Genomic DNA, 288,358 nt, shown 5'->3' with positions numbered 1-288,358 from the left:
AGTGCAAAAGGTGGAGGTCAATACAGCAGTTGTACCAAGAGCAAATCATAGAGCTCCACAAAATATAGTTTGATTTAGAGAAGGTTTGACAAATAAAGGTAAAACCAACAATGTGCTAGACACCTTCAAAAAGTTCTTGCTAATAGAAATTATAGATACAACTGTTCAGTTTACCCCTTGAAGTTATGTTAGCATATTTTGAAAAATGACAGGAACTACTGATGACCAGTGCAGTGTCCACCAATTTGAAAGCTTCTTATTGAAATTATGATTAGAGTGACATTAAGTAATGATCCCTGATGGACCTCTTTCTGAGAAAATATTTTGCATATTGCAGTTTAAATGCATACTTGAAATGTGCACCATAGGAAGTTTTCAGAGAAAACAGCTAGATGCTAACAGATCTCATGGAAATATAATTTGCAAAAGATCCCATATTTCCAAGTGGTGTCATAGACTTTACTGATGTTGAAACAGGTGCTCTGATCAAATGAAGTATTTCTGATGGATCAAATGAAGTATTTCTAAATGTGTCAATATAAAGTATTGAGCTGTTTCATCTCATCCATCTGGGACATACAAATTTTATAAATTTCTAGAAACTACTTGTCTACGGTTAACAATTTTCTCAAATAATTTAGAGACATCCAGTTAAGGCAACAGGTGTGTAATGGCATGATCTTTTCCTGGTTTTAGGAAAAGCTGTTATAGCTTTTCCTAAAACCTCTTCCTTTATACAGCTTTCCTTAAGGAATGGACAACAGTATGGTCCATTGGGGGTTGTAAAATACATTTTTCAAAAATTTATTTGTTAAATGTTATTACAAGGTGTGGCTATTGAATAACGAGACTGCACACACCGCCACTATACACCAAGTGCCACCTGTGAAACAAAGGCAAAGCAGTTGCTAATGAGGCAATAAAATCCAAATCAAATCAAAAGGCACAGCAGTCAACCTTGAACCTTTCCCCATTTGTCTGCCAAGTCACATCCGAACGTGCTTATTCGCTTTACAGTGAGACAAGTTTTTATTATCTTGTGTTTTTACAGTTTGCTGAAAAAATAACAGACAGAAGAATCAAACAACAAATTAACCTTGAATTTTTAACAAAACTAAAGGAAATACTAACTGGAAGCTATGAGCTGTTACATCAAGTTTATGGGAAGATACTATGTCAAAAGCTTGCTGTTTAAATAGCATAAAAGATTTTTAGAAGGAAGAGAGAATGTGGAAGACAATGACCAACCATGCTGGCTAGTATCCATGAAAAGTGATGAAAATGTGGACCAGGTAAGGCTATTGATTAGAAGTGTTCATCGTTTAAGCCTTAGAATGGTTGTATCAAAACTCAATATGAACAAAAAAACACAAATTTTAACTGAAAATTTAGCATGAGAAAAGTGTATGCCAAGATGGTGCCAGAAATTTTGAGTGAAGATTAAGGAATGAAAAAACCACAAATTTGTGAAGGTGTTTTGAAAAAAAATTAAAGATTCAGATTTTCTGAGTACTGTAATTACTTGCAATGAAAGTTGGCTGTTTCAATACTAAAAGGCAATCAATGCAATGGAAGCAAAACAATCCCAGGACCAAAAAAAGCATGAATGTCAAAATCAAAAATGAAAACCATGCTTCTTGTTTTCTTTGATATTAAAGGAATTATGAGTAATAACATCCCACCAAATCAGACTGCCAATCAAGCATACAATACTGCAGTTCTGAGGCTTTATGAAAAAATTCAAAAAAAGACCTGAACTGTGGAAAGACAGTTGGCTTCTCCATCAAGATAATGCTCCAGCACACTACACACCCTCTGTTTGCCAGTTTCTGGACAAGAAACAATTTCCATGTGTGAACATGTATCTACTTACCAGACCCAGCCCCTTGCAACTTTTTTCTCTTCCCTAAAGTGTACTTAATTAAGGGAACCCATTTTCAATCCATTGAAGACATTCAGAAAAAAATGACCAGTGGTTAAGAGGGCTTACAGAAGATGCCTTCCAGAAATGTTTCCGTTGTCGGAAGAAACATGGAAGTTGTGCAAGCCCACGGCAATAATTTTGAAGGTGATAACTTGTAAGGTACAAAATAGTTTGTTATATTTATTTTATTGTAACAATCTCATTGTTTAATAGCCATACCTCATATTAAGAAAAAAATTACTATGACTTTTGTTTTAACTATTTACATGCATAGATTTCTAATTACTAGTTCAGGTCCTTATCGATACTACAGTTGAAAACAGAGGTTAGCAAATAGTCAATTTAAAAGCATAATTGTCAGTTACAGTACATGGAGAGAAAAAAAATAATTTCCAGGAATGCCACTGCTAGAAGTATCATTTATTTATCATTACTTTTAGTTTTCTTCAAGTTTTTATTTACCTACTTACCAAATGTTATGACAAAATATAATTTTACAACTAGCACATTTCATTTCAAATAGAGATACAGTTGTGAAAAAAATATGATTGATGAATCTCATAAACATGTCTATTTTTATAGTATCTCATATAGCAGGAAAGTTTCTGCACCTGTTTTAAAATATTGTGGTATGCAGTAGTTTAATAAGTCATTCTCAAAAAAAAAAAAAAAACATAACAGTAATAACACATTCAAGCAACAGAACTATCTATTGATAATTCTACTACCTTAGAGAAATTACAGAAAAATATAGAGTACAAGTTTTAACCATGACATGGTTAAAACTTGGACTGCATAATTTTCTAGACCTCAGGTCAAACCCAGAGAGGCAGCAAATCCAGCAACACAGCTGGCTACTATCAGTTACCACCTCTTAACTTCTGTATTATTAAACTTTAAGTCTGAACATAATACGTCAAAATTATTCTTTGTATCAAACCACTAGAGTAGAGTGGGGGGACAACTACACTATCCTCCATGTATTGGGACACCCACTGCTGGGAATTTACTGCCATATACCTATCACGTGACCCCTAATTCCAGTTAATACTCATAGTATTATAACAATACCAGTGACAAGATATAAAAGACATTGCACTCAACAACAGGCAGATGTAAAAGGATCTTGTCATTTCAGAAAAGGTGAAACTGGGTTGCCACACAGCAGACATCTGTCCCCATTAGCCAAGGTAAGACAGCAGGAGTGCAACCTCCAAAATCAACTATTGAAAACACTTAATCCAATGGATGATTGAATCAACCATTCAATAAAAATTCAGGGAGACCATCATTAATATCACTCACCTCGCACCAGAGCATGTTGTATAATTGAAACAAATAGTGAGAGAAATCAAGACACCCTTACAAGGTAATTTGAAAGAGTTAGCAAAATTGGAATATCTGCAAAACCAATGACCACCAGAAGGCCACTTCACAGATGGTTGTGCAACTACTCAGAAGGCAGAGCTGTCTTCCAGCAGTGCACATCAAACTCATCTAGGGAGAACAAAACTATAGGACATTACAAAAATGGCAGAATGTAATGTGGAGTGTTGCACAGCCAAGGTATCAGATGGACTTCCTCAGTGTGTATGCCCAAAGAAACTAATTAATGTTTCAGCCAGACTGTATTGCACCAACAATGATTTCAGTGGTGGCAGTATGGTATGAGCCCACTTTAATGTAGTTTGGATTTGATCCATTTGTTGTCACCCAAGAAACGATGAATGCAGCGTGACATTCTGAACAATTCTGCCTTACTTACATTAGGTCAGAATTGTTTCAAAATTTCTTTCGACAGGAGTCTTAGTTGTATCCATTAGCTGTATTACAGAGCAGCAATAGAGAAGTATAACAGAAAAGAATAAATGCCATGACTCTGCCATTTCCAGCCCAGATATGAAGCCAGTCGATCACATTTAGGATATTTTGGAAAAATAACTCAAAACCAGAACAAGACATCTTAGTTTAACAGAGAACTAGCCACAGTCTTATGAAAGTTAAATTCCAAACTCCACATACAAAAAAACTTGTAGAAAGTTGTCATTTATTTAATGATATTTTGTTTTTATGCCAAAACAACTAAGACATCAGTTATGAGACATTAAAGTCTAGTCTGTAAACAGTAGTACTTTTCCAATCAGTTTGCCAGTTTCATTTGAAGAACCAGAGGGGCAACCCTTAACTCACAGCTAACTAACTTGACTTTGGTGTGAAATAAAACTCTCATCCAAAGATTATAAAACTTCAGTCTAAATGAGACTGAAACACCTGCCCACACAGTGTGGGAGGAGAGTGATCACAGCTACCTGAGGGTTTCATTTAGCGTCCCAACATGTTGGAGGATGGTGTATTAATTAGTGTTGCATAATCTAAACCATGAAGAAACCATCATTTATGACCATTACTGAGGTAGAAATTATTCTGTCTCAATGTAATAAGCAATACAAAACTTATTTTGCTCTTAATGTTGTCTAGCATAATTAATGAAAAATCCGATTAAATATTTGGTAATTCAGTCAACTGAAACCTATTTCATGAATTCATGTATGGCAGGGTAATAACACCCAACATTTTCTATATGTCAGATGCTTAAAACCTCCACAAATTATGTATTATGGTTTTTTGCATTTATTGTTGCACATGTCAGCTGTAACTCATTGCCAATTCCTTCAAGAGATATTAAAAACTCTTGTAAGATATAAACAACGCGTTTGCTTTTGTGCACATGTTCATCATTTCATAAAACAAATTGAAGTTAAAGCTAGTAAACCTCCTACATTAACATTAAAAAATACAGTGCTTCTCAACTATGTGGTAACATTAGATTTAGTATTTCATAAAAATTTCTAAACGTTAGGCAAATTGAATCCATTAGAGAAGGTAATTATTCATGTATATTATTTTATAGTAAGATATCTGATATTGTGCTAACACATAAAATATTAAGAAACACTTATAATACTTACATTTTTTAAAAAAATAATATGGAAGTATTAAATTTTGAACAAAAAAGTGTAATGCAAACTAATGCTTAGCAGAACCAGTTCTGCATTATAATTATGTCATCGCAGTGTCAAATAGTGATTTCCCTAAGCAAGGGTAATAATAACCAGGGAAATCAATACAAAATTATTTTTGTTTATTAAAAACTGTTTTAATATTTTTAAAAATGTAAAAAATTAAAAAAATAAAATTTCTGTTCTGAAATTAAGCTTAGAATTTCATGAAATAACATCTTATTTGAAATTTCTATTTATCATGCAACACTATTAAATACTAAACCGTTTTTTTTTAAACTAAAAATGATCAGGTGGGTGGTAAACTTCTGATCAATGTGATGAACACATTTCTCAATCAAAATTATAAGTATCATTTTGCTATGACATGCTTTTCTAAAATAAAAATGAAACAAGAAAACATTTTTAAAACCAATAATATTCTATTATTCTAAGGTTTTCCTTTAACTCCATGCCTTCATTACAACACTGATCAAATCCCCCCCCTTTACTCTTTGCACTGGTGCTTTCACTGTGAAATTCTTAAACATCTTCATAAACAAAATACAGTATTTGCAAAAGAATAAGAAGAGAAGTTTACCTCAATATGATATGTAGAACACTTCTGTATGATACCCTCTAGAAATTAAAATGAATATAACATTACAATAAAAAATAAATTGAAAACAATTTAAAAAATTACATTAAAGTAAAAAATAAATTGAAAATGTTACATTAAAGTAAAAAAGAAATTGAACACAATTAAAAAATCAATTAAAGGATTTAACATAAATTTTGCAAAACGATTTTCTTTCCTGAAGCTGACAATGCTTTTTGACCGTGTCATGATCACAGGATTTTGCAAAATTTATGTTAAATCCTTTAATTAATTTTTAATTGTGTTCAATTGAGTTTTTACTTTAATGTAATATTTTTGATTTTTCAATTGTTTTCAATTTATTTTTTACTGTAATGTTATATTCATTTTAATTTCTGGAGAGTATCATACTGAAGCGTTCTACGTATCACATTGGATAAAGTTCTCTTAATCTTTTACAAATATTGAAATCAAACGTAGAACATATTGAGCATCACAGCTCTGGTTTATACTATCAAATTAGCATTTGAAATGAAAGCATTTTCACCTGTGTAGGGTATAGAATCTATTTATTACTACTACTTCTAAAACTAAGATGGTTTTGCTATTTATTTTCTTTACTTAAATTAATTTTTGGTTTTCAAATACCTTAATTTAATCTTTTTCTTTAATATAATTTAATTCAACCAAAGTTGTTCACAAAATAATACTAATAATAATAACATTTAATCGAATTAATATTGAGGTAACTACTTACTTGTAATCCTACAGTTGCCTCATCACAAACAATGGACCAAACTGACAAATTATGTTTTATAAAATGTCACATTTTATTTTATGATCTGGCTAAAATTAATTAGGATTAACAATAGGATTAATGATTGAGTATTAAGTACTGATTAGCTAGAATTAAGAATGGTCAGGTAAAGGTCACAAGGTTCCAAGATTGCGTCACAGTATTTTTAGGGAATAGGGAGAATTTGGTAAAAAGAAAAAAAAAAGTCTAGAATCCAGACCCTAGGCCGCTCCAGGGTATTCATTGGTATCTCCTCAGGTTATTAATCGGGCTTTCCTGATTGTAGTACTATTTCTGCTCGGCTCCTTGTTTAATTGGCTCAGGACTGTTTTTGAAGAAACAGAGCTAGTTCTGATCTATTTTCATCCTTCTGTTTCAGTTTATGTTGTTTTCTCTTGCCCCAGTCATAAATGCTTTTTTGTATAATCTCATATTATTGCACTTATCTGTTGTTAAAACATATCTGGGAAAGCTTACAACTATGTCCCTCTGTCCATGAGCAGAAAGTGGGGTCTCATTTTGTTATTCTGCTATTGGCTGTGCCTGATTTTTGTTCGTGGCTATTATGAATGATCTCTGTTTACGCTGGTCAACATATGCATTATTATAATTCCTACGCTGCAGTTTGTAAATGGGGGGATTTAGTTAAAGGAGTCCAAGATATGGGAAGGTCAAGATGTTTATAAGCATTTTGGCTCATGAAAATCTGATTATTATATTATGCTTTATGGTAATTTTTGCAATTTGTTCCCTTATTGAGAATGCATATATATATATATATATATATATATAAACTAAAATAAAATGTATGGCAAACCAGTAGAGTGAAATAAAGTGAGTTCAAAATGCAGTGATTCCCTGACTTATTGGCCTTGTGGTGCTCTGTCAAGATGGGGCATAATGGTCAGTCTATTTTATTTTTATTTTATTTGGTCCCGTATCGTAGGTAGTTTATGCTTCCATCCTTTGTGATATGTCACACAATTTGGACCTTGTGCCATAAAGGGGGTGTCATTAAATTTTAATTAATTGGCTTTTAAATACTAAATTATATTAGGGCATTCTTTCTACAGTACTCTCTTCTTGACTACTTCCCCACCCCTTTTCTTTTGTATTGTTTCATTGGTTTAGTTTATTATTTCGGTCTACTGGTTTGCCATGCTATTGCCAAACATTTTATTTTAGTTTATTTTACACAACATTTGGTGGAATATGCATATTTGCTGCCACTGATGTTTACATTACTAATTTTTATTTTTAGCTTTATTTTCCCTTTTTATTATTTTTTCATTTTAATTTGTTAAATTTTAGATTATATATATACACATACAGTCGAACTTGGTTATAAAGAGAATCAAGGGACCAACAAAATTTCCTCATTATAGCCATTATTCACTACATCGGTAATGAGTTAAAAAAATCTACCTAATTTTTTTTTAATTCTCAATAACTTGATAAAAAGATAGGATTCAAAAAACAAAAGAAATATTAGGGAGAAAAATAATATTAGTATATACCTACATATTATTTGTATTAATATGCTTGTATTCTGTTTTTAAATCGATCCAGCCAACTGCTGTTACATACAAAATTGTCACGTCCAAATTGTTTAGGAAATTTTTCCACTCGAGCCTTCAAGATTAGACCATCTATTGAAAATCCAGCACTTCTTTGTGTAATAAACCAATTAAGCAATGCTTCATCAACATCTATAATCTCACACTTTCTAATTTTCCTTTTTCGGTTATGTTCTTTTCTAATGCCGATATGTAAATATGTTTATTCTTCCACAATGTTAATGTTGAAGAAGACAAAGAAAACATTTTACACACTTCAACATTTTTAGCACCATATTCTAACTCACAAATAATTTCGACTTTTTCGTGAATCGAGAGACACTTTCTACATGTATCTGAAGGAAGGGTTCGTTTCTAACTGATTTTACTTTAAAATGACAGTAAAGTGATCTACGTACAAAGTTCTGAAGTCCTGAAATGCATACAAAATTCTTAGAAGTCCTGAAATAAATTTATGGTTCAATGAATACAAGACACTGTAAATAGGGTAATGCGACAAGCAGAACGCAATGCACTATTGTATAGCCCACTACTAATCTGATGAAGGTGGTCATAAAAGCTAGTCACCCACTTCATTTTTGTCTATTCCATTTGATTTTTTTGACTATGCGAGCAATTAAGAATATTTGCATAGTTACAAAAATTTGTACGGTATATACGTGTAGTACACTCGTTATAACAGTGAGCAATTGTATGGGAATATGCATAAATTAAAATCATTATGGCTTTTTGCTCATTACAGCTGTGATCTCATTATTTCCATGCTTGTTATAACCAAATTCAACTGTATTTACGTTTGAATTTTTGCTTTTTTAACATCAAATTTTCTTTTTTAAATTTTATAATTTCCTCTTCATATGTGCATTTTTAATTAAATCATCTTTCTTGTAATATGGCATTATGATTTAATTTTTTCAACAATTCTTCAATTGATTTTTGGTTTCTTTTTCGTTTTTTTTTACAAGTTTGGCATGGGACAGATCTTTCCTTTCATCTGATCTTGAGGAATAAATGTGCAAGGATGTCATCTTCACTTTCATCTGATGATACTTGAGGAATAGATGTGTGGGGATGTCATCTTCAATTTTTGTTAAGAATGGCAAATAAATGCCATCTCAGACTGTAATTTCCATGGCTTAACATTTTTCCTATTTCGTCTTCTATATAAAGCATTCAAAAAACATCTTAACCTCATCCAGTGTTTTTAGCAGTTTTGCCTATAACAGAAAAAATAATACAATCAGGAAATAATATTGAGTTCTTTGTTTACAATTTGAGCTTATTTTGATAACACAATAAAATTCTTAAAGGTAATTCTTACAGGTTTAAAAGGAAAAACATGCGGTGATGTCAATTAATTGGTAGAAGTAGAAGGGTAACTTGTGGAAGGGCAACTTTCATGATTTTGACAAGCTTGGTGACTTGCAAACATTTCTTTTTCTGCATATAAAATAATTCCATACATATCAGAGTGAATTTTCTCTTGACGAGCTTTTGCAAATTTTTTGGTGGCTTGAGCAAATTTTAAAAATAACAGATATCTTATCTTTTCCAATCATTAAATACAGTCGAACCTGGTTATAACGAGCATCAAGGGACTGACAAAATTTTGTTATAACCATTACTCACTACATCAGTGATAAGTTAAATCTACCTCCTATTTTTTTTTAATTCTTAATAACTCAATAAAAAGATAAGATTAAAAAAAACAAAAGAAATATTAGAGAAAAAAAATAATATTAGTATATTATTTTTTTCCCTCCTACATATTATTTGTATTAATACGCTTGTATTCAGTTTTTAAATCGATCCAGCCAACCATTGTTACATACAAAATCGTTGTGTCCAAATTATTTAGCAAATTTTACTGCTTGAGCCTTCAAATTAGACCATCTATTGAAAATCCAGCACTTCTTTGTGTAGTGAACCATCGAAGCAATGTTTCAAAGGAAGAGAATGCATAAGAGGACAAAGAAAACCTTTTACACACTTCAACATTTTTTTTTTGCCCCACATTCTAACTCACAAATAATTTCGGCTTTTTCGCAAATTGAAAGACACTTTCTTCAGTTAGTAGCCATGTTTCCGAAGGAAGGGTTCATTTCTAACTGATTTTACTTTAAAATGACAGTAAAGTGATCTGCATACAAAGTTCTGAAGTTCGGAAATGCACACAAAGCTCTTAGATATCCCGAAATGCATACAAAGTCCTTAGAAGCCCCATTTACAAAATTCTTAGAAGTCCGGAAATAAATTTGGTTCAGTGAATACAAGACACTCTGTAAATGTGACAAGTGGAATGCCATGCACTATTGTATAGCCCCCATCCCCGAAAGGACAGTCATAAACCGGCCACTAATCCAATGCGGGTGGTCATAAAAGCTAAGTCACCCTTTTCATTTTTATCTATTCCAAGAATTGAGTTTTTCCAACTACCCAAGTAATTAAGAATGCTTGCACAGTTACCAAAATTTGTACAGTATCAGTGTAGTACGCTCATTATAACTGAGCAATTGTACGGAAATACGTGTAAATTAAAATCATTATGGCTTTTTGCTCATTACAGCCATGATCTCATTATTTCAGTGCTCGTTATAACCAAGTTCAAATGTATACACATAGTATTTATAAGAGGTTGATTTGATTTGATTTGATTTTGGTTTTATTGGCGCAAAAACAACCAAGGTTATACTGCGCCAGGAAACGATTAAAATATCATCAAAAAAGTCAAATTGTTATTTATATATGTGTGTATATATTAATGGCTTGTAAAAATTTAAAAACTGCCAACAAGTGTTGTTGTCTGATAAAATCTGACTGAGTGTATAAGGCTCAGTCGGATGAGTAAAAGCGGTAAAATGTATATTGCGAACATGGGTAAAATGAACGCAATCTATTAAAATATGCTTTAGAGTTAAAACGGTGTCGCAAGACTCGCACATAGGAGGTTCATCCGCCCTCAGCAGAAAAGAATGTGTCAAATGACTGTGTCCTATGCGGAATTTATAAGAGGTTGAAGAGAAATATTACAATATATTTAAATGGTTTTATGGACCAGGGAAACTACAATTTTTAGGAGAATGAACCCTATGACTATAATGGATAAATAAGTTGGTAGATTGTGAGGAAGAGAATGCATAATGAGCTAACAAAACGGGAACTGTAACTACGGAAAACACGGAAGGTACAAGAAAAATAAAAAGGTACTTAATGCTGAAAATTCTACGATTTCAATGTCTTTGTCAAGGGTCGACAATTGAAATCACATCTAGCACATGGTATAAAAATGGCTTCACCGTTTTTACCACATGCTACATATATTTCATGTCAGAAACAGAGGCCTTACTTCCTGCTGCCTTTCCTGTGGTTTCGACAGTTGACAAAGACGTCGAAATCATAGAATTTTCAGCATTAAGTATTCTTTTTATTTTATTTTTCAGCTTTAAATTACTTAATATGATTAACTGCATGCAGTCTGTCCTCATGGATGACTGTAACTTATTCAATGTTTTCATCAGTCTAACTTAATGAGGGGGATGGGCTGAGCACCTCAACTACAGTTTGGCTGCCTTAAAAACACGAATAGCATTGAAAGGTTTATGCTCTATTCACAGCATCATCTAAACGCTTAAGCATTTCCTAAGTCTCTGAAACAGTTTTCCCAAGTTTAAAACAAAATTTGATACAAATTCGTTGAATTTTCATATACATACATACAGTAGATATATTACAATACAGTAAAATTATTTTCATATATAAATTTCTCATATACAAAAAGTATATCGCATAGTAGCGAATCAAAAACATTAAAGCATAATATGAATATGGGTAAAATTTATATACGGAATGTTAAAGCAACTTCTTACATAAAAATTTTAAATTTCAACAGCATCTGTTAGCACTAATTATATGAACAGGGCTCATCAAATCCAGACTTCAGGTCACAGTGGTGTCGAAAAAATCATGCTTGGTGCGGCTGATTTTTTTTTTACAGCTCAATCTTGAAGCAGTAGCAAGGCTGAATTCTTTATTTTATGATTATAGTAATCTACAATCATAGGGTTCACAATCATTGCAAAGGATTGGTGTAACTTTCAACCAAGATACGGTAGGGTAAAGTACAACTCAATGCTAACCTATCAACAGCAATTTTGTTACACCACATATCTTATTAGTTGGAATAATTGCAATGCACGACAACTCAACCGATCATATCTGGCTTTCATCATGACAGGGTGAAATTGAAATACATGAATTACAGTGAATTTTACGAATGGTAATATGAGTTTGTAATTGGTTTTGTTGCAATTTTTTCCCCTACTATATAATTATATAGTATCGGTGTAAATACACCATAGTTAACCTATAAATTTGAACTACGTAAGTAGTGTAGAAGGCATTTTAATTGTATCTCATATTGTGGTTGCCTTCACAACGAGATAGCGGTATTGCACTACTTCAAATAAATAACGCTTCTCTAGTAGAGAAGACTACTGTTATTTATTTTCAGAGGATACCACCACCCAGACGATCGTTTCGAAGCTTTGGGCTTCATCATCAGTGGGCGGGGAGGTACCCTGGTAATACAATTGCCCACTCACTGATAATGAAGCCCAATAGCTTTGAAACGATCATCTGGGTGGTGGTACCCTCTGAAAATAAATAACAGTAGTCTTCTCTACTAGAGAAGCAATTATTTGTTATTTGGTTTTTTTTTTTAGGAGCATTAGCAACTAAGGCTCCGGGAATATGCGGTAGTCATTCCCTTGACCTTTCCGCATCCTCCGTATTTGGTGGTGACGGGCTCGAACCCTGTGTGTGCTACGCACTGCTCCTAATCAAGTGTGTGCTACGCACTGCTGTTCCTTCCCACCTGGCTACGGAGGCGCCTCACTAGAGAAGCGTTATTTATTTGAAGTAGTGCAATACCGCCATCTCGTTATGATATGAGATACTATTAAAACAATGCCTTCTACACTACTTACGTAGTTCAAATTTATGGGTTAACTATGGTGTATTTACACCGATACTATATAGTTAATTACCAAAACCCATAAGAATTATGCATTGTGCATTTCATTTTCAAACTACTATATATATTATTCAGCTTATCAAACTTTGTAAAAGCGATTAAGTAATTATATAGACTATTTTAAAAAGAATATTATCCAAAAGTAAACTGTGAACCATGCAGTAGGTATTCAAACTTTTTTTCTGTCACTCTAAATGTCGGCCATTAAATCAGGTGAATGATAGAAAAAAAAACTTTTGATACTCCAAGATTGTTTCCCACATTTTATATAGCTGGGGACCAATTTATTCAGTATGTTTTTTGCCCCCCCAAAAAGATAAATGTGTGGAGATACAATATATATATCTAAAAAATTCACTGTTTTATTTTATAACATCACATAGCAACTTAATGTTAGGAAGAAAAAGAAGAGAATACAATTTTATTCTGAAATGTGGGTTTGACATTCAATATTTCTATACTTGTTTTTGAATAAAACCAAAGACAAGGAAATAGTTTAACATTTACACGTTGACTTGCCGACCGGGCTAGCCAGGTGGGTAAAGTGCCTGCCTGGCAACCCAAAGGTCGCAGGTTCGAATCCCGCTTCAGGCTTGGATCAAAGTACTGCAAAAACCTTGGGAGGTGCACTATGGCCACAGAAGCCAATGCGCCAACAACTACCAAAAAAAAACCATGTTGACTTACTGTATGAATGCACAATAACATAGGATTATGTGATTATTTGTATATATTCTGTGATTGGGGTGTCCGTGCATGTGTTTTCAAGGACTGGTACCAGGCCATGGAGCACACTTTGGGAAACTACTCCATATGGCATATTGAAAGATGGTCAACCAGGCTAGCTGGGTGGGTAAAGTGCCTGCCTGGCAACCCAATGGTCGCGGGTTCGAATCCCGCCTCGGGATTGGATATCACGATGGTGCCGCACTATCTGGTTGGATCTCATGGACATGATATGCAAAAGAAGCAGGAAAAAAAACTGGTTCCTTCATGTATTGCTCACATCATACGATGGAAAAAAAAAAAAAAATTGAAAGATGACTTAATTCTAATAATTGTGGCATAGCAGCATACTGAAAATTAGCGCAAATGAATTGAATTTGTGTTTAAAAGAGATGATACACTTAAAAGAAATATTCTGTAAAATACTTTCAATTTAAAGAATCAACTGAAGAAGTGAACAATTGTTTTTTTTTTAAATCAGTGATTTTACTTGATAGTGGGAGAAAAAAAGGATATGTTTACATAAATTGTTGTTTTTTTTATTAATTTGCTATATGTTCTCTGAATACCAGGCAACCCTCTGAGGGTTGCCTGGTATTCAGAATTAAAGTGTGGCTCTGAGAGGGGGTTAGTAAAATGAATGAAGGTGGAATTTTCAAGTTATAAAGAATTCCAGAACTATGGGTCACAAATTCAAATTAAAGGGGAAGAGTCACACTTGATTGCAGGGAGTTTTCTTTTAGCCAGTGAGTTGTTGATTACCTGGAACAAGGTGCATCCGCAGGTAGTTTAGGTTGATGTTTGAAGAAAAACAAAGGTCCTATAGTGACTGCTTACAAATTCAGCCAATTTTGTGTTTTTTATAGTGTGTTCGTAGTTTCTTTGCAGAATATCAATCTTGACACAATGATAGATCAAGCAGCCACTACAGCAAATTACTACAAAGTGAAACAAGTTATGTACAACTTCTAAATTAATAAATCTGTCCCTGCTGGTGCACATGAGAATTCCTATAAACACAGTAAATAATCAAAATAAATAATCAAACTGCAAATACAGAGTGCTATCTGCTCCTCAGTCAAACTGTCTCAGGGTTAGATGTGATTTCTTAAAATCACATCAGTTCATTCAGATTGACATATTTTTATAAATACTATACTGTTATCAGTATAGTATTTATAAAATGGCTATGTTAAGTTGGAATGCTTGTTGAAGTGATATATGCAGGTGCCAGCTCTCAAGAGCAGCAGAATGAATAACTTTAATGGATCTTTTTATGTGGTGGGAAGTGGACAAAATGAACACAGTTTTACCACAGTGACTACTTCATGTAGCAGAGTGGGGTAGCTCTTTCGGCAAAGGTAAAGAAAGCCAACACGAGAACAACGAGAAATGTCAAATAACTTACACACGGAAAATTAGTTTCCCGATACGGCACTCTAGCACTGCTTGCTCAGTAAACAGACGGTAGGTGTTATTGGTCTGGAGCAAAGCCAAGAATGATATATTGATTGACAGGTAGACATGGCAAACGATGCGCTGATTGGTGCACGAACACAACACACGATAACATTAGTTTAGTAGCACTAATGGTAACTTGCCCTAATCGCATATGACCTAATGAACGCTTTCCATAATGGTGAAAAAAGGTCAGGTTACCTCCACTCGAATCCCACGGGAGTTCAAACCCCTCATGAAATGGAGGGGGTAACCTAATCTTTTTTCTTTAGAATCATGGGTGGACTAGTGCATAAACTGTTTATTAACAAAATATTCATTTTTTATTACTGTACTTTTATTTTTAAAGACACTCGTGCAATTTAAGAACAGTATAGTAAACACACTCATGAACTCCAAAAATCTGCTTTTAATAATGAAAAAAAAACATAATGAACATAAAAATGAATAGAACGAAACTTTTATTAATTTAGTTTTCATCAAAAAATCAACCAACGTTTTACTTTCCTTACAAATTTCTTCAATCTTTAAAAGATTCATCGTTACTATTACCTGTTTACCATTCATCACAAAACTATTATGCACTGTTCTTTACTCATAAATACACATTATAATGCCAACCAATGACTACACAGTAGCTTGTCGTCTGTCATACATTTCACCAATCATTTCATCATTTGCCACGCCTACCTGTCAATCAATATATCCTTCTCGATTTCGGCTCCAGACCAATAACACCTACCGTCTGTTTACTGAGTGAGCAGCGCTAGAGTCCAGTGTCGGGAAACTAATTTTCCGTGTAAGTTATCCAACGTTTCTCGTCGTTCCCGTGTTGGCTTTCTTTACCTTAGCCGCTCTTTCTTGTTTTCATATTTAAAGTCATAACACAGCCATGCTAATTATGTATATGTATAATAAATCTCCTTAATTTAGTATTTGTGTTATATGTTCAATGAATGTACAGCCACATGTTTAAGAAATGGAACAAAATAAACACATTCATTCATACTGCTTTTCATTTATTTATTTAGTATTTTTTTTTAGGTATACATAATTCATTAATAAGTAAAAATAAAATAAGAAATTATCCAACATGTTTTCTTTACACAGGTATCTTTCAACAAAATTCCATTGTTTGAATTCAATTTCACACCAACAATTACAAAAAAAATTAACATAGTACTGCTCACAGAATTACTTAATGTTGAGTTACTATTTTATCAATTTTTCAGGCCATATATCCTTTCCCCCCATGATGGTGTTTTCGTTTTTCAAATGAGAGCAATGTCTGTTTTTCTTTTTCATAGCATACGTTAAAAGTGAACCTTGCTGACGGTATGCATCGGCTGTCCAATCTCGCAAAGTTTGCCAGCCAATTCCTTTAACTTACATGGCCTTCTTCTGTCAATCGCTTTAATCTTAAATAATGCTGTAAAATTGCAAAAATAATTCATTATAAAATTGCAGAAAATAGAAGGATTATGTGGAATGGGCTTTAAGTTTCTTTTGTTGGGATGTTGTTTGGTTTTTAGGAGCATTAGCAACTAAGGCCATATTGCTCCGGTGCGGTGGTCATTCCCTGACCTTTCCCCATCCTCTGTATTTGGTGGTGACGGGCTCGAACCCCGGTCTAATCAAGAAGCGTGTGCTACGCACTGCTGCTCCTTCCCACCTGGCTATGGAGGCGCCCTCTCTTTTGTTGGGAGAGTGGGTGTGAGAGTACATGTGAACAGGCAAAGTTTTTACCGCTCCAGCAAATAGAAGTTTTTGCTTTTTTATTGACTTAAATTGGCATATTAATTTATTTTTTAGAGTTGCTTTACATTCCTAGTAACAATACTTTAGTTTAAATTGAATTTAGATAGAGATTTTGTAGGTTATTACTTAGTATCGGTAAGGGTATCAAATCCACGTGTGGACAGGTTTTGCAGTTCCCATGAACCCTAGGTTTTTAATTATACTTAGCTGCTTTATTGACTTAATTGTTAGATTAAATTATTTTCTATAAGTAGCTTATAGACCTAGTCAAGCTCCGTGGTTTATTTTGAATTTAGATAGCACGATTTGGAAAGTAAATACAGTCAGTCCTCATATAACACGTGATTACATGAATTCGATCATACACGATTTATAAATAGGGGAACGATATCGTATATAACACGAACCGAATTCGCCTTTGTGTTTACAAGAAATGGCAGTCGAATGCGGAATCACCCCAACTGAACGCAACACGATAGCAATGAAGAGAAGATTCAAAAAATGTATTTATGTTTTTTTATATCAAGTGAAGGGGAAACACTTTTTGCCATAATAATGCAAAAACCCACACAATTCCAGCTATCGATATTATTGCAAATGCAATTAGATCGAGTTTACTACCAGTTTATAACAGATTCCACTAGCAGAAACGCAGCTGGAAATAGTTTTTATTGTTTTATGGTAGTAACCCCCAGAAATGTGCTTTAGTAAAATGTGAGCTAGTGAGGTGTTAGTGTGTCTCTGCCTTTACGGTGTTGTTTATTCAGTTGCTACACGCACGCAGCTTTGCTTATGTGTATCAAGCGTACCTCCTCATTTTGTAATTGTGCTTTATTCCTTAAAAAAAGAGTAAAATATTTAAAAGGTGTGAAAAGGAAGCATCCATCACTACAGATTCAGAGAGAAAAAGAAAAGCAATACGGTATCGATAAAGAGAGGCAGATTTGGTCAAAAATTCTTACCCGGGAAGATTTGTAGCAGCCTCATACTAGCGTTTATGGCCAAAATCACACCGGCCTCCATCCTCTTCGGCCTGCAGCCCACCGGGGTTTCCCTGGCAAGGCTTATGGCCAGTCCGCCTCTGTTGATAGAGAAAAAATATGAAATTTTGAAACACTTTGAACGAAATTAAGACCATGTGATATTGCATGTGCTACTGGCCTAAATGAGGCAACGCCGAGAATTAGAAAGAACGCAGAGAAAATTAAAACAACTTTCATAGCAGGAACAACTCAAAGTGTAATTAAAATCCATTAGATCAAGACACAAAGAATTGGAAGAGATGGAACAGCTGTCATCTGTTTGGATAGAAAACAAAAACAAAAAAACAAGTTTGCTTACGATAGAAGCAAAAGCACCAGCAATATTTTATTACGTAATAGTCATAATAAAATATGTAGGTATTTTATTACGATTGTTTATTGTGTATGGTAATGTTTTGGTTACAAATGTGTGTTCAATCTTGGGTGGTCGGCACCTAACCCTATTTTTCAGCATAGGGCCTGTTATTTATATTGCACGATTTTGCATTGCACGAGGATTTCTAGGAACACAACTATCGTGCTATACGAGAACTGACTGTAATACCTCGTGTCCGTAGATTCACCGTTCATAACTTGCCGCCATTGTTATACAATACGTGTGCTAGCGTAAGGTTTAACGGAAAACTAGATAGCGAGTATAGTAGTATCAATTAATCAGTAAAATTTATTAATTTTATTAAATTTCATTGCCAATTGAATTGTACTTTCTTAACTAAATAAACATAGCGACCTAGTTATTACAAATGCAACATCATAAATTAATACATATAAGTTGACAGGGGATAAGAAAGTCATATAACATAACTCGGAGATAACATTCAATACTGAAATACATATATACAGTGTTATAACTGCATTGGGATATAGATTTTGGGTTATATTTTGTATTGGAATTTTATTCAAATTGAATAGAAATCATGACTCAGACCAGAGCAGCAAAGCAAAAGGCTCTAACTAGTGGAAGTGCTGTGGCTCAGGGTAGAACTGAGGGGGAGCGGTTGTCCTCTGAATCACAGTCTATTGAAATGCACTGCTTGTTTGATGTTTGTTTGTGGATCAATCAGGAACGGGACATGATATTGCCAAGGGGAATGTCTTTGTGTGTGCCCGATGTAAGGAGTGCGAGGAAATCAGGCGCCAACTCAGCATTGTTATGGGCTTATATGAGAGCTTGAAGGACAGGGTGGATGCCCTCGAAGGATTTAAATTGAGGACCCATCGAGCTCTCAGCTGGCCACATCAATGCCAGAGCTTGCAATTGAACATCACACAACACAGCGGCAACCCCCAAGGCAGAATGCGCTGGTCCCTAAGGAACTAGTTGTTGTAGGTGACTCTATTGTCAGGGAAACGGGGAACATATTGTGCAAAAGGGATAGATGGAACAGGACCAGGGTATGTCTGCCATGGGCAAAGGTTAATGATATTGTAGGGAAGCTATCATCCTTTAAGGGCACAAAGGGTGATATTGTTGTACACGTTGGCACTAATGATATTAAGAGTAGGAGACTGGCAGATTTACTTAACAAGTACAAGACAATGCTGAAAAAAAGCCGTGAGTTAGGGTTGAATTTGAAAGTGTCTGCAATTCTGCCCAGACACGATAGGAGGGAGTATATGATGAGAGCCTTGTCGATCAATTCGGCCCTGGAGAGATTGTGCAAAGCTCAAGGGGTAGAATTTTTCTCAGCCTGGTCTGTTCTTGTTAACAGGAGAGACTGCTTCTACAGGGATGGGATACACTTAAATAGAAAGGGAGCAAGAATATTTGCTGATGCTATCAAGGCAGAGTTAGGTGGGCCAGAAAACTAGTAGCTTGGTGGGATACACAGACTAATAGCAGCCGCTGGCAGAGGTAAAAGTGATTCTTGCACTACTTCTATTGAAATGCAATTGAGCAGCAGTCTGGAAAGCAAGGCAATGGGACTTTCCAGGACTGCTGGGAGTCGTAGTGGAACAAGTAAATACATGGGCTGTGTTAGGGTAACTAATAGTAGAAACAGGTGCATGTATACTTGCATGTACACGAATACTAGGAGTATAGTTAATAAATTCGATGAGCTTGAAGTGCTAGCCAAGACATCAAAGGCAGATATTGTTGGGTTATCAGAGACATGGTGTCACACAGACATAAGCAGTGCAGAACTGGAATCTGGCAAGTACAGTGTGTACAGAAAGGACAAACAAGACAGGACAGGAAGGGAGGGAGGAGGGGTTATGCTGTTAGTTAAGAAACACACAAAATCTAAGGAAGTGCATCCAATTGATGTGGGTGGACAATGCAATGTTGAGTCTGTTTGGTGTGACATAAGCACTGGGAAAGGAAAAATGAGAGTGGATGTGTGTTATAGGCCTAATGAATCTGATGAGTATAATGAGCAATTGTGCAGAGAAATAGAGTGGGCCAGTAAATTAGAGTGTCTTATAATGGGGGATTTTAATTTCCCAGATATTAACTGGAATTTGTGAGTTGGTCACTCACACACTAGCAAGGCTTTTGTGGATTTATTGGATGATTGTTTTCTACAGCAGCATGTTCAGGAGGCAACTAGAGGGAGTAATACTCTTGATCTGATTATCAGTAGTGATTCTTCATGCATCAAGAATCTGCAGATAAAACCACTAGGTGTCACTGATCACAGTGTGCTGAAGTGGAATTTACTCAAGCAGGTAACTACCATCAAGGGTAAAGGGAAGGGTTTTTGCTTTCGTAAAGGTGACTACTGTGGTCTGAGACAGTATTTAAATTCTATACGGTGGAACCAACTGATGATGTTACCAACAGCAAATTCAAAATGGGAAGCATTCAAAGAATTAATCTTGGAAGCTACTAGGCTTTTCATACCAACAAAGAAATATTGTTCAAGATTTAGGCCTAAATGGATGTCAGATGAACTAATTAGACATGTGACAGAGCAGAAAAATGCATGGGATGTACATAAATTTTCAGGCGACACAGAAGCCTATGGGAGATACAAGCTAGTCTGTAATCAAGTCACAAAGGAAGTTAGGCAATCAAAGGCAGATTATAAAAAAAAAAAAACTTTGGCAAAGGATGCAAAGAAAACAGCAGAGTTCTTTACTTATGTACACTCTAGAAGGAAGGGGATGAATCAGATTGGTCCACTTGATATCGATGGTTCAACTGTTCATGATCCTGCTCAGGTAGCTAACAAACTAAATGAATATTTTGCATCAACATTCACACATGAGGAGTTGAATCAGAGGGGATGAAACAGATTGGTCCACTTGACATCGATGGTTCAACTGTTCATGATCCTGCTCAGGTAGCTAACAAACTAAATGAATATTTTGCACCAACATTCACACATGAGGAGTTATTCAGGGAGGGGAATGCCAGAGGTGTATTTAACTTTGGCAGTAAGCCAGATAATCTTGTAATAACAGAGTAAAGTGGAGGAGAAATTGTTGAAGATAAACACAAGAAAGGCACCTGGGGTGGATGGAATCTATCTGGTTATATTAAAGGAGGTGGCAAAGGAAAACCCTTAGCCATAATTATGAGAGCTTCCCTGGATTCAGGGGAGGTACCCATGGACTGGAGATGTGAAAATGTGACCCCAATCCACAAAGGAGGATCAAAGGGAAACACAGGTAATTACAGACCTGTTAGTTTAACTTCTGTTCCAGGGAAATTAATAGAGGCACTGGTTAAAGAAGCATTGCAGGATCATCTACACAAGACTTCAGTTATAGCATGGACACAGCATGGGTTTGTTAAGGGGAAGTCTTGTCTGACTAATTTTATTAGATACTATAATGTAGTCATAAAGGAACTGGATGCAAAGAATAACTTTAATATCATATATTTGGATCTTAGAAAAGCCTTTGATACTGTTGCACATGGAAGACTGCTGCACAAATTGGAGCAGTGTGGCATTGGAAGCAAATTGCTGCTATGGATAAAGGGATGGTTAAGTGGGAGAAGACAGAGTGGTAATCAATGGAAACTGCTCTTCGTGGACTAATGTTATTAGTGGAGTCCCTCAGGGTTCAGCGTTGGGTCCATTGTTGTTTTCTGTATTTATAAATGATATTGATGATGGTATATGATGCGTAATGTCCAAGTTTGGAGACGATACAAAGGTTGGCAGGGTTATTAATGACACTAATGACAGTACACTGCTGCAACAGGATCTAGAAAAGTTGAGCAGATGGGCTGAGAGGTGGCAAATGAAGTTTAACATTGACAAATGTAAAGTACTACATATGGGAAGCAATAATCCCAGAGTAACGTATCAACTATGTTGCACCACACTGACAGTGGTAGAGAATGAAAAGGAACTGGGGGTAATTTTGCAGGCAGATATGAAGTTTTCTGAGCAGTGCAGACGGTCTGTAAGTGTAGCTCATGGTGTCTTGTCAATGATATACAGGAATTTTTCTAGCAGGGATAAGGAGGTGATTATCCCCTTGTATAAGGCAATGGTCAGGCCACATCTTGAGTACTGTATACAGGTCTGGAGGCCTCATTTTAAGAAGGATGTAGAGCTGTTGGAATGAGTACAGAGAAAGGCAACAAGATTACTGAATGGAACAAAGGGTTGCTCTTTCGAAGAAAGGCTTAAGTTTTGCAAATTAGTGTCTGGAAACTAGACACCTGCAAAGTGATCTGATTGAGGTGTATAAAGCCTTGAATGGTTTGAGCATGCTCAATGCGGATATTCTTCCTCTTGTTCAGAATAATTGCCTGAGAGGGCATAAATTCAAATTGAGGAAAGACGGCTGTAGGATAGATGTGCGGAAGTTTATCTTTAGCACATCTAAAGAATGAAATCCAGCAATCAGCGGGTGGTTGATTGCTGGAACAAACTTCCATCTGTTATTGTAGAAGTTGATAGCCTAAATAGATTCAAGGCAGAACTTGACAAACATTTGGAGCAAGTGGATGGGTGAAATAAGGGATTTTTTTTTTTTTTTTTTTTGGATGATGCTATATAAGTTTGCTTTCTTGCATCATGTGCCTTTGCTAATGCTAATGTTGTTTAAAATTAACAATAAGAAAAAAAATTATAGCTTATTTATCCTTCCAAATTTTGACTAAACTAATACTGACAATCAATAACTGGATGTAATGTTTTTTAGGTAGCATAAGAGTTAGCAGATGGAGTTCTCCACTACTCTTTTGAAAAGGTTTAGATACTGATAATCAGGAGAGATTATTAATTTACTTAGCAATAGCTTATCACTGAAGTAAATTAATGAAAAACTTGCAGTATTTCAAGCTCCAGTTAATCTAATATAATAATCAGGAGAGATTAAAGTGATTGACAGATAAAGGACATGATTCAAAGGATCACAATATTACTTATTTATTGTTCCAAATTTTGACTAACAGCTCCACATCTAAGAATTATAAACACTTTTGAATTTCTTTAAATTTTTGATTGGGGGGATCTCCCCTTTGAACCATTAGTCTGAACCTGGAGCTCTGAAAATTTGTGAAATACATGTAACCCTTTATTGAATAAAGTGCATTATAAATTAGTATATAGGTTGCTCGATTAACAATATTTGGTTCGGAATGCATTTCTCATAGGATCCCATGTATCTGATTAATTATGAGTCTCAATTGATAACATTCGGGCACTGTTTTTGGTCAGGAAAGTACTTGTAAACAAAGCAGTTGTCATTTTTTGCCATTCAAAGCACTAAATCTGTGGATTCGTTTTTGGCCAATTATAGTGCTGGTCTCATTTATCAGCAATTGGAACCCATCTCTCTCTTTTGTATTTGGCCTTTTCAGTGCAAGTATCTCTCATTCTGATTTTTATAAATTTGTTGCAATTTTATTTAAATCTATAGTCATTGCCCCAAAAGTGAGTGCATAAGAAAAGAAAAATAGGAAATCAATTTAAAAATGTGAGCTCCTGAAAATAAAAAAAAATTATTTCAAAGCACGAAAACGGTGTTAAAACAAGTACATCTGTAAATGAACAAGAAATTGAAATTGTCGATTGCCTCATGCAATCGACAATTTCAACAATTGTTAAACAAAAGAATGCATTAAAAAAAAAATGAAAGTGAAGGGTGTGCTTCCATCAGTTTTCAAAGGGATGTAATTAACTGCAGAAATGGAACAGCTAATGCTATGGATTCATGAAATATATTTGCCTTTAATACTCACATATTAAAGTCAAATGTGTGCGAGTGATCAATTTATTTATGACAACTTAAAACTAGCATATCTCAATTATCTGATTTCCATTTTGAAGACCAAGATCTAGTACAGTCAGTTCTGCTATAATGCGGTACATGTGTTCCTAAAAATCTCTGAATTATGGTATTTCACACATTAAAAACAACAGAGCTTATGGGAAAAATAGGGATAGGGACAGAGTGCTCAAAAAAAAATGTTCACTCTGGTTAAGTAAAACACTAAAAAAAGTTAGAAACCCAATGAAATTGCTAACACAGGTTTAAACATCTTAAATTTCTAATAAATAAATAAATATTACAGTAAATATAGCCTCCGACGGCCTCCGTAGCCGAGTGGGCAGGAGCGGGAGTGCAGTAGCACACGCTCTTTGAGTAGACCGGGGTTCAAGCCCCTGACTGCTGAATACGGTCGATCTGCCAACCCGCACTGGACCAGCGTGGCAGATTATGGTCCATTTCCCTCAGCATGAATTGTTGAGGAGGCTTCCACCCTGCAGTGGGTTGATAATGGCTGCACTTTACTTTTTTTTTTTTTTTTTATAGCACTTTATCTTGACAAGATACCTTGTATTGGTCGGAGACTATATATAGCTTAATAAATACTGTAATATATGCATAGTAATTGATATTTCTGTTCACTGCCGTTTTTTTTTTTTTTTGGATTGTAAAATTTAAAACAGTCTAAAATTTAAATTTAAAAAATTTAAAAATAAGCAATCAAAAACGATGAACACGGCATAAACAAATTGAACAAGTGAGATATGGAGTAACAAGTTTACGATGATTGAAAAATAGGAATCAAGAGAAGGTTCTGAAATTTTTTTTTTTTATATGATTGAAGCTTTCATGGAAGGGGAAACGTATTTCAATATAATAACATAAAAACCCACACAATTCCAGTTATCGGGATTATTGCAAATGCAATAAGATCAAATTTACTACACGTTTATAATTAGATTGCACTAACAGGAACGCCCAATAAACCAGAAACTGCAAATTGTTTTTATTGTTTTATGGTGGTGACCTCCCTAAATGTGCTCAAGCTATCATACCTCTGCTCAAGCTATCATACCTCATGAAATTTCTGTTTGAACGTAAAAATGTGAGCTCCTGAAAACATGAGTCAGCCTACAATATCTTGTGAATACAGCGAATGACAACAGTGTCTCCGACTGATACAACTACAGTAAATGGGAAATATAGCTATCGCACATTGACATTTGAGATTTTTTAAGCTTCGTAAACTTGTATGTATTGCTGCGCAGGTTGCTACGCTCAGCTTGGTGCTGGGTCTTGTGTTCACCTGGTGTTACTCGCAGATGAAATCACACATAAGCCAAAGCGAAAATTGCTCTATACTCGCATTGTTTCCTAATATATTAGTTGCGTCGGAGCAAATTCGCATTGCAAAAATACACATTATAGCAGAACTGACTGTAAGGGATAATTGGCGAATTTTAAAAAGAGATCTGAAGTTAAAACTGTTGCTAGGCATGGCTAAACTGTAAGTGTAAGGATAAAGAGGCAGCAGACAAATTTAATGTTCAGCTTTGCGAATTGGTAGAAGATAATCACCTGAGAGGGCATAAATTCAAACTGAGGAAAGACGGTTGTAGGATAGATGTGCGGAAGTTTGCCTTTAGCCAGCGGGTGGTTGATTGCTGGAACAAACTTCCATCCGTCGTCATAGAAGTTGATAGCTTAAATAGATTCAAGGCAGAACTTGACAAACGTTTGGAGCGAGTGGATGGGCGAAATAAGGGGTTTTTTTTTTTTTTTTTTTTTACTTTCTTGCATCATGTGCCTTTGCTAATGCTAATGCTAAGAGGGAGGCTATTATCTTCCTCATCAAACATTAAATGTGGATGAGACTGGGCCTCTTTTGGAAGAGCCCAAAGAACTTAAATACTAAGAACAGAACTTGCTTTAACAGGGCATACGCCTATGAATCGTTGCTTGGTACTAAATGCTTCTGGTGACTTTAAAGTAAAGCCCATGACCGTCTAACAATCTCATAATCCCAGAATATTCAAGCAACAAAACAGTATTAGAGGTGATCTGGGAATCTACTAGAAGTTCAACCACAAGACAGATGACTGAATGGGCAATTCTATGACCCTGAATTTGCTGCTTCTTTGAAATGCAAATTTTATTTCATTATGGTGAAACTCCTGTCAGCCAACTTCAAGAGGTTCATTTCTTAATCATTCTTCATTCATGAAGAAAGATTAGGAAATGCCATGAAGAAACCTCAAGTAGTAACGGAATGATACTGGAGGAATTATGGAAGAAAAGTTTTGCATTGTGGAGGTTGTGTAAAAAACACTGCTGCAGCATGGCAAGAAGTCTCAATTTGCTGCTTTGGAAACCTCCATGGCCAGCCATCTGGGAAGACTGAAAGGCTAATACTGATCAAAAAATTCTCTCTTCTTCAATCCATCAAGTACCTTTTGTGTTTGGAGTTTTCATTAAAAAATTTTTTTTCAGACCAATGGCAAAGGAAAATCTCCCACACAAAAATAAAAGGTAATTGTATAAGGAAGCTTAAAAGCTTTAACCCTCAGACCATTTGTAAAAAGTTAGAAGAATATTTTCTGCATGCTGCTGCTAGCCTCATTTAATCTGTTTTGATCTTTAAAGCAAATCTCATTAAGAGGGCTTCATTTAATGAGTAGTGATCATTTTACATTTCTCTGATATCTGAGGGCACAGGATATGACAATCACATTCCAAATGTGACTTATCAAACAGCTGATCTCTTATGAGCTAATAAAGATAAAAAGTAGTCAATAATAACTTTACATTATAACTCCATAATCTCTTTACATGAATAACAGCAAATGACTCGCCTTATGAAAAGCTGAACAGAGGAGCCAAAATAGCCAACTAATGGCATGTTCTGAAAAACTATTGTTCGTTTAAACTTTCTTGCAGCTGTAACCATAAAACAGGCACACACACACTCTCAAACATTCTTAAATATAAATACCTGTGAAAAGGAATATGAAATGATGCAAGGAAACAAGCTGGAATGGTCTGCAAGTTCAAATTTATCTCCAAGCTCAATAAATGTTTCTTTAGTTGAAAGCAAAGGTAATTGGTCAAACCAAGGCTTTGGCATGTTATTAAGTAAAAAAAAAAAAAAAAAAAAGAGGAAGAGGGGATGGAAGAAGAAGCCATAAGTCTACAGATTACAAAATTCCATCATCCCAAGCATGTACTATTAGGTGTGACATACTTAACCTGGAAAACAACGTAGTAATGGATTATATTCTGAATCAAGCTCGTGGAGTTCTCCCCCCAACACGTGTGCCTTTTCATATTAATTTGTTCTAATATAAGTATTATATGATTATAACAACAAGCAAATGAATTTGTGTGTTGTGGCATAAGTATATATACACTGATAACCAAAAAAGAAAATGTATGTTATTCTCTAACTATAATCTGTGAACTCTTACTTTAATCTTTACATAAACACATGCAGTTAAAGCCTCTCAGTCAGCTGCTCAGAAATTATTATTATTATTAGCCATATAGTGCAAGGAAGCCTGAGGCTTATGCTGCACCAGCAAAAAAAAAAAAAAAAAAAAAATTCTGAATTACCCTGAGAGAGTGAGAGAGACAAAAAAACAAGAGTCAGAAGTAGAAGGGAATCATCAAAAAAGAGAAGAATGATATCCAGCTCAGGACCCTGGGTGTGGCGAGCCCATACTCACCAGATGTGAGCCCCTGATGGTACTCCAACAGGCTAATGGGAGCTTTTGTCAACTACAGATATTTGTTTATATCAAGATTAAGGCAGAAGCAAATAGATTGTAGAATTATTAAAATTTGTAATTCATACACAGTAACAATTTGTGAATTTCCATGATGGAACACCCGCATCACTTGATAGCATATTTGTCACTTTTTTCAATAAATATTATACAAATTTGTGTTTAAAAATTTTCAGTTTCAACAAACTTTATAAATTCAGTTTTTGCAATAAATAATTATGCATGTATATGCACTTTTCTCTTGATTTCATAATTTACTACATAGGGAATTCTGATTAAAAAAAAAAAGAAAAAGACATGACCATAATTGTGTGGGTGGACCTGCATTTCAAGATGGCAAACTTGCAAATGTCCAAGTGGGTAAGTGAGACCCAAGTGAGTTTTTCTATATATATATATATGGGATGTCATATTAAATTATGAGTTTAGACCGGAAGTTTCTGTTGATAGATAAAAATAAAAAAGTAAGGTATGACAGATGCACCAAAAGGCGCAAAGTAGCAGTAAAGTTTTAAAAAGTATATGTAAGAAGGATTTAATTAGAAGTCTAATAAATTTTGAAGTAGGTGCAAAGATGGCAGTGAAAAATACACAAGGTGCCAAAAACTAGAAGGGTGAGGATAGCAGGAATAAGTATTGTAAATTTGTAGAAAGAAAGAATGTGAATATCCTATGTTATTATTATTATTAATAGCCATATGGTGCATTATAATGAATTAACAGAATTATAGACTGAATTGCAAAGCCAATTAGATGTGAGGGAACTGTACAGTAAATACAAAATGGCTAAACAAAAAAGTAAGTTAGTAGTCATCAGAAATCGGTCGGAAAATTTAGTTATAATTCTAAAACGGGGTAAGCAAAAATGAAAAAATTCCGTTTACAGAAAGATTTTTTTTCGAATGATTGAAAAATAATTTCGTATAAAATATTCGATCAGCATCACTGTATTATATATTTAAAAAACACCAACACAAAAAAATAAAACAAAACGTTTTACAGGGGGAAACATTTCATTTATACGGTTATTTATTTCAGCTATTTATACTGTATATTTTACACTTTAAATTACTTGATTTCGAAACTTTCTAGTTTTCATTTATTTCTTTAATTTTTGTAAATTTTAAAAGTAGATGAATCCGTGACTTCTGTGGTCAAAATTACAACAAAACTGAACCCACTAAATTTAGAACGGCCCTGAACAAACCGAGTATTGTTAACTACATACAACTAAATGGATAGTTCTTGATTGCTTTATGAATTCCTATAAAAAAATGGACATCTTAATATCCTCCTTACCTGACTATTTTCTGATATCAGATCATTGATATCTTTTTTTTTTTGGAGCACCCGCCACATAATTTTCAAAAACTACTCTCACACCGACACTCGTGCAGAAGTATTCGGGCACCTAGGTACAAAACATTGTTTTGGCACCCCTTTGGGCAGACAAAAAGTTCTGAGAAGACAATATATAAAATATATTAATAAATTATAGAATTGATTATTTTTATAGATTAATATCTTATAAAATAACATGAAAAATTTATTTCAGTGTCTTATGCAATTTTTAAATTAATTCTTTTTTTTTTTTTTTTTTTTTTTTTTGGTACCTGGAAGACGAATGCAAATCTATCAAATTGAGCATCAATAGAAATGTAACAGGAATTCCATGAAAGTGACTACAATGTTTATCGAAGTAATGCCCGTTATGGAGCGAATGGATGGATGAAATGGGGAGTTTTTTTGTGGCTGATGTATAGGCTTGCTTTTTTGCATCATACGTCTATGCTAATGGTAATACATATGCTATTGTTACAAGATGGTTGGCAGAGTTCAGAGAGGACGAGAGTCAACTGAACATTATGCAAGGTCTGGTTGGCCATCTGAAGCAATAAATTCTGAAAATTTTCCATTGTTGAAAGAAAAAATGATTAGGATACAGAATAATTAAACTGTCTGAATTTCAAACAGTATTTAGCCATAATTATGAGAACATCCTTGGACTCGGGGATGGTCCCCACGGACCAAAGATGCGTAAATGTATTCCCAAATCACAAAGGTGGATCAAAGGGTGACACGAACAATTACAGACCAGTTAGTTCTGTTCCAGGAAAAATAATGGAGTCACTGGTTAAAGAAGCAGTGCAGGATCATCTAGACAGGACTGCAGTAATAATTCAGACACAGCATGGGTGTGTTAAGTTAAGGGAAAGACTTGTCCGACAAATTTGGTTGGACACTATGATGTGGTTACAAAGGCACTAGATGAAAAAAAAATTTGATATCACATACTTGGATTTCAGGAAAGATTTTGATACTGTTGTGCATGGAAGACTACTGTATAAATTGGAGCAGTACGGTATTCGGGGCAAATCGCTACGAGGGATAAAAGGGTGGTTCTGTGGGAAAAGACAGAGGGTGGTAATCATTGGACGCTGCTCTTCGTTGACTGGTGTTATTAGTGGAATCCCCAGAGTTCGGTGTTGGACCTGCTGTTGTTTTGTATATTTATCAATATTATTGATGAACGTATATCAGGCTTAATGTCCAAGTTTAAAGATGACACAAAGGTTGGCAGGGATGTTAATGACAGTAATAGCAGCGGGCTACTGCAACAGCATCTAGAAAACTTGGGCAGATGGGCTGAGAAGTGGCAACTGAAGTTTAACATTGACAAATGCAAAGTACTGCATATGGAGAGTAGTAACCTCAGCGAATCGTATCAACTATATGGTACTACACTTAGGATGGTAAAAAATGAAAAAGACCTGGGGGTTGTTGTTCTTTGGTTTTTAGGAGCATTAGCAACTAAGGCCATATTGCTCCGGGGATATGCGGTGGTCATTCCCTGACATTTCCGCATCCTCCATATTTGGTGGTCACGGGCTCGAACCCCGGTCTAATCAAGAAGCGTGTGCTACGCACTGCCGCTCCTGCCCACGGAGGCGTCTCACAATTGTAGAATAGATGTGCGGTCATAAAATACAGTGATCGCTCAGTTTATATACCCCTACCACACACAAAAATATAAATATTAATTACGAATAGAATGAGTGAAAAATATAAAAATGTATAGAAAATATAGCAGTTTTCACGCGTTTATGAAAATTACGAAAACCATAACCCATTAACAAGTACAGGTCACTGTTGAAAAAAAGACGTCAGTTAGGGTTGAATTTGAAGTATCTGCATTTCTGCCCAAACACGATAGGAAGAAGTATATGATGAGCGCCTTGTCGATCAATTCGGCCCTGGAAAGATTGTGCCAAGGCTCAATGGGTGTAATTTTTTTCAGCCTGGTTTGTACTTGTTAACAGGAGAGACTGCTTCTACAGGGATGGCATACATTAAATAGAAAGGGTGCAAGAATATTTGCTGATGCTATCGAGCAATGTTAGGTCGGTCGGAAAATTGCTAACTTGGGGGGATACAAGGACTAATACATTAACAGTAGCCACTGGAAGAGGTGAAAGTGATTCTTGCACCGCTTCTATTGGAATGAATACACCAATGCTAGGAGTTTGGTAAATAAATTTGAGATATTGCTCAAAACATCAAAGGAAGGCAGATATTGTTGGGATATCAGAGACGTGGTGTCACACAGATATAAGGAATGCAGAACTGGAATTTGGGGAGTACAATGTGTACAGAAAGGATAGACAGGATAGGAAGGGAGGATGGGTTATGCTATTAGTTAAGAAACACAAAATTCAAGGAAGTGAAGCCAGTCGACATCGCTGGGCAGTGCAGTGTCAAGTCGGTTTGGTGGGAGATAAAAATTGAGAGTATGAGTGTGTTATAGGCCTAATGACTCTGATGAGTATAATAAGAAACTGTACAGGGAAATAGAGTGGGCCAGTAAATCAGAGAGTCTTATAATGGGGGATTTTAATTTCCCAGATATTGACTGGAATTTGTGGGTTGGTCACTCACATACTAGCAAGGCTTTTGTGGATTTATTGGATGATTGTTTTCTGCATCAGCATGTTCGGGAGGCAACTAGAGGGAGTAATACGCTTGATCTGATTATCAGTAGTGATTCTTCATGTATTAAGAATCTGCAGATAAAGAAACCACTAGGTGGCAGTGATGACAGTGTGCTGAAGTGGGATTTACTCAGAGGTAACTACCATCAGGGGTAAAGGGAAGGGTTTTTGCTTTCGTAAGGTGTTCTGAGGTGGTCTGAGTCAGTATTTAAATTCTATACGGTGGGACGAACTGGTGATGTTACCAACAGCAAATTCAAAATGGGAAGCATTCAAGAAATTTATCTTGGAAGCTACTAGGCTTCCTTGGCCTCCTGATGTGTGGTACTATTACAGATCAACTTATACCTGTTGTAGGCTTCAGTACTTTTCATTGCTCTGTAACTGTTCCATACTATCTTTTTCTGCTCTATTTGAGAATCCAGTTCCGCAGCCATCCATTTCGGCATTCTCCTGCAATATTTTCTTAAAGGTATGTATGTATGCTATTCATGGCTTCTGTGATTTTTGCTCTAAAAATATTCCAGAATTCAAATGTATTCCGCATTCCTCAGCAATCTGCCCAGTTCACAGATATCAGATAACCCCTTAAACTGTCAAAGTCTGCTGAAATTAAAACCCATGCCTTTACTTTTAGCTACTGCAACATCTTTCTTCTTCCAACTGACAATTGTATGATCTCTTCCTGACAATGTTTCCTGTACTTCTCAATAGTTCCAGTATTAACTGTCATAAATAATAACCAGTATTATTGAAAACCAAGAGTATTACTCTTGGTTTTCAATTATACTTTTAAATTATTTTTGGCCATTGCCCTTATTTCAATTTCTAAATTATTTATATTTCACAGTCTCTCTCTATCTCTATATATACAGGGTGTTTCAGTAAACGTTTCAGAACTTCTAAGAGGGGTAGGGTACATCCTGACAACTCGAAATCATATAGCAATGTGGGGTCGGAAATGCTTTCCTGAAGCAGAGTTGTACACAGAAGCACCAAAGAAAGAAAAGAGACCGTAAGTGAGAAATCGTTTTAATAATACACGAAAAGAAGCAAAAGGTACATGAATTAAAGTAAGTGTTCGAAGTTTCTTCCACGGGCTACAATGCACGCCTCACATCTCCGACGCATGGACATCCGAACATTCTGGAATACTCCAGGCGAATTTCGAATTTCTTCGGCAGCTACTGCGATTCTTGCAACCAGCTCCTCAGCATTGTCAACAGGGGTGTCATAAACTAGCGATTTCATATGACCCCAGAAATAAAAATCAAGACATGATAGGTCGGATGACCGAGCAGGCCAACGCACGGGACCACCACGTCCGATCCACTGTTGACCAAATGTGACATCCAGGTAGTTACGAACATCTCCGCTATAATGGGCAGGGGCTCCATCGTGTTGGAACCACATTGTCTGTTGCGTCGATGCAGAAATCTGTTCATCTCTCAAAAGTTGTGGCAATACTTGCTGCAGAAAAATCAAGTAGATAGGTCCGGTTAGACGACACGGTATCAGGTAAGGTCCGATGAGGTGATCTCCCATAATACCGGCCCATACATTGACCGAAAATCGAATCTGTGCTGCACGACGACTTCTGTGTACAATACCGCTTCAGGAAAGCATTTCCGACCCCACATTGCTATATGATTTCGAGTTGTCAGGATGTACCCTACCCCTCTTAGAAGTTCTGAAACGTTTAACTGAAACACCCTGTATATATATATATATATAAGTGCTTGCCTGGCAACCCAAAGGTCGCGGGTTCGATTCCCGCCTCGGGTTTGGATCAAAGTACTGCAAAAACCTTGGGAGGTGCATTATGGCCACAGAAGCCTATGCGCCAACAACTACCAAAAAAAAAAAAAATATATATATATATACAGTATATATATATATATATATATATATATATATATATATATATATATATATAATGCAATTCATAACAAGTGGTTGTAGTGAATAGTAACGGCCTGAAAAGAATGATAATTAAAAATTGGGATGGCTTATGGACAAGGGTCACTGCAAGTAATAGCGGAAATATTCGGCAAACATAATGGAATGTAGATAAGTAGTTTAGAGTATAAATAGAGGGGAATGCTGACATCAGATGTAGGAACAATAGGGAAAAAAAATGAAATGGACCTATAGTACACCTAGACGCATCTTTGAATGGTCAGTGTCCATCCTTGCAGACCATCTGCATCCCTTCATGGTCATTGTGCACTCACAGAGCAATTGTTCAGGTGGTAGATGACTTTCATCAACGGTGAAATACCCCCACTTTGCTCATTGGAGGCTTGAAGTGGTGAAATCCATGTTTCACCACTTTTGCGCCTCCCCACAAAGCTGTGGTGACTATTATTATTAGCTGTATAGTGCAAGGAAGCCCGAGGCTTATGCTGCACCAGACAAAAAAAATTTCTCAAGTTACCATAAGAGAAAGAGAGACAAAAGTAGAAGGGAATAAACAAGAAAGAGAAGAATGATAATATCCAGCTCTGGGTGTGCCAATCCCTGGGTGTGCCAAGCCCATACTCACCAGATGTGAGCCCCTGAGGTTAACTAGAACACGGTTCAAAGAGATTCCGCAGATTTCAATGATTTTTTTAATAGCTGAGAGCAAAATGGAGGAGAAATTGTTGAAGATAAACATGGTTCAAGGAGCATTCCGCAGATTTTACCGCAATGGAATGGCCTCCCGGGTAACCGGACATGAACCCTGTGGGGCATCTTTGGGATGCTGTGGAAAGGTCCGTTTAACCTTTGGATCTTCCACCCAGGAATATGACGGAATTATGGACAACAGTGCACTAGGCATGTGTGGAAATACCTGTGGGACGCTTTTGTGAACTAGTCGACTGAATGCCTCGCCTCGGAGAAATATCCAGGAGAAAGGTAGGCCTACCCGTTATAGGACCCTGAGCTGGATATCATTATTCTTCTCTTTCTTGGTGGTTCACTTTTAGTTCTGTCTAATTCCCCCCCCCCCCTCCTCTCTCTCTGGGCAAATCAGAATTTTTTTTTTTTTTTTTTTGTCTGGTGCAGCAAAAGTTACAGCTGTCCTTGAACCCATAAGGCTAATTATGATAATAATAATATCCACTTATCATCAAGAAGCATGCGCTTTTGTCCATATTAGAAGATAGGCTTCTATTTTTTTATGTTAAAAGTAGCTTTTTTTTCTTGGACGACGTGCTCTTAATTCCTATGAGAAAAGGCATCAGCAGCATAAAATTTTCTAAATGGTGTTAATTTTGAAAACTTGCCAATGCAATAGCACAGAATACTGAGCTCTATGCACTGGGTGATGCAATTATGTATGGCACATGACAACCTAATAGAGCTTGCTAAAGTTGGATGATTCAATAAGGTAATGCCATTACAAAACATATATGATGTATTGTCAAATTTCAGAGAAATTCGATGAATTTTGCAAGTGGCGCAATTTTTTGAGCAAAAGATTTAGGACTTTAGTTGTAGTTATTGATACAAGTGTATATTTTTATGTAATATACAGTACACTTTCAGAATAACGACACCTTCGGGATTGAAGATGCCGTTACAGTACTTTGATTTTTCCGTTATCTAGAAAATTTTATTTTTGATATATTTAATGCAGAAATAATGAGGCTAAATAAGAAATTAGCATTAGTTGAGGCGTATGATGCAAGAAAGCACGTTTATAGAGTATTAGCCAAAAAAAAAAAAAAACCTTCCCATTTCACCCATCAGGTCACTACAAATGTTTGTCTAGTTCAGCCTTAATTTTATTTAATCTATCAACTTCCACAACAACAGATGGAAGTCTGTTTCAGCAATAAACTACCCGCTAGCTAAAGGAAAACTTCCGCACATCTATTCTACAGCCGTCTTTCCTCAATTTGAATCTATGCCCCATAGAAATAGTGAAATTAAGAATGTAATTTTATTAACTGCACATAAATATATTAACAATCCAATGATATATTCTGCCATTAATGCAGATGTTGTCACAATTTTCGGAACTATAGTCATTGTACAATTTCTTCTCTTCGTCCACTAGCAGATGGGAAAAACTATCATCGGTCATAAAAATCAGCCTGAAGAGATACCGATACAAGATGATGTTCAAAAGTAAATGCCATACGGTATGCCAACTCGAAGAAATTATTTTAATATTAGGCCAAATGAAAGATGATTTATTTACTTGGTGACGCATTACCTCTTGCCAAATCATCGCACCATCAAATGAGTAGTTACAAGTTTGCGTTTTTAAGCCTGTGGAATTTGATACTGGAAAGGATAAATAGTCAACGCATCACTGCAAAAAAAAAAAAAAAAAATCGCGATATTTACCGATCATCCGTATTAATTAAAGGACTTGTAGATTATTTTAAGGATCTAAGAAATATTTTTCTTAGATCTGTTTTATGTTTTTACTGAAATCAAGAAAATGCAAAAAAAAATGAAAATAGTACGAGTTGAAAAGAGGAAGGCAAAACTAAAGAAAATGTCAGATATGCTGAAGATGAATCGTCGAACTTCGATGGAATAAAAATTTCTTGTTTTTCAATAATTGATTCTATTATAATGCAGTTAAACGAAAGATTTGAATCTCTAAAAAAGATAGCAGAAGACTTTCATTTTTTGACTGGCGAAGCATCCCATTTAATGACAAGTGAGGATTTAGAAACTAAAGCTATTTTATTGTCAGAAAAATACCCTGAATTTAATCAAGACCGATTTAAAATTGAAATTAAATGCTTTAAACGCCAAATAATTGAAATATTAGAAAACAAAATTCCCCGTACAATATATCACTAAGATATTTGAATATATTGGCTAAATGGGAGTTGCAAGAAACCTATCCAAATATTGAAAGGGCTCTTAAAATATTCCTTACAGTGCCAACAACAGTAGGCACCGCGGAAAGGAGTTTTAGCAAGTTAAAACTTGTTAAGAATTATTTGAGTTCGACGTCAGGACAAGAACACACACATCACATCTATGTCTCCTTTCAATATCTTTCTGTCTCCTCGAGAAGTATTTCCTCTAGTAATACTTCTAGAGGAAGTATTTCTTCTGTATTATTTTGTTATTAAATAAGAGAAGTTTATTTGTTTTACATTATATATGTATACACATATAACCAATGATATTGTTTGCGTTTCAATTCAATTAATTAAACAATGATCAAAATTCATTAAACAGAAATTTCGATATAAATAAATATGATCTTTTCAACATTAAAAAATACGGTATAATCAGAAACAAGTGGAATAAATAAATTTTCTAACATTTTAAAACAATTAAAGGACAATTTGTTAATACATACATATTAAGGAACGATTTTTTCATTCGTACATGCACTCATTATTTAGGAATTATTTTGGGAAATATTTGGCTATCTTTTGTTGACACTGGATTTATTGTACATCGATCATTAAAAAGTGTTCGTATTTGTTTTATGTTCAGGATAATTTTCTTCACACTGAAGGCCTCAACAAAATTTAAAAAGTTGCCAACATTTCATGTTTAATATCTTTGTTGCCCTCATTTTCTTCCTCTTGTCATCGATATTGTCAGTAGTTCTTAATGTTTTGTTGTTTTTTTTTTTTTTTTTCCTTTTTTTTTTTTGAAACTGTCCAATGTCGGAGTACTCGGATATTCGACTATTCACTACTTTGACCATGTAAACAAGGGAAATATAAGATCACTTCCACGAAACAGATGATTGCTTGTTGAAATAAAGGAAAACCACTCTCTTCTAATCTCTAACAGGGTGCTTACAATAGAAGGTTGACCAGAGCCTATTGTCCGAATGTTTAATGCACCTTGGTCTGCCCACTGGCTATGGATACCAGAAAGTAGTGGAACAGGTAATCGGATAGGTTTTACGGGTTCCACTGAGTTGCGCGTGTTGTTTGGTTTTTAGGAGCATTAGCAACTAAGGCCATATTGCTCCGGGATATGCGGTGGTCATTCCCTGACCTTTCCGCATCTTCCGTATTTGGTGGTGACGGGCTCGAACCCCGGTCTAATCAAGAAGCGTGTGCTATGCACTGCTGCTCCTTCCCACCTGGCTATGGAGTCGCCCCACTGAGTTGCAGATGGTAATCTCTTTATCCGGACATAACAACAGCACTATTGCTTGTTTGAAGGCCATGGGTGCGAACGATGTGTACCCAGTTAAGTCTCGTTATAGGGAAAATTTTCGTTTCCATAAAACGAAGAAATAAAAAAATTCGGTAAAGAATAAAATTCTATTTAGCGAATAATAAAAAATTCGGTAAAAAGAAAACATTTATCTCTAAATAGAAAAATTCACTATAAAGCAGTTTGTTAAACTGAGGTGTGTTTAGGGTCAAGCGGCACCAGGGGTTTCCCCCATCTCCGCGTTGTTAAACTGAGGTCCGACTGTACTTATTATTATGATTTTATTATGATTTTACCAATTTTCGAAAAAAAAAGGCGTGTAGCCACGAATTTGCCAAGGGCGCCGAAAACCTAGCTACGCCTCTGTGCCCACCCAACGATGAGTAAGCCAACAAGCTTCGAAACAGCCCCGTCTGGGTGGTGGTATCCGCCAAGAATAAGTAACATTAGTCTTCTCCACTGGTGAAGCATTATTTATTCAAAGTAGTGCAATACCAAGGAAACTCATTATGAAGGTATTCGTAATATAAGACAATCAAAAGATGGATGTATACTACCTGGGTAGCAGATATGATGGAAGTGCAGTACCCATGCATAAACAACCATTTTCATATTCTTGGACATTTAGTCAAAAAATAGTTTTAGATATTTATTTAACATGAAATACTGTAAGATAGTAAAGCAATTATATGGAATTGTGGGATATGTCATTTTTCTTTGGCAATTCTTTACTTTTTATTTAATTTTATTTTACTTTATTATTAGTTATATTTTGTAGTTTACAATAAGGTATCTATGTAAATCTAAGCAAAATTTTAAAATTATGCTTAGATTTATAAGGGTGATATAAATCTAAGCATAATTTTCATAAGAAATATATGGGTGGATGTGATTACATCCACCCATATATTTCTTTTGTCTGTAAATTGCGTGTGTTCTCTGGTCGATTTGACTGTTTGCTGGATGAAAAAAACTTGCTATCTACACCCGAGATCGACTAACTCAGCCATGTAGTGAAAAAAGCCCACTAAAGTTCCTCGCGTCATCGACAGGATTCGAACCAGGGCCTTTTCCACCTGGTGACGATACCACTGTGCTACCCACACAGACTGTAAATCTAAGCAGACACCATTACAGAATTTTTAGTGTGAACCCCCCAGGGATTCGCAAACCACCGGTTGGGAACCGCTGCTCTAGAGCATAGCAGCAAAGCAATGGGCACAAAGTAGCTGGGGTACTGTAGCTTGGGAGAAAATCTTTCTGAAACAGGAAATGATACAGTCAAGGGGATGACACTGTGTGTTCAGTACAGAGCTTGAAGAGTAGGGTAGATACCCTTGAAGGAATTAAAATGGAGGGGGCTCATCACACTCTCAGTTGCCCAACTGAATGCCAGAACTCACAGTTGTACAATCACACAACACATCAGCAATCCCCAAGGCAGGATTCTAGAACGGGTTCAAAAATCCCATTATAGAATCTCTATGTAGCAACAAATTTTGGCCACATCTCCCCCTTTTTTTGGCAGATGCAGCAAAAATCCACTTCCTTGCATCGCACATCTGGTATGGGCTTGGCACACCCAGTGTCCTGAGCTGGATATCATCATTCTTCTCTTTTTTGGTGATTCCCTTCTACTTCTGACTCTCTCTCTCTCTCTCTCTCTCTCTCTCTTTCATGGTAATTTGGAATTTTATTTTGGCTGGTGCAGCATAAGCCTCAGGCTTCCTTGTACTATGTGGCTAGTATTAATAATAATAATAATCATTTAGCCATCATAATACTAAAATAAACTCCAGGTAAATTCAATTACATTAAGAGTCTACCACTAAGAAACATTAGCCATCCCCACACAAAAATTTTTGATTCTCAATTTTTTTTTTAAATTGTATTAAATGTTGTTTAGCATTATAGTGATTGCCAGCAAATCGTTGCTGCAAATTACAATTCCACAGTACACATAGCCAACAAAAAATATTTTTTGTCATACCACCACAATGAAAATAAGTGATTCTGGAGGAAATTGCTTATTTTATACACACTGATTATGTACCAAAGTTTAATGTTAAAATAAATGGATATATATATATATAATTCAAGAACTGTGGGCCGCACCCTCCTACTCTCAAGAGGCTGTTTATGTTTGGAGGATAGATTTACAACCCTGAGGACATGTCATGATCAGTTAATACTTGGAAAACCTTGGCACAGCCTACAAAAATCCTCACCAAAAGCATTTAAGTGTGCTCTCTTCAAAAACTGTAAATTGTTGCATCGGAATTTGAACCCAAGAACCACAGGAAGAAGTCTGATTATGTTTATTACAAGAAAACTGGGGCCAGAATCGATTGCTAAAATTAAGAGAATTAGCTTATATCTGTTAAAAAAAAAAAAAAAAAAAAAAAAAGATGAGTATGTCATACATTACTGGCTAGGTTATGCAAAATTGGCATATTCTGTTAAAACGTAACTCCCTTTATATTTAATAACTGTGACGTGATGTGAAACTATCATGGTGATTTTTGAAATCTATGCATAAAAATTGGTCAAAAACAGTATTTAAGTTCTTGGAGGTAAAAATCGTGTTGGCTAGTGTAATCAGCTGCATGGCAGCCATTTAACAAAAGCATTTTTAAACTAATAAGTCATCATTATCCATACCATGATATGGTATGGATAATGATGACTAGTTACACACTCCTCAACGAGCAAAGTTTATTGGATTTTTATTTAGAGTGAGGGATCGCTATATAGTCGGGGCCATGTCAAAGCTACGACCTCACCTGAAGAGGGGCCTCATTTTCAGCGTAAATATTTTCTAAAGTAGTGAAAAAATTTTCTATTAATAGTTTTTACAGATGATGGAAAAATATGTATCAATGCATGGATGCATAAAATCTATCTAAAAACAAGTTTTTTCCATCATCCAACAAATTTTAATGAAGGAATGTTGTTCACGGTCATTCTTTGAATTTTTTTGTTTATTTTGCAGCAGAAATTTCATGTGTTGTTGCCACCTCTCCCTATCTACCATGAACAATGACTGAACGCATTCTAGGAACTGAATCAAAATGTCAACAATCGTATCTTCTCCGAATGTGACTTCCCAACCTAATTGTTGTTGGGGATCCATGCTGGCATTCTTGTTTTACTAAGAACATGGAATGATTGTTATTACCTCAGTATATCAATAATACCCCATTCTACAGTATATCTTGAAGGATTATGTATTGACTTATTTAGTAACACAAGTCAAAAAACAAAACATTCTTGACCTTAGTTTACATTTTTACCGGGTAATTATTATTCAATCCGAACCTGCATATAATAACTGTAAATTTTGTGTATCCTATAACTGGTTAGCTTGTCTGTTTTCAATGGTAAAAAATCTGACTTTCCATGGTGAAAAAAACTCTGCAACTTTACTCAAGACTAACCAACTTGCTCACAAAGAAAAAAATTTCTAAGATGAATTCTGATAAAAATCAAACCACCTGGTCTTTTCTACACTGTGTGGAAGAACAGTGGTCACTCCTACAATATCAGCTGGACTGCTTCTCAAGAGAAATCTATTTATTTATAGCTGTTTCCAGTACTGGTGTGTGATGAAGTTCCTGTTCCAATTAGGTGATCAGTTGGGCACATCTATCCATCAAAAACTCCTAGCGACCTCTGGACATTACTTATATCAATTGTATGTTCCCCATAGACTTAAGGGGAACATATAAATTGATATAAGTAATGTCTAGAGGTGGCACCAATGGTTTTGGGAAGGTGATTTCAATATCAAGGATGAACTAATGGCTGGAAGACCAATGTCTGTCACAAACAGTGAAAACAAAGAACTCACCGACTAGCTCATTAGAAATGTCAGACGCATAACCACCAGATAAGTGATGGTTCCCGCAAAAATGTCAAAGGAAAGTGATTTGACCATCATCAGCAAACTGGGGGTATGAAAAAATCTGTTCTTGGTGGGTGCGTTAGCAGCTCATACAACAAAGAGATGATGGCTGTGAGGAAAGAGATCTGTGAAGACCTTTTGGAGAAGTTTGGTGCTGGCGGTCCCTGGGTGCTTTAAAGGGGTCATCACATACGATACGAAACATGGCTCTTCCATTATGACCTGCAAACCAAATGATAATCCATAAAATGGGCTCACTCTCCACCTGTAATCAGAAAACCAAAACTTTCCAAATCATCAACAAAATTTATGGCACCCTTTTTCTGGGTCAAAATGGCATAATTTTTTTATCGATTTCTTGGAAAGTGGAACAACCATCAACAAAGAAAGATACTGCTTGTCCCTGTAAGAGCTTCATCGAGTTCTGAAGCCCAAAAGACCCAAGCTGAATCAGCAGGACACCAAGTTTCATCAGGATAACACAAGGCCACACATGCACACAGCACATTTAACACTGTCAGAGGTCGTTCAGCTGGGGTGGAGCATAGTGCCTCACCCACCCTATAGCCCTGACCAGAGCCGAATTTCCCATTAGGCACCATAGGCACAGTGCCTAGGGCCTATGAAATGAGGCAAAAATTAAAAAAAAAAAAAAAAAAAAAACAGCAGTTCACTCTTTTCACTGACTAACGAAAAACGAGCTGAGAAAGCATATGCACAATTGTCTCTTGGAGCTTCAATTCAATATGCATATGCTATCTAGTGACTTTTGAAACTAGAAAAATCGAAATGATGGTCGCTCCATCAATTGAGGTGGTTTATCATTTATTATAGTTGAAACTTCAGTCGCATTAATTGACATGATTTGCAGTCAGTGTTAAAATAGAAGAAAACATTTCATACCCCCCCCCCCCCCGCCATTTTTAGCACATTTTGGAACATAAGTGCCTAGGGCCTATGAACACCAAAATCCAGCAATGGCCCTGACAATGTCCCAACAATTTTTTTTTTTTTTTTTTTGTTAGACTGAAGGCATACCTGACATTAAACAATGGTGTAAATGTTAGCCTCCTAATATATTAACAATACAGCCAGTGCCTGTACTGCCTGGAAAGAATGCCAAAGTAAAATGAGTGACATTTTCAAAGTTGAAAGATTGTATTTTATGTATGAATGATGTATGGTTACACTATTTAAGATAATAAGTCAATAAGTAATGCACCAGCTTATGGAGCATTAGCATTAGTAGAGGCATATGAGGCAAAAAAGCAAGCTCATGCAGCATCACCCCTCCGTTTGTTCGAAATACCTGTCCAGCTGAGCCTTAAATTTATTTAGACTATCAACTTCCACAACAAGGGATGGAAGTCTGTTCCACCAACCAACTACCTGCTGGCTAAAGGCAAATTTCCGCACATCTGTCCTACATCTGTCTTTCCTCAATTTGAATTTATGCCCTCTCAGGTGATTATTCTGAGCAAGAGGAAGAATCCCATTGGCATTAAGCATGCTCAAACCATTCAAGGCTTTATACACTTCTATCAGATCACCTCGCCGGTGCCTAGGCTCCAGACACTTCCATCACTTGTTGTTGAAGTTGATAGCCTAAACAAATTTAAAGCCAGCTGGACAGGTATTTAGAACGAACGGAGGGGTGAAATGGGAGTGGTGTTTTTTTTTTTTTCTGGCTGATGATGAATAAGCTTGCTTTCTTGCATCATATGTTTGTTTGTTATTTGGTTTTTAGGAGCATTAGCAATTAAGGCCATATTGCTCCGAGAAATGCGGTGGTCATTCCCTGACCTTTCCTCATCCTCCGTATTTGGTGGTGACGGACTCAAACCCCGGTCTAATCAAGAAGTGTGTGCTACGCACTGCTGCTCCTTCCCACCTGGCTATGGAGGTGCCCTTGCATCATATGCCTCTACTAATGCTAATTTACAAAACTTAAGCCTTTGTTCCATTCACTAATCTTGTTGCCCTGCTCTATACTCGTTCCAGTAACTCTACATCCTTCTTGAAATGAGGCCTCCAGACCTGTATACAGTATTCAAGGTGTGGCCTGACCATTGCCTTATACAAGGGAATAATCACCTCCTTATCCCTGCTAGAAAAATTCCTGTATATCATTGACAAGACACCATGACCTGCAAGAGTAGCTCATGGTGTCTTGTCAATGATATACAGGAATTACTTATTCATTACGTATTGACCTGCCCTTGTGTGTGTACACACACACACACACATATATATATATATGGAACGAGTACAGAGAAGGGCAACAAGATTAGTGAATGGAACAAAGGGGTGCTCTTACGAAGAAAGGCTTAAGTTTTGCAAATTACAGTGTCTGGAGACTAGGCACCAGCGAGGTGATCTGATAGAGGTGTATAAAGCCTTGAATGGTTTGAGCATGCTCAATGCTGATGGGATTCTCACTCAGAATAATCACCTGAGAGGGTATAAATTCAAATTGAGGAAAGACAGATGTAGGATAGATGTGCGGAAATTTGCCTTTAGCCAGCGGGTGGTTGGTTGGTGAAACAGACTTCCATCCCTTGTCGTGGAAGTTGATAGCCTAAATAAGTTTAAGGCTCAGCTGGACAGGTATTTTGAACGAACAGAGGGGTGAAGTGGAAGTGGTTTTTTTTATGTTTTTTTTTTGGCTGATGCTGCATAAGCTTGCTTTCTTGCTTCAAATGCCTCTACTAATGCTAATGCTAATATATATATAGATATATACATTTGGGGCAAATCTTAAAAAACAGAAACCAATTGAGAAAATAGCCAGGGTTTACTTCGCTTAATTGGGACAGCATGCTGTTTAATCGGGGTAAGAGACCGCAGCACTCAAGATTACCCTACGATTGTCTCCGATGGTACTATGTGGTTCGGTCGAAATTCTGGAGGTCACAACCATAAAACAAAAACAATTAGCAGTCACCTGTTTATTGGGCTTTTCTGTTAGTGAAATCTATCATAAAGGGACAGTAAACTCGATCTTACTGAATTTGCGATAATGCCAACAGTTGGAATTCTGTGGGTTATTATGGTGAAATGTGTTTACACTTCCATGAAATCTTCACTCATATAAAAAAATTAATTTTCAGATCTTCTCTTCATTCCTATTTTGAAAGCTTTGTAACTCGTTACTCCGTTCTCACTTGAGTGTATCGTGTTACTTGCAATTTGTGTGTGCCGTGTTCTTTGTTATTGATTGCTTATCTTTTTACTGTTTTAAATTTTAACCCCCACCCACAAATGTCAGTGAACAGAAATGTCAATTAGTTCGTATGTACATATTATAGTACGTATTAATTATTCCGATTATCACGTATCATTTAATTTTTTAATTGGTAAGGTAATAAAGGGTAAATTTGTGCTAAATATATCTTTACTTTTTTAGCCTGTGGGTAATATTCCTCCTATTTTCGCTAATTAGAATCGCTGTTTAATAGAATTAAAATTCAATTCACAAACGTGATCACAATGACCAGTGCTTACTACACATCGTATAGTGAGCGGTACTTTACTATGGTGAGTACATCGTAACGTGATTTGATTGTAGTGAACCAATTGTAAAGGGGGGGGGGTAACTATTTACGTGAAACTTCGGATAATTGGGGAAGCCGCTTAATTGGGCTAAAATGCACTAGTCCTGCTGTGTCCCAAATAACCGGAATGGACTGTATAGATATATATATATATATATATATATACACAAGGAAGGGTCAATAAGTAATGCACCATAAGCTGGTGCATTACTTACTGACTTATTATCTTATAATAAGTCAAAAGTTAAGTTAATAAGTCAATAACCTCCCAAAATAGTAAATATTTTGGGAGGTTATAGCATCGATTATTCTGAGTAAAAAAGTTCATATAAACATGTGTCCAATTCTCAATGGATACGGAGATACAGCTCCCTGAATCAGATGTGACCAAGAAGCAGTTATAACCTGATGCTGTTTGGTGTTAGAAGCCTTGTTAACAATGTCACACATCTTCACACATGCTGAATATGCCGATACGGTGTTTGTCTAGTTTTTGTGGTGGAAGTGCTACTGCTGCTTGCAGAGAATACCATCGACTGTTTCCTAAACCGCAGAATACTGGATTCAAGTTTCACAGTTTACACCAAACTGTGAGACTGGTAGTTGCCAGCATTCATATTTCTTCTGAACATGCAAATGAACAAAATGTGGATGAAATAGAGCACATTCTTCAGTTGGTAGAACATAGTTCTACTATTAACACACAAAGAATTTCTATGCTATCACTGTTCTACAGACAAGAGTATGGCAAACATTATGCGAGCACGGATTGTATCCATTTCACATACAGTGGGTGCAACACCTTCAACCAGGAGCTATGCCCAGTGATTGGATTTTAGTCGGTGGATAAATGCTAATTGCTGATTAATTCCATTAATACTGTTCAGCAATGAAGCTACTTTCACCCGTGACAGTATCAACAACACCTGTAACTCTCATAGATGATCAGTTGATTTCGCCTGTTGTGTTACAAAATACAGGCAACTCCCGTATGACTTAGATGACTTAAATATTTTGTTATGACATAGGTAGTTAGGTTTCTATAAAATATCGTATAGTGCAAAACCGTGTTATACAGGACTAAGAAAAAGTGCAAAAAAGAGGGGGGTTACGTTCCAAAAGCTAACAAAAATACACTATTTCTTTAATAAAATATTAACAAAACTAACAAAATACACCATTCTGGATTTCATGTATATTCTGCTTTCTTTAAAAAAAATCAGTAATCTGGGTTTGTTTGCTTTTGCTTGATAAATCTTTGTGAATTTCATCGTATGGAACTAAGCATTTTTGAAGTTCCCATTGGAACTTTGGGCTCCTTTCATTCAAGCATCAGCATTCAAAAAATAAAATTAATTGCTTGGCTAACTTTATGCCTTTCGACATGCTTTTTAGTGTAAAATTTGGAAGTTTAGAATTTTCACTTGTGCTACCAATCTTCTGAATTGATTTGATTTCACCTCCGATGCCATTTCCACTAAATTCGCTTCACCAGCCTCTTTTTCTACCAGTAATTCTTGAAAAATTTCAGTAATCATATCTTTGTTTAATTTTTTTAGGAGTATCGCTGACTAAGGCCTGACAATATACTCTGTGTATATTGTCTATAAATTGGGTGTCCTGAGGTCGATTTTGTTTTGCTGGATGAAAAAACCCGAGTTTCCAGCAGGAAAAAAAATGCTACCCTCGCACACCTAAGTCAGCCACATTGTGAAAAAGACCCATAAAAATTCCTCCGTTCATTGACAGGATTCGAACTCAAGTATTTTCCACCCAGGAAGGGGGGGGGGAAGGACGATTCTATCAATTGTACTACCCACGAGAGCTTCAGTAGTCATATCATCAAAACCTTCCCCTCCTACCGTTGTAGCAAGTTCTACTATCGCACAGATACCATTTTCTGCAAGTTCAACCATATTTCCTGAATGAGCTGACTCCGGCCATACATTTTTCCAAAACGCACCTGTTGACAGTTTTACTTCGAGAAACAATTTACAATTGAGAAATGTTTCCATGCCTCCATTACTTCAACAGGTTTGGAATTAATTTTTTCCAAAATCCATTGTAATGATTTTCTGATGTAGTGAGTTTTAAAGGTGGACTTGATCTAATGGCTGAATGAAAGAAGTTGTATTAACCTAGTACAACTATGGTGGAGTAGAAACATAACTTCAACGTGTGGATGACTTAAATATTTTGGATGGCCTGGTGTGCTATCCAATAGTAATAAAAGTTTGAAATCTAGATTTTTCCACAAGTTCAGGGATTTCTCAGTAATTTTTTTTGACTAGCGAGTCAACAGCAGGGATTTAAAAAGAGTGGAAATGTTGAAAAATTGCATCCAACATAATAGCAGGGTTTTCCATGCACAAAAGCTCAAAAATACCGTTGTGTGAGGATTTCCGCAATTTATCAATTGTGTTAAAGCAAAACCGTGTTGTAGAAGTACCGTGTCATACAGGGGTTGCCCTGTAGCCTTACAGGGCCCATTTACCTAGAATTTCTGCAAAATGAATTTCCACTACTATTGGAGGATGTTCCCTTGGCTATAAGAATTGGTATGTACTTTCATCTTGATAGAGCTCCTGCACATTATACCCATCTAGTGATACAATATCTAAATTGAACTTTCCCTGAATGATGGATCGGTCCGGTCCTCAAGGTCTCCAGACCTCACTCTGTTAGATTTTTGTTTGTGGGGATGAATGAAAAGTGCAGTATACAAAGAAAAGGTGAATACAAGAGACGAATTTCTCGCTCATATTTTGGATATGGCTGCCATCATAAAGGAACACCAAAATGACCTCAGAAGAACATGTCATATTACCACAAGAGTTACAAAGTGAATTGAGGTCGGCGGTGGGATTTTCAAACATTTATTGTGAACTATAAAAAATTTGTCAATTATTTGTGTTTCATATCATTCAAAAAGTCAATAAATGCAAACAATAAGTCATTTACCATTTTTAATACCTCTCCTAATGGCTTTGCATGTGCCAGTTTCAAACAGCTGTATCTCCATATCCATTAAGAATTGGACACATGTTTATATGAACTTTTTTACTCAGAATAATCACTACTCCTCTTAAATCACCTTGTATATATACTCGGTATATCTGCATAGTTTGGATGAAAATGGAAGGTGACTTCTTTTTTTGCCCTCCTGATATCTCTTGTCACATCATATATTAAAAATACAGTCAAAATGGTAAAAAAAAAAAAAAAATCAGTGTTGTTAAAAATATACAAAAACAAATAATGCTGACATATTTTTAATTTAGTCCTCATCATAATCTGATTCTGCCCAAAATGGTTTTTCTGTTTGGAATTTCCAATTTTCTCCCTGAAAAAAAAAAACAAAAAAAAAAACAAAATTTAAAAATACTGATTATTAACATCTGAACAATATGATAATGTAAAAAAAAAAAAAAAAAAATTCAGTATTTTAGTATCATTTATTGCATGTGTTTGAGTTTACAATTATTTTTGAATAACTTCACATAATTAATCTTAACCCTTTGGAATGAACCGAAATGTTTTCTTACCATATTTGGAGGAATAGGGTGAAAAAAAAACCCCAGCTTACATTCAAGCTAAATCAATATTGATTTTTATTATACTAAACATAATAGTTGTGCATACTTGCCAACTTTGGTAAACTAAAATTACAAAAATTTTAATAAAAATCCATCTTTCTGACATGTCATCATGAAATAGTATTATGAACCATTCTTCTAAATTAATAATAACAGTAATAATAAATAAATTAATTAAATGTGATAATGATTCATATAATTTAACTTCATAATTTATGCATTAAATTAGTGTATAGTATAAGTCCAGTTCTGGATAAACTTACTTGACAAATTTGGATATAAACTTCAAGAGATCAGGAAGGTGTACAGATTAAGATCTGGAGGATGTACAAAGTAACAACAACTAATCTTGAACCAGCAAGTCGAAATTAACGTGCAAGCAATATTTTTGGGAGGATCTATCAGACAAGAAGCCACCACATCAGATTAAGACCATAGCATACTTATGAAATCCTGCCACCAACTAAATATATAAATAATAAGATAGCCCTTAATGCAGAAAAATCTCAGCTATCCAGAATCTATAGAGAGTGGGGGTTGCTGTAAGTTGCATGGGCAACTTACAGATACACTATATATATAAAATCACTTTATTACCAAATTAAAAATGCACTGTTGCAATATCAGAGATGTGGTGTCACATAGATATAGTGAATGCGAAATTGGAATTTGGGGAGTACGATGTGTACAGAGAGGATAGGAAGGGAGAAGGGGTTATGCTGTTAGCTAATAAACCTAAAATCTAAAGCAGTGCATAGAGTTCACATTGGTGGACAGTGCAGTGTTAAGTCAGTTTGGGTAACATAAGCACTGGGTAAGCTTATGTTAGGTTTAGGAGTGTGTTACAGGCCTAATAACTCTGATGAGTACAACAAACAACTATACAGAGAAACAGAGTGGGCCAGTAAATAAGAATGTCTTAAAATTGGGGATTTTAACTTCCCAGATATTAGCTGGAACTTGTGTATTGGTCACTTGCACACTAGCAAGACTTTTGTGGATTTATTGGATGATTGTTTCCTACAGAACGTTCGAGAGGCAACCAAAAGGGAGTAATACTCTTGATCTGATTATCAGCAGTGATTATTCATGCATTAGGAATTTGAGGATAAAGGAACCACTAGGGGACAGTGATCACAGTGTACTGATGTGGGATTTACTTAAAGATGTAACTAATATCGGGGGGGGATAAAGGGAAGAGTCTTAGACAGTTTTTAAATTCTATACAGTGGGACCAACTGATGAAGTTACCAACAGCAAATTCTAAATGGGAAGCATTCGAAGAACAGGCTTCTATGTCAGGCGACACAGAAGCCTATGTAATAAGTTAATCTGTAATCAAGTCACAAAGGAGGTTAAGCAAGTGAAGACAGATGAGAAATCTTTAGAAAAGATTCCAAAGAAAAATAGCAAACACTTCTTTACTTCTATAAACTCTAGAAGGAAGGGGATGAATCAGATTGGTCCACTTAATATCGATGGTTTGACTGTTGATGATCCTGCTCAGATAGCTGACAATCTGAATGACTATTCTGCACCTACATTCACACATGAGGAATTCAGTAGAGAAGTGGAGGACAGAAGCTTAAACTCTAACAGGGAGCCAAATGATTTTTGTAATAACTGAGAGCAAAGTGGAGAGAGAAATTGTTGAAGTTAAACATAAGAAAGACACCCACGGTGGAAGGGATTTATCCAGTTATATTAAAGGAGGCAGCAAGGGAAGTAAGCAAACTCCTAGCCATGATTATGAGAGCATCCTTGGACTCAGGGGAGGTCCTTGTGGACTGGAGTGTGCAAATGCATTTTTCTTCTCTGCCACGTCCCATTAGTTCATCTGACTGGCATTTAGGCCTAAATCTTGAACAGTATTTCTTAATTGGTATGAAAGCCTAGTAGCTTCCACAATTACTTCCTTGAATGTTTCCCATTTAGAATTTGCTGTAGGTAACTTATAAATAGGTTACTTTGCTGTAAGTAACCTATTTACCACAACTGAAAAATTGAATTCCCTACCACTCGCTCTATACTATAACAGTCGCTGCAAGATTTGAACGAATCAACGGTTTTAAGTTTATTAAGCAGTAAACTACAAAAACTCTATCTAAAATAAAAATAACGAACGTAACTAGAAATATAAAGCTACTTACAAAGTACAATATAATATGACAATTAAGTAATTAAAATGGCAAAACACTTATGCTTTTTTTGGAGCTTGTAATTCATAGCTGGAACTTGTAAAGATTGAACATTAATTGCCAGTTCAAGATTAGTGGCTATTACTCTGTCCATTTTCTAATCATATATACAGGCTTACTTAACTAATTCTGGAAGTGTTATAGTACAATTTACTCAGAATTGTATGTATAGGGTCTACAGATTGCATTGCTACATTTGCATGATGGCTGAGAACAGTACCATTTTCCTCTTGTTATTTTTTCTAATTTTTAATGTTAGTAATTTTTATCATGTATTTTTTGTTTCAGTATAGTATGAATGTTAACCAACATTTCAGTGGTGTATATGTTTTTTTTTATTTAACAATACTTCAGAAAGATACACTACATTTAACTATATCATGTGTAAGCATATATAATATTTCTAATTTATTTTTTAACTAATCAAAAAACAAAAACTTACTGTATAGGAAAATGCATGTAAAAACATGCAATTTTCTTGAGGTGTTGGATCTCTAAGCTCCTTGTGACACCTCTTACAGTTTGGATCATATGTCTCCTTATTTGGATCAAACTTGTACTGCTGCACTAAATGCTGGTATTCCTTGCTTTTAGTATACTTTGGTGAAAAGGCATGGGAATTATCTACATACCAAAACAGTTTTTAAAAATTAGCTTTTCTCAAGAAGAAAAAAAAATGTTTGCGCATATTACTGCTTAGAATTTCTTTACAATTCTTAAGAGGTATATTTTGGCAACATTTCCATAATTAAGGTATTAGTTTAAAATATATATCATTAAAACTCACAGTTCGTAAATGAATACTCCTATTGCACTAATTGTTTCAGATCTCAGCCAATTATTAGTATAAGATTTTTTATGTTGGCCCATGTGAAGTAATGAAACATAGATATATATATATATATTTCTCTCTTCTGCAGAATGACTGCCAATAATCAGTATATTAAAACATTTATTCCAACAATCATCATTAACATTAGTTGAGGCATACGATGCAAGAAAGCAAACATCAGCCAAAAGGGAAAAAAAAGAAAAAAAGAAAACAACCTTCCGATTTCACTCATCCAGTCACTCCAAATGTTTGTCTAGTTCAGCCTTAATTTATTTAAGCTATCAAATTCCACAACAACAGATGGAAGTCTGTTCCAGCAATCAACGACCCGCTGGCTAAAGGCAAACTTCAACACATCTATTCTACAAGAGTCTTTCCTCAATTTGAATCTATGCCCCCTCAGGTTCTTAATCTCAGCAATCGGAAGTATCCCATCAGCATTGAGTCTGCTCAAACCATTCAAGCCCTTGTACACCTCGCAGATGCCTAGTTTCCAGATGCTGCAACTGACAGAATTTAAGCCTCTTCTGGTAAGAGAACCAATTTTTTCCTCTCACAAATCTTGTTGCCGTTTTCTGTTCTCGTTCTAGCAACTCTCCATCCTTTCTAAAATGAGGCCTCTAGACCTATATGCAGTACTCAAGGTGTGGCCTGACCACTGTCTTATACAAAGGTATAATCACTGCTTTATCTCTGCTAGCAAAATTGACAATATATAACACTGACAAAACTCCATGACCTGCTCTGGCAACCTATCTGCACTGCTTAGAGAACTTCATATCCTAGTGCACAATTACCCCCAGGTCTTTTTCATTCTCGATTTCCCTGAGTGTGGTACCACACAGCAGTAAACTGGTGTCTCCTTGTCCAACTCCTTTCTCAATTTTAAATTTGCTACTGTCTTTGTCTGGTCTAATAAAGGACGTAGCGTTCTCATATATTTTCTTCAAAATCATAATATATAGGGTATCTATGCCTTGTCTTTCCAGTGCCAGAAACATTGCCTTATGCTGTATGGAGTCAAATGCTTTTTCATAATCCACAAATGCCAGGCATAATGGTGTTTTATAGTCATTTTCTTTCTCCATTAGCTGTGATATTATGTGAAGGTGATCCATAGTTGAGAACCCTGTCCTAAAGCCAGCTTGCTCTTTCGGTTTTATTCTCATCAAGTATCCTTTCTAATCTGTTAGTAATGACCCTTGTGTACAACTTGTAGATATGAGATAACAAGCTAATTGGTCTATAATTTCCAATTTCTGATTTATCTCCTTTCTTAAGCAGCAAAACCATGATTGCATTATTCCACTGCTTAGGTGTCACCTTTTCTAATGCATTTTGTGAAGAATCTTGACAGTTTCTCTGTCATGTCTCTTCCTCCCAATTTTAACAACTCTACAGTAACTTCATCTTCCCCCCCAGGGCTTTCTGATTCTTCATTTTCTTCAAAGCATATTCTACTAGATCAGGAAGGATATCAGGTATGTTGTATGTGTTACTAATTTGTGATTCATCTTCCCCACTGCTGATATCATTCCCCTGCTCCTTGTATAATTCTCTATAGTAGTCTTCTGCTGTTTGAATGATGCCTGCTCTGCTATTTATAAGTACACCATCGCTATTCTTCAGTTTCAGTATCATTTTGTCTTTATGTATTACTGCTGATTTAAGTTCTTTGTTTTCCCTTAATGCTTATTCTATTTTTCTTGTGTTAAATCTTCTTATGTCCTCTCTGAGTCTCTTTCTAATGGCTTTGCATAACTCAATATACTAAATTTTATCCTTGTCAGTGTTTATCTTGATCTTCATTTGTTGTCTTCAGTTCATCATGACAAATGTTTTTTGTAGTAACGAATGGGCCTGGAGTACTGGGGTCCATAGTTCAAATACAGATATATACAGTTATACCCAGTTATTTATTAACAGATAAAGTACAAATAAAAGTACAAAACCAGTAGCTTTCGGAACGCGTGTCCCTTTATCAACTGATCAGTTAATATAAAATTTGAATACATTAAAAGCAAATGTGGCACGTTAATCATGCATCATTGTTGTAGCACGGACGTGTGCTGCTTTACGCCAGTGATCATCCATCAATAAAACGGTTGTTTCTAGGATGGGATGTAGATGCATGCCTTTCTGGCGATTTAATGCCTTAGGATTGTTTATTATGTTTAGTGACTCTAGCCATAGGCGGTGGCGAAAGTGTCGCGCGTGGTCCACTATCTCAAAGTCGCGCTTGGGGTCAAGATCGTGGTTAGTAGCCCAAAAATGTTCTGCGACCGCGGACTGGTCAGTTTCGGCAAGCCGGATTGCTCTGTCGTGTTCCGTGAGGCGATCCTGGAGACGTCTCGATGTCTCACCTACGTAGCAACTGTTACAGGCCCTACAGGTGATACGGTACACTACATTGCTGCGTAAGACAGGTGTGATAGGGGTCTTCACGCTGGAGACAAGTGAACGTAGGTTCCTACCGGGTAATTGCACACATTTGATGTTGTAACTTCTAAGGACCTTCGAGATACGTCCTGACACTCCTGGATAGTACGGAATGTAGGCGGAAGATATGCCGACTTGTTTCGGAGGTCTTGGGTTGGATGTAAGTTCTTCTGCCTGTAACAGGCATCTGTTTAGTACATGGGATGGATAACCGCATCTGGTTAGGTCCGCCTTCACACGGGAGATCTCGTTACGTCTAATTGTGTCGGTGCTGGAATGGCTCCAGGCCCTGGAGAATAGGGTGCGGGCAGTGCTATTGAGATGGCTTGGAGCGTGGCCGGACCTGTAGTTGGTGAATTGACCGCACCACATGGGTTTGCGGTATACTGAGGTCTCTAGACGTGGGCCTACGCGATGCACTAGCACGTCCAGAAACGGGAGCGAACTGTTCACCTCTGATTCTACGGTAAACTTGATGAAATTGGATAGGGAGTTGAGGTGTTCTAGTAGTACCGTTTCAGAACCACGTGGTATTATGGTAAAAATATCGTCGATGTATCTACACCACGTTGTAATAGGTGTAGGTGGGTTCTGGTGTATCTGCTCCTCCAGATCTTCCATGGCGATGTTAGCTACTATGGAACTGACAGGGGCACCCATAGCAGTGCCATGTACTTGTTTGTAGAGTGAGTCTTCAAAGGTGAAGATGCTGCTAGAGAGGCATAGGTTGAGGGCGGTACAGATGTCATCAGTGGATAGTGACGTCCTGGATTGGAGGCTTAAGTCGCTCTGAAGGAGCCTTCTGGCGCAGTGCACGGCCTGTTGGACGGGAATCGAGGTGAATAAAGAAACCACATCAAATGATGCCATGACAGAGTTGTCAGGGATCGAGAGGTTCTTGATGAGGTTAATGAATTCACTGCTGTTTTTAACGGTGTGAGATGTATTACCTATAAGAGGCGAGAGGAGGCTCGCGATATGTTTGGATAGTTCATACATTGGGGCACTGCAGAAAGACACTATAGGTCTGAGAGGAATACCCGGTTTGTGGATCTTTGGTAATCTGTAGAATTGCGGTAGTTGGCAGCCAGTAGCACGTAGAAGATGCTGAGTCGTGGTCGGGATCTTCTTATCTTTAAGCCATGCCTGGACAAGTTTATTAACATTTGCTTCCAGACGTTTCAAGACTTTAACGGGAGGATCAGGTAGAGGTTCATATACGTTAGGATCGAGTAATAGGGTCAAGGCTTTCTCTCGGTAGGCTGATCGGTCCAACACAACAGTCCGGCGCCCTTATCCGCAGGAAGTACAACGATGGAGTTGTCTTTTCTTATAGATGACAGGGCGGCACACTGGCGGTGGTTGAGGTTTGAGCACGTTTTTCGAGTGTTGCGGAGGATAGCGGCAGTCTTGAATCGGATCTCGTTGGCAGTTTCTTCGGGAAGGTTGGTAATACTGGCTTCTATACCCATAGCGAGCTGTGTGATGGGAGGTTTCGATGGTATAACGGCGAATTTCATACCGTTTGATAAAACATTCAGCTGCTCGTTGGACAGTTGTTTGTTACTTAGATTCAAGACGAAAGAAGTCGTGTCGTTTGAACGAGTGTTCGCCTTTAAGGAGTTAGCTTCTATGCTTAAGTTTATGAACTTGCGCTGTTGGCGTAAACGGTAGGTATCCGAGGTCTGACTAGCCCGATGGCAGATGGTATGTATAAGGTTTGTAAATACGATAGGCGAGACCTTACCTTGTAGATGTTGTAACAGTCTGGACTTGTTGTAGTCAGCGTTCCTGATTTCACGGTGGAGATGGGATATCCACAAATTTAATGTGCGTAGGCTGAAGTTAAAGCAGGCACGATCCATGTGAGAATTGTGGAACGGGGCTTTGTATTGGAACCCTTTAGGTATGATTCGATTGCTTTTTGCATCTGTGTGTGAAGCGTAAATGTTGCCTATTGCGGGCTATTGAGAGGAAGGACTTTTGTAACTGCACACAATCGTTGTAGGTATTATGGCCATAAAGTGATCGAATAGTAACGAATGGGCCTGGAGTACTGGGGTCCATAGTTCAAATACAGATATATACAGTTATACCCAGTTATTTATTAACAGATAAAGTACAAATAAAAGTACAAAACCAGTAGCTTTCGGAACGCGTGTCCCTTTATCAACTGATAAGTTAATATAAAATTTTGAATACATTACAAGCAAATGTGGCACGTTAATCATGTGTCATTGTTGTAGCACGGACGTGTGCTGCTTTACGCCAGTGATCATCCATCAATAAAACGGTTGTTTCTAGGATGGGATGTAGACGCATGCCTTTCTGGCGATTTAATGCCTTAGGATTGTTTATTATGTTTAGTGACTCTAGCCATAGGCGGTGGCGAAAGTGTCGCGCGTGGTCCACTATCTCAAAGTCGCGCTTGGGGTCAAGATCGTGGTTGGTAGCCCAAAAATGTTCTGCGACCGCGGACTGGTCAGTTTCGGCAAGCCGGATTGCTCTGTCGTGTTCCGTGAGGCGATCCTGGAGATGTTTTTTGAACATCCCAGAAATGTTTTTTGACTAATTTTTTCTTCTTTGGATTTATTTTTACCTATAAGTTTCTTGGGCTTTATCACTTTCAGAAAGTTGTAGTATTCCCGGTCGATACCTTGGTCCTGAACAGTCTGCAGAAGCTCAAACTTGTTCTTAAGTTCCAGTATATACTGCTTTTTCTCATCTTCTGTTATCTCCAAGACCTTCGTATTATTTACTTGAGTCAGTTTTTTCCTTTCTTTTCTTACATCTATATCAAGTGTGCATCTTAGCATTCTGTGATCACTTCCAACATTTACCTTGTTCGGGACAGTAACATCATTCACGATATATCTTCAGTCAGTGAAGACGAAGTTGATTTCATTAGTTGTTAATCCACTTTCTGCTCACCCTTTTCTTGAAAAACGTGTTCATTACTGACAATCCTTGTGATTCTGCAAATTCCACAAGTCTTTCACCTCTTTCATTTCTTTCACCAATTCAAAATTTCCTATAGTTCCCCATTCTGCACTGTTTTGTCTCTTTCCAACCTTAGCATTGAAGTTCCCCATAATGATAGCATAATGTGTTTTCTGCTCATCTAGAAGACACTCAATTTCAGTGTACATTTCTTCAACCTCTTCATCATCATGGCTCGATGTTGGTGCATAAATCATTATAACCTTTAGCTTGTACCTCTTAGAAATCCTGAGTAGTAGTCTTGACACCCTTGTGATGTACTTCTGAATTCCAAAATGTTGTTTCTTATATCTTTATGGACCAGAAAGCCAACTCCACCTTCGCTCCTTTCACTGTTTCCATTGGTGTACAGCAGATTTCCACTTGATAAACTTATTAGTGATTCATTTCTTCTTCTTGTTTCAGCCAAACCGATGATATTTCAATTCACATTTTCTAATTCCTTTTACAGCTTTAATATCCTATCTTCACCGATGAGCAATCTTACATTGTAACATGCAAAGTTCAGTTTCCGTACATGGCAGCCTGGTCATACCCAGAGATTCTTAGCACCCTCTGCTTCCACTCTGATCCTCTTGCTGCTGTAAGAGGGGGAGTGAAAGCCGCTGGGGACTGAGGGCCATTTGTTTTGTTGTGCTGTCATGTGCTGGAGGGTTTGGTCTTTTCCTCTTCACACTGACCGGGTGTGTTGAAGAGAACTACTCTACACATTCATTGCCACCTAAGTGACATAACAGGGCTTACCATCGAGGTGTGCATAAGTGGATTTTAGGGAGGCAGGCCAACCGGACCTCTCTTAAATCTTCTGAAATAGAAAGATATTGGATCCATCAGTGTTTTAGACTGAGTGTCTGATAACACACACAGAATGCTTGTTCCCCTCTAAGCCCCAACCTCTATTCCAACAAACCATGCACTGAAAAAAATAACAAAAATAACAATATGTAGAGCAGCTCTCAAAAAATTCCTCTAGCAAGTTTACTTTATGAAGCAGGCCTCCAACACAATTGGGCCCAACCACGTTTGTTAGGTCTGCAAATGTGGTCAAGTCCAATTATAGCATTTTAACAACCATTTTAACCCATTGATGCACCCAGAGGATGCAATGGGTTAAATTATCAGGGGCCTCACTTGTTGATTTTTAATAATTTTTTAAAAGACCCTCTATCCCATATGTTATGTTGTGGTCGAAAGCACTGCAAACACGGAACATAATGATATATGAATAATGTTTTTGGCTTTCTTTAAATAAACTCATATGCAACAAGAAAACATTTTCAATGTATTTCCAAATATTGAAATTGCAATGAGAATTTTTTTGAGCATGAAGGTGACAAAATTCAGGTGGTGAATGTTCATTTTCAAAGTTTATAAAGAATGAATATAGAAATAATATGAACCAGTCGCGTTTAAATCATTTAAGTTTAATGGCAATTGAGAATGAGCTTTTATAAAACAAATTTTAATGATGTCATCCAGGAGTTTGCCACTTTGAAATGTCAAAAACCACTTTTAAAATTTTTGTAAAAAAACTTTTCTTAAAGTTGTTCATAGGTATTTTCTTCATATTTTGAACAAATTTCATACGAATTAAAGATTTAAAAAAATATATAAAAATAAATTTAAAAAAGAGAAACAAGAAAAAAATTTATAAAAGAGAAACAAGAAAAAAATTTATAAAAGAAAAACAAAAAAAATTTTTAAAAGGAAAACAAGAAAAAGAATTTAAAAAAGAAAAAACTCCATTGATGGGTTCCCACCTTGACATGGTTATGGAGCATAGTTTCTAGTAGCTCTTTTAGGATTAGGAATGCGACTAAGAGAGACCCAGAAAAAAATTTAAACTGAATAGGGGCCACATTTGGAAATTCATCATAGGCCTGGAGTTCTTAAAACGGCCCTGCATTTTAATAATGCTCAAACAAGCAAGCATCATTAAAATATTGTTTTATCGAGCATCATTTCAAAAGGACAAACCACTGATTCCACAAATTTATGTATAATTGAAATGGCAGCCTATTCCAAAAATTCAGGCACAACTGAATAGGTCTCTGAAGCTTGAAAACCATATATAATACTACAGTACATACTTGAAAAACAGAAGTCAACTATAAAATAAGATAAAATGAAAAATCAAGAAATAAAGCAGATAAAACTGGTTAAAAATTAAATTTTTAACCAGTTTTATCTTAAAACTTAAAAATTAAATTTTTAACATATGTCAAAGCATTATAGGCACTGTATAAAACCAACATCAAAATCCATAGCTTCTATTCAGAAATAGTGTATTTTCAATTGAGATATTTCATACCTGTCTCATATGGTGTATCCAACACCAATCTGGCCATACAGCCACTGACAGATGTTATTATTATTAGCTATATGGTGTAAGGAAGCCTGAGGCTTATACTGCACCAGGGGAAAAAAAAAAAATCTCAATTACCCAGAGAGAGAGAGAGAGAGAGAGAGAGAGAGAGAGAGAGAGAGAGAGAGAGAGAGAGAGAGAGAGAGAGAGAGAGAGAGAGAGAGAGAGAGAGAGAGAATCAAAAGTAGAAGGGAATCACCAAAAAAGAGAAGAATGATGATATCCAGCTCAGGACCCTGGGTGTGCCAAGCCCATACTCACCAGATGTGAGCCCCTGGGGTTAATGTCACGAGGCATCTGTCAGTACAGATCTGTCATACAGCCACTAAAAGACCTGAACAGATATACATCTCTACAAACAATGTACACAAGAAGACTCCACCACAGAAAGCCAAAACATCGGCCGTGCCTTCCTGACAATGATAATAATACACATTGTTAGACTTGGCCAATGATGATGACATTAGCTCCTTCTTAACCCAGTTCTTGAGGTCATAATCTCACTAGCAAGTTACAACCTGTCTTTGTTATCATGATTTGTTAACTTGTATCATTTTGTCCAAAACTGGTACTACAGAGGTTCCATCTTGGACTTGATGAAACTGCTACAGGAACATTCAAAATAAATATACTGTCATTTAGGCTCTTCAGAAGCACATATATGCACTTTTGAAGGTCATTCAAATAATGCATCCATCCATCAATGCTGGTTGTCTGTAAATCTTCTAGTACATGCTGTCATCACCTTATCTGTGTCCAACTAATAGCAGACACAGTTTTAAACATATGGGAGCAACTTTTATTCCTCTTAATTTATCTGTTATTTACTCATCTTTTCCACTTAATTTTTTGCTTTTTAAAATCCCCCACAAAATATTTTGCCCAAATAATTCATTGCCCTGTGTTGCCTCCAAAACAAAATTTAAAAACACCAATGAGATGGCTTCGTTGTGGAAGCAACATTATTCTTCGGAGGTTAAGTTTTGATTTGGAAGCTTGGGTAGTGTAGCAACAGGGCCATAAGTTAAAGTACTGAAACAGCATCTGGTCCAAGTAAAAGAAATATTCAGTGTTATCTTTATGAAACAAGCAAGAATAAAAGAAAACTTTAAGCTTTTGGTATTATCTAAAGCTTCTTTTACTAAAGAAAAAAGATCCTTAGACAACTTTAAATAGCATTCCTTCATCATAAAAAGCATTCTTGCATGTTCTTTCAGGTTTAGTGAAACTGTGAAACATAAAGATGACATTATGCTTAATTTTCCAGCAAACATGATATCTGTATTATAACCACTACATCAAAAAGTAATACAAAATTTTAGATGTTTCTACTTTTCTAATTTCCACTGCAAATGATTAACAGAAGATCTGACAGCTGCTGTGGGACCCAAGCAACAACTTCAGATAACTCGGCTTGTGCTATTCACTACATCCACTAAAGTTAGAGCCAGGCGATGAGTGCAAATTGTTTTAGGTATGCAGAATTTAAATTTTTTAAATTATGCTTCTAAGAGATATTACTACATGAAAAATAAAAAAGTAACACCACACACACACCCTGACCGGGCTAGCCGGGTAGGTAAAGTGCCTGTCTGGCAAACCAAAAGAAAAAACCTTGGGAGGTGCATTATGGCCACAGAAGCCGATGTGGCAACACACACACACACACACACACACACACACACACACACACACACACACACACACACACACACACACACACACACACACACACACACACACAACTCACTGCTGAAAGAGTTAATGTAAAAAAAAAAAATTGTGATCCTACTTTTCTTTAGGTGGACACTACAAAATCTTGATGGCTAAAAAATATACTGATGGTAATATATATTACATGCTTTGAAATTTTTGGGGCTCTTGTTTTTAGATACAATTTCATGTAAACATGAATTTAATTACTAAAACATTAAAGACTGAAGTATCAACTCAGCAAGAAAATAAATACAGGCATACCTCGGTTAACGTTACCTCTGATAACGAAGCCTCAATATAACGAAGTCCGCAATTTCAAGCCCCATTTAACATAAAAAAAATATTCCATTTTTGTTTAATCACCTGAAATCTAAACAAACTGAAGAAATTACGGAAACCTTTGGGGCTTCTCGTGGTTGGTTCGAGAAATTTAAAAAACGGGCCAGGATTCATAGTGTAAAATTAACAGGAGAAGCTGCAAGTGCAGATGTTGAAGCTGCAAATAAGTTTCCAGAAAAACTAAAGGAAATAATTAAACGTGAAAATTTTCCACCAAATTTGGTGTTCAATGTTGACGAAAGCGGTTTGTTCTGGAAACGGCTACCAACAAAAAAGCTTCATTTCTATTGAAGAAAAATCAGCTGCTGGGTTCAAAGCAGCCAAAGACCGTTTAACGTTACTCTTTGGATCAAATGCCTCTGGTGATTATAAATTAAAATTGTTATTAGTTTACCATTCAGAAAATCCGAGGGCGTTAAAAGGTAACATAAAAATGAATTTACCTGTAATATGGAAAGCAAATAGAAAAGCGTGGATTACCAAGAAGTTATTTACTGATTGGTTTGTTAACCACTTTTGTCCTGAAGTAAAACGGTATTGTCAAAAAAACAACTTTGAAGAAAAAGCTCTTTTGTTGTTAGACAATGCTCCGAGACATCCTACTGATCTTAACACGTTGGACACATGCATTCCTGTCAAAGTTGTGTTTCTTCCAGCAAACACAACTTCCCTGATTCAACCATTGGATCAGGGAGTAATAGCATCATTTAAAGCTTATTATCTGCGTCGAACTTTAAGCAATTTAACTGAACTAGAGGATAAAGAGGAAATGACAGTTAAAACTTTTTGGAAAAACTACACCATTAAAAACGCAATAGAAAGCATTGATAGTCCTTGGAAAGAAGTCACTAAGAAATGCTTAAATGGAGTTTGGCGCAAAATATGGCCAGAAGTTGTACTAGAAGAAGAAAATAACATCCAAGAATTAGAAATGAAGTTATCCAGATGACTCAATCAAATAGGTTTCGAAAATGTCGATGAAGAGGATGTTAGAAATTTATTGAATGCAGAAGATGATGGTTTTTCAGTGGAAGATTTAGAAAGCTTTGTTAGCAACGAAGACAAAGATAGTGAAGGCGAAGTTAAAGAAGTACCTGCCGAAAAAGTGTTAACAACCAAAGATTTAAAAAGGTGCTTAAATGATATTGAAAACGTTTTAAATTTTTTTAGTGAAAATGATCCTGACTTAGGAAGAAGTGTTATAGTTAAGCGATCAGTGTTAAATGCAATAACTCCGTATAGGCAATTGTTAAATGAAAGAGGAAAAAAGCATAAACAATCAACTTTAACCTCATATTTTAAAATGTGATTTCACTTTGTAGGTAAGTTGACTGTTTATTTAATAAAACTTTTCTTTGTTCGAAAAAAAGCTTTTCATTTTCTTTACGTAGGAACGTATCCCTATTCTGGCCATAGTATTTTTACCTCTGAAAACGAAGTTTCGCTTAACGAAGTAATTTCGTGGAACGCATCCTATTCGTTAATCGAGGTATGCCTGTACTGGAAAGCATTAAAAGAAAAAAAAAAAAAAAAAAAAAAATAAGCTCCTACCTGGTAAGGGAGATGGGGCATTTTTTGATAACCACACACTTTGGAGGCGAACTTGTGCAAGGTCCTTAATAAGCTATTCAGTATTAACAAAATATTCAATCTAAGTATCAAATTTATCTAAAACATTTTCAAAATTTAAGTGTTTATGTTACCATTGTTTCAGTGCAATACTGAGTTGGCATCAGTACTATAGCTAGAGCTTTTTCCGCCTGGGGCAATCCCTGAGTTGTTTAAAAAATTTTAATTTTTATACACTGCATAAACGCATCGAAAGGGTTAAGCAAAAACCTTAATATAATAGGGGCCCACAGAAATATTATTACTGGGGCTCTAAAATTCTGTCGATGGCCTTAGTTATACTCAAAATTAGAAAAAAAAAATAAATAAATACGTTTTCGCAAATGTGTACTGACTGTGCGATGCCGCTGCTGAGATGCAGCTGCTGCAGTACAAGCAATAAACCAATAAAGCAATCGGCATGCCATGCATTTTATTATTTTATTTTTAATAATTTGAATTATAGTATGATAGGGAAATGTAACGGTTTTGTTATATTTATATTTTAGTTGTAAGTATAGTTGTTAAAAATTAATTAAATAATAAAAATTACTAAGTTAACATAAATAAAAGAATCGTCGAAAAATAAAATTGTGTCTCACGTGAAAAGTGCCACCTGGGGCTGACCCCCACCCCTAGCTATGCCACCGGTCGGCATATGGATTCAATCTCACAATGTATATATGGTAATGTATATTACAATCTATTATAACATTATTCAAACCATTCTTGAATACATGTTTGGCCATAATCTTAATACTCAGTTTTATATCTACAAAGAAATTTAATAAATCATTCAAAAGAAATTAGGATATTAGCCAAACTTTCTAAAACAGATTTATTATTAATAACATTACTCTGCATTTTGAAAAAAATTCACTAATATTTTCTCAGAAAAGGGGATGGAGAGGGCGTTGGGATCGCAGAACAGTACAGACGGTGGATTTCTGGCTGCTGTAAAGGGATAAGTATTTTTTAATTTTTAACGTATTCTTCGTTATTTAACATAGTACATTGTATTTTACAGAGATATTAAATAGGTTTAGTAGTAGCGTTCGTTAGCTTCTTATTTTGAATTTGACCAGCGATTTTGGAAGTTATGACTCCCGGTGTTGGCGCCAATATTGTTGAACTAGCCGCCATATTGTAGTCGATAAGAAATAGCTTAATGTATATATATATCTCGAACTGATAGCATGAGGTATAAAGTTAAACTAGATAGCGTAATACCAAGCACTGTATTAGGAATATGTTAGCTTATTATAGTATTATCAATTAATCGAAAATATTAATCTTATTAAATTTCATTATTAATTAAATTGTATTTAAACGGAAATCATGACCCAGACTAGAGCTGCAAAGCAAAGATCACAGACTAGCGAGAGTGCTGTAGCTCGGGGGAGAAATGAAGGAGAGATTCTCCAATGCATCAAAGTCTCAAAAAATGGGCGAAATGTGAAATGTTTGCCGACCTTTCTAAAACAGGACATGATCTAGCCAAGGATGATGCCTTTGTGTATGCTAGGTGTCTGGAGTGTCAAGAAATTAGGTGCCAACTCAGCATTCTGATGGGCGTCTATGAGGTGTAGGGTAAATGCCCTCGAAGAAATTAATATGAGGGGCCCATCAGGCTCTTAGCTGCCCAGCTCAACGATAGAGCTCACTCCTGTGCATCAGGCAACACAGAGGCAATCTCCAAGGCAGAATGCACTGGTCCCAAAGGAACTAGTTATTGTTGGTGACTCTATTGTCAGGGAGACGGGGAATATACTTTGTAAGAAGGATAGGTGGAACAGGACGTGGGTATGTCTGCAAGGGTCAAAAGTTGATGACGTTGTATTGAAGATATCTTTTCACGGCACAAAAGTTGATATTGTTGTACATGTTGGGACTAATGACATTAAGAGTTAAGAGATCTGCAGATTTACTCAACAAGTACAGGTCAATATTGAAATAAAGTCACGAGTTAGGGTTGAATGTGAAAGTGTCTGCAATTCTGCCCAGACACGACAGGAGGGAGTATATGATGAGAGCCTTGTCAATCAATTTGGCCCTGGAGAGACTGTGCAAGGCTCAAGGGGCAGAATTTTTTTCAGCCTGGTCTGTGCTTGTTGATAGCAGAGATTGTTTCTACAGGGATGGGATATACTTAAATAGAAAGGGTGCAAGAATATTTGCTAATGCTATCGAGGCAGTGTTAGGTTGGTTGGAAACCTGCTAGCATGGGGGGAAACACAGAATAAAGAGTTAACAGTGGCCGCAGGCAGAGGCAAAAGTGATAGTTGCACTGCTTCTATTACAATGGGCAGCAGACTGGAAAGCAAGGTAATGGAGATTTCCAGAACTGCTGGGAGTCATAGTGGAACAAGTAAATACATGGGCTGTGTCTGGCTAGGAGCAGGAACAGGTGCATGTATACTTGCATTGTACACCAATGCTAGGAGTATAGTTAATAAATTTGATGAGCTTGAAGTGCTAGTGAAGACATCAAAGGTAGATATTGTTGGAATATCAGAGATGTGGTGTCACACAGATATAAGCAGTGCAGAGTTGGAATTTGGGGAGTACAATGTGTATAGGAAGGATAGACAGGATAGGAAGGGAGGAGGGGTTATGCTGTTAGTTAAGAAATACATAAAATCTAAGGAAGTGCATCCAATTGATGTTGGTGGACAATGCAGGATATTGCAGTGTTGAGTCTGTTTGGCGTGAAATAAGCACTGGGAAAGGAAAAATGAGAGTAGGTGTGTGTTATAGGCCTAATGAATCTGATGAGTATAATGAGCAATTGTGCAGAGAAATAGAGTGGGCCAGTAAATCAGAATATCTTATAATGGGAGATTTTAACTTTCCAGATACTGGGACTTCTGGGTTGGTCACTCGCACACTAGCAAGACTTTTGTGGATTTATTGGATGATTGTTTTCTACAGCAACATGTTCGAGAGGCAACCAGAGGGAGTAATACTCTTGATCTGATTATCAGTAGTGATCCTTCATGCATTAAAAATCTGCAGATAAAGAAACCACTGGGCGACAGTGATCACAATGTATTGATGTGGGAATTATTTAAAGATTTAACTACCATCAAGGCTAAAGGGAAGAGCTTTTGCTTTTGTAAAGGTGACTACAGAGGTCTCAGACAGTTTTTAAATTCTGTACAGTGGGATCAACTGATGATGTTACCAACAGTGAATTCTAAATGGGAAGCCTTCAGGGACTTAATTTTGGAGGCTATTAGGCTTTTCATTCCAACTAAGAAATATTGTTCAAGGTTTAAGCCTAAATGGATGTCAGATGAATTAATGAGGGTAGTTGTAGAGAAGAAGAATGTATGGGATGCATATAAAGTATCAGGCGATACAGAAGCCTATGGCAGGTATAAACTAGTCTGTAATCAAGTCACAAAGGAGGTTAGGCAGGTGAAAGCAGATTATAAGAAATCTTTGGCAAAGGATGGAAAGAAAAACAGCAAGGAGTTCTTTACTTATGTAAACTTTAGAAGGAAAGGGATGAATCAGATTGGACCACTTAACATAGATGGGTTGACTACTGATGATCATGCTTAGGTAGCTGATAAACTGAATGAGTATTTTGCATCTACATTCACACATGAGGAGTTATTCAATGAGGGGAGTGCCAGAAGTTTATCAAATGCTAACAGGGAGCTAAGTGATTTTGTAATAACTGAGAGCAAAGTGGAGGAGAAATTGTTGAAGTTAAACATAAGGAAGGCACGTGGGGTGGGCGGGATCTATCCAGTTATATTAAAGGAGGCAGCAAAGGAAGTAAGCAAACCTTTAGCCATATTTATGAGAGCTTCCCATGGACTGGAGGTGTGCAAATGTATCACCAATTCACAAAGGAGGTTCAAAAGGTGATACAAGTAACTACAGACCTGTTAGTTTAACTTGTGTTCCGGGGAAAATAATGGAATCACTGGTTAAAGAAGCATTGTAGGATTATCTAGACAAGACTGCAGTAATAGTTAAGACACAGAATGGGTTTGTCAAAGGTAGGTCTTGTCTGACCAATTTGATTGCTTACTATGATGTGGTCACAAAGGAACTGAATGCCAAAAATAATTCTGATATCATATTCTTGGATTTCAGGAAAGCTTTTGATACTGTTGCACATGAAAAACTGCTGCACAAATTGGAGAGGTATGGCATTAAGGGTAAGCTGCTACAATGGATAAAGGGATGGTTGAGTGGGAGACAACGGAGAGTGGTAATCAATGGACACTGCTCTTCGTGGACAAATGTTATTAGTCCAAATGCTATTTAAGGAGATGTTGCAGGAAGTCATATTACTGTTGACAAAGAGAGCTGATGGTCTCGAAAGCTCCAGGTTTTTAGCGCTTTTAATTTTATATTTTAGCTTATTTTATTGTAAACGATCTTTTATTACAGTTTTTAGTATTCCACAATATACAATCAATAATTTATTGTAAATAATTTGTTTTTGATTTTACAATATTTTTATACTTTTTTTAAAATTTTAGTTACAGTAAAATTTTGTTCAATGGTCGGTGTATGAGTTTATTTCCTAGATATGAGTTTTCCCGACCTCAGAGGCCTCTTCCAGGTTATTAGTGGAGGTCTCCAGGGTTCGGTGTTGGGCCCATTGTTGTTTTGTATATTTACAAATGATATTGATGAAGGTATATCAGGTTCAATGTCCAAATTTGCAGATGATACAAAGGTTGGCAGGGTTGTTAATGACAGTAATGACAGTATGCTACTCCAACTGGATCTAGATAAAATTTGGGAAAATGGGCTGAGAAGTGACAACTGGAGTTTAACATTGACAAATGCAAAGTACTGCATATGGGTAGCAATAACTGAAGAGAAACATACCAACTGGGTGGTACTACACTCAAGGAAGTGGAAAGTGAAAAAGACCTGGGGGTAATTGTACAGCCAAATATGAAGTTCACTGAGCAGTGCAGATGGGCTGCCAGGGCAGGTCATGTAGTTTTGTCAATGATATACAGGAATTTTTCCAGCAGGGATAAGGAGGTGATTATTCCCTTGTATAAGGCAATGGTCAGGCCACACCTAGAGTACTGTATACAGGTCTGGAGGCCTCATTTCAAGAAGGATATAGAGTTGCTAGAACGAGTACAAAGAAGGGCAACAAGATTGGTGAGGGGAACAAAGGGGTGCTCTTACCAAGAAAAGCTTAAGTTCTGCAAAGTGCAGTGTCCAGAGAGTAGGCACCTGCGAGGTGATCTGATTGAGGTGTATAAGGCCTTGAATGGGTTGAGCAAGCTGAATGCTGATCAGATTCTTTGTCTTGCTCAGACTAAGAACCTGAGGGGGGGGCACAGTTTCAAGTTGAGGAAAGATAGTTGTAGAATAGATGTGCGGAAATTTGCCTTTAGCCAGCGGGTAGTTGATTGGTGGAACAGGCTTCCATCTTTAATTGTGGAAGGTAATAGTCTAAATAAATTTAAGGCTGAGCTGGACAGGCATTTGGAAAGAATGGAGAGAAGAAATATTAGCATTAGTAGAGGCATTTGATGCAAGAAAGAAAGCTTATGCAGCATCAGCCAAAAAAAAAAAACCCCCACTTCCACTTCACCCCTCTGTTCGTTCAAAATACCTGTCCAGCTGAGCCTTAAACTTATTTAGGCTATCAACCTCCACTACAAGGGATGGAAGTCTGTTCCACCAACCAACCAACCACCCGCTGGCTAAAGGCAAATTTCCGCACGTCTATCCTACATCTGTCTTTCCTCAGTTTGAATTTATGCCCTCTCAGGTGATTATTCTGAGCTAGAGGAAGAATCCCATCAGCATTGAGCATGCTCAAACCATTCAAGGCTTTATACACCTCTATCAGATCACCTCGCTGGTGCCTAGTCTCCAGACACTGTAATTTGCAAAACTTAAGCCTTTCTTCGTAAGAGCACCCCTTTGTTCCATTCACTAATCTTGTTGCCCTTCTTTGTACTCGTTCCAGCAGCTCTACATCCTTCTTGAAATGAGGCCTCCAGACCTGTATACAGTACTCTAGGTGTGGCCTGACCATTGCCTTATACAAGGGAATAATCACCTCCTTATCCCTGCTGGAAAAATTCCTGTATATCATTGACAATAATCCATGAGCTACTCTTGCAACCCGTCTGCACTGCTCAGAGAACTTCATATCTGCCTGCACAACCACCCCCAAGTCCCTTTCATTCTCTACCACTGTCAGTGTAGTACCAGAGAGTTGATACGTTGCTCTGGGGTTGCTGTTTCCAATGTGTAGTACTTTACATTTGTCAATGTTAAACTTCATTTGCCACCTCTCAGCCCATCTGCTCAACCTTTCCAGATCCTGTTGCAGCAGCATAGTGTCAGTAGTGTCCTTGACAACCCTGCCAACCTTTGTATCGTCTGCAAACTTGGACATTAAGCCCGATATACCATCATCAATATCATTTATAAATACAGAAAACAATAATGGACCCAACACTGAGCCCTGAGGGACTCCACTAATAACATTAGTCCACGATGAGCAGTGTCCATTGATTACCACTCTCTGTCTTCTCCCCCTCAACCACCCCTTTATCCATAGCAGCAATTTGCCTCCAATGTCACACTGCTCCAATTTGTGTAGCAGTCTTCCATGTGCAACAGTATCAAAAGCCTTTCTAAGATCCAAGTATATAATATCAAAGCTATTCCCTGCATCCAGTTCTTTTGTGACTGCATCATAGTATCCAATCAAATTGGTCAGGCAAGACTTCCCCTTAACAAAACCATGCTGTGTCCGAGCTATAACTGAAGTCTTGTCTAAATGATCCTGCAGTGCTTCTTTAACCAGTGCCTCCATTAATTTTCCTGGAACAGAAGTTAAGCTCACAGGTCTATAATTACTTGTGTCAGCCTTTGATCCTCCTTTGTGAATTGGGGTCACATTTGCACATTTCCAGTCTATGGGTACCTCCCCTGAGTCCAAGGAAGCTCTCATAATTATGGCTAAGGGTTTGCTTACTTCCTTTGCTGCCTCCTTTAATATAACTGGATAGATCCCATCCTCCCCGGGTGCCTTTCTTGTGTTTATCTTCAACAGTTTCTCCTCCACTTTACTCCCAGTTATTTCAAGATTCTGTAGCTTACTGCTGGAGTTGAATACACCTCTGGCATTCCCCTCGCTGAATAACTCCTCATGTGTGAATGTCGATGCAAAATATTCATTTAGTTTGTTAGCTACCTGAGCAGGATCATCAACAGTTGATCCATCAATATCAAGTGGACCAATCTGATTCATCCCCTTCCTTCTAGAGTTTACATAAGTAAAGAACTCTGCTGTTTTTCTTTGCATCCCTTGCCAAGGATTTCTCGTAATCTGCCTTCACCTGCCTAACCTCCTTTGTAACTTGGTTGCATATCAACTTGTATCTATCATAGGCTTCTGTGTCATGTGTTAATTTGTAAGTATCCCATGCATTTTTCTTCTCTGCCATATGCCTCATTAGTTCATCTGACATCCATTTTGGCCTAAACCTTGAACAATATTTCTTAGTTGGTATGTAAAGCCTAGTAGTTTCCAAGATAAGTTCTTTGAATGCTTCCCATTTTGAATTTGCTGTTGGTAACATCATCAGTTGGTCCCACTGTATAGAATTTAAATACTGTCTCAGTCCATCGTAGTCGCCTTTACGGAAGCAATAACCCTTCCCTTTACCCCTAATGGTAGTTACCTCTTTGAGTAAATCCCACTTCAGCACACTGTGATCACTGCCACCTAGCGGTTCATTTATCTGCAGATTCTTAATGCATGAAGAATCACTGTTGATAATCAAATCAAGAGTTTTCCTCCCTCTAGTTGCCTCCCGAACATGCTGATGTAGAAAACAATCATCCAATAAATCCACAAAAGCCCTGCTAGTGTGTGAGTGACCAGCCCCCAAATTCCAGTCAATATCTGAGAAATTAAAATCTCCCATTATAAGACTCTCTGATTTACTGGCCCACTCTATTTCCCTGTACAGTTTCTTATTATACTCATCAGAGTCATTAGGCCTATAGCACACTCCTACTCTCAATTTTGATCTCCCAATGCTTATGTCACACCAAACTGACTCAACACTGCACTGTCCAGCGATGTCGACTGGCTTCACTTCCTTGGTTTTTATGTGTTTCTTAACTAATAGCATAACCCCTCTCCCTTGCTATCCTGTCTATCCTTTCTGTAGACGATGTATTCCCCAAATTCCAGTTCTGCATCCCTTATATCTGTGTGACACCACGTCTCTGATATCCCAACAATATCTGCCTTTGATGTTTTGAGCAATACCTCAAATTCATCAAATTTATTTACTAAACTCCTAGCATTGGTGTACACGCAAGTATACCTGCACCTGTTTCTATTCTTAGCTACCCTAACACAACCCATGTGTTTACTTGTACCGCAATGGCTCCCAGCAGTCTCTGAAATACCATGCATCTTGTTTTTCAGGCTTCTGCTCATTCTAATAGAAGCAGTGCAAGAATCTCTTTCACCTCTGCCAGTGGCCACTGTCAATCTATTGGTCTTTGTCTCCCCCCAAGCTAGCAGTTTTCCAACCCACCTAACACTGCCTCGATAGCATCAGCAAATATTCTTGCACCCTTTCTATTTAAGTGTATCCCATCCCTGTAGAAGCAATCTCTCCTGTTAACAAGTACAGTCCAGGCTGAAAAAAATTCTACCCCTTGAGCCTTGCACAATCTTTCCAGGGCCGAATTGATCGACAAGGCTCTCATCATATACTCCCTCCTATCGTGTCTGGGCAGAATTGCAGACACTTTCAAATTCAACCCTAATTCTCGGCTTTTGTTCAACAGTGACCTGTACTTGTTAAGTAATTCTGCCGGTCTCCTACTCTTAATATTATTAGTGCCAACGTGTACAACTATATCACCTTTTGTGCCCTTAAAAGATGATATTCGCTCTACAACGTCATCAACCTTTGCCCCTGGCAGACATACCCTGGTCCTGTTCCACCTATCCTTTTTACAAAGCATGTTCCTCGTTTCCCTGACAATAGAGTCACCAACAACTACTAGTTCCTTCGGGACCAGCGCATTCTGCCTATGGGGTTGCCTCTGTGTCACGTGATGCCCAAGTGCAAGCTCTGGCGTTGATGTGGGCAGCTGAGAGCTTGATGGGTCCCTAAATTTAGTTTCTTCGAGGGCATCCACCCTGTCCTTCAAGCTCTCATATTGGCCCACAAGAACGCTGAGTTGTTGCCTGATATTGATACACTCCTTGCATCGCGCACACACAAAGACATCCCCCATGGCAGTATCATGTCCCGTAACCGATTGCTCTGCAAACATCAAGCAAACAGTGCATTTTATAAGGCTGTGAGTCAGAGGACAACTGCCCCCCTCAGTTCTGCTCTGAGCCACAGCACTTCCATTAGCTTGAGCCTTTTGCTTTGCTGCTCTGGTCTGAGTCATGATTCTATTAATTTATTATATGAGGGGTTTTTTTTTTGGCTGATGCTGCATAAGCTTGCTTTCTTGCATCGTATGCCTCTACTAATGCTAATGTTTCTAAATCATTTTAGAATTCAAAAATGACTTCAATTTGTTTCCATCTCAGAAAAGAAAATTACTTTTTTCACAAATTTTTATTAAGTTTGGCAGAATTTGTGCACTGAAATTATAACAAAATCTACTTTTACCAGACTTTTGTACTTAAATGCACTTTGAAAATACTATTAAAAAGGGCAGCATGGTAAAAGTCCACTAAACACTCACCAGTCATTTTAAAAACTGATGTAAAATGGGTCAAATTTTTGTTTCTTTGATTTTCTTCTAATTTACAATCACTCTTAAGCATCCAGCAATAGTCAGCTATCATGAAGTTTTCCAATGCAAGGAGAATTCCACTCCTCTGGTACCTCATCTCCATGTCTTCAATTTCCTGGTGAAACTTCTCACCTTTTCTTCACTAACACTTCCTATAAATTTCTGGAAAGTATAACGTACAGGCAGTTCTCACTTTACGAGTTCTTGATTTATGAGTTCCCGGGTTTATGAGATTTTTTCCCCCAAGTATCAACAAAATCGAAAATATGAACATTAATTGCAAAAAATGAATGTTAAACATTCATAAATACCGCATTCCAAACGACGTGCATAGCTATACAATACAGTGTAGCCCGCTTTACAATATTAATCAGTTCCAGAGACACCACTGTATCGTTAAAATATCGCAATGTGAACACAATAATACATTGTTTTTTGGTAATTCATTTAAAGATCTTGGAAGTTGATATTTTCACTGTATAACTAAGCTACTTATCTCTCTAAAATGTAATTTTTAAGGTCACGAGAATGACCTTAAGGCCATATAAAATGTTGTGAACGTGGTTTATAAATTTTATTAGTTACCAATTCAAATAATTAAAATGCACTACACTTTCTTTCATCGTTATCACGTTCCGTTATAAGAATCAATTTTAAACACCTTTGTGATATTTTTCTAAAGCACATTTCTCAGTCACAACCATAAAACAATAAAAACAATTCACACTTTCTGGTTTATTGGGCTTTTCTGTTACTGCAAGCAATTATAAATGGGTAGTAAACTCGATATTATTGCATTTGAGAAAATACCAATAGCTGGAATTGTGGGGTTTTTTACGTTATTATGGTGAAATGTGTTTCCCCTTTACTGAAATATTCAATCGTATAAAAAAATAAATAAATTTTCAGAATCTTTCCTTCATTCCTTTTTTTTTTAAAGCTTCGTAAACTTATTACTCCACGCGAATTGTGTTAGTTGCAATTTGTGTGTGCCGTTAATAAATGCTTATGCGTGCAATCGTGAAATTTATAATTAAAAGAGAAGATTATCTTGGAAACAAACCCATCTTGAAACATTTCTGAAGACGATGACTCCTTGTGCAACAAACCAATGAGTGCTGAGCCAATAATGAGTGATCAACGAGTGTGCATTTAGTCGATGATAATGATGAATAAACATTCTTTAACACATTTGTAAGTCGTAAATAATTTCTCTATTATTATAATTTGCTTGATTTTACAGGCTATGTTTTAATTTCTTTGGATAAATCAATCATTGTTTAAACAAAAACTAGTTACCTAACTAATTTCATTGTTGAGAACATAACCCCTATTTTTAACCTTATGTCTATGGGAAATAAATTCCCGCTTTATGAGCGCACGCTGGAACGAATTAACTCGTAAAGTCGAGAATTATCTGTACTTTGTACCGGAAAGTATAATGTCAAATGTACTTTTACACTCATGTCATAGCCCACTTTCTTGAAGTTTGCCAACATATTTTCAACTATATTTTTGTAATCTGGATCCTTGTTATACCCTAAGAAGTTCTCTACAACAGACACGAAGCTAATTTATGCCTGTTTTTCTCTTTTATTCATAGTTCCATCACCAATCTCAATCCCTTATCAATTTGAGAATTTGGGGTACAACAAAACTACCTTGTTTTAGCTCCTCTTCGGTGATTGAAGGGAATTTAATGCAAAGGTAGTTGAAGCAGAGGCCTTCCTGAGATAAAGTTTTTAAAAAACTGTTTCAGCGAAATCAGTTTGATGTGGAACAGTGAAAGGAGGACAGCTTTGGGATCTATCGGTGGTTTATGAACTATGTTCTTTGATCTGAGCAACAAAGTACCCCTCTTTGGCCAAACCTTGAGATCCCAGTACTTACTCCTTGGCCAACTGTCCCAATCACACAAAAAGCAAGGCATTTTTATGTAGTCAGGTTGCTGTCCGAATAATATGCCTATCATTTTAAAGTCAGCACAGACTAACCAACCATGTTCTTCATACTTAATATTTATCAACAACTTCAAGTTTTCATTGTTTCTTTCAAATTCAGAGTGAGCAACTGGAATTAATCCATATTTATTTCCATTACAGAGCAACACACCTTTAAGACCCATCTTCGATGAATCAGTAAAAAGTCTCCACTGTGTAGGATTATAACTAATTCCTAAATAGTTCATTGTCATATTATTGCAAAAAACCATAGAATCATCCTCAGAAAATTAAGAGACTAGTCCTCTGTGTCTGTACCAAAAAAAAAATGCCCCATGTGCTAGAAGATTTTTTGACTTAGTCTAGAACCAAGGAGTTCTATAGATTCCATTAGTAAAATTAAATCGCTTACCAGATTATTGAGTTCTTACTGTGAAAAGAGTTAAGTTAATTCAATGTCTCCAGGTGTTTTGACTTCAGTTTCATCTTCAGAAGCTTCTCTTTTAGTACTCTTTGCTGCTACATTCTTCAATATAAGTGAAAAACATGGAATTGGCAGGTTATCTCCAAGTGGGACTGGTCTAATGGCTGAGGGAATATTAGGATACATAATGCCCTTCTTACTCTTTTCATTATATTCCCCTATATTAAGCAAGCAAAAGTAACAGTCATCACAGTGGTTTGTAGGCTCCTGCCAAATCATGGGAATTGCAAATGGCATAGCCTTCTTTTTGCCATTTTTCCACATTCAACAAGTTTCACTCCAAATAAGCACAATACACATTTTTTTACAAATTCTGTAATATCTTGTCTTTGCTTGAGGACTACATAATCCAAAATAATTTTGGATTGTTCAAACATTTGTGTGAAGACATTTTACTGACTTTTCTGCACAAGTCTGACATGATAACTTCAAAAATAAACTGAGCTCACACTCATAAACACTGCTGCATGCAGCTCTCAAGGTCAAGAAACAAATGACTGAAGACAGTGTTGCCAACATATGAAGATTTAGTTTACAACATATACTCCTAACTTAATACATTCAATAATAGAACTCGCGATGTCAAAGTAAGTGATTTTTGAAAAAATGGTACATGATAGAAAAAAAACAAACAACATTTCTAAAATCAGTGTAAAAATTGAGTTAAAAACAACTATTAGTTTACAAACATCAAAAACGAGACAGAGTGGTGAGATTATGTTAATTGAATAATTTGCTTTCTTACCAAGTTGCACAATTCAGCCATTCATTATTGTGACATGGCAGCAACCTCAATAAGGGTATTATAAGCAGATTAGTAACAAATAGCATATTAGTAACAAATAGTAGAGGCATACTATGCAAGAAAGCAAGCTTATGCAGCATCAGCCAAAAAAAAAAAAAAAAAAAACCCCTCCTATTTCATCCCTCCATTCATTCCAAATGCCTGTATATGGCCTTAAAGTTATTTAGGCTATTAACTTCCACAACAAAAGATGGAAGTTTGTTCCGCCAATCAACCACCCACTGGCTAGAGGCAAATTTCTGCACATCTATTCTACGACTGTCTTTCCTCAATTTGAATCTATGCCCCTCAGGTTCTGAGCAAGACAAAGAATCCCAACAGCATTCAGCTTGCTCAACCCATTCAAGGCCTTATACACCTCAATCAGATCACCTCGCAGGTGCCTACTCTCCAGGTGCTGCAATTTGCAGAACTTAAGCCTTTCTTGGTAAAAGCACCCCTTTGTTCCCCTCGCCAATCTTGTTGCCCTTCTTTGTACTCGTTCTAGCAACTCTACTCCTTCCTAAAATCAAGCCTCCAGACCTGTATACAGTACTCTTGGTGTGGCCTAACCACTGCCTTGAACAATGGGATAATCACCTCCCTGTCCCTGCTAGCAAAATTCCTATATATCACTGACAAAACTCCATGACCTGCCCTGGCAGCCCATCTGCACTGCTCAGCAAACTTCATATTTGACTGCACAATTACCCCCAGGTCTTTTTCACTTTCCACTTCCCTGAGTATAGTACCACACATTGGTACATTTCTCTTAGGTTATTGCTATCCACATGTAGTACTTTGCATTTGTCAATGTTAAACTTCAGTTGCCACTTCTCAGCCCATTTGCCCAACTTGTCTAGATAAAGTTGGAGTAGTATACTGTCTTTACTGTCATTAACAACCCTGCCAACCTTTGTATCATCTGCAAACTTGGACATTAATCCTGATATACCTTCATCAATATCACTGATGAATACACAAAACAACAATGGGCCCAGCACTGAACCCTGGGGAACTCCACTAATAACATTTGTCCATGAAGAGCAGAGTCCAATGATTACCACTCTCTGTCGTCTCGCACTCAACCATCCCTTTATCCAATGTAGCAACTTACCCTTAATGCCATACCTTTCTAATTTGTACATCAGTCTTCCATGTGCTTTCAGTCTCTCCTTTCCCTTGGAAATGGGAAGCTATACAAAATTTTCAAGTTCAGATTTAACTTTAGAACATTCAAATTTATTAGAATAGCTTATTTCTCTTTAAATTTTTTTTTGTTGTTGTTGTTCGGTGTTCTCAATCATTTCTCCAAATGTTGTTCAATCTTAAAAGCCATCAATTATGGTTTATTCCTATAGCTTTCTGAACCTCTTTTAATAAAAAAAAATAAAAAATAAGGTAGGCAATTCTGCATCTTGTCTACAGCATTAGCAAAATTGACTTCAGCTTTTGTGCCTACATATGTCTCTATTTTCATTCTGTCTGTTGCTATTAATTTCATATTAATGTCATGATAGATTCTGCTGAAGTAGTTCCTACAGCTTGACAAAGCCAGTTCAAAAATAAGCTTACCTTTATATTTTAGTATTATTCTTTTGTATATATGTTTGCTATACATATATATTTTGCTATACCTCTGTAGCCAGGTGGGCAGGAGCAGCAGTGCGTAGCACACGCTTCTTGATTAGACCAGGATTAGAGCCCATGACCACCAAATATGGAGGATGCAGAAAGGTCAGAGAATGACCACTGCATATCCCCAGAGCAATATGGTCCTAAAAACCAAATAACAAACAAACAACAATACATATACTTGTTTCTCTGCACAGTTTGTGAATTAATGCAATTTAATGATGCTGTATGTACATACTAGGACAGTGTAATTTCCATTTCTATTGTTATGATTTAGGTTAGTATCGGTTTGAATTTACTAAAAATAAATATTGTGTTTGTGTGTGGGTCTGTGTTTGTGTGCTTCTGAATGAATCCCCCCAAGTCATTAATGTGTCTAATTTAAAAATAAATTGTGTGCACCCTCTTTGATATTAGTTAACTGCTATTAAATGTTAAACAATCTGTTGCAATTTTCACATTCTTGTAATCACTCTTCAATAATAACAACTTCCATTGCCAGAGGTCACCCTCAACTCTGCATTGTCTCCGAGCGAAGATACATACTATGTAAAGCCAGTCAGTAAGTGTAGTGTCTTGTGTGTTATGTAGTGTGGGTTATGTCATTAGTGTTGTATGACCGGCCTCTTAATTACTGGGAGGCTGTTATCACCTGGAACACTACCACCTACCAGCATCCATCCCAGGCACATGGAGCTGGGCCTGACAGTTAACAAATATCAGGGTGCACCAGTCAGGCTGCCTAGGCAAGACCGAGGGATCACCCAATCCAAATGGAAAAAATTTTGGAGGATAGAGGGGAAGGGCTGCACACACTGCAGAGGGTCCAGTGCCCACAAGGTAGCAAGAGAGCTTAATGTCAGAGAGAAAATTTGCCCTCTGTTGAACATACAGTGGGAAGGAAAGCACTGTAGAAGCAATATCCCACAAAAACATGAGGTTTGTTTTTGTTTTTATTGGCGCATTAGCTACTGAGGCTATAATGCGCCACAAAAACATGAGGTTACTCACACTCCCACACTAGGGCACCACCCCAGTGTGGAGTGTTAAGCAGGAGATCCAACCACTCCAGGAAAGGGTTTGCCATTTATCCCTTGGAAGAACTGTCTTATCCATCGGATAAAACCAGGGTTCCAAAGGAAATCTCACACCTGGGAATGACAAAGAATCCTGGTATGGGATTTTCCTTTGGAACCCTGTTCCACCCCCACAGAAAAGACAGGGAAATTAGTTCCAACACTGTGACATCTTGCCAGTGCCAGCAGTCAAGTTTGTTTTCTGCCCCAGGATGAAATTTGGTGCTAAATGAAATTATCCCATTCAGTAGTCCTACATCAGCAAAAAAGTGAGAGTGTCAGCAGTGGGAAACTCTAACTTGATGTCCAGTTAGAGTTTCCCACTCTTGGGGGAGAGTCCTCGTGTGGGTCAGCCCTACTCTTCAAAAGGTTCATACTGCTATCTTGTACGGGTTAAGGACCAGTTTCTATTCAAGTTTTTTTTTTTTTTTTTATGTAAACCACAAACGAGAGGTATTGGAACCTATAGTACTTAGTACCGTGCTTGGGTTGGAGGTTGAGAAGACGAAAGAAGATATTTGTTGACATTGGACTTGAACTTCTGTAGACTAATTTTCAGGAAATACGTATGAAGGAAGGTTGTTCCAGAAAACGGCAGTTGAATGAATAAATGAGGAAGATGAAAAGTTGGTTCTGTGGGTTTGAAGTTGGACAGTAAATGGATGTTGGCTGGTGGCGGCACATGTTCGGACTGTTTTGAAAGAGAGAGCGGGAATTATAGAAGCCAATTCACAAGAACAGTGCCCATGGAGATATCTGTAGAAGAGGCATGCAGCAGAAACAGTACATCTATGAGACAGCGAGTGGAGAGACTCTGTTATAGAGATGAATCATTAATTAACCTAACTGCCCTCTTCTGAACAGAATCAAGAAGCCTGGGAGAGGTTTTGGGGGCACCACCCCAGATGTGGGAACAATATTCCATGGTAGAGTGGATTTGCGATTTGTAAGGAGTGAACAGCTGTTTGGAAAAAAGTAACACAGAGAGCAAAAGAGAAAACCAAGTTTTCTAGATGCAGAGGAAGCAACATTTGCATTGTGCGTGTGCCAAGAGAGATTAGAAGTCAGGGTAACCCCCAAAACGAGATATATCATTTTGCCTAGAAATCAGTGTCACCAAAGATAAGCACAGTAGAAGAAGAATCCTTTTTGCGAGATATAAGACAAGACTGAGTTTTAGAAAGATTGAAATCAAATAAGCTGTCTTTGCCTCACTGGAGAATTACCTGGAGATCGACATTTAAGGAGTTGGTAGCAGATTTTCAAGAAATTGAAGCTGATTAAGCAGGACACTGTTTCTCAAAATGGAAAGTAGAATGCAATGTGCTATCTTCAGCAAAACTATGGAAAGGATTTCCAATCAATGGAAGAAGGTTATTAATATACAAGAGGAAAAGAGTGGGGGAAAGAACTGAACCTTGGGGGACACTGGAATTAGTGGAGAAGTTAGAAGACAGAGAGCCATCTACCATCACCCTCAGTGAGCGATCAGAGAGAAAATTGGATAACCAATAACAAAAAACAGTTGGTAATCCATAAGATGGAAGCTTGTTTAGAAGACCTTTATGCCAAACATGATCGAAAGCCTTTGAGATGTCAAGAGAAACTGCTTGTGTTTCACCGAACTTTTCCATTGAATTAGTCCATAAATGGGTAACATAAGCCAGAATATCACCAGTGGATTGACACTGATGGAATCCATACTGGCAATCGTTGATCAAACGGAAGGTTTCTAGGTAGTTTAAGAGTTGGAGGTTAATTGATTTCTCCATTACTTTAGAAAGAGTAGAAGTAATTGTAATGGGACAATAATTGGATGGGAGGGATTTGTCACCCTTATTAGGAACTGGCTGGATATGAGCAAATTTCCAAGCAGAAGGAAAAACACCTTTGGAATAAGAAAGTGAAAACAGGTGGCAAATTACAGGAGTAAGTTCGGGAGCACAAGTTTTGAGAACAAGTGGAGAAATACCATTGGGACCTGAAGCTTTCTTAGAATCAAGATTCGTCAAAATCCTTCTGACATCCTTTTGATGCAAGACTACAGGAGGCATTGAATGAGGCATGCTGGGAATGGTGAGAGGTGTTTTACCAAGATCATTAATACATGAGTTGGATGAAAAATGAGATGCAGTAAAAACAGAACCATCTGGTTTGGACAGAGGTGGGAGCAGAGATGGACAAAAGTTGTGGCCAATAGCTTTGGCAAGAGACCAGAATGCTCGGCTACCATTAGGGCAAGAAGGAAGTTTTCTACTCTTAGCCTGTTCAAACTCTAGTTTGGACTGATTAATAACTACTTTACAATTGTTGCGAACTTTGGTGTAGGCAGAAAATGACACTGAAGAATTAGAAACAAGCCAATTACGATATGCAACGTTTTTCTCTTGAACAGCCCGAGCATATTTATCGGAAAACCAAGGTTTAGATAAAGGACGAGATTTTAAAGTGGAGTGTGGGATAAAGGATTCCATTCCTGCAAGAATAATTTCACTGACACGATCTGAGCAAACGTTGACATCAGAAGTTTTGAAACAGTAATCCGACCAAGGAAAAGAAATCTCACAGGTCAGGTCATCCCATTTTGCATTCTTGTAATGCCAAACAATACGAGTGAGGTTGGGAATAGCCATGAGATAAAGGCTCCATTGGAGAAGAGACAATCAGCAAGTTGTGATCTGAGGTGCCTAAAGGACCTCTCACTTCGGCAGTTTACTTAGAAGGGTTGTTTGTGAGAAAAAGACAAGCATGTTGGCTGTATGGTTAGGACTGTCCGGTATTCTTGTAGGTAAATGAAAAATCTGTGGAAGGTCAGTAATTGCCTCAGCATCTCGACCAGCCGGGTCAGTGTGACTAGAAAATGGAAGCCAGCTGGAGTTGTGAACATTAAAATCACCAAGGAAAATTACCTCACTGTTAGGAAAGTTGGACTGGAGAAAGTCAAGTTGCAAAGAGAGGAAGTCAAAGAGCTCCAAGTGATTAGTGGAGTTGGAAGACAACAGATGAATTTGACACAATGAGGTAGAGAGAGATTTTAAGCCACAGAAGATCGAAAAGAGGAGGTTCCAAATTACCAAGTCTCTGACAGGGAATATCGGAACGGACATATGCACAAGTACCACCTTTGAGGCGAAAGGAATCATACAGCGAATAATTTGGGCAACTGAGATGAGCAGTAGTTGAATCGACCAATAACTGAGATTCTGTCAGAAAAAGTACATGGGGTTTGGCAGACTGCAAGTGGAAATGGACATAATTGAGATTAGAATTGAGACCACATATATTTGTGAAATGAATTAGGCTGTTGGCTTATGGTGAACAGATTTTCTTTTCGGGAAGTACGGTCTTCCTGTCTCCATCTCTTCTTCTGGGAAGAGGTCGAGAATGGGTTCTTCGTGGTCAGTGTTTCCTTCCATTTCTATTGAGTCAGTTTTAGTAGAATCATCACTTTTTGAGTACATTGGGTTATTAGTACTATGCAGAACAATGACTGGTGTATTAACAGCCTTGTTTGTCTTTGATGGTTTACTAGAAAAGGTTACAGCATCCAAAACTGACAGAGCCCAATCTGACAATTATCTGTCTGGGGGAAACGTTACCTCAGTTTGAGTACCTGTTGATGTTATTCTTTGCACAGTAGTGGTTACTGCAGTCAACTGCAGTAACCAGTACTGTGCAAAGAATAACATCAACAGTACTGGTTACTGCAGTTGACTTTTGGACTACGTAAGCGAAAATGGGTCAAGTGTTAAACTGAGCCTGTACTGATTTTTTTGCTTCTTGGTACGAAATGTTTTTTCTTTTTTCCATAGGGGGCAATCTGTGGAGTAGGCAGTATATGAGCCATTACAATTTGGGCATTTGTGCTGCTGTGCTTTGCAGTCAGAGTGATTATGCTCGGGTGAGCTGCAATTTGCACAGTGGCTAAACCTCTGCACACGTTTTGGGAATGCCCAAATTTTTGGCATTTAAAACAGCGTGTTGGTTTAGGAATGTACAATTTTATCTGACAATTCAGATAGCTTGCTTTAATAGATGTTGGAGCTTTGGGACTATCAAATGGTAGTATTATATTCCGAGTTGGAACTAGAGCATTGTCTCATTTGGTATATATGCACTTTACATGCACAATTCCCTTGTCTTGTAATTCATTTTTCAACTCTTCTTCTCAGAGATTTATGAGATCCCATTCAGCTATCGCACCCCTGGAGGTGTTTAGGGTGGCATGAGGGGAGACAGTAATTGATAATCCTCCAAAGGATGTTAGTTTTTGGAGCCGTTGATTACCTTTCGCCTGAGACTTCAATGAGCAAGTTGCCAGATCTCAGACGCTTGGTTGTTTTTGGAGATCCTATTAGATTTTCTAATTATTTCTGAATTTTAAAAGGCGACAGACTACTTAGAGACTATTCTTGGTAGTCTCTAAGTAGTTCAAAGCAATACAAGGTGCATTGGAGCCCTTCGTTTAACAGTGTCAGTTTTTTGACGTTTAGCACTGCACGAGTTAGAATTAACATTAGCAGAGGCATATGCAAGAAAGCAAGCTTATGCAACATCAGCCAAAAAAAAAAAAACTGCTCCCATTTCACCCCTCCATTCGTTCCAAATACCTGTCCATCTCAGCCTTAAATTTATTTAGGCTATCAACTTCCACAACAAATGATGGAAGTCTGTTCCACCAAACGACTACCTGCTGGCTAAAGGCAAACTTCTGCACATCTAACCTACATCTGTCTTTCCTCAATTTGAATTTATGCCCTCTCAGGTGATTATTCTGAGCAAGAGGAAAAATCCCATCAGCATTGAGCATGCTCAATCCATTCAAGGCTTTGTGACCACATCAGATCACCTCACAGGTGCCTAGTCTCCAGACACTGTAATTTGCAAAACTTAAGCCTTTCTTCGTAAGAGAAACCCTTTGTTCGATTCACTAATCTTGTTGCCCTTCTCTGTACTCATTCCAACAGCTCTACATCCTTCTTAAAATGAGGCTTTGATTTTGATTTGATTTTTTATGGCGCATTGGCAGCTAAGGCCATAATGCGCCAAGTCAAATTTAAAACGCTACTAAACATTTTGGTAGCCAAGGCTACCACGTCAAGCAATTAAGTTTTATGTAAAAAAGTACAAATTAGAAGCATAAAACTTAGATCTTTGTATAAAAATTAAAAGTTAAAAGACGTCGAACATATTGTCTCTCTCAACTATTATCTGACTGAGTGTAAATGGCTCAGTCAAATTATTAAAAGCGGTAAAACACAAGCGTCGTGCTTCTATAAAAACAGGACATTCTATTAAAATATGACTGACGGTTAAAATAACGTTACACATCTTGCACATTGGTGGGTCATCCGCCCTCAGCAAGTAGGAATGGGCTAGATGGCTATGACCTATGCAGAGCCGAGCAAGAACAACTTCCTCTCTTCGGACCCTGCATAGACTGGACTGCCATTGCGTAATTACAGGCTTAATGTGAAGTAGTTTATTTGTGGCCTGTCCGTGCCAAGAATCTTGCCATTGGGAAAGTAATTTAGAATGTTTTATTTGCCTGTAGTCTGTATAGGGGACTGACAGGCAATGACTATCCAGGGAAATGGCTGATTTGGCAGTGGCATCAGCCGATTCATTTCTCCGGATCCCAATGTGGCTTGGGATCCAGCAAAAGCGAATACCGAATTCTAATTTCACGAAAAAAAAAAGAATCTGCCGGATCATGGACAGGATCGGATGAGGGTTAAAACTCACCGATACCAGAGCCTGTAACACGCTCGATGAATCGCAATAAATCATATACCTCTGGTGGTCGCGATTTTTAATGTGATCTAGGGCTGTTTGTATTGCATGCAACTCTGCAGTGTAAATGCTAGTTTCTTGTGGGATCTTATAGGATAATGTTTTGTGAGGGAACACAACAGCAGATCCCACATAACATTTTAACTTTGAGTCATCTGTATAGACTGGCAGAAAGTCAGAATATTGCTGTCTATGTGATGCAAAGAGTTGCTGGTAGACAGATGGTGGTGTAGTAGCCTTCTCCCAGATCTTAAGGGAGAAGTCACAAGTTGGAAAATAAGCATGCCAGGGTGGAAAGAATTGCCTTGGTGACAGGGCAATGTTGTCTATCGTCAAGTTTAGCTCATTCAGCAGCCCTTGAACCCGAATACCAAAAGGTTTGTTGGCAGTCCAACGGGTGTTGTAGAGGTTTTCCCAGCGCAGCTCAAAAATGGATGGCCACATGGGATGACTTAAAATGAGGCCTCCAGACCTGTATACAGTATTCAAGGTGTGGCCTGACCATTGCGTTATACAAGGGAATAATCACCTCCTTATCCCTGCTAGAAAAATTATTGTATATAATTGACAAGACACTATGAGCTACTCTTGCAGACCGTCTGCACTGCTCAGAAAACTTCATATCTGCCCGCACAATTACCCCCAGGTCCTTTTTGTTCTCTACCACTGTCAGTGTAGTACCACATAGTTGATACGCCGACCGGGCTAGCCGGGTGGGTAAAGTGCTTGCCTGGCAACCCAAAGGTCACGGGTTCGATTCCCGCCTCGGGCTTGGATCAAAGTACTGCAAAAACCTTGGGAGGTGCATTATGGCCACAGAAGCCTATGCGCCAACAACTACCAAAAAAAAAAAAAAAAAATAGTTGATACGTCACTCTGGGGTTATTGCTTCCCATATGTAGTACTTTACATTTGTCAATGTTAAACTTCATTTGCCAAATCTCAGCCCATCAGCTCACCTTTTCTAGATCCTGTTGCAGCATACTGTCATTAGTGTCCTTAACAACCCTGCCAATCTTCATATCGTTTGCAAACTTGGATATTAAGCTTGATATACTATCATCAATATCTTTTATAAATACAGAAAACAACAATGGACCCAACACTGAACCCTGAGGGACTCCACTAATAACATTAGTCCACAATGAGCACTGTCCATTGATTACCGCTCTGTCTTCTCCCATTCAACCATCCATAGCAGCAATTTGCCTCCAATGCCACACTGCTCCAATTTGTGCAGCAGTCTTCCATGTGCAACAGTATCAAAAGCCTTTCTAAGATCCAAATATATGATATCAAAGTTATTCCCTGCATCCAGTTCCTTTGTGACCACATCATAGAATCCGATCAAATTGGTCAGGCAAGACTTTCCCTTAACAAAACCATGCTGTGTCCGAGCTATAACTGAATTCTTGTCTACATGATCCTGAAGTGCTTCTTTAACCAGTGCCTCCATTAATTTTCCTGGAACAGAAGTTACACTAACAGATCTATAATTACTTGTGTCACCCTTTGATCCTCCTTTGTGAATTGGGGTCACATTTGCATATCTCCAGTCCATGGGGTACCTCCCCTGAGCCCAAAGAAGCTCTCATAATTATGGCTAAGGGTTTGCTTACTTCCTTTGCTGCCTCCTTTACTATAACTGGATAAATCCCATCCACCCCGAGTGCCCTTTTTATATTTATCTTCAACAATTTCTCCTCCACTTTCCTCTCAGTTATTAGAAATCATCTAACTCACTGCCAGAGTTTAACTCACCTCTGGCATTCCCCTCCCTGAATAACTCCTCATGGGTGAATGTAGATGCAAAATACTCATTTAGTTTGTTAGCTACCTGAGCAGGATCATCAACAGTTGACCCATCGATATCAAGTGGACCAATCTGATTCATCCCTTTCCTTCTAGAGTTTACATACGTAAAGAACTCTTTGTTGTTTTTCTTTACATCCTTTGCCAAAGATTTCTCATAATCTGCCTTTGCCTGCCTAATCTCCTTTGTGACTTGGTTACAGACCAGCTTATATCTATCATAGGCTTCCATGTCACCCATTAATTTATATGTATCCCATGCATTTTTCTTCTCTGCCATATGTCTCATTAGTTCATCTGACATCCATTTAGGCCTAAACCTTGAACAATATTTCTTAGTTGGTAGGTAAAACCTAGTAGCTTCCAAGATAAATTCTTTGAATGCTTCCCATTTTGAATATGCTGTTGGTAACATCATCAGTTGGTCCCACCGTATAGAATTTAAATACTAACTCAGACCACCGTAGTCACCTTTACGAAAGCAAAATCCCTTCCCTTTACCCCTGTGGTAGTTACCCCTTTGAGTAAATCCTACTTCAGCAGACTGTGATCACTGCCATCTAGTGGTTCCTTTATCTGCAGATTCTTAATGCATGAAAAATCACTACTGATAACCAGATCAAGAGTATTACTCCCTCTAGTTGCCTCCCGAACATGCTGATGTAGAAAACAATCATCCAATAAATCCACAAAAGCCTTGCTAGTTTGTGAGTGACCAACCCACGAATTGGGAAATTAAAATCCCCCATTATAAGACTCTCTGATTTACTGTCCCACTCTTATTTCCTTGTACAGTGTTTATTATACTCATCAGAGTCATTAGGCCTATAACACACTCCTACTCTCAATTTTGATCTCCCAATGCTTATGTCACACCAACCTGACTCGACACTGCACTGCCCTGTCCAGCGATGTCGACTGGCTTCACTTCCTTGGATTTTATGTGTTTCTTAACTAATAACATAACCCCAGCTCCCTTCCTATCCTGTCTATCCTTCCTGTACACATTGTTCTCTCCAAATTACAGTTCTGCATTCCTTATATCTGTGTGGCACCACGTCTCTGATATCATATCCCAACAATTAGTTAGAGTCTTCTATCTCAGGAATAACCATATTAGGATCCCCATATTAGATTAACAAGAAACAGAAAGGTGAATTTCCTTCCTAGAACTCTGCCTACTTCTTGTAGTGCAAAAGTTTCACAACACAAATAAATAATGAAAGTGTATTTAAGTTCTGTAGGGAAGATGATTTTGTTCCTTTTAGCTTTGGAAAAATAACTTTTCTTTCCAGATTATTGGCCCCACCACGGGGAGGCAGGATCAGTGCCACAAGGGTAACCAAGTGGCTGAGTTAGTTTAGTTAGTAAGATTAACAAGAAACAGAAAGGTGAATTTCCTTCCTAGAACTCTGCCTACTTCTTGTAGTGCAAAAGTTTCACAACACAAATAAATAATGAAAGTGTATTTAAAACCTAAAGAAAACTATTTGCTTTGCACACACAATATAGAGATCGCTTGGAATTGCTTGGTTACATTAATAATCAGTTGGCACCCAGGGCTGTTACGTTAAGGATATGGGTATATTGTTACCATGTGTACACCATATCCAAAAGTTTCATTACTTCATACATGCTGTATGAAGCATGGCCCCCCTACTTTTTCTTACTATTGAATACACCATGAATTGGCAAACTAATAGAGCAAACTTATCTGTGAAAAGATCTAAACGTGCCAAACACTTCGTAGTTCATTTCACAAATATATGTGGTCTCAGTTCTAATTTGAATGATGTCCATTTCTGCTTATAGTCTGCCAAATCCTATATACTTTTTCTGACAGAATCTCAGTTATCGGTTGATTCAATCATTGCTCATCTCAGTCGCTCAAATTATTCATTGTATGATTCCTTTTGCCTCAAAGGTGGTACTTGTGAATATTTCCGTTCCGATATTCCCTGTCAGAGACTTGGTAATTTGGAATCTCCTCTTTTTGATCTTCTCTGGATTAAAATCTCTCTACCTCATTGTGTAAAAATTTATCTGTTGTCTCTACCATTCTCCCAACTTCATTAATCATTGGAACTCTTTGACTTCCTCTCTTTGCAACTTGACTTTCTCCAGTCCAACTTTCCTAACAGTGAGGCAATTTTCCTTGGTGATTTTAATGTTCGCAACTCCAGCTGGCTTCCATTTTCTAGTCATACAGACCGAGCTAGTCAAGATGCTGAGGCTTTTGCAATTACTAATGACCTTCCACAGATTGTTCATTTACCTACCAGAATACCAGACAATCCTAACCATACAGCCAACACGCTTGATCCTTTTCTCACAAACTACCCTTCTAAGTCAGTCGAAGTGAGTGTTCTTTTAGGCACCTCAGATCACAACTTGGTGATTGTCTCTTCTCCAATGGAGCCTTTATCTCATGGCTATTCCCAACCTCACTCGTATTGTTTGGCATTACAAGAATGCAAAATGGGATGACCTGTGAGATTTCTTTTCCTTGGTTGGATTACTGTTTCAAAACTTCTGATGTCAACTGATCGAGTTAGTGGAATTATTCTTATAGGAATGGAATCCTTTATTCCACATTCCACCTTAAAATCTCATCCTTTATCTAAACCTTGGTTTTCCAATAAATGTGCTAAGGCTGATCAAGAGAAGAATGTTGGATATCGTAATTGGCTTGTTTCCAATTCTTCAGTTTCATTTTCTGCCTACACCAGAGCTCGCAACAATTGTAAAGCAGTTATTAATCAGTCCAAACTAGATTTTGAACAGGCTAACAGTAGAAAATTTGCTTCTTGCCCTAATTAACTGAGCATTTTGGTCTCTTGCCAAAGCTTTTGGCTGCAACTTTTTGCCCATCTCTGCTCCCACCTCCTTCAAAACCAGATGGTTCTATTGTCACTTCAGCCAAGGATAAAGCTGACCTACTAGCATCCCATTTTTCTTCCAACTCATGTATTAATGAACTTGGTAAAACACCTTCCACCATTCCCAGCATGCCTCATTCAATGCCTCCTGTGGTTTTGCATCAAAAGGATGTCAGAAGGATTTTGACGAATCTTGATGCTAAGAAAGCTCCGGGTCCTCATGGTATTTCTCCACTTGTTCTCAAAACTGCACCCCTGAACTTACTCCTGTTCTTTCCCGCTTTTTTCACTTTCTTATTCCGAAAGGGTTTTCCTCCTGCTTGGAAATTTGCTCATATCCAGCCAGTTCCTAAAAAGGGTGACAAATCCCTACTGTCCAATTATCGTCCCATTGCAATTACTTCTAATCTTTCTAAAGTAATGGAGAAATCAACCACCAACTCTTAAACTATCTAGAAACCTTCTGTACGGATTCCGTCAGTGTCAATCCACTGGTAATATGCTGGATTATGTTACCCATCTATTGATAAATTCAATGGAAAAGTTTAGTGAAATTCAAGCCATTTCTCTTGACATTTCAAAGGCTTTCAATCATGTTTGGCATAAAGGTGTTCTAAACAAGCTCCCATCTTATGATTTACCAACTGTTTTTTTGTAACTGGTTATCCAGTTTTCTCTCTGACCGCTCACTGAGGTTGATGGTAGATGGCTCTCTGTCTTCTAACTTCTCCACTAATGCTGGTGTCCCCCAAGGTTCGAATCTTTCCCCCACTATTTTCCTGTTGTATATTAATTACCTTCTTCCATCGACCGGAAATCCTATCCATAGTTTTGCTGATGATAGCACATTGCATTCCACTTTCCAGGTTAAGAAACCTTGCCCTGCTCAATCAGCTTAAACTTCTCGAATATCCGCTACCAATCCTTAAATGCCGATATCCAGGTAATTCTCCAGTGGGGCAAAGGCAACTTAGTTGATTTCAATCCTTCTAAAACTCGGTCCTGTCTTATATCTCGCAAAAAGGATCCTTCTGCTCCTATGCTTATCTTTGGTGACACTCCAATTTCTAGGCAAAAGGATATATCTCTTTTGGGGATTACCCTGACTTCTAATCTCTCTTGGCACAAGCACATTACAAATATTTCTTCTTCTGCATCTAAAAAAACTTGGTTTTCTCTTTCACTCTCGGCATTACTTTTCTTCCAAACACTTATATTGTTCCTACATTTGGGGCGGTGCTCCCAAAACTTCTCTCAGACATCTAGATTTCATTCAGAAGAGGGCAGTTAGGTTAATTAATGACTCATCTGTAACAGAGTCTCTCCACTCGCTGTCTCATAGACGCACTTTCTGCTGCATGCCTTTTCTACAGATACTTCCATGGGCACTGTTCTTGTGAAATGGCTTCTATAATTCCCGTTCTCTCTTTCAAAACAGTCCGAACACGTGTCGCCACCAGCCAACATCCATTTACTGTCCATCTTCAAACTCATAGAACGAACTTTTCATCTTCCTTCTTTATTCATTCAACTGCCGTTTTCTGGAACAACCTTTCTTCATACATATTTCCTGAAAATTACAGTCTACAGAAGTTCAAGTGTAATGTCAACAAATATCTACTTTCGTCTTCTCAACCTCCAACCCACGCATGGTACTAAGTACTAGAGGTTCTAATACCTCTGTTGTTTGGAGTTTTCATAAAAAAAAAAAAAAAAAAAAAACTAAATCTTCATATGTTGGCAACACTGCCATCAGTCATTTGTTTCTTGACCTTGAGAAAGATGCATGCAGCAGTATTTATCAGTGAGGTCAGTTTATTTTTGAAGTTATCATATCAGACCTGTGCAGAAAAGTCAGTAAAATGTCTTCATGCAAATGTTTGAACAATCCAAACTGATTTTGTTATATTGGTAGAAGTTATGTAGTCCTCAAGCAAAGACAAATATTAATAAATTTGTAAAAAAATTGCATATTCTGCTTATTTTGGAGTGAAACTTAGTGACCATGATAAACAATGGGCTTCACATAAAGTTTGCTGAACCTGTGCTGAAGCATTGAGATTGTGGAAAAATCATAAAAAAAAAGCTATACCATTTGCAATTCTTATGATTTGGCGGGAGCCTATGAACCACTGTGATGACTGTTACTTTTGCTTATTTAATGTAGGGGGATACAATGCTAAGATTAAGAAGGGCATTGTGTATCCTAATATTCCATCTCCCTTCCACCAGTACCACATGGAGATAAGCTGCCGAGGCGCCTCCGTAGCCAGGTGGGAAGGAGCAGCAGTGCGTAGCACACGCTTCTTGATTAGACCGGGGTTCGAACCCATCACCACCAAATACGGAGGATGCGGAAAGGTCAGGGAATGACCACCGCATATCCCGGAGCAATATGGTCTTAGTTGCTAATGCTCCTAAAAAAAAAAACCAAAAAAAAAATAAATAAATAAGCTGCCGATTCCATGCCCTCCACTTATGTTGGAAAATGTAGCAGCAAAGAGTGCAGAAAGTGAAGCTTCTGAAGATGAAACTGAAGTCAAAATGTCTGGAGACATTGAATCCGGCCCTTAACTCTTTTCACAGAAAGAACTCAATGATCTGATAAGAGATTTAAATTTACTAATGGAATCTGCAGAACTCCTTGGTTTTAGACTAAGTCAGGGGCTCACATCTGGTGAGTATGGGCTTGGTCCTGAGCTGGATATCATCATTCCTCTCTTTCTTGGTGATTCCTTTCTACTTTCTCTCTCTCTCTCTCTCTCTCTCTCTCTCTCTCTCTCTCTCAAGGGAATTTGGAAATATTTTTGGCTGGTGCAGCATAAGCCTTAGGCTTCCTTGCATCATACGGCTAATAATAATAATAAGTCAAAAAATCTTCTAGTGTACATGGAACAGACACAGAGAACAAGAAGTAGTCCTGTAGTCTTCTGAGGACAATTCTATGTTTTTTTTTCAGTAATATAAAGTATTTAATTAACTATTCAAGAATTAGTTACAATCCTACACAGTGGAGACTTTTTATTGATTCGTCAAAGAGAAGTCTTAAAGGTGTGTTACTCCACAATGGAAATAGAAATGGGTTAATTCCAGTAGCTCACTCTGTGCATTTGAAAGAAACATATGAGAACTTGAAGTTCTTGACAAATATTAAGTATGAAGAACATAGTTGTTTGGTTTGTGCTAACTTTAAATTGATAGGAATGTTATTTGAACAACAAAGGCTACACAAAAATACCTTGCTTTTTTTGTGAGTGGGATAGCAGGGTAAGAAAATGTCAAGGAGAGTCGAGCACTGGGATATCAATGTCTGGCCAAAAAGAGGCAGTCTATTGCCTGGATCAAAGAACATAGGTCACAAATCACTGAAAGACCCAAAACTGTCCTTCTTCCCCATCAAACTGGGTTTGATGAAACAATTCATGAAAGCTTTACCTCAGGAAAGTCTCTGCTTCAACTACTGTTTTACTAAATTTCCATTGATTACCCAAGAGAAGCTAAAACAAGGTATTTTTTGTTGGACCCTAAATTCGCAAACTGATGAAGGATTGAGATTGTTTTTTTTTTTTTTTTTTTTTTTATGTGAACCCCAAACACAAGAGGTATTAGAACCTATAGTACTTAGTACCGTGCTCGGGTTGGAGGCTGAGAAGACGAAAGAAGATATTTGTTGACATTGGACTTGAACTTCTGTAGATTGTAATTTTCAGGAAATACATATGAAGGAAGGTTGTTACAGAAAACGGCAGTTGAATGAATAAATGAGGAAGATGAAAAGTTGGTTCTGTGGGTTTGAAGTTGGACAGTAAATGGATGTTGGCTGGTGGTGGCACGTGTTCGGACTGTTTTGAAAAAGAGAGCAGGAATTATAGAAGCCAATTCAGAAGAACAGTGCCCATGGAAGTATCTGTAGAAGAGGCATGCAGCAGAAACAGTATGTCTATGAGAAAGCGAGTGGAGAGACTCTGTTAGAGATGAACCATTAATTAACCTAATTGCCCTCTTCTGAATGGAATCAAAAAGCCTGAGAAAGGTTTTGGGGGCACCACCCCAGATGTGGGAACAATATTCCATGGCAGGGCGGATTTGCGATTTATACAGAGTGAGCAACTGTTTGGAAGAAAAGCAACGCCGAGAGCGAAAGAGAAAACCAAGTTTTTTAGATGCAGAGAAAGCAATATTTGTAATGTGCTTGTGCCAAGAGAGATTAGAAGTCAGGGTAATCCCCAAAAGAGATATATCATTTTGCCTAGAAATTGGAGTGTCACTAAAGATAAGCATAGAAGCAGAAGAATCCTTTTTGCGAGATATAAGACAAGACTGAGTTTTAGAAGGGTTGAAATCAACTAAGTTGTCTTTGCCCCACTGGAGAATTACCTGGATATCGGCATTTCAGGAATTGGTAGCAGATTTTCGAGAAGTTGAAGCTGATTGAGCAGAACAAGGTTTCTCAAAATGGAAAGTGGAATGCAATGTGCTATCATCGGCAAAACTATGGATAGGATTTCCAGTTAATGGAAGAAAGTCATTAATGTACAAGAGGAAAAGAGTGGGGGAAAGAACTGAATCTTGGGGGACACCGGCATTAGTGGAGAAGTTAGAAGACAGAGAGCCATCTACCATCACCCTCAGTGAGCGATCAGAGAGAAAACTGGATAACCAATTACTAAAAACAGTTGGCAAACCATAAGATGGAAGCTTGTTTAGAAGACCTTTATGCCAAACACGATCAAAAGCCTTTAAGATGTCAAGAGCAACTACTTGTGTTTCACTGAACCTTTCCATTGAATTAGTCCATAAATGGGTAACATAAGCCAGAATATCACCAGTGGATCGACACTGACGGAATCCATACTGGCGATCGTTGATCAGACAGAAGGTTTCTAGGTAGTTTAAGAGTTGGCGGTTAATTGATTTCTCCATTATTTTAGAAAGAGGAGAAGTAATTGCAATGGGACGATAATTGGATGGGAGGGATTTGTCACCCTTTTTAGGAACTGGCTGGATATGAGCAAATTTCCAAGCAGAAGGAAAAACATCTTTGGAATAAGAAAGTGAAAAAAGACGGCAAAGAATAGGAGTAAGTTCAGGAGCACAGGTTTTGAGAACAAGTGGAGAAATACAATCAGGACCTGGATCTTTCTTAGCATCAAGATTCATCAAAATCCTTCTGATATCCTTTTGCATTGAATGGAGCGTGTTGGGAATGGTGGGAGGTGTTTTACCAAGATCATTAATACATGAGCTGGAAGAAAAATGGGATGCTAGCAGGTCAGCTTTATCCTTGGCTGAAGTGACAACAGAACCATCTGATTTGGACAGAGGTGGGAGCAGAGATGGGCAAAAGTTGCGGCCAATAGCTTTGGCAAGAGACCAGAATGCTCGGCTACCATTAGGGGAAAAAGCAAGTTTTCTACTCTTGGTGAGGGAACTATGAATAAAAGAGGAAAAACAGGCATGGATTAGCTTCAGGTCTGTTGTTGAGAGCTTCTTAGGGTACAACAAGGATCCAGATTACAAAAATATAGTTGAAAATATATTGGCAAATTTCAAAAAGTGGGCTGCAACATAAGTGTAATAGTACATTTTTTACATTTCCATATCGACTACTTCCCAGAAAATCTAAGAAGTGATAGTGAAGAACAGGGCAACAGGTTTCACCAGGACATTAAAGACATGAGGATGAGGTACCAAGGGAGGTGGCATGTCAACATGATGGCTGACTATGGCTGGATGCAGAAGAGGGACTGTAAAGTAGAAAGATCTTCAAGAAAATAAAAAAAAAAATGGAAAATTTGACCCATCGTACATCAGTTTTAAAATGAGAGGCAAGTGTTTAGCAGAATTTTACCATGCTGCCCTTTTTAATAGTGTTTTCAAAGTGTATTTAAATATAAAAGTCTGATAAAAGTAGATTTTGTTATAATTTCAGTGCACAAATTCTGCCAAAATTAATAAAATTTGTGAAAAATCAAATTTTCTTTCCTGCTTTTTGAAGAAACCTAATGATAGTCATTTTTTAATTCTGCATTAGAAAATGATTCAGAAACACCCTTTTCTGAGAAAACATCAGTGAATTTTTTTTTCAAAATGCAGAGTAGTGTAATATATAGAATCTCTACCAGTAAACAAAGAGTTATTCCGTTATATAAAGCAATGGTTAGGTCACATCTTGAATATTGCACGCGGGTTTGGAGATCCCATTTTAGGAAAGATGTGGAAGAACTGTGGGGGGTGGAAATAGTGATAACATTGGTTAAGGATAAAAAGTAGTACCCTTATCGAGAGAGAGAGAGAGAGAGAGAGAGAGAGAGAGAGAGAGAGAGAGAGAGAACTAAGTACTAAGGTAATTTTTATGCTTAGTCATGTGACATACCCAAGGGATCATAAATTTAAATTGAAGAGGTAATTGCAGACTGGATATCCAAATATTTTTCTGTAGTCAAAGAGCAAATAACTGAATAAAGTCTAACCTACTTTTGTGGAAGTTGGAAGTTCATCTTAATTGAAGTGGAGGATTACATAAATACTTGAAAGAAATAGGTAAATAATAGGAGGGAAGGTGACACTGATTTTTTTTTTTTTTTTTTTTTTTTTTTTAAATTTAAATTTCATTTATTTTACAATATGTTTATATTTTTGGCTGGTTTTACAAACTTTCTTCCTTGCATCATTTTGTCAACACACAGTTTCCAAGCTGTGGCACAAGTGCCAGAGGTTGGAAACACCTGCTTTAGGCATTCTGATTTAAACACTCCCACAAACATTGCACTGCACTAGTATTACATTTATTTTTAAAAACAGATATAATTATTCAGCAAATAGTAAATTGTACCTGTTCTTCTGTTTTGTTAAATATTCCATGTTTTCCTTTTTCTTCTCCAAATATATCGCTGTTATAGAGTGAATCATTAACTATTGGATAACCTAAGAACATATAATTAAGGAAATTTGTAATGAAGCAACTAGAAAGATAAAGGAATTATGCCTTCACAGTAAAACAGAACTAAATTATCAGTTATACTATTTTATTCAGAGTGAGTGATATGAAAGATTTTGTAAACAAATGCTGAATTTAACCTGAATTAAGTTGTTGAAGTAACTCATAAAAAATATATATATAAATAAAAAGCACAGTTAAAACAATAGAAAAGTTTCATTTTCTTCTAGAAAGTGTTTATCACAAAAGACATTTGTCTATACTATAACACTTTAATTCTAAGACGGCTGAGAACACCAGCTTTGCAGTTATACACTGCTAGCTACTCCTCCATTGATAATTGGCCATGTCTTACCCAAGCACATGTCAGACAACTATAAATATGCTCGAGGCCTTCCAGAGACAGCAGTTCAGTTTTGAATGCAAGATGCAGCAATTCATAGAGTTAACAAACTCTATGAATAGGGTGCCACATAAGCAATCAATCTGTACATAACATTTTAACAACACTGAAGATACCTAGTTCAATAGTTGATCATGCAATAGTAACAGTAATGAAGCCACAGGCTTATGCGCTGGCTGGGGATGGGGGGACAAGTAGATAAGAAAATTCAAATTATTTGCTTCTCTTCTCACATAGGTAACTATCTAGTTGACATTTGATTTATCCAAACTGTCAAGCCCCAACTACCTGTGAAGGCAACCTGCTGGCTAAAACTTCCTACAGTCTAAACCTCTTCCACTGTAAATTGAATTTATGCCCCTGAGTTATGGAATTCTCTATAACAGTGAAAATTCCACCTTTGTTCATTTTACTAACCCCTCTAAGTCTTATAAACCTCAATCATCTCTGAGGTGCTTGGTTGGCAACCAGGTGTCAACCAGTCTGTAGCCCACATATATAGAGTCATGTAGTTAATCAAGTGTCCATATTCCACACTGAAAAAAAAAGAATACAATTAATCTCTGGATTAACTGAAGAAAGTGAAACTTTTCCTGTTATACAGTTCACTTTTCTACAAAGGTCATTCAAATGAAATCAGCAAAAAAAAAAAAGTTAAATTCTGTTGTTGTTGTTGTTGTTATTTGGTTTTTAGGAGCAACTAAGGCCATATTGCTCCGGGATATGCGGTGGTCATTCCCTGACCTTTCCGCATCCTCCGTATTTGGTGGTGACGGGCTCGAACCCCAGTCTAATCAAGAAGCGTGTGCTACGTACTGCTGCTCCTTCCCACCTGGCTACGGAGGCGCCGTTAAATTCTGTATTTTACAAACCACGCATATCAGTTTTGCACTGTAGTCCCCATTATGATCAATGTGCTTCCTGCATTTTTAGGTGGTGCACTAATGCCTGGATTCACTGAGAGAAGAAGTTTTGAGGTGTGTGTGTGTTGAAGCCATTTGTGTGCTGCCATCTTGACCTCATCTGATGAGAAGTGGCATCCTCTCAGGGTTCATCTCCTGTATCTGATTCACTATAAAATAAACAGTGTAAGGACAGGAATTGTCATGCTGCAGGCACACACCTGAGGACAGCAAACCATGAAATTTCTTTTGAATTGCTCCGAAGTATAGATGTATTTGTTGTTCATCACTCTTTCTTCTCTTTCCAGATAATGCTCCTTTATGATCCTAGAATACAGCAAGTAATACTTTCCTAACTGATGCATGGGTACAGAATTTTGAGTTGAGCTCTTGTATGATGCTGTTCTGAACTTGTATATTTGCTTCCTGGTCTGCAATATACACACCCAAAATTCAACCCTGTTAATGACGTGTTATAAGAAGGTGTCTCCTTTGTATTCATGCCATCCAAGAAGCACATAACATATATTGTTGTCTTTCCTTCAGTCTTGGTGTTAAACATTGGGGAATCCATCGAAAACAACTCTTCACTAATAATAGTGTTTGCTGAACCAACATTAATCTTGCACATTGTGGCTGTCTTCAATTATAAAGTGTCTTGTATGAGTTCTGGTATCACAACATGATGCAATTGCCCTGGTTGAAAAGAAACCAACATTTTCAATACCATTCTTACACTTATTCACCCAATTATAGACTTGTCATCAACTCATAGATGCTTAAACACACTGCAATACATTTCAGCAGGTTTTATTTTATTTATTCTGCATTCAAAAATCAGATTACGTATTGTATCTCTAACTTGGTGCATGGCTATAAGGGTTTCATCATCTTGAAAACTGACTGTTTCTAATAACACCATCAAGTGCTGGGCAGCAAGTGGCACTTGCTGTCCAGGATAACAGGTGGCTCACAATCCCTCAATTAATGGCAGACTACAACTAGAGTGCACAGAAAAACCTTTCCTAGCACACCATCCAGCAGTTGCTCTTGGTGGTGTCATATGGGTGCTCAGCATTGCAAACAGATTTCAATCAGTAATTGGATCCAAAATTATCATCAGTGTTTGCAAAACATGCATTTTATTCTGAGCACATACACATTTCAGAAAAGAAGTAAAGATTAATATCAAAGTAATTACAGAAACCTCTCCCATGGCTTCCTTTGGTGCAAGCTAAGGTGTCAGCAGGACAGACTCAGGTAATAAAATATATTTAAAAAAAAAAAAATGGCTAAAACTGAAATTTGATAAATTTTTTTACATGTATAATTATGTTGTTTAAAAAAATTAAAATTACTGCAAAGACGAAATTACAAATATTCCCATGTAACCATGGGAATATTTCACCAAAATTGTAACAAAACTGTTGCCTAACAGTTCCATTATGGAACTTAAAAAATAACAAAAATTTTGAAAATTTTTTTGGAAACTTTTACTGAAATTTTTTTTTTCCCTCTCAATTTTACTGCCAAATAAAATCCACTGCAAAAAGAATCATGTCAAAAGCTTGTTTAGTCTTTAGGTTGTTCAAGTACCCGTGGAGAACAAGGAACCACCACTGGTTGACAGCTCAGGTTAATGGCAGTTGGCACTTGCTGTCCAGTATAACAGGTGGCTCACAATCCCTCAATTAATGGCAGACTACAACTAGAGTGCACAGAAAAACCTTTCCTAGCACACCATCCAGCAGTTTCTCTTGGAGTAGGTGACCTGTTCATGTGCCCAGAAATGGTGTTCCCATGCCCACCCTTGCAGTGGGCATGGGAGCACCATTTCTGGACACTGGATGACTGGAAAAGAGCGTTGCCCAGTCTGATGAATCAAGGTTCCAGCTCTTGTGCTGATGGACAAGTGCATATTCGATGGTGAGTAGGTGAACAGCTACAACTAGACTGCATAGTTGGAAGAAAACAGGCTGGTAGTGGTGGTATTGTGGTTTGGAGGATATTTTTATGGATATCATAGAGTCCTCTCACTGAACATACCGTCATTGCCAGATCCTACCTGGGCACTGTTTCAGACCAAGTTCTACCCTACAAAGTGACTGTGTATCCAGATGTCAGGACTCTTTCAACAAGACAATTCCCTATGTCACAAGGCCCGCATTGTGTGCGAATGGTTCAAGGATATGTCCAAGCATTTCATGTGCTCCCTTGGCTGCTAAATTCACCTGACACTAATCCCATCAAATGGGACTAATCCCATCAAATGTTTGTGGGATGCAGCAGACTGCAGCATTCATCAGTCCATACCATTGTTCTGTTGCCAAATTCCAGAATGTCTTTCTGTCCAGCTAGTCCAAGATACTTGAAAACACTGTCTGTAGTCTTGTGGAGTTAATGCTACACTGGGTGCAAATGGTTATCACAGAAAATGATGATCCAATACACTATTAGATACAATCATACTGTTTTGGTTCATGAGTGTATTGTCATAGTCACACAAAAATTACTGTAATTAGAAGTCCCCTACCTTTTTTAACAATGAAGTTCAGTTGTGAATGAACAACTAAAGTGATTTTTTCCACAACCAATATTTGATACTCTAGTGATAAAATCTGAAATCCTCCTACCTGGGACAATGCACTCCTTTCCAGTTATTTGATAATTCCAGTGTTAGAAAGGAAGGTTCCCTCTTCTGCTATAATGTGTCCAATAGCAATTGACTAAATTCAGAAATAAGCCTAACAGTTAACAATACAGGGATAGAACAGCTTATGCCTGATGTAATGATGCACTTATGTATGACGTACATGATGAAAGTCCCAAATTTAATTTGATCCTTTCTGGTTAGCAATTAACCTATTACTTTTAAATTACACAGACTTTGGTAACTACTTGCAATGGCTGTCTCTTCATGTCATCCAGTTCCAATTATAATCAAAATCACAGCAATGAAACAATTGCAAAATAATCTTGGAAACTGCTAATTAGCAATGCATGATTTGAAGGTCACTGAGTTAAAATGATATAATAAAGGAAAGCAATTTCTCTGTGTATGATCTTTAACACAGTGCAAGCACTTTGATAGGATGCTGTAACTACATAAGCAACATGATAATTATTGCATATTCAAGAAATCCACAAAGTGTTCTGAGCGAATTGTGGCATTTGCACATAATAGTTACTTTTTTATAGTGATATTAATTTTAACAGCTACTATCATGATGCCATATTTTGGCTATAAAAATTTTAGAATAAATTTCTTTTTGGTACTGGTTAAGAATAATCACACTTTTGTTTTAAACATTTTATCAAATTTTTTGATAAAATGTTTTTTGGCTTAATCAAGTGTTTAAATAAGACCTTCTCTTCACAAAGTGATATCCATCAAGAAATAAAAACTATTCTAACACTTTATACACTACGATAATTTTAATAAATAAACATCACATTACAACCCTTAATGCCGACCGGGCTAGCCGAGTGGGTAAAGTACCTGCCCGGCAACCCAAAGGTCGCGGGTTCGATTCCCGCCTCAGGCTTGGATCAAAGTACTGCAAAAACCTTGGGAGGTGCAATATGGCCACAGAAGCCGATGCGCCAACGACTACCAAATCAAAAAAAAAAAAAAAAACAACCCTTAATCAGGTTCTTGTTCACATGCACAGTGAGTAAGAATAAAGATTACAAATTTTCCTTTTTCAAACTGCTGATGAGCAGTCATAAGCAGCATCTCTAATCAAGTGTCTAGCATTCTCCCCCCCCCCATTTTCTATTAAACTCTGCCAGACTGAGATGGATATGCAAGCAACATCTGCAACATGTAACAGACAAACCCACCATGGTCAGATACATTTTAACAATACTGTATCCTCCACTTCTCTATGCTGCAGAGGTTTGGGCATCTGCATCTCCCTCTACCACCAAACCACTGTTCTCCAGCGAGCATTGGCTTCTTAAGTGGGCATGCCACAAGCTTAGCCTGCCTCCCCAGCTCTGGACCACCACCACTATGGCCAAGACACTTAACACTCCAAGGCTCACGTGGCTCATTAATGAAAGCAGGCTCATCACAACAGTCAAGCTCAAGACCAGTCTCATCTCCTCCCCTTCCTTCTGGGACAACTGTGCATGAGTGGTGTGTCTACAAGCAACTCCTCAGCTACGCCCTCTGCAAAGATGCCTTCACCTGTCAGACTGGTTTCTTCCTCAGCAGACGCTATCTCGAGTCCAGGACTTAGATGTCAACTTCAATGAGTTCTGTCAAGATCAACAATATAGGAAAATAATACTCAGTGGGGGTGGGTGGCCAAGGCTACTACTATTATAATATGAGACTTAAGGAATGTATACTCTTAATCCAATCAACTATGTATATAATTATGCACTTCAATGTTGTTGTTGTTGTTATTTGGGTTTTAGGAGCATTAGCAACTAAGGCCATATTGCTCCGGGATATGCGGTGGTCATTCCCTGACCTTTCCGCATCCTCCGTATTTGGTGGTCACGGGCTCGAACCCCGGTCTAATCAAGAAGCATGTGCTATGCACTGCTGCTCCTTCCCACCTGGCTACGGAGGCGCCGCACTTCAATGTATATCCTTATAATATGTATTTTAAAACAAATGGGTTGTACACTCAATGTTCTATATATGTAGTATACTCAAGTCATTTCTCCATTTTACTGTACTTTATTTCACTTATTTATTATTTTTTTAGTTTTTTTGGTTTATTGAGGCAATAATGTCTCTGTAGTACACTGTTAAACCCTAGCCACTGTGCCATGACGGGCTGTTGCAACTACTATTATGTAAATTATCATTCTAAGCTTTGCAATAAAGGTTCTTCTTCTTCTTAATTCCTAGATAATTTTGTCAAAAATCCCATTCCATTGCTCCCCTGTTTTTCTCCTTATTTCTGCTTAAAGCAACCTGGCTGAGTTACTCAATATAAAAAACTAATTTTTTTTATCAGTCTTTCCTTTCACCATTATAGCAAAGTTCCTATCACTATAAGTCTGAGTGCACTCCAATGCATGCCTCTGCCAATTCAGATTCTGTGATGTTCCCTTTAGCTATGTGTTTGTTGGGTTCATATGTTAGTGTTTTACATTTGCCTGTCTCAGTTATGTATCGCCTATCTCACCTGTCTACCTTTCTACATTTACATTTGTTCATGCATGACTGTTTCACATTTCATATATGAGTGAACATGAGTTCATCTATGAGTGTTTCATATCTTCTTGTCTCATCTATGTATTACCTATTTACCTTGCCACATTTACAATTGTTTGTGTAAATACATCTTCTATCATAATCAGGTGTCAGATCTTTGAACAAACTTCCCATATTATTAATCAGCTTAAAGGTCATCTAACGACCTACTTTTTGCAGATGTGTTTTTTGTTTCTTTGCCTTTCATGCACAGAATCACTACCACTCTTTTGTAATCCAGTTCTGTGTTGCATTATTGTTTATATTGGTAAAATAATTTCCTATGGTCCTGTTCATTAAATGCCTTAAGGTATCCATTAATTAATAATTATCTATTAATAGCAATGATTTCGTCCACAATTTTTTTCCATTATGACAACTTTTCACACACCCACCCATTAAACTTTTGTTTAAAAGGTGGTTGTTTGAAAATATGTGATAATAGCAAAAAATTAAAATAAATTTTATATATTTTTTTTGCAGGTGACTAAACACACAGTTGTGTACAGGAAGCCAACAGATTGAGGGTAATATATACATAAACAGTGAATCTAATCACCTGCAAAAAATTAAAACAGGTATTATCCAAATTTTAATGAGTATATGTTTGAAAATTTGTGATAATGGGAAAAAAAATGCACATAAAATCAGCTATTAATTAACGGGTACATAAGGCATTCAATCAACAAGACCATATCTATTTTTTATTTATTTATTGTACTATGCAGTCCCAGCTAGCTTTCCTGGCAACCGCACAGCTATTTACAATGCTGTACCATTGAACAATGTTGACGTACAATTATCTCAGATTCTCTCATAGCGGGTCAATTCATCTAAATGTAACGTCCATATCACAATGCAATACCATGAAGGCATCTGACATTATAAAATCCCAACATAAGGTTGTGATGATCTCCAAGTATCCAACTGACACTCGTAGGTCCACCATGAAGATTCAAAATGATGTCTAATCTAGAAAATAGATGTCTAAACCAGGAATTATGATCACAATTAAGAAGTCAGCTTTTCCTCAAACCCAAACGGTCCAAACAGTACAGCAGTCAACAGCAAAGGAGACAGCATCACAGGTCATCCATCGAAGAAGTAACCACAATGCAATCCAATAGGCTCATTGTGGTGGTCTAACCCTCCACTGGAGCCCCAATTTCTCCGATACAAGCCTGCCCGAAAAGAGTCAGTAGTCTCCTCAACAAGTGCTCCAAATCACCTGTTAGTGGAAGAGACATCTAGAGGATGTATCGTGAGGTTCTTTAGAAGCCATAGTGTTCACAGGGTAGACTCCCACCTATAATCAAAATGGTACCATTCATCCTGCATCCACCCTGTCTACCATAATAATATTCTGTTCTAATGTAGGCGTCATGACCTTTTCAAGCCCTTTTTAACTGTCATTCAGTATTTGACTCTTGCTCCTCCAACTGCAACAAGATCCTTCTTCTTATGAATAGTCGGACTGCAAAATTTTGAAGTGCATAAAAATGTTCCTTAGTACTAACTAACAGTTGTTCATATCCAGAAGTAAATGAGTGGAGATTATGAGCTTCTTCGATTAATTGTTCCCTCAAGTCACAATACTCAAAACATTCATAGAAAAGATGGTTACAATCTTCCAAGAATTCACAAGTACATATAGTATGCTCATGATTCCAAATTGCCTTAACTTTGCAAAAAAGGAACCATGTCCAGTCAAAAGATAAGCTGTATGGAGATTCAAAAAGACGATAGAAAAATATCTGATCAAAAGGTGCTATAGAAGCATTGTATCTATATATGGTAGATACAAAGTAGTCTGCAAACAAGTCACAAAGGAGGTTAGGCAAGCCAAGGCAGATTATGAGAAGTCTCTGGCAAAGAATGCCATAAAAGCATCAAAGATGTCTTTACTTATATTAATAGTAGCAGGAAGGGGCTGAATCATATTGGTCCACCTGTGTCAACAGTTTAACTGTTGACATCAGGTAATTACAGACCTGTTAGCTTAACTTCTGGTCCAGGGAAAATAACGGAGTCACTGGTTAATGAAGTAATGCAGAACCATCTAGAGAGGAGGGCAGTTATACTTCAGAGCATCGGTTTGTTAAGAGGACATCTTGTCTGACCATGACTGGGTACTATGATGCAGTGACAAAGCAACTGGATGCAAAAAAGTAATTTTGATATCATATACAGTTGAACTTGATTATAACGAGCATCAAGAGACCTACAAAATTTCCTCGCTATAACCATTACTCGCTATATCAGTGATAGCGGAGATGGAAAACCCCAGGGGCAGTTAAACAATGAACATTATATATCAGTGATTAGTTAAATCTACCTCCTATCTTTTTAAATTCTCAATAACTTGATAAAAAACAAAAAAAATATTAGAGAGAAAAAAATAATATAAGTATATGCCTACATATTATTTGTATTAATATGCTTGTATAAACTACAATACACTCAATATTAAACACATTTTATTTGTCTGTAATTTTAAAACCATACACTTAATACTAAGCAATTTTTTTCTCTGTAATTAAAAACAATACTATTTAATAATAAACACGATTTCAATTAGTCTTTATTTATGAATCTTAAAATTGATGCTTGTTTTAAAGATTTCACTTTGATATTTCTTAAGTTTCCTCTTAAAACACTCAATGCATTAAAAGTCTCATTACTTGCCTCAGTTCCTTCAAAAAAAAAATGACTAATGTGTCCATTGCACCTTGAGTTTGTGGGTACTGATTTTTATTCACTTTCAATTGTCATCATATCATCACAATCATCGTCTTTACCATCGTCGTTATCATCTTTGTTGAGCACAGCATCTACAATGTCACTCTCTGTAGGAAGACCACTAGTTAATAAGTTGTCATCGACTCACACAAATTCATCGATGTTATCTGTATCCTTATCATCTTTGTTGAGCACAGCATCTACAATGTCACTCTCTGTAGGAAGACCACTAGTTAATAAGTTGTCATCGACTCACACAAATTCATCGATGTTATCTGTATCCTAACAACCTACAGCGTTGTTAGGTAGCAATCATTCGGATAATGGTAAGTTGTTTTCTTTGTTTCCATCTTCTACATCTACAATTGAAATTTAATTTGAATTTAATTTTGATTTCTTGAAGCAATTCAATATGGTAGTCGAAGTAATGTTGTTTCACGCATCATTCAATAAATTTATAGCATCCAATATTGATACAGACTCTAAATTTCTGTTCTCTTTGACTGATCAGATGTAGAACTAGAAATATTTTATAAAATCCTTTCAAAATCTTGATTACATCTATCTCCATTGGTTGTAAAATTGATATCGTATTGGGAGCAGAAACACTAGCTTAATGTTGGACAAATTTTGAATCTGGTATGTGCAGGACAGTTATCAGCTAACAATAAAATATTTTTCATCTTTTTGAATGGCCTCTTATTCCAATCATTTAAGCATTGCCGAAAAATATACAAAGTCATCCAAGCTTTCTTGTTTGTAGTGTAATCCACAGGAAGTTTCCTTACGTTTTTTTAAACACCGAGGTTTTAACGATTTTCCGATAACAAACAGTTTTTTTTTTTATCAGTTCCTGTCATATTTGCACATGTGAGCACCATCGAGCGAGCCCTTGATTTTTTTCCACCAACACATTTTCCCCTTTGAATTTAAATGTATTTTTAGGTGTCAAATTATAAACAGTCCTGTTTTGTTGGCATTGTAGTAATAGAGGCATGTGTTACAAGAAAGCAAGTGTATCATCTTTGTTGAGTTGTATCATCAGACAAAAAAAAAAAAAAAAATTTTCATGTAACCATTCCCTCTAAAAGTTTGTCTAGTTCCTCCTTGAATTTATTTAAGCTATCAATATCCACATCGACGTTGGAAGTTGTTCCAGCAATTAACCACCCGCTGGCTAAAGGCATATTTCCACACATCTATTCCACAACTGTCTTTCCTCATTTTGAATTTATGCCCCCTCAGGTTTGCAATCTGAGCAAGTAGAAGAATCCCATCAGAATTCAGCATGCTAAACCCATTCAAATCTTATAGACCTCAATCAGATCACCTCGCAGGTGCCTAGTCTCCAGCCTTAAGCCTTTCTTGGTAAGAGAACCCCTTCATTCCTTTCACCAATCTTCTTGCCCTTCACTGTAAATGCTCAAGCAACTCTACATCATTCCTAAAATGAGGCCTCCAGACCTGTACGCAGTACTAAAGGTGTGACCTGACCACTGCCTTATGCAAAAGGATAATCACCTCCTTTTCCCTACCAGCAAAATTCCTGTATATCATTGACAATACCCCATGACCTGCTCTAGCAGCCTGTCTGCATTGCTCAGAAAACTTCATATCTGACTGCACAATCGCTCCCAGGTCTTTTTTTCATTTTCTACCACCCTAAATGTAGCACCACACAGTTGATACGTTTCTCTGGGGTTACTTCTATCCATATGCAGTACTTTGCATTTGTCAATGTTAAACTTCAGTTACCAATTCTAAACCCATCTGGCCAAGTTTTCTAGATCCTCTTGCAGTAGCACAACTGCTGTAGACGTCTTCGTCATTGAAATATTTCCTACTTTCTACCCAAACACAGTCAAACCATTCATTTGCCATTACTGTATTTGCAGATCGAGATTCTCCACTAATTTTTGCATAAACGATGATATGTTGGTTTTTAAATCGATACAGCCAACCTATTGTTGTTACACACAAAACTGTCGCATCCAAAATGTTTAGCAAATTTTTCGCTTGAACCTTCAAGATCAAACCGTCTATTGAAAATCCAGCACTTCTTTGTGTGGTGAACCATTGAAGCAATGCTTCCTCAAAGTTTGTAACTTTGCACTTCCTAAATTTTTTTTTTTTTTTTTTTTTTTGGTTATGTTCTTTTCCAGTGCCGATATGTAATCATCTTTATTCTTCCACAAAATTGATACACTTGAAGAGGACAAAGAAAACTTTTTACACACTTCAACATTTTTTGCACCACATTCTAACTCACGAATAATTGACTTTTTCGCAAATCGAGAGACACGTTCTTTTGTTGGTAGACAGGTTTCCGAAGGAAGGGTTCGTTTCTAACTGATTTTACTTTAAAATAATACAGTGATCTGCATACAAAGTTCTTAAAAGCCCGGAATGCATACAACGTTCCCAGAAGTTTCGAAATGCATACAAAGTTCTTAGGAGTCCCGTTTACAGAATTCTTAGAAGTCCTGAAATAAATTTATGGTTCAATGAATACAAGACAATCTGTAAATAGGGTAATGCGACAAGCAGAACACCAATGCACTATTGTATAGCCCCCTACCCGAAGGAAAAGGTTATAAATTGGCCGCTAATCCAATGCAAGTGGTCATAAAGCTAAGATGCCCCTTTTCATTTTCATCTATTCCAAGAATTGGGTTTTTTGACTTCCCAATGAATTAAGAATGTTTGCATAGTTACCAAGATTTGTTTGGTATATCTGTGTAGTATGCTCGTTATAACAGTGAGAAATTGTATGGGAATATGCGTAAATTGAAACCATTATGACTTTTTTTTTTTTTGCACATTACAGCCATGATATATGTTATATATATACAGTAGACTCTCGATTTTCCAGGATAGATGGTAAAAAACAAATCCCGGATAATCAATTTCCCTGTTAATCCAAAAATACAAAAGCCCCCGACATACGTAAGAGATACGTTCCAGGACTTCTTACTTCATCGAGTTTTACGTAACTTGGGAATGACTAATAACATATTGCTACTATATTATTATTGACAAATCTGAATTCCGTGTGATACTTGTTAATGTTTGGCCATTTTAATACATCCTTATTATAATGATTCCTTAGAGATTTAACAGATGCACCGTTTTCAAACTATAATTTCAAGTTTTTGTTTAACTGAAAACGCAACTCTTTTGCGATTTCTAAACAAAAAAAAATACTATAAAAAAAATTCCGACATCCCTGACATAAACAACAAGACAAAATTTGTCCTTTTGCGCTGCAATGGAACACAACAATCAACGCGACACACTAAAACAAACTAAACATTTGGTCTCTTTTTTTTTGAGTGGCGGGTGTGATGACAATAGATTGCAAGATAATTGATACACTAATCTCCCAATGACGACTTATAATGCCGCTTGTCACTTATAAGCGGCATGCAAAATATCTGTTTATACCTATTCTAGTTATTACTTGAATTTCTTTGATTTCTGGTTGTTTTTTTTTTAATTTGGAGTCTTGAAGTGTCCCGGTTAATCGAGAGTCTGCTGTATATATATATATGACATATGTTATATAGGGCAGATCCACAAACTTTTTTTGATTTTTGAAAGGGTCCATAGATGTCAGTAGTTTGGGAACCACTGATCTATAAGTTTAATTTTTTGCAATACTAATAACACACCACAGAATATGGATTACAAAAGATCTGTGATTCCATACATAAAAGGGCATGGGCAAAAAAAAAAAAAAACAAAACTGTACCTAAAAAGTGTTTATTTAAGGGTTTTATGGCACATCAGCAACTGAGACTATAATGTGCCCTGTAAAAAGCATGGCCTTCAGGTGATCATTAAGCTGATTAATAAGAAGAGGAGTTCATCCCGACACTGGATTATAAGTGAAGATATGTAACGTACAAAAACAAATGTAAATGCTTCCAGATATATATAGGTGAGATGGGAAGATGTAAAATACTTATGCCTGAATACAACAAATACAAGGCTGAAGGAAACACAAACAATCTTGAACTGGCAAAGCATGAATTGGAGTTCAGTCAGGCAGAGTGATAGGAACTTTGCCATAATGGTGATGGGGGAAGACTGAAAAAGAAAAATCAAAGTTTTTAACATTGAGTAATTTAGCAAGGTTGCTTGCTTTAAACAGAAATAAAAGAATGAACAGGGGAGCTATGGAATGGGTTTTTCAACAACAAAATTATGTAGGGATTATAATTATTGAAGTCTGATGTCATGATTCATCATATATTTTATATATGATGAATCATGAACTCAGTTGCCTTAAGTTGCAAACCATGTATTCTAAAAATGTTTTTTTTTTTTTTTTTTTCTTTTATGGAATTTGGCTTTTTTTGGATAAATAAGTTATGCCATAATATGTCAATGTACTGTACCATATAAGTAAACTGCACACTAAAGCTTAGTTTTTAGTCTGGTTTGCAGAGTGAAAAAATCTCAAAAATTTTTCCATCACTGAGATTCAAGAGCTAGATTTTTCCAGAAAAATCTAACTCTTGAATTTTGAGTGCTTCTTTAGTAACACCATCACACGTTCATAAGATATAAAGTATAAAATGTGGTGTGCAGATATATAGGGCTGCTGTATGTGTGCAACTGAGTGTAAGAATAGCCAAGATAAAAGATTCAAGTGATTTATGTACCATGAAAGTCAGTGCCAAACATGTCTGAGTATCTTTGAAACTACAAACCTGTAGGGGTTTTTACATATGACTGTGTCTCAGGTGTATCAAGATTGATCCAATAACCAACAAACATCCAGCCAACAGCAATCCTGTGGTCATAAATATCCTTCACTGATGTGAGAGGCCAATGGAGATTGACAAGACTTGTACAGGGTAATAGAAAGGATACAGTTAGTCAAATAACAATACAACAGTGGCAATCAGAGTGCCATTTCAGAATGTGCAACTCAGCATACCACATTAAAGATGAAGTATCACAACTGATGACCAAACTGAGTTCCACTGTTGGCAGCAAAAAACAAGCAGATATGGTTAGAGTGGGCTCAGAAACATGACACTGGGCAGTGGAAGACTAGAAAATGTCACGATTTGAAAAATCCCAGGCTGAGAATTCAGCATGAGCCCACAGACCCATCCAGCCAGAGGTCAATAATGCAGGCTGGTGGGGGTGGTGTAATGGCGTGGGAAGTATTTTCCATATTGCACTTGGACTCTTCGATACCAGTGGAGTAACATTTGGATGTCAGAGGTTATCTGGAAATTGTTTGCAACCAGGCACATCCCTTCATAGCTGCAGTGTATCCATCTGCAAATGGGTTCTTCCAACAGGATGATGCACCATGTCATTGTAAAGAATTGTAAAGAATTTGTTCCAGGAACACAGACTGAATTCAGCCTACTGCAGTGGTCTCCCCATTCATCAGATCTCAATCCAAGTGAATATCTGAGAGATGAGATGAGATGAGATGAGATGAGATGAGATGAGATGAGATGAGATGAGATGAGATGAGATGAGATGAGATGAGATGAGATGAGATGAGATGAGATGAGATGAGATGAGATGAGATGAGATGAGATGAGATGAGATGAGATGAGATGAGATGAGATGAGATGAGATGAGATGAGATGAGATGAGATGAGATGAGATGAGATGAGATGAGATGAGATGAGATGAGATGAGATGAGATGAGATGAGATGAGATGAGATGAGATGAGATGAGATGAGATGAGATGAGATGAGATGAGATGAGATGAGATGAGATGAGATGAGATGAGATGAGATGAGATGAGATGAGATGAGATGAGATGAGATGAGATGAGATGAGATGAGATGAGATGAGATGAGATGAGATGAGATGAGATGAGATGAGATGAGATGAGATGAGATGAGATGAGATGAGATGAGATGAGATGAGATGAGATGAGATGATGAGATGAGATGTGCTCTTTGGAATTCAGATCCAACATCCAATTTGCAACAACTTTGCGGGAAGCAATTCAGTCAACACGAACCAGCCTCCCTGTAGTATGCTTTTTACACCTCATTGAAACCATTCTACAATGAATCCAGACTATTCTGAGGACTAAATGGGCACCAACTTGCAATTAGGTAGGTGTACCTAATAAAGTGCCCACTCAGTGTACATACACTGATGTAAGACTATTACATTGAAAGCAATGAGCTGGACAGGGTATTCCTTTCAATAGCCATCTGGACAGCTTATTACTTTCAATGGCCATCTGGACAGCTTATTACTTTCATTAGCCATCTGGACAATTTATTACTTTCGAAGGCCATCTGCTGAACACCTGATTATGTTCCATCCTTTCTGGTTATCAGATATTCTGTTACTCTTGAATTCCACATTTCTGGGTAATTATTTGCAAAGGCTGTTTTTCTTTGCAGGCTTCATGTACTCCAATTCCAATCAAAACCACAGTTTTGGAACTAAGGCAAAGTAACTTTGCCTTATCTGTGTTTATAGAATGAAATATTTCAGTTTCGAGGGAAGTAAACCATACAATCCAGGGCCAAGGCCACCTAACTTAGCCATGATGTGTAAAACCATAACAAATAAAAGTTTCTCACATCCAGATGGGAATTACATCCACAACTTTTTTCTATACAGTGCAGACAAACAGTGGTAGCAGCTGTTGTGCAAACCATGATGGATGAAAGGAATGGCAAGGCTATAAGAAATATATCATATATATTCTATGGTCAGTGTTATAAAATAAAGAGAATTCTATATGTAAATAATTGCAGGTGAATGATATCTTTTATAAATTCTTATAAATGAAGGAAGTCACAGTACTCTGAAAAATTAAATTTTATGAATTCCATGAAATTTAATAAAACCTTACCTAAATACTGAAGATGAACTCTAATTTGATGAGTTCTACCTGTAACTGGCTTACCTAATCAACAAAAATTAATATTTTACAAAAAAATTCCATCCATCCATCTAGTCTAGTGTAGTGTATTGTATTTAAATAAAAAATGTTAAAAATAAATTTCATATATTGAATTGTTGTAAACTTCATTAATTTATAATGAAGTTAACAATATGATCCTTCTAAAAACTATAACAATTCTGCTAAAGATTTTACTCAAAATAGTGGACAAGCATATTTTTAAAATATTTTTCATAAAATATACTGTCACAATCAGGGAGCAGGTTTCTCCAAGTGCAGAATCAAGAGAGGCACAAAAATTAAAAAACAAAAAATGAAAATTAAATAGTAAACACTGTTAGTATTTAAAACACCACAATAGGAGGCAATAATAAAAATTATGATAAGCAATATTATTAAAGCTATTGTGGGATTTATATCCCTATTTTAAAGCATAGTGAATAGGCTTTAAAATAGGGATATAAATCCCATTTTCTGAAGACTGTATTTTAAAAGATAATTTGTAAAATAATAAGAGAAGTTTATCTCAATATAATACATAGAACACTTCCATATGATACTCTCCAGCAATTGAAATGAAAAAATCAAAAATCTTACCAAGTAAGATTTTCAATTTTTTCGAAACGTAGAACGTATTGAGCGTTACAGCTCTGGTTCATACTATTAAATTCATATTTAAAAGATAATGTACTGCACTGTGTATGATAAGAAGAGTCTAAGGTTATTGATCTTATCACAGTTTTATTTATATACTTTTAAACTTTTAATTATACTTTTAAAAATCAACATGAATCATTTACACTTTTAAAAATCGACACCAATGTTGCATTTTTTTTTTAAAATTAATTAGATAGAGCTGTGGATCTAATAAAGACTGCATTAAAATGAATATGATCACATCCAAGCAGAGGCAGTAAAATGAAAATATATCTAAATAAATACAATCAATGACCCAGTGGTTGAAAGCAAATTTCCACACATCTATCCTGCAACCATCCTATTTCAATTTAAATTTAAGCCCTTATGGGCATTGCTTCGGCAAGAATAAGAATGCCACCAGCATTCAGCTTGCTCAATCCATTCAAAGCATTAAACACCTCAATTAGGTCTCCTTTCAAGGTGCTAGTTTCCATATGCTGCAATTTTGAAACAGTGCATTTCACATTTAAAGTTTTGAAATAGTCAAAACTTGAAAATCTACATCGTTGCCTTTTTTTTTTTTGTTTTTGTCAGGATGCTTAAAAATCTTGCATGACCATGCAACTAATAAATAGCACCCATGCAGATTTTTGAATTTTGAATATTTGACATTTATTGCAAATAAAGAAATTCATATAGAGAATGTATGTTTCTAATTTAATTAAATGATCAAAAGTGGACTTCTTTCTTTGAAAGAAACACTGTCCCAGAAAGTAAACCACATGCTTCTAAATACAATACAAGGGAAGCATTGGTCATTCTTTCCAGGATCTTGCACAAATGTCAGAGCTTAATATTTAACTGATTTTTAGAATCCTTTCCTGGCTTTAGAAAGGCAAGCTCTTACCCTTTGACAGAAATCTGGAAATTGTCCTCCTTCAATAAAGATTATATTGAATAAGATTAGGAAGCAATTCGCTGACTCTATTGATGGATGCCTTATCCTTTAATAATGGATATTATCTGGCCCAACATCACTTGGTCATGGAAGAAATAATGCTACTCAATTACTGTGTAAAGGACTTATGGTTCAAGCCCTTTTGAAGTTTGTCTTTTTCAGTTTTATCTTTTAAGTGCTGGAATTCTGGGAAGAGAGATTATGGAAGAGAGATACCGAATCCACCTGCATACAGGATGTATATTATCTGCTGAATTCAGGATAGGGTTGGATGATTAGTGTGTGATATCGCTGATAAAGCCTGCAATGCACTCATTGAATTGGCATATAAAATACACCGTTGGTATTGGTGATTTCTTATGTGATCTAGAGCTAACTCTATAGCATGCAGCTCTGCAGCATTTATGCTAAAATCAAGGGGTATCTGCTCTGATTTAGTATTAGCTGGAAAAACAGCAGCAAATCCCACATACGATTCTGACTTACGAGATGTCTGTATAAACTAGAAAGAAGTCAATGTTCTGCATGGTGTTGTGATTACAGCTGAAGGTAAACAGAAGACGGAGTATTACACTTCATCACACTCTTGAGCAAGAAGTCATATCCTGGTATTTGAGCATGCCAGGGTGGAAGTGGCTGCTATGGTGATCGGGCAACCTTGTCTACCGTGATGTTAAGCTCATTGAGTAGCTCTTGAACACGATGCTGAATGGGTGATTGGCATTCCGGCATGTGTTATAAAGATTTTCCTATTGTGGCTCAAAAAAAAACAGATTACCGACATAGAGTGCACTACTTATATGTGGAGGAAGTTGTTCAGTAATGGAGTTTATTTTAATGGCTAAAAGTGTGACACTTAAGACAGATCCTTGTGGTACTCCCTCCTCTTGGCAAAAGGGCTGAAAAAGGGTGGATCCTACTCGAACTTGGAAATAACAGCGGGATAGAAAATTTTTAATAAAAATGGGAAGGTGACCTCTTAGACCGAGGTTATAAAGGTCTTTTAAAATACCAACTCTCCAAGTTATGTCATACGTTTTTTCCATGTCAAAGAATATGGACACCAAGTGTTCTCTTTTTAGGAAAGCATCTCGGATAGATGTTTTCCGTCTAATTAAGTGGTCCAAAGTGGACCTGTTTCTTCAGAAGCCACACTGAAAGCGGGAGAGAAGGTCATTCGACTCTAAGTACCATAAGAGACGAGCGTTGACCATTCTCTCCAACATTTTGCACAGACAGCTAGTCAGAGCAATAGGATGATAGTTTTTCGGAGATTTAGGATCCTTTCCTGGCTTTGAAAAAGCAATAATAGTTGACAGGTATCCGGAAATTATCTTCAAAGAAGATTCTGTTGAACAGGAAGAGTAGAAGGTCCATGAATTTTGGTGAAAGGTATTTGATCATTTCATAATGGATGTCGTCTGGTCCAACAGCGGTAGCCTTTGTATGGGCAAGTGTTGTTTTCAACTTGTGGATGGTAAATGGCCCATTATATGGGTGGAAACACTGATGTAAACTTAAGGGCCTGTTTTTCAGTGTTGTGCTTAAGAACCAGAAACTTTTGGGAGTAAGATGACATGGCAGATATGTTAGAAAACGTTTCCCCAAGAGTGCTGGCTATTGCAGTAGAGTTTACAGTAGTACATCCATTATATTCTGGGACTGATGAGGGGTGTGTGCTGTGTATTTTCCCTTCATTTTCCGGATTTTTTCCCAGACTGCCTTAGCACTGGTTGTTGTTGTTGGTATTGGATTTAACTACCCAAGGGCTACTAAGGCCAAATTGTGTCTGTTCATCATTTATTCACAATAAGCATATCATTAGAGATGTTAAATTATATGCTTTTGTACAAGCCAATGTTTTAGATACAATAAAAGTTCTTCAATATTTGCTTCATTTCCTAAGAAATGAGATAAATTAGGTGATATATTCAATATGGAGAGTGACTGAAAAATTTTTGACTGGTTGGTTGAATGTAAGGGACAATCAACCAGAAAATGATGGAACGTAAGTTGCATCTGACAGGATGAGCACTGAGGTGGGTTTGTCCCAATAATAGGAAGAGATGAGTATGATGAGTGTGTCCAATTCTGAGTCTTGCCAGTACCACTTCCTCTTGTCTGTTTCATCAGAAGCCAGAGAGCCACAGCTTTGGATCTTCTTTTATCTGATAAAAGTTTATTGTCAGTGTTACTTTTCCAAATATGTGCCCATTTATCGTAGCACGCTTTGCGTACGACAGACTTATAGTCAGTGTAAGGAACTTGAAGATGTTTAGCAGCAAAGTCAGCACTGTCATTTCCCGGAATGCCAGAATGGCCAGGGATCCAGCAAAAACTGATTGAACACACTGCAAGAGAATGAATGTTTCAATGTAGGACGAGAAGATGAGAAATTCTTCCTTATGGCAGAGACAGTACTGAGGGAGTCTGTGTAAATTATGACAGATGAGATGAAAAGCTCAATAATCTTACTAAGAACTAACTTAATGCCATATAATTCAGCTTTGAAGATGCTGCAAGCTAGCGGTAGTGTGGCTGAAATTGTACATAAAGGAAAAACTGCCGCAGCACCTACCATACTGTCAGTTTTGGAACCATTCGTATAAATTTTACAGGCATGGTTGTTCATAGTAGCATGAGCTGAGTGTAACTGTTTGATATTGCAGGGAGGTATAATATTTTTCCTCCCTGGAGAAAGTGCATATCTTGAGAGACAGACATATGTCCAAGGTAGAACAGATGCAGTTGTCTCTTGAAAAATTTCATTTAAGACATTCCAACTCTGAACAAGCTCTTTGATCCTGAGCGAGGCAGGTCCATTTTCATTGGCTTGCTCTCATAGAAGAATTCCCACCGAGTATTATAAAGATACTCCCAATTTGGGTGTGATGGTAGACTCTGGATATATAGACCTTCAATATATAGACTTTGGATCAGAGAAGTCCTGAAAGCTCCCAGCGCAGTCCTCAGAGCACTGTGATGGATCATATTTAGCCATTTTAAAGTAGTGCTCCTGGCAGAGTCATACACTGGACAATCACAATCTAGCCATGAATGGATTAAACTTCTATAAAGATGCAGCAAAGTACAACGATCCGCTCCCCATGACATCGATGAGACCAATGTCATGGGGAGCGGATCGGTATACCAAGAAATTTAATGATATTAACGAGCGGGATTGAAGTACTGTTTATTTGTAGTTCAGGTTTGGGATGGAGAGCTCGTTTCTTGCAAAAGTGAGTGACAGTGCATTTCTTTTTTGATAGTCAGTAGCCATTCCGTGAAGTACAGGATTCTATTTTGGTTATGGCAAGTTGGAGCTGCTGTTTGATGGCACTCAACTTTGAGATTGGCAGGAAATGGTAAGGTCATCTGCATACATATAAGTTTGAACAGTTTTTGGGTTAACTCGTGACATGCTGCTAACTCGGATTGAAAACAGTGTTGGACTAAGTATTGATCCCTGCGGGACACCCTCTTCCTGAATGTGAGATGTAGAGAGTAAGATTTTATATTGGATCTGAAAAGAACGCAATTGCAGGAAATTTTGAATTATTTCCGGCAAATGGCCCCTAAGCCCCAGATCGTAAAGGTCCATAAAAATACCATGACACCATGTAGTATCAAATGCCTTTTCAAGATCTAAATTGACCACGACTAGATGTTGTTTCATGACAAAGGCATTGCAGATATGAGATTCGGCTTTGATGAGCACATCTAGGGTTGATCTATTTTTTCGAAACCAATACTGATGATCTGGAAGGAGATTCTCTGACTCCAAGACGTAAGTGAGCCTAGTACAGGGGCTCACATCTGGTGAGCATGGGCCTGGCACACCCAGGGTCCTGAGCTGGATATCATCATTCTTCTCTTTCTTGGTGATTCCCTTCTACCTCTCTCTCTCTTTGGGTAATTCAGAAATTTTTTTTTGCCTGGTGCAGCATAAGCCTCAGGCTTCCTTACACCATATGGCTAATAATAATAATAATAATAGTATGACCCATTCTTTTGAAAATTTTTCCCATGCAGCTTGTAAGAGATATTGGCCTGTAATTTTCAACACAGGAAGAATCTTTCCCTGATTTTTTTGGTAAGGCAATAATGAACGAATGGCGCCAGGAAGAAGGATAGGCATTTTCAGAGAAGATCCGATTATAAAAAATTAATAGGGTTCTCAAGCCTTCTTCAAGTAAATGCTTTAGCATAACATAATGAACTCCATCTGGACCTGCGGTGCTATTGGAATATCTGTTTAATGATTCTTGAAGTTCTATTAAAGTAAAGGGTTGGTTGTACGGGAATGAGCGGCGCAAGAAGAAGTTGATTTTATACCATTCTGCACCTGCTTTGATGTTCTGGAAGGTGGACGCATAGGATGCTGAGATTTTTGCAAATGATTCTGCTAGTGCATCAGCAACTTCTTCAGGAGTAGAAATGTCTCTCCCTTTCCAAAGAAGTATTGGAGACAGCCTAAAAATTTGCCATTTAACACCCATATTATTTTTCAGATGACCTGTGTATCCATGTCTTTAGTGATGATTGACAGAAAAGAAATCCATGAATCCCGTGTTGCTTTCAGTCTTTTAAAAGCAATTAGGTTACTAGTGGTGGGATACTTGTGGAAATTATTCCAAGCATGGTTTTTTCCCTGTTTGGCAATTAAACAATCTGTATTCCACCAGTGATTTCTGTGTTTTCGATATGGCATGGATTTTGGAATGGAGGCCTTAGGTGCAATCAGAATCTGATTGGTTATGTAAGTGTTTACACATCAATATGTCTTTGAACATAAAATCTCTTTAAGAGTATTTGGGCAGAATAGCCCCCCCCCCCCAGTTTGCCTTTTTAAACTTCCAAGTAGATCATTGATTAGGATTTAGAGTTACCCCTGTTTGTAATGAACAAATAATTAGAAAGTGATCACTGTTACAGGGATCGATTAATACCGACCATGTCATAATTGGAAATATGGATGGTGAACAAATTGACATGTCTATGGCAGTAGGAGATCCAGAACTTAATAAATTAAGATCATTATTATTCATGAATTCCTCCATCAATTTGCCTCTGCTATCCATTGTAGCAGACCCCCACAATGGATGGTGTCCATTAAAGTCACCAAAAAGACAAATTGGAGTTGTGCAATGAGGTTGTCAAGAACTGAAAGCAGAAGTGGTGCAGATGGTGGAATATAAATGGAAACAATGGTAAATGATGTACCAACTGCAATGCAAGCTGCCACAGCTTCTAGAGTAGTTCTCGACTGGATTAGCCTGGATGGTATGTTAGCATTAACAAGAATAGCTACTCTTCTACATGCAGGTGATTCTGAGTTCCTATCTCGTCTGTACATGGTATAATTTGAAAAGTTTGGTTATGGGATTGAATTGAGCTATTAAATCTCTTAAGTCATCAGAATGACTGCTTAGTCCTCTGCAATTCCACTGTGTGATGTTATGCATTGTTTATGTTTACCTAAGCTTGATTAATTTGACTGTTTTTTGTACGTGGGACATTTTTTCCGGTCTTTTTTTGGGAATGTGGGGTGTCCAATATCCATGGTGTCAACTGCATGGAATTCTAGAATGGGCTCCTCATTATCTAGCAGCTCATCTACATCCATACTGTGGCACAATATGACCTTAGCAGCCCTTGTGCCATTAAACAACATATCAACCAACCAACCATCCATATTGTTGGTGTGAGATTCCATTTTTTTAGAGCCTGAGTCAGATTTTAATCGTTCTTTTTCAACTGGGACTGATGGAGTATGAGTAGGGATGCTGATTGGAGTATTTGTATCTTCACTAGTTTTTTTTGGAGGATTATTTTTTTACAGGTTGAAAGTGCAGATTTAAGTCAATTCATTAGAGAGGTGTTAGATGGAATTGATACATCTGTTTGAGCTGCAGCAGAAACAAAGTTTCGAGTGTGAGCTGCATAAGAACGACTACTAGGCATGGTGTACATAACTTGTTTACATGCCTCAGGAAACGTCACTATTTTCTATTTTGTATTTTTGAATTTTCTTGCCTGTTATCCATAGCTCACAAGTTTTCGAAAAGGCTGTATGGCTTCCTTTTCGGTTTGGACAAACAGGGGTTTTGACTGAGCAATCCACTTGAGTGTGATCTTTAGAGCAGCAGATGGGACATATGGCTTCACCTCTACATGCCTGCTGCGAATGACCATATTTCTGACATTTAAAGGAGCGAATGGGATTCAGAATGTAAGGTCGAATACTACAGTTTAGATAGCTGGCTTTAATTGAGGATGGTAAATCTGGAGTGCTGAATGTCAGTATGATGGATCTAGTTGGATTGAGATTTCCATCTTTTTTGGTCATAATTATTTTCATATTTATTACTTTTTGACTGCTGAGTTCCTGGAGTAGTTCTTCTTTGGACAATGTAATTAGGTCCCACTCACTGATGACACCTTTTAATTAATTTAAGGTTTTGCGGGGAATAATTGTTACTATCAACCCAGCAAATGTTGTCTTTAACAACTGCTCAGAATGTTTTGAGGTGGCTGTTTCAATCAGGTCACCAGATTGCAGTCTTTTCACCATTTTTGGTGATCTAGCAATAGGTTCCAAAGTTTTTTGGATTAAGAATGGCAATAACTTGCCCACAGATTGGGCGAATAGTAAATGTATCATCAGGAAATTTGGTATATCGTGATGACACTGTGCTTCTATTCGAAGTCTTTTGGGTTGATTGGATTCAGGGTCTACATCTGAAGGTTCTGATCTTGAGCTCGATGGCTCTATAGATGGATAATTATTTGTATCTATGTTGGCTCCTTTTGGCCCCGCAGGTTTATTTTCACCACCCAGGTTACTGGCCCCACCACGGGGAGGCAGGAGCAGTGCCGCTTGGTGACCAAGCATAGAGGTTAGTAAGGAAGGTTATGTTGTTATTTGGTTTTTTTTTTTTTTTTTTTTATTTTTTTTTTAGGAGCATTAGCAACTAAGGCCATATTGCTCCGGTGCGGTGGTCATTCCCTGACCTTTCCGCATGTTCCGTATTTGGTGGTGACGGGCTCGAACCCCGGTCTAATCAAGAAGGGTGTGCTTAGTAAGGAAGGTGACCAAGCATAGAGGTTAGTAAGGAAGGTGAACAAGCATAGAGGTTAGTAAGAGTACTAAATTAAAGAAAAAGGTACTTTCCTTCTGCTGGGCTCACTTCTTAGTGCTTTTAAGGAAGTAGAGCTACTTAACAGAAAAGTTGATTGAGTAAGAGAGGAAAAACAATGAAAATTCAGTTGCAGTAGAGAAAAGCGCTCTTTAAATGCACGAGAATCGCTTGGCACCTGGGACCTCTTGCACTGGTGGTCTGGGTAATAGATGATGTGAAACAGAACCATGATTCCTTTTGACTCTGACAGCAGATGTAGCATGCTTCGGCTCATGCACATTTAAAGCCCAACAGGTTAGCTGTGATAGGATATTGTCAAAATATCTCCCAAGCTTTGTTTTAAGCCTTTTTTGCTGCTGTGCATTCTGAATTCCACCATGGTTTGGGAAAAGGCAGAAACTAAGTGGATGTTTTTGGAATTGGTTGCAGCTGCATGGACAATACTTTCTGTTATGTATGTGACTGCACCATTGCTAAACTTCATGAATGACTGCAGAAATGTCAAAAATTGCCAGATGTTGAAAGGCACTCCAGTCAAGCCTGATCAAACTTCTACCGTGGTAACCTAAAAGGAAGACATGGTCTCCCACTGCGTAAGCAGGTTATCACAGGGAAGTGATCACTTCCATATGGGTTCTCCTTCACTTTCCAAGGGAGAAGAGAAGAGGAGTAGATAGAAAGGTCAATAGCAGAAAATGTACAGGTAGGCATGTGGAAGAAGGTGTTTGTTCCCATGTTTAGAAGGGAAAGATCACTGTCATTGAGCATGTGCTCTATGGTTCGTCCTTCCATTGATGCTAGCACTACCCCACAGCGTGTTATGTCCATTAAAATCTCCAAGAAGTAAGAAAGGGGGAGGCAACTGCATTACAAGATCAAAGTCTTTCTGGATGGGAGATGTCAGTCCCAGGTGGCAAATAAATAGAGCAGATGGTTAATAAAAATCCCACCGTAAGGCGAATTGTAATAAGCAAGGGCTGAACTGGGGCTTGGTTGCCCACAAAGATAGCCACTCCTCCATGAGCAGAACCATCCGCAATTTTATCCTTACGAAAAATTGTAATGTGATGCATGGTGGGATCATCATTTGCCTTTAGGTACGTCTCCTGCAGGCAAAAGCAAACTAGCTTGTGTTTTTGCAGGAGGGCCTTGATCTCGTCAGTATTTCGCCGGAATCCACGACAATTCCGTTGTAGGAATTTGTGGTTTCCGAGGTGCTTAGGGCTTACTTTTGTCAGTCTTGGATTTATCTCTTTTGGGGAAGTACGGACGCTGACCTGTGTCCATTTCCTCCACCGCAAAGAGTTCCAAGACTGATTCGTCCAGTACCTCCTTATCCTCTACATCCATTGTTTCTGGCTTTTCTTTATCACTTGGTTTTGGTAGTGGTGGAGCACTAGGATGTACAGATATAGGAGTGGCAGCTGACTGTGTTCTTTGGGTGGGCTTTTGTGAATGCAATGAATAGCGAGAAATCAGAGTGAATGACTCTCGTGGTGGTATTGGTCATCTCAGTTTGTGTACCAATAGTGCACTTCACAGAAATCTTCTGGGCGTATATGAAGGTTTCCCACTATTAATTGGTTCGATACGATTTCTGGCCTCTAGGTAGGAGATATTCAGCTCTGTTTTTAATTTTTGGATTTCTTTTTCATCCTTCTCTTTCATGCTCTAGAGTAGGCAGGATGCTCTCCTTGGCAATTTACATAGATCAGTTTTGATGCTGGACATTCCTTGCTCTTGTGGGCTTTAGCACCACATCGATCACAGGCAGGGTTACCACGACAAGCTGTTTGTGAGTGGCCATATTTTTGGCATCTAAAACACCTTGGTGGGTTTGGAATGTAAATCGTCACTGGGCAGTTTAAGTAGCCTTCCTTGATGGAATCTGGGGGTTGTGGGGTGTTGAATGTTAGGATGAGAACTTGGGTAGGGATGAGATTCCCATCCTTTCGTATCAATATTCTCTTGACAGCTGCTTGGTCTTTCAATTCAGAGCAGATCTCTTCTTCAGATACATGAAGAAGGTCCCACTCTGATATGACAATTCGTGAACAATTCAGAGTTTTGTGGGGGGGTTACGGTGATAGGTATTCTCCACCGTGGATGTAGATTTAAGGATTTTTAAATCTTGTTTTGCACTTCAAGCTTCAACCAGAAGGTTGCCAAAATGCAGTTGTTTAACATATTTCAGTGATCCTGCTAACCCTTCTAATCCTTTCTGGATAAAGAAGGGTAACATCTTCCCAATTGACTGCTCTCTGGTGGAATGGTGAATGAGGAGCAGGTGAATGTAGTATGTCCACAGTTCTGGCTCTTTTTACTGAGGTGTTTTTGGTATTTTCACTTCAATTAGGTAGGGGCCTTGTTGGGGCACCAGAAGAAAGAAAGGGATTTAAATTAATCATAGGAATAAGAAAAAAATTTCAGATTCCCTAAGTACCTCACCTACCACGGAGTCCTACAAGGGGACACTCACTCATGAACTAGTAGGTACTCCGTACACGAATGGGATGCCAAGTTCGCTCAGGAGCATCATACCCACATTTTCAATAAGCCTTGATCCCATCCAGGACCAAAAGGAGGGAGATTTATTGGAACACAGTTGACTCTAGCAGTAAGACCCATCCACCCACCAATTGATCCCAGTCAGGCCGGTCCAAGACCGTCCATCTTTTTGAAGTAGGGGCCAAAGTGGTATATTAGAGCTGGGCCCCTCACCCACCAGGATTCCCCTTTCCAGGTTTTCACGGGTTGTGCCGCATGGTTGCACACGCTGGATTCCAATGATGTAACCCTGGAACAAGGTATGGGCAATGGATCCCAGTGATGCTAATCTGGAATTTTAGCAGCTGGGTGGTCCCCACACCACATACAGGTGCCCACGTCGAGGGGTCTTTTTTATATGATATGTAGTTAATGTCTTATTATACTGATTAACTGAATTGGAAAATAAGTCTGGATTAACTTCTTGATAGGTCAAAGTATCTGATATTACAGAATTTAATTTGCTAATATAATCTTGCTTATCTAATATTATGACAGTGCCATGTTTGTCTGCTCTTTGTATAATGACATCCCTATATTTTTGGAGGTCACAATACCGAGAGTTCATTCCTTGCTTAATTTAGGGAGGAATGCAATTTTTGTATTATTCACAATCTAGTTTATCTGTTGAATAATTATGTCTTTCTGCGGTATGCTCCAGAGACTGAATCGAACATCTACAACCAACTATTTCTTGTAGGTTAGGTTATGCAGAGATAAATTATAATTTAATCCCTTAGACAAAAGTGAAATATGGTCTCGTGTTAAGGTATACGAAGAGAGATTAGTAACATGTGGAATTGCAGGCCTGTTGCAAGTCGAGTAGGGCTGTTCACGGTAATTCCCATTCGCGTTGTCAGATTTCCGAGATAACAATATTTAGTTTGTTTATGTGTCGATTTCTAATTTCGGTAGCTAATGTTTCAAGATGAAAATTGATTGGGCCTTTAATATAGACCAAATGCTCGGATGTAAGTATTTTTTAAAATTTATTGTGAATTTGTCTGACTTGATAAAAATATTGTTGCTTAATGGAATAGTGTGATTTTAAGGGGAGGATAACAATCCTACAATATGTGGCAAGAGCTAGTTTATTTATACTCGGTATTCTATGACTAAAATTGATGATAGCAAATTTTGGAAAAGACACTTTTATAAATGCAATGTGGTGATTTTGGTGATCTTAATGTTAATTTAATATATTTCTGCACCATGATACGCAAAAACTCATGATTTCTAATGTTGAAAAGATGTGAAAGGAGAGGGAGAGAAGCTTGTAATGTGGTCAAAAAAGTATTAGAAGTATCGAATGTAATTAATAAATGTCGGAGCAGCAACATTCAGCATCTGTCCTTACTTCCTGTTATTCTGAAGCAGAATAATGGGAAGCAAGCTGGGTAAGTTCTACATTATATATCAATTTACAACGAATAAGAGGAATTACCTCTATAATAGCTTGTAGAACACTTCGATGCTTTTCTCCAATTTTCAAATGAATATAAAATAATTTGAATGAATTCTTCACTATAAGAAAAAATTGACGATCCTGTGCACCCAGAATCAAAGGCCTAAGAATCCGAAACATGACTCCAAAATACATTCAACCCCAGGAGCTCACATCTGGTGAGTATGGGCTTGGCACAGCCAGGGTCCTGAGCTGGATATCATCATTCTTCTCTTTTTTGGTGATTCCCTTCTACTTCTCTATCTCTTAGGGTAACTTGGGAATATTTTTTTTATTTTTTATTTTTTTGGCTGGTGCAGCATAAGTCTCAGGCTTCCTTGCACCATACAGCTAATAATAATAAATAAAAAATAAATAAATACATCAAACCAACAAAAATTCATGATCGAAAGAAGACATTAGGTCCATACTTTAAAAAACTAATGCTAAAATAATATTAAAAAATTTGGTTATTTTCCTGAAGCAAACAGGGTTTTTCGACTAGTCTCGATCATGGGATAGTACTTATCAGTGCTTTTTTTTTGGACGGTACTGCGTACCGGCACCTTTATTAATAGTGACATGTGACATTTGGATGCAGTGCAGTGCACTTCGAAATTTGTAATATTCCGTGGTGCCTCTGTAGCCAGCTGGGCAGGAGCAGCAGTGCGTAGCACACACTTCTTGATTAGACCAGGGTTCGAGCCCGTGACCACCAAATACGGAGGATGCAGAAAGGTCAGGGAATGACCACCGCATATTCCCGGAGCAATATGGCCTTAGTTGCAAATGCTCCTAAAAACCAAATAACAATAACGATAATATTCCGTAAATTTTTTTCACATGTTTACCAAGTATTCAAATCAGCTTAAAATTATTTAACTAAATTTGCATTTTTTTAGATATTTCTATATAACACTGTATAACCATTTTTATAATTCTAAATTACTCAGTCGGACCTCTGTTTAACGAAGACTTTTATAGTGAATTATTTTCACTTCCCCTTGGAAGTTACATTCAAAATACTTTCTGTTGAGCGAAGAAAATTTTCACATAGCGAACGGATTAGGAGAGAATTAACTTGGTATGTACTTTTTGCATTTCTGGCCTTCAGGCAATTAGTCCTGCTGCATGAATTAAGAGAGCTAAAGCATTCTACAACTTAGTGGTTCCTGGTAAAACCTGTCCCACATACGGAGGAGTCGCGCTAGTCAAGAGTGAGCAGATCAAGGTGTATTCCCAATGGGCTCTGGCCCATCTTCTAATGCAGTGGTGTCCAACCTTTTCACAGTGGCTATACTCAAAAAAATTCAAAGAAAATATTCAAAAATTTTATTAAATACAATACACAATTACATTTACCGAACAAAACATTTAATGAGAATTTTTTTTATAAATAACAAAATTCAAATGCTGTTTTAGTTCACTTTCCTCGCGGGTGGTAGGTTGGACACATCTATGAATCAACTGTAAGCGCCTGTTCGAGAATTAGAAAATGATTTTCTTTTACCCCGACAAATAATTATCTGTTTCGCAGAAGTGCGTTATCCACATTTTCCCTATCTCTGTTTACATGATCACAGTACCTGAATATCTGAATGACAGCGACATTTTGAACAGTTTCAAAAAAAAGAAAAGATTCAAATTTAAGAATTAGTGACAATACTGATGACGAAAGATGGAAAATGAGAACAACGAAGGTATTAATCCTTCTAAACATGTATTGTAATTTGGTGAAAGCGAAGTTAGAAAATTTCGGGGATACCTAGTTGATAAACAGGTTTCGGAAGAATTTGATGAATGCTCGGAGTATGATACCAATTTCATTGAGTGAATCTGATCGCCAGCCCAACCTTCGTTGATGACGAAAACATTTTCTTCCCTACTGTTTCTTAAAATTGTAGGCCCGCCACTGACCCACTTCGCCAGCAAAATATGTCGATTCATGGCTGCTTCAAAAACGTCATTCAGCAACCGACACACAAAGAGGAAGAAAAGAAGTCGGCATAGGACAGGGGGGAGGCAACCTGCATCCCCCTCCTCCCAGCTCGATCTGAGGTGCAGCTCTTCGGATTCTCTCTCCTTTTTTTTTTTTTTTTTTTTTTTTAATTAGATCAAAAATGGCTCTTCACTCAAAAAAGGTTGCCGACCTCTGGCATAGGGTGTTGGATGAGAACTTAATAAAAATTTGGAATATTCTACAAAAACTTAATTATGAAATTATTTTTACTTATGTTATTATTTTTTACTTATTTTACTCCCATTTTACTTATTTTTTTATATACTTGAATAATAAATTTATGCTTAATAAACTGTGTTAATATACTTAATTTGTTGTTCTTATTCTAAAAACATTACTACTAAAGTAACAATATCAGAAAAAAAATTTTTAGAGTACTTTTCATATCCTTTTATTTTTAAATTTTTCCTGATAGCAAAAAATGAGTACCGGCACCTATTTTTTTACAAAAAAAACACTGGTACTTATAAAAGGTCTATTATCTTAAACCAGTTTCTCAATGCATACAAATAATCAAAGCCCAAATTGGCTTTAAATACTGAGATAGAAATATTAACTAACAGATTCCAAAACATATAGGATTATCGCCTACCTACAATAAATCAAATAAGAATACAAACAGAAAATAAGTTACATAAAATCACACAAGCCAATAATAATATCACAAAAAAATATTTTATTTCCTTGCCATATAAAGAACAATGGTACAAACAGTTAAATAGACTTTTCAAAGACACAGAATTCAAAATTGTAGCCAAACCCAAGAAGAAATTACATGCAGTTCTTAACAATCAATCAGTCCAATCCTTCCATTCCAAATATGCGATTTAGTTTATAATATATCTTGTAAAGATTGCAATCCTTCATACCAAGGCTCCACGTGCTCTCGACACGAGGATTAAGCAATATTCGGCATCTATCCTTGCTTCCCATTATTCTGCTTCAGAACTAGCTTTCCACACAGTCGATGAAGGCCACACATTTCTATTCAACGAAACTAAAGTACTTAACATTCAACATAATTATACGAAGTTATTAATTGCAGAGACCGTTGAAATTAAACTGCAGCATAATTCGAATAATGTCCATTTCCCTTATCCTATCTCGGATTCTTGGTCCTTTGTTTGCACACATCGAGATAACAACTAATCTCTCTACTTTAAATTCCATCATGCACTTTGCCTTTTACTATTCTGTAATCTGTAAATGGATATCAAGAATGCACCACAATGGTGTGTTCATGAAATAGTTTCTTTCATCTGTCTCATTTTACTATGTATACTAGCTGGACCTATATTTGTAAAATGTTTTTAAAATTCTGGGTATTTATGCACAGCAAATCCAGTCTCATATTTAATTTTTTTGATTGCACTTTTTTGACTAACTTCAACTTTAGCCAGATCGATGATATACCGTTCAACTATGTTTGGTCTAAGATGATCACTACATTGTCTCTAATGTTACTGCTCTCACCACTTCAATCTTTTTTTAAATGGTGCCAACTGTTTTGACATAGCACTGGCTTATTTAGAAAACATTTAGAAAATTCTTGACATGCATATCTGTAATTTCCACCAATGACATAAATTACCTAAAACAATATAAAATTAGTAATATACAAATAATAAAAGATAATACTTACATAAAACTACACTGGATTTTCCATTATAGCTCAGCTTTTTAAAATGTGTAATGCACTCTTTTCCATTCTTGCTTGCAATTGTAGCATGAACTGATTCAAATCTTTCAAGTGGAATTGTACAAGTAGCAGAACTGATAATTGCCATAGAATAAACAAATAAGTATTTTTATCATCAAATTATGTAGTTAACTCTAAACATGCTACAACAAATAACTATATTCAAGACAAATCACTGAACTATTACAAAATAACAAAAACAAAATAATACTGCACAATTATGACTGCAATGCCATTCTGCTGTTATTTTCTTTATGTTCGTAAGGTCAGAACTGTTTTCTGGAATACTAACTTGCTTGTAAAGTAAAGTAAAGTAAAGTGCAGCCATTATCAACCCACTGCAGGATGGAATCCTCCTCAACAATTCATGCTGAGGGAAATGGACCATAATCTGCCACGCTGGTCCAGTGCAGGTTCGCAGATCGACCGTATTCAGCAGTCAGGGGCTTGAACCCCGGTCTACTCAAAGAGCGTGTGCTACTGCACTCCCGCTCCTGCCCACTCGGCTACGGAGGCCTTGCTTGACTCCAACCCAAATGTAAAATTGTCCCTAAATCTGATACTTACCAAAGATGTGTGGAAAGAATTGAAATCCAGATAAGATACTGTCACCTTCAAGCTTTCCAACATATTTAATTTATTCTTCTAAATTAAATTTCTCAGAAATGTATAAAATATTAAGAAAATAAAGTCTAGTTTTATTGTCATTCCCTACTATATGCTTTTTTACTTATCAATTACTGGCTATAGGCAGAACTGTTATCTTTCTCATCTAGTATCAACCAAATATATAGTCCTCACTATAATCTACTGCATAAAGACAACTCAAATATCTGGCAAGCCACTGCCCTCAGATGGATTTCTGGTTATTCAAAGCCTCAGTGTTACCTTTTATGACATCTGTATGGTGTTCCTTGAGTTGAAGAGCCAATGTAGCACCTCTTTGCTACATAATTCATAATGAACCCTTTTTTACTTCTTTACTTTGCAATGCCTGGTAAAAAAGGGATCACTATGAATAGTTTCTGGGCTATCAAAGAAACTGCTAGGAGGTTCTGATGAGAGGGAGAATATGTGTACTGAATTGTTGAAGGACCACGACGCTCACTTGCGGAGATGTTGAATTTGGAGTAACTGTTGTTTATGAACATGGTCAGGTTGACTCACTCTGAAAGGTGATGTCACTACAAATGTTGAGGGCCCTGATCAAGAAAGACTTTAGAATTCTAATCTTAATGCTTCTAGAAAAAAGCATCTAGTAATAGTATTAGTAATGGCTATATGGTGCAAGAAAGCCTAAAGCTTATGCTGCACCAGCCAAAAAAACAGAAAAAAAAAAAAAAAATAGCTAAATAATAATAATAAAAAAATAAAATAAAATAAATAATAAAAGAAAAGGAAATAAACAGAAAAAAAAATAGCTAAATAATAATAATAAAAAAATAAAATAAAATAAATAATAAAAGAAAAGGAAATAGACAACCTATGCATTTCCCTCCTTCCATAGGTAATTATCCAGCTGACCTTTCAATCATCTTCAAACTGTCACCCTCTACTACCCATGAAGGTAACTTATTCCAGTAATTCATAATTTGCTAGCTAAAATAAAACTTCCTACAATCCAGTCTAAATATCTCCCTCTGTAAGTTGAATTTATGGCCCCTAGTTCTAGAATCATTTACAACTGTGAAATTTTATCCTCATTCATTTTACTTTTGCCTCTCGATAAATTCACATGGGAAGCAAGAAACAAAGTCTATAATAGATTATATTATCATTAATGAAATCTGTGTGTCTGGGTTTGAATCCCGTCACAGATTGAAGGAATTATTAAAAGCTTCTTCAATCTCAGTTATAGTTAGCAGATCTCAGCCAGAAGCAGCAGGGAGTTATTCCATGTGAGTTATTCAGCCTTTTTCAGCCTGAACAACGTGCAAATTGGTTCACAAGTACACATTCATACTAATGTATCACAAAACCAACAATAACTATAAAACAGAAAGATAAACCTACAGAATTAATATCCTGCAAAACAGTAATAATAGTATTGATTTTAACCCAATGCAAAAAAAAAAAATTTAACTCCGTCATCTTCAAGTTCAGAGCTCTTGTATACTTATCCATCAGTGACCAACCAAGTTGAAGTACCTAGTTGAAACAACTAGTAGAAATGTTTATTTTTAATGAAATCACCCTATTTTGAATAAAATTAACCATTAGGATAAAAAATGGTGGGTGGGATTTTATAAATTACAGATAAGGATATTTATCTATATATTAATACGGAAGCTGTTTTCTTGAGAGGGTCACTGTGAATGACAGGCTTAACTGATCGGGTTAACTGAAAGTGGTCTCAAATTGAAGATATATCTTCCTAGGTGTGCAGAAAGATAGTAAAATTTAAAATTTCCAAATAGTTTTATTTTATGGAACAGGCCAGTTTGTACTATAAATGAGGATAGCTCAACGTTCACTTCATTGATGGAGCCACAGGAAGATGTTAATTGTTAAACAAACAGTTATCTAAGTTGATAAGTTTTTTCTGAACAATTTGCACATTCACCCAATTGTATCCTTTGTTCCGAAAAAATAATAATAGGACAGCTAGAGAAAGACTCTGCTAGCAATTGCAAAATTTTCACAATGGGTACAGCTAGCTGTAGCCATTGCGTAAGATAGGCTTAACCGATCTGGTGTCAAATTGAAGATATTTCTTCCTAGGTGTGCAGAAACATGGGGAAATATAAAAATTCCGAATAGTTTTATTTTACAGAACAGAAAAGAAAGAACTAATGGTTAGGATTCCATTTCACTGCTCGCATCGCTCACTACATGTCCCCACATTGCACATGTGAGTTCATACACTCATTGCCATTCGTTATGTTTAATACGATTAGAACTCGTCATTTTATCATTATCGTTATCAACTTCGAGTTTATTTGTTTTTTGTTTTGTGGTTATTTAAGTAAGTAATTTAAGGATTTAGAGGTGGGTCACAGTCAGATCGCGGAAGATGTGTCCGCCACTATGCTACTCTGACTGGTTATGTTGAACGTACCTTGGGGAAAAGAAGAAACATGTTTTCGTGTTTCTGCAAATGTATTCAGGATCGATCTGAAATGTGCATTTAAGGATCCAAAAGATTTAATATGTCACAGTATTGGCTTTCTTAGTGAAAGGTGTATTCATTGTCAAGCCTTACATTTTAAGTGTGAAAAAGTTGGGGATCATTTTTCTACATGTTGGCATTCTACTGTCGGCATTCATGGGGAGCAGACGTGCCTATTACAGCTCTTCATAGCGACATTAAAGAAGCATAGATTCTTAAGAGAGGATTAAAGCAGGATTAGTGAAGTAGAGCAGGATTTCAAAAGGTTTTTTAATTTATTGTAGGTTTATATTGTAAGTTTATTTTAATAAGTTGTTTTCCCCAAAATAGTTTGATTTATTTTTTTATATTATAAATATAATTTTTGAAAGTTTGTTTTATTAATAATTAGTAAATTTCATAGTGGTTATTACAAGATCCACCTTTAAAACTTGGTCAGAGGGTACCATGGCTCATATGGAAATAGCCAATAGCGATTTCCGGGTGAGTCGTGATTTTATCCTTTGCAGAACCTGTGGTATGTATTCCAAGGTCGACCTAGTGGACAATCCTAGCCACTTGGAGATTCTTTTCTTTGTCACCATTGTAAGGAGTGCACCAATCTTAAGTTACAATTTGGTGCATTGCTAGAGCAATTTGAGTCACCGAAAAAATGGGTGCTTGCCCTCGAGAATAATGTAACTGGGAGCTCGTCAGGGACTCAAGACTCTAGAAACCTACCAAATGATGCACTCCCGATTCGGGTCCCAGAACAGAATAACAAAGTGCAAACTACTCTGGTTCAAAAGGACTTAGTTCTATTAGGAGACTCCATTGTCAGGGTAATGGGAAATATTTTTTGTAATAAGGATAGGAGGACTAGAATTAGGGTATGTCTGCCAGGAGCAACTATTAATGATGTCACCAACAGACTGTCAGATTTTAAGGGGGAAAAAGAGAATATTATTATTCATGTGGGGACTAATGATATTAAGCATACATGATCTGACAATTTTTTAGACAAATATAGGACCATGCTGAAGAAATGTCACAAGTTAGGTCACAATGTTTATGTGTCTGCAATTCTGCCCAGGCATGGTAGGAGGAATTATATGCTGAAAGCCTTTTGGATTAACTCAAGACTTGAAGGACTCTGCAAGGCTTTTGGGGGGAAATTTCTATCAGCTTGGCCTGCACTTGTAGGTAGAAGGAATCTGTTTTGTAGAGACGGGATACATTTAAACAAAGGTGGTGCGCAAGTTTTTGTATTATTGAGGATACCTTAAAGGTTCAGGGGAAACTGGTAGTTTGGGGGGGACAAGGGTAATACAGACACACGTTTATCTGATAGTATTGGTCAAATTAACTCTTGCACATACCTCAAGAGTATTTGTTTGTTACTGCAACAGAACATAGTAGCAAGATGTTCTGAGTGCAAAAGTGTTTCAAATGAGTGGGTATCAAATGTCAGGGAAGCAAGCTTAAATAACTTTAAGGGGTGTGTCAGGGTAGTTAACTACACAAGAACACTAAGTCTTAATTGTTTATACAGTAATGTCAGAAGTGTCATCAATAAAATGAGTGAATTCAAACTGCTGGTTAGGACAAGTAATGCTGACATAATAGGGCTTACAGATATGTGGTGCCACCTGGAGATAAGGGATTATGAGTTTCAGTACGGTATGTATAATGTATTTAGGAAGGACAGGGAAGATAGAAGGGCAGAGGGGGTCATGCTTCTTATCAAAAGTAGCCTGAGCTTTCCCGGATTCGGACGTTTCACATGCTAGTGTAGAATCATGGTGTGTAATAGTTGGAAGCAAAGGTATAATGAGATTGGGAGTAATCTACAGACCAGGTGATTGTGAAGATTATGATGAGAGCCTCTACATGCAAACAGAATGAGCAAGTAAGCATGAATGTCTTATTATGGGTGATTTCAATTTGCCTCTAAATGATTGGAGCAAATGGGAAGGAAACTCCACATTGGGGACAAAATTTTAAAATCAACTAGATGATTGTTATTTGTATCAACATATTAGGGAAAGTACTAGGGAAAAGAATACTCTAGACCTCATCATCACCCATGAACCAGATGACATAATAGTGCTGACAGTACAGGAACCAGTAGTAGAAAGTGATCACAGAGTTCTACGGTGGATGATGAAAAGAGGTAGCAGTAGTTAAATAATAAATAAATTTTCTGTTATACTCCGGTACGACCAAACAGCCAGAGGAGTTCACAAGATAGACAGAATACAAGAAACAGCACCGTATTTAGCAGTCATGGGCTTGAACCCCGGTCACTCGAGGCACGTGTACTTATGCACCCGTGCACCTGACCACACAAGGGAATGGGCTATAATTTCAGGAAAGGAAATTAAGATGCCTTAAGGTACTACATGGCTCTATATTAACTGGGTAGATATCTCACAGAGAGCAAATACAACTGAATTATGGTTGGTTGGTTGATTTAGAGATTTCTTAGGTGCATCGGCAACTATGGCCATAGTGCACCATACATATGGTAAGAATTTATGCTATTTCCTGTCAGATAGAGATAATTGCAAAAAATAGTACCGGCAAGGTAGTTTTTAACTAGTTAAAGGAGGTATACATTAATTATTTTGAGAAAAGTAAAAATGCTTGAGACGTTTGTTTTATTGCCTAAAAGTGAAGTAAGTGAAAGAGGGTCTTCTGTTGTGGCTGGAGTGAAGAGATTTTGGCATTCTCTTGCATATTTTGGGCATTCAACAAGGATGTTTTATTGAAAGCACTGTGTTGCAGTGATGACATCAGGGGGGGGATCTCCTCTCTTAATAGATAACTATGAGTGATATTTGTGTGACCTATTCGTAGGCATGCCAATATTATCCCCTATTGTCAAATTGAGCTGAAGCTTGAAAGCCATCGCTCAAGATTTGGCTTAATACTTCTGAGCTTATTGTTATATTAATTTTTCCATGATAATTGCCAATAGTACAATGGTGCATTTTGCCTGGATTATTGATATATAGTCTTGATATGGGACTTTCCAATTGTTGTCGGGTGGTAAGACGGCCGATTTTGCAGCATTGTCAGCTAATTCATTTCCTGGGATTCCCATATGTCCAGGGACCCAGCAGAGGTGTATGCTTTTTCCAAGTTTGGATAAAGTATGCAAAAAGGAAGTTATTTCCATTTAAGACTGGGTGGGTGATATTCATAGTGTTTTTCAGGGCTTGAAGTGCACATAAAGAATCTCTAAAAATTATACTATTTACAATATCGGAGTACTCAATATGCTTCAGTGCAATCTGAATTGCCATTAGTTTGGCAGAAAATATACTAAACTCATATGGGAATTCATAGGCCAAAGTAAGGTTCGGAAAAACTGCGGCAATTCCAACGTGGGTCTCATTCTTTGATTAATCTGTATGCACAACAACGAAGTTGGGGAACTGATCCACTACTGCATGATAAATTTGTAAGAAATTTTCTCTATGTAATGTAGATTTATTCCATTGATGGGGATAAATCACATGAAGATAAAGTAATGTCAGCACAGGAAATTGGAAGGGTATTTGCAACATTATTTAAAGACAGATTAAGTTCTTCTGAAAGGTATTTTATTCGCATATGTAATGGACGCTTAGCAGAAGGGCGGTTTTGGTATAACATGTCGTGCTGGTGAGTGAAAAGTATCTGCCAGTTTGGGTGTTCAGGCATAGATCTAATTTTATATGCATAGCGTAATATAAGTTGTTGTCTTCTGATAGAGAGAGGGGATTCATGCGCTTCAGCATATAGACTATGTATTGGAGACATACGATATGCTCCTATGGCAATACATATTGCACTATGATGGATAGGGTCAAGCCAGCGAAGCACACTAGGTCTTGCATAGCTATACAATGGTGCTCCATAGTCAAGCACCATTGTTAAGGCTCTGTATAATCATAACAAGGTAACTTGATCAGCTCCCCACTTAGTTGCTAGCCGGATATTTAGCTTTTGCTGACAGGATGTTCTTAGTTTTTTAATATGCTCTAAAAAGGTAAGTTTATGGTCTAACATGATTCTTAAGAACTGTATGCCGGGATGAACTGCTATTGGTTGGCCATTCAGTTGTAGTTCAGGATGTGGGTGAAGTTTACATTGGCGGAAAAATGTAAACTTCACCCACACCAACTTTGCCCTCACAACGTTTTGTGAGGGCAAAGTTGAAAGCCATTAATTTGTGTCCATGAACTGATCTTATTTATTTCCACTAGTAATTGTCTCTCAACAGTATTCATGTTTTTCGCATGACATGAAATGCTAAGGTCATCTACAAACAGCGCTGTATCAATAGTGTTTGGAAGTTGTTCAGAAATGGTGTTAATTGCAATTATAGAAAGTGTAGCACTGAATACAGAGCCTTGGGGGACCCCTTCTTCTTTCAATACTTGGGATAACAAAGTTTTAAATGTAACCTGAAAAGTGCGTTTGTACAGGAAGTTTTGTATGAAAATTGGGAGATGACCCCAAAGTCCATATTGATATAATTTACAGAGTATTCCATACTTCCACATGGAATCATAAGCCTTACTGATATCAGAGCATACCATGACATGATGTTCTGATCTAAGGAATGCATTTCGGATGGAGTTCTCAAGTCATACTAGAACATCTAGTGTTGATCTGTTTTGTTGGATATCAAATTGTGCAGCATGTATGAGATTAAAATTTTCTAGGTACCATATCAGTCGACAGTTTACCATCTTTTCAAGAATTTTGCAGAGGCAACTGGTCAAGGCAGTGGGTCTATGGCAAGTGGGGTTTTTTGGATCTCTATAAGGAATGCAAGGACTGCAGCATGATGCCATTTTTTAGGGAATGTATCCTCTAGGTAAAGCCTATTGAACAGATCAAGGAGTGACTGTAATGATTCAGAACTCAGTTCTTGTATCATCGAATAGTGAATATTATTTGGTCCTGCCGCGCTGCGTCTAGATGTTCACAGAGCTCTACACAGTTCATGGACAGTAAATGGTAGGTTATATTGTTCATTCCCTTTTGATGAAAAGTTTAATTTTTGTTTTTCTTTATTTGTTTTAAATCTTCTAAAGGTTGGGGTGTAACTTTCTGTTGCTGATGTTTTGGCAAAAGTTTCCCCTAATATATTGGCGATTTGTGCAGGGGTCAGAAACATTCTTTCCCCTCTATTCCATGATAGACACAGGAGTTGTCTGCTATTTTCCACTCATTTTTTTAATTATTTTCCAAATTTTATGTGTAGGATTTTTTTTTTTTTTTTGATTTGGTAGTTGTTGGCGCATCGGCTTCTGTGGCCATATTGCACCTCCCAAGGTTTTTGCAGTACTTTGATCCAAGCCCGAGGCGGGAATCGAACCCGCGACCTTTGGGTCGCCGGGCAGGTACTTTACCCACTCGGCTAGCCCGGTCGGCTTTATGTGTAGGAGTTTCTTGATTGATAGTTGAAGTAAAGCGAATCCAAGCTGACTTTTTATTACAGCATCTAACATACCTTGCTCTTGCACGTTTAAAATGGATAAGATTAGCTGTTGTTGGGCTGCGGCAAAATATATTCCAGGCTTTACTTTGCTCTTTTTTAGTTGGACGACATTCATCACTCCACCAGATTTTTGGGTGTATCGGCAATTCTGAAGAGGATTTTGGTATGGTTTTTTCTGCTTCATGTAATATTGTTTTTGTGACATGTTCAACAGCTTCATCAGTTGGGGATTCTCGGATTATTTCTGTGTCAAATTTAGCTAGTTTTTTATACGTCTGCTAATCTGCTTTATCAGTGAGTCACTGCAGAATTTTAGTAGGATGATAAGAGGGCTTGTTTAGTAATTCAATTTTATGGGAAAATGATCACTGTGCAGTAGATCATTGTTTATTGTCCATTTTAGGGTAGGGTCTAGGGCTGCTATACAGATAGATAAATCAATTGCAGTATTTGTTCCGGAAGGAAGGTATATATATGTAGGTGACCTATCATTTAGGAGGAGATGGTTGCTATCATCTAAACATTTTTCAATTACTTTTCCTCTTTAATCAATGGTGTTGTTGTCCCATAGTGTGTGATTGCCCATTTAAATCTCCCAGAATGAGGAAACGTGTGGGGAGTTGAGCTATGAGATTATCAAGATCATTTTGTTGAAAGTTATAACTAGGTGGAATGTACAAGGAGCAAATTGTAATATGGATGTCAGCAGCTATACAGACAGCTACTGCCTTAAGTGGAGAATTCAGCAAGACCTGCTTGGTAGGAACATGCGGGTTCACTAAAACAGCTACACCACCATGCGCAATATTTTGGCAGGTCCTGTCTTTTCTAAAGATATTATACTGAAACAGTTTTGGTGTATCTTGAGATTTTAAATGTCTCTTGAAGGCAGAGACATATTGGTGTGTATTTAGAAGTGATATCGTACAGATCATCAATATTGGCACAGAAACCATGACAATTCCACTGAATTATTGTGTTCATTATTAGTTTCTTGTTGGGCTTTCAGAATGTTTTCGTGTTGTTGAAGTTCTCTGTTTTTCATTCTTGTTTTATCTTTTTTTGGAAAGAAAGGCTTTCCCATGCCCATGTCTTCTTTGACAAAAATTTATAGGACACCGTCATCTGTAGATTTTTCATTAATATCCATTTCCTCTTGATGTCTGGGAGCTTTGATTTGTTTTGCTTTGCATTCTTGGTATGGGGAGTGGAGTTTTTCACATGGAATAGATATTGGTGTATTGACTGCTTCAGTTTGACAGAGTTTTGAGGTAATTTGAGAAAGACTCTTTTGACGGTACTGATAATTCAGTTTGTGTTGCTGTTGTCTGGTATTTTTTGGTTATTTGGGCATATGTTGGCCTGTTTGGGTGGGTTGGAGGTGAGATGATTTGCTTTGCTTCTTGATAGGAAGCATTATGGTTTGCTTTATATTTCTGAATAAGTTTTTCATTTTTCTAGCGTTCACATGTTCTAGCATAGGCAGTGTGGTCTTTTTTACAATTTGGGCATATTGGTTGAGCGACAGTACAGGCTTCGCAGTCGTGTTCTATTGACCCGCATTTTGCACAAGTAGGGGTTTCCCAGCAAGCTGTCTGGGAATGTCCGTACTTCTGACATCGGAAACACCTGAGCAGGTTTGGAATAAATGCTCTGACATTGCATGCCGGATATCCGGCCTTAATGGATGTTGGACGATGCACTGTGTTAAACGTCAAATCAGATTACGTGTCGGGGTCAGATTACCTGGTGGAGATTCTCTTTACTTGAATAACTCCTTGTTCTTTAAGTTCTTCTAGTATCTGCTCTCAGACACATCTAGTAAATCTCAGTCTGAGATTACTCCTTTAGAGGTGTTCAGTGATCTGTGGGATGTCACAGTGACTGGTAGTCCAGAAAAGAGTTTCTCATAATCACAGATTATGAGAATGTCTTCTGACCTTAGTCTTTTCACAGACTTGGGAGATCCTGCTCTACTTTTTAATTCCTTTTGGACTATAAATGGTGAAAGTTTCCCAACTGTGTTTTCACCAGTTGAGTGGACAATTAAGAAAGTTGGACTAGGATAAGTTTCTGTCTTGGTTTCTGATGCTTGGCAGTTCCTGCATTGAAACTGTCTTTCTTTTTAAATGTCTGGGATGCATCTGGCAGCCCAGATAAATCAGAGTTTGGTTTACTCATGACGATGTGCTCTTTTTTGGCCCTGGGAGATTGTCTTTTCCTCCCAGCTCCACCACGTGGAAGCAAGAGCGGTGCCACCTAGTGATCCAAGTGAAGAGAAGGTTAGTATGAACTAAAAATAAAAAAAGGGAGTTAAAGAAAGGTGCTTTCCTTTCTAGGTTATATTATTTGAATAGGTCTATTTAATTCTGATACTTAAGAGTTAACAGACTTGCGAAACTCAGGAGAAATGTATTTACAGTAAAGCGTACTAGATAATCACTATGGCGCTGTGGTCACTAATATCGCTTGGCACTTGGGGCCTTGAATTGTGGTATACCTTTAAAACATTAGTCACAGAAGCCTTGAATTTATACCATTAAAAAAATACTCCACGAGGAGTTTGTTTGTTTGTTATTTGGTTTTTAGGAGCATTAGCAACTAAGGCCATATTGCTCCGGGATATGCAGTGGTCATTCCCTGACCTTTTCGCATCCTCCGTATTTGGTGGTGACGGGCTTGAACCCCGGTCTAATCAAGAAGCGTGTACTACGCACTGCTGCTCCTTCCCACCTGGCTACGGAGACGCCCCACGAGGAGTATTCCAAGTTGAATGAATAATGAAATTGCCAGATTATTTGAGCAGAAAAAGAAGGCATGGAAAAGTTACAGAGCAATAAAAAGTACTGAAGCCTAACAGCTACAAATCGATCTGTAATAATGCCACTGAAAAGGTTAGGCTGGCAAAGGCAGATTATGAGAAATCGCTGGAAAAGAGAGCAAAGAGGGAGGGTAAGGAATTCTTCACATATAAAAATGCAAAGAAGAGAAGGACAAACCAGATCAGACCCTTATGTAATGGATGTGGGATAACATTAGCTATCCCAGCTGAAGTTGCAGGTGAACTCAACAGTTACTTTGAATTGATATTTACAGAAGAAAAACCCTTCATGTCAATGAAAAATTCTGGGGGCGAAGTTGAAAAAAATGTAATTAATGATGCTGAAATTTCGCATGTTTATTTAATGAAAAAACTTTTGAGCCTACAGGCCAGTAAGGCTCCTGGGGTTGATAGCATTTACCCTATAATCTTAAGGGAGGCAGCAAGTGAGTGTATTGAACCATTGAGGCTAATTATGAGAGCATCACTGGACTCGGGAGTGATTCCGTTGGATTGGAAAAGTGCCAATGTATCTCCAATACATAAGGGCAATTCTAAAAGTGAAGTGGGAAATTATTGGCTGGTTAGTCTAACTTCAGTAGCAGGGAAAATCATGGAGACTATGATCAAGGATGGTATTCAGGATCACTTAGATAGAAATGGAATTCTGAAGGATACTCAGCATGGTTTTGTAAAGGGAAAATCATGTTTAACTAATCTGGTTAGCTATTTTGACAAAGTCACTCAATAGCTGGACTTAAGGAATAATTTCGACGTTGTTTATTTGGATTTCAGCAAAGTATTTGACTTTTACTTTATAAGCAGTTACTTTATAAGCTGGAACAGGTTGGAATCACAGGGAAAAATTCTTAGATGGATAGCAGGGTGGCATCAGGGCAGGAGGCAGAGGGCTGTGATAAATGGTTATTCCTCAGATTGGGTTGATGTAAGAAGTGGGGTTCCCCGAGGATCAGTATTAGGACCATTGTTTTTTTTTTTGATTTTCATAAATGACATCAATAAAGGGATAGAGGGTGTGATGTCTAAATTTGCAGATGATGTAAAGATTGGTAGAGTAGTTAATGATTGCCACCAAGCAGAGCTTCTTCAGAATGACCTAGATAGACTTCAAAGATGGTCAGAAAAATGGCATCATTACTTTAATCCAGCAAAGTGTAAGGTATGGCACCAGGGGAACAGTAACCCCAAAATAACTTATACACTTGGCGGAGTTGAACTAAAGCCAATAATGGAGAAAAAGGACTTAGGTATTACGATACAGTCAGATATGAAGTTCTCCAAGCATTGTAGACCGGTTGCAAGGAGGGCTCGTGGTGTCCTTTCGATGATTTATTGAACAATCACTAGTAGGGATAAGTACATCATAATCCCATTATATAAGGCTATTGTTAGACCACACTTGGAATACTGTGTTCAAGTATGGAGACCGCACCTAAAGAAAGACATTGTTCTTCTTGAAAGGGTCCAAAGACAAGTAACTCACCTGGTGAGATCGGCAAAAGGGCATCCATATGAGGAAATACTTCAAATATTTGGGTTGCAGAGCTTGGAAACTAGGCACCTTAGAGGAGACTTGATTGAGGTGTTTAAGGCTGAGAGGCATAAGCAAAATGAATAAGGATGAAATTTTCAGATTCTAGAACCTAGGGGCCATAGTTTAAAGTTACGGGGGGGGGGAGTTATTTAGACTGGACTGCAGGAAGTTTTATTTTAGCCAGCGAGTTATAAATTACTGGAATAAGTTACTACATGGGTGGTAGAGGCTGACAGTCTGGGGAAATTCAAAGATTAGCTGGATAATTACCTAAGGGAGGAGGGAAATGCATAGGTTGTCCATTTCCTTTTCTCTTATTAATTTTTATTATTTTTTTTAAATTTTCTTATTATTATTTTTTTAATGTTATTATTATTATTAATTTTCTTATTATTCTTATTATTTTATTATGTATTTTTTGTTATTTTATTTTATTATTATTATTATTATTTTTTTTTTTTGGCTAGTGCAGCATAAGCCATAGGCTTCCTTGCACCACGTAGCCATTACTAATACTAATACATGTTTTCAAAATGGTAAAGTTTCATTGCCGGCAACCAAAATGCTTCCTTACATAAGTCCTTTATATACAGATGACAATGAATTGTCCAAACATTTTCTTGAAAATATCAGACAATACAAACTCTACTATCAATTGTGAAATTTTTGCATTGGGTACAACTAGTATATATTCATTCCAGGAAAACAATATGAAAATCGCAATGTGTCAAACTTACTCTAGAAAGTTGCCTTCCACACGACACAGATACCTTTTTTCCAACTTCCTTTGTAAAATCTCGCTGTTAATTTCACGATACTTTTTCATTGTTCTTGGAAGAATTAATAATCCTGACGTCATACGATCTAATCTGTGAACAACTAAATAATAACAGAATTGTTAAAATAAAATGCCCTACATGCATGGTTAATTTAAAGTTCAAAGGCTTTTAAGCCAGTAAATTAAAGTATTCTTATGACATTGTTTAGTGCAATTGCATCATTACTACACAGTTGAATTTTAAGAAAAACCAAAGTTTGTACATTAGGCATCATTATTATAATAGCTGACATTGTGAAATCTTTTGCATTGAGTTCCTTCTCTTATAAGGATATTTATATATTAACTAAATAAATATTATAGAATACACTATATATACAGCAGACTCTCGATTTACCGGGATCGGATTAACCAGGACACTACAATATTCCAAATTAAAAAAAAAAAAATCAACCAGAAATCACAAAATTCAAGTAATAACTAGAATAGCTATAAACAGATATTTTGCAGCAAAGTCGTAAACAAGGGACAAGAAACAGCATTATAAGTCAGCATTGGAAGATTTGTGTGCCTATTATCTTGCAATCCCCGCTGTCTTCACATCTGCCCCTCAAAAAAAAAAAAAAAAAGATAGAGCAAGAGAGAGAGCCCAAACGGTAGTTTGTTTTAGTGTGTTGCGTTGATTGTTGGGTTCTGTCACACTGGAAAAAGACAAATTTTGTTTCGCTATTTATGTCTAGAAATCGTGAAAATGATGGGCAAACGCAAGAGTTGTGCTTTCAAATTAAACAAAAACTTGAAATTATTCAAAAGTTTGAAAACGGTGCATCCGTTAAATCTCTAAAGAACCATTATAATGTCGGTGACCAACTACACGCGACATTGTTAAAAATAAAGGGAAGCTATAGATTTAAAATCAACATCATAAAAAATAGGAAAGAAAAGGAAAGCGATCGATTTGGATCAGAAAATTAAAATAAGGATGTATGAAAATGGCCAAACATTAACAAGTATTGCGCAAAATTCAGATTTGTTAGTGGCAATGGTAAACACAATAAAGGAGAAAGACAGAATACAAGAAGCGGTGAAGCTATCAGCACCAACTAATCAACTATAATAACCAAGGCTGCGAAATACAAATCGGTTTTTACAGTACAAAAACTGTATAATATCGGTGTAAAAACACCATAGACAAAAGACAGTACAAAATCATACTTTTTTATTTCCTTTTATGTTTTCTTTTCTTATGTGCCACTCTGGCTACTTCACCACTGTCCCCAGATAAAGTTTCTAATTGAACGAATTAAAAATATATAACTATTTTTCTTCTGAGGATAATATGTGGTTTTTAAAAATTTGGCATATCAGGGATATAGTAGCAATATTTTATTTGTCATTCCCGACTTGCGTAAAACTCGACGATGTAAGAATTCCTGGAACATATCTCTTACGTATGTCGGGGATTTACTGTATTTTTGGATTAACTGGGAAATCGATTATCCAGGAATTTTTTTTTACCATCTATCCCGAAAAATCAAGAGTCTACTGTATATAATATATTATATTATATTATAAATTAATTAAAGTGTTCTTTAAGTAAAATCATGTCTAGACTATGTATAAGTATAGTGCGAAAGCATCAAAAATGCTTTATAGTAAAATCATAAGATATCCCATTTCTAGTCTTTTCCTAGGTAAAAATGTGGTGGTTTGGAAATGCAGACAGCCTTGATACAAAATGGTTTATGTAACTTGCAGCACACTATATAAAAATCCAAAAAGCCTCATATTATCACTAGATCCAAATCAATGATTAAAAACTACACAAATGCAGAACACAATAAATGGAGAAAATCTTGTTACTTCCATCTGACATATTACTTTTCCACTTCATAAAAATCAGCAGTTGCTCTAAGTATGTTGCATATGAAATTTTGCACATAAAGGGTTGTGACAACATTAAATGTTGTTGGGAGAAAATCAAAGAATAAATAACAATAAAGATTTTGGTTGTTCTGAGAAAGGAAGAAAAACACCATTCCACCATATGACGATTATTGAAAACGCTAGAGGTGATTAAAAAGCCTTGTTAATCCCATGAATAGATTAGCCAAAGATAATTCTGCACAACCAGCAAGCAATTAATAAGTTGTCAAAGGATTGGGAAAAAAAATGAAATGACCCTACATTCTTATTTCAAATAGTATACAAGCAGAAATGGTAAAACAGATTCATATGAATCATTATTTCACTGTACAGTACTGCATTTGGGTACTGCAATAATTCCAGAATAACATTACATTTGGTCAGCCATATCCCAAAATAACATTACATTTGGTCAGCCATATCCCAAAATAACATACTATTCTGGTAGCAATAACATACCACTTGGAGAGCGATAATTCCAGAATAAGAGAGAATCCTTAGATTCAGGAGAGATCCCCATGGACTGGAGAGGTGCAAACCCCAATTCACAAAGGAGGTTCATCAAAAGGTGACACAAATAATTATAGACCTGTTAGTTTAATTTCTGTTCCAATGAAAATAATGGAGTCACTGGTTAAAGAAGTGATTCAGGATCACCTAGACAAGACTGCAGTAATAGTTCAGACACAGCATGGGTTTGTTAAGAGGAGGAGGAGAATAGAAATGAGATATGATTTTACTTATAGAACACTTTAATTAATATATATTATATAATATTTATTTAATTAATATATAAATATCCCTATAAGAGAAGGCACTCAGTGCAAAGGATTTCACGATATCAGCTGTTATAATGATGATGCCTAATGTACAAACTTGATTGGATACTACGATGTGGTCACAAAGGAACTGCATACAAAAAATAACTTTGATTTCACATACTTGGATTTCAGGAAAGCTTTTGATACCGTTGCACATGGAAAACTGCTGTACAAATTGGAGCGGTATGTCATTAAGAGCTTCTTGTTGTTTGGTTTTTATGAGCATTAGCAACTAAGGCCATATTGCTCCGGGAATATGCGGTGGTCATTCCCTGACCTTTCCGCATCCTCCGTATTTGGTGGTGAAGGGTTTGAATCCCGGTCTAATCAAGAAGCATGCTGCTGCTCCTTCCCACCTGGCTATGGAGGCGCCCTTCATTAAGAGCAAGTTGCTGCAATGGATAAAGGGATGGTTGAGTGGGAGATGGCAGAGAGTGGTAATCAATGGACACTGCTCTACGTGGACTAATGTTATTAGTGGAGTCCCCGAGGGTTTGGTGCTGGGGCTATTGTTTTGTTTATTTATCAATTATATCGATGAAGGTATATTAGTCTTAATGTCCAAGTTTGCAGATGATACAAAGGTTGGCAGGGTTGTTAATGACACTAAAAACAGTATGCTACTGCAATAGGATCTAGAAAAGTTAGGCAGATGAGCTGAGAAGTGGCAATTGAAGTTTAACATTGACAAATGCAAAGTACTGTATATGGGTAACAGCAACCCAAGATAAATGTACCAACTGTGTGGTACTACACTTAGAGAAGTGGAGAATGAAAAAGACCTGGGGATAATTGTGCAGTAAGATATTAAATTTTCTGAGCAGTGCAGACGGGCTGCCAGAGCAGATCATGGAGCTCTGTCAATGATATATAAGAATTTTGCTAACAGAGACAAGGAGGTGATCATCCCTTTGTATAAGGCAATGGTCAGGCCACATCTTGAGTACTGCGTACAGGCCTCAAAGCCTCATTTTAGGAAGGATGTAGAGTTACTAGAACGAGTACAAAGAAGGGCAACAAGATTGGTGGGAGGAACAAAGGGTTCTCATACCAAGAGAGGCTTAAGTTCTGCAAGTTGCAGCATCTGGAGACTAGAGTGATCTGACTGAGGCATATAAGGCTTTGAATGGTTGGAGCAGGCTCAATGCAAATGGGATACTGCTGCCTGCTCAGATTAAGAAACTGAGGGGGCATAGATTCACATTGAGGAAAGACAGTTGTAGAATGGATGTGTGGAAATTTGTCTTTAGCCAGCAGGTAGTTGATTGCTGGAACAGACTTCCATCTGTTGTTGTGGAAGTTGATAGCTTAAATAAATTAAAGCTGAATTAGACAAACATTTGGAGTGACCGGATAGATGAAATGGAAAGTTTTTTTTTTTTTTTTTTTTTTTTGGATGATGCTGTATAAACTTGCTTTCTTGCATCATATGTCTCAACTAATGCTAATAACATACCATTTGGATGGGGATAATCCTGGAAGAAGACACCATTTGGATAGCATCAAACTCACGGCAGTTGACCTAGGCATAATTGTATAAGCTGACATGAAGTTCACCAGGCAGTGCACACAATTTGCTAGAACAGATCATGAAGTTCTGTCAGTGTTATACCGAAACTTTTTCAGCGGGGGCAAAAAAAAGTGATTTCAATGTGTATGACTTTTTAAGTTCCCATTATGCAAGCAAACAGCTTTCAAATTTTGTTATGAAGAGTCAACAAAAAGACACCTGACAGATGAGACATGTACTTGTGACAATTTTCTAAAAACTCCATTAATATCATGGCAATAGCAAAACAGACCATTCAATTGTAAAGAATTTTGCTAACAATTGATTTCTTTTTTTATAATGAGACTCTAACCTTCTTAACCAAGTGTTTCTGCTTTATTTGACTCATGATGTCATTTGACTCATCTTGGGTAAACAGCTCCAGCTTCGATGTCTCTTTTGTCGAGTATGTACTAGGAATCGGCTGAAGTTCTCAAAGCTTGCCCATTCCACCTTCATTCCATTTCACCTTCCAAAGAATCTAGTCTATGATGTGGAGGTACTAGAATTGGCATACTGTCATCAAGAGGTATTGATCCCATCACTGAATCTAGGTTTAAATACCCAATCTTGTGCTTTTTTCTTTGCTGATAATCCAGTTATATTCTCATTACAAAAGTAACGATCATCATAGTCTTTTGATTTCCTCAATACCATGGGTATGGAAAACTGCATCGACTTTTCCTTTTGTTCAACCAGTCATGTAATCCATTTGAACAAGCAGCACAAATAACATGTGGTGCCCACACCTTATTCTGATCACCTAGAGGAAACCAAAGTATAACTGGTAAATTTTTCAAACATCCAGTATGCTGCTGTTGTGATTTAATTTAGTTGGGAAAGACACACACACACACACACACACACACACACACACACACACACACACACACACACACACACACACACACACACACACACACACACACACACAATTTGTTGGGGTGATTTTTACAGTTTTGAGGCATGATGATGGATGTGTTTAAGCAATTCACCAGATTGTACCCAAAACAATTTATAATAAAATAATTTAATACTTAATCAGGATACCCACCAATGTAGGGCCAAATAGCCTTGAAATAGCTGACTGGGTGGTGGTCCACTGAGAATAAGTAACGAGTCTTCTCTATTGGGGAAGTGTTACTTATTCAAAGTATAAGCAAATATCCAACTTGTCATGATGAAGGCATTCCCAGTATGAGATGTAACAAAACAATGCCACTATAATAACTTCAGTTAATTTACTTACATAGACATTATGTATTTGCAATAACTTATATGTCTTGAATAATTAAATTATGAAATAACAAGGACATGGATATATTCAAACAATTATATAAATATGAATGTGTAAACTATAATAAATAAATAATTATATTCATGTAGGTTGGCTTAATAGGTATGTGAGTGTGGTATAGTCAGTTCCATCGCGTTCATATAACTAGTCTGATCACAAGAACTAGAAGGCTAGAGGAAAACCAAAAACAGCTTTGGAATCAGCATACAAAGATATTTAGTCCACATATTTTTTTTCTCCCATTAAAAAATGCTTATTGATCTGTGTTTTTAGAAGAAATGGATAAATGAAGTGGGTAATTTTCTTTTACTAAAATGTATATTAAACATGGCGCAATCAAATGATTTACAAAATGAAACACTGTTATACTGCATTAAAGGAACTGTTGCAAAAAACTGTAACAGGTAATACAAGAGAGATAACAACTGCTACCTTTATTCAAATAAAAATTTTAAAAAATCAGAATACCAAATAAAATTAATTAACTAATTAAAAATATAGACTAGAATAGATAAGTGGGGGCCTACACACACCCAAGCAAACACAGAGGCATGGTCTCCTATTTAAAGAATGCAACAACTGTGAAAAAAAAGCAAGGAAACTCCCCTAACCCAATAGACATCAACTTAAGAAGAAAAACATAGGAAAGTTTAAAGGAGCCACAATGCCTAGTTCCTTCAAGGATCCATCAGCCGTATTACTCAGGATTTCTGTTCCCCAAATGCACAACCTTACATTTAGAAGTATTAAACTTTAATTGCCATTATTTTTCAAACCATATATGCAACTGATCAAAGTCTTTTTGAAGCAACGTGGCCTGGCTCAGATTGCTAATCATCCTTGCCACTTTCAAATCATCAGCAAACTTTGACATCTCACCTTGGATACTCTTGTTAATATCATTTATGAAAATCAGAAATAGGAGAAGAACCAACACTAAATCCTGAGAGACCCCACTTGCTACGCATCCACCCTGAAGGCTGGCCATTCATTATAACCCTCTGTCTCCTATCTCTTATTCAGCCTGCAATCCAGCAATAAGATTACAGAAATAACTGCAACTTCTAGTTTATGTAGCAGCCTTTTAAGATGCTAGGTATCAATCAGCTCACACATATAGAAGAAATCATCATGGTGATTCAAATACTTCCTTTGCTTCTGCTCAAAAAATGCTAAGAGAAGAAACAAACAATATGCAATAGATACACAAGTAAACTGTACCTACACTCACACTACAACTGTTTTTTTTTTCATTACTGAAAGAGGACGAGGTAGGAGGCAAAGAACATGTTTACCCCTCCAACAAAACTGCCATCTATAAGCACACACACAAACATTATTATTTATAGGTAATACAACTGTAATAAAATACAGGCACTCCTCGACTTGCGTACGTAAGTCCGTTTTGTACATAAGTCCAACTTTGGCATTGTAGATACAAAATACATATACAGTACAGTACAACACACCGACATTATAACCCCCAACAAACTTCGTCATAGTAATAGTGGCATGTGATGCAAGATGATGATGATGCTTTTTTTTTTTTTTTTTTTTTTTTGGCTGATGCTACATAAGCTCATACGCTTGCTTTTTTGCATCACTGCAGGATGGAAGCCTCCTTAACATGAATTGTTGAGGAGGCTTCCATCCTGCAGTGATGCAAGAAAGCAAGCGTATGAGCTTATGTAGCATCAGCCAAAAAAAAAAAAAAAAAATTTCACACAACCATTCCCTCTAAATGTTTGTCCAGTTCCTCCTTGAATTTATTTTAGCTATCAACTTCCATAACGACAGATGGAAGTCTGTTCCAGCAATATTTATTCAAAACTAATTTAATCTAAATACGATATGTAATTTAATTTAATATACGATCAAATCACTTTACAATGGACTCTACAAAAAAAAATACCATTCACCATATGATATGTAGTAAGCGCTGGTCATTGAGATCACATTTGCAAAATGAATTTTAATTCTATTAACGGCTATTCTAATAAGCAAATATAGGAAAAATATTATCCATAGGCTATAAAATTAAAGATATAGAACACAAATTTGCACTTTACTTCCTCCAATTAACAAAATTAAATGATGCGTGAAAATCAGAAGAATATTTCCCACAGGTTAGCAAAATAAAAATAAATTTCAGCTTACGTACTAGCTTAATTAATAATTTAACTAATTGATATTTCTGTTCATTAAATTTTTTTTTTTTTTTTTTGTCATAAAATTTAAAACAGTAAGAAAATAAGCAATCAATAACAAAGAACACGATATGTGCAAGTGAGATATGGGGTAACAACTTTACGAAGCGTAAAAAAAATAGGAATGAAGAGACGATTCTGAAAATTTATGTTTTTTATATGATTGAAGATTTCAGTGAAGGGGAACCACATTTCACCATAATCACCTTAAAACTATAGGTAAAATTGCAAATGCAATAAGATCAAGTTTACTACCCGTTTATAACTAACAGAAAAGCCCAATAAACCAGAAAGTGCAAATTGTTTTTATTATTTTAAGGTAGTGACCTCCAGAAATCTGCTTTAGAAAAATATCACAGTGTTCAAAATTGATTCTTATAACCGAACATAGCAACAGCTTTGTGCTTTGTATGTATCTGTGAGTTGTACATAAGTCGTTTGTACATAAGTAGAGGAATGCCTGTATACGTATTATGGGAAAAATCAAAAATCTACATGTGTATAAATTGTGATGTGAAATTTTAAGAATTATCCGTGAAATTTATGCATAAAAATTTACTGCAAACAGTAAATTTTTATGTCCTACCATTAAAATCCAGGTCCCTGCAAACCTACAAATAACCCCTTCATTTACAGGAAAACTAATATTGGATGCTGAAAGCTTTAACCTTTATGGCAATCTCTAGTCTCCATGGACCACTGTCTGCCAGTTTTTTTGTAAATCTCCTCTAATATTTAATGCCTTTCACCCCATCAAAAGGGTTGACTAGTTCAGCACTGTTTTTTGGGCAGTTTCTCCTAACACGAACCCAAAAATTCAATTAATCCCAGACATTTACTATTGGGTTGAAGTCAGAGCTCTGGCTGGTCAGTCCAACTTTTTGATGCTTGTCTTAAAACTAGCTGGATGCCCATCACTACATGGGCACCCTAAGATGGAGCACGGTCCTGCTGATACAGATATGGGCCTTCCCCAAAGTGCTGCCACATTGTAGGTAATACGTTATTGCCAGGGCATTTAGATAGACCAGGCCCAACCGTGAAAACAGCCACAGACCATTACGTTGCCTCCGCCAAACTTCATTGTCGGAATGACACAGTCCAGTAGATAGCTTTTTTGAGGCATCTACCACACTGGCATGATCATCAGACTGTCAGACCATGCACCTGACTCATCATTCCAAAGCACAGCTTTCAAGCAGTCTATGGTCCAAGAACAGAGGGCTTTACACCAAACTAGATAGCATTTGGCATTACTCAGGGTAATTAGTGGCTTGTGGATAGCTGGAAGACTTGGTAACCCATATCACACAGTGTCCTGCACACTATACACAGGCCCTCTGTCAACATGGTGTTGACAGAGGGCCTGTGTATCTGTTGTGATGTTAACCTTCACTCCAAGCAGATGATTCTTTGCAGGGCTCTTCTGTCACATATCATCAGCTTCAGAGGTTTCCCAGGTTGTTTTGTGATGGTTTCAGTACCAGTCCACTTCCATTTGCAACTCATATCATCAATCATTGATTCAGGGATCTTCAGTGATGTAACTGTGTGGTCAGGAGCATGAATGCAGTAGCACATGTTCTTTGAGTGGACCGGGGTTCAAGCCCGTGACTGCTGAATACAATTAACATTTGTATTGATTGATTTATTGTAAACTCCACTGACCTGGTGGTCGTGCCAGAGTATAAACAAGAACATTTTTTTGAAATGTCACAAATAGACAGAATAATTATATGGCCCTATTATCATTCTGCATTGAAGTTTTTTTTTTTTTTTTGTAGTTGTTGGCGCATCGGCTTCTATGACCATAATGCACCTCCCAAGGTTTTTGTAGTACTCTGATCCAAGCCCGAGGCGGGATTCGAACCCGCGACCTTTGGGTTGCCAGGCAGGCACTTTACCCACGCGGCTAGCCCGGTCGGCTGCATTGAAGTCTGTTAACTATATTGACTGCAGCATCTTGCATTCATGATAGTACTATTGTTTCCTTGAAGGGCTATGAGCATATTTATAGTTGTGTTTGATGTGTAGTACTTAGGTAGGATGTAATCAAATATCAATGGACAGGTATGTCCAGATATTAATGGTACGGCAGTGTACATATAAATATTAGTGTAGGTAAAAATAATGTTGACCAGTGCAATTAATAATGACATTCTAGTAAAAAGATCATCTGATAATAATTGTAGAGCTCAGGATTTCTGTGCTTGTTTTTTTTTTTTTTTTTAAATTGGTCTTTAAATCAGTTGTACAAAAAAAAAAAAAGATCAATTCTGCATTATGGCATTCGGGATTGGGAGATAAGGGACTAGCCTAATAAGCTTTTACAACATTGAAAAATGCAGTTCAATGTTAAAATTTCAATAGTTTGCTGTCTAATGTAATTTCATTTGCATCAGGCAGAAAGGGGATTATTCTTTGTCTTTTTCTTGGCCTTATTTGTATCAACATTACTATTAAACGCACTGCAAAGAAATCAGTCCCCTAATAACAGAATTCAATCTGAGCAAATTGATAGAGCAAAACGCATAAACTTCTGCAAATAATAATTAAAACTTGTAATAATTAATGATAAATTAAAAATAGTAATGCAAGTGCACAAATTAAATAAAAACTTAACAGAACACATTTTCAGATCCTCTGGAATCTTTTAGAATTCTAGGGTTCAACTAAAAAAAAAATTAAACCAGATATCTTGGATATTTATTTTAATTCTTATTAAAATATGGTTAATACTGTATATCTCAAAACTCTTATCCTAGACTTTGTTTGTATGTGATTATCTACCCCTCTTTTATTAAAAACAAAAACAATACATAAAGTTTGTGAAATCATGTTTTCCCATTAAAAAGTTCATGGGAATGCCAACGTGTTCTCATGGAACCTTGTCTGAAACCTTTCTTATAAGATGCTTTGGCATTGTTAGCCAAAGCTCTCAAATTACAAACCTAAAAATTTTACCATCAAAATTGCAAAGATTTTGAGAATTATTCCCAAAAGTAGAGATGAAATGATAATCAGATTTATCCTATATATACTTTCTTTTCTGCAATTGGAGTAACCAGTTTCCTCTCTGGCCCTTATTGCTAAACAGAATATGCTACACCAAAATTAACCTTCCTTAAGTTTAATGTCAAATGCAGTCAAATGTTTTCAAATTTTGAATTTTTCTGTTCACGCACAAAAAAATTTATTAAAAAAATGAAACAATTCATAATTTAGATTTATTTACTTACTACGAATATCTTTGATTCCAAACTCTTTTGCAAGGATGAATACAGCAGTATTATGTCGATAATGTCCACAAGGATAAATCTGCCACAAAAAAAGAAAGATAAACTTGAAGGAAATACTGAGTATGAATATTTCAAAACACACTTTGGCAATATGCAAAAAAGCTTAAATTAGATGGATGAACCTAGGGTAATGCAAGTTTCCCTTTTAATCTTTTCCAGAGTGAATTTTTTAAACAAGTGAAACTGTGGAGTGAATAATTTTCTTCATGGAATTTTTAAAATTCATAAATGTTAAAAATTTGCACACAAATGCTTTTAAACTTTAATTATTTCTTATTTTGACTTGAATACCCAATATGAGAGTGGAATTTTTTCCAGTCATATCAATTTTTCAAAAAAAAAAAAAAAAAAAAAAAAACACAATCATTGTTACTTCTTTTTTGATGTAATACCACCTTCTATATCTATTTATGTATCACATCTTCAATTTATGTTTCAATTTCATAAACTTCTGGATCCGAATTCCAAAGGAATTCGGATTCGACTTTTGCAATAGAGGAAATAATACCTGTCATCCTTGTCCATCTTTTGCAAAAGATGGACAAGGGCTAACAGGCACAATTTCTTCCTCTGATTTTAAAAGCTGTTTTCATGTTTCCACCTAAAATAAATTGTACCTACCATTATTTAGAAACAAAGTTAAGATATGGCAGCACTTACTGGAAGATTTGAAGAGAGCTTGAGAAACACACACAGACACACTGATGAGCCAAAACATTATGACCACCTACTTAACAGAACATTGGCCACACTTTTTTGCCACAATAACCACTTCCAACCAGTGGCATCAACCCCATGAGACTGCAGAAGGTGTTGTCCTCAATTATCCAGGACCAGCAGGACTGAAGGATGTCCCAGAATTGGGAAGCACAGCGATGCACTGGCATGGACTGGTGAATGCAGCATTTGAGTGCATCATACAAATGTTTGATAGGATTAATTTAATGTTGGGGGAATTTGGCAGCCAGAGAACCATACAAAATGCTTGGACATGAACTTGAACCATTCCTGCACAATGCAGGCCTTGTGACACAAGGTGTTGTCTTGTCGAAAGAGTCCAGTGCCATCTGGATATATGGTCATCACGTAGGGTAAAACTTGGTCCAAAACAATGCTGAGTTAATATCTGGCAGTGAGGATGTGAGTACCCACTGATGTCCATGAATACGTCTCCCAAATGAAGATACTATCTCCAGCCTATTTTCATCCAACCATGCAGTCTGGTTGCATCTGTTCATCTGCTCGCCATTGAATACCCACCCATCCATTGGCACGATTGAGCTGAACCTCTTGATTCATCAGACCAGATTACTGTTTTCCAGTTGTCTAATGTCCATGAAAGGTGCTCCTGTGCCTAGTGCAGGTGTTGATAATTATTGGTCAACATGGGCATATGAACAGGTCACCTACTCCACAGGCCTATTCACAAGAGCATTTACTGGATGTGTGCTCAGAAACATTTTTCTGTGCACCCTAGTTGTAGTCTGCCATTAATTGAGGGATCATGAGCTGTCTGTTGTCCTGGACAACATGTTCCAACTACAGCAGGCCAGGACAACCCTGTCCCAGCCTGTTACGTGGTTGGGTGTTCCGCTTAAGACCACTCCTATGGAGAATTCACTATATCGATCCTAAAACAGCCAACAGTATCTCCAGTTTCTGAGATTCTGGTCCACCAACTTCCTAGCACTGCAAATCATTTCCCATTCAAACAGGTCCTTACTTTTCCCCATTGCTTTGTGCTGACGAACCAAAGGAGCTACATATATGTATGCTGTGCTGGTTGATGAAGTCACTCCTAGATGCTGCGAGATGCATCCATTGAAAACATGGGTGCATCTCACATGGAGACAAAGGTGATCATAATGTTTTGGTTTCTGTGTGTGTGTGTGTGTGTGTGTGTGTGTGTGCGCGCGCGCACGAATGCATGCACATGCATGAGTTTACATTTGTGCAATTTCCAGAAAAGATTAAGAAAAACTCAGTCACACAACTGTTTGTCCAGAAAGAAATAATAAGTAATAAAAACAAAACATAGTAAAACACTAAGTTATTGCCATAACGACACTAATTTTATTACTCTAAGGGACAGCAATCATCAGCACTGGTTAAGTAGTTTCCTTTTATAGACAACTGAAACAAACTTTTGTTAATCCAGTCAGATTATCTGGATTTCTCTTAGATAACCATACTTTTACATTCAATATATATATATATATAAAAGTAGATTACAGTACGAGTGGGGAATGCTGACCTGTTAGTTACCATGGAAAAATTAAATAAATGCCTGAAAAATAAAAGCAGATTAAACACAATAAAATAAGATACAATAAATAGTACTTAATGCTATAGATCCTAAGATTTTAACTTCTTCATCAAGGGTCAGCAACCAAAACCAAAGGAAATACAGCAAGAAGGCCTCTGTTTCTTATATGAAATATACGTAGCAAACAGAAAAAACCAGCTAACATATATATCTTGATTTTTGCTTTTTTCAATTTTAATTAGATTTGATTTGTTTCCTATTACTGTTCATTTTGGTCTCTTCATTTTGGTTGGCTATGATTTTTTTTTTTTTTTTTTTTGGCTGATGCTATATAGGCTTGCTTTCTTGCATCATGTGCCCTTAAAAAAAAAATAAATTGAATAAAATAGCAAGCAGCCCTAGGTGAATTTAAACAAAAGAAATGGAATGTGAAGACGGAAGGATATAGCCAAAGTAGGACAACTTACTGTGCATCAGGCAGAAGTCGGTGAAATGGGCTGAGCGAAGCGAACATCAACAAGGCTGTATCGGTGACCAAAGAAGTTAGCAAATGAGTTTGCGGCACATTTATAACAATGTTAAAGTATCCCAGAGTATGGGAGGAGAACGCTAAATAGGTCAACGTAAACATAACCGGAGTGATGGGGAAGTCAGTAATTAAACAGATGAGGCATATTGACCAGTATAGGGGAGAAATCTATAATTTACAACGTAGTGTTAAAAGACTAAACTTTGTTGTAGATGAAAAATTGAGAGATAGCAGAAAAGTAGCACCTCAAATATTGCTTTCAGTCAACCTAATTGCTCACGAGAAATAAGCTATATAGAGTCTAAGAACAGTAAAAAGTAATTGGAAGAGTGGGAATACAGTAGTGTATTCCCCCAGAGACCAATAGTAGGTCCCTGGACGTAGGTCTGGGCATATGCCCCATGTGTTTAAGTCAGTAATGGTACTGTAAAATAACAAATATAAGACTAAACAATGTCAAAAAACGAAAACTAAACACTTAATACCCCCACAGTTAGCCAACTGGTGGGCACAAGTTTTCTAGACCGTGAGACACCAAAGAAGCTAGGGGATATTGACTGTACACTATATACAAGCCTGAAAGTAAAAAGATATCAACTTGTTATTATATTGCTAATATCAATATGGTTGTCAATAAGTTTTTTATATTTTATGATATTTAGTGCTTTCTTAAAATGATGGTAAAGGAAGGCTGAAGGGAAATTATTACCAAGTAGTAGTTTATTATGGAGAATTTTGATATCTATAAAGAAATCATTGTTATTACATATGGTAGCAATCCTGATGCATAGAGACCAATGAGCCAAAACATTAGGACCACCTACCTAATATGATGTTAGTTCTCCAAGTGCAGCATCCGGCGAGGCATGGATACTACAAAATTTCTAAATGTGTCGTGGTATCTGGTACCAACATGTAACCAGCAGATCCTTTAACTCCTGTAAGGTCCGTGGTAGAGACGCAGTAGATCGGAGTTGCTGTTCCAACACAAACCACAGATGCTCGATGGGATTGATGTCTGTGAATCTGGAGGCTAGGGCAACGCCTGGAAGTCTTCCTCACGTTCTGCAAACCAGTCTCGAACAATCCGGGTGGTGTGGCATGGTGCATTATCCTGCTGAAAGATGGCACCGCCAGAGGGGAAGGCCATTGTCACAAAAGGGTGTACCTGGTCAGCAATGATGTTTAGGTAAGTGGTACACATTGGAGTGCACGGCACATGGATGACTGGACCCAGGGTATCCCAGCAGAATACTACGCAGCCCCATTTTTCAGCAGGGTTCAATGTACTGTGTGTTGTGACACATTACTCCCTTCACCAGCATTCCAATTACCAGCGAGTTGTGCCACAGTCGCCCTTCAGTTGTCACATACCATCTGGGAGAGCCTTCACTTACCTCAAGCATTGATTACCCGTGGTTGTCCAACACCTCGCCAGCAGTTCATGGGTCCCCCCTCCTCGGACTACTTTCGGTGGGTACTGTTGTTGTTGTTTGGTTTTTAGGAGCATTAGCAACTAAGGCCATATTGCTCCGGGGATATGCGGTGGTCATTCCCCGACCTTTCCCGCATCCTCCGTATTTGGTGGCTCACGGGCTCGAATGCCGGTCTAATCAAGAAGCATGTGCTATGCACTGTTGCTCCTGCCCACCTGGCTACGGAGGCACCTCAGTGGGTACTAACCATAGCTGACCATGAGCATCCCACCAGCCGTGCCGTTTCGGATATGCTCTGACCCAGTCGTCTGGCCAGTACAATTTGGTCTTTGTCAAACTCGCTTAAGTCCGCTGCTTTTCCCATCTGAAGAACAAAGGTAACACTGATTAACGGAGGTCAGTATCAGGTGTTTTTTATACTGTGTCCCGACCTGCACACACACCATAGTTCACCGGCAGTTGCTTCGATTTGCATAACGACTCATTGGTCAATGTTTTGGCTCATCGGTGTATATATATATATAACATAACAGAATTAGTCTGTTTTCATTCTTCAAAAGTAAATTTTTTTTTAAATTTTACATATGACTGCATATCACATTTTGCAAACAATTCAAGATTTTTATAATAAATTTTAGAATAAAGTATACTGTACACTGTAAACTTTTAAGCAAATGGACAAAGCAACCTCACTGTTGTACATGCAATGCATTTGTTATTTTTCACATGGTTCTGGAAGCATCCAGTTGGGGCACCTGGGTTTGTTATGTTATGTTATTTTGGTTTTTTTTAGGAGCATTAGCAACTAAGGCCATATTGCTCCGGGAATATGCGGTGGTCATTCCCTGACCTTTCCGCATCCTCCGTATTTGGTGGTGATGGGCTCGAACCCCGGTCTAATCAAGAAGCGTGTGCTATGCACTGCTGCTCCCACCTGGCTATGGAGGCGCCACCTGGGTTTGTACGCTATAAAACGTGTTCAGCAACCTCAATAAAGCAGATTCACCCTAGCAAACTCAGCATGGAAGATTCACCAGTTGTCACTTGTTTGGAGAGGCGCGTATTCAAATGCTATCAGAGAGTGGAGAACTCTTAAAGGCATTTCCAATCGAGGCTGTAGTTGGCTAATCTCAGGTAGAGAGTAGGGTTCCTTATACTAGCTTAAAACACTTCTCTGTGTTAAACCAGAAAGAAATGATTTTTTTGGAATCACAATGTTACTGAAATGACCGCATCTTCTTTGATGAACATTCTTGTATATTGCAAGATTTGCAAACTAAAAATCAAAAGATAAATGGTAGATCAAAATATATGATCGAAAAAAGTACTGCATCCACTAGGGACCAATCCTATCAGGAACTACACAACACCAGCACCTGAAAAAACCAAGAGACATAGCATTTCAATATGTTAAATAAGGGCTGGGTTGAAAGGCTTTTGTCTCCAATGCTATACAAACCATTCAAATGAAGCACTTACCCAATGAATTCAGAAGACAAAAATAAAGCAAGGCAGAACTCCTTCAATTATATCCTCCCCGCACAGCACTCTCTAATAAAAGTAATCAGAAGTGAGATCAACAGATAGGGTAATTTAAGTGCAAATTTATTTATTTATTTTATTTTTCACTTTGTTATTCCCTAAGTACTCACATGGTAAAAGAAACAAGGTGGTTTCAGTGGGTACATGGGAGCTTTCATTCTGTGCCCACTATTTATAGAATCTGCATGCATTACAGTCATTCTGTAGTAGGGGGAAAACTGACTTGCCAATTTAGAAATTGTTAATATGTTTGTTACTTGTGCATGAAGATTTTCAGAAAATTTCTTTAGAGGAAAAAATCTGCTAGACTCCAGTGGTTTTATTATTTTTATGTTGGTCAAGTTTTCAATAAACACAGATTTTCATGTGGGCCACTCCACATGAAAATCTGTTTTTATAGAAACCTTTATATTCAATTGTACTTTCCTTCCATTGGTTACTTTGGAATATCTAGACTTTTTCTGTGCTAGGTTATTTCTGACTGTGTGTGTGTGTGTGTGTTATTTTGAATCAACTGAATTTTTTCCTTAACTGTTCATTCGTCCTTCAGATTAATTTTATTAGAAGATGCAGTGCAGTGAAAATACTGAAGAGGTTCTAACTTGTTTTTTTTTGTCTTCTGACTTCACTGGGTAAGTACTTCAACTTCATTTGTAAATGGTTTGTGCAACACAGGACCACAGCCTTTTAACCTAGCTCTTAGGCAGGTTTAGAGGTTATTTAGACACTACATTCCTTGACTGTTCTGGATCTTGCAGCTCCTAATGAGATGGGTCCCCCTGGCTGATGAAAGCCTTCTTTATTATATCATATATTTTAATTGAATCTATCATTTATCATTTGGCTTTTTAGTTTGAAGATTCAGTAACATAAGCATGTGCATCAAAGGAGACAAGATCATCTCAGTAGCATTTTAAGCATTTCTAAAGAAAAAAAAAATTGAAAAGGTTTTTCTTTGTGAATTATTCCTAGTTTTTCAGCTTGCATATGTAAACTATATCTGTAAAAGTGAAGAATTAATGTGAACACATACTTGTTCTTCATTAAATAAATAAATGCAATGGTCTCCCTTGTCAGCAATTTTTTTTGACAATACAATAAATTTTTACTAGTATGAACCAGAGCTATAATGCTCAATACATTCTATGTTGATATCAATATTTGTAAAAGAATAAGAGAAGTTTACCTCGATGTGATACATAGAACACTTCCATATGATACGCTCCAGAAATTAAAATGAAAACAATTAAAAAAATCTAAAATCTTACATTACAATAACAAATAATTAAAAATCAAATGAACACAATTAAAAATTAAGTAAAAAATTTATTTAACGAAAAAATAAGAAAGGAAAATCATTTTGCAATTTTTTCGTTAAATTAATTTTTTATTTAATTTTTAATTGTGTTAAATTGATTTTTAATTGTGTTCATTTGATTTTTAATTATTTCTTAGTGTAATGTAAGATTTTCAATGTTTTAATTGTTTTCGTTTTAATTTCTGGAGAGTATCATACGGAAGTGTTCTACGTATCATATTGAGGTAAACTCTTATTCTTTTACAAATAAATTTTTACTTTCAGTTGAAAATAATGCCTATTGGGCTGTACATTGCATATTAATCTTTGCATGACCAATGTTTTATATGAAATTTTGCATACTTAGTAAGCAAGCATTTGAAAGGATTTTTTTTGTGGGTTATTTATGGTTTTTCAGCTTGCACATGTACATGAAGAACAGATATGTTCACACCAGTTCTTCCATTATTTCAATTTAGTGTGATACACTAAACTGAAATAATCATTAAATTAAATGATTACAGCTAAAAATTTAAAAAATATATAAATTTGTTTACATATTAATAGATAGATTTTTAATAATACCTTTTGGTGTATCTGATGCAAAGACCATGGTGTAGAAATTTCTCACTTGAGGTAACACCATGACTGCTTAAGGTAAGCACACCCAAATACTCATTCACATGAGTCTCAATTTTCTGCAATTTTTTTAGGCAATGCAGTAAATTTTTACTTTCAGTTACTGGAAGTAAAGCCTGTCAATCACATATTAATAATTAATTTTATATGAAACTTTGCATACTTATCAAGCAAACCACCTTTCTTATAATATATATTTTCATCCTAAGTCTTTCAAATAGTGACCATAATAAGATCTGTTATTGAATTCTTGTTTAAGAAGGGATGTAATGCTACTGATATCCAAAATACACTGACTAATGTATATGGCAAAGAGAAAATTGTAATTTTCTTTGCCTGAAGGTGGACAAAGAAATTTAGGGGGAGAGAAACTAGCATAGGGGACAAACAGCAACCTGGAAGGCCTTCTAATGCAATGAAAGATCAAAGCAATAAAAACTTGATTTTGGTATAGCTTGGCTCCTTAGAAAACAATAAATCATTTTCTGCTATGCCATTATGAGGACACACATGTGAAATTATGTTTAACACAGAAAAGCATATTTAAAAAGTTTTAATCATTCTCCAGCAAAGTGAAGCTGGAGAATGATTAAAATGTCTTGAAGAGTCTTGTAGTATGTCTATGATGTCAACAGTAAAGTGAGTGTTGCTAATATGTTGGTAATAATAGCCTGATATGTCATGTTAAAAAATAAGAGCAAAGAGAAGAGGGAAAGAATTGTAACAGATGATTTTTACAGATGTACCATTCGTAGAATGATTCACCAATTTCATGTCATGAAAAAAATAAGACAAATCATCGGGAAACTTCTCCTTATTTTAAAACAAGAGTTAAAGTTGGATTTTTTCCGTATAGTCACAATTTTTATTTTTGCAGTACCCTTTCATACTTAAAATTTTGTAATGCATAATGTAGTCTTTCATGATGTTTGGGCTAAAATGGCAGAGTTCCTAAACTACAGAGATTATAAAAATACATGCAACAAAAATGGCCTGATGATTAAACTTTTCCAGAGTATGTGTATATGTATGTGTTTCATGTTTTGGCCCTGAGTACATTTGTGTATATACAAATGTACTCGGGGCCAATAATTATTTGAATGGGCCTATTTTAAGGTCGATTCAAATAAGATGTCCATTCATAATAAATGGACATCCATTTATTATGAATTGTCTTCAAATACAATAGATGCTGCCATCTCTTATGCAAATCTGATTCCAAATAATTGTTGACACAGTTTATAACTGATGGCTGCACAAAAACAGCTTTTAAAATCAGAAGAGGCAATTATGTGTCAGCCATTATTCAATTTGATTTTGGCTTAGAAAAACAAATTCTCCAGAATTAGATGAAAATGAATCATAAATAGAATAGAAGATAGTATTACATCAAAAAAAAAAAATTAACAAGTTCTTGTTTACAGATTTTTCTACATTTTTTTTATTCTAGTTTGATTTCTTATAATAATTTCCCTCAAATGTTTAGTAACCAAGACAAAATAAGAACAAAATCAGTTTTAGAAGCACATATGTAGTTTTCTTTTTGATGAATTTTAAAAATTCATAAAGAAACATTCCTGAAAGATTAAAAAATGCACATGTTCTGGCTAATGTGCACATGTTCTGACTATACTTTAAGTCAGGCCTGGGCAAACTTTTTGGCTGAAGGGCCACAATAGGAATTCAAAAAGAAGGCAGGCTGCACGTAAAATACTATTTTTAGATATATATTATTTGTTATCATGAAGAAGAAATATAACATAAAAAAATTATTCTCTAACAACCAAGAACTACTGTTTTACATCTTTTACCATTTTTTTAATTTCGGGTGTTAATTTTGTAGTTGAGATTCTTAAAACTGCTTGTAAATGTTCATCGGTGATGCTTGATCGTAAAGAATTTTTATTTAGATTCATGATGGAAAATGTTTGTTCACATATGTAGGTTGATCCAAAAATAACCAACATTTTTCGGGCAAAATCTTTAAGTTCGTCAAATTTGTCCGAATTAAGAGTATTGTAAAATTTACAGATTTCCTCACGACAGTGCAATTCCCTTAAATCGGTATCACACTGCATATTTATAATCTGAAGCTGTAGTTCACTCGGTGCACTATCAATTTCTATTGAAAATGGGTCGCGCACTATTACCAAACTTGTCTCAATTTTTCGGAAGTCACCAAATCTTCATGAAAAGCGTTGATAATTTCACAATATTTTTCAAATTTATTTTCTAGAATCTTCAGCAACTTCGTGGTTGGAAAGTGGTCTACCTTGTTAATTAATAAATGTCGAAGGAACAACTGGAGTTTTAATTTAAATCCATTCAAACTTTTTACCATATCATGGACGTATAAATTTTCCCTTGTAACACGGTGTTGAAAGTATTTAAGTGTGTCACGATGTTCAGGGTAAACGCAAAATCACAAATCCAGTTATTATCAGTTAATTCGGGAAAGTCCATAATATTTTTCAGTTTTAAAAATAGAATGATGTCATCTTTAAGATCCCATACTCACCAAAGAACTTTTCCTAAGCTAAGCCATCGAATTTGGCTATGATAAGTATATCTGTGTACTCGGATTCAATATCTTGAAGAAAATTAATGAATTGTCTGTGTTTCAGGCCCCTCGATCGTATTAAATTTACTAGTTTAATAATACAAGATGTGACATGTTCAACTTTTAACACATTTTTACATAATACTTGTCGATGTATAATACAATGAATTGTAATTAAATTATAATCAGGATAATTTTCACAAATTTTATCCCGAATTTTCTTTAACGCTTCAACGTTTTTACCTGTCAAACTTGGTGCTCCGTCAGTTGTTACGCTTACCATTTTGTTCCATTGTAAATTATATCTTGTTAAGCATTTTTCAAATATATCAGCTCCCGTTGTTTGGTCTTTAAGAGATTCCATTGAAAGAAGCTCTTCAATAATTTCAAAATTAGAGGTACATCCACGTAAGAAAATTAATAACTGCGCAGTATTCTTTTGGTCGTTACTTTCGTCGAGAGCTATCGAGTACCATGTTATGGATTCTAATACTGATAATAATTGCTCATTCAAATTTGTATCGATATATTCAATTCTTCTTACTGCGGTTCGCCGAGATAAACTTATTCTCAAATTTGTGTTTAATGTCAGGACATAAAAAATAATAAATTTTCTGTTTGTACCCCGGCGACAACCAAGTCAGTAGAGTTTACAATCGTCAATACAAATATTTATCGTATTTAGTAGTCACAGGCTTGAACCCCGGTCCACTCAAGGAATGCATGCTATGCACTCTCGCTCCTGACCACTGAGCTACGTCAGGCCCCCAATAAAAATAAATTGTTTATACTATGGGACGACCAAACAGTCAGGAGTTCACAAGATAGAGAGAATACAAGAAACAGCACCGTATTCAGCAGTCACGGGCTTGAACCCCGGTCACTCAAGGCACATGTACTTATGCACCCGGGCGCCTGACCACTAGGATAATTCCACAAGCTTCAGCCATACATTCTTTAATATAGTCTCCATCACAAAAGGCTTGTTGCTTTTTGCAATTGTATGAGAAATAACCAAACTTGCCTCTACAGTAGCTTCTTGTTCCTTAGTTAGCCGCGTAAACACATTTTGTTGTCGAGATAAATTTTGAATCAAAGCAGAACGCATGCGGCCCGCGGGCCTTGGTTTGCCCGGGCCTGCTTTAAGCCATAGGATAAAAAAGTATGGACAAGTTTATTTTTCCATTTACTATGTTAATTAAAAACAATGATTATGCAGGTCACTAAATTTGGCTTGTGATGCAATCTTACCCTTCGCATTTAAAATGAAATTTAGTCTAGTTATTATGGTAATGAACGTTCTTCATTTTACCAACAGACGAGTGTACATCTCTATAATCAGCCTTATAGAGCATCATAATATGCTCTATAAGGCTAAATATTCTCAGTAAATGCATTATATGGAATCTCAAATTAATTTTTTTAGCTTTTACTTTTACTAAGTACTTTAATTGATCCCACATACTAGATGAAAGGCAGATGAGGTAGCCTATTCTTTCCTGTGTGTAAATAGTTTAGCTGTTGTAGTGCAAGCTCTTCATCTTACCAACAGACTACTGCATATCTTAATAAGACTAGATATATTTGGTAAATGACATCATGTGGGATTTAAATAATGCTGGTATTATGTCATGTTTAAATAAATAAATGGCTAAGGTAAAGAAAGTCAATACAAGAACAACAGCAAACTTCAGGAAACTTTTATGGAACAAACTCGTTTCCCACTACCACAGTTTCTTCCTGCATTCTCGGTAAACAGATGGTGCATGTTATCGGTAGTGGCAGTAGAAGTCGATATCGATGTATTGATTAGTTTTTCTCATTATTAAAAGCGGATTATTGGAGTTCATGACTGGGCTGAAATTTATTTACAGGTACACCCTCCAGACTGCCACAGTCTTAGGGTGTTTATCCCCCTTCCAACCACTACCAATAACTGCAAAGGCATTACACTCATGAACTCCAAAAATCTGCTTTTAATAATGAAGAAAAACTAATCAATACATCGTTATTGACTTCTACTGCCACTACCGATAACACACACCATCTGTTTAAAGAGATTGCAGGGAGAAACTGTGGTAGCAGGAAACGAGTTTGTCTGGTAAAAGTTTCCCGAAGTTTGCCATGATTCTTGTGTTGGCTTTCTTTACCTTCGCCAAATAAATATATTAAATTAAGAATTTAAAAAAGTTGCATTATCCCTGACATCTTCAAGATCTGAACACTGTTCTTTAAAATCCATCATCCTTGTGAAACACAGGAGGATGTAAAGCAGTGATTCCCAACCGGTGGTTTGTGAACCCCTCGGGGTTTCAGGCTTAATGTCAAAATTTGCAGATGATATGAGGGTTGGCAAGGTTGTTAATGACACTAATGACAGTACACTACTGCAACTGGATCTAGAAAAATTAAACAGATGGGCTGAGAGGTGGCAAATGAAGTTTAACATTGACAAATGTAAAGTACTGCATATGGGTAGCAGTAACCCCAGAGTAACTTATCAACTGAGTGGTACTACTCAGGGTAGTGGAGAATGAAAAAGATCTGAGGTAATTGTGCAGTCTGATATGAAGTGTTCTGAGCAGTGCAGACAGTCTGCAAGAGTAGCTTTTGGTGTCTGGTCAATGATATAAAGGAATTTTTCTAGAAGATATAAGAAGGCAATTATCCCCTTGTATAAGGCAATGGTCAGGCCACACCTTGAGTACTGTATAGAGCACTGGAGGCTTTATTTTAGGAAGGATGTAGAGCTGCTGGAACAACTACAGAGAAGGGCAACGAGATTGGTGAGTGGGACAAATGGTTGCTGTTACCAAGAAAGACCTAAATTCTGCAAATTGCAGTGTCTGGAGACTAAGCACCTGCAAGGTGGTCTGATTGAGGCGTATAAGGCCTTGAATGGTTTAAGCAAACTCTATGCTGATGGGATTCTTCCTCTTGGCCATGTTAATCGCCTGAGGGGACATAAATTCAAATTGAAGAAAGATAGTTGTAGAATAGATGTGCAGATTTTGTTGCCTTTAGCCAGCGGGTAGTTGACTGCTTAAATAAATTCAAGGCAGAACTAAACAAATATTTGGAGTGAATGGATGGATGAAATGTAAAGGTTGTTTTTTTTTTTTTTTTTTTTGGCTGATGCTGTATAAGTTTGCTTTCTTCATCATATGCTTCTACTAATGTTAATGTGTTCGGGGGAATTTGCACTAAAAATTCTGTAATGGCATCTGTTTAGAGTTACATAGGTAATTAATATTAAACTACAAAATAGTTTAATGTTAATTTATGTGATTTGGTTCAAAATTTATATTTAGTTGTGCTTTGGGTCACGTGCCCTCTCATAGCGAGCGTGAGCAACAGGATGTTAGTGGTGGGGGGTATTGGGTTCAAATGTGTATTGCACCATTCAGTCACGTGTCAGAAAATTGTGTGTGTGTGTGTGTGTGTGTGTGTGTGTGTTATTAATGATTATTATTGGTGTCCTCGCAATTGCTTAAGCAGTGCATAGCACACGCTTCTTGATTAGACCGGGATTCGAGCCTGTCACCACCAAATACGGAGGATGCGGAAAGGTCAGGAATGACCACCGCATATTCACGGAACAATATGGCCTTAGTTGCTAATGCTCCTAAAAACCAAATAACAACAACAGCAATTGCTTAAGCTATTGAAATATACATTTTGCCTCAATAAAGAAAAGTATTAAATGACATTATTACCCAAATATCTTGGACCTTCTGATTGTACAATACAATCAGGTAGCTTGCGAGCTGTGGTAAAAGGGTTATAAAAAATCATAACTAATAATAAACAAAAATAGAATAAAGTAAAATAAAATTCAATATAAAGTAAAGAACTGCTAACAAAAGCAAAAGAAATCATATCTCCTATACAATTCCTTTTAATTAATTTACTATATTATAGTATATAATATTAAATGAATATGTTTTCCATACTATACTAAATTTTTTTATATTCTCAAAGACCATTGTTATGTACAGGAACTTAAAAATAATTTTATATTATTAAGCAATATCACTTATAAAAACATAGTACTGGAAATATTTTATAATAAAATTCAGAACTATTATATGATTTCAGAGAATATAGGCTTAGTGATTCGTGATAAAAAAAATTATGTTGAAAGTGGTTTGCGAGACAGAAAAGGTTGGGAACTGCTGATGTAAAAGATACTCAACATAACCTTATTTGGAGGAGCATAAAATAACACCAAAAAGGAAACTAAACTAATTTTGAGTAACACTAAAATGTTCACAAAAGTATACTGCTATCAGCATTTAGTGACAGAACTTCACAGAATCATCAGTGATGCAATGGGAAGCTGGAAACTTTAGCTAGTACCTCATATGTACATTACAGCCTATTTAATAATTAAACTTACTGTCAATATTGACACATGGCTCTAAAGAGAATACAACTGATTTTTTCAATGTTATATTACCTAGACAGACTTGATCTATTTGATAAGATACATAAATATAAATAAATTTAATTCTTGTACTAAGATTAGTGTAAGTATATATATTTACATGTTCCCATGTTTTATGAATATACTTACTGGAATGGAAGACGGTTTATCAAGCACTACAATATCATCTGACAGGTGTACAATTTTTAAGGGCATTCCTATCACTGGTGATTCATGCCTTCAAAAAACAATACAAGAAATTAAAATTTCCTGCTCCATATAATTTAAAGTTAGTTAAACATAACATAATACCCATTAAATTTAACCTACAATTATAATTTTGGGTTTGATATGACTAGATATGTTCATAAAAAATGAAGTTATTTCCTGCCTTGCTGAAATTTAAGAAATACAACTAAACAGGTGAAAGCAGCACAGGGGGCTCAACTTTATTTCTGATGATGAGTATTATTAAATTTAATGTGGGGGGTTGAGGGAAGAATCGTAACAGATGATTTTGACAGCTGTGCCATTTGTAGAAAGATTCACAAATTTCATGTCATGGAGAAAATAAGACCTTCAGCAGTACAACTGTTTATTAAGAACAAAGCAACCTAATTCTTAGCTACAAACAACAGATTACTGATTCAGAAAGTTTTAATACTCCTTGAATCAGAGGTTGTAACAAGATGGTAGTGATGGTATTAGCTGAAGCTAATACTACCATCAACAGGAAGGTGACTTTGACATCATTACTGAAATCATCAAGATAGTGTGAAACTGGCCATGATTACTGTCCAAGATCCATCAGAATACTGACAAAAAATGCCTAAGATGGTGACCAAAACCCCACACATGGCCAGAGGGCCATACGACTTCTATTTTTCCATTGTCACACCCAATTGCTCTGCCACCCTCCCCTCAACTTTTTGCCTGGTGAGCCTTACTACCTTAAACACTATTACTACTTTAAACAGTCCACCCTCTACAGATGGTGGGTTGCCTCTGCGGGGTGCCCTTCTATTCCCTATTCTTCTATTTCCTGGTGGAAGCCTCCCTATCATCCACCCCTTTACCTTTCCCTCCAACACTCAAACTGTCACCTGCACATCCCCCCCCCCCTTTTTTTTTTTTGGGCCCTCATTAGCAAGCAAAAGCATTGCCATGATTCACTTTTTTACCTTTTCTGGCCTTTACAGAATCTGTTCTGCATCACAAAGTTAGAGAAATCCATTGGGCCACAAGTCCAGTAACACTGTACACTATGTTCAAGAACAGCAACACTTTGTTATCATACTATAACAATTAATGATAAACACCAGCCAAGAAATTAAACTGAAAATTTACTATAAAATAAAATAAAATAAAATAATATACAATAAAATGTAATGAAAATAAAATAAAATGCAATCAATTAAAATACAATTAACTTTTAATCATTGTATTTTATTTTATTTTCATTACATTTTATTGTATATTATTTTATAGTAAATTTTCAGTTTAATTTCTTGGCTGGTGTTTATCATTAATTGTTATAGTATGGAATTTCCCAGCCCCATAGGCCTGTCTGGAGGATCAAAGGCTGACACAAGTAATTATAGACCTGTGAGTTTAACTTCTGTTCCAGGAAAATTAATGGAGGCACTGGTTAAAGAAGCACTGCAGGATCATCTAGACAAGACTTCAGTTATAGCTCGGACACAGCATGGTTTTGTTAAGGGGAAGTCTTGCCTGACCAATATGATTGGATACTATGATGCAGTCACAAAAGAACTAGATACAGGGAATAACTTTGATATTATATACTTGGATCTTAGAAAGGCTTTTGATACTGTTGCACATGGAAGACTGCTGCACAAATTGGAGCAGTGTGGCATTGGAGGCAAATTGCTGCTATGGATAAAGGGGTGGTTGAGGGAGGAGAAGACAGAGAGTGGTAATCAATGGACACTGCTCATCGTGGACTAATGTTATTAGTGGAGTCCCTCAGGGTTCAGTGTTGAGTCCATTATTGTATTCTGTATTTATAAATGATATTGATGATGGTATATCAAGCTTAATGTCCAAGTTTGCAGATGATACAAAGGTTGGCAGGGTTGTCAAGGACACTACTGACACTATGCTGCTGCAACAGGATCTGGAAAGGTTGAGCAGATGGGCTGAGAGGTGGCAAATTAAGTTTAACATTGACAAATGTAAAGTACTACATATGGGAAACAGCAACCCCAGAGCAACGTATCAACTCTGTGGTACTACACACTGACAATGGTAGAGAATGAAAAGGACCTGGGCATAATTGTGCAGGCAGATATGAAGTTTTCTGAGCAGTGTAGATGGTCTTCAAGTGTAGCTCATGGTGTCTTGTCAACGATATACAGGAATTTTTCTAGCCAGGATAAGGTGATTATCCCCTTGTATAAGGCAGTGGTCAGACCACACCATGAGTACTGTATACAAGTCTGGAGGCCTCATTTTAAGAAGGATGTAGGGGTGTTGGAATGAGTACAGAGAAGGGCAACAAGATTCGTGGATGGAACAAAGGGTTGCTCTTACAAAGAAAGGCTAAAGTTTTGCAAATTACAGTGCCTGGAGACTAGGCATATGCGAGGTGATCTGACTGAGGTGTATAAAGTCCTGAATGGTTTGAGCATGCTCAATGCTGATGGGATTCTTCCTCTTGCTCAGAATAATCGCCTGAGGGGCATAAATTCAAATTGAGGAAAGACGGTTCTAGGATAGATGTGCGGAAGTTTGCCTTTAGCCAGCGGGTGGTTGATTGCTGGAACAAACTTCCATCTGTCGTTGTAGAAGTTGATAGCTTAAATAGATTCAAGGCAGAACTTGACAAACATTTGGAGCGAGTGGATGGGTGAAATAAGGGTTTTTTTTTTTTTGTTTTTTTGCTGATGCTATATAAGCTTGCTTTCTTGCATCATGTGCCTTTGCTAATGCTAAAAAATTTGTACAGCACAATGTGCAGCTGTAAAGTACTACATATGGGAAACAGCAACCCCAGAGCAACGTATCAACTCTGTGGTACTACACTGACAGTGGTAGAGAATGAAAAGAACCTGGAGGTAAATGTGCAGGCAGATATGAAGTTCTCTGAGCAGTGCAGACAGTCTTCAAGAGTAGCTCATGGTGTCTTGTCAATGATATACAGGAATTTTTCTAGCAGGGATAAGGAGGTGATTATTCCCTTGTATAAGGCAATGGTCAGGCCACACCGTGAGTACTGTATACAGGTCTGGAGGCCTCATTTCAAGAAGGATGTAGAGCTGCTGGAACAAGTATAGAGAAGGGCAACATGATAAGTGAATGGAACAAAGGGGTACTCTTACGAAGAAAGGCTTAAGTTCTGCAAATTACAGTGTCTGGAGACTAGGTGCCAGCGAGGTGATCTGATAGAGGTGTATAAAAACTTGAATGGTTTGAGCATGCTCAATGCTGATGGGATTCTTCCTCTTGCTCAGAATAATCACCTGAGAGGGCATAAATTCAAACTGAGGAAAGACAAATGTAGGATAGACGTGCAGAAATTTGCCTTTAGCCAGTGGGTAGTTGGTTGGTGGAAAAGACTTCCATCCCTTGTTGTGGAAGTTGTATAGCCTAAATAAATTTAAGGCTCAGCTGGAGAGGTATTTCGAACGAACGGAGGGGTGAAGTGGAAGTGATTTTTTTTTTTTTTTTTTTTTTGGCTGATGCTGCATAAGCTTGCTTTCTTGCATCATATGCCTCTACTAATGCTAATGCTAATAAACGTCTGTGAATGTTGTCTCATGCTTATCTTGTTAAACTGACTTGTTTCGTAGAGAGTTAAACATGCATTCTCCTATTCGAAACAGTTGTACTCACAAATATGTACATGTGAGTTATATATAAAGAGAGCAGTAGTATATAGTGGAATAAGTTTGTGATGTGACATTTTAAAAAAATAGTGTGAATTTTAAAAGAAGACTGGTAAGCCGTATTTTCAATTTTTCATATTCTGACCCTAGAAAAATTTGTGTTAACTGTGTTTGACGTGATTTAAAATGTCTAACAGATATATGTGAAAACATGAATTTGGTTATGAAAAAAGAAAAAGCTTTGGGTAAAATGAAGATTCAACTCCTGATATAAGTCACGCAGATCAGTTGTCAGTCATTATTCGTTATGTATCAAAAGATGGCAAAGTACATGAGCACTTCTTAATGTTTGTTCCCATTGTAAAGCAAGATGCAAAATATCTTTTTGACACAGTAGCATCCGTTCTTGATAAACATGGAATAGATGTAGCAAATTGCAGATCTCAGTCATATGACAACACTGCTAATATGAGTGGAATGTATTCTGGAGTCAAGCCAGATTCAAGGAAGTCAACAAACTAGCAGAATGGGTTCCATGTGTTACACACAGTCTTAATTTAGTAGGGATTACATCTGAAGAAAGCTGCTTGGCTGCTGTTAATTTTTACAGCATTTTACAGTCGCTCTACATATTCTTTGCAGCCTCACCACAAAAATGGTCTAAATTGAGTACGATGGAGAATACAATCTTGGACAAAAATCTATCAGACACAAGATGGTCATGATGTTACAATGTTGGAGATCATTGAAAAAAAAAATTACAGTAAAATTCATGCAGCATTTGTTGATATCTCAGAATGCGAAGAAAAAAAACGACAGTGATTCATGAAGCAAAAGCTTTGATAAATAAACTGAACAGGTTAGAAATAGCATTAATGACTGTCATTTGAGAAGATCTAAAAAAACATAATAGAGCAAATAAAGCAATTCAAGAACCTGGAATTGAGTTATGCATAATGTGAAATTATATGATGCTCTTCGGGATTATTTGATTGATGTTAGAGACTAAGACAAATTTGATGATTTTGAAAAAATGGCAAAAGAATTCGTTTCAAATTCTGATTACAGACAATACGAAGACCAAAAGTGGAAAAGGAAGAAACCATTTGATGAAATCCCAGAGGAATTGATACCAGCAGAACTGAGTGCAAAAGATACATTTCGAATTCAAGTTTTTTATCGTATTAATCACAGAAATGACAAAATGATGTGCTGCATACAGTACATTGCATAATACCTTCAGTTTTCTTATAGATAAATCTATGTCAAAAGAAGAAATTCAATCCAAAGCCATAACATTAGTCAACACCTACACTTCCGACTTAGAAGTAGACCTTGTTGATGAATTCCTATTGTTTTCAGCACTATAAACGGACAAAATGTCCGTGGCAGAATTAATAAATGCACAAATAAAAGATAAACTGATTACTAGTTTCCCAAACGTACACACAGCTTTAAGAATTTATCTAACCATAATTTGATCGAATGCTGAAGGAGAGTGCTAATTTTCGGAACTTAAGCAGATCAAGAACTGTGTACGCTCAACTATGAGCCAAGATTGTTTAACATCGTTGGCACTTCTATGTACTGAGAACGATATTACTCAGCATATGGACTTCGAGGATGTTATTAAAGATTTTGCTACAATGAAGCCAAAGCAAGAAACTTTTGTGACCTTAAGAAATGTTACAAGTAGTCTAGATACTAACGATATTGTAGATTTTGTTTCCTTTTAATTTCAAGTATAATGTTGAAGTTTTATAGTTGCATTATTTTTAAATCTGAAAACCTTTTCCTCCCTATTTTTTTACTTCTTCCCCCTTCCTTTGTAGGCCCTAAAACTGTCGTAGGCACTAGGCACATTGCCTAATGGGAAATCTGGCCCTAGCTGAAACACAAGCGATTACTTTTAAAATTTTGATGTTCAGTTAAATTTTTTACAGTAAATCACTATCTTTATTTCATAAAAATGTAACAAAATTGAAAGGAAAAATGAAATGACATACTGATGTTATAATGCATATACCATTACTACTTACCTATGAATATGATGTGTTATAAAGTCTCCATCAACAAATTTATAATTAGTATCTATAGGCAATCCATTTACTCTAATATCACCATTTTTTATTTCTTGCTCCTGAAAAATTCAAAACATTTATACTGATTGAATACAGAACTAAACTGTTTCTTAACCATTCTCTGATTTTTGTCTAAAAGCAAGCAGTATTTGCAATTTTGAATTCATAAGCACACATATGTCTAATACAACTACAATTGCTGGCTGAGAGGTGATCCCCCCTCAGCCTCAATGTCATGTCAACATAGCGTTTCAAAAACTTTACAAATTACATCACAATTTCCATTAGTTTTAAAAAATAATTTAACTTATTAACTAATGAAGTTATTAAACTATGTTCAAAATTCAATAAATTACAATCTGCACACTGGCACAAAAACCGAATGTTTCAAGAAGTGGGCTGGTGGCCAAAGTGCAGTCAACTGGCCATTGAAGGCAATGTGAATAGGCAAGAGGCTACTCACTTGTATACCCCAATTGCAATGAACTGGAGGTGTTTCTTCTACATCAAGTGGTGGTTGGCACTGTCTGAAGCAAAGAGGTAATTCAATGAATATTTGGAGAAGGGGAAAAGATTCCAATGATTTTCAGACAATGTATTTAGGAACATCATATTAAAGTGTCTAGAACTATATATGGACCTATATGAAGAAGTTTTCATTTCATTATCCATTTTATATTTTTCTTTAAATGGGATTGCTGTATTCAGCAAGTTGAAAGAATGATCCTTCTTCCAACACTGAGCAAAATGTGAGTTCTTGTCCCACAATAGTTTTACATTTTGATATTCTTGTCTAGCTGATATCCATTTGTTCTGTAATGTGAGCTTATAAACTGGAAACTATCTAAAATAAGACCATGCAAGAGCACTTCAGAATTGATGCCTGATCTGATTGCATATGCTGGCATCTCATTACTGGAGATGTCAGCTTGTCCTAGTATTTCAGAGAATTTAACTGAACACTTAATTCCATGGAAATCAATCAGATAACATTTGGTTTTATTCATAATGGAAAGAGAGGATGGAAATTTATTTTGTAATGCAGTTACTACACTCATGGAATCAGAAGCAAAGTTGGTGTTTTCTAAAGCTAGTTTGATTGCATATAGTTCAGCCATATGTATAGAAGCTGAATTCAACTGGGAGAGATACAGAGCGGGAAGAGTCAGAAAATGTGGCTGCTGCTCCTATGCTGAATCAGTCTTGATTCATCATACGTATGACATACGTATGATTTCTCCAATTTGCCAATTCACATTGGCAAATTGGAGAAATGCATATAACTACCAGTAACAGGAAATCTTGTTTGACCAATCTGATTGAATACTACGATGTGGTCACAAAGGAACTGGACGCAAAAAATAATTTGATATCATATACAGGAACTCCCCAACTTACACAAATTAGACTTTACTTTAGTTTTTGCTGGCCGGTACAAACTGAAAAAAATATGGAAACGTATTTTGCATCTGTAGGGATAAATGGAGGTATTGTGAAAATATTGTAATGTGAACCCAATAACATACTGTTTTTTTTTTTTTTTTGCAATTTGTTCCAAGTCCTTGGAAGTTGAAAATTTTGCTATATTACTAAGTTATTTTATCTCTCTTAAAAAAAAGGTCATATTTATAATGGAAATTGCACTACCTTTTCATCGTTATCATATGTTCCCTTTATAAGAATCAATTTTGAACATCTTTGTGATATTTCTCTAACGCACATTTCAAGACCAAAAAACAATTTGCACTTTCCGGTTTATTGGGCTTTTCTGTTAGCGCAATCTATTATAAACGGGTAGTAAACTCGATATTATTGCATTTGCAATAATCCCAATAACTGGAATTCTGTGGGTTTTTATGTTACGGTATTATGGTGAAATGTGTTCCCCTTCACTGAAATCTTCGATCATATAAAAAAACAAATTTTCAGAAACTTCTCTTCATTCCTATTTACGTATTACAATAATGAAGATAAAGGGACCAATGGAAAGTGCAAGTGCTGGCAGTGCCAGGAAACGAAACAAAATTGATTTAGAAATGAAGATGAAAATGATTAAGAAGTACGAAGCAGGACAAAGTTTGTCATCTACTGCAAGGGAATTAGGTCTTGCTGCTTCAAAAGTGAATACTATTTTAAAGGACAGTGCACATTTAAAAGTACATGTCAAAGGATTAACACTTAAGATCAACAGCGATCACAAAACAGTGTTCAGGTGATATATTGAAGATGGAACAGCTATTAATAATATGGATGGAAAATCAGATTCAGAAGCAAGTGCCCCTGAGTTCAATGGCCATTCAAGCAAAAGTAAGAAGTACTTATGAAGATATCAAGGATAAATACAGCGAACCCCAAGCCACGTGCGTGGCAAGAAACGGGTGGTTTAATAGGTTCAAGCATCGCTTGGTTTCCAAAACATTAAAGTATGCGGTGAAGTCACCAGTGCTGATTCTGCAGCTGCAGAGAAATTTTGTGATGTGTTGAAAAAAATTATTGATGAAGGCGGCTATTCAACACAGCAAATTTTCAATATTGACGAGACTGGTCTGTATTGGAAAAAAATGCCAGATCGAACATACATTGCCAAAGAGGAAAATACAATGCCAGGTTTCAAGGCTTCAAAAGATAGGGCCACGCTCTTGCTTGGGGCTAATGCAGCAGGAGATTATAGATTAATATCACTGCTTGTGTACCATTCTGAAAATCCTCGTGCATTTAAGGGCATCAATAAAGCCACCCTACCCGTGCATTTTCGATCGAATCAGAGAGCATGGATAACAATATCTCTCTTTGAGGACTGGTTTAAATGCTGCTTCATTCCAGAGGTTGAAAAATATTGTAAAGACAACAACGTTCTTTACAAGATTTTGCTTCTATTAGATAATGCTCCTGGACATCCTACACATCTAAATGATTTCGATTCGAACGTGAGAGTCATATTTCTACCGCCAAACACAACTTCACTCATCCAATCTATGGATCAGAGTGTTATTTCGAATTTAAAAGTGTACTATTTATGCACAACATTTGCTTAGGCATTGTCTGCAGTAGACAGTGAGAAAAATTTTACGTTAAGAAACTTTTGGAAATCTTACAATATTTACCATGCCATCTTAAACATTAATAAAGCCTGGGCCGAAATTACTAAAAGTTGTTTAAATGGAGCATGGCACGTAAAAGGCTTCGTTACAGATAAGATCGTAAAGGTTGCAGAGCTACTTCAGTTGGAGGTTGTTGCCCAAAGATGTGGAGGAGTTAATAGAGGAAGAAGAGAAGGAATTATCTAACTAAGAACTTATTAACTTGCAGGCAGCGATATTGAAAGAAGAAAATGCTGACAAAGCTGATGAACCAAATGAGGAGCCGAGACGCTTCATCACCAGAGAGATGGCAATGGCATTTTGTGAGGTTTGAGAAGATGGATTCTGACAGCGAACATTTCTTAAAAGTTAACAGAGGGGTGAATGATATGCTTGCTTGCTACAAAGAAATTTATGATGAAACAAAAAAAGCCACCATCCAGTCACCCATTATATGTTCTTTCGTAAGGTTGAGCGGCTGACCCCTTCTAAATCTCCACAGCCCTCAACCTCCGTAGCAGCGTACTTATCAGTTAAAGATGTCGATTCTGGCAACGATGCTTGAGATGTAAATTTTACAGATGTTATGCCTGTCTCCTATCTTTTTTTGTAATTCTATAATTTTGAAATTTTTTTAAATTGCACGCTTTTATAATTTTTCCTGCACATGACATAAAAAATTGAATAAATACAATAAATAATTTTATTCACATGTTCGTCGAACATTTCTTTTTTGATTCAATCAATTCAGTGAGCACAGTTGCGAGTGCTGCACAAGCATGGGGAAATTCCGACTTAAGTAAAATCCGACTTTGTAGAGTTCCACAGAACGCAACCCTTACATTAATTGGGGAGTTGCTGTACTTGGATTTCAGGAAAGCTTTTGATACTGTTGCACATAAAAGACTGCTTTTATATAAATATTGGTACATATTGGAGCAGTGTGGCATTAAGGGCAAGTTGCTGCTATGGATAAAGGGATAGTTGAGTGGGAGAAGACAGTGTGGTAATCAATGGACATTGCTCTTCGTGGACTAATATTATTATTGAAGTCTCCCTAGGGTTCGGTGTTGAACGCACTGTTGTTTTCTATATTTATCAATGATATTGATGAATACATATCAGGCTTAATGTCCAAATTTGCACAGATGATACAAAGTTTGGCACGGTGGTTAATGACAGTATGCTACTGCAACAAGATCTAGAAAAGTTGGGTAGATGGGCTGAGATATAGCAATTAAAGTTTAAGATTGATAAATGCAAAGTACTGCATATGGGTAGCAATAACCTCAGAGTAATACGACCAACTGTGTGATAATACACTCAGGGTAGTGGAAAATGAAAAAGACCTGCAATAATTGTGCAGTCATATTAAGTTCTCTGAGTAGTGCAGGTGCCATGACAGCTCATGGGGTTTTGTCAATGATATACAAAAATTTTGCTAGCAGGGATAAAGAGGTGATTATCTCATTGTATAAAGCAATGGTCAGGTACTACATACAGGTCTGAAGTACTATCTTGAGTACTACATACAGGTCTGGAGGCCTCATTTTAGGAGGGGTGTGAAGCTGCTAGAACGAGTACAGAGAAAGGCAATGAGATTGGTGAGGGGATCAAAGAGGTGCTCTTACCAAGAAAGGCTTCAGTTCTGCAAATTGCAGCATCTTCAGCCTAGGCGCCTGTGAGGTGATCTGATTGAGGTTTTTAAGGATTTGAATGGATTGAGCAAGTCAATGCTGATGGGATTCTTCCTCTTGCTCAGACCACACACGAGGGGATATAAATTCAAATTGAGGAAGGATGGTTGCAGAATAGATGTGCAGAAATTTTCCTAAAGGCAGTGGGTGGTTGATTGCTGGAACAAACTTCCATCTGTCGTTGTTGCTGTTATGGAAGTTGATAGTCTATGTGTATTTTAGTGCAATTGCATCATTTATACACAGCTAAATATAGATTAGCAAATTTGCAATAGCGGCATCATTTAAGTTACATCTCATATTGTGAATACCTTCACGACGAGTTGCCATGACATTGCACTACTTCGAATAAGTAACGCTTCACCCGAAGGAGAAGACTGTTGATACTTATTCTCAGTGGATACCACCACCCAGATGGCACCGTTTCAGGGCTATTTTGTATATGTGTGGGTTTTTTTTTTTTTTTTTTGATTTGGTAGTTGTTGGCGCATCGGCTTCTGTGGCCATATTGCACCTCCCAAGGTTTTTGCAGTACTTTGATCCAAGCCCGAGGCGGGAATCGAACCCGTATATGTGTGGGATAATAATTCGACTATCCACTTATCCCTATTAGACTTAGAAAAGCAAAAAGGTAGAGGGAAAGTAATAGTAGGAGTGGAAAAGGAAAAGAAACTGTGTAGAAGAATGAAAGGGACAGTAACGTCTTCAACTCACACCACTTAAAAACTCAAACTCCTCGAATAGGCAACACTTCCCCAGTGGGAGAAGGTTGTTGTTACCTATTCTTGGAAACTCCGGACATCATCAGGCTCTCCCTGGTGCCGTTTCAGGGCTATTTGGCCCTTCTTCAGTGGGTGGGTAGGTACCCAAGTGATGTAACGATGGCAAAACAGTTGTGAAGTGTATCTTCACAATATGAGAGATGTCTGATGGTGTATGATATAAATTAAGACTAATGCATTAGGGCTTAATGCCTCAAGCTGAGAAAGAGATTAGACTGTGTATTTTAGTGCAATATATACACAGCTAAATATAGATTAGCAAATTTGCAATAGCAGCATCTTTTAAGTTATATTTAGCTGTGTATAAATGATGCAATTACACTAAAATACGCAATCTAATCTCTTTCGCAGCTTGAGGCTTTAAGCCCTAATGCATTAGTCTTAACTTATATCATACACCATTAGGCATCTCTCATATTGTGAAGATATACTTCACAACTGTTTTGCCATCATTACATCACTTGGGTACCTACCCACTCACCGAAGAAGGGCCAAATAGCCCTGAAACGGTGCCGCCAGGGGGAGCCTGATGTCCGGAGTTTCCAAGAATAGGTAACAACAGCCTTCTCCACTGGGGAAGCGTTGCCTATTCGAGGAGTTTATGAGTTTTTGAGTGGTGTGAGTTGAAGGAGTTATTGTCCCTTTCATTCTTCTACACCATTTCTTTTCCTCTTCCACTCCTACTATAACTTTCCCTCTACTTTTCGCTTTTCTAAGTCTAATAGGGACAAGTGGATATTCGAGTAGATATTCACATACATACATAAATAGCCCTGAAACGGTGCCGTCTGGGTGGTATCCACTGAGAATAAGTAACAACAGTCTTCTCCTTCGGGTGAAGTATTACTTATTCGAAGTAGTGCAATGTCGTGGCAACTCGTCGTGAAGGTATTCACAATATGAGATGTAACTTAAACGATGCCGCTATTGCAAATTTGCTAATCTATATTTAGCTGGGTATAAATGATGCAATTGCACTAAAATACACATAGTCTAATCTCTTTCGCAGCTTGAGGCTTTAAGTCCTAATGCATTGGAAGTTGATAGTTTAATAAATTCAAGGAAGACCTGGACAAACTTTTGGAGTGAACAGATAGGTGAATGGGAAGCAGGTTTTTTTTTTTTTTTTTTGCTGATGCTGTATCTGCTTGCTTTCTTGCATCATTTGCCACTGCTAATGCTAACTGGGGAAGACAGACAATCAGGTGGCCAGGAAAGCATAATGCATCTTACCAATGATTTACCACATTACATTTTGTGAGAAGGATATTACAGTCCCATTACACAGAGACTGTTTGGAATACCGTGTTTGAGTCTGAAGGCTGCATCTAAAGGCACTGAACTTCTTGAAAGAGTCCAAAGAGGGACAACTCTTGTGAGGGTAAAAGCAAGGGGGTATATAAAGGGGGAAGTGACGAAGCTTGGAAGTTAGATATCTTGTGAAAATGCATAGATTTTTGGTATTAGCAGTGACAAATAATGCAAGAAAGCAAGCTTATACAGCATCAGCCCAAAAAAAAAAAAAAATTCCCATATCACCTATCCATCTGTTGAGAAATCCTCTAGTGACTCAGAAGTCAATGATGAAAGAATTGAATCTCCTGACTTAGGGGTTTCTGAGGGGAAGTGGGATACACAAGAGGTAATGCTGATTAATCAAGTAACTCAAAGGAACATCTGGAACAAAGTTGTAGAGAAGGTTTCTTAGTGATGGAAAACATGAACCTTTGGATTATGTTGTTTTCGTGTTTGTTGGTGCATCAGCAACTGTGGCTATAATACACTAGATTATGAAGTTTCTGACAAGGTAAAGACATTCCAACATCAGCTCAGAGGGATTCTCATGAGTAAGGACTTGGAGTTCCTACAATTACAATATCAAATGTTTGCTTGCTCCAGAAGGTATGTACTGAAAATCAAGTACTAAAAGCAAGATTGCTGCCAAGTTCTATGGGTAATATTGCCACCAAGGACATATGCTAAGGTCATCCCACATATTGACACACTATTGCAAGTCAGGATGTGGGGATAAAGATGAAGGCTGTTATAATTAAGGCTGTAACTAATAGTTACAACAGAAGTCATAATGTGAAAGACCAACTGCTGAAAACTATTCGACCAGTTTTTGTAAACACTAGGGTTGTTCCTGTACATCCCATCCAAGATAAAAGGGTGGTGATTGAAATATCAGCATCTGAAATGGAGTTGAAGTTTAACATTGACAAATGCAAGGTACTGCACATGGGTAGCAGTAACCCTAGAGCAAAACAACTTAACTGTGTGATATATATACTCAGGGTAATGGCAGAATGAAAAAGACCTGGGGGTAACTGTGCAGTCAGACATGAAATTCTCTGAGCAGTGCACAGATGCTGCTAGGACATCTCATGGAGTTTTGTCAATGATATACAGAAACTTTGCTAGCAGGGATATGGAGGTGATTATCCCTTTGTATAAGGCTATGGTTAGGCCACATCTTGAGTACTGTATACAGATCTGGAGGCCTCACTTTAGGATGTAGATCTGCTGTATTGGGAGCAGAAAGGGCAACCGGATTGGTGAAGGGAACAAATAGATGCTCTTACATAGACACTGCAATTTGCAGAACCGAAGCCTTTCTAGGCTTCGGTTCTGCAAATTGCAGTGTCTCGAGACCAAGCACCTGCAGGGGGGTTGGAGGGGTCTGATTGAGGTGTTTAAAGCCTTGAATGAATTCTTATTATTACTACTCTTATATTATTTCCCCTGATTGGGGATTTCATCTCGTGTTGGGTATTGCTACCAAGTATACAGGGTGGTTGTTGTTATGTCTGATGTTACTGTTGGTCGAGGAACTCTCTGACTATCCTACAGATGTTCAGGATTGCAACTTTCTGGAGTTCCTTGTAGGTGTTCGCTGGGAGACCAATTGTTGCAAGGCTGTTATATAGGATCTTTGGCACCATATCTATGGTTTACACGATGATCAGGATATCGTTACTTGTTGCATATGCCACATCTCTTTGATCTCCTGTCTTAGGTTTGTGTATTTCCTGATTTTTTGCACCCTTTCTATTTAAGTGTATCCCATCGCTGTAGAAGCAGTCTTAACAAGTACAGACCAGGCTGAAAAAAATTCTACCCCTTGAGCCCTGCACAATCTTTCCAGGGCCGAATTGCTCGACAAGGCTCTCATCATATACTCCCTCCTATCGTGTCTGGGCAGAATTGCAGACACTTTCAAATTCAACCCTAATTCACGGCTTTTTTTTCAACAGCGAGCTGTACTTGTTAAGTAATTCCACTGGTCTCCTACTCTTAATATCATTAGTGCCAACATGTACAACAATATCACCTTTTGTGCCCTTAAAAGATGATATCCGCACGTCATCAACCTTTGCCCCTGGCAGACATACCCTGGTCCTGTTCCACCTATCCTTTTTATATACCATGTTCCCCATTTCCCTGACAATAGAGTCACCAATAACTACTAGTTCCTGTGGGACCAGTGCATTCTGCCTTAGGGGTTGCCGCTATGTTGCATGATGATCAAGTGCAAGCTCTGGCACTTGATGTGGGCAGCTGAGAGCTTGATAGGCCCCTCAATTTAAATCCTTCAAGGGCACCCACCCTGTCCTTCAAGCTCTCATATAGGCCCATAACAATGCTGAGTTGTCGCCTGATTTCCACACACTCTCCTTACATCGCGCACACACAAAGACATTCCCCTTGGCAATATCATGTCCCATACCTGAATGCTCCACAAACATCAGGCAAGTAGTGCATTTTAAAAGGCTGTGATTCAGAGGGCAACTGTGCCCCCCCTCAGTTCTCCCCTGAGCCACAGCACTCCCATTAGCTTGAGCCTTTTGCTTTGCTGCTCTAGTCTGAGTGATGATTTCGATTCAATTTCAATAAAATTTCAATTTCAGTACAGAATTATAACCCTAAACATATATCCCAAACGCAGTTATAACACTATATATCTATATATATTTTTTTTTCAGTATTGCGTATTATCTCCGAGTTTCGTAATATAACTTCCGTATCGAGTTATGTATTAATTAATAATGTTACATTTGTAAAATCTAGTCGTTGTATGTATTTAGTTAATATTAGTAAATTAATAAGAGGAGTATACCTCAATATAGTACGTGGAACACTTCCGTATGATACCCTCCAGAAATTAAAACGGAAAAAACGAAAAAATCGACAACTTACCGGTACATTTAATTATTTATATTTTACTTTAATGTACCGGTAAGTTGTCGATTTTTTCGTTTTTTCCGTTTTAATTTCTGGAGGGTATCATACGGAAGTGTTCCACGTACTATATTGAGGTATACTCCTCTTATTAATTTACTAATATTATTATCAACGTAGAACATATTGAGTATTACAGCTCTGATTCATACTATGTATTTAGTTAAAAAGTACAATTTAATTGACAATGAAGTTTAACAAGATTAATAAATTTTACTGATTAATTGATAATGTTATATACTATACTATACTATACTAAGCTAACTATCTAGTACGGGATATAACATTGTATCGTATAACAATGGTGGCAAGTTACGAACGGTAAATCTATGGACACTAAGTATTAATTAACTTCCAAAATTTCAGTCTCAATTCAGAATAAACCAAGGATCTCGACTAGGTCTATAAGCTACTTATAGAAAATAATTTGACATAACAATTAGTCAATAAAGTTGCGCCTCCGTAGCCAGGTGGAAAGGAGCAGCAGTGCGTAGCACACGCTTCTTGATTAGACCGGGGTTTGAGCCCATCACCACCAAATACGGAGGATGCAGAAAGGTCAGGAATGACCACCACATATTCACAGAGCAATATGGAATTAGTTGCTAATGCTCCTAAAAAAAAAAAATAACAAACAAACAACAAACAGTCAATAAAGCAGTTAAATATAGCTAAAAACTTCCTGTTCGTCGGAGCTGCAAAACTTGTAAAACACGTGGATTTGATACCCTTACCGATGCTAAACCTACAAAATCTCTTATCTAAGTTAAAAATTAAACTAAGTATCGTAACTAGGAATATAAAGCTACTCTAGAAAATAAGTTAATATGCCAATTTAAGCTAATAAAACAGAAAAAATTTCTCTATTTTCCAGAACCATAAAAACTTTGCTGCACAAGGCTACTCTCGTTCCCAATTTGTAGTGTCTTCTGTGCCCATCTCTCTAGCTTCGTTTGTCTCCTGGTTGGGAGGGGACTCCTTGCTTAGATTGAGTGGGTTATACTGCTTTCTATCTTTGTTATGGCCTGGTGGAGTGCTGCTGTGTGTTTCTGGAAGGAATCCTTTAGGTTAGCAATCGTCTTCTGTTGCTCAATGAGGTCTATCAGGCCCCTTCATCCTTCTTTCTGGGCAATTGTCAGTCTCTCCATGGCTGATTTCGGGTGGTGTTGGCGGCTCTTGGTCATCATTGTCTTTGTCTTTTTCATGATATCCTCCAGCTCGGTGTTAGTCCAACCAATGACCCCGAAGGAGTCATAGATTGGGCTAACTTATTTTTATTAGCCATATGGTACAAGGAAGCCTGAGGCTTATGCTGCACCAGCCAAAAAAATTCCTGAGTTACCCTGAGAGAGAGAGAGAGAGAGAGAGAGAGAGAGAGAGAGAGAGAGAGAGAGACTGACAAAAGTAGAAAGGAATCACCAAGAAAGAGAAGAATGATGATATCCAGCTCAGGACCCTGGGTGTGCCAAGCTCATACTCACCAGATAATCTTCTACTTGCTGAGACTACACACATATGGGAGCATTAATTCAAGTTGATGAAGAATGGTTGCAGGATAGATGTGCAGAAGTTTGCCTTCAGGTTGATCGTTGGAACAGGCTCCCATCTGTTGTTGTGAAAGTGGATGGGTTGAATGAATTCAAAGGAGAACTAGACAAATTCTTGGAGGGTATGGATAGGCAAACTTTTTTTTTTTTTTGTCTGATACTATATAAGCTTGCTTTCTTCATCATTTGCCATTACTACTGCTACTATCTCAAGACACTGAGATTGTAACCTGCTCAAAAGTCTGGAATTAGGTTTAGAGGTAGACTGTCCTTCTAAACTCCCTCCCAAACTAGTAATTTTTGGTGTGGATGAGTCAGTGACTCAAGAATATTTACTAGACCACCTTTGGTCTAGAAGTTACAACATACTGGGATTTCCAAGGAGACTTTGTTCCACTGTGTCTGTGGTTGTTAGAAATAAGGTGAGAGAAGCTGGGCCTTGGTTGGCAAGATCATGGGTATATACAGGTTGGTCCTCGCACAGGGTGAGGGATCTCCTCAGTTGCTGCATGGCCTATGGCCACGTGGCCATATGCCATGCAGCAATAACAGATAAAAGGTCTGTACTGACCATGCAGTTGTCAACAAGCTAGTCCCGAATATGATTCATTGTATTGGCTGCTTGGTCAGAGGGTGATGGGTCTCCTCTGGCACATCCAACAAGCTATTGCCAAGGTAGGCTGTTTACCCTATTGGTTATATGAACTTGGTGGCTTTAGAGCACTGCTCCTGGAATGACATCTCGGCTGGCAGATTTTTTCCCCTAGTGTGGGTTAAGCCCAATTTCTATGTATTATGATGGTTTCATATATTGTATATCTATAAGAACCTGGGAAAAATTGTAAAGACTCTAGATGAGTCAAGATGAGAAGTCAGATGTGAAGCCAACCAGATTGGTGACTATGGACTAATAAGAGCCTTATGATGATTGTTATTTTCTTTTGTAACACTTGACTGGTTGTTGCAGGAGATGATTTAATATTGTATAACCTTATGTTAAGTTGAGAGCAATAGACAGTAGTGACCAGCTTCCATGTGGGGGCAGTAACTCATGGGGTGTAGGTGCCCATGCCCACTGCAAGGCTAATGACCTTCTCTGAATAATCTATTATCATTTCACTTTTATGTTTGAGTAGACCCAGTACGGCCTGTCTGTTTGATTGTTTGTTAGGTTAACCAATGATTCATAGGTATTGAAACAAGCAATGGATGAGCTCAAGATGCATATGAGTGAAAGCTTGGGGTAGGGGGGATCTAGATCATCAGCTTACTCAAATGTAAATGTAAATCACCTATCCATCCTCCCCTAATAGTTTGTCAAGTTCTTCCTGAAATTTATTCAAACTACCCACTTCCACAACACAGGACGGAGGGCAATGTATGCAATGGAGCAGAATAAATGATGGAGTGTTCTCATTTTAAATGAGAAATGAGAAACCATGAAGTATTTATATACATATTTGTATTTATATACAAATTATTAGGGAAAATTAATAGACTGGAACTCATAAAACTTGGTCAGTGATAGAGATAAACTGTTTCACTGGGTGATCCAAGTTAATTCTGGTAAAAAACAAGAAGTGGCTGGTTCAGTACTTTAGGGTAGCAGAAAGAGTATGATAAGAGTGGATACAAGTTAGACAGATGAGGCCTTTCCTTTTTTTTTTTTTCCTTGCATCTTTCACCCTCAATCTAAAAGACTCTGATAACAGATGGCAACCATAGAACCAGCCTTTTCATCAATATGGGACCTAGTAGCATAACTACCATCATATGCTGTTCATCCAACACTTAGTTAGCATTACAGTAAGACCTTCATTTTATGGATGGATCCTAACCCTCTTCAATTGGCCTCCATAAGCTTTGTTTATGTCAATATACTATATGCTTAAAAATAAATACAAGGGGGGATTAATAAAAAAAGATAAAAACTACTATTCACACAGTAGTAGTAGTAGTCATAGAAGGTTGAAACAAACACCATATATTACACTATATGAACATAATCACTAGACAAAATGACACGCTTTTGCCACCTCTCAATATACTTACACAAGCCAGTTTTGTAGAAGTCCTCTGAATGTCCTTCTCATATGACTTGGCAGTAGAAATCACCTCACCAGCAGCAGCAAAGCGTTTTCCACAAAGAAAGGACTTCGGGGACAGGAAAGAGGAAGAAATCTGATGGTGCAAGGTCAGGAGAATAAACAGGATGCATGCATCAATATTTCAAACTCATATTTGTAGGCACACCTCACTGTAGCATGCGAGGAATGTACAGGGGCCTTATTGTGGAGTAGGCCCATCAATTTTGCAGCTTTCCCCATCTTTTTGAAGGAAATTTCCTTAGGTGCGCCCCAGGCAGTTTTCACATGGAAGTAACTTGCATCCGTGGATTGACAAAAATTGCCATGAAAATACAACACAAAATGATGTACACCATATATAGCACGACGCATGATGCAATCAGTACCCCTACAGTGCGGCCGTGTTGTAACTCACATGCATGTTGCATTTACATTTTAAATCGCTATATCTCAGCTTCTAGCAGTCCAATTTTAAAATTTTAAATCCATAATATTTGTTTCGTCAGAAAAAAATTTATAATTCAGCATGCTGAAGACTAATAGTGAGCTTTGTAAGGCATATAGAGCACATATATGTGCAATGTGACCACTGAAACCACCTCCATTGAGTACAATGGAGAGATCTGTAAAAACTTTATAATAAACTTGAAAAACAATTGTAAAATATTAAAACACTTAACATTGAAATAATAAACATTTCAAAAGATTCTAAAGAAGTTTCACTGAACTTCGGCTATGCATGCTTGGCACACCCACAACTTTTTTTTTCTTTTATAGCAGCATGTAGCTTTATAAGGAGTTGGAATAATACTCAGCCATCAACTGTACAGCCCTTTTGAAGGTAATCTGTTAGTATTATGCCATTCTGTTCCTAAAAAACTGATCCCATCACTTTGCTAGCATTTGGTTGTACCTTTGCCTTTTTTTGGTAGGTTAGCAATTCTGCATGTTCCCATTGTTTTTTTAACATTTGTTTAGTTTTGGGATCATAGGACAGATCCAAGTTTCATCCATGGTGACGTGGTGAAAAAAATCACCTTTCTTTTCCTGGCACATTGACAACATTTCGTGTGCACATTGTGCCCTTTCCTTCTTCTGGTAAGGGGTCAAAAGTCTGGAACCCATCTAGCAGACACTTTACTCATATGAAACTGTTGAAGGATGATGTGATGGATAAAGTGGAATACAGATCAGTGATTCGGTTCCTCTTTCTGCAGACCCTATGCTAATTTGGAGCTCTTCAACTAGGTCTTTGATGCTAATACAGCCATCTTCCAGGATTAATGGCTCAATTTTTGCAACACTCTTCTATTACAGCAGTTTCTGGGCACCATGGGATTTCTTCATCATGCACTGAAGGTCTTCCACATTTGAATTGTTTATACTAATGTGCAACAACCCTGTAACCTGGGCAGTCTTCTCTACAAACAGTGACCATTTCTTCATGGTAGGCGGTGATTTGGATGCTTTCCCTTGCAGAAAGAGGAACCGAATCACTGATCTGTACTCCACTTTACCCATTGTGATACTTCACTTCATTCAGCACTGCAAAGAAAAGAATGAATTGTCAGACTAAAACCAAAATTTGTGGTTGCTATAGAAATCCCAAGGTCTCAAACAAAAAAATATTTCATCTTTCTATCACAACTACTTCTGAGTGAATACAAATCTTTTTTGAACCCTTCTCGTAAATATTACTTTTAACTGGTTTCTTAAATGCAGCTTTACTGTACTAACTTATTTACAAATTCCTAAGAAAATTATCCTGTTACAGTAGACTTACAGAATAACAGCACCTTTGGGGATTCAAGGTGCCACTATTTTGATTTTTCCATTATCTAGAAAGTTTTATTTTTAATGTATTTAATGCAGAAATAATGAGGTGAAATAAGAAATAGAGAGATTAAGAATGCAATTTTATTAACTGCACAAAAAAAACATAAACATGTTGAAAATTCAATGTTATATTCTGCCATTAATACACTTCTGCTTACGCCCATTCTACTTTCTTTATTATATCAAGTTTAGTCTGCATCTATCATCACCATCCTCCCCACACCAGGCGGAAAAAGCCTGGGATCAAATCCCATCGATGATGCGAGGAACTTTTATAGGCTTTTTTTTTTTTTTTTTTTTTTTAACTCTGTGGCTGAGTTAGTCTCATGCATAGATAGCAGGGTTTCCCTGCAGACACTGGAATTTTTCGCCCATTCTACTTTCTTTATTATATCAAGTTTAGTCTGCGTCTATCATCACCGTCCTCCCCACACCAGGTGGAAAAAGCCTGGGATCAAATCCCATCGATGATGCGAGGAACTTTTATAGGCTTTTTTTTCACTCTGTGGCTGAGTTAGTCAGTCTCATGCATAGATAGCAAGGTTTCCCTCCAGACACTGGAATTTTTTGTCCAGAAAAATAGGCAAATTGAGCAGATAACACGTGCAATTTACAGACACAATACACATGGGTATACTTTCCAGATGACCCTAATGTAATAGTTTCGATTATATCAAGTTTGTCACTAAGCTTTAATGTTGTTCTTTTCTTCTCTGCATGAGTTTATTAACTTTAGGCAGAACCGTGCTGAGGGTGAGGCGAACGAGGTTCTTGCCTCAGCTTAAAAGCTGAAAGGGTCGCCAAAAGAAAGATTAAATAATTGCCAACGTTGCCATCATTAATAGTAGGGCGCAATTTTTCATTCTTGCCTGAGGTACTAAAATGGCTCGACAAGGTACTGACTTTAGGAGCCATAGTGAAGGATTTTTAATTTAAAATGAATGTAAAACGGTGGTATAATCCATAATATCAGTACAGAATTCACTCTCAAATTGGCAAACATAAACAAATACAGTAATATGTGACGGCGTTTTCTTTTTTCAGCACTGCAAGACATCTGCACTTTATGTATACATCCAATCTCAATGTGCCGTTATTTTGAATGTGCCATTATTAAAAACGGGGTGCCGTTATTTCAACAGTCTACTGTATATACACTATATCTGATGTGTGTGCTCAGCTCTGTGAATTCCAAACCATTATAATAAATATAAAAATGCCCACCAACCGTGGCAAATAAAAAGAATAAAAATATGCCCTATCAGATTGTAAGGCATGTTATCACGAACAAACCAAAGGATTACAAGAAAGACTTTGCATACACGCTACCACATTTGTTTTGCCAATTTCATTGCAGCTCATCTTCTGGAAGCGGGTCACCAAATTAACTCTCGGGATGCTAAGATAACAAAGGAGTTAGCTAAGTGCCCTGTATATTTTCAATATTGCTTACAGTTTGAATAGGAATGATGGGATATACGAGTGGATCAGAAGGATAGTGAACCAAGTCACTTTCAAATAGTATTGAAAAAAATCAACTTTTGCATATGAGACAATAAAAATTTCATTGTTAGATAAATTTAAATAAATTATGCCTATATTTGTTTGAAAATAGGGCAAAGGCAAAGAAAGCCAACACAAGAACCACGGGAAACTTCAATAAACTTAACGCGCAAACTCGTTTCCTGCTACAGCAGTTTCTCCCTGCATTCTCAGTAAACAGATGGTGCGTGTTATTGGTAGTGGTCAGGAGCGGGAGTGCAGTAACACACGCTCTTTGAGTAGACCGGGGTTCAAGCCTCTGACTGCTAAATACGGTTGATCTGACAACCCGCACTGGACCAGTGTGGCAGATTATGATCCATTTCCCTCAGCATGAATTGTTGAGGAGGCTTTCATCCTGCAGTGGGTTGATAAGGGCTGCAGTTTACCTTTTTTTTATTGGTAGTGGCAGAAGAAGTCGATAATGATGTCCTGATTAGTTTTTTCTCATTATTAAAAGCAGATTATTGGAGTTTGTGAGTGTAATGCCTTCATGGCTGAATTTACTTACGGATACACCCCCCAGACTGCCTCAATCTTAGGGTGTTTATCTCCCCTTCCCGCTGTTTTAAAATAGGAAATGGCTTCTACAGGCGGTGCATGTTATTGTTAGTGGCAGAAGTCGTTTTCCTATTGGGTTAAAACAGCAGAAAGGGAGGATAAACACCCTAAGACTGAGGCAGTCTGGAAGGTGTACCCGTAAGTAAATTTCAGCCCACTCATGAACTCCAATAATCTGCTTTTACTAATGAGATTGTTGTTTGGTTTTTAGGAGCATTAGCAACTAAGGCTATATTGCTCCGGGAATATGCGGTGGTCATTCCCTGACCTTTCCGCATCTTTCGTATTTGGTGGTCACGGGCTTGAACCCTGGTCTAATCAAGAAGCGTGTGCTACGCACTGCTGCTCCTGGCCACCTGGCTAAGGAGGCACCTTACTAATGAGAAAAAACTAATCAGTACATCGTTATCAAGTTCTACTGCCACTACCGATAACACACACCATCTGTTTACCGAGAATGCAGGGAGAAACTGCGGTAGTGTGAAATGAGTTTGCCCAGTATAAGTTTCCAGTGGTTCTCGTGTTGGCTTTCTTTACCTTAGTTGAAAATAATTATTAATATCTTCTGTCTTTGAATTTCCTAGGAATTTGAAATGTTTATCCTTAAAATTTGAGTTTAAACAAAAAAAAAATGGACTTGGTTCACTTTAACTCGAATGTTTTCCCACTTCCTTGGAATACAAAGTCCTATTACTAACTATTTGTATTATTTAGGATTGAATGAATAACTATTTGTATTATTTAGGATTGAATGAATGAATAAATCGTAAACATATGTCTGGTGATTGTGGTGGCCAACTTATGTTACCAAAACAGCAAAAAAGGTAAAAGTGGGCACTTTTATTAGTCATACATATATTCATGCATAATTTGAAACTTATGTTCGGGAACTTCAGCAGATTCAGTGTTCCTTTCCACCGACAACTTTTTCGAGAAACTATGGTGACAAGGAGGAATATAAGGCAACAACAAAATCTTACTTGTTACAGATCGTTAGTCTTTGTATAGTTGATTTTGTTTAACTTGGCCCAATTAAGACAGAGGGCTACCAATTTTCTCCTTCTTCTGTACGTCAATTTCTTCAAATAGCGTTAAAAAGGTTGATGAGTTTTTGTAAAATGTTGAGAAGGGACACCCTCTTTTAAACTGCAGCCATTGAAAGTTAAATGAGTTGACAGGTTCCCTGTTAATGTTTTTTTTTTTTTTTTTTTTTCTGTTGATTATGGCCTTTTCTAGAGGCTTTGAAGACAAAAAATCATTGTGCTTAAGTTCAACTATTATCTTTAAATGCTTTGTAACAACAGTTGAGATTTCTTGAGACCCTCTTTCACCTTCTGTCCCATTCCACACATACATTACAGAGGGTCAAAATGGACCTGGGCCACTGTAACAATGAATACTATCAGATTTCTTCAGCATTATAAGGCACCACTGCTCTCTATCAGCTAGCTAAAGAACTAAGGACCTGTTCAACACTTTCACTGAATAATTATTGGCTTGAAGGGACTCAGTATACATGTAGCCCAACTTGAAGAAAAATTGGACTTGGTTCACTATACTTCTGATCCACGCATATATCCTCCACACTTTCAAGTCATTTTTAATGCATTACAAAATACAGTGATTAAGACAAACTAATTCCTTGCTACATATTATCTGCATCATCAAATAGTATATGTCTCATAATTTGCTGAATGCTGTCATAGTTTGCCAAGCTGTGTAATCATGAGCCAATGTCATATTAGGATGACAGGAGTGCATCCCAGCTGAGTTCAAATTTCTCTAAATATAAAAGACTCACACTTTCATCTTTCCTGTTTGGCAAACCAGTAATTAAAAAAAAAATTGCTACTATCCCAGTAAACTTGATAAGTCAATAAATGTGAACAGAAGTTGTCTTATAAGATCTTCTAATATTCACCACATCATTATCCAGATTGAAAAATGACTACTAACCTTAATTGTGGAAATTTCTGCCACTTCCCACATTTCAGTGTTAATTGCATCTCACTAATGGGATGACAGACATTTGAATGAAAGAATCCTAAATGGCCAGAAAACTGAAATTCCTCTCATTTATGCTATGCTGGAAAAAGCCATTCCAAAACTCTGGGATGAACTTCACTGGAAAAGGTGGAGGAGGGGCAAGCATACTAATAACTTGTTTAAAAGTGAGTTAAAAATATAAAGACTGCTCTATAGCTCTCAAATAGAGTAGAAAAAACTGGAATATTAGACTGATATAGTCTAAAAATTTGGAATCTATTTATTACTAATATAGTCTAAAAATCATATGTGAAACATGATTTTTAGACTATTAATAATAAATAGACTAACCAAAATAATAAATAACCTAACCAAACCTACAGGTGAAGTGCTTTCATTTCAACTATTTTGATCAAGACAACCTGTGTAATATGCTATTCAAACATAATATTACATTAGTATTACCTGCATCAAAGGGTTCCACTCTGACATTTTTTTAAGCATTTAGTGTTGCAGTGCCACAATGATCCGTATTCCTCAAATTGAAGTTCCCAGAATTTGTCATTTTTGGTTTCAATGATCACTACTTCAGCTGAGGGTCACTTTGTTCCACTGGCATTATCTGTATCATTGTTTAGATTTTCTGATAGAGAATATAATGTAAATCTTTCTTCTGGGATACCCAGAAAAAATATTTACATTATGCTGATTTACAATATGTTGGATGTACAGATTTATGTTCTTTCTTCAATGGAATGGTTTTTACAATATAATAAAACTGGGACTCAGATTTTTCAGTTTATGTTGCAATGAATTTCTTCAGTGACCATTTCTGGTGATCTTTAGCACACTACAAGCCAGTTCTCTGAGATGTCAACCAGTCATCTCCAGCTATAAATATTTCACCGAATACAAAGTTTCTTGACTATGAGTCATTCTTGTTTCATACCACTGTGCATGAATACACCACTACGGTCACTGCAGCAACAATACTAACACCTAATCAGGCAACGTGTTTTAAAATAACAAATAAAAATTAAAGAATAAGTTATATAAAAAAATCAAGATTGAAGTGATTAAAAGCAAAAAAATACAGTAGTATTGTGATATGAGTACTCACATAGAATTCAGTTGTCTCTTTGAATAGCTTAGGATAAATATCTAATAGTCGCTTGCGTCTCCATTCTTGCCTTCCAAACGTAGAAAAAACATATGGATAAGGATAGACTTTTCTTAACCCTGTAAAATGATTGAGAATTAAAAGTACTATGAAAATAAGTACTTTTGAAAGTAGGTCTTATTTTAACAGTACTTCTATTGCATTGTACTTCTATATATCTTATAAAAACTTTGAACACTGCAACGGCAAAGCAATCTGATAAACCCACCAAAATGTCACTCCTATTTCCAAAGAATGTCTTCAAAATAAGGTTAACATCACCACCATGATATACAGCCTATAGTTTGGCCCACATAACATTCACTGCAGTCAGGACATCTGTTGTTTGTTGTTTGTTTGGTTTTTAGGAGCATTAGCAACTAAGGCCATATTGCTCCAGGAATATGCGGTGGTCATTCCCTTGACCTTTCCGCATCCTCCGTATTTGGTGGTGACGGGCTCGAACCCCGGTCTAATCAAGAAGCGTGTGCTATGCACTGCTGCTCCTTCCCACCTGGCTACGGAGACGCCTTCAGGACGTCTATATGACAAATCACTCCACTCTGCATGAATAGTTACCAAAGTAATTGGTTGCAAAGTCAATAAAAAAATATGGAATGTTTTTTTATTGACAAATGTTCCAAACATATACACCACGGAGGATTGTTTCCTGCAAGGAGAAAAAGGTAAATAACTGTAGTATGACTGATTCAATCCCTAGCTAGGATTACTTCCTCCTGTCTGTTGATATAGAAGCTAGAGGCCCATATCTGTGGTTCAAATTTAATTTGAAGGAGATTATTATGTGTTTGAGTTTGCCCATTGTTCTTTATGTATGCTTTGTATATTCGATCTGGATTCAAGATTACGTATCTACTAATGTGATGAGACTGTGATGGACTGATGTTTGGTGACATGGTCTGCACATTCATTTCCTGGTATTCCAGTGAAGCCTGGGCTCAAGCAAATGATGACTATTTGTTAGTCTTGCTGGATATGCATCAGCTTAGTTCTTATGTGCTTCAGTTAAGGATGGGTGGGTGAGAAGGTATTTTGTAAAGCCAAAAGCAACTCTGCGAGTCTGTATAGATTATACTTTTTTGGTTAGACAAATGAAGGATATTTTCTAGGGCAAGTCTCATGGCATGCAATTGATCTGTAGAGCTGTTGCATTCAGTGGGAAGCGAAACAGAGACATGCACTAAGGGAAGGCAGCTGCGGCCCACTCCATTGTCAGACTTTGTCCCATCGGTATAAAAATTTTCGCAAAATGCAGATAATTTTGTGCAAAGATAAGATGGAGTTGTTGCAAGGAAATGTTTTCCACAGTTTAGAAAATAATTGTTATCGAAAGTATAAAAGAAGACCGTGGGGGATCTGAACTTTTTTGGATCTTAGAGAACCTTGTCAAAGTTCTCTAAGATCCAAATTATTCTAGGTTTCTGTTAGTGCTTACAATCTGTAAGCACTACGTACTATACTGAGTTGTCCTACGTACCCAGGACAACTCAGCCTACTGAGTTGCCCTAGGTACATTTCTGTAATACGTTGTAAACTGTGGATCATTAAGTATAAGCCAAATGAAATGCATAGGCAGACTTTGAATTTTAGCTGCATAGCTCAGAAGTAATATCTTTCTCTCGATACTGAGTGGAGGGATTCATGAGCCTCAATATAGACTTTGTACTGCAAGTGCCTATAGGAATGTTGAGGGCTGAATACTGAATAGTAGTAAATTGTGCTAGCATGTGCAGCTATGGAAAACATGCTAGCACATTCAAGGAGAGATCTGATTAGAGCTCTATAAAAGTGAAGAGAGGTGTAACAATCTGCACCCATGCCTCAACTGCATTATGTAATTGAGATGAGATCTGATATTAGAGCTCTATACAAGTGAAGAAAGGTGCAACAATCTGCACCCACAAAGAAATAACTCAGAACGTGTTCAATTTTTATTTTTTTTTGGCAAGTAGTCCATAGATGCTCAACATATATCGAAACTTAATATCAAAAATTGGACCAAGGATACAAATGCCATTGAGATATAGGATGATTTGCTAAGCGTAGCTCTGAATCAGGATGCATCTTCTGTTTTTTTACAAAAACTAAATGGCAATTTCTGGCAAAAGAGTTGAGCAATGGATACTATTCTATGCTATCCATAGCTCAATATTATTTATTGAGATGTGGAGCTGTCTTTCAATGATGCTCATATTCTGTAACTAACAAGAAATAGTCAGATCATCAGCACAGAAATACAATTTTTATTGCATATAAGGTGGCACCGAGAACAAAGACCTGTGGAACGTCTTCCTCCTGCATACAGATTTGTGAGAGAACTTGTTGAGAGCAAACTGGAAAGAATCTATGCTGATGGAAATTATAGATGTAATACATCTATACGGAAATGGATCTCTCAAGATACCAAGCTACTAAATGCCTTGTGGTGTTGAAGGCTTTCTCTGTGTGAAGGCATATCATGACAACATGCATGTTTCAAATATATGCATTCCTGATGTTTGATTCAGTTTTGACCATTAAGATCCAAGGACAATCGATTTTTCATGAAGCTAAATAGATTATCAGAGATCAGATTTTTGGGCTAAGATATATCATTTTTTCTTATTCAAGCAGTTGGTAAGAGAAATACAATACTTAGGAGGTAGAGCAATCTTTCTCAGGTTTGGGGGATTGGCAATACACAGATAACACAAGGAGCTGGGAATGAACATTTGGTGAAGATGTGACTGAAAAAAATCAGCAGTGAAGATAATGTTTTGGTATCTAAATGTTGGAGCATTATGATATTCATTCCATTAGGACCAGTAGCAAAGTTCCTTAGGGTAGTTATGGCTTCTTGCAGTTTAAATACAGTAAGTGGTTGATTGTAAAGTAAAGAAAACCTTTCTTCGGAAATGATGGTTCGTATGCAGTCAAAGCAGAGAAACATGGTGCCTAATATATTCACAATTTCTGCAGGTTTGGTTGGTTTTTTTTTTTTTTTTTTTAGGAGCATTAGCAACTAAGGCCATATTGCTCTGGGGATATGCGGTGGTCATTCTCTGACCTTTCCGCATCCTCAGTATTTGGTAGTCATGGGCTTCAACCCCGGTCTAATCAAGAAGCGTGTGCTACGCACTGCTGCTCCTGCCCACCTGAATTTCTGCAGGAGTAGAAAGCTTCTGCCCATTCCAGTTGAAAAGTAAAGGGGATAATGGAAGAAATTTGCCATTTATTTGCTTTTTTAATTCCAGAGTATTCTTATATCAGTACTTTTATTAAATGAGATTGCAAATAATCAAATTCAGGAGTCTTTTAGCTTTCTTCCTGTGGGACTTGGCTTAAGTCGCAGTTTTTTATATTTTATTTCTTATTTGCACTCTCACGGTCTCCATTCCACCAATGATTTATATGTCTATGGTTATTTGCCTGAGTCTGTGAGATGGCAGTAGATGCAGCTGCTGGTATTTGATTCGTAATGCCAATAGGGCAAGAGTCAATGATCCGATCATCAAAAGATACGTAGGAGGTGTATCTTGCTTGATCTGCCTTGGAAAATGTCCATTTTATGTGGTTTTTCTGAGACTGTGGACTACGATGTTTGAACTCTATATATTAAGAGGTAGTGATCAATAGTATCAGATCATCTTAATACAAGAAAACAAGGGTTGTAGAGTGGATGGAGGGATCTACTGCAGAGGTCATTTCTGTAGAGAGATTGATGGAAGTTAGTGAGTTATGCAGCACGGTTAGATTTTGTCTGTCAATCAGCATTTCAATGGGTGGTTCTCTCTATCTGCACTGAATCCACAATGAAGCAGGTCCATTGAAGTCACAGAAAAAACAGAAAGGAGTCAGTAACTAAACAGCAAAATAAGATTGTCAAGTTTGTGAAATGGTACAAGGATGACTGGATAGCATATAAATTGAGACAAGTGTCAATACCAATCACTATACACATAGCAAAGGCTTCAATAGAAATTTGTCAAGGAATGCAAGCAGTGTTAAATCCAGAGTGTTTGCACAGGGGAAGTGTAGTATATGTATATCATCATCATGAACTTGGTCCGGCTTAGGTCTTTTAAAACCTGTTCCGTTGTAGCTCTTGGAGGTGGTCTTGATCTTGCCATCGTTGTCAGGGTCAACCAACATCTCCCTTGCCTGTAGGTTTGTAGTTAAAGGCTAATTTTGAGATCCGGTCTGGGTTCATTCTTTCTATGTGGCTGATCCATTTTTCCTGATACCGTTTTATGTCATTTACTATGTTATCTACTTTTAATTTCTCGCGGATATCTAAATTTCTTTGGTGGTCTAGTCTTGTAAAGCCTAACAATGGTCTTAAAAATCTCATTCGTACTGCTTCTAGTTTGTGTGCATATTTCTTATTTATGACCCAAGTCTCACAGCTGTAGAAGAGAGCTGGTTTTGAAGTGTGGATGTCTTTCCCTTCATTTGATATTAAATTTCCCAAATAGGTGAAGTCAGATATTTGTTCTATTATTTTATCATCAATAACAATTTTGACTCTTTGTATGTTTTTTCCACATAATCCCATTGATTTTGTTTTTGAGGTGGAGATTTTCAATCTCGTACTTTTTACCTATTTTATTAAGTTCATTTGCTGCTATCTGTAGTTCATCTTCGGATTTTGCAATATAACTTGGTCATCAGCATATAATATAGTTTGGATTTTATTCCTGTTATTCAACTGTATTCCGTTGTTAACTGTTTGTTTCCATTCTTTAAGAATTTTATTGATGTAGATATTAAATAAATTTGGTGATAGTCCACATCCTTGTTTCACTCCTTTATTGGTGTTAATTGGGTCTGATAGTTGGCAATTAGAATATTTTATACAGACTTTTGAGTTTTTATATAGGCTTTGGATCGCTTTCCGGAGTTGGGTTGGGATATTTTATTCACGTAGAATCTGCCAAAGGTTTTCCCAGTTTACATTGTCATATGCTTTTTCATAATCAATAAAGAGCAGAAATGTTGGTAGATTGAATTCTCTTCTTTTCTCCAAAATTTGTTGTAGTTGAGAAAATGGCATCTATTGTGCTTCTCCCTTTTCTGAACCCATATTGTTCTTCTTCTAAGAATTGTTCACTGTATTTATTAAAGTTCATTCTTTAGTATATTAGAGTATAGCTTTGCAGTAGTTGACAGCAGTGTTATCCCTCTGTAGTTGTTAGGGTTATTTCTGGAGCCTTTTTTGTGTAAATTGATTACTATTCCTGTTTCCCAATCTTTAGGTATCCGTTGCTTATGCCATAAGGTGTTAAATAATTTTAGTAGTGCGTTTTTTTAGTAAGGTGCCCCCATATTTAAATAGTTCTACATTCAAATTGTCTATGCCTGGGCTTTTTTGGTTTTTTGATTTTTGTAATATTAACTCTAGTTCTTCCATTGTTATATTTTTTTCTTCATCTTTGGTTATCACAGATTCATCTTCCAATTCCCTAGTGCCTGGGTTATACCATAGTTTGGAATAGTGTTTCTTCCATTCTGCTTGGGAGATGGAGTTGGTTTTTATTTGATCATTTGGGTCTAGTTGTAATTTCTTAAAAATTTTAAAACCTCTTCTCTGTGGGCCCATGATATTACGTTCTAAAGATTTAACAAATTTATCCCAGTCATCTTGACGGATTCTTCTGGTTAGTTTTCTGACTTCTGCTCGAAGCTTTTTATATTTTATGTGTAGATGTAGGTATTTAGTTTGTAGGTCTTTTTTTTCTCATTGATTGTTTGTTTGTTTCAATTCTTCACTCTAAGTTCTTAGCCAGTTTTTATTTTTTATAGGTTCCAAGATTTTCTTCAGCAGCTCCCAGAATTTATTTTTTCATCTTTGACCAGATTTCCTCAACATTATCACTTTCATCTGATTTGAGTTTATCTTTCAATCGACTTTCACACAGGAATTTAGTGCTTTCGTCTTCCAACAAATGTATTTTTAATTTCATAGTAGTTTTTGTTGGTATTTGGTATTTTTTTCTTTTTATTAAGATAATTTCTTTTTATTTTGAAAGTGCTTTTTACTAGGTAGTGATCACTGTCAATGTATATATTTTTTATTATTATTTTAGTATTGCAACATATGTGGGGATGCAAACAAATCCATATATTTATGAATGCTATAATAAAAGAATACAAGAACACAAAATAGGAAACAAAAGGAAAGTTATTATTTAACATCTCAATATTAATTTCATTAATTAATTATTGATTAATTAATTTAAGTCAGTTCAATGTTTGCTCAGATCGTGTCAGTGAAATTATTCTTATAGGAATGAAATCCTTTATCCCACACTCCACTTTAAAATTTCGCCCTTTATTTGGTTTTCCAATAAATGTGCTAAGGCCGTTCAGGAGAAGAATGTTGTTTATCGTAATTGGCTTGTTTCCAATTCTTCACTTTCATTTTCTGCCTACACTAAAGCTCGCAACAATTATAAAGCAGTTATTAATAAATCCAAACTAGATTTTGAACGGGCTAAGAGTAGAAAACTTTCTTCTGGCCCTAATGGTAGACGAGCATTCTGGTCTCTTGCTAAAGCTATTGGCCACAACTTTTGCCCATCTCTGCTCCCACCTCTGTCAAAATTAGATGGCTGTGTTTTCACTTCGGCCAAGGATAAAGTTGACCTGCTAGCATCCCATTTTTCTTCCAACTCATGTATTAATGAACTTGGTAAAACACCTCCGACCATTCCCAACACCTCCATTCAATGCCTCATGTGGTCTTCCGTCCAAAGGATGTCAAAAGAATTTTGACAAATCTCAATGCTAAGAAAGCTCCAGGTCCTGATGGTATTTCTCCACTTGTTCTCAAAACCTGCACTACTGAACTTACTCCTATTCTTTGCCACCTTTTTTCACTTTCTTATTCCAAAGGTGTTTTTACTTCTGCTTGGAAATTTGCTAATATCCAGCCAGTTCCTAAAAAGAGTGTCAAATCCCTCCCATCCAATTATCATCCCACTGCAATTACTTCTACTCTTTCTAAAGTAATGGAGAAATCAATTAACTGCCAACTATTAAACTACCTAGAAACCTTCCATCTGATCAATGATCGCCAGTATGGATTCCATCAGTGTCGATCCACTAGTGATATTCTGGCTTATGTTACCCATTTATGGACAAATTCAATGGAAAAGTTCGGTGAAACACAAGCAGTTGCTCTTGACATCTCAAAGGCTTTCGATCGTGTTTGGCATAAAGATCTTCTAAACAAGCTTCCATCTTATGGTTTGCCAACTGTTTTTTGTAATTGGTTATCCAGTTTTCTCTCTGATCGCTCACTGAGGGTGATGGTAGATGGCTCTGTTTTCTAACTTCTCCACTAATGCTGGTGTCCCCTAAGGTTCAGTTCTTTCCCCCCACTCTTTTCCTCTTGTATATTAATGAGCTTCTTCCATTGACTGGAAATCCTATCCATAGTTTTGCCGACGATAGCACATAGCAATCCACTTTCCATTTTGAGAAACTTTGCCCTGCTCAATCAGCTTCAACTTCTTGAATATCCACTACCAATTCCTTAAATGCCGATCTCCAGGTAATTCTCCAGTGGGGCAAAGACAACTTAGTTGATTTCAATCCTTCTAAAACTCAGTCGTGTCTTATATCTCGCAAAAAGGATTCTTCTGCTCCTATGCTTATCTTTGGTGACACTCCGATTTCTAGGCAAAATGATATATCTCTTTTGGAGATTAACCTGACTTCTAATCTCTCTTGGCACAAGCACATTACAAATATTGCTTCCTCTGCATCTAAAAAACTTGGTTTTCTCTTTCGTTCTCGGCATTACTTTTCTTCCAAACAGCTGCTCATTCTGTACAAATCGCAAATCTGCCCTACCATGGAATATTTTTCCCACATCTGGGGGCGGTGCCCTCAAAACCTCTCTGAGGCTTCTAGATTCCATTCAGAAGAGGGCAGTTAGGTTAATTAATGACTCCTCTTTAACAGTCTCTCTCCACTTGCTGTCTCATAGATGTACTGTTTCTGCTGAATGCCTTTTCCACAGATACTTCCACAGGCACTGTTCTTCCCAATTGGCTTCAATAATTCCCGCTCTTTCTTTCAAAACAGTCTGAACACGTGCTGCCACCAGCCAACATCCATTTACTGTCCAACTTCAAACTCACAGAAACAACTTTTCATCTTCCTCGTTTATTCATTCAACTGCCATTTTCTGGAACAACCTTCCTTCATGTCTTTCCTGAAAATTACAGTCTACAGAAATTCAAGTCTAATGTAAACAAATATCTTCTCTCGTCTTCTCGACCTCCAACCCAAGCATGATACTAAGTACGATACATACTAATACCTCTTGTGTTTGGGATTTTCCTTAAAAAAAAAAAATCACAAAAAACACAATGACAATAATCAGAGTATAATAATATGAAAATTACATTAAAATTCGCAAGAAATCATACAAATTATAATCAAACATATAAGTATTATAATAATCTTATTCTTCTTTGCATATGTATTTACTTCATTTATTAATTTTTTCCAATAACTCATTCGGGCTTTCTAAACTTTTCTTTATGCAATCTTGCAATGTTTCCTGTTCCATTCGGGTTCTTAATTTTGTCATCGATCAATTCATTGTGCTGAAAGAACGTTCAGCATTAGCAGTAGAAACAGGAATACAGCATAGCTTGATACATAATATCTTTAGCTTAACATATCCAATATTTGATTCCAAAATTTAATGTACTGAGATTGTTGTTGAATTGGTTTTCTGATTTTGTCACATATTTAAATGAGTAAACATCATTGCACAAAGGATCAAAGTTCAGGTTTAGACCAGGTGAGACCATCTTTGTCACCTTCTGTTAGTTTGCAGAAATATTTTGATGATACAAATTTTGCAGTAACATAGATGATTGGTACTGCTTTGAAATTAAAATGATCCTTCACTGAAAGGATATTCTATCCCAACTGTACTGTCTCCAAGACTTTGAGTGATATTTGTAAAAGGTGGCAAGGATATAAGAATCAAATATTGGACATCCCTGTGATTGGCTGAAATTTTCTCGCTTCAGTTCCCTCACGTTTCCTTTGTTTTAGCTTTCCATATGTGTATATAGCTTTAGCATTAGCATTTTAGCATTAGTAGAGGCATTTCTTCTTCTTCTTCTTTGGTCCTTAGCTGGCAGCTGGGGGAGGCGGTTGGCCACGCAACCAGTATGCTGCTGTAGGTGCCGCAGGGTTTCGGACTTGCTCTGTGATGTTCTTCCATACCTTACGATCCATGGCTTCAGTCCTGGCCTGGTTAAGGTCGAGACGTTGGCTCTTCAAGTCATCTTCCACTTGCTTGGCCCACGTTTTCCTAGGCGCGGTCCGTTGGATGCTCCATTGGGTGGGTCGTTGTCTCCAAAGGAGTGTGGATGGTATTCTGTTCGTGCCCATTCTACATACGTGGCCAAACCATCTGAGCCTTCGCTTCTGGATTTGGTCGGCAATGGTTGGTTGCTGTTGGCATCTGGCGCGGATGGTATCATTAGTGATGCGGTCGCGAAGAGAGATGCCCAAGATCTGCCGCAGGCATCGCATTTGGAATACCTCAAGTTTGTTCAAATCTAACTTGAGACAAATCCATGTTTCCGATCCGTAAAGAAGAATGGGCAGGATCAAAGTCCGGAAGAGTCGGATTTTAGTCTTTGTGGAAATGTTGGTCCTCTTCCACAGACACCATTTGAGCGAGGCGAACGCAGTGGCCGCCTGTCCAATTCTGCTGTGAATTTCCATGGTGGATGCAACTTTCTTCTCCTGGACCAGCGACCCAAGGTATTTAAAGTCCTGCACTTGCTCGATCTGGACGCCTTCGAGATAGATGGTGGCTTGCGACCCATCTGTTGTCAGGGCCTTTGTCTTACCAGCATTGATCTTCAAACCGTATGGCCGGGCAATGCGGGCAATGTCGTAGAGGATTTCCGTGGCTTCAGCGTCGTTACCGGCAAGGATAGCACTATCATCAGCAAACATCAGGTCAGTCACATAGTGATCCTTGTCATATTGTATGCCCTGTCTGTTTCTGAATGCTTGCCTCATAATGGCGTCGACCACGATGTTGAAAAGCAACGGGGAGGCTACATCCCCTTGGCGGACTCCAGTTTGGATGGTAAATTCCTCAGATAAATCGTTCTGGATGCGCACCTGGCTGGTTAAACCATTGTATGCAGTTTGGAGGAGTGTGATGACTTTTCGAGGTACATGTTCAACCTCTAGTAGTTTCCATAAGGCAGGCCGGTGGACACAGTCGAAAGCAGACTTAAAGTCAATGAAAACAATGACTGTTCGCTGTCCACACCGGATCCTCTCCTCCATCAGCTGACGAATGGCAAAGATTTGATCACAGCATCCTCGCCCGGGTCTAAATCCTGCCTGTTCTTCTCGACTGGTTTGCTCGCGATGTTTTTGCAGTCTTGACTGGATAATCTTCATAAAGACCTTTCCAATGATGGAAAGGAGGCTGATGCCACGGTAGTTCTTGCAGTCCCGGTTATCACCTTTCTTGTGGATTGGTACGATAATGGCTTTCCTCCATGTTAACGGAATTTGTTCAGTGCACCAGATGGTTTTGAGGAGTGAGTGTAGTCGGCGAAGCAGTACATCTCCCCCGGCTTTGATCGCTTCTGTGGTGACTTGGTCCACTCCTGGTGCCTTGCCATTCTTCAGGGATTGTATGGCTGCTTTCACTTCTTCTACTGTAGGCTCAACATCGACCATGGAGACCTCGGGGGGGGTCGATCGAGAGTGCTGTTGCTGGCGGTCCCTGAGGTGGGTCGTGATTATACAGAGCTTTGAAGAATTCACTCCACCGTTGCAGGCGTTCGGATGGTGATCGCACGAAGGTCCCATCAGCATTCTTGATGTTGTCACTAGTCAATTTAGTCTTTCCACTCAGACATCTGAGGGTGCGGTAGAGAGTGTGGTACTCGTTTTTGGATGCCGCCACTTCAAGATCGTCTGCCACTTGGTTCCAGTATGCTTCTCTTTCTGCTGTCATTCTTTGTCGGACTTCTCGGTTTAGCTGCCGGTACCGTTCAAAGTCGACCAACTTTGCCTGTTTCCGTTTGTCCACGAGGTCGAGGCACTCATCTGATATCCATGGTTGCGTTCGACGTCGGGCAGGTGGACATAGGGGCTTGGCACATTCCAGGATGGCATCAGAGATCTGCTTTTCTTCTTCATTTATATCCTCGGGCACGGCCAGCATCTCGAAGCGGTTGGATAGGGCGATCTGATATGCCTGTTTGTTGGCAGCATTCATTAGCTGCCTCCAGTCCAGCTTGGCTGACCGAGATGATCTTTTTGCATGCCGTAATTTGAGCTGCACCTTAGCCCGGATGAGGTAATGATCAGATCCGCAATCAGGTCCCCTCATGGCACGAACATCCATGAGTGATGAGCGAAATCTGGCATTGATCAAAATGTAGTCCAGGATTGCTGAGTCCTTGCCAGATGGATTTCGCCATGTAAGTTGATGTTTTTGAGGGTGCTGGAAATGGCTGTTTCCAATGATCAGGTTGTTAGATGCGGCAAAGGACAACAAACGTAGTCCGTTGTCATTGATCTTCCCATGGCCAAACTTGCCCATTGTTGTTTCCCAACCAGATCTGTCCACGCCAATATGGGCATTAAAGTCCCCTGCGAGGATGATCACTTCTGTCTGCGGAATTGAATCCAGCGTATGTTGGAGCTGGTTGTAGAAGTCATTCTTGGTCGGGTCCAGGCTAGTCTCAGTTGGCGCATAGGCGGAGATAATATGGGTCTTGATGGTGCCCTTGACAGTAAGGACTGCCAGGCGGTCCGATATTGGTTGGAAAGCGATCACACTACTGGTGGCCTGAGCATCGACCATAAAGCCCACTCCTGCTTCTCGTTTCTCGCCACCAGAGTAGAATAGCATAACCGCTTCGTTAGGTGCTGGTGGTTGGATGATCATCGTTCCAGACCCGGTGAGCCTTAATTCAGATAATGCTGCGATTGATATCTTGCACCTAAGTAGTTCATGGGCAATGATTTCCTTTTGTCCAACGTGGTGCCCCGTTCGAACATTCCATTCGCCAATGTTAATTGTCCTTTTCGGCGTAGTAAGCTTATTGCTGTGGCCAGTGATCCACTTCACACCAGCACCCTGGGTCCCCAGTGCTGGCGCATCGGCTACCCCGGATGCGGTAACATTGTTATAACAGCTTGTTCTGTGGCCAGTGGTCCACTTCACACCAGTACCCTGGGTCCCCAGTGCTGGCGCATCGGCTACCCCGGATGCGGTAACATTGTTGTAAGAGCTTGTTCCGAATTTCATGCGGTTTCTTGCCTAGTTTCCCCGGTTTCCCGGTTCTGGTCATTTCGGCAGGATGACCACCCTCCTCCTTTCGCAGCCGGGCTTGGGACCGTCCATGGTAGAGGCATTTGATGCAAGAAAGCAAGCATATGCAGCATCAGCCAAAGAAAAAAAAAAAAAAACACTTCCACTTCACCCCTCTGTTCGTCCAAAATACCTGTCCAGCTGAGCCTTAAACTTATTTAGGCTATCAACTTCCACGACAAGGGATGGAAGTCTGTTCTACCAACCAACCACCCGCTGGCTAAAGGCAAATTTCCGCACGTCTATCCTACATCTGTCTTTCCTCAATTTGAATTTATGCCCTCTCAGGTGATTATTCTGAACGAGAGGAAGAATCCCATCCGCATTGAGCATGCTCAAACCATTCAAGGCTTTATACACCTCTATCAGATCACCTCGCTGGTGCCTAGTCTCCAGACACTGTAATTTGCAAAACTTAAGCCTTTCTTCGTAAGAGCACCCCTTTGTTCTATTCACTAATCTTGTTGCCCTTCTCTGTACTCGTTCCAGCAGCTCTACATCCTTCTTGAAATGAGGCCTCCAGACCTGTATACAGTACTCTAGGTGTGGCCTGACCATTGCCTTATACAAGGGAATAATCACCTCCTTATCCCTGCTAGAAAAATTCCTATATATCAACAATACACCATGAGCTACTCTTGCAGCCCGTCTGCACTGCTCAGAGAACTTCATATCTGCCTGCACAACCACACCCAGGTCCCTTTCATTCTCTACCACTGTCAGTGTAGTACCACAGAGTTGATACGTTGCTCTGGGGTTGCTGTTTCCCATGTGTAGTATTTTACATTTGTCAATGTTAAACTTCATTTGCCACCTCTCGGCCCATCTGCTCAACCTTTGCAGATCCTGTTGCAGCAGCATAGTGTCAGTAGTGTCCTTGACAACCCTGCCTACCTTTGTATCGTCTGCAAACTTGGACATTAAGCTTGATATACCATCATCAATATCATTTATAAATACAGAAAACAATAATGGACCCAACACTGAGCCCTGAGGGACTCCACTAATAACATTAGTCCACGACGAGCAGTGTCCATTGATTACCACTCTCTGTCTTCTCCCCCTCAGCCACCCCTTAATCCACAGCAGCAATTTGCCTCCAATGTCACACTGCTCCAATTTGTGCAGCAGTCTTCCATGTGCAACAGTATCAAAAGCCTTTCTAAGATCCAAGTATATAATATCAAAGTTATTCCCTGCATCCCGTTCCTTTGTGACTGCATCATAGTATCCAATCAAATTGGTCAGGCAAGACTTCCCCTTAACAAAACCATGCTGTGTCCGAGCTATAACTGAAGTCTTGTCTAAATGATCCTGCAGTGCTTCTTTAACCAGTGCCTCCATTAATTTTCCTGGAACAGAAGTTAAACTCACAGGTCTATAATTACTTGTGTCAGCCTTTGATCCTCCTTTGTGAATTGGGGTCACATTTGCACATCTCCAGTCTGTGGGTACCTCCCCTGAGTCCAAGGAAGCTCTCATAATTATGGCTAAGGGTTTGCTTACTTCCTTTGCTGCCTCCTTTAATATAACTGGATAGATCCCATCCACTCCGGGTGCCTTTCTTGTGTTTATCTTCAACAATTTCTCCTCCACTTTTCTCTCAGTTATTACAAGATTCTCTAGCTTACTGCTAGAGTTGAATACACCTCTGGCTTTCCCCTCGCTAAATAACTCCTCATGTGTGAATGTGGATGCAAAATATTCATTTAGTTTGTTGGCTACCTGAGCAGGATCATCAACAGTTGACCCATCGATATCAAGTGGACCAATCTGATTCATCCCCTTCCTTCTAGAGTTTACATAAGTAAAGAACTCTTTGCTATTTTTCTTTACATCCCTTGCCAAAGATTTCTCGTAATCTGCCTTCGCCTGCCTAACCTCCTTTGTAACTTGGTTACAGATCAACTTGTATCTATCATAGGCTTCTGTGTCATGTGTTAATTTTTATGTATCCCATGCATGTTTCTTCTCTGCCATATGCCTCATCAGTTCATCTGACATCCATTTAGGCCTAAACCTTGAACAATATTTCTTAGTTGGTACGTAAAGCCTAGTAGCTTCCAAGATAAGTTCTTTGAATGCTTCCCATTTTGCATTTGCTGCTGGTAACATCATCAGTTGGTCCCACTGTATAGAATTTAAATACTGTCTCAGTCTATCGTAGTCGCCTTTACGAAAGCAATAACCCTTCCCTTTACCCCTAATGGCAGTTACCTCTTTGAGTAAATCCCACTTCTGCACACTGTGATCACTGCCACCTAGTGGTTCATATATCTGCAGATTCTGAATGCATGAAGAATCACTGCTGATAATCAAATCAAGAGTATTCCTCCCGAACATGCTGATGTAGAAAACAATCATCCAATAAATCCACAAAAGCCTTGCTAGTGTGTGTGTGACCAACCCACAAATTCCAGTCAATATCTGGGAAATTAAAATCTTCCATTATAAGACTCTCTGATTTACTGGCCCACTCTATTTCCCTGTACAGTTTCTTATTATACTCATCAGAGTCATTAGGCCTATAGCACACTCCTACTCTCAATTTTGATCTCCCAATGCTTATGTCACACCAAACTGACTCGACACTGCACTGTCCAGCGATGTCCACTGGCTTCACTTCCTTGGATTTTATGTATTTCTTAACTAATAGCATAACCCCTCCTCCCTTCCTATCCAGTCTATCCTTTCTGTAGACGTTGTACTCCCCAAATTCCAGTTCTGCATTCCTTATATCTGTGTGACACCACGTCTCTGATATCCCAACAATATCTGCCTTTGATGTTTTGAGCAATACCTCAAATTCATCAAATTTATTTACTAAACTCCTAGCATTGGTGTACACGCAAGTATACATGCACCTATTTCTATTTTTAGCTACCCTAACACAACCCATGTGTTTACTTGTACTGCAATGACTCCCGGCAGTCTCTGAAATATCCTGCATCTTGTTTTTCAGGCTTCTGCTCATTCCAATAGAAGCAGTGCAAGAATCTCTTTCACCTCTGCCAGTGGCTACTGTTAATCTATTCGTCTTTGTCTCCCCCCAAGTTAGCAGTTTTCCGACCCACCTAACACTGCCTCGATAGCATCAGCAAATATTCTTGCACCCTTTCTATTTAAGTGTATCCCATCCCTGTAGAAGCAATCTCTCCTGTTAACAAGTACAGTCCAGGCTGAAAAAAATTCTACCCCTTGAGCCTTGCACAATCTTTCCAGGGCCGAATTGATCGACAGGGCTCTCATCATATACTCCCTCCTATCGTGTCTGGGCAGAATTGCAGACACTTTCAAATTCAACCCTATTTCACGGCTTTTTTTCAACAGTGACCTGTACTTGTTAAACAATTCTGCCAGTCTCCTACTCTTGATATCATTAGTGCCAACGTGTAAAACTATATCACCTTTTGTGCCCTTAAAAGATGATATCTGCTCCACAACGTCAAACTTTATTTGGTGGCAGCCTATAAACAATATAAAATATATTGTTTATAGGCTGCAACCAAGTCACTGTCTTGTTTGTGCTAAGCAAATGAAGAATTAGCCAAAAGTAGACTCCTGCTGTGAAAAAAAACAGAAGGGAACCTGGAAACCATAAAGCGAAACTGCCAACAATCGAAATAGTGGCTACTGTAGTGTCTCTCTCTCTCTCTCTCTCTGCCCAGAGATTGTTTAGCCCTGAAAGCTGCAGGACTCTAATTACAAGTAGCATCTGTCACTGAGGAATCAATTCAGGGGAACCTATTCATGGCCTGCGATCCAGTAGTGTTGTTTGCAATATACAACAAAGAATTAGTTGCAAGTAGAATGTTTGTGTACAACACTATCAAGAAATGGTTTGTGTGAAAATAAAGGGAACCTGAAAACCATAAAACTTAAATGCCAAAAATTGAAATAGTGGCTTTTAGTTACAACTTGTGCAGCCAGAATTATCGGCCACTTAATTAATTTGAAAATTTTATGAATTTCATGTCTTTTGAATTTTAGTGATTTTTTTTTTGCCATGTACTACCTAAAACTTTCCACATACCACTGGTGGTACAAGTACCACACTTTGGGAAACACTGCTTTAGTTGATGTGATTTTTTGTTTTGCATTTATTTGACATAAATTAATTGAATTCATGTTTTATAATTCAACATTGTGTAAACTAATAATATGGCCCGTAAAGACCCCTGAGGTCTTTACGACCACAGTTTTGACCCAGGGTAGATGCAAATTCTATGCACTCTGTGTGTAAGTTTAATAGCGAATGATATTCCCTATGAACTGTTCCACGTGTAGTATTGACATGATCCTAAGGATACCAGGTGCATGGTGTCCTTAATCCCACCTTCAGTAATTGCTCATCTTTGACCTGTGCGTTAATCAGGTAATTATTTATTAATATTTTTATTAATAGTAATTGAGCTATGGACGTGGGCCATAAAACCACCTGACCATGTTTCAAGATGATTGTTAATCTCCATGAAAAGAGCTATTTAACTGGTTAGCCTCAGGAGTCAAAAACGCAGCCACCCCCGCCTCTTGGAACTCTAATCTCTTAATTCAGCAAAAATACAGAGCCACTTGCTAATGGCAATAATGACTCAGACTACTGGCATATGCAACCTTTGCCACACTCCAGCAAACGAAACCTTAATCTGTACAGAATATGCCTGTTATGCTCGGGGTATTTAAGCCTCTCTCGCTTGTCACTAAGCAAAAGGAAAGGGTTCCTGGGGAAATGCTGTCTTAAGAGTAAACAAATAGGCACCACGGCAACAGCCAATAGGAAGGGTGATACCCCCCCTCCACGGAAGAAGAAAATTCATCGGTAGAAGTACTTCATACTTTGGAAGAGGGCAATTCCGTAATCCCTCACCACTGCACAGATATGCAAAACAACGACTTGGAGAATAAAGAAAGTAATTTTGATCATGAAGTTAGACATCATTTGGAATATGAGCGAGACCAGACAAATGACCCACCAAATGATGTTAAGGGAAACACTGGGAGTTCACAAATGCAGCCTGATACAATCACTGAAAACAAATCGTGTTGTTGTATCTCTCCTGACAACTACCAAAATGCCAGTCGTCGTAGTTCTGTGAGTGAACACCCCACATCTCAGCAACCTGACTAATAGCCTTAGCAGCATAATAGCAGAAGCATTTGCACAATTTGTTTACCCTGTTGCTATGCAGGCTAGAGTATATGCACAATTTAGAGGAAAAATTTCCAAAAATTTATGAACGTTTATCTGCTCTACTCAGTATAAACCAAGAACTTCATGCATAGAATGAAGAAATTAGAAACGAAATGAGCTTGTTGAAAATCCAGACGACAGACCTGAAGAACAATATTATGCTATCGAAGAAATCTGCATATCAATCGTTTCTGTGGGGTCTTCAGACCTCAAAACCAGCTAGCATAGATTGTGACACCATATTATCTCAATTTGAAGAAGGTTGTGTTGCCCACGCATTCTTCTCGACAACTAGCTCTGGCGTTAAAGCTGATAACCGACCAAAAGACGTAGTCGTGAACATGCCACCCATAACTGTCTGTGAATGTAATAGAGACAGAAGATTTCATTGAATACCACTCTGAGAGAGATAAATCATATCTAAACACACTCAAGCTAAACCTGCCCAAGGAAACAAAAGGTGGTCATGTGCCACCTGACAAAGTTAGCCCCAATCAGTACATAAATAAAAATGCCACATCAAACGCCCCTGAACTGCACCCAGGAAGTCACTTGTCAGTTAGCCCTAAACAACACCAAACCACTGCCAAGCCTACAACCAATTTGGTGTTTGGTACCGAACCAGGAAATATCCAGACTACCAAGTTCAAGACAGCCAGTCGAAACGGTTTGCACAGGAAGAAAACCACTTGGACAGGCACCACACTAGTCTTGAAGCTTCAGCCTTTCAAATGGGTTGGTTCATCACTCAGACCCCCCCCCCCAGCAGTTTGTTTGGCCCAGACACGTCAGCACAACTTGGCGCAGATGTACTGATTGGGAAACTTCGGTTAGACTTAAAGATTCAGAGATTGAACACTCGAACATTATATGCTTCTTTTCGCATCTATTGTGATAGAAGTCAGTTTTGCGCCTCCATAGCCAGGTGGGCAGGAGCAGCAGTGCATGCACATGCTTCTTGATTAGACTGGGGTTCGAGCCCGTAACCACCAAATATGGAGGATGCGGAAAGGTCAGTGGAATGACCACCGCATATCCCCGGAGCAATATGGCCTTAGTTGCTAATGCTCCTAAAAACCAAATAACAAAAAAAAAAAAAAAAGTCAGTTTGAAATGATTCGAACCTGCACCAAATGACCCCTCAGCACCATCATCAGGCCATTTTATGAAGCACGAATTAGAAAAGAAGTGATATCCTTAACTTAAATGCCACTGAGATGTGTCCACAACAGTCCAGACTGACTAGATGATGTATCGTTATTCTCCACTATCAGCCCAACTGCTCTACATGGGAATAGCTTTGGTTTGGTTTTTTTTTTTTTTTTAGGAGCATTAGCAACTAAGGCCATATTGCTCCGGGATATGCGGTGGTCATTCCCTGACCTTTCCGCATCCTCCATATTTGGTGGTGACGGGCTCGAACCCCGGTCTAATCAAGAAGCGTGTGCTGCGCACTGCTGCTCCTTCCCACCTGGCTACGGAGGCGCCTCATGGGAATAGCTGTAGGAAAAACAAGGTAAATCCATGCTTCGCCCTTAACATACCCATGGAAAGGGGGGTTCCAACAGTGATTGAAAATTATGAGATCGAAAATTACCCAAAATCTCCATCATCTCTCTCTCCAGGAATTTTACGATCCCTTCATGGTTTCAACATATCGATCACCAGCAATACATCACAGACGGATCAGACCACGTACATCCTTCATCACGGTAAAGAGAACAGCTTCATTAAAACCCCTATTCCAAAATGTGCAATCCATGAGGAATAAACTGAATGAAGTTGAGAAGCTCTTGCTGTCCAGTTTAATGGATGTGATTTGCTTCACAGAAACCTGGCTTGACCCCAATGAAGAAACTTTCCTCCACTTGGCCTGCAAGGTATCAGATGATATGCACATCTAGAGAAAACCAGAGGGAAGGAGGAGTTGCAATTTTTTTCAATGAGCAGGTATTTTCTATAATCCACTCAGTATCGAGCCAGCCTGACTCTTTTGAGGCAGTTCTAGTTACACTGAAGCCTAAAAACAACAACAGCCATAACAATTCTCTTGACATTGTCGCAGTGTATATCCTACCAGTTCCAGACACACAAGTAGTTGATGAACTCCTCAACTGGCTACTTAAACATCTCCATTCATCACCGAAAGATGTTGTGTGTGGGGATTTCAATCTCTCGAATACTCCGGGGAACTTCAAGAGGAGACTGAGTCAGCGACTAGGTATATTAGGTCTTAAACTGGTTAGCACCCCCCCCCCGGAGGGGCAAAAGCACATTAGACCTTGCGTTCTTGTTAGCAAATTGTGTGGCTAATCAAAACCCTATAAGCAACATACAATCTGATCATAACCCCATCATTTTCTCTGTGCAATTAGAAATGCCCATCATTTCTGGAAGAAGGAAAGTCACAACCAAAACAATTACAGCACCCAAATATCTCAATCCTGAAAAGTGTTTATGCAGCTCAAGCAATCCCATGGGATGTCCTCGAGGAATGCAACTCCGAACTCGGGATTGAACTGATGACAAGATGGATAGCCACCATTTCTCTCTATGCTGCAATGAAGAAACTAACCATCACAGAGCATCCAAAGGCCTGGAAGAATCCAAAAGTCTCTGAAAGCTTTCACGTTAAGCAAAACATGCACAATTGTGGAAAAATTCCGGTTCACCCTCAGACAGAACTGTCTTCTCCCAAGCTAGGGTGCTTTTTATTAGAAACAAGAGGGAGGCGATAAAACTTCACCTAGAAGCTACCATAAATACGGTGAAGCCATAGAAGCCAATCAGAAGATGCCATTGACTCACTCAATCTGGGCAGTTGGCTCAACTATATAACTAAGTTCGCCACTCAGCCAGAATCTACTACACCAATGGAATTCCCAATCAATCCGATTTCAACAGATCCCTTAAATTCAGTTCACCTCACCAAATACCAGCTGTCGACGCAATAAGTAGCTTAGCTGGTGCCAACGGAATTCCTCAGTTTATGCTGAAATGCCTCAGTACATTTGCTGTTGATCCTATCCTGTCGTTATTTAATAAAATCCTTAATCAAAAATTTTTCCCTCCTATGTGGCATGTCTATCTAGTAATACTGCAGCCAAAAATACGCTCTGCTTCTCAGCCCTGTCACTTCCATCCAATTTCTTCTGCATCAAGCCTATTAAAGTTCTTTGAGAAAGGAATAATGTTTTGTTAAAAATAATCGTAAAACTTCTTTAATTGACCATTAAAATATCTAATGGATAAAAACCCCCCTGTGCCCAGAAGGTGAGTGACAATCAGTTTAATTAAAGTGAACTCATGCAATGCATTGTTATGTATGCTATTGATATATATTCATAATTATATGATTACAAAATATGTTGTATGTGGATGCAGAAAGAAAAATATGCATGTTATTTTAACAAACTTGCATTGTTGCACCTGCTACAGACTTTAGTAATCTCTACCACTAATAATTTCCACCACCATGTATCACCAATTCAGTTTAGTAGTAGTCCATACAGCATTAACATAATTTCAGGGGAAGTGAAATAATAATTTTTATTAGCTACAGTAGTATCAGTGATATAACATGCAGTAACATTAATGTCAATTTGTTTTTTATTTCTCATAGATCAGAAACTAAAAAGAAATAGTTTAAGTACAGGTGTAACCAATGTTGGTAAGTGAATCTCAACATTTTATTTGTCACCCAGTATCAGCAGTACTAGAACTGCAGAAAGTAATAAAAAATGGAAGTACAATATTCCTATTTGTCTCTGGGGTTTGTGTGTACAGATGATGAACTTGCCCTTGATGCCCTATGCATCTTGTGCAACAAAGTGTTTATCAAACAGTTCTACATTACCTGGCAAACTTCATAGACATTGTGATACTAATCACCCTGAATAAAGATATACTGGATAAATCACCCTGGATAAAGATATTCTTTCGAGCATAAGCTTGAGTCATTAACAAACTGTCAGAGACTTATGCAAAAAATTCAAAAACTGATAATGAAAATGCTACCAATGTTTGTTTGTTATTTGGTTTTTAGGAGCATTAGCAACTAAGGCCATGTTACTCCGGGGATATGCAGTGGTCATTCCCTGACCTTTCTGCATCCTCTATATTTGGTGGTCACAGGCTCGAACACCGGTCTAATCAAGAAGCGTATGCTACACACTGCTGCTCCTGCCCACCTAGCTACGAAGGCACCTGTTACCAATGCCTCCTGCAGGATAAGTTACCATATTGCACTTGCAGGAGAAGCCCATACAACCGCAAAAACCCTAATTAAGCCATGTGTGGCAATGGTAACTTTTGTGCTAGGTGAACTTGAAACACTTCACCAATTTGAAATAGGAAAACTATACTTGAAACGATTCAGTTATTAATAATAGTATTAAATGTTGGATTCAAGATCTGTCAGCAGATATAGAAAAACAATTGGAGTCACGACTTAACTCAAGCTTTGCTTTTTCGTTGCAACTTGAAGAATCAATCAATGGACATCTCGGGGCTAGCGGTAAACTGAGGAAGACATACTGCAAGATATACTGCTCTGTAAATCTCTTAAGTCATGCGACTGGAGAAGAAATGTTTAATGTCACATATATAGTTACATGATAGAACATGAATTCAGTTGAGAAAAACATGTTAATGTAAGCACTCATGGGGCCAGAGCAATGACAGGAAAAAATGCTAGTGTGGTGGCACATATCAGAGAGTTGGTACAGATCGGAGAATTGGTGCAGTGTTGTTCGAGTAGGTACCGTGTGCTCCATCGACAAGCGCTTGCCTCCAAAATCGTGGAAAGAGACCTAAAAACTGGGTTGGATGATGCTGTGAAGATAGTGAACCACATTAAATCTAAGCCACTTAATAGCAGAGTGTTTAAGTTACTTTTCAAAGAAATGAGCAGTGAACATACAACACTGCGGCTTCATACAGAAATAAGGCAGCTTTCTCGGTGAAAAGTTCTTGTTAGAGTTTTTGAACTTTGCTCAGAAATTTATTATTTTTTTATTGATCACCCATTTTATCTTTCTTGCTGTTTGATAAATACATCTTGGCTGAAAAAATTGGCATACTTAGCAGACATTTTTATAAGAATTAATGAACTAAATCTCTCATGTCGGGGAAAGTGTGTGTCAATATTCACAACAAGAGACACAATTGCACCTTTCCAACGCAAACTTGAACTTTGGAAGAGGTATGTAGAAAAAAGGCAGTATGAATGCTTTTCAACTCCAAATTACTTTTTGATAGAAACAGATTATAGCCTGGAAGAAACTATTTATGGTAGAACCATCCAACATTTTAAATGGTTTGCAGCAGACGTTTTAGAAATATTTCCCATCTTCTACCGATGATGCTACTTGGATCCAAAATCCATGTTGTGTTTCAGAGAAACCAGATGGCATGTCTGTGCAAAATTATGTGTTTGATACACTATCAAACACTTGTATGATTGATATTACATCTGATACCAGCTTAAAACAGAAATTCAGCAAGCTTCCTCTGGTCACAGTCTGGTGCAGTCTTCTTTAAGAATATCCACAAGTGTCTAAATATGCAGTGCTCAAAGTTCTTCCATTTCACACAACTTATCTGTGTGAAGCTGGATTTTCAAGGTATGTGGCAATAAAATCTAAATACTGTTTCAGACTGCACGTCGAGCCTGATATGAGGATTCAGCTGTCTAGAATTACTCCCAACTTTGTGAGATTAAGAAACAACACCATTCTTCACAATAGTAGCCAATGAGGCAGTGTTGGATCCAGAGTGTTTTCACCGGGGTGGGGAGAATGTAAACTTCAGGGGTACATACTATATATGTGCATATTTTTTATTATTTAATATTTACAACATATGTATATATTACAAACAAATATATATATTTATGAATGTCATAATAAGAGAATATAAAAAAACAAAATAGGAAGCAAACGGAAATATTTATTATTTAACATCTAAGTTCCAAAAACCACATTAATGACAATAATCGGAGTTTTATAATATGAAAATCACAGATTAAAATTCGCAAAAAAATCATACAAATTATAATCAACATGCAAGTATTATAATAATCTTATTCTTCTTTGCTTTTTCTTTGCACATGTATCACTTCATTTATTAATTTTTCCAATAACTCATTTGGACTTTCTACACTTATCTTCATGCAATCTAACAATGTTTCCTGTCCCATTTGGTTCCTTAATTTTGTCATCAACTGATTCATTGTGCTGAAAACATTCAGCCCTAACAGTTGAAACAGGAATGTCTTTTATGTCTTTAGCTCAACATATCCAATATTTGATTGCAAAATCGAATGTATAAGATTGTTATTGAATTGGTTTTCTGTTTTTGTCACATATTTAAACGAGCGAATGTCATTCCACAAAGGATCAAAGTTCAGATTTAGACAAGAAATTATCTTTATGTCATCTTCTGTTAGTTTGAAGAAAGATTTACATGATTCAAACTCTGCAGTATCATTAATGATCAACATTGCTTTATCATTAAAATAATCCTTCATTTGACTGACCATAGTATCAACAAATTTTTTTGCCATTTTGTAAATTGTACTAATATTTTCATTAAGAACAATTGGTCAAATATGATGAGTAGTTTGAAGCATTTTATGATAATTTTTACAAAATTGTACTTGCTGGGTTTTGTTCGATACAATCTGACATTTTATTTTCAAAACGTTGTACTGTCGAGTTGATAAGTATCAGCAGTGAAGACAAGTGGAGCTCTTCCTTTTGTAAAACTACTCAAATTTGAAACAGCAAATAAAGCTTCGTGCAAGATGCAGAGATTAATTAAAAAGCTAGATTTTTCTAATTCCACCTGCCAGTGATTGGCTCCATCTTTGTCAATATGTTCACATGTCATCATGATGCTACTATAACACAACTTCACTGCATTAATCGATCGGAAATTGCTCAGCCAATGAACTTCAATCGTTTCAGGAGTTTGAGTTATTGTTTCCGCATCTGTACTGTCAAGTTTGACCAAAAATAGAAACATTTCCCTAATATTCGCCGATTCGTCAGCCATTAAAGAGAAGTATTTACCTTTGATGATCTTTACATCCTGCTTATTGAGTACTTTTGCGATACATGAAATAAATTCAGATCTAGTTGCTTTACTAATATATGTTGAGTCGCTGCTTCTCTTCTAACCAAGCATTTAGGGTTTCATCGTGTTTAGGTATTATTCATTTAATTAAAGGTTTATATTTTGTTGTGTGAGGTATTTCCTCTTTAGCGAAAAAATATAAACCCTCAATTAGACACACAGAAATTTTCGGTTATCACATTTCTGTTTTTCACTTTCATTAATTAGCACAGAATGAACTGGATCATGCAATCCTTGTGAAGGAATTTAGTGCCTGTGTTACTATTCTTTGTTTACTGTCGCCGATGGCATGTTTCTTCACTTTCTCCTTTTTCCTTGATAGCAATCACAGGTTTATTTTCCACTTCAGAAATAAGTTTTCGCCTTTTAGAAAAAAAATAAAAGTAGTCCTTTGTACTGGTTTTTCAGTCATAATCAAGGGATAATTCTATTTATTATTATAAATGAAACCTGCTAAAAGTGCTAAGTGATACAGAACGAACAGCATTAAAAATATTTAAACTTTACACCTAAAAAAACTATTGAGTGCCATACACAACACGAAAATTCAACTCTACTTCTGCATTCTCTAACTTACACAAAGTTGACGATTGCCCTGATGAGCTACAGTGGAGCCAGCTTTAGGATTGGTTCACGATCAAATCATTTTACGATGAACTTCATAATAAAATATGGTTCACTAAAATTGGCAATTGATGGCTATGCAATATGTAATAAGCACCAATTATTGTGATCATGTTTGCAAATTGAATTTTGATTCTATTAAACAGCAGCTATAATAAGCAAAAATAGGATTAATATTATCCACAGGTTATAAAAATAAAGATATAAAACACAAATTTACAGATTTACTTTATTTTACCAATTAACAAAATTAAATGATTCAAGAATATAGGAAGAATATTATCCACAGGTTAGCAAATTAACAATAAATTATGCTTATGTATATAATTAATATACATATACTAACTAAACATAAGAGTTTGTAAACTGATATTTCTCTTCTTTGATTTTTTTTTTGGGGTTGTACAATTAAAGGTATTAAAAAAAGATAAGCGTCAAACTTTAACAAAGAACACAGCTCACACAAATTGCAACACGATATGCGCAAGTGAGAAAGAAAAAAGTTCATGAAGTTTAGATATAGGAATGAAGGAAGAAGTGAAGAAAAATGCATGGGATAAATATAAATTATCAGGTGACACAGAAGACTACGGTAGATATAAGCCTGTCTGTAATGAAGTCACAAAGGATGTTAGGCAAGCAAAGGCAGATTATGATAAATATTGACAAAACATGCAAAGAAAAAAAAGACTTCTTTACTTATGTAAACTCTAAAAGGAAGAGGATGAATCAGATTGGTCCACTTGATAACAACGGTTCAATTGTTAATGAATCTGCTGAGGTAGCTGACAAATTGAATGAGTATTTTGCATCTACAGTTGCACATGAAGAAGTCTGTAGTGAAGTGGAGGCCAGAAGCTTATCAAACTCTAGCAGGGAGCTAAATGATGTTATAATAACTGAGAGCAAAGAGGAGGAGAAATTGTTGAAATTGAATATAAAAAAGGGCATCTGGGGTGGATGGGATCTATTCAGTTATATTAAAGGAGGCAGCAAAGGAAATAAGCAAACCTTAACCATAATTATGAAAGCTTCCTTGGTCTCAGGGGAGTTCCCCATGGACTGGAGATGTGCAAATGTGTCCCCAATTCACAAAAGTTGATCAAAGGGTAGCACTGCAGGATTATCTAGACAAGACAGCAGTAATAATTCAGACAGAGCATGGGTTTATCAAGGGGAAGTCTTGTCTGACCAATTTGATTGGATACTATGATGTGGTCACAAAGGAACTGGATATGATTAAAGAGGCCTGTGCACTCTGGATTCATTATTAATATCGAATTACTGTGGACATCGAATTACTGTTCCTCAGTTATCGAATTATTGTCCACAGTAATTAGATATTAATAAGGAACTGGATGTAAAAAATTATTTTGATATCACATACTTGGATTTCAGGAAAGCACTTGATACAGCTGCACATTGTGCTGTACAAATTTTTTAGCATTAGCAAAGGCACATGATGCAAGAAAGCAAGCTTATATAGCATCAGCAAAAAAACCAAAAAAAAAACCCTTATTTCACCCATCCACTCGCTCCAAATGTTTGTCAAGTTCTGCCTTGAATCTATTTAAGCTATCAACTTCTACAACGACAGATGGAAGTTTATTCCAGCAATCAACCACCCGCTGGCTAAAGGCAAACTTCCGCACATCTATCCTACAACCGTCTTTCCTCAATTTGAATTTATGCCCTCTCAGGCAATTATTCTGAGCAAGAGGAAGAATCCCATTGGCATTGAGCATGCTCAAACCATTCAGGACTTTATACACCTCAATCAGATCACCTCGCAGATGCCTAGTCTCCAGACACTGTAATTTGCAAAACTTAAGCCTTTCTTCGTAAGAGCAACCCTTTGTTCCATTCACGAATCTTGTTGCCCTTCTCTGTACTCATTCCAACACCCCTACATCCTGAGGCCTCCAGACTTGTATACAGTACTCATGGTGTGGTCTGACCATTGCCTTATACAAGGGGATAATCACCTTATCCTGGCTAGAAAAATTCCTGTATATCGTTGACAAGACACCATGAGCTACACTTGAAGACCATCTACACTGCTCAGAAAACTTCATATCTGTCTGCACAATTATGCCCAGCTCCTTTTCATTCTCTACCACTGTCAGTGTGTAGTACCACAGAGTTGATACGTTGCTCTGGGGTTGCTGTTTCCCATATGTAGTACTTTACATTCGTCAATGCTAAACTTCGTTTGCCACCTCTCAGCCCATCTGCTCAACTTTTCTAGCTCCTATTGCAGCAGTGTACTGTCATTAGTGTCATTAACAACCCTGCCAACCTTCTTATCGTCAGAAAACTTGGACATTAAGCCTGATATACCATCATCAATATCATTTATAAATACAGAAAACAACAATGGTCCCAAAACTGAACCCTGAGGGACTCCACTAATAACATTAGTCCATGAAGAGCAGTGTCCATCGATTACCACTCTCTCTCTTCTCCCACTCAACCATCCCTTTATCCATAGCAGCAATTTGCCTCCAATGCCACACTGTTCCAATTTGTGCAGCAGCCTTCCATGTGCAACAGTATCAAAGGCTTTTCTAAGATCCAAATATATGATATCAAAGTTATTCTTTGCATCCAGTTTCTTTGCGACTACATCATAGTATCCAATCAAATTATTCGGACAAGACTTCCCCTTAACAAACCCATGCTGTGTCCGAGCTATAACTGAAGTCTTGTCTAGATGATCCTGCAATGGTTCTTTAACCAGTGCCTCCATTAATTTCCATGGAACAGAAGTTAAACTAACAGGTCTGTAATTACCTGTCTCCCTCTTTGAGCCTCCTTTGTGGATTGGGGTCACATTTGCACATCTCCAGTCCATGGGTACCTCCCCTGAGTCTAGGGAAGTTCTCATAATTATGGCTAAGGGTTCGCTTACTTCCTTTGCTGCCTCCTTTAATATAACTGGATAGATTCCATCCATTCCAGGTGCCTTTCTTGTGTTTATTTTCAACAATTTCTCCTCCACTTTACTCTCAGTTATTACAAGATTATCTAGCTTACTGCCAGAGTTGAATACACCTCTGGCATTCCCCTCCCTGAATAACTCCTCATGTGTGAATGTCAATGCAAAATATTCATTTAGTTTGTTAGCTACCTGAGCAGGATCATCAACAGTTGAACCATTGATATCAAGTGGACCAATCTGATTCATCCCCTTCCTTCTAGAGTTTATAAGTAAAGAACTCTTTACTGTTTTTCTTTGCATCCTTTGCCAAATATTTCTTGTAATCTTCCTTTGTGTGCCTAACCTCCTTTGTTCCTTGGTTATCGAATTATTGTCCACAGTGATTATATATTAATAAGGAACTGGATGTAAAAAATTATTTTGATATCATATACTTGGATTTCAGGAAAGCATTTGATACAGCTGTACATGGAAGACTGCTGTACAAATTTGAGCAGTATGGCATTAAGGGAAAGCTTATGCTTTGGATAAAGGGATGGCTGAGTTTTTTTTTTTTTTTTGGTAGTTGTTGGCGCATCGGCTTCTGTGGCCATAATGCACCTCCCAAGGTTTTTGCAGTACTTTGATCCAAGCCCGAGGCGGGATTCGAACCCGCGACCTTTGGGTTGCCAGGCAGGCACTTTACCCACCTGGCTAGCCCGGTCAGCGATGGCTGAGTGGGAGAAGACAGAGAGTGGCAATCACTGACAATGCTTTTTGTGGATTAATGTTATTAGTGGAGTCCCCAGGGTTTGGTGTCGGGCCCAGTGTTGTTTGCAAATGAGATTAAGGTTGGCAGGGTTGTTAATGATAGTAATGATAGTATACTACTGCAACAGGATCTAGAAAAGTTGAACAGATGGGCTGAGAAGTTTAACATTGACAAATGTAAAATACTGCATATGGGTAGCAGTAACCCCAGAGTAACATACCAACTGTGTGGTACTACACTCAGGGTAGTAGAGAATGAAAAGGACCTGGGAGTAATTGTGCAGTCAGATATGAAGTATTTATTTGAGCAGACAGGCTGCAAGAGTAGCCATGGTATCTTGTCAATGATATACAGAAATTTTGCTCGCAGGGATAAGGAGGTGATTGTCCCCTTGTATAAGGCATTTATACAAGGGGACCACACCCGAGTACTGCATACACGTCTGGAGGCCTCATTTTAGGAAGGATGCGGAGCTGCTGGAATGAGTACAAAAAGGGTAACAAGATTGGTGAGTGGAACAAAGGGTTGGGCGCGTCATATGAAATCGTTCATCCCTTCTGAGGATCGTAGCCTCAAAGAGGGGATGAATCCGCAAACCTTTGTCTCTATTAATGTTTTCTGTTGAATTAATCCACAAACTCTCGAGCCACTTGCAGTCCCAGGAACCTATGGGCCTGATCAGTGATGATAGCTTCGTCAGGGAAGATCTGGTGTTGCTTCTCCCAAAAATGCTCGGCCACGGCGGACTTACCCTAGTCTGCATTCCTTATTGCCTTAGTGTGCTCCCCCAGACGTTCTTTGAGACGACGCTTTATTTCCCCTACATAATGTTTGGTCAGAGCGTTAATAGACAGGGCAAAATCGCACTGTAGTACCTCCGAAGATAGGAAAGAAGAATATGAATGTGTCACGGCGGATCTTACAAAGTGTGGCTATGCCAGAGGATTATACAAAAGTATATTGGAGAAAATCAGAGGAGAAGTGAACCCTTCACGCCAATAGCTACTGCATACATTCTCTACTATCCATGTGTAACTGAGCATATAACTAGGGTACTAAGAAATTATCAGACGCGTTGTGTGCAGATTCCAGGCTGCACACAATCGTGTCACAAGTAAAAGACCCCATTCAAAAAGAGAATGCTAGTGGGGTCGTTTACAGTATTAAATGCCCGGATTGTGGGGAATTTTATGTAAGGGAAACAAAGCGTCGTCTCAAAGAACGTCTGGGGGAGCACACTAAGGCAATAAGCAATGCACACTACGGTAAGTCCGCCGTGGCCGAGCATTTTTGGGAGAAGCAACACCAGATCTCCCCGGACGAAGCTATCATCACTGATCAGGCACATAGGTTCTGGGACCGCAAGTGGCTCGAGAGTTTGCAGATTAATTTGACAGAAAACATTAATAGAGACAAAGGTTTGCGGATTCATCCCCTCTTTGAGGCTACGATCCTCAGAAGGGATGAACGATTTCATATGAACCGCTCCTGAGCCGCTTCCGGTCCCAGTACAAAGGAGAATAGAACATGTGGTGATGAAATACGTGATTTAGACCGTGAACCTGCTGGTACTTAGGATGCACCGCAGTACAAGGAATCTACCGCTGAAGAAGAAGGCAGCAGCCTTCGAAAGCTACGGTCGGTTTTATCGCTCTTAACCCAGTATTTTAATGTATTTTATTTGATGTATATATATATTTTAAATATTCTTATATTTTTAGTTGTAAAGTTATTTTAATTGTAAATATATAGTTTTTAAAATTTCAGTTTCCGTGTCTTATTTTAATACGTGGTTGGTGAGAAACATTGAAAAATCAAAATATGAATTTGTGTTGTATAATTTCAACACCGTGTAAACTAATAAAATGGGCCCTAAAGAGCACAATAAGAAGAAAATTTCAATTAAAATTAAACAAAAAATGTGGCGAAAATTTCAATGTCCAAAGTCTTGGAACGAATATTAAAATAAATATTACTATTTTTCGTTGGGGGGGAATTTTTTCCCACCAGGATGAAACTCATCCCTGATCACTCCCTGAACTCAACACTGAATGCAAAGACTTGTAAATCCAGAAGTATGGTTACCTCTCTATGAACATTATTTGTAACAGATCTTTCTTGAAAAAAAAAAAAAAAAAAGTATAAATTTTTTTATCAATGGTGATACCTGAGGTGTAAAATATGCCCTTGTAAACAGAAAGCAGCTGCATTATAATATTTAATTAGCTCATGGATGCCATCAATATTGCTATAAAAGCCTCTGAAATTCTACTAAATGATGTTGCTAATTGTTTTAGTTTAAATAAAGAAGCTGTGTCTGCTTTTTGGAGGTCTGCTGTTGGCAATCGCTTTTTATTTTATCTTTTTATGATAAAACAGATCATGTGTCCATGTTATCCTCTGGAAGGGTCTCCAGAATGGTTTAATCTCAACTGCAAATTTCACAGTATCCATAAGGAAGAAGTTGGTGTGTTTCTTCTAAACAGAATCTGTGATTTAATATAGTCCTCGTTCGGCATGATATGTAGGTAAACTGTGTTGTTTGAAGATAATAATGCACTCAAAACCTATGTTGGTATCATTATGTTTATTTGCAAATTGGAATTATGCACATAATGGGGTCAAACATTTTGTGGTATTTTCTTACCATTTCTTAGTACATTATGAGAAGAATGAGTCACTGAAGAAACGAGTACCTGCCCTAGAAACAAATGTAACTGAGAATCATCAGGAACTCAAGTATCTCGTGACCTATCAAGTCATGCACCTCTGATTCAGGTAACAGATAAGAATAGTCAAGTGCATACTGCTCTGGTTAGGGGAATATTATACTGTTTGGGAAAATGGGTAATATTTTTTGTAATAAAGATAGGTGGGGGCAGAACCAGGGTTGTGTTTGCCAAAGAACAATTAACGATGTTAATAACAGATTGTCGGATTTTAAGGAAGATAAAAAGAACATTATTATTATGGAGACTGATTGATATTAAACAAACACAACTTGACAGTTTGTTGGATAAATATAGGACCATGCTGAAAAAATGCTGCGAGTTAGATCAGAATGTGTATGTGTCTGCAATTCTGCTCAAAAACGATAGATGGGATAGGCAGTAAACCTTGTGGATTAACTCAAGACTTGAGGAAATCTGAAAGACTGGAGGGGAAATTTTTATCAGCATGGCCTGCACTTGTAGGTGGAAGGATTTTACAGAGATATGGTATTCATCTGAACAAAAGCAGTGCAAGGATTTTTGCCAGTATCATTGAGGATACTCTAAGGGTTCAGGGAAACCAGTAGTTGGGGAAGGGAATAATATAGATCAGCATTTATCTGATGTATGGGTCAAAGTAATGCTTGCACTCACCTCAAGAATCCTTGTTTGTTCTGATAAGTCAATGTTGGCAAGATGTTCTAGGCACCTCTGTAGCCAGGTGGGCAGGAGCAGCAATGTGTAGCACACTGCTTCTTGATTAGACCACGGTTCGAGCCCATGACCACCAAATACGGAGGATGCGGAAAGGTAGGGAATGACCACCGCATATCCCCGGAGCAATATGGCCTTAGTTGCTAATGCTCCTAAAAACCAAATAACAAAACAAAACAAACAAGCAAGCAAGATGTTCTGAGAATAGCAATGTTTCAAATGAGTGGGATGAGAAGGGAAACAAGCCTAAATAACTTCAAGGAATGTATCAGGGTAGTAAACTATAGAAGAATACTTAGTCTTAACTGTATCTACAGTAACTTTAGGAGTGTTGTCAATAAAATGGGTGAGTTTGAATTAGTTATTAGGAAAACTAATGCTGACATAAAAGGGCTAACAAAAACATAATGTTACACGGATGGGAATGACGAGTTCCACTAGTACGTATAATGTATTTAGGAAAGATAGAAGGGGTAGCAGTGTCGTGCTTCTTATCAAAAGCAGCCTGAACACGAAAAGAGCTTTTGTTGAATCCGAAGTTACATCTACCAGCACAGAATTTGTGGGGTGTGAGTTAGTTGGAAGCATAGGTACAATGAGAGTGGGAGTAATCTACAGACCAGAAGATTGTGAAGAGTATGACAGGAGTCTTCACATGCAGATGGAATGAGAAAGCAAGTGCAGATGTCTTATTATAGGTGACTTTAATCTGCCCTAGATAGACTGGAATAAATGGGAGGGAGTCTCACCATGGGGAAAAACTTTTCTAAATAAACTAGATGATTATTATTTTTACTAGCATGTCAGAGATGGTACTACGGTCAAGAATATTCTTGACCTCATAATCTGACTCATGAATTAGATGATATCATAGGACTTAAAATACAGGAACCATTGGCAGGTAATGATCACACAGTCATCAGTTAGAAGATGAAGAAAGATGTTTCAGTAGTTAAAGGTAAAGGCATGGGTTTTAATTTCTAGAAGAGGGGACTGACAGTTTAAGGCACTATATGGCATCTATTAAATGGGCAGATTGTAGAGTGAGCACAAATACACTTGAATTATGGAATACCTTTAAAGCAAAAATCACAGAAGCCACGAATGCATACATACCATTAAGAAAATATAAATAATCTTTATTGCTGCCAAGTACAGTACAGGTACTAGGAACAATAATATGCATCATGGCAACATGGCCAGGAGTTTTACATTAAGGCAGAAAATGATAAATATGATTACAAATTGGGAAAAGGACAAATTACATAAGAAATTATCAATTTACACAAAAATGAAAAGTGTATAAAAAAGGAAAATATAATAAATAGGAAAACACAAAAGGAAAAAATATGAACCTCATAGCACAAAACAGAACAATTAAAAACAATGGCAGGGAAAGTGAATCAAAATCAAACCATGGATTCTGACAAATAATTAGATGAGAAACAATTGTTGTTGCAGCTCAAAAACACAGCGTGAAATGAACTGGCAAGGTGGATGGCTGATGTCATCATTTACTAATCTGCCACAAGGTTCAGGAATTATTCCGGTTGAACAGACGTGATCCACTCTAGGAGAAGGCAGTGGTATTTGCAATTGGTAGGCATTTTCAGCATGTTAATTCCAAGTCACAGAAGTGCCTGTATTTTAGGAAGTGCCTGAGCAGGTAAGAAATTATTACAAAGTTTCAGATGGTTGTTTTTTAGGATTAGTGTGGGGTCAGACCTCAAGGATAGCAGAGAGTTGTGCCACTGACTGAAATCCCAGATGTTTCAGACATTTATCACTTCTATGAAAATTTTTACCACAGTCATTAAATATCTGGTGTCAGTTAGCTTTGGGAGCCTAAATACATTTAGCTACTCAGCCATGTCAGTGGTTCTCAATTGGGGGGAGAGGTCGGTGATACTTATTTGTGGCCCATTTTGGGGTCCAGTACTCACATGCGATCATACTGCAGGAGGAGAGTGCCAAAATTAATGAATGTGGAGCTGGCCAGTCAAATAGAGCAAAAAAAGATAGCATGGGACAGTTAGAGAGCAATGAAAAGTACTAACGCCTGCAATAGCTACAAGTTATTTTTTCATGTTTGTGAATACAGGGAAGAAGAAAGCAAATCATACTGGACTTTTGTGCACTGGGTATGAGAAAATCTTAAACAACCCAGCTGATGTTGCAGATGAATTGAAGAGATAATTTGCATCTCTCTTTATTGAAGACAGATGCAAAATATCTGTAAAGACACCCTTCTCAGCATTAAGGGCATCTTTACTGAAGAAAGACCTTTCATGCTGAGAAATGAGTGAGGCTGAGTCATGTGAAATTAGTGATTCCAAAATTACAGTGACTGTTTATTAGAAAAACTTTCGAGCATAAAGGCAATTCAGGCTCCTGAAGTTGATGGCATATGCCTAGTAATTTTGAGGAGGGATGTCAGGGATTGTATTGAACCACCGGAAGTTAATCATAAGGGCATCTTTGGGCTTGGAAGAGATTCCTTTGGACTGGAGAAATGCCAGCATATTATCAAATATACACCGATGAGCCAAAACATTATGACCAGTGAGTCGTTATGCAAATTGAAGCAACTGCAGGTGAACTATGGCGCATGCACAGATCGGGACACAGTATAAAAAACACCTGATACTGAGCTCCATTAATCAGTGTTACTCTTGTTCTTCAGATGGGAAAGGCAATGGACTTAAGTGAGTTTGACAAATGCCAAATTGTAATGGCCAGACGACTGAGTCAGAGCATATCCAAAACGGCATGGCTGGTGGGGTGCTCAAGGTCAGCCATGGTTAGTACCTACTGAAAGTGGTCCGAGGAGGGGAAACTTACGAACCACCGGTGAGGTGTTGGACGACCACGGCTCATCGATGCTCTCCGGGATGGTACGTGACAATGGAAGGGCGACTGTGGCGCAACTCGCCAGTAATTGGAATGGCTGGTGATGCAAGTAATGTTTCATAAGACACACACACAGTACATTGAACCCTGCTGAAAATGGGGGCTGTGTAGCTGCAGGCCACTCTGAGTGCCCATGCTAACCACAGTTCACCGGCGATAGCGCCTACAATGGGCACACATGCATTGAAACTGGACCTTGAGTGATTGGAAAAAGGTCATCTGGTCCAATGAATCACATTTCCTGTAGCACCATGTGAATGGCTGGGTACGTGTGTGTCGTTTACCTGAAGAAGTGATGGTGCCTGGATGCACCATGGGACAAAAACAAGCCAGTAGCAGCACTGTCATACTTTGGGCGATGCCGGGATACCCTGGGTCCATTCATCCATGTGCCGGGCACTCTGATGTCTACCACCTACCTAAACATCATTACTGACCAGGTACACCCTTTTATGGCAACGGTCTTCCCCCTGGAGGTGCCATCTTTCAGCAAGATAATGCGCCATACCACACCGCCCTGATTGTTCAAGACTGGTTTGCAGAACATGAGGAAGGCTTCCAGGTATTGCCCTGGCCTCCAAATTTGCCAGACATCAATCCCATCGAGCATTTATGGTTTGTGTTGGAACAGCAACTCCAATCTGCGGCATCTCAACCATGGACCTTACAGGAGTTAAAGGATCTGCTGATTACGTGTTGGTACCAGATACCACAAGACACATTTAGAAACCTTGTAGCATCCATGCCTTGCCAGGTACAAGCTGTTTTGGCTGCACGTGGAGGACCAACATCATATTAGGTAGGTGGTCATAATGTTTTGGCTCATTGATGTATAAAGGCAGTTCTAATAATGAAGTTGATAACTACAGACCAGTTAGTCTGACTTGAATTGAACATTATCCTGTACAGATATGGAGGTCACAGTCCCACTGTATGAGGCAATTGTAAGACCACATCTGGAACATTGTGTTCAAGTATGGAGACTATCTCCAAAAGGACACTGAGCATCTTAAAAGGGTCTAAAGATGGGCAACTTGCATGGTGAGATAGGCAAAAGGGCGTCGATACGAGGAAAGACTCCAATTATGTTGGCTACAAAGCTTGGCAACCAGGCACATCAGAAGTGACCTGATTGAAGTTTATAAGGTTCTGAGAGGAGTTAGTAAAATGAATGAAGGCAGAATTTTCATTATTATAGAGAATTTCAGAACTCAGGGCATAAATTCAAATGAAAGGGGAAGAGGTTTAGACTAGATTGCAGGAAGTTTTCTTTTAGCCAGCCAGTCACTGATTGCTGGAACAGACTGCCTTCACAGGTAGTTGTGGCTGACAGTTTGAATAAAAACAATGGTCAACTGGATAGTTACCAATGTGAGAAAGGAAGAAATAATTTTTATTTTCTTATCTACTCTTTATTTTTTTTTTGGCCAGTGCAGCAAAAGGATGTGGCTTCCTTGCACTATAAACTATTACAATTACTATAACAAAACTGGTATTTGGAACAAAACAGAATGCATTCACTGTAAAGCTCTTTAGAGATACAGCTTTGAGGAATGTACTGAAATCGTCTTGGCCATGGAATGGTTGGCACCAAGGCAAAAAAAAAAAAAAAAGGGCAAACTTCCACACATCTATTCTGCAACCATCCTTCCTCAATTTGAATTTATGCTCCCTCGTGTGTAGTCTGAGCAAGACACCGAGCTTGCTCAATCCATTCAAAGCCTTAAACACTTCAATCAGATCACTGACCTTGTCTCCAGATGCTGCAATTTGCAGAATCGAAGCCTATCTTGGTAACGCCACCCTTTCATTACCTGCACCAATCTCGCACATTCCAACAGTTCTACATCCTTCCTAAAATTAGGCCTTCCAGACCTGTATGCAGTACTCGCCTTATACAATGGGATAATTACTTTGTTATCCCTACAAGTAAAGTTCCTATATATCATAAACAAAACCCCATGAATTCTCTTAGCAGGCTGTCTGCACTGCTCAGAGAACTTCATATCTGATTGTACCATTACCCTGGGTCTTTCTCATTTTCCACTAACCTGGGTGTAGTACTAAACTCAGTAAACACACTAAAGTGTAAACACTTTAGTGTGACAGAACTTTAGTGTAAACACTCTAAAGTTCTGTCACACATATACCCTTTATTTAGTTACAAAGGTACAAATATGCATAGTAATAGGAGACAGTCCTAGTAGCATCTATACAAAATTTCAGCCATGTAATTTATTCTGTTTCTTTTTTTTAGCAGATGTAATTCTGAAGTATGCTGACAATCAAGCCAAAAATGAATTTAAGCAGCAAGTGGTTATAAAATTCCTAACAAAAGAGAACGTGGAATTACCTGAAATCATTCAATATATTTGAACAATGAATGATTTACTCAATCAAAGCGTACAATCCAGAGGTGGTTTATTGAATTTAAGCATGGCTGAGCCAGCACAACAGATGACCCAAGCACTGGGCAGTCAGCAACAGACCAAAATAAGGAAATGGTCAACAAGGTGTTAGGGAAGACTGTAAAATGAACATGAACAGATAGCCAATAAAGTAAAGATTAGTCTTTACTGTAATTAAAGTAAAGATTAGATTGTTAACAGGAGAGACTGCTTCTACAGGGATGGGATACACTTAAATAGAAAGGGTGCAAGAATATTTGCTGATGCTATCGAGGCAGCGTTAGGTGGGTCGGAAAACTGCTGCTTTGGGGGGATACAAGGACTAATAGATTAACAGTAGCCACTGGCAGAGGTGAAAGTGATTCTTGCACTGCTTCTATTGGAATGAGCAGCAGCCTGGAAAACAAGATGCAGGATATTTCAGAGACTGCTGGGAGTCATTGCAGTACAAGTAAACACATGGGTTGTGTTAGGGTAGCTAAGAATGGGAACAGGTGCATGTATACTTGCGTGTACACCAATGCTAGGAGTTTGGTAAATAAAATTGATGAATTTGAGGTACTGCTCAAAACATCAAAGGCAGATATTGTTGGGATATCAGAGACAGTGTCACACAGATATAAGGAATGCAGAACTGGAATTTGGGGAGTACAATGTCTACAGAAAGGATAGACAGGATAGGAAGGGAGGAGGGGTTATGCTATTAGTTAAGAAACACATAAAATCCAAGGAAGTGAAGCCAGACGACATCGCTGAACAGTGCAGTGTCGAGTCAGTTTCGTGTGACATAAGCACTGGGAGATCAAAATTGAGAGTAGGAGTGTGCTATAGGCCTAATGACTCTGATGAGTATAATAAGAAACTGTACAGGGCAATAGAGTGGGCCAGTAAATCAGAGTGTCTTATAATGGGGATTTCAATTTCCCAGATATTGACTGGAATTTGTGGGTTGGTCACTCACACACACTAGCAAGGCTTTTGTGGATTTATTGGGTAATTGTTTTCTATATCAGTATGTTCGGAAGGCAACTAGAGGGAGTAATACTCTAGATCTGATTATCAGTAGTGATTTTTCATACATTAAGAATCTGCAGATAAAGGAACCACTAGATGGCAGTGATCACAGTGTGCTGGAGTGGGATTTACTCAAAGAGGTAACTACAATCAGGGGTAAAGGGAAGGATTTTTGCTTTCATAAAGGCGACTACGATAGACTGAGACAGTATTTAAATTCTATACAGTGGGACTAAATGATGATGTTACCAACAGCAAATTCAAAATGGGAAGCATTCAAAGAACTTATCTTGGAAGCTACTAGGCTTTACGTACCAACTAAGAAATATTGTTCAAGGTTTAGGCCTAAATGGATGTCAGATGAACTAATGAGACATATGGCAGAGAAGAAAAATGCATGGGATACATATAAATTAACATGTGACACAGAAGCCAATGATAGATATAAGCTGATCTGTAACCAAGTTACAAAGGAGGTTAGGCAGGCGAAGGCAGATTATGAGAAATCTTTGGCAAAGGATGCAAAAAAAAAAGCAACAAAGAGTTCTTTACTTATGTAAACTCTAGAAGGAAGGGGATGAATCAGATTGGTCCACTTGGTATCGATGGTTCAACTGTTGATGATCCTGCTCAGGTAGCTAACAAACTAAATGAATATTTTGCATCGACATTCACACATGAGGAGTTACTCAGCTAGAGGAATGCCAGAGGTGTATTGAACTCGGGCAGTAAGCTAGATAATGTTGTAATAACTGAGAGTAAAGTGGAGGAGAAATTGTTGAAGATAAACACAAGAAAGGCACCTGGGGTGGATGGGATCTATCCAGTTATATTAAAGGAGGCAGCAAAGGAAGTAAACAAACCCTTAGCCATAATTATGAGAGCTTCCTTGGACTCAGGGGAGGTACCCATAGACTGGAGATGTGCAAATGTGACCCATATTCACAAAGGAGGATCAAAGGCTGACACAAGTAATTATAGACCTGTGAGCTTAACTTCTGTTCCAGGAAAATGAATGGAGGCACTGGTTAAAGAAGCATTGCAGGATCATCTAGACAAGACTTCAGTTATAGCTCATACACAGCATGGTTTTGTTAAGGGAAAGTCTTTCCTGACCAATTTGATTGGATACTATGATGCAGTCACAAAAGAACTGGATGCAGGGAATAACTTTGATATTATTTATTTGGATCTTAGAAAGGCTTTTGATACTATTGCACATGGAAGACTGCTGCACAAATTGGAGCAGTGTGGCATTGGAGGCAAATTGCTGCTGTGGATAAAGGGATGGTTGAGGGGGGAGAAGACAGAGTTGTAATCAATGGACACTGCTCATTGTGGACTAATGTTATTAGTGGAGTCCCTCAGGGTTCAGTGTTGGGTCCATTATTGTTTTCTTTATTTATAAATTTTTTTTTTTTATTTATAAAAAAAAATTCTTTATTTATAAAATTTTTTTCAGCCTGGTCTGTACTTGTTAACAGGAGAGACTGCTTCTACAGGGATGGGATACACTTAAATAGAAAGGGTGCAAGAATATTTGCTGATGCTATCGAGGCAGTGTTAGGCGGGTCGGAAAACTGCTAGATTGGGGGGATACAAGGACTAATAGATTAACAGTAGCCACTGGCAGAGGTGAAAGTGATTCTTGCACTACTTCTATTGGATTGAGCCGCAGCCTGGAAAATAAGATGCAGGATATTTCAGAGACTGCTGGGAATCATTGGGGTACAAGTAAACACATGGGTTGTGTTAGGGTAGCTAAGAAAAAGAACAGGTGCATGCATACTTGCGTGTACACCAATGCTAGGAGTTTAGTAAATAAATTTGATGAATTTGAGGTATTGCTCAAAACATCAAAGGCAGATATTGTGGGGATTTCAGAGACGTGGTGTCACACAGATATAAGGAATGAAGAACTGGAATTTGGGGAGTACAATGTCTACAGAAAGGATAGACAGGATAGGAAGGGAGGAGGGGTTATGCTATTAGTTAAAAAACACATAAAATGCAAGGAAGTGAAGCCAGTTGACATCGCTGGACAATGCAGTGTCGAGTCAGTTTGGTGTGACATAAGCATTGGGAGATCAAAATTGAGAGTAGGAGTGTGCTATAGGCCTAATGACTCTGATGAGTATAATAAGAAACTGTTTGGAGAAATAGAGTGGGCCAGTAAATCAGAGAGTCTTATAATGGGAGATTTTAATTTCCCAGATACTGACTGGAATTTGGGGGCTGGTCACTCAAAAACTAGCAGGGCTTTTGTGGATTTATTGGATGATTGTTTTCTACATCAGCATGTTCGGGAGGCAACTAGAGGGAGTAATACTCTTGATTTGATTATCAGTAGTGATTCTTCATGCATTAAGAATCTGCAGATAAATGAACCACTAGGTGGCAATGATCACAGTGTACTGAAGTGGGAGTTACTCAAAGAGGTAACTACCATTAGGGGTAAAGGGAAGGGGTATTGCTTTCGTAAAGGCGACTACGATAGACTGAGACAGTATTTAAATTCTATACAGTGGGACCAACTGATGATGTTACCAGCAGCAAATGCAAAATGGGAAGCATTCAAAGAACTTATCTTGGAAGCTACTAGGCTTTACATACTAACTAAGAAATATTGTTCAAGATTTAGGCCTAAATGGATGTCAGATGAACTAATGAGGCATATGGCAGAGAAGAAAAATGCATGGGATACATACAAATTAACACGTGGCACAGACGCCTATGATAGATACAAGTTGATCTGTAACCAAGTTACAAAGGATGTTAGGCAGGCGAAGGCAGATTACGAGAGATACTTGGGAAGGGATGCGAAGAAAAACAGCAAAGAGTTCTTTACTTATGTAAACTCTAGAAGGAAGGGGATGAATCAGATTGGTCCACTTGAGATCGATGGGTCAACTGTTGATGACCCTGCTCAGGTAGCTAACAAACTAAATGAATATTTTGCATCGACATTCACACATGAGGAGTTATTCAGCGAGGGGAATGCCAGAGGTGTATTCAACTCTAGCAGTAAGCTAGAGAATCTTGTAATAACTGAGAGCAAAGTGGAGGAGAAATTGTTGAAGATAAACACAAGAAAGGCACCTGGGGTGGATGGGATCTATCCAGTTATATTAAAGGAGGCAGCAAAGGAAGTAAGCAAACCCTTAGCCATAATTATGAGAGCTTCCTTGGACTCAGGGGAGGTACCCACGGACTGGAGATGTGCAAATGTGACCCCAATTCACAAAGGGGGATCAAAGGCTGACACAAGTAATTATAGACCTGTGAGTTTAACTTCTGTTCCCGGAAAATTAATGGAGGCACTGGTTAAAGAAGCACTGCAGGATCATCTAGACAAGACTTCAGTTATAGCTAGGACACAGCATGGTTTTGTTAAGGGTAAGTCTTGCCTGACCAATTTGATTGGATACTATGATGCAGTAACAAAAGAACTGGATGCAGGGAATAACTTTGATATTATATACTTGGATCTTAGAAAGGCTTTTGATACTGTTGCACATGGAAGACTGCTGCACAAATTGGAGCAGTGTGGCATTGGAGGCAAATTGCTGCTATGGATATAGGGGTGGTTGAGGGGGAGAAGACAGAGAGTGGTAATCAATGGACACTGCTCATCGTGGACTAATGTTATTAGTGGAGTCCCTCAGAGTTCAGTATTGGGTCCTTTATTGTTTTCTGTATTTATAAATGATATTGATGATGGTATATCAGGCTTAATGTCCAAGTTTGCAGACGATACGAAGGTTGGCAGGGTTGTCAAGGACACTACTGACACTATGCTACTGCAACAGGATTTGGAAAGGTTGAGCAGATGGGCTTCGAGGTGGCAAATGAAGTTTTAACATTGACAAATGTAAAGTACTACATATGGGAAACAGCAACCCCAGAGCAACGTATCAACTCTGTGGTACTACACTGACAGTGGTAGAGAATGAAAGGGACCTGGGGGTGGTTGTGCAGGCAGATATGAAGTTCTCTGAGCAGTGCAGACGGGCTGCAAGAGTAGCTCATGGTGTATTGTCAATGATATACAGGAATTTTTCTAGCAGGGATAAGGAGGTGATTATTCCCTTGTATAAAGCAATGGTCAGGCCACACCTAGAGTACTGTATACAGGCCTGGAGGCCTCATTTCAAGAAGGATGTAGAGCTGCTGGAACGAGTACAGAGAAGGGCAACTAGATTGGTGAATGGGACAAAGGGGTGCTCTTACGAAGAAAGGCTTAAGTTTTGCGAATTACAGTGTCTGGAAACTAAGCACCAGCGAGGTTATCTGATAGAGGTGTACAAAGCCTTGAATGGTTTGAGCATGCTCAATGCTGATAGGATTCTTCCTCTTGCTCAGAATAATCACCTGAGAGGGCATAAATTCAAATTGAGGAAAGACAGATGTAGGATAGATGTGCGGAAATTTGCCTTTAGCCAGCGGGTGGTTGGTAGGTGGAACAGACTTCCACCCCTTGTCGTGGAAGTTGATAGCCTAAATAAGTTTAAGGCTCAACTGGACAGGTATTTCGAACGAACAGAGGGGTGAAGTGGAAGTGGTTATTTTTATTTATGTTACTTTCTTTTTTTTTTTTTGGCTGATGGTGCATAAGCTTGCTTTCTTGCATCAAATGCCTCTACTAATGCTAATGCTAAATGATATTGATGATGGTATATCAAGCTTAATGTCCAAATTTGCAGATGATACAAAGCTTGGCAGGGTTGTTAAGGACACTACTGATGCTATGCTGCTGCAACAGGATCTGGAAAGGTTGAGCAGATGGGCTGAGAGGTGGCAAATGAAGTTTAACATTGACAAATGTATATGGGAAACAGCAACCCCAGAGCAACGTATCAACTCTGCGGTACTACACTGACAGTGGTAAAGAATGAAAAGGACCTGTAGGTAATTGTGCAGACAGATATGTAGTTCTCTGAGCTGTGCAGATGGGCTGCAAGAGTAGCTCATGGTGTCTTGTCAATGATGTACAGGAATTTTTCTAGCAGGGATAAGGAGGTGATTATTCCCTTGTATAAGGCAATGGTCAGGCCACACCTTGAGTACTGTATACAGGTCTGGAGGCCTCATTTCCAGAAGGATGTAGAGCTGCTGGAACGAGTACAGAGAAGAGCAACAAGCTTAGTGAATGGAACAAAGGGTTGCTCTTATGAAGAAAGGCTTAAGTTTTGAAAATTACAGTGTCTGGAGACTAGGCACCAGCGAGGTGATCTGACAGAGGTGTATAAAGCCTTGAATGGTTTGAGCATGCTCAATGCCGATGGGATTCTCCGTGTTGCTCAGAATAATCACCTGAGAGGGCATAAATTCAGATTGAGGAAAGATAGATGTAGGATAGATGTGTGGAAATTTGCCTTTAGCCTGCGGGTAGTCGGTTGGTGGAATGGACTTCCATCTCTTGTTGTGGAGGTTGATAGCCTAAGTAAATTTAAGGCTCAGCTGGACAGGTATTTAGAACGAATGGAGAGGTGAAATGGAAGTTTTTTTTTTTTTTTTTTGGCTGATGCTGCATAAGCTTGTTTTCTTGCATCATATGCCTCTACTAATGCTAATGCTAGTCCTGGATCAAACATGTCTTGCCAGTGGGTTCCAAGAATGGTGAGTGACGGTCACAAAGAGGCAAGAGTGAACATCAGCAAGTCTCTTCTGGAGTGCCACTTCGAATGAAGAAGAGTTTTTGCCTGAATTGTTACTGCTAGTGAATTTTTTGGTTACTACTTTGATCCAGAATCTAAAGTGGCCACCATGCAGAGATAACATGCTGGGTCACCCACTCCAAAAAAATTCAAAGTGCAAGCCTCAGATGGAAGATTCTGTTGACAGTCTTCTGGGACTGTTCGGGAGTACTGCTCATTGAGTTCCTTGAAAAGGATGAAACTATGATAGGGAAGTACTATGCGGATCTATTAACCAAACAACAAGAAAACATCAAGTGGCAGTGACAAGGAATACTGTTCCAAGGAGTGCTGTTGCTGGATAAGAATGCCTCACCTCACAGAAGTGAACAGACAAGAACAATTGTGGCAAACTGGGGTTTGAGTCTTTGTTGCATCCAACTTTCATCTGATATGGCCCATCTGACTTTTACTTGTTTGGAAAATTAAAACAGCATTTTCATGGAATGCATTTTGTGGATGATGAACAACTGAAACAATCAGTGACTGAGTGGTTCAATGATCAAAATACAGACTTCAACAAGGAAAGGATTTTCAAGTTAAAACACAGATGGGAAAAATGTATAACTGTGAGTTGTGACTACATAGAGAAGTCTTCACATGCCATCTAAATTTCGTGAGTCTAGGATTACAGGAGCTAGATGTTTTGACAAAACTTGCCCCTCAAGGTGGAATGGTAATTAATTTAGCAGCATTATATGCCAATTTGTTGCCCAGGATTACTATGACCCACATGTACCCTGGATGCACAGGAATCTGTTCTGTGAAGGCAGTTAGTAACTGTGAAATATTACAAAAGACTGATGAGAAGCTATCAAGGAGTTCTTCAGTGATTGCAATGAACTTAGGAATGGAAAATAATATACTTTTCTTATTAGTAGACTTTGTGTTCTATAGATGACAGAACTTTGTCAACAGAACAGACAGTATCAAAAGAAATGAATACATTTCTTTTGATACTGAACTGTCTGAATTTGTTGATGGCTCCTTGAAGCTGCCTCTCTATAGTTTCTCATATTTTGATAGTGACAGGAAATGCTGAGATCATCAACAAAAGTACAATGTCCATGTTTGGAAGCTGTTCTGCTAGTGCAGTTATTGCAACTATGAACAGGGTGGAGCTAAGTACTGATCTCTATGAAAATACTTTGGACGCTGAAATTTTAACATGTACTTGAAATGTGTGCTACTGCAGGAAGTTTTGTATGAAAATAGGTGTGTCCATGCAGTATGTGGCAATGCAATTCATGAAGGATGCCATACCTTCAACTGGTACCAGAGGATTTATTGATATTGAAACAGGCTGTGATCTGGTGTTCCAATAAACGAAAAGCATTTCTGATGGAGTCTTCTAACTTCAATATTTCTACCATTGATCTGTTTTGTCTCACTCCACTGTGGGCAATATATAGAAGATGTCATAATTTTCCAGATACCATGAAAGTTTACAGTTGATTAACTGTAAATATTTGAGAAAATGATTATTTTTCTCAAATAATTTACAGAGACACTTGATTAATGCAATAGGGCTGTAACTGGTTGGAATGGCAGAATCTTTTCCAGGTTTCAGGAAAGCTAGAATGATAGAGAGGTTCCACTGCTATAGAATAGAATTCTCTGAATAGACTTCAGTCTACTATTTTACAGGGTTAGGAGTGACTAGTGATGCCATACTCAATTGTTTGAACATCATGTACTGGACATTGTATGGTCCCACAGCACTGTTTACAGGATGCTGATAGTGCTTGATGTAACTGATGCATTGTGAATAGTTAGTTATATTGTTCACCTCCTTTCAAGGAGAAGTTTAGTTTATTCAGGAAAATTGCCAGATAAAATGTTATTGCTGAGACCTGAGCAAAGGTTTCACCAAGCACATTTGTAATTTGTTGTGGTTCTGCAATATTTTGTTCCTTCCAGGTTATAACTGGCAAAGTTCTATCGTGATATCTGTCATTCATTTTGCCAACTGCTTTCCAGATTGTTTAGGACAGCACTGTATGCTTTATTATCAAAGTGAAACGTAATAAGGAGGCTTTTTGGCTGGAACAACTAACATATCTTGCTTTTGTGCATGCCTGTTTGTATAGGAGAAAGTTTGCCATGGTTAGATTGTGACAGAAATTGTTCCAGGTTCTTTTTTACTGTAAGAGAATTGTTATTCCAGCAGGATTTTGGGTGAATTAGCAGTTTTGTGGATGTTCTAGGGATGGCACTATCAGCAGCATACAGTATTTTCTCTGTGATGTAACTTCCTCACTAAACAAGGATTGTTGGACAGTTTCCAAATCTAATGTCAACGTCATTAGTGTTTGATATTTTGCCCAGTCAGCTTTTTCCTGTTTCCATCTTGGGTTTCTGTGATGATGACTTCAAATTTTATCTAAAAATTTAATTAGTACTGCAAAGTGGTCATTGGTTGCTTTCCACTTAAGCATCAGAAAGAGGATTGGAGTACACACAGCTAAATCTACTGCAGTGTCAGTGCCTGACAAAATATGCACATATGGAGGTGATCCATCATTGACGAGAGTGAGATTGCCACCTAAGAATTTTTCAATTAGTTGGCCTCTAGGATTACGTGGTTGTCTTCCTACAAAGTGTGATGGCTGTTGAAATCTCCTAAAAATACAGTAGGGTTTTGGTAATTGTGCTGCATGACTGTTAAGATCATTATACTGTATGTTATAATTGGGCCGTATATAAGAGCAGATTGTGATATACATACCTACAGCAATCTGGATGGCTACAACCTCTAGGGGTGTGCTGAGTGGCACCTATATGGTTGGTATTTGTGGACATGAGAACTGCAACTCCGCCATGAGTTGTACTTTGCTAGATTCTATCTTTCCTAAATATAGTATATTTGTGCACCCTTGGTCGGTTTTAAACATGTCTCCTGTATACAGAGTTAATAGTGCATATTGAGATACGAGTTCACAAAGATCACTGATGACAGCATGGAAACTCGGGCAATTACACTGAATTATCTATTGTTTACTTCTCATTATGCCTTCTGATTGTTTCCAAAGAGCTAAAGACTTATATTGCTTGCTTTGTACGGGCTTTTTTTGGGAATACCGGTTTTCTGTTATCCTGTCCTCTTCATTGAACACAGTATCTCAGAGGGGGTTTTCCTGTCTATGTCCATTTATTTCGTAGGTTACGTAAATTCATGAGTTTCCTTACACCCACATTTACTTCCTTGTGTGCAATGGTTCCCAAGAAGCATTGAGAGTGATGTGTTCACATTTTTATTCTGCGTTGACTGGGATTCTCATCCCAGTAAGGTTAATAACTTTCTTACAAGATTTGCAAAGGATTCACATGGAAGTATTATTAAGTCTGTTTGTGTTTCAGCAGTATTTGTGGTTTACTTGAGCATAAGAGAGCTTATTTGACTGAGTCAATAAGATGCCTTGTTTCACTTCTTAGTATGTGACGTTATGTGCTACTTTATATTTCTGGATTGTTTCTCATTTTTCCAGCGATGGTATGCTCTGAGTAGGGAGGGTCATCTGTCTGGCAGCTCGGGAATTTCATTTAGGAAGGCATTGCATTCCTGACAGTTGTGGTCCAGTAATACACATTTGGCACAAACAGGAATTCCCCTACAAACTGTTTGGGAGTACCCAAATTTCTGGAATCTGTAATACTGCAGCGGATTTGGAATGTATGGCCTGAGAATGCACATTATATATCCAGCTTTAATGGATATGGGGCACTGTAGTGTGTTGAAAGTGATTATTAAATTCTGAGTAGGGATTAGGTTACCATCTCTCCTAATACAAATTCTCTTGAACTTGACAATTCCTTGTTCTGATAGCTTGTTTGGCATCTCATCTTCAGAAATATCAAGGAGGTCCCAACTTGAAATTATTCCTTTCGAGGTGTTTAGGAATTTGGGGGAGGGTTACTATGACTGGAAATCCTCCAAAACGGATAACTTTCATTAGGTGTTCAGAGTGTCTTGGATTAATAGTTTCTATACATATATTCTCTGGCTTCAGTCACTTAACTACCTTGGGTGATCCTGCAATGCTCTCCAGTTCTTTCTGGATTCTTTGAATTATTAAAAAAAGCTGGAGCACGGGTGTGTCATTTTGTTAGTTTTTTGACCGTTTCACTGTGAGGAGAACTAGGTTTCTCATGTTTATGTCCTGTAATGTTTGGATCTGACAACCCAATAGCTTTCTGGGTTTTAGGGGAGTCAGTTTGCTTCTCTTCACCCTGGACAGGAGAACTCATCCCAACCACATTACAAGCCCCACCATGTAGAGGCAGACGCAGAATATCACAAATCGTTTGGTGCTCAGGGCCTATTCAAAATGTACTATTTTTAAAAATTTAGTTTAGAATGTGATGCTTAGTAACTTTCTCATCAGTGCTACTTTGACAATCAAGACAAAGTTGCCCGTGGTGAACATGGTGAATTTGTTATGCTTACAGTTCTCAATTGTAGGCTTAAGCCTACAATTGAGAACTGTAAGCATAACAAATCTCACAAAATGATGTCCAGTGTCACATTATAAGTTTAACAAAAAAATAATATAATAATAATAAAATAAAACCTACTCACTTTTCAAGCTTATATGATGTTCCAATTAAATAACAGTACCTGTACAAACACAATGTAGTTTATGGCTGATGCTGGAAAACATGCTGCTTCAACTGAAAAGCTATAGGGCTGACTATGTTTCCAGATCTGGAAGGAAAATACAGGCCCAGTGAAAATGTTCACCCCCAGGAACAGTGCTGGTTTGCAATACCCCTACCAGTATAATGTATGTGGGTGCAGGTATGAACATTACAAGATTGAGCACGTATATTGCCACAAAAAAACCTACACCCAATTGTTAATTGTTTGTTGATAGTGTTGCAGTTACATTGAAGTTGGGAACTCCTCTCAACCATTTGGGCTGTAGCAGAGTATAAACAGAAATTATTATTATAATATTATTAAAGTTTCTCATGGTAATACAATAAATTTGATGAGGTGTGAAACTTCTGGAGTAATTTGGAATTGTCAGTTTATTTATTTATTATTTTTTGATAAAATTTTAATCTCAAATTTTTGAGAATTCCAGATATGACATTTTACTATATTTTTAAAATGAAATTATTGATAAAAAACTTTCTCTGTTATATAAAAATGCCATAAATCATACTATAGATGCAAAGATTATTAATACAAAGAATAACCAATATGACTGACCCTACCATTTTCAAAATAGTAACTGGTTTCATTGAAATCTTCATGCTGAAATCCTTGTGATTCTTTTCTGCGAAGCCTCAATAACTGGAAATTTTAATAAATATAATGGAGTGAGAAGAGAAGAATGCTATGTATTAGTTATTTATGGATTTACATGTTACTGCACTTCAAATGTCATAATATATTGCAGGTATTAATTAAAGTTTAAAATATCTATACAAAGTATGTACATGTAAATTTTACTCTACATGTAAAATTGATTATTACAATTATTTTATCTGTAAGAGTATTTGATCCCGTTCCTCCCTAAGAATTTACTATACTGTTGGAGTAAACATTTCTCTGTAGTTATTTCAGGTTTTTCAGCACACACAATATGCAAATTAGCCCACGAAGACACACTTATATAGACATAATACACAGCAGTGTGATGTGTGGTCTAAGCTACTGGTATGCCTAAACCTAACAACATCAATACTGGAGAATACAAAATGCAAACTAAAATAATCCATAACTGATGGAAGGGAAAAATAATGATGATGATAATTGAAGAAACAATGATGATGATAATTAAAAGGAAGTGTGGAAAACTGCAACAAGCAATGCTGAAGAGGTGCCATAATAAAATAAAACCTTCGATCTAGTAAAAATTAAAAATCAAGTACCACACAAAATAAATAAAATTAAAAACAGAGAATAGATAAGCAAGAGTGTAGACTCACCCAGGTAACCACAGTCTCCTGCTTAAAAATGGTGCAACTGCTGCCAGAAAGAAGCAAGGAAATCCCCAATGCACCAAACCCAATGAGCAAATACAGATATCTACTTATGAAGAAAAACATTGGAAAATATAGGAACACTACAGTGACCACTTCGAGGTGGCACTGACTCTGTGGAAATTTCCAAAATACTCTCATTTCTGTCATGACCTGCTAAGAGCAAATGAACTACAGATACCCCCCAGTGCAAGCAACCTGCATTACAGGTGGCCTGTGCATTTCTGCAGGGTTCTGGCTTGCAGTTCAATGATAATGCCTTCTATCAGAAAAGTTCAATGGCACTGGAAAATTATCTATAAATATGCTAAAGAGCTGAAAGGAACTTCATCCCTTGCAAAGATATAACCATACAATAATAACAAAAATGTTATTTTTGAATAAATGACCTGTCATAGCTTCTTTTCAGAGAAGCTGTAACAAGTCATAAAGGTAAGTTACAAGTAAAGCATACTTCTTTATTTACTTTAAAATCCTCAAAATAAGTATCTGATCTCTCAAGTTGCAATTTTATTGTAATCGAATGAAATGAAAATCAAATATCTGCTTTCAGTATGTAACAACATAAGTACCTTATTGTTTCTCTTTCTTTTTTTGTTATTACAGTACAACATCAGTTATCCAGAATAATTTGAAAGCTTGATTTTTCTTCTTTTTTTTTTTTTTTTTTTTTTTTATTAATGGTTGTATTTGACACATTTGTATTATGCTATGAGAGTATTTCTGTCTGTTTTTTTTATGTTGTACATCTGGTGAAACATTGGATTAGGACTAATGGGTTTTCTCGGAAACTGAGTGAAGGGTTTAGTCATTCGCTTCCATGAACTCGATTTTCCATGACATTTTGTTCTCTTCATTTCATATCATGTTTAGTTTAGCTCCAGATTCAATAAGAATAATATCGGTTTGGAACTGTGCGATTTATTATTTTTCTCAGTTTTATACAGTAAAATGCTTGTGCTTGTTGTGCTTGTTATTTGGATTTTAGGAGCATTAGCAACTAAGGCCATATTGCTCCATGATATGCGGTGGTCATTCCCTGACCTTTCCGCATCCTCCGTATTTGGTGGTGACGGGCTCGAACCCCGGTCTAATCAAGAAGCGTGTGCTACGCACTGCTGCTCCTTCCCACCTGGCTACGGAGGCGCCTCACAGTAAAATGCCAATGAAAAGAAACAGCACTGAAATGGGCAGAAAACCAAGAAGAATGCGATATAATCAAATTGATATTATTAGGGAACTTGAGAGATTTAGCAGCAAAAAAAGGTCACAACAACAAATGAAACAAAAAATAATCAAAGATTTTAAAAAATTATTTAAAATTTTTTTTCCACATAAAATTTGCAGTAAAATAACCTATCCAAATATACATACATATGTAAATATGCAAATTTTTATGTATAAGCTATTATTATTATATTTTTTAATTAAATAAATTTATTTTTATCATGCTATTTAAAGTCTTTTTCTTTTAACCTTAATACATTATAACAGAATTTATTTAATTTTACTTTACGTTCAATTATCCAGAAAATTCTTCTATCCAGATGAGGTCTAACATTAATCATTCCAGATAACTGATGCTCTACTGTACTACATTAAATCCAATTCTTTCATCTGATGTGCATTATCTATTGTATTTACTAACTATTGTATTGACAAAATATTTAAGCATGAAACATATATTTACATTTATTATATTGCACTTATTTAACAAATATGGTTTACTAGAGATTTAGGAAATTTATCGTAGGTATATAGCTGTACTATGTAAGTTTATTCTACACTATCACAATTTGAGGTGCCCCGATACTGCACTATAACAGTAAAATTGCTATTAATGCCACTCTGCATTCTATTTTCAATGACACCACTTATCCAAGAGTTGACCTTAAGTAAATAATTTTGTTTTTAATTTGAATAGTATCACCAAAATAGATCAATCCCTATTCAATGAAAAACTCTGAAGCACTTACATGATTTACTGGTCTCTTGTCACACAAAACATCTGGCCTCAGTTAGCCTTATACCAAATGGTGGACAGAAGAAAATCTTCTGATTAAATACATAATGAAATGTAGGAGTATATTTTATTTTCTGCAGTAGACTAATGTAGCCTATGGTTTTTTTTTTTTTTAGGAGCATTAGCAACTAAGGCCATATTGCTCAGGGATATGTGGTGGTCATTCCCTGACCTTTCCACATCCTCCATATTTGGTGGTGACAGGCTCAAACCCCGGTCTAATCAAGAAGCGTGTGCTATGCACTGCTGCTTCTTCCCACCTGGCTATGGAGGCACCTCTAATGTAGCCTATTGCAGCAATTTAAAAGTGTGAGGTTTTATTTCAGGGCAGGCACTGAAATATGATGACAGTACATTATCCAGCATTCTATTTCTCTATCATTTTTCCTGAAGACGCTCTGTTTGTATTGAACATGGCTTGGGCTTGTGGTAGTCTTGTAGATGACACCCTTACCCAATTGTCACCCAGAAGTCACTAATTTTGTTTTTAATTTTAATAGCATCATCAAAAAACCTTGCCATCTGATGAAAGACCAGCAAATCTAGAAAAAGTCTGTCATAGCAGATATAGCTCTTTTGGTTGTGCTATTCAATTTAAAAAAAAAAAAAAAAATAGTAACTTTAGGTCTATTCATGAATAACGGTGTGGTACTGTTTGTAAAGTGAACGTAGGCCCAAGCCTTGCCACGATGGATGGAATAAAGCATTCCCAGACAAAACAAGAACAGAAAAATAAACCACAGGGCATCAACTATTATTCAACACCAATGTTAGGCAAAAACCATGCACTTTTACTAAAGTGCTGCAATATGCCAATGCAGCCCAGTACTAGAAGTTAAAATATATTTGTAAATTTTATTACGTATTGAATCAGAAGGTTTCCTTCAACACGCCACTTGGATGCTCATTTAGATTCAATACATTATTCACAACTCAGCACAAAGTTGGTAATGGAGGCCACCTGCCATCTGAACAAAAAGTAAGTCTTGAAACAGTCTGTCATAGCAATGTTTCAAAGTTTTAACTGAATAGTAGATTTGCCTCTTTTCTCAATACTATTCATATTCAAAATTAAACAGCAGCATTAAGTACATTTTTGGTTGTTATTTGGGGGTTTTTTTTTTTTTTTTTATTAGGAGCATTAGCAACTAAGGCCATATTGCTCCGGGGATATGCGGTGGTCATTCCCTGACCATTCCGCATCCTCCGTATTTGGTGGGCATGGGCTCGAACCCGGGTCTAATCAAGAAGTGTGTGCTACGCACTGCTGCTCCTGCCCACCTGGCTACAGAGGTGCCTCATTAAGTACATGACATTATAAACTCGCAAGGTAAGTCAATGCTATCCATGTGCTAAATCTTCACATGTAGCACAGTGGTTATAATTGCTGTCCTTCCCACATTCAAAATTAAATAGCAGCATTAAGTACTGCAGTCCCCAGTGCATTGCCCATGGACACCATGGCACCCCAAGGATTTTTTGGGAGCCTGCATGAAGAAGTCAGCGAACAATGAGGGAATGTACATAATATTATAAACTCGCAAGGTAAGTCAATGCTATCCATGTGCTAAATCTTCACATGTAGCACAGTGGTTATAGTCACTGTCCTTCCCATACTGGATAGTAAAGGCAAGGCTCTGGTTTGATTCCTGTTGTCAATGACCCAAGGAACTTTATGGACTTTTTTCACTCTGTGACTGAGTTTGTCTCAGGTAAGGACTCGCTTTATTATATCATACATATAATATTTATTATATCATACATATAATAAAGTTTAATTTATCAATTAAACTTTATTACATGTATGTATGTACAAGAAAATCACGTTATATATGGGGTCAGCAGGTGTTCGCTTATTTTTTATTTATTTATTTTTTATTTTTGGTAGTTGTTGGCGCATAGGCTTCTGTGGCCATAATGCACCTCCCAAGATTTTTGCAGTACTCTGATCCAAGCCCGAGGCGGGAATCGAACCTGCGACCTTTGGGTTGCTAGGCAGGCACTTTACCCACCTGGCTAGCCCGGTCGGCGTGTTCACTCATATCCGCGGTTTCAGCCATCCACAGTCTTGGAACATATCCACCGCAGATACAGGGTCTTACTGTACAGTGAATGGATGCTGACTAGCTCAGGCACATATTCATGTGACTGTTTGAAAGGGAGTGATGGAATTACATATGCCAATTCTAGAGAACACTGCCCCTGGAAGTATCAACAGAAAAGCATGCAGCAGAAACTGAATATCTACATGTGAGAGAGAGAGAGAGCACGAGCAGAAACAATGTCTACATGAAAGAGAGAGAAAGAGTTCCCCACCCATGTCACAAAATCTGCAACATGAGTTGGGAACCTACAGCCATTTGTAATTTCATACTCATTTTTAGTCACATTAGCACATAGACATAATATGCCTATTGTTTTCATCATGTCCATGTCAGCAACAGAGATAGGGAATGAAAAAATTTATTATTGTTAACAGAGCATATTCAGGAAAGACAAAGACAGGCAAAGGAGAAGGGGAGCCATGCTTCATACCATAAGCTGTTTGAAAACAATCAGACAGCTTTTCCCAAAATCAGATCAAGTTCAGATGGGCATTGAGCCTGTGTCATACAAAATGACTTACAGTAATGGAAAGGTAATAATGAGAGTAATTTTTTTTAAGCCAAATTATTATGAGAATATGACAAAAATCACTTCAGACAATGTGAAAAAGCAAGCATATGATTGCCTCATCATGGATGACTTAAATTGGAAAGGTTTTTCAAACAACTAGATGACTGTTATTTATTCCAACATATCAGAGAACGAGCATCTGGGGGAGGGGGAGGATTATAATATCCTAAACCTCATTTTCACCGAGGATTGAAACTGCATCCAAAACTTGAGAGCACAGTAAACAATAACAGATAGTTAAATGTCATAAATGGGTAGTGTACAAAGAAACTTTCTTTCAAGAGAGGAGAATGTAATGGACTGAGGTAAGGGCGACTAAAGAGGTCTCAGTTTTTAAATTGTGTGCAGTGGGACCAACTGATGATGTCACCAACAGCAAATTCTAAATGGGAAGTATTCCGGAAAATAATCAAAGAAGTTACAGAGCTTTTCATACTAACAAAGAAATACAATAGACCATCAATAATTCAAACTAATTGAGACCAGGGGTAGTTTGGACTTCTGATTTGTTTGGATTTTCGAACTTATCAAAAATACTGTTCTGGAGACAAAAAAAAAAAAAAAGGTTTAATATATTTAGAAATAAAATCACTAAATTGTTCTCACTTATTTATACATAGGTAACAAAACAAATAGAACTTTCAACCACAATAATGCATATACAGGTTTTAAGGAAAATAATTACTTATTTTTTTGCTGCACCATTTTCAAACTCCATTTCTTTACTGCCAAATCTCTCACTCTTTTCAGCAAGAGTAGCTGAATTGGACAGCATTCAGTTTAGCATTAGCATTAGTAGAGGCATACGATGCAAGAAAGCAAGCTTATGCAGCATCATGTCAAAGATGGAAGTCTGTTCCACCAATCAACTACCCACTGGCTAAAGGCAAACTTCTGCACATCTATCCTACAACTGTCTTTCCTCAATTTGAATTTATGCCCTCTTGGGTGATTATTCTGAGCAAGAGGAAGAATCCCATCAGCACTGAGCATGCTCAAACCTTTCAAGGCTTTATACACCTCAATCAGATCACCTCACAGGTGCCTAGTCTCCAGACACTAATTTGCAAAACTTAAGCCTTTCTTAATAAGAGAGCAACCCTTTGTTCCATTCACTAATCTTGTTGCCCTTCTCTGTACTCATTCCAACAGCTCTACATCCTTCTTGAAATGAGGCCTCCAGACCTGTATATAGTACTCAAGGTGTGGCCTGACCATCGCCTTATACAAGGAAATAATCACCTCCTTATCCCTGCTAGAAAAATTCCTGTATATCATTGACAAGACACCATGAGCTACTCTTGCAGACCATCTGCACTGCTCAGAAAACTTCATATCTGCCTGCACAATTACCCCCAGGTCCTTTTCATTCTCTACCACTGTCAGTGTAGTACCGCAGAGTTGATATGTTACTCTGGGGGTTACTGCTTCCCATATGTAGTACTTTACATTTGTCAATGTTAAACTTCATTTGCCACCTCTCAGCCCATCTGCTGAACTTTTCTAGATCCTGTTGCAGCAATGTACTGTCTGTAAGTTTGTTGCTTGTACCAAGCTAATGCAGTCTCTAGAGCAGAAAATGCCTCAGCATGCATAGGCCCAGTGTTGATGTCATTTTCTTTGTCCATATCATTTTCTAGAGCTCCAGTTACTTTTACATTCACAATTTAGTTTTCATTTAAAACAGAAACCCTGTAGCAATGATATCATTTTCCAGCCAAGCCCTTGCATCCCCTTCATCGCAATCTTCAAACCCAGGGTTTAACTGAAACAATTGATTATCTCCTTCAGTATTTGTCCCTCATCTCCTTCTGCTCATCTCCTATGGCTTCTGCAATAGCCACAGCTTTTTCCAAGCATTTTTTAAATTCTACACAGTGAGGATTTCCACATGTCAGCAAACATGCCGCAGCTCCTAAAGACTGAGCTCTTTTTCAAAAAAGCTAAATACCTTCTTCATTGCTTTCTGCTAAAAGTAAATGACACAAGACTTGTGTTTTGTAGATTCTCTTCAACTTTTCAATGACTTCCTGGTCCACTGGTTTGGTGAGTGCAGGAAAGTTTGGTGGAAGAAACATGACCGCGAATCCATCATTTACTTTGTTTAATGTTTCCACTGAAGGATGTGATAAGCATGTTGTCTAGGATAAGCAAGGTCTTGCCCATTTTGCTTTCTCATTCACAATGCTTTTTTGACATTTGGAATAAAATTGTTGGTAAACCATATCAAATTACAAAGTGCGAAATATCAGATTAAAAAGTGTTATCCTTTGTTAGTACTGTATGTGTATTAATTAAACTATCCACATAAGCTTAAATTTATTTTTTTATTTTAATAACCTGTGGATAATATTCTTCCGATTTTCACATATCGTTTAATTTTGTAAATTGATAAGTTAATAAAAATGTAAATTTGTGCTTTATATCTTTATTTTTATAGTCTGCGGACAATATTTCACTGATTTTTGCTTATTAGAATTTCCATTTAATAGAATTGAAATTCAATTAGCAAACATGATCACAATAACTGGCGTTTTCTGTAATTATTTTATGTCACCAGCATAAAAGAAAATAAATAAATCCATGCTAGCCCATTCGGATTATTGACATTCAGATTTTCGATGCTCTACTGTACTGTACTGTTCTGTTCAAGGCTTAGACTTAATGGATGTTAGATGAACTATTGAGACATGTGGGAGAGAAATAAAGTGCAAGGGATGAATATAAATTATCAGGCAATACAGAAGCTTATAGTAGATATAACCTAGTCTGTAATCAAGTCAGAAAGGAGATTAGGCAAGCTAGAGAAGTCTCTGGCAAAAAATGCAAAGAAAAGCAGAAAAGACTTCTATGCTCATATTAACAGTAGGAGGAAGGGGTTGAATCATATTAGGCTCCTTGATGTCTATATGTTAAATGTTGATGACCCTGATCAGGTTGCAGACAAATTGAATAGTTATTTTACATCTACATGCACACAAGGAATTTTTTAGAGAAGAGGATGCCAGAAGTTTATCAAACTCTAACAAGGGGCTAAATGACTTTGTGATAACTGAAAGGAAAATGGAGGAGAAATTGTTGAGGATGGATATGAAAAAGGCACCTGGGGTAGATGGAATCTATCAAATTATATTAAGAGAAGCAGCAAAGGAGTTAAGTAAACCCTTAGCCATAATTATGAGAGCATCCTCGGGGGAGGTCCCTATGGAATGGAGAAGTGAGAATATATATCCAAGTTCATAAAGGGGGATCAAAAGGCAATGAGTAATTATAGAGCTGTTAGCTTAACATCTGTTCTAAAGAAAATATCCTATGGAGTCACTGGTTAAAAAAGTAATGCAGGACCATTTACACAAGAATGCAATTATACTGCAACCACAGCATGGATTTGTCTTCTCTAACCTGTCTGCTGATGTTACCAGCAGCAAATTCTAAATAGGAAGCATTCAAGGAATTAATCTTGGAAGCTACTAGGTTTTTCATACCAACTAAGAAATACAGTTCAAACTTACCAAAGAGTTCAGCGTAGGCCTATATGGATGTCAGATGAACTAATGAGACCTGCAGCAGAGAAGAAAAATGCATGAGATGCATATAAATTATCAGAAGACACAGATGCCTATGGTAGATATAAGATAGTCTGTAATCAATTCACAAAGGACTTTAGGCTAGCAAAGGAAGATTACAAGAAATCTTTGGCAAAGGATGCAAAGAAAAACAGTAAAAACTTCTTTATTTATGTAAACTCTAGAAGGAGATGAAGTATATTGGTCCACTTGATATCGATGGTTCAATTGTTGAGGATTCTGCCCAGATAGCTAACAAATTGAATGAGTATTTTTCATCTACATTCACACATCAGGAATTCTGAAGGGAAGTGGAAGCCAGAAGCTTATCAAACTCTAACAGGGAGTTTGATGATTTTGTAATAACTGAGGGCAAAGTGCAGGGGAAATTGCTGAAGTTAAACATAAGGAAGGCACCAGGGGATGGATGAGATCTATTGACTTATATTAGAGTCAACAGCGACAAAGGAAGTAAGCAGGTCCTCAGCCAGATTATGAGGGCATCCATGGACTCAGCAGAGGTCCCCATGAATTCCCCAAGGGCACACATCTGGTGAGTATGGGCTTAGTACACCTAGGGTCCTGAGCTGGATATCATCATTCTACTCTTTCTTGGTGATTCCCTTCTACTTCTGACTTGTTTTCTCTCTCTCTCATGGTAACTCAGAAATTGGTTTTTTTTTTGGCTGGTGCAGCAAAAGCCTCAGGCTTCCTTCCACCATATGGCTAATGATGATGATGACAACCGAAGATGTGAAAATGTATCACCAATTTACAAAGGAGGATTGAAAGGTGACAAGTAATTACAAACCTATTAGTTTAACTTCTGTTCAGGGGAAAATAATGGAGTCGCTAGTTAAAGAAGCACTGCAGGATCATCTAGCCAAGGCTGCAGTTATAGTTTAAACACAGCATGGGTTTGTTAAGGGGAAGTCTTGTCTGACCAATTTGAGTGGATACTATGATGTGGTCCCAAAGGAAGTGGATGCAAAAATAATTTTGATATCATATACTTGGATTTTAGGAAAGCTTTTGATACTGTTGCACATGGAAGCCTACTGTACAAGTTGGAGCAGTATGGCATTAAGGGAAAGTTGCTACAATGGATAAAAGGATGGTTGAGTCAGAGAAGACAGTTGTAATCAATGGACACTGCTCATCATGGACTAATGTTATTAGTGGAGTTCCCCAAGGGTCCATATATTGGGCTCATTGTTGTTTTCTATATTTATCAATGATACTGATACTGATGAAGATATATCAGGCTTAATGTCCAGGTTTGCAGCTGATACGAAGGCTGGTAGAGTTGCTAATGACAGTAATGAAGGTACATCACTGTAACAGGATCTCAAAAAATTGAGCAGATGGGCTGAGAGGTGGCAACTGAAGTTTAACATTGACAAATGCAAAGTGCTGCATATGGGTAGCAATAACCCCAGAGTGACATACCAACTGTGTGGTACAACACTCAGGATAGTGGAGAATGAAAAAGCCCTGGGGATAACTGTGCAGTCAGATATGAAGTTGTCTAAGCAGTGCAGACAGGCTGCAAGAGTAGCTCATGGGGTCTTGTCAAAGATATACAGGAATTTTGCAAAGCAGGGATAAGGAGGTGATTAACCCCTTGTGTAAGTCAATGGTCAGGCCACACCTTTAGTACTGTATACAGGTCTGGAGGCCTCATTTTAGGAAAGATATTGAGCTACTAGAACGAGTACAGAGAAGGGCAACGAGATTGGTGAGTGGAACAAAGCATTGCTGTTACCAAGATATGCTTAAGTTCTGCAAATTGCAGCATCAGGAGACTAGGCAGCTGCAAGCTAACTGACATGTATAAGGCCTTGAATGGATTCAGCAAGCACAATGCTGATGGGATTCTTCCTTATGCTTGGATTCCACACCTCAGTGGGCATAAATTCAAATTGAGGAAAGGCAGTTATAGAATAGATGTGCATAAATTTGCCTTTAGCCAGCAGGTGGTTGATTGCTGGAACAAGCTTCTATTTGTCGTTGTGGAAGTTGGCAGCATAAATAAATTCAAGGCTGAACTAGACAAAATTTTGGAGTGAATAGATGGCTGAAACAGGAAGGGTTTTTTTTTTTTTTTTTTTTGGCTGATGCTATATAAGCTTGCTTTCTTGCATCATATGCCTCTACTAATGCTAACCAATCTGATAGGTTAATATGGTGCAGTGACCAAGGAACTGGATGCAAAAATTAATTTTGACATCATATACTTAGTTCTCAGGAAATCTTTTGATACTTTTAAGTTGTTCACATAAAAAACTGCGGTACAAACTGGAACAATGTGGCATTATAGGCAAGTTACCACTATGGATAAAGGGATGGTTAAGTGGAAGGCAGAAAATGGTTATCAATAGGCACTGCTTTTCATGGACTAATATTATTAATTCAGTTTTCCAGGGTTCTGTGCTGGGTCCATTATTGTTTTCGATATTTATCAATGATATTCGTGAAGGTATATCAGGCTTAATGACTGAGTTTGCAGATAATACAAAGGTTGTCAGGGTGGTTAACGACAGCCATCAGGGTGAGTTACTGCAACAAGACCTAGCAAAATTGGGTCGATGGGCTGAGAAATGGCAGTTTAACATTGACAAATGCAAGGTACTGCACATTAAGGGAAAGTTGCTACAATGGATAAAAGGATGGTTGAGTCAGAGAAGACAGTTGTAATCAATGGACACTGCTCATCATGGACTAATGTTATTAGTGGAATTCCCCAAGGGTCCATATTGGGCTCATTGTTGTTTTCTATATTTATCAATGATACTGATGAAGGTATATCAGGCTTAATGTCCAGGTTTGCAGCTGATACGAAGGCTGGTAGAGTTGTTAATGACAGTAATGAAGGTACGCACACCCCTTCGACAGAGTAACTTATTAACTGTGTGGTACTACACTCAGTATAGTGGAGAATGAAAAAGACCTGAGGATAATTGTGCAGTCAGATGATACCAGCATGGATTCATGAAGGGAAAGTCTTGCATCACCATTCTGGCTAAATATTACGAAGTAATGAAACATCTGAGCAGTGCACACACGCTGCCAGGACAGCTCATGGGGTTTTGTCAATGATATGCAGAAAAAGAAACTTTGTTAGTAGGGATAAGGAGATGATTATCCCTTTGTATAAGGCCATGGTTAGGCCACATCTTGAGTACCGTATACAGCTTGGGAGGCCTCACTTTAGGAAGAATGTAAACTGCTGGAATAGATGCAGAGAATGGCAACCAGATTGGTGAAGGGTACAAAAGGGTGCTCTTATCTAGAAAGGCTTCAGTTCTGAAAATTGCAGCATCTCGACACCAGACACCTGTGGGAAGATCTGATTGATATGCTTAAAAGTCTTGAATCATTAGCATTAGCAAGAGTACATGGTGCAAGAAAGCAAGCTTATAAAGCATCAGCAAAAAAACAAAACGCACGCCCCTTCGACTGAGTAGGGTGAATGTTAATGGTATTCTTTCACTTGCTGAGATTACACACAATGAGGGGGAGGGGACATAAGTTCAAGTTGTGGAAGGTTGGTTGCAGGAGAGATATGCAGAGGTATGCCTTCTGCCAGGGGATGGTTGATTGTTGGAACAGGCTTTCATCTGCTGTTGTGGAAGTGGTTGGGTTGATAAATTCAAGGGGGGGGGGACTAAACAAATTCTTGGAGGGTATGGATGGGTGAACTGTGTTTTTTTTTTTTCTTCTTCTTCTTTTCTGGCTGATGCTATATAAGCTTGCTTTCTTGTATCAGTTGCAATTAATACTACTATTACTTGAGCTCTATTACTCTGGCGCAGTCACACAGAACTTGACCGGTGCACAACTTTGTTTTTTTGTTTTGGTTTTTCTCAATTTTGCTTGTGTTTTAACAATATTTTTTTCTTTTCTTAATGAATTGCAGTTCTTATCATATGTAATTTTTAATTTTTAATAAAAAAATTTAAATATTTGAAAAATGCTATACATTATTTTAAAAAATGTACATATATATAAAATACTGCTGAAAAGTTACAGTCATAAAATATAAATGTGACTAAATCATTCCTATTTTCCATTTTAGAGAATGATTAAGAACAAAAAATGTAAATCTTACATTTTTGCACATATTGACATGTTTTTCAAACAAAGGTTTGTTTGTTTGTTATTTGGTTTTTAGGAGCATTAGCAACTAAGGCCATATTGCTCCAGGATATGCGGTGGTCATTCCCTGACCTTTCCGCATCCTCCATATTTGGTGGTGACGGGCTCGAACCCGGGTCTAATCAAGAGGCGTGTGCTATGCACTGCTGCTCCTTCCCACCTGGCTACGGAGGCGCCTTTCAAACAAAGGAAATAAATAATAATAATAATCAAATAAATGAACTGTTTTACATCAATAATAATAACCAGGGCAAAAAATGCATTTTGTATAAAACAAACAACAACAAATAGGAATTAGTTTCCATAGCAGACACCTCTGCCTCACAGCCAACACACCAATTTCAACTACAGAGTTGAAAACTACAGAACAACTACAGAGCACAAAAAAGTAATAAAAATGGTGATGCAGAATGTGTTGTCAGGTTCTATGTTTTTACTTCCAAGTAAACAATAATTTTTAAATTCCAAAATATCTCAAATAAAAGCCTGACTATTTAAGAGGGGGAAAAAAATTCTGATTTTTAATCATTAATTAACAGTTAATACACAACACACATTTCTGAAGGGCACCTATCAGGTTCTGCACAACTGGTACCAGTTTAACTGGAAAGATAAAGGCATATGGGCTACCAGATATATTAAGTTAACTTTGCATTATGCAGGAAATGACTGGTCTCTGATACATAAAGGTAAAGGGTCAAAGTTGGGAATGGCTGATATAAGACTGAAGTCTGTACATGTGACAATCGAAAGGAATGATTCAGTGTTGAGATCTATCAAACTTCAAATTGGAATGATTATGGGGGCAAAATATGCAAGTGGCAGGTGTGAGCACTTAATCATGTTGGCTTGACAGCAGCCAACATAGTGAAGTGATCCCATTATGTGGTCTCACAAGTTTTATTGCTGTTGACTGGCACAACAGTGATCGAACAAACAACCAAAGGTCACAAGTGGGACAGTCACAGGTGGTCAATGCCTGTTGTGAGCATCATGTGTCTTGTCTCTTAACACATTAGTGATACAGCACAGGAGCCCAGAACAACATAAGAATAGTAAGACAATAGCTCACATAGGCTATGGCAGTCGACAACCATCATGGGTACCTATGCTCACTGTGAGGCACATAGTGCCGACGTGCCCATGCATGTTGCATAGGCACATCAGCACCAACAACATACCACCGATATATAGAAATCTGTTGGCTAGTCTGATGAATCCTGTTTCTGACTATCAATCCAATGGGCATATCTGCATTTTAAGAAATGCAACAGGAGGCCATGGCATGGATGCACTGTTGGTGTTCTGCAGGCTACAGGTAGTAGTGTTATGGTTTGGGGGTCTGTTATTGCAGTACAAGCCTACCTTTCTATTATCACCAACCAATTACACCACTTTGCAATGACAGTATATGCAGACAACTCCAGTGGCTATGAATAAGACAAAGCACCATGCCACAAGGCCTGGCAGGTTGCTAATGGTTTCATGATCGTGACAATGACCTCTCTATCCTCCCATGGCTGCCCAACTCATGCAATCTCAATCCAACAGGCATGTTTGGGGCCTACTGGAAACGGCATTCAATGCTACAACCATCCACCTGACAATGTGCAGGCATTACTGGACACATCATACAACATATTGGTAGCACTACCACAGAACACCCAGCAATGCCTTGTAGAGTCTGTGACAAGATGTATATGGGTTGTTATTTAGATTATGTGTAAATGGTTACAATCATGGCATCTGTGGTTAAGGGATACTGAATGGTAGCCTTAATGATACCAGCACGGATTCATGAAGGGAAAGTCTTGCATGACCATTCTGGCTAAATATTGCAAAGTAATGAAACATCTGGATGCCAGAAATAACTGTGACATTATTTACTTTCACTACAGTAAAGATTCTGATATGGTTCCTCATGAAAAGCTTTTATATAAACTAGATAAAATTGAGATCAGATCCTTCACTGGGCAGGGAGCTGGCCAGAGATAAAGAAACAAAACGTAAACCAGGGTAGAAAGCAGAATCAGTAATCAGTCCCTCGGGGATCAGTTTTGGGCCACCCCTCCTGTTTCTAATCCTCCTTAATAACAGTGATAAGGGAATACAGAAGCTGTTGGCTGAAGGCCATGACTAGGTCATGTTGCTTCGATGACTTGGACTAGTTGCAGATACAAGTCTGGTCTGAAATACGGCAGCCGAAGTTTAATGCTTCTAAATGTACACTTTTGCACTTGGTGAACAGAAATCCAAAAGTTACTATAAGCTAGGGAGAAGAGCAGTTAAAAGTGGTTCAGGACAAAAGAGACAAAGGTTATTACACAATAAGATATGAAATTTACTGTGCAGTATAGCAACTAGGAAAGCACATGGGGTTCTGTGATTTATATATAAGCTTTGCAAGCAAAGGTTGTCATTCTCACTCTGTATGAGGCTGCATATCTAATTGCACCAGAAGAGAGGAGAGAGAAAAAAAAAAAGCACTTCTTGAGAAGGTTTAGAGAAGGATGACTCGCTTGGTGAGGAGTGCTAATTAATCATGAAGAATGGCTTAGAAGATGCAATCTAGAAAGTTTTCCAACTTATGGGGGTGTGGCAGAGAAAGTTTTCCATCTTGTGGAAGAGGAAAGGGAGGTTACTGAGGTGTGTAAGGCTAGATCTTTGGACAAAGTGTTGTAGATTAAAGAAATAAATTATCTGCCAAATTTGCCAACGCAGAGGGTTTGGTCAAGTTCAAGATGGAATTAGGTAAATATTTTTTGATGATAAGAAACAAAAGTAATTTTTTGGGTTTTTTTTTTTTTTTGGAAGATGCAGAAAAAATACACTTCCTTGCATCATTTAGCTATTCCAATATAATACTAAATGCTAAAAGAATGTATGCCAAAATATCTGTTCTATTAATTTCTTGGTGCCTTTTCTGAAGCTGTGTGCTTCAAAACTGCCAGTTTGATAGAGATATCTTATAATTTATAAATGTGACTAGTTATCTGAATGGAATCATTGGATATACATATGTGATGTTTCCCTGGCATTCTTCTTTATTTCATTCACCATACCTAATCACAATTTTCAACATTTCTGCAGAGTGATAATTTTATATGAGAAACCATGAAAATGCAACAACATTACCAATAACATTCTTTATTCTTTGATGTGACTTCATTTGTGACAAAAAATATTCAACATAATCACCACTGTGATCAAAACATAACTAAGCATGATGGAGCTTGTTCAAAAACACTATCTGCAGCAGGTTAACACCAGAAGTTGCAAATGCATTCTAGCAAAGCTTATCAGCATCAGCAAAAATAGAAAAAACTTCCCACATTATCTGTCCATCTCCTCCAATAGTTTTAGCTCTTCCCTGAATTTATCCAAACTATAACAACAACAGAAGGTTGGAAGTTACGTTTGGTATGTGTTTTCCAATTCTTCTAGAGTGCATGGACTATTGTTACAGGCACTGTCTTTGACATCAAAACTGTATATAAAAAATTGCATTGAATAGTTTTAAATGACTTTTTTAGGAGATATTCCACCATGAACACATGCTCCTATATAAATGCCTAAAAAAATGGATTAGATAACTAGAGAGGATAAACGTGTAACATAGTAAGGGTTTTGTTTGTCTAATGCTGTATCAGCTTGATTCCTTGTATTGCATTATTTACAACTACTAATAACAACAAAAGTGGCCAACATGGGTGGGTGATAACAAAGCACCATGCTTTGTTGTCTAAAAAGTACAGAATTCAATAACCTCCTTGTATAGAGTGAGTGGCAGGGGAGTTCAAAATTTTTGGTTGTGGTAGATAGGTGGCTCTGAGATTCAAATCGCCTAGGTTGGCATTGGTTGGATGATTTTTGTTATACATTATAATTAACTTAACTTCTAATCACTTGTTGGGCATGTCCATAGATGCCCTCGAAGGAATTACAATGGGAGGCCCATCAATCTCTCAGTTGGCCAACTCAATACCAGAGCTCACTCTTGTGCATCAGCAGCAATCTTTAAGGCAGAATATGCTGGTCCCACAAGAGCTAGTTATTATTGATGACTATTGTCAGGGAAACTGAAAATATACTGTGCAAAAAGGATAGGTGGAATATTATCAGGATAGGTCTGCTAGGGGCAAAAGTTTATGGCATTATAGAGCTGATATCATCTTTTAAGGGCATAAAAGGTGATATTGTTGTACATGTTGGGACTAATGACAGAGGGAGATCTTCAGACTTAACAGTTAGAGGTCAATGTTGAAAAAAAAAAAAAAAAAAAAAAGGCAGCTTAAAGTTAAATTTGAAAGTGTCTGCATTCTGACCAGATACGACAGAAATGCATATATGATGAGGGCCTTGTCAATCAATTCAGTCCTAGAGAGTTTGTGCAAGGCCCATGAGGTACAATTTTAGTCAGAATGGTCTGTGCTTGATAACAGGGGATAATGCTTCCAGGGATGGGATACACTTAAATAAAAAGAGTGCAAGAATATTTGCTGATGTTATCGAGATAGTGTTAAGTAGGTCAGAAAACTGCTAGCTTCAGAACAATTCACATACTAATCTATTAACAATAGCTGCAGGCAGAGGTGAAAGCAATTCTTGCACTGCTATTATTAGAATGAGCAGCAGCCTGTAAAGCAAGGTGCTGGGTATTTTACAGACTGCTAGGAATCCTCATGGAACAAGGCTGTGATAGGATAACTAAGGGTAAGAACAGATAATGTATACAAAAACTACAATTACATAACTTTGATGAATTTGAAATGCTGGAAAAGACATCAAAGGCAGATACTGTTGGGGTAGTAGAGATGTAATGTCACATAGATATAAGGAATGCAGAATTTGAATTGGAGCAGAAAGGATAGACAGGATAGGAAGGGAGGAGAGGTTCTGCTGTTAGTTAAGAAACAAAATCTAAGGGCATGCATCCAGTTGACACAGCTGGACAGTGCAATGTTGAGTCAGTTTGGTGTGACGTAAGGTGTGACTGGTAAAGCAAAAATGAGAGTAGGAGTATGTTATAGGCCTAATGACTCTGATGAATAAAATGAATGACTGTACAGAGATATAGAGCGGACTAGTAAATCAGAATGTCTTAAATTGGGGGATTTTAAACTTCCCAAATATTGACTGGAAATTGTGGGTTGATTACTTGCTAGGCTTTTGTTGATTGTTTTCTACAGCGGCACATTTGAGAGACAACCAGAGGGACTAATACTCTTGATCTGATTATCAGCAGTGATTATTCATGAATTAAGAATTTGCAGATAAAGGAACCACTAGGTGGTAGTGATCACAGCGTATTGATGTGAGATTTACTTAAAGATGTAACTACCATTAAGGGTAAAGGGAAGAATTTATGCTTTCATAAAGGTGACTACAATGGTCTCAGACAGTTTTTAAATTCTATACAGGGAGACGAACTGATGATGTTACCAACAGCAAATTCTAAATTGGAAGCATTCGAAGAATTAATCTTGGAAGCTACTAGGCTATTATTATTATTAATAGCCATATGGTGCAAGGAAGCCTGAGGCTTATGCTGCACCAGACAAAAAAAAATTCCCGAGTTACCCTGAGAGAGTCAAAAGTTGAAGGGAATCACCAAGAAAGAGAAGAATGATGATATCCAGCTCAGGACCCTAGGTGTGCCAAGCCCATACTCACCAGATATGAGCCCCTGGGGTTTCATACCAATTAAGAAATACTGTTCAAAGTTCAGGCCTAAATGAATGTCAGATGAACTAATGAGACTCGTGGCAGAGAAGAAAAATGCATGCGATGCACATAAATTATCAGGTGACGCAGAAGCCCACAGTACAGATAAGCTTGTCTGTAATCAAGTCACAAAGGAAGATAGGCAAGTGAAGAAGATTACGAGAAATCTTTTGCAAAGGATGCAAAGAAAAACAGAAGTCTTAAGCAAACTCTAGAAGGAAGAGGTGAATCAGGTAGGTCAACTTGATATCAATGGTTAGACTGTTGATGATCCTACTCAGGTAGCTGACAAACAATGAGTATTTTGCATCTACATTCACGCATGAGGAATTCTGTAGGGAAGTGGAGACCAGAAGCTTATCAAACTCTTACAAGGAACTAAATGATTTTGTAATACCTGACAGAAAAGTGGAGGAGAAATTGAAGTTAAACATAAGAAAGGCACCTAGGTGGATGGTATCTATGCAGTTATATTAAAGGAGGAAGCAAAGGAAGTAAGCAAACCCTTAGCCATAATTATGAGAGCATCTTTAGATCTAGGGAGGTCCTCACAGACTGGAGATGTGCAAATGTATCTCCAATTCATAAAGGGGGATGAAAGGGTGACACGAGTAATTACAGGCTCGTTAGTTTAGCTTCTGTTCTGCGGAAAATAATGGAGCCACTGGTTAAAGAAGCATTGCAGGATCATCTATACAAGACTGCAGTAATAATTCAGACACAGCATGGGTTTGTTAAGGGAAAGTTTTGTCTGACAAATCTGATTGGATACTATGATGTAGTTACAAAGGAATTGGATGAAAAAAATAATTTAGATATCATGTGTATACTTGGATTTCAGTAAAGCTTTTTATACTGTTGTACATAGAGGACTACTGTACAAATTGGAGCAGTATGGCATTAAGGGCAAGTTGCTGCTATGGATAAAGGGATGGTTGAGTAGGAGATGGAAGAGAATGGTATTCAATGGGCACTGCTCTTCATGAACTAATGTTATTAGTGGCATCCCTCAGGTTTTGGTGTTGGCCCTATTGTTATTTTCTATATTTATCAATGATATTGATGAAGGTTGTTATTTTCTATATTTATCAATGATATTGATGAAGGTATATCAGGCTTAATGTCCAAGTTTTCAGATGATACGAACATTGGCAGGGTTATTAATGACAGTAATGACAGTACACTACTGCAACAGGATCTATGAAAGTTGGACAAATGGGCTGAGAGGTGGCAACAGAAGTTTAACATTGACAAATGCAAAGTACAGCAAATAGGGTAGCATTAATCCTAGATTAACATACCAACTGTGCAGTACTACACTCAGAGTAATGGAGAATGAAAATGACCTGGAGATAATTGTGCAATGCAATGAGATATGAAGTTTCCAGAGCAATGCAGACAGTCTGTCAGAGCAGCTCATAGGATCTTGTTAATGATATACAAGAATTTTGCTAGCAGGGATAAGGAGGTGATTTTCCATTTGTATAAGGCCGTTGTTAGGCCACATCTTGAATACTATATACAAGTTGGGAGACCTCACTTTAGGAAGGATGTAGATATGCAGGAACAGGTGCTGAATCAGATTGGTAAAGGAAACAAAAGGGTATTCTTACCTAGAAAGGCTTCGGTTCTGCCAATTGCAGTGTCTCAAGACCAGGCACTTGCAGAGAGGTCTGATTTAGGTGTTTAAAGCCTTGAATGAATTGAGTGAGTAAACTGAATTTTAATGGTATTCTTCCACTTGCTAAGACTACACACATAAGGGAGTATAAATTAAAGTTGAGGAAGGATGGTTGCAGGATAGATGTGTGGAAGTTTGCCTTCAGCCAGTGGGATGTTGATTGTTGGAACTCGCTGCCATCTATTGTGGAAGTGGATGGGCTGAATATCAAGGGAATTCTAGACAAATGCTTGGAAGGTATGAATGGGTAAACTGTTTTTTTTTTTTTGGCTGATGCTATATAAAGTTGCTTTCTTGCATCATTTGCTAATACTACTACTACTACAAAAAAAAAAAAAAAGGTTAAAGATTTGGCTAATATAAAAGCAAAAAAGTTTCAGAAATATTTATCAAATAAAGTAGATGCACAAATATACCAAGAATATAAAGAGATTTGAAACAGAATCAATGTGGACATACAAAGAAATAATAATAATAAAACTAGAATAAATTTCAGAAAGAATTAAACATTTTTTTTACAATACCAACGAGACTAGTGTGGCAGAAGAAAAATGCATGAAATGATTCTAAATAATCTGTTTGTTATTTGGTTTTTAGGAGCATTAGCAACTAAGGCCATATTGCTCCAGGATATGGGGTGGTCATTCCCTGACCTTTCCGCATCCTCCGTATTTGGTGGTGATGGGCTCGAACCCCAGTCTAATCAAAAAAACGTGTGCTACGCACTGCTGCTCCTTCCCACCTGGCTACGGAGGCGCCACTAAATAATCTGTGGATATCACTGATAACTTATACTCATAAACAATAAAGTCATTAATGGGAGGAAGGGTTTAGGCAAGCTAAGGCAGATTAAAGAGCCTTTTGCTAAGAATGCAAAGAAAAGCAGCAAAGAATTGCTTATTCTTTTCCATCTAGTATTAGCATAAACAGAGAATTCTTTGCTTGTGCTAATACTAGACAGAACAGGAAAAACTTTATTTGTCCACTAGATATGGATGACATAACTACTGGCGATCCTGTTCAGATTGTTGACACTAAATAAATATTTTGCAACTACATCACACAAAAATAAAGGATGGGACAACAGAAGCATATCCAATTCCAAATGAGAGTTAAATGATATTCTATAACTGAGAGGAAAGGAGAAGTTTGATTTGATTTGATTTTTAATGGTGCATTGGCAGCTAAGGCCATAATGCGCCAAGTCAAGAGGAAATGAGAAGAGAAATCCTTGAAGTTAAAAGTAAATAAGCACCTGAAGCTGACCTAATTGATACAATCACAGTGAAAGAAGCAAAGCAGAGGTAAGAAAACGTTTAGTCATAACTATGAGAGTATGTTTGGATTCAGGAAGAGGTTCTTATAGATCGGAGATGTGCAAATGTCTCTCCTATTCACAAATGGGTGGGGGAATCAGAGAACAACGTGAGTAATTACAAACCTGTAAGTTTGACTTCTGCTCCAGGGGGAAGATAATGAAGTCACTGGTTAAAAAAAGTAAACCCAGATCATCTTGACAGGAATGCAGTAACACAATAATTAACAGTACAAAAGTTTTACAAGATCTTACCTGACCAATCTGATCAGTTAATATGATGTAGTCACAAAGGAATGGGATGAAAAAAAAAATTTTGACATCGTACTTAGATTTCAGTAAATCTTTTGATACTTTTCCATATGAACAGATTCAAAAGTATATACAAATTATGGAGTAATGTACAAGCTGGAGCAGTGTAGCATAAGAAACAAGCTGCTGCTATGGATAAAAGGTGACTAGGTGGCAGATGATCATTTTATCAGTCACTGCTCCTCGTCAACTGATGTCGTTAGTTGAGCCCATCGGGGTTCAGTGTTGGGCCAATACATTTTGCAGCCAGATCAAAATTTCACTGGTTGTTACTTATTAACAATAAGATGAAGGCTTATCAAGTTTAATGTCAAAGTCTGCTATGATACAAAGGTTGGTAGGTTGGTTAATGACAGAATTCATGATGTGCTACTGCAGCAAGACCTATGCAAAGAAATGTAGCAAGAATTCTTTGTTTATATACAATACTAGAAAGAAAAGGATGAGGAATTAGGCATATGGCCTGAGAAGTGGCAAATGGGGTTTAACATTGATAAATGCAAAACACTGCACTTATGTAGCAGTAATTGGTGTACCATCCAATTACATTGGATGGTACACCTTGAAAGCAGTTTTTGAGCACATGCTTCAATAATTACATGCAAGAGAGATACATACTAATTTTAACTTCATGTTTGTCACTATGTGTATATAATTATTGAGAATAGGCTTAACTTCATCTGCATTTTTACTTTTTTTGCACAATAGGTAATAAATATTTTCAATACCAAAATCAAAGAAAAAACTTTTGTTGAATAATACTGGGAGGTTTCAAATATGTAAACCAAGTAAACAAGGGGCATGACATTGCTAATGGTTGTGTGGGGTCTCGAAGACCCTATGTACCCAGCCATCAGTTAAGAAGGCAATAGAATCTAAAGCAGTGCGGCCAGTTGATGTGGGTTGTTAGTGTAATGCTGAGTAAGTTTGGTGTGGCATAAGCACTGGGAAAACAAAAATGAGAGGAATTGTAGGTCCAATGGCTGCAATGAGTACAGTGAAAAACTACAGAGATATAAGGGGATTGAACAAGATACTGGTTAAAACTTAAGGGTTCCTGGAATTCAGTCACGTGAAGTCAATTTGACCCCGACAATATTTCAATTTGTTGAAATTTCATCCACTCCATCCACACAGCTGAAACATCTAATAGCTGTTTTTGAAAATGTTTTCTTTGAATTCTCCACAGAAAATTCCAGAAATATTTGTTAATTATTATACAATTAGGAAAAATTCATGATTAAGTAAATCTAATTATATGCACATGTTGATTGACACCTATCATGTGGAGTTATTGACAGCATGCTCTCTTTACTGCTGCACGCTTTCACCCAATCAGTAATGACCTCTGGCTTTACAGCATTCTTTGTACATCTGGAATCAACCTGTTAATGCACATACTTCATGTTTCATGCAGAATTATCCTGTTATTGACAGACTCTCGTTTAATAAACGTGTACATTGAATGGCGCAGATTTTTAAATTTTCATTCAATCATCAACAGGTTTAATTTTAAGAAATTAATTAAAAATGTATGTTTTTAAAATATAACATGATTTTTCAGTTTTGTTTTCAGAAAAGATTGCAATCAGAGGTGGCATCAAAATAAATTAATAATTCTGAATTATTTTTTGCTGTTTTTAAAATTTTCACACAGACGGAGGAATTTCAGATCTTCCTGTGACTAGTTTACATATTAAAAAATTAAATACAAATGAAAGGTAACGAATATTATAAAACAAAGAAAATAACATCAATAAAATTAATACAAGTAAATACATGGATTATGTTAGGGTAACTAAGAGTAAGAATAGGTGTATGTATACTTGCATGTACACCAATTCTAGGAGTACAGTAAATAAATGGGATGAATTTGAAGTGCTGCTGGTCAAGCCATCAAAAGTGGATATTGTTGGGATATCAGAGATGTGGTGCCACATAGATATAAGCAGTGCAGAATTGGAATTTGGGGAGTACAGTGTGTACAGCAGCATTTCTCAACCTTTTCGTTGTTGTAGCACACTTTTAAAGATGCTAAAATTTTGCAGCACACTACAATAACTATATACTCATATATATATATATATATATATATATATATATATACTCATATTTCATATTTCATACTCATATTTTCATATTTCATATATATATATATATATATATATATATATATATATATATATGAATATAAAATTTTAAAGCAGATTTTTGCTACATTGGAAATATCCTTGATAAATATTGAAAACAATAATGGACCCATCACTTAACCATGGGGAACTTCATTAATAACATTACTCCATGAAGAGCAGTGTCACTCTCGTCTTCTTCCACTTAACCATCCCTTTATCAATAGCAGAAACTTACCCTTAATGCCACACTGCTCTAGTTTGTACAGCAATCTTATGTTTGTTTGTTTGTTTGTTATTTGGTTTTTAGGAGCATTAGCAACTAAGGCCATATTGCTCCGGGATATGCGGTGGTCATTCCTTGACCTTTCCGCATACTCCGTATTTGGTGGTGACGGGCTCGAACCCCGGTCTAATCAAGAAGCATGTGCTACGCACTGCTGCTCCTTCCCACCTGGCTACGGAGGCGCCCCAATCTTATGTACAACAGTATCAGAAGCGTTCTTGAAATCTACGCATGATGTCAAAATAATTTTTTGCATCCAGTTCCTTTGTCACTACATCATAGAAACCTATCAGATTGGTTAGAGAAGACCACCCCTTTGAAATATCCATGCTGTGATTGCAGTATAATTGCATGCCTGTCCAAATGGTCCTGCATTACTTCTTTGACCAGTGATTCCATTATTTTCCCTGGAACAGACGTTTAGCTAACAGGTCTGTAATTACTCTTGTTGCCCTTTGATCCCCCCCCCTCATGAATTGTGGATATATTTGCACTTCTCCCATCCATAGGGACCTCCCCTGAATCCAAGGATGCTCTCATAATTATGGCTAAGGGTTTGCTTACTTCCTTTGCTGCCTGCCTTAATATAATTGGATAGATTTCATCTGCCCTAGGTGCCTATTTTTATGTCCATCCTCAACAATTTCTCCTCCACTTTCCTTTAAGCCATTTAGCTCCTTTAGAGTTTGATAAACTTCTAGCATCCCCTTTCCTAAAGAATTCCTCATGTGTGAATGTAGATGCTAAATACCTATTCAATTTGTCCGCAACCTGAGAACAGTCATCAACAGTTAACTCATAGACATCAAGTGGCACAATATGATTCAACCCCTTCCTTCTACTGTTAATATAAACATAGAAGTCTTTGCTGTCTTTCTTTACATTCTTTGCCATATACTTCTCATAATTAGCTTTAGCTTGCCTAACCTCCTTTGTGAGTTGATTACAGACTAATTTATATCTACCATAGGCTTCTGTATCACCTGATAATTTATATGCATCCCACGCACTTTTCTTCTCTGCCACATGTCTCAATAGTTCACCTCACGTCCACGTAGGTCTAAGCCTTGGACAGTATGTCTTTGTTAGTATGAAAAGCCTAGTAGCTTCTTTGATTACTTCCTGAATACTTCCCATTTAGAATTTGCTGTTGATTACATCATCAGTTGGTCCCACTGCACAATTTAAAAACTCTGAGACCTCTGTAGTCACCCTTATGAAAGCAAAAGCCTTTCTCTTTACCTTTGACAGCAGTTAAGTCTTAAATTAAATTCTGCATTAGCAGAATCTAATTAAAGCACACTGAGATTGCTGCCACCAGTGGTTCTTTTACCTGCAAGTTTTTAATGCATGAAGAATCACTGCTGATAACTAGATCAAGAGTATTGCTTCCTCTTGTTGCCTCTCTACAATGCTGTTGTAGAAAAGTCATCCAAGAAATCCAAAAAAGTCTTGCTAGTGTGTGAATGACCAACCCACAAATTCCAGTCTACTTCTGAAAAGTTAAAAAACTCCATTATGAGACATTCTGATTTGCTTGCCCACTATTTCCCTGTATAGTTGTTTGGTATACTCATCACAGTTATTAGGCTATAATACACTCCTACTCTCAATTTTTGATGAGTCAGTTTAGAAACCAAACTGACTCATCATTGCACGTGTCACCTAAGTCAACTGATCCTACTAATGATATAACTGTTAGATTTAACATTCTTCTTAACTAAGAGCATAACCCATCTACCTCTCCTGTCCTGTCTGTCCTTCCTGTATACACTGTACTGCCCATATTCAAATTCAGCATCACATATGTCTGAGTGACACCACGTCTCCGCTATTCTTACAATGTCTGCATTTGATGACTTAATCAGTACCTAACCTAACCTCACAACATACAGGATACCTGTTCCCCTCTAAACCCCCACTACTCCATATCAAACTGCAACTCATGAAAAATTTTGTGAAGGTTGTTGTTGTTGTTGTGCTTGGATTTTTCTGGTGCAAAAGCTACAAAGGCCATATTGCACCTATCATAGTAGTTAATACTAATTTTATTGGTTTCTATGGGAGCAGTTAGAAACGGTTATATAAACCTATTCGTTTCAGAAAGAGAAAGAATTCTGTAATGTTTGAGTTTTCGCCTATGATGTGGCTAAGTGACAATTCCTGTAAGTTTGAGAGAGAAGTGAATGAAATTAGACGGGAGTTGTTATACAAGATGCATTCCAAGAGTATGTGTTTTATTGTTAGTGGCTTGTGGCAATGTGAACACTGTGGAGGGTCATTACCTGATAACAGAAATAGATGGGTCAAATGGGTGTGGCCTATTCGGGCTCTGGCCAGGACGACCTCTTCTTGTCTGTTTGTACGAAAATTGGAGGCCCATAATTGCGGTATAGGTTTAATTTCAAGGAGTTTGTTGTGAATGTGCGTTTGCCATTGTAGTTTCCAGCGTTCCTTACATATATTACGTATATGTACTTTGTAATCCCTGAACGGGACCAGAAAATTCATTGGGGATGTGCTGGATGGATGCTTGGCAGCATCATCTGCAATTTCGTTTCCCGGTATTCCAGTATGGCCTGGGATCCAGCAGAAGACAACATTTTGCCGATGATCTCGGAGATGAATCAATTCTGATCTGATTAGCTGTAGTAGCGGATGAGTAGATGGGGAAATTTTTTGCATTGCTAATAGGGCACTTTGCGAGTCTGTGTAGATTATACTCTTTTTGATTGAGAGATGGGAAATGTTTTCCAGAGCAAGTTTTATGGCATATAGTTCAGTGGTGTAACTGCTGCATTCTGTCGGAAGTGACACGGAAGTGATAGTGTCATGGAATACCACTGCTGCACCTGATCCATTCTCAGACTTTGGGCCGTCAGTATATATTTTCGCAAAGTCAGGATAACTTTGTAAATGTGCAGTGTGGAGCTGCTGGATGTTAATACCCGTTAAAGAGTGTTTTCCCCATTGGTGGAAATAATAGTCACAATACGGCAAGATGACAGACCATGGAGGAACGTGATCTGTAGGTTCTTGGTGGACTTTATTGAGTTGTATATTCCAATTTTCTGCTAGTTCCATTAACCTAATACCTGCAGGCCTCGTTGCATGTGGCTTGTTTCTATAAAACATGGTGAGTGGCGGATCATTAAATATTGACCAATTAGGATGCGTCGACTGACTTTGAATCTTGGTGGCGTAGTTCAATAGTAGCATCTTTCTTCTGATGTTTAGAGGAGCTTCGTAGGCTTCTACATAGAGACTTTGCACTGGAGATGTTCTAAACGCACCTAGAGCTATTCTTAGAGCTGAATGTTGAATAGGGTTGAGACGAGATAAGACACTTTCCCTAGCAGAATCAAAGACAGGTGCGCCATAGTCCAGACGAGATCTAATTATGGATCTGTATAAGTGAAGCAAGGTGTAGCGATCTGCTCCCCAGGTTGTTGCTGATAAGGCTCTGAGTATGTTCATTTTTTTTTGGCAAGCTGTCCGGAGATGTTCAATGTGTTTTTGATAGTTTAACTTTTTGACAGTCAAAAATTAAGCCAAGTAGACGAATACTATTTGCTATTGGAATAAGATGGTTATCTAAATGGAGTTCAGGATCAGGATGCATTTTACATATGGTACAGAAATGAATGGCAGTAGATTTCTGGCTGGATAGTCTGTAACCGTTTTGTGTCATCCAAATCTGGATCTGATTTATTGATATCTGCAATTGTCTCTCAATGTAGTTCATGTTTTGAGAGTGGCAGGAAATTGTGAGATCATCAGCATAAAGATATGAGTCTACTGTTTTCGGAATAAGTTCAGTTAAGTGATTAATTCTAATTGCAAATAGAGTGGCACTGAGAACGGACCCTTGAGGGACTCCTTCTTCCTGAGCAAAGTTTTTAGAGAGAATTCCTTGGTAACGAACTTGAAAGGATCTTTGTTCTAAGAAATTTTTGATGAAATATGGCAAATTTCCTCTCAGGCCAAGAGAATGTAGATCCTTTAAAATGCCGAAACGCCATGTGGTGTCAAAGGCTTTCTCAATATCCAGACAGACCATAACGAGATGCTCCTTTTTGATGAATGCATTTCTGATGTTTGCTTCGGCTTTAATCATAAGGTCCAATGATGATCGATTTTTTCTGAAACCAAATTGATTGTTATTGATTAACTTTTGGGACTCAAGATACCAAGTCAGACGGTGGTGAACCATTTTTTCGAGGGTTTTGCTCAGACAGCTGGTAAGTGAAATTGGTCTGTAGTTTTGAGGAACAGAATTGTCTTTACCAGGTTTTGGGACAGCCAGAACGTAGGAATGACGCCAGGAGCTTGGGTATGTATGTTCAGTGAATATTCGATTGAGGAAGAACAGCAGTGATGACTGTGACTTTGTATTTAAATTTTTGAGCATTATATAAAATATCCCATCAGGGCCAGCAGCGCTGTTTCTTGTGTTGGTAAGAGCATGCTGGAGTTCAACCATGGTAAATGGTTGATTATATTTTAGTGCACATCTGTCAGTGAAATTCAGTTTGGATTTTTCAGTTACACCTTTAATTTTTTGAAACGATTGGTCATAAGAAGTTGAGGAGGACAACTGGGAAAATACAGATCCTAGTGCATTTGCGATTTCTGCAGGAGTAGAGAGTTCCTGTCCATTCCAATTAATTAGTGGAGTAGATGTTGGAGGAATTTTGCCATTTAACAATTTTATCTTATTCCAGATCAGTCTGATGTCTGTATTTTTATTAACTGAGGAAGCGAATTTAATCCAAGATTCTTTTTTTGCTTTCCGTCTGATATAACGGGCTCTTGCTCTAAGTCGCTTGTAATTAATAAGATTGGAAGTGGTTGGATGTTTGTGGAATTGATTCCAAGCTTTGTTTTTCTCTTTTTTTGCATTGTTGCACTCTTCGTTCCACCAATAGTTTAATTTTCGCTTTTTCCTGACTTGGTATTGTGGAATTGCAGCAGTTGCAGCTGTTAATATTTGGTTTGTTATATGTTCAGTAACATGGTTGATAGAAGAGCACTGTATGATATGGTTGTCGAACGAGACAAGCGAGCTATATTTTATCCAGTCAGCCTTCGGAAATTTCCATTTTACTGGATTGTCTGTTGGTAATGAACGGGAAGTTTGAACTTTGCATATTATTGGGAAATGATCGCTGTTGTGAGGGTCGTTAAGAGTTACCCACTGGATACTTGGATAGAGCACTGGAGAGCAAATGGAAAGGTCTATTGCAGAGGTTGATCCGGTAGGAAAATGAACATAGGTAGGAGAGCCAGTATTTAACAACGTTAGATCCTGTCTATCTATTAACGTTTCAACAAGTTTTCCACGCCTGTCTAAGCTGGAAGAACCCCATAATGGGTGGTGAGCATTAAAGTCACCTAGTAGACAGAAGGGAACTGGTAGTTGCAACACGAGATCTTCGATTTCCTGGATAGAATATGGACGATTTGGTGGAAGATAAATTGAGACCAATGTAACGGTGATTCCAATTACTATGCGTGTGGCAACAGCTTCTAAAGAGGTTTGCAATGGAATGCATCTGGAAGGAACTCTTGAGTCCAACAGGATGGCTACTCCTCCATGAGCACTATTAGTGTCAGATCTATCTTGTCTGTAGATAGTGTAATTTTTGACTGTGGTGGAAACTTGGGGAGTCAAGTTGGTTTCCTGTAGGCACATAGCTACCGGATTGAAGCAGTGAATTAGTTCATTAATATCATCGATGTTGCTACGAAAACCTCTACAATTCCATTGAATGATGTGTTCCATTATTTGGTTTTGTTCGTGGAAGATGTATCTGACTGCTTTTTATATGTTGACTGTTTATGACGGTCCGGTTTTGGTTTTTCTCTTCGGGGAAAAGTGGGACGTCCCGATTCATTGCTGTCGTCCATATCATCTTCTGCATGTATTTCAAGCAGTTCTTCTTGACCGATAGAATCATCCGTATCCATGCTTGTTAGACCTGATACTTTCGTCTCAGCAGAATGCGGTTTTTGCAAATTTTCTGCTGCCTGATGATGCGGAAGTCTCTGGGTTGGAATTGTGAGTGGCGTGTTATTGCTTTGGTCTATTGAATTCGGTTTAGATGGATGCTGGATCAAGAGTACTGATCGTGCCCAGTCTGATATTGATATATTTGGAGAGATGGATACTTCAGTCTGACATGCTACTGATTCATGTTTGAGAGTGGTAGAAGCATAAGTGCGCGTTGGCATACTTAAGTTGATCTGTTTTTTCGCTTCTTGGTAAGAGACTTTATTTTCAATTTTATATTTTTGTATTTTTTTACCTATCTTCCATAGTTCACAGTCTTTAGAGTAGGCTGGATGTTTGCCACTACAATTAGGACACTGTGGTGTTGGAGCTTTGCATTCTGCTTGTGTGTGATTCTTGCAGCTGCAGTTTGGACATATGGCGTCTCCACGGCATGCTGTCTGAGAATGGCCGAACTTTTGACATTTAAAGCATCTGAGCGGATTTGGGATGTAAGGCCTAATGCGGCAATTCAAGTAACCTGCTTTGACAGAATCCGGTAGATTTGGCGTACTGAAAGTCAAGATTATGTTTCGCGTGGGAGTTAAGTTGCCGTCTTTTCTGATCATGATACGTTTTGCATGAGAGACATTTTGATCTTTTAGCTCCTGGACAATTTCTTCCTCAGAAACATATAATAGATCCCATTCGGAGATCACTCCTTTGGAAGAATTTAGTGTGTTGTGTGGGGTAACCTGAATTGGTATTCCGCTTAAAGAAGTAAGTTGTAGTAATAACTCAGAATGTCTTGAGTAACAAGTCTCTACTAGTAGATCTCCTGATTGGAGACGTTTAACCATTTTTGGTGAACCTGCAGCGTTTTCAAGGCATCTCTGGATGATGAAAGGTGAGAGCTTGCTCACAGGTTGGGATGACAAAGAGTGTATTATTAGGAAAGCTGGAGATTCCTGCTTCCTAGTGTCTTTTTTAAGTCTCTTTGAAAGAGAGAAGTCATGATCGGTGTCATTGTCAAGTTCATGTTGAGAGCACTTCGGCTCTAAACGTGGAAATTCATTTGTTTCCATCTTTGCTCCTTTTCGCCCCGAGGGTTGGTTTTTCCCCCAGGTTACCGGCCCCGCCACGTGGAGGCAGGAGCGGTGCCACCAGTGACCAAGCGGTTGTTTAAGTTAGTGGATTTGGTTAGTGATATATATATAAGGAATAAGAAAAGAAAGGTGGATTGCCTTTCTGGGTTCTTACTTTTGACTTTTAAAGCACAGAACCACTTCAAGTAAATAAAATAACAGACGCACTGGAAAATAAAGAAACTATATCACTTTGGAGATCACTTTATAATCACTGGAAGAAAATCGCTTGTCACTATCGCTTGGCACTCGGGGCCATTTTGTGAAGGCTTTGAAAGTGAATTTCTGCATTCACATGCAAGAGAAATTCCCAAGGCTTAGTACAGAGAAGATTAAGGCAGGCATTTTCATTGGTCCACAAATAATGCAACTTTTCAAAGATGAACAGGTCGAATGTGTCCTTGGTGACAGCAAGAAATTAGTCCTTTCAAAATGTCTTGACTGATTTTCTAGGAAATGTTATAGCTGGCACAACTACAGGTAGCTTGTGGAAGATCTCGTTACTTCTTACGAAAAACTGAGGTGCAACGTGTCATTGAAGATGCACTCACAACTGGATTTCTTCCCTCCAAGCTGTGGTGCCATCAGCAAAAAACATGGTGAGCACTTCCATCAAGACATTGCAGCAATGGAACAAAGATACAAAAGCAAATGGAGTGCCAACATGTTGGCAATTATTGTTGGATGGTGAAAACGGATGCTCCCGAAACTGAATACAAGCGAAAGGTAAAAAGGTCCCGTGTTTGATAAAGGTATGTTCATAGCTACATCTTACTGCCATATAAATAAATATACCTTGTGTAAATATAAAAACATTTAAGTGCTGTTTCTGCATTTAGCACCCCAAAATCTATAAAGTAAACTTACTTTCATGCCCATAAGATATGACCCAAAATTTGTTGTTCAGTGTAATTAAAGGATAAGACAAAGAGATTCGAGTCCTACTCTCTCTTTAGTCTAGTAATGCATGAATTAAGGAAATAAATTAGAACAATAAATAAAGGAATTAGAATAAAAAAATATAATTTGCTATAAAGATGATGTTTTCCTCTTCTGCATATGTAGTTTGCTTGTCAATTTCAAGGAAAGTTGCATCATTAATGTCAGATAATGAAAATTTACAGAGGCATTAATATTCATCAGAAAGCAAAATAGGAAGTAGAAATACCCATAAGAAAAACAAAAAGACTAATAAAAGCAAAAAAAAAAAAAAAAAAAAAAAACACTGTTTAAATTGGAATTAGAAGGGAAAATTATAGGATGATTAAATAAGTTTAACTATCAGAGTATATACAGGGTGTTTCAGTTAAACGTTTCAGAACTTCTAAGAGGGGTAGGGTACATCCTGACAACTCGAAATCATATAGCAATGTGGGGTCGGAAATGCTTTCCTGAAGCGGTGTTGTACACAGAAGCACCATAAAGAAAAGAGACCGTAAGTGAGAAATCGTTTTAATAATACATGAAAAGAAGCAAAAGGTACATGGATTAAAGTAAGTGTTCGAAGTTTCTTCCACGGGCTACAATGCACGCCTCACATCTCCGACGCATGGACATCCGAACATTCTGGAATACTCCAGGCAGCGTGTCCAGACACAGCAACCGGAGGATTATGCACCTCGTATTGCTTTCGCACAGTGGTACCTTGGAAAATGTGCTACAAATCCCCTTTTTCCTGTTGAAGTGTTGTTTTCCGATGAGGCATCCTTCACAAGGGAAGGAATTTTCAACACGCATAACGACCATATCTGGGCGGTCGAGAACCCGCATGCAATACGACGTCGTGCAGCACAGATTCGATTTTCGGTCAATGTATGGGCCAGTATTATGGGAGATCACCTCATCGGACCTTACCTGTTACCGTGTCGTCTAACCGGACCTATCTACTTGATCTTTCTGCAGCAAGTATTGCCACAACTTTTGAGAGATGAACAGATTTCTGCATCGACGCAACAGACAATGTGGTTCCAACACGATGGAGCCCCTGCCCATTATAGCGGAGATGTTCGTAACTACCTGGATGTCACATTTGGTCAACAGTGGATCGGACGTGGTGGTCCCGTGCGTTGGCCTGCTCGGTCACCCGACCTATCATGTCTTGATTTTTATTTCTGGGGTCATATGAAATCGCTAGTTTATGACACCCCTGTTGACAATGCTGAGGAGCTGGTTGCAAGAATCACAGTAGCTGCCGAAGAAATTCGAAATTCGCCTGGAGTATTCCAGAATGTTCGGATGTCCATGCGTCGGAGATGTGAGGCGTGCATTGTAGCCCGTGGAAGAAACTTCGAACACTTACTTTAATCCATGTACCTTTTGCTTCTTTTCATGTATTATTAAAACGATTTCTCACTTACGGTCTCTTTTCTTTATGGTGCTTCTGTGTACAACACCGCTTCAGGAAAGCATTTCCGACCCCACATTGCTATATGATTTCGAGTTGTCAGGATGTACCCTACCCCTCTTAGAAGTTCTGAAACGTTTAACTGAAACACCCTGTATAAATAGCTCAAGAATAACTCAAACAGAAGTAGAACAAGTATTAAAAGTGAGTACAATATCCAATCAGGAGGGTTATATAATCTGGAACAATACAAATATTAATTAGGATGCTAAAATTAAAATACTGTATATAAAACTACAGTGAGCCCTATACTAATGTATACATCTAACACAAGGGGTAAAACAGCAAAAATAAAAAAAAATAAATGAAACTACAAAAATAAAAACACAGGACAATAATAAAACATTAAGAGATAAAGTTAAAAATGTGGGGAAATTATAAAAAACAATGCAGAATACAATCTATTAATAAATGGATACATAACAAGATAAAGAATGCAAAAAACATACACATTGGATAGAGAATGACAAATGCACAAAAAATATTAAAGAACTGGAGACCCCACAAGCAAACAAAATAAAGGAAGACTAAGAAGATGGAAAGATACTTTATTCTGAACCTAACAGCAGAATTCTTAGTGTGAAAAGAAATATTTTTGTTCTTATGATCACTGAAGTAACTTGCTGGAATAATGCATGTGTCATGTTTACAGTTCCAGCTATTATAATTCTGTCCCTAAATCAATGTTTTACTATTCCCGCTATTATAAGGAAGTGTAACCAAAACAAAATTCATGTGATCTGCATTCTTTAAGAGATTAACCTCTACCCCACCTTCCATTAATCTATCAAACATGTCTAACATAAGCAGTGTCACATGATTTGTGGTTTTGATGGTGCATGGGCGACTAAGGCTATGATGCACCAAGTCCAGAGTGTCATATGAACCTCCATCAAGGGTACTCAGGGGGCTCTTTACACTGAATAAGCTTCAGTCAGTTTCCATTGTCACTATGTGACAGAACAAAATTACAAGCTCTTCTACTCGGCACAACTGGTTAGTACAGAAAAATACAGTCTTTATTGCTTTTATTCCATATATATAAAAATAAATATAAACTGAGTGGATGGAAATCATGGGATACCTACCTACCTAGTAATGGGTAGACCCACCTTTCGCCTGGATAAGGGCAGTCTCACAGAGAGGCATTGAGTACACTAGTTCACAAAAGCATTCCACAGGTATTTCCATCCATTCTTGCTGCACTGCTGTCCATAATTCTGTCTCATTCCTGGGTGGAGGAATCCAAAGCTCGAACAGACCTTTCCACAGACCACAGCATCCCAAAAAGATGCTCCACAGGGTTGATTTCCGGTGAACGGGGAGGTCATTCCATGGTGGTAAAATCTGCAGAATGCTCTTCAAACTATGTTCTAGTCACCATGGCTCTTTGCGGAGGTGCATTGTCCTGCTGGAAGAGCCCAATGTCCTCTGGGTGCATGATGACCATGAAGGGATGCAGAGGGTCTACAAGGATTGATATGTAACCTGGACTGTTCAGAGATGCTTCTAGATGTACCAGAGGCCCCAATGTGTGCCACTTGAACACGCCCCAGACCATTACTAGCCATCCACCTGCCTAAACAGTTCCTCGTTGACAGGATGATTACATAGCTTCGTGTGATTTCTGCCAGATACGCACCCTTCTGTCCACTCGAAATAACTGGATACAGGACTCATTGGACCAGGAGACCCATCTCCAATCATCCAAAGTCCAGTGCCGATGTTCTTTCGCCCAGCTGAGGCATAAGAGTCCTGTGTCATGGTGTTAGCAATGGGACTCAGGTGAGTTGGTGGCTCCCATAACCTATTGCGGCTAATGATCACCCGATGGTCTTGGTGGAGACATTACTGGCACCTCCCTTGTCAAAGTTGGCAGTGATTTGTGCCACTGTCGCTCTCCGGTTGGCTGAAACAATGTGAAACAGATGTCGATGCCCACATTGATCCACCACCTTTCTCCACCCACAGCACTGTCCACGATGAGATGTTATTCCAGAAATGCTGCATTTCTGATTCACTCTTGATACTGTCGAATGGAGATAGTGCAATTCCTGTACTACCTACAAAAAAAAGTGATCCTTGTGTCAGGCACACACTATCATCCCTCTTTCAAAGTCAGTTAACTCACAACATTTATCCATACTGACAGAGAATTACCATCTACATGAATGCAGTGATGAAGCGTACCTATATACCTGCCAAGTGGTGGGTTCATCCATTAGCAGAAGGGATGACAATGCCATGTTGCCTAGGAATCAGGTATTCTATAACTCTGTCCTTTCAGTGTGTGTGTGTGTTTGTGTGTATATATATATATATAAAATATACTATGAAACGAAAACATTAAAATATTTTTTTTTATCTCATAGTACAGCGTTCTTTCATAAAAATTCTAGCAACTTCTTTCTTTAAAATTTAATAATCAGATTTAGCAAACAAGCCTTAGCCCCATTCAGTCTGTTAAAAATGTTTTTACTGCAGTGAATTTTTTTTTTTTTAACAAATCAAACATATTACAATTTAGAAAAATACAAATTTATGCTGGGGGGAGTGCAGCATACACACTGTTACTGATGATGCAGTAAAAAAGTGTGATTCCACTTCCACCCCCCCCACAGCAATATAATCCAGGAAGATTCTGAACAATAAGTATGGAATCCTTATAGACAGATCATCACTAGCAGCGTGAAAACATCCACCACACTCCTATTCCCCATCCCCATGTGAACAACTAGAAATGCCATCTTTCTGCTTTGAGAAGTACCAAGTGCAGTTTTTGAGCTTTAGGGTCCAGTTTTAGACTGGCCCCATATTTAATGTTAAAGATCTTTAACAATAAACATGAGGGTCCTTAATGGTACAGGCACTTCAGCAATGTGAGTGCATCTACTTTACCACTCCCACCTCCCCCTGTTGCACAACTAGAGTTGCCCCATCTGCAGTTTGACTTGGAGAAATGACAACTTCAGTCTTTGGGCTAATGCTTGTCATGTTTCAGTTCTGGATTTTGTTATAATTTATCCAAATCACAGAATGGTAGCCAGAAAAATTAAAATTAACACAATCATTCCAATCCATTTTGATATAATTGTAATATCACTGTATTATTAAGCTATTTTTTCAGCACATTTCAGCTCATACACTTGCACATTAAAATAATATCTTACAAAACTATTTAATACTTGTATTATGTATAAAAATGTTATAAAGGAGGAGCTGTCAGCATTTCCACTATTGCGCATGGAAGACTACTGTAATGATATGTAAAAATTGGAGCAGTATGGCATTATGTTACAATGGATAAAAGGGTGGTTGGGTGGGAGATGACAGAGATTGGTAATCAATGGATACTACTCTTCATGGAGTCCCCCAGGGTTCGGTGCTGGGCCCATTGTTGTTTTGTGTATTTATCAATGAAGGTAATCAGGCTTATTGTGCAAATTTGCAGATGATACAAAGATTGGCAGGGTTATTAATAACAGTATTCTACTGCAACTGGATCTAGAAAAGTTGAGCAGATGGGCTGAGAAGTGGCAACTGAAATTTAACATTGATAAATGCAAAGTACTGTATATGGGTAGCAGTAACCCCAGAGTAATGTACCAACTGTGTGGTTGGTACTACACTCAGGGTAGTGGAGAATGAAAAAGACCTGGAGGTAATTGTGCAGTCAGATATAAAGTTTTCTGAGCAGTGCAGACAGGAAGCCAGAGCAGGTCATGGGATCTTGTCAATGATATACAGGAATTTTGCTAGTAGGGATAAGTTGGTGATTATCCCTTTGTATAAGACAATGGTCAGGCCACACTTGAGTACTGCATACAGGTCTGGGGGTCTCATTTTAGGAAGGTTGCAGAGTTGCTAAAATTAGTACAGAGAAGGTTAACAAGATTGGTGAGGGGGAACAAAGGGGTACTCCTACCAAAAAAGGCTTAAATTCTGCAAATTGCAGCAGCTGGAGACAAGGCACCTGCAAGCTGGGCCGTACTTATACTACTGGGGGCCTGAGGCACTAAGCTCTTGCAGGGCCCCTTTTAGGATACCAGTCCAAAAAAAAAAAACTTGCACATTAAAATAATATCGAAAATTATAAATAATTATTATAAATTAATTATAAATAATTACAAAAATATTATAAAACATCCACATCTTGTTTGTTCACAGTAAAAATAGCAGGTGTGTTTTATAATACACTTAATACACTAAATTATAACACAATAGCTAAATTATAGTTCATACAATTTATGTGCATAAACATTTTTTCCTCGACTTTGCCCTGACAAAAATATCAATTAAATCATCGTAATTAATGCTGTTTAGTAGTTCAGATTTAATAAATAACAATGACAAATTACTCATTTTATCTTGAATTAAATTATTCCTGAAATAGTTTTTTACTTGTTTGAGAACAGAAAATGACCATTTCCCCGCTTGTGTTTGTAACAGAAATTGTGAGAAATATTTTCAGAATTGTTTTGACATTTGGAAATGTTGATCTAAATCCATCATTAATAATATTGTACATATACTCAATATTTGAAATAATTTCTTCTTTGGCATTGCTGCTGTTATGATTAATGCCTTTTTAAATATTAATATATCATTGTTTTAATTCCTGCTTCATTTAATTCATTGTTCATTGACAATTTCAGATTTTTAATTCAAATGAGATTATAGTAACAGCTTAAAAGTAATATAACTGATAATGATTCAATATAAAAAATTAATACTTGAATCAATTCATATTTTAAGAGCAAGAAAACAAGAATCTTTCAATAAAGGAAATGTATACCATAGTCACAATAGATAACAAAACATTACATATATCTGATATTTAAATTTTCTGTTACAACAGAATCAAAATTTATTAAACTACAACACTACTTTCAGAGAGATATATACATACCTATATTTACTTCAGTGTGTGCACTCTGGCGTATCACACTTTAACTTTGCACATCATCAATTAAACTAAATGTTACAGTTTTCAGGTCTCAGCTTATATAGATTCTCAAATCCATGGGTGGTACAATTAAAAGTTTCTGCAGAGAGAATAAAATTTCCATATAACGAACCTCTGGCCTTCAGGCAATAGAGCTGCTGCTGCTGCTACTTCTGCTTTAGAAAGCACGAATTAAGAACTATAAGGATTAAAATCCACAATTTACTGTTCATAATACATTTACAACCACATCTCCCACATACTATATTGAGAAGTCGCACTGGTCATTGCTTTCTTGTGTTCGTAGCCAGTGGAAAAGATTAAGGCATATTCCCAATGCAGATAATACACCATGGTCAGCATGTGTTCTATTGTTACACCCTATTAGAAAATTAGGAGAGAGTGATTTTTCTTTATTCTGGAAATTAATCTGTTCTTTTGGAGAAATAAGTCATCCACACTTTCAATAAATTTCAACTGTCTCTGTTTACAATGTAAACATGGTAGGCACAAGTGGGCCCCTAGTTTAGAACAGAGCTTTAAAAAACAGAAGTCGATTTAAAAGTTTCTTATTAAAGAGGCCCCTCTATCATGAGGCCTGAAGCTAGTGCCTCATGTGCCTATTTATAAGTACAGCCCTGCCTCCTGCGAGGTGAACTGATTGAGGTGTATAAAGCCTTGAATGGATTGGGCAATCTCAATGCTGATTGGATTCTTTCTCTTGCTCAGATTACGAACCTGAGGGGGGGGGCTTAAATTCAAACTGAGGAAAGGCAGTTGTAGAATAGATGTGCAGAAATTTGCCTTTAGCCAGAGGGTAGATGATTACTGGAACAAACTGCCATCTGTCATTGTGGAAGTTGATAGCTTTAATAAATTCAAGTAAAAAGTGGACGGACTTTTAGAATGAATGGATGTGCACATTTTTTTTTTTTTTTTTTTCTTTGGCTGATTGTGTATGAGCTTGCTTCCTTGCATCATATGCCTCTACTAATAATACTAATGAGCTACTTTAAAAATTAACAATTTCACAAAATCGACCTCTGGTGACTTTTTACAAGTGTATCCCTATTTTAAGCTATTTTTAGAATCAATTGTAACTTTTTATTATTAAAAAAAATTGTTAGCTACATAAACATTGGGACTAAACTTAAAAAGTAAATCGAACAACTAATTAATGAGATTTACAACATTAAATGTTCTCCAGAAAATATTTTAATTTCTATGCACTTCGATTAATCCCAAATAAATAAAACTTAACAAATTCACTTTTTAATTTGATAGTAATCCCAAAAAAATATACTTTACATGAAAAAAAATTCAGGATTACTTTTACTATTAGGCCCTTCTCCCTGTCAGAGATTTGAAAAAATCGCAAATCTATTCACTACTGTTGATGGCAACTTACCAAATCATCTTTACAGGGTTTTTGATTCTGCACAAGATTTGTGAAAGTATCACTTACAGAAGGAACTGATGAGCATAATTTATGCTGCAGAAAAACAGAAGATGCGAGTTGAACGTTAAGCTCACGAGGTGAGGATGATAGTCGCTCAATAATTTTGGTACCAGCTGATTTAAGTGTGTGATACAATTTTAACACCATCATGAGGTGCATAGAGTAGGAATATCTTACTCTGTGATAAGGAGCACCTGAATTTTAGAATATTCAAAATGGCCCTCTATACTGCTCGATATCCTACTGATATTTTACGCAGAGTCACCTCTGTCACCAAAATAAGAAGAAAAATGAATTGTTAAACAGCACACGGTAAACAAAATTCTATAGCACATTACCTTCTGCTTCCAAACCACAACACAAACATGCGAAACAGCCGGCACTGAACCGCCATCTAGTAATATGATCTAGGTATACCTCAATTATGTTTTTTTAGGAAATATGCTGTGGGATGGTGCCCTCGCGGAAAGCACAGTTGATATAATCACTGCCCTCCCCACACAGGGTTTAAAAGAGCTGAGCTCGAATCACCTCAGTGGTACAAGGAATTTTTTATAGCCTTTTCCATGACGTAGAAAAGGCTATAAAAATCAGTCTCGGTCGAAGGTTGCATGTATTTTTTTTCCCCATGGACTTGAACATCTGGCAAACAGACAAGCGATCAAAATACATGCAATTTACAAACTGCATAGTGCGCAATAATGTTCTTAGTTGCTGATGCTTCTAAAGACCCAACAACAATAGAGGGAATGGTGGAGGCGAAATCATTAAAGACCTTTATTATACTGTACAGATGGAATGCCTGAAAGAAAGATGTCAACAGTGACTTCCACCGATAAGGATATTTCTCTCACACTTGCACGCGCAATCAATCAATGTCGACTTATTTTGCAAACTCGATTATTACAGCGATCATTCCCCAAAAGCAAGATCAAAATACGAAAGTGTGGGAAAAAATATTTTACCAAAATTAGTAATAATGGCAGAAACATTTTGTTCACTGTTCAGTGTCTGCATGGTAGCGCAGTGGTATCGTTGGCAGGGTTGTTAATGACAGTGTGCTACTGCAACAGGATCTAGATGGGCTAAGAAGTTGCAACTGAAGTTTAACCTTGACAAATGCAAAGTACTGCATATGGGTAGAAATGACCCCAGAGAAAAGTACCAACTGTGTGGTACTACAATTAAGGTGGTAGAAAATGAAAAAGACCTGGGGTTAATTGTGCAGTCAGATATGAAGTTTTCTGAGCAATGCAGAAAGGCTGCCAGGGCAGGTCATGGGGTTTTGTCAATGATATTAGGAATTTTGCTAGCAGGGAAAAGAAGGTGATTGTCCCTCTGTATAAGGCAATGGTCAGGCCACGCCTTGAGTACTGCGTACAGGTCTGGAAACCTCATTTTAGGAAGGATGTCGATTTGCTTGAGCGTGTACAGAGAAGGGCAACAAAATTGGCCTTTGCAGAACTTAAGCCTCTCTTACCAAGAGAGGCTTAAGTTCTGCAAATTGCAGTGGCTGGAGACTAGGTACCTGCGCGGTGATCTGATTGAGGTGTATAAGGCCTTGAATGGGTTGAGCATGCTGAATTCTGATGGGATCCTTCCACTTAGCATTAGCATTGCATTAGCATTAGTAGAGGCATATGATGCAAGAAAGCAAGCTTATTCAGAATCAGCCAAAAAAAAAAAAAAAAAAAACCCTCTCCCATTTCACCCCTCCGTTCGTTCGAAATACCTGTCCAGTTGAGCTTTAAATTTGTTTAGGCTATCAACTTCAACAACAAGTGATGGAAGTCGGTTCCACCAACCAACCACCCGCTGGCCAAAGGCAAATTTCCGCACATCTATCCGACATCCGTCCTTCCTCAATTTGAATTTATGCCCTCTGAGGTGATTATTCTGAGAAAGATGAAGAATCCCATTGGCATTGAGCATGCTCAAACCATTCAAAGCCTTATACACCTCTATCAGATCACCTCGCCGGTGCCTAGTCTCCAGACTCTGTAATTTGCAAAACTTAAGCCTTTCTTCGTAAGAGCAACCCTTTGTTCCATTTACTAATCTTGTTGCCCTTCTCTGTACCCGTTCCAGCAGCTCTACATCCTTCTTGAAATGAGGCCTCCAGACCTGTATACAGTACTCAAGATGTGGCCTAACCATTGCCTTATACAAGGGAATAATCACCTCCTTATCCCTGCTAGAAAAATTCCTGTATATCATTGACAAGACACCATGAGCTACTCTTGCAGCTCGTCTGCACTGCTCAGAGAACTTCATATCTGCCTTCTTATCTCCTGTTGCAGCAGCATAGTGTCAGTAGTGTCCTTGACAACCCTGCCAACCTTTGTATCGTCTGCAAACTTGGACATTAAGCCCGATATACCATCATCAATATCATTTATAAATACAGAAAACAATAATGGACCCAACACTGAACCTTGAGGAACTCCACTAATAACATTAGTCCACGTTGAGCAGTGTCCATTGATTACCACTCTCTGTCTTCTGCCACTCAACCATCCCCTTATCCATAGCAGCAATTTGCCTCCAATGCCACACTGCTCCAATTTGTGCAGTAGTCTTCCATGTGCAACAGTATCAAAAGCCTTTCTAAGATCCAAATATATAATATCAAAGTTATTCCCTGCATCCAGTTCTTTTGTGACTACATCATAGTATCCAATCAAATTGGTCAGGCAAGACCTGCCCTTAACAAAAACCATGCTGCGTCTGAGTTATAACTGAATTCTTGTCTAGATGATCCTGCAGTGCTTCTTTAACCAGTGCCTCCAT

The 288,358-nt window shown here is 37.5% G+C and overlaps 1 protein-coding gene across 1 annotated transcript; it reads right to left on the bottom strand.

The window, feature by feature from the left end:
- Positions 1-51,143: 51,143 nt before the first annotated feature.
- Positions 51,144-285,929, bottom strand: LOC150080941 (pseudouridylate synthase RPUSD2-like). Its single transcript, XM_090380859.1, has 13 exons — positions 285,518-285,929; positions 244,983-245,061; positions 195,242-195,360; positions 174,720-174,820; positions 168,983-169,070; positions 154,078-154,156; positions 142,998-143,139; positions 129,243-129,373; positions 112,800-112,853; positions 96,582-96,673; positions 63,495-63,567; positions 51,695-51,876; positions 51,144-51,158 (listed from the first exon to the last, which is right to left on the bottom strand). The coding sequence occupies exons 1-13, from the start codon at positions 285,725-285,727 to the stop codon at positions 51,144-51,146; spliced, it is 1,365 nt and encodes a 454-aa protein (XP_090236985.1). The 5' UTR covers positions 285,728-285,929.
- Positions 285,930-288,358: the final 2,429 nt, after the last annotated feature.

The sequence above is a fragment of the Mastigoproctus giganteus genome, chromosome 9, assembly GCF_048544385.1.
Source record: "Mastigoproctus giganteus isolate SK-2022 chromosome 9, ASM4854438v1, whole genome shotgun sequence".
NCBI lineage: Eukaryota > Metazoa > Arthropoda > Arachnida > Uropygi > Thelyphonidae > Mastigoproctus > Mastigoproctus giganteus.
The sequence above is the reverse complement of the archived record's forward strand: the minus strand, read 5'-3'. Positions and strand labels throughout refer to the sequence as shown.

Coding starts and splice junctions, on each gene's coding strand:
- LOC150080941 (XM_090380859.1), bottom strand. CDS start 285,727: ATGCACCTCATGATGGTGTTAAAATTGTATCACACACTTAAATCAGCT. Junction 174,821..195,241: donor AAGAGACAACTGAATTCTAT/GTGAGTACTCAT, acceptor TGAATTTTTCAG/GAGCAAGAAATAAAAAATGG. Junction 169,071..174,719: donor ATAACACATCATATTCATAG/GTAAGTAGTAAT, acceptor TGTTTTTTGAAG/GCATGAATCACCAGTGATAG.